Source organism: Sebastes fasciatus, chromosome 1 (genome assembly GCF_043250625.1).
Source record: "Sebastes fasciatus isolate fSebFas1 chromosome 1, fSebFas1.pri, whole genome shotgun sequence".
Lineage (NCBI taxonomy): Eukaryota > Metazoa > Chordata > Actinopteri > Perciformes > Sebastidae > Sebastes > Sebastes fasciatus.
The window spans coordinates 5,003,912-5,292,269 of NC_133795.1; the positions used below are offsets into that span (position 1 = coordinate 5,003,912).

Consider the following 288,358-nt stretch of genomic DNA (forward strand, 5'->3'; position numbering starts at 1 on the left):
AAATGACGCTCCAAACTTGCGCTAAATTTTGGCGAGGAAAAACTGGCATGGCCATTTTCAAAGGGGTCCCTTGACCTCTGACCTCCAGATCAGTGAATGTAAATGGGTTCTCTGGGTACCCACAAGTCTCTCCTTTACAGACATGCCCACTTTATGATAATCACATGCAGTTTGGGGCAAGTCATAGTCAAGTCAGCCACTGACACGCTGACAGCTGTTGTTGCCTGTTGGGCTGCAGTTTGCCATGTTATGATTTGAGCATATATTTTATGCTAAATGCAGTACCTGTGAGAGTTTCTGGACAATATTTGTCATTGTTTTGTGTTGTTAATTGATTTCCAATAATAAATATATACATACATTTGCATAAAGCAGCATATTTGACCACTCCCATGTTGATAAGAGTATTAAATACTTGACAAATCTCCCTTTAAGGTACTTTTTGAATAGATAAAAAATACGATTAATCATGGACAATCGTGAATAATCACAATTCAATTTTTTAATCAAATGACAGCTCTAGTTTTAATAAAGTTATTTATTAAAGTTTAATCTGCCTGTATTTTGAACCAATAAATGATCCATTGTTTCTTCACTAGTTACAAGTAGATGGGTAAACTTAGCTACTTTTATTTTCTATAAAACGTTTATATTTTGACTGCAAAATTGTTTTATATATCCAAGTCTGAACCTCAAATGCGCAGTTAATAGAGTAGTTACGGTAGAGAATTCCTCCATACTTTCGCCATTAGAAGTGATGCCTTCACTGACTGTCAGAATCCTTGCATTTACCAGTTTAAATCACGTGAACAGCGTGTGAATTTTAATTTGATATTTTCTTGACAACGACCAGTCTGTAGTGTCTTCAATAGCGAAAATAATTATGATATATTTCAGAATAGACTGCTACTGTAGCTTTACATTTATATTTAGCCTATTAGAATAGAATAGAATAGAATAAAATAGAGAGCGTTATTGTCATTGTATTAAATACAACAAGATGCACAGTTGCCACTTCTGGTCAGTGCTTTAAAACAAATACTTGACTAAAGACTAAACGAGGCAGATAAAAAAATATAACAGGTAAAACACACACAGTTATAAAGTTAATAAAACAGGTAAAGTAGATGTAATAAATAAATATGAACAGAAGTGTTACACTAGAAGTATAAAATATAAAAATAGATGTAATGTAAACAGAGGCAGTTGCACTTGAGGTGTATATTGCATCAACGATATATAGGTCTAACATTCAGGTGTTATAAGCTTTAACAAAAATCAACTTCATCTAGATTTTGTATTTTTCATTTTTGCAGTTCCGCAACTAAAAGTTGTTCCTACTTGAAAAAGTTGATTTAAAGGTCCCATATTGTGCTCATTTTCAGGTTCATGGTTTTATTTTGGGTTTCTACTAGAACATGTTTATGCGCTTTAATGTTAAAAAAACACATTATTTTCCTCATACTGTCTGTCCGAATATACCTGTATTGACCCTCTGTCTGAAACGCTCCGTTTTAGTGCTCTTCAACGGAATTTTGTGCTAGGCACCAGCTTGGGTCCATGTTTACTTCCTGTCAGTTCATGTCATTCACAAACACTGCAACAGGAAATAAACTGGGACACATTTAGAATGTTTACATTTAAAACTGTGAAATGGTGTAAATATTGTAGACTTGTGACATCACAAATGGACAGAAATCCTGACGGCTTGTTTCAAAGACACAATTTCTGAATACGGGCTGTGTGTATTTCTCCATGGATTGAGTGTTTTGACACTTAAACCTGCTTTATAATATAAAAGACATGAAAATCTCACTTTTTACAATATGGGACCTTTAAGAAAAGCTAATATCTTAAAGGTCGATCTAAAAAGACAGTTTACGGCTTCAGCTGTCAAGAGCTGATTTAAGCGAAACCTTTTAGATTGCATGATGCTTTCTGACTTTTACTATCACAACTAATGCTGAAAACAGTACTCGATCAAAAGCTTAGATAATCGATCATTTTCAACAGAAAATTCACAACAGTTTTGGTCATCAATTTATCATTTAAAGGTCCCATGTTGTAAAAAGTGAGATTTTCATGTCTTTTTTTTTATTATAAAGCAGTTATAATAACCTTTAAGTAGTTATATTTTAGACTTACAAACTTTTCAAACTTTAAAGTTTGTGTTTACGAGGCGCACCTGAAGGCACCAAAAGTCTCGGTCAATTAGTGGAGTTTAGACAGTGAGTAGAGGAGCGCCTGTAGTCGGTCTGTGAGCTCCACCAATGACCAGCTAAAAACGCCCCACTGCTCCGACTCCTCAGATCTGCAGGGGTGGGGGAGTCCAACAAGTTTTGAGGATTTGGGACTTTTTGGAGAGAAAAAAAAACATGGGATTCGAGCTGGACCGCTTCAAGGGCACCGTGGACCCGGATTTCAAATGCAACTTGTGCAACAAAGTCCTGGAGGACCCGCTGACGACTCCGTGCGGTCACGTCTTCTGCTCCGGCTGCGTGCTGCCCTGGGTCGTCCAGCAGAGCAGCTGCCCGGTCCAATGCCAGCGCATCTCCACCACCAAAGAGCTGAACCACGTCCTGCCTCTGAAGAACCTCATCCTGAAGCTGGACATCAAATGTGACAACCACGCGAGAGGCTGCGACGCGGTGGTGAAGCTGCAGCATCTGGCCGCGCACGCCGAGATGTGCGACTTCTCGCCGGTTAAGTGCAGGAATAAAGGATGCGACGCGGTGCTCAACCTGCGGGACTTGGATGTGCACATGCGGGAGACGTGCGAGTGGAGGCCGGTGGGGTTGTGCGAGAGCGGCTGCGGCTTGACGCTCAGCCGCAAAGAGCAGCTGTTAGACAGCCACTGCTGCCTGAGAGCCCTGAAGCTGCACAACGGAGCGCTGCACTGCAAGATCATCAGCCTGGACAGAGAGTTCAAGAAGCAGACTATTAAAGCCAACAAGAGAGAGAAGACGCTGCTGGCGCAACTTTCCGCCGTGCACAGCGAGCTGCAGATGACAGCTCTGAAATATCAGAAGAAATTCACCGAGTACAGCGAGAGGATCGACTCACTCACCCAGACCGTGGCTTTCTCCTGCAAGGTGAGTTATAGTAGCACTCTTTTCTACTTTCAGGGAGCTCATGCAACTTTTTTCTCCCCCTCACTTATCTCCCTGTCACTGAGGGGAAAACCTGAAATCTAGTTGTATAAATTAAACAAAATAAAAAGAAAACAGCAAACCATACACAAATATATGTTTCTGAATGATTCCCAAAAGTTAATTCTGATAGTGCAGACAAAACATGTATCAGCAAATTATATTTTTCTACTTTCAAGGAGCTCAAGCAACTTTTTCTCCCCCTCACTTATCTCCCTGTCACTGAGGGGAAAACCTGCATTTTAATAGTGTAAAATACATAAAATAAAAAGAAAACAGCAAACAATACAAAAAAATATATGCTTTTGAGTGATTTCCAAAAGTTAATTCTGATAGTGTAGACTCTTCTACTTTCAAGGAGCTCAAGCAACTCCCCCCCCCCCCCCTCACTTATCTCCCTGTCACTGAGGGGAAAACCTGCATGTTAGTAGTGTAAAATACATAAAATGAAAAGAAAACAGCAAACAATACAAAAATATGTTTCTGAATGATTCCCAAAAGTTAATTCTGATTGTGTAGACTCTTAAATATGTATCAGCAACATATATTTTTCAACTTTCAGGGAGCTCAAGCAACTTTTTCTCCCCCCTCACTTATCTCCCTGTCACTGAGGGGAAAACCTGCATTTTAGTAGTGTAAAATACATAAAATAAAAAGAAAACAGCAAACAATACAAAAATTTGTTTCTGAATGATTCCCAAAAGTTAATTCTGATAGTGGTCAGCAAAATATATTTTTCTACTTTCAGGGAGCTCAAGCAACTTTTTTCCCCCTCACTTATCTCGCTGTCACTGAGGGGAAAACCTGCACTCCAGTAGTATACAATACTTAAAAAAAAAGAAAACAGCAAACACTACAAAAATATGCTTTTGAGTGATTTCCAAAGATTAATTCTAGACAAGTTTTCTCCTTAAATATGTATCAGCAACATATTTTGACCCATCTTAACTGACATCCTGGTCTCAGGGGCAACTTTATATACTTTCTCAACATGTTTGTTTGCTCTCTGGGACTCACTATCCCAGTTTACTGCTCCTCCAAGTTGTTTGGATAGTTGTTGTTTTTTAACTACACCCCTGATGAAACTTTTTTTTAGGATTTATCTGAGGGATTTGTCCTGCTTGCTTGCATGGAACAAAAGTTTCCAGGAGTCCTCCAGTGCTCAGGAGTTGTGTTTCTTCACTGTCTGCCTGCTCTGAGACATGGATGTCAGCTGTGCCTCTGGCCGGCCAGCTGGCAGTCAGTGGGGGGAGGGCCAAATATTTACTGCTGTTCTGTACACAACAAGAGCCAGGTTCCAGTTATATTGCCTCTTGCTCGCAGCATGCTTGTTTTAAGGCTCTCTGTCATCGGATGTTTGCCCCTTTTCCCCCCCTACACAATCATAACAAATTAGTATCATGGATGTAGCAGAGTTACTGTTGTGGAAGAAGGTGAATATACAACACAGTTTCACCGCAGTTCGTGAAATAGTCATGAAATTTAATCTGTTTGATTCGTGTACATAGACACGGATTGGCCTTTTTTTGTGACGCTCGGCACGACTTTCAACAAACTATTTTTAGTGCTTTTTCTACTAATTTCCGCTCCGGTCTTTTCAAAATAAAACTACTTAGTTAGGTTTAGGAAAAGATTGATTTCTACGAATTTCCGCTCTGGTCTTTTCAAAATAAAACTACTTAGTTAAGTTTAGGAATAGATCGCAGTTTGGGTTATAATAACTCTGGAAGTGCCGTAACTTAAGTACGGAAGTTACGAGACAAACAAATCAACTTTAACTTCTGGTTTCACACAGGACACTAACGCCGGTCTCCTGGGTGAAAGTCCTGTGTTTTTTGTTAGCCGGTCTTTCTACTCCCCTTTCACAATTACGTGGATTACATACAAATTGATTTCATTCTGACCATCATATTTGTGTACTGTATGTACACGAATCAATACATCAAATTTCGTGCCTATGTCACAAACTGCTGTGCCATTGGGCCGGAATATCAGCATTCAAGGGGCTGAAAGGCCTTTTAAAAATCCCAGAGTTGTGTGGCTACACTGCACACAGTGATGATGAGACATATAGGTGATAAAAGATGTCTGCATGGTCACTGGTTAATAATGAATCTAAATCTGTGGGAAAAAGTCCAGGAACCTCTGGTGTAACGGTGTTTTATGGTTTCAGATTTAAAAAGCCATTGCCTCCTGTAATGACCAATTATCAGCATCATAAAGGATGCAGGAGTTCATAAGTCAGTTAATGAATTGAATTAGTGTATGGTGGTTGCACTGCTGCTGTGATCAGCGGAGGGGAGTGGTCCCGCTGTAATCAGGCTTAGAGTTATAAAATGTGCCCGAGAACAGGAGGAGGAGCTTTATGCTGACAGTGTTACATGAAGTAATGTGGATGAATGGGACCCTTTCTTGGATTTTGTCCACCTCCTTAACGCAGCAGTGGGTAGAAATGGAGCAAATATGATTCTATAAAACAGTCACTATATCCTGACAGTGGTGTGTGAGACAGGTAATCTGAAAAAAAATCATGTGCCTCTGTGTCCTCCGGTGCTCCTAATGGCATCTGCAAGATTTCACAGACCGGAGGAAAACAACCAATCAGAGCTGAGCTGGAGTCTGCCGTCTCTGAGCAGCTGTCAATCACTCGCAAACTCCGATCAAACAGTCAAACCTGGCAGCGCTGATAAAACATGGCTGCCGGGTCACAAACTTTCTCATTTTACAGCTAAACAGTGCACTACAAGATGTTTCTGAAAACATTTGAGGTGAGAAATAGGCATTACAGTAACAGAATATTGATTAATATTTGATCAGCGCTGCCTTGTTTGACTGTTTGATCAGAGTTCGAAAGTGATTGACAGCTGTCTCCGTTGAATGAACAGCCAATAGGAACGCTCTCTCTCTCCGAAATGACCTGCGATTGGCTAAAGTCTCCCATCACGGGCTGGATTTGTTAAACCCATGAGCCATGAGAAGGTGCAGAAGTCTAGTTTTCTCTCAGAACACTTGAATTACAATATGCTGAAAGGTTATTATGGAATTTTTGCCCAATGATGCCAAAAACATTCTGCCTACTGAAGCTTTAAGTCCCAATTTTTTATCACTGAATTTTCTTACTCAGTTTCTCACACATCTTGAACATCTTGTTTAAGTGACGTCTTTCACTCCTCTCTCATTTTTTTTCTTCTTCTTGGTGGTTTCATTTCTTCGTTTATGGACTCAGTTCCCAGCAAAATGTGTTCCGGTAGACTGGTAAATTGCGCATCAAAAGGCACCGATGCGGGGAAATGGTGAAATCGCTCATGCTGGTGTACAGAAGCTCGCTGGGCCTGCAGCACAGCTGGTTATCATAGTTCACTTGACAGCGGCGTTTCAGTCCCGTACCGTTGAGATATATATACGTTCAGTCTATTAGCGCCACTAATGTTAACAGAGGGAATAAAGTCCCTTGTTCTGAAACGCCTTGAACACGGGAATTGTTCCGGAAATCATTCACATAAGCGAGAGAGAGAGCAGGTCGGGAGGAGAGGGAACTACATTTTGTGGATGATGTGGTTTTGTTGGAAAGCTTTTTTTTTCTTATTCTAGAAAGGCTCATTCATGGGGTCCAGTCAAGCAGAGAGCAGGATTGTTTGGTGGGAGAGCCATGGCAATATGAACCGAAGCATCACAAGTGGGATTAGGCAGGGCTGCCACTGAAACTCTCTCAGAGCCTAGCTTCCTTTTTTGTGATGTCATTGATCAATTGTTATCAGATTCGGTGACATTTATTGCCTATTAAACCTCTCCCGCAGGAATATTTTGGCTTGTCAAAGCAGCAAAAAGCCCAGGTAACGACATTTATGATGGCTCTGTTCCTTTTGAAGCCACGCTAGTGAGCCAGCATTCACAACGCCGTGAACCTGGAACAGCTAAATGGAGTGCATCCGTTACTAGCCAGTGTTTCACAAATCCGAATTTTCCTCGGTGAGAAGTGTGTGATGCAGATTTGTTGTGACACATTTCTTCCTCGAATGACTGTCAAAGAGGGAATACAGGCCCATCGTGACGGGTAACCTACTTTAGTTTGTTTTTGCGTCTCCGTCGCTTCCTCGGCTTCCTGAGCCAGATTTTAATGTCTTCTTTTAATATCCAGACAGCGACTGTGAGGGAGATCAGGATGACCTGGCTATGTGGAAATAACTGACTTGAGTTTCCAATAATAGTCCTAACACTTTTTTTTTTTTTTAGACATCTTCAGTGAGTGCAGCCAGAGTAATAAAACAAAGCAAAAACAAAAAGGCTCAGATCTCCCTCTGGTTCACTTCAGGGCTGTCACACTTTCCATTCAGCCTCAGATCTCCGTTCTGAGCCGAGCTCCTTCTTCAGCTGTGCGCCGATGACAGTGTTTGCGCTACTTGATGCGATAAAGAGTGTCTATCAAAATCACAAGACATCAAACAGATTAAGCCTCCATTGAATTTGATTTGGGTAATCATGGGCTCAATCTGATAAGGTTAATTGTGGTCTATTTTTAAAAGCACGAATCTGTGAGATAATTTAACAGAATAATGTAGCCCATTAGTTATCTCCAGCGCATGGGCGTCAATTAAATATGACAGAGATCACATCAATGAAAGCTGTCTAGAAGTCACTGACAACATGAGTATTGGCTTTTTTTTTGGAAGTAACCCTTCAAAGAAAGACATTTGATTAAGCTGCTGCTTCCTTTACATTAGAGCAGAGTAATATATCAATATTATAGCGATATCGTGATATGAGAATAGACATTGTCATTCAGAAGTGTTGTCTTTTCCTGGTTTTAAAGGCTGTAAAACAGTAAAGTGATATATAGTGGCAGTATTGGTATTGAGGTATTTGTTAAAAAGATATTGTGATATTTGATTTTCTCCATATCGCCCAGCCCTACTTTACATACATATAATAACAATAATGCTCTAATTGATTTGAAATCTCCCATACAACATCCTCCACAATCTGAAATTTCAATGACCAGGCCACTGAGTTTCCACTTCTTAATAACAGGCCTAGGGCTGCAACTAATGATTATTTTTATTGTCAATTAATTCGTCAATTATTTTCTTGATTAATCGATTAGTTGTTTGGTCTATCAAATCATCATAACCTTTATTATATAGGTATATAGCGCTCCGCGTGTCCGTCCGTCTTTCCGTCCTTCCGTCCGTTCGCGTGTCACACTTTAGTTTCCGGAGCAGAACTCGAAAACTATTTAACTTAGGAACTTCAAATGTTGGTCTGATGGTTGACAGTGTGGTTTAGTTGTGCCTTTTGGGAGTTAGAAGTCCATGGTGCCTAAAATTTTTGAAATTTTTCCAAAAGGGCAAAACCTTTGGCCCTACTTAAGCAGGGGTCAAGCAGTGAGCGGGGGTATGTGAGCCATGCTCACTTTTGCCCTTTTCAAATAGGGAGTCACATTGAGATTAAAACCTCTTTTTAAAAGTGAGACATAGCCAAGACGGGGTCAAACAGCAGTATCCAACACATAACAAGACAACAACATTGAATCACAGAAGCAACAATAGGTACGTCAAAGTACATTACAGCATACAGCGCATTAACAGGGCAGCATTTTGGTCATGTGTTTGTTAGTTAATTGAAGCAACTGCAGTTAGCAGTGAGCACTTCCTTTATTCTATGTTTAAAATCATTTAAAGAGTTAAGGGTCTCAGGTTTAAGCTTGGCCTTCAGATCGTTCCAGGGCCGTAGTGGAACAGGCTTGTTTTGTCAGATTTGTGTGACCTGAGATTATAACTATGTCAAGATGACGTCCTCAAATGTCTTGTTTTGTCCACAACTCAAAGATATTCAGTTTACTGTCATAGAGGAGTAAAGAAACCAGAAAATATTCACAATTAAGAAGCTGGAATCAGAGAATTTTCACTTTTTCTTTCTTAAAAAAATAATCAAACCGATTTAATCAATTATAAAAAAATAGTTGGCGATTATTTAATAGTTGACAACTAATCGATTAATCACTGCAGCTCTACACAGGCCAATAGTTTGTGAATCAATATTTTCCTTTTTCATTCAGTATGACTTTACCCCCACTATAATTAGATACACGAGGCAGACGGAGGGGAAGCAGTTTGATGCAGGACAGACTCGGAAAGTGTGACTGGTGCTGAGGTGAAGGCTCGTGTGCCAAGTCACCAGTTAGCAACGTTTCACTGCCAGCATGCCTCCTTCCTCAGAAACAAACCGCCCCGTTCTTCTTTTCCCATTAAAGTTAATGCTAAACGTTTGTTTACTTGACATAGCTTCCCCCACCACAAGTGATGTCAGCGTGATAATTTGCCTTTCTGGTGGTAAGGACATGTTATTTTTTATCACCTAGGCATACCTTTATGTTTAAGTAAATACACAGCCTCCTGGAAGAGATTCACTTCATTTCTTAGGGATTAGAGCGTTGCCAGAGTGTTCACAGATGTGGAAAAAAATCGCTCCTTAATTACTCTGAGTTCATTTTAATGGGTCTCGCGGACAAAATGTTAAAAAACACCTTTAAAATCCCTCTAATTTGTTTTGAGGCTTGTGGCCGATTCAGTTTAACTCAAGTTAATTAACTGGCCCGGTACTTTTTTTGCTTTTATTTGTCAACTCAGTTTTCACTTGATGCCCAACTGTCTACTTGTTGACAGTAACGGCTGTAGTCACCTTAATGTGGAAGCATGTGTCGCTAATGCCGCCGTGACACGCGGTGCAGGAGTGCACATTCCTGAATGGCCTGACATGCACATGGTGGTCTTTTTAGAATACACTTTTCAGGACACTGTACATGCCAAGCTTTTATATTTAGGCTCTCTATGTCGCAGCATACTGGAGTGGCAGCTGAAATTATGTTACCTCATAACTCCCCTCTGAGTCCCGCTTGGAAAAAACAGATTAAGAGCTGACTGCGAGTTTCCCAGAGGTTTTCATGTCATGTTGCCACTGAGTAAGAGGTCCTCTGGTGTATTAATTTACATAGGATAACAGTTTGTGAGAGGGAAGGGCGGTTGGCTCTTCGGGCCGGTCACATCAGAGAGTGCTGAGGGGTAGGGCTGAACCATTTCAGGAAAATATTCAATTGCTTTTTGTTTTACCAATATTGGGATTAGCAATTTAAATTGTGATCATTTTTTCTTTTTATAAATTAAACTCTAGCCCTACTGTTTTAAACAATATAATTGGTACCAAGCATAATCAGCAACACATCTTGTTTCTAGATTAATTGAATCACATCAAATTTCTTTTTTGAGGTCCTGTAAGAGATCTTTCTTCAAACCAGTCAGTTGGAGAAAAGGACAATTTTAAATAATCCTGTTAGTTTTTTTATACAATAACAATTTTTAGTCCACATTTAAGATATTAGCATACATTATTAGACTGGTATAGAGTGCTTCAGGGATGACGTATTTTTGTAGGCCAACCAGGAAGTTAGCATCGCCCTGGTTCCCTCGACAAAAAGTCAATGGTATTTTTCCATTGGGTTTTAGATTATTGCATAAAATAAACTCTGTGGCAAATAAACATTTATAATACTTCCACATTTAGTTCCATTAGATAATCTCCACAAATGAACACCACTTTTATGTCTTTTTGAAGCGTGAACGCAATCGGCAGAAGTAAAACGCATGTTAGCTTGTTAGCAACCGCCTTTTTCTAAGACATGTAAAGGCTTCAAAATTCACGACTGGGGTTATTTATTGGCGTATTTTATTATAGAACATAACGTTAAAATCTCTTAAACTTGTTTTAACCACAGACCTTATTTCAGGCATCTAACTAAAACCATTGACTTCCGGACAAGGGAACCGGAAGCGCTAACTCATTTATAGGTTTTAGGACTCATTCCTGCAGCACTCAGTTGCGTTGCTAGGCAACAGCTTGGGTCCATGTTTACTTCCTGTCAGCTTATTGTCATTCACATACACCGCAACAGGAAATAAACTGGGACACATTTACATGAAATTACCTATTAATAACAGCTGATATGGTAATAATGACAAACTCATGGAAGGTTACGCCCGAACAGTGTTTTGATATCCGACTAATGACCCCTAATGATACTGTTGACAGCTCAGCACTGTAGCTACTTAAGCCAACATTGGCTTCACAGACTAGCTGCTTCATAGCCCCGAGTCCGGGTTGGGGGTGGGAGGAGGTCAAGATTCAGAACTTTTTGGGTGATATTATCTTAAAATCTTTATATGACGTGCTTAAAAGTTTAACCATGAGATTCCAACAACTCTGTCCATCATCTAGCTTACACACCCGACAACCACAGAGCGAACCGTTAGCTACCTGTCTGTCTGAGTTAGCCGATTAGCTAAAATGTTTATTCCACCACTCTTTTGGTGTTTTTGTGTGGTCAGTGATGTTATCCTTGGCTGAACGTTAATTGTACAGACACAAGCTCAGAGAACTTATTAACTGCAGAACAAGTTCAGTCTTTGTTTTGTTTGGCTAACGCATAATTAACACCAATTAGCTTACAGGGAAGCAGAACATGCCAGCTGGGTGTAAAACTTTAATTTCCCACACCTTGGAAGAAGCTGTTATTTAATTTAACTCTTGCGATTTGAAAGATGCACTGTTTCAAACTGCGATTTTGATATAAAGTAAATTAATTGTTCAGCCCTAGTGAAGACATGAAGCCAGTTTTAGACTTTCATATCACCCCTTAATGTGTAGGGGAGGGTAATATTCACTTTCTCTTACTCCTACTCCTTGTTCTGTTTGTAATTTTATGTGTTTGAGTTAATAACTTAGATAATTTGTTCCTCTTTAAGTACCCTGTCGAGTCATTCTGTCTCTCACCTGGAGTTAAATATGGATTATTATGTTATAACCTCCTGCCATCTCTGTGTTCACGTGTCTCTCCTCTTGTCTGTCTGTATAGGAAGGCGAGACTAAAAGCTTGACGGTTGTCCTTCTTCGTGAGGACGGATCTCTGGGTTTTAACATCATAGGAGGAAGGCCATGCGCGGTAGGTTGAAAGCCGAGCGTCTCGGAGGTTTCATCTCCCCCCCGGTGATCAGCCAAGTGTCATATGGCGAGCCAGGAATGAATAGCATGTATACTAAAAGCACCACAGGCTCTCTCCGTACTGACTGACACAGCTTAGACAGTCATGCCATGTGTTCTCTAGCCTGTGGATAGATGGACCGCATCTATTAAGTTTTATTGTGTTTATATATTGGTCTGGTTTAGCGGATTTGGCATTACAGATTAAAAAAACTATAATTACTTTTATGGGAGTTAAATCTGGGATTTTGGCTTTTACCGCAGTTGTTTTGTCTCTAATTGAGGGGATTTTGGTGGTGAGGTAAACACAGAGGAGAGGAAAGGGTCTTTTTATCCCGGCCTGAACCTTTCACAGCCACTATGTTCTCTGCCTCGGGGCTCTGAAGCGAGTCATTAATGATGCCACACGCTCTGCTGAGTGAAGGGGTTGAAAATATCTCAACACTGGTTACAACTCTCATCCGTACATGGAGCTTCTTTCTGCAGCGGCAGTCTCATTGAAATGGTGTTCCCCGTATCGGTTTTCATCGGGACTGTACTCTACTGTTACAGAGCTGTTTTTCCACTCCCACACTGACGCACTTTTCTGCAGCGACATAGATTATCATAGTAAAACTTTTTTTATAGCGGGGAAACTATAAAAAGACATAAAAAGCTGTGTTTTTCACAGGAGTCCACGGTCTCGTAGATTTGCGACCTTTCTCGCTCTCGTGACAGAACCATGTATCAAACCCGACCATAAGAGAGCAGAGATAATACTTGGCTTTCGCTTTCCCCTGCTAGCCTCAAATCAGCAGTATAAGAAGCTATTCATTAAAATGGAAATAGCTAATATCCCCGTAGCCTTTGACACATGCGTTTCATGTGGCTGTTATGCTGGCATGGCTTGGTAAGAGCAATCAGCTGCCAGGTTTTGTGGTCTCTGGGAAAGGGCTAGTTTGTCTACAGCTCTGAAGATGGAAGAAGTAAGCTTGTCAAAAAAAATTAGCTGCAAAGCACTGCCGCGTTTAACACTGAAGTGTACACGACGCCCCTGAAAGAGGAAGCAGACCAGAAATGATTAATTAGAGTTAGCGCTGTGACTTCTGAGGTTTCTTTAAGTGTCCCATTTAAGTTGCAGTCGTGTTGCACAGCTCAGCAGGAGTGTAGAAGATATTTTCATGTGGTTTTTAAAGAGAGCGCTGATAGAGATGTTAGCAGTCTTGGCTCTGACTCTGGGGTCAGGGCCACAGTGTTAGATGGAGTCTACCTCATGGCCATCCAGTATGTCCACATGCCCTTTTGCAGGCCAGGAAGCACCTTATGTCCACACTCAAGGGCAGGGTTAAAGGGTCGGTTCACCCAAATTTCAAATACTTATTTTTCCATTCACCTCTACTGGTATCTAGCCTTCCAGATATTTTTGGTTTCATGTGCCCAGAATTTGAGATACTCGCCTCTGAAATTGCAGCTTCCTAGGGGTGTAAGAAAATATTGATGCACATGATTATCGAGATATATTATGTTGTGCGGTACTGTATTGATTCTCCAAAACACAGTGTAGATTTAATTAACCTCTTAAAGCGGCCTGCCACTAGACCATTATTTGATCTTTCCGAGGCTGTAGCGGGCTCATTCTTAAAGCTACATCATATGAAACTAGAACACCAACCATGTCATACTAGCTCGTCGCGAATGAGGCTAAATAACACTCCAAAGTCAAGCAAAATTTTGGAGGGGAAAAACTAACATGACGATTTTCTTCCGGAGTTCCTTGACCTCTGACCTCAAGATATGTGAATGTAAATGGGTTCTATGGGTACCCACGAGTCTCTCCTTTACAGACATGCCCACTTTATGATAATCACATGCAGTTTGGGGCAAAAACCACGCAGTTTTTTCACATGCGGTATAAATGTGTTATTTTTGCTTATTCTAAAAAAGTGTATTTCTGGTGTGTTCTTGTTTATACTATTACAGTTTTCCTAAAACTAAAATATATCGCCGTGCTTACAGTATCGCAATATATCGAATCGTTACCCCAGTATCATGATGCGTATCGTATCGTCAGATTCTTGCCGATACACAGCCCTACTTCCTATATGAAAACTGCTGACAGTGAAATCTGTGGATTCATCTGAGTAACTTGTAAATTACTTCTGGAAAGACATGCTGCTATTCAATGCCATTCACTTTTCAGTGTTTTGAGCAACACAAACTACACTCTGTTCACCTCCATTTTATTGGGATGGCACAAAAAAACTGAAATTATCTGCATCCACAGTTAGGACGATCAAATAAGTTTTCTTCTTATTTGGGTGAACTGACCCTTTAACTTGGGATACTCACAATATGTATTTGTTTGGTGGGGGCAAACTGCAAATTTTTTTCATGGTTTTTAAAAGTAGCGTACATATGTTTTATTGAGAGATGAATTAAATACTTCTTTTGTTTTGATGTCAGCACTAAACTTCGACGATTTTGTCCTTAACAATCAGAGCACTGTTGTTGTTATTATTGTCCAGACACTAACTGCAATTTATTCCACAGGACGACAATGACAGCACTTCGAATGAGGGGATCTTCGTATCCAAGGTCATCGAGGAAGGTCCGGCGGACAAGGACGAAGGCCTTCAGATCCACGACAGAATACTAGAGGTATGTGGCCTACGCTGTAGTGTTTCATATGGAGGAGGCTGCTGTAATGTAGACGGGGGAAGTTGGATTACGTGACAGCTGCTGTCTGCCTTATTAAGATGACGACAGCGAGGAAGCACAAACTCACCACTCAATATTTATGTTCCTGTGACTTTTGAAAATTAAACTCCGGCTGAAAGCAGCACGTCGGATGAGCATTTACATTTTGTGGGCTTTTATTTCAGCTCAAGAAAGTAAATCCTGCAGACAGTAAACGCTTCAACGTATACTTCTACCAATCAACACTCAGGCGGCGGGTTCGTTAAGTGCACTGCAGATAGACAGATTAAACCTGAGGCAAGGCTGTCTTGTCTTGCTGAGTGAGAAAGAGCCCCTGTGTTCACTTCCTAGCTGACGAATCCTTCATGACAGAGCTGCCGTGTAGCATCCTCCTCTCGCCTTTAAACAGAATCTCATGTGGAAAGGCCAGCTCGCCCTGAGGTCAGCTTGACGGATGCGTTGAAAAACTCAACATCACAAAGGTTGCTTTTATAGAGCAGTTGTCGAGCAGAGTCGCAGCACAATGGCCGCATTGAGTGGAGATGTTTATGTGGATTGCTAGTGTGTATTACCGCGTGCCGCAAGATGACAAATATGGTTTGTCGCCGGCTTTACTGTCAAACCTCAGTGAAATTGCCCCCGTAGCATTTGGACGGGCGCATCGCTCGCAGAGATGTTTGTGGAAAGTGTTTACAAGAAAGGAATATCCGACATCTGGACTGCGTTGATCACTCTGTCATTCGTGAAGTCAATACAAAGATGCCACAAGTCCTCTGGCACGAGCTATGCTTCTAAATATTGTCCCTGTAATTACGGCAACACTATAACTAAGATGTGACATGTTAGTCCTCCGTTATAATCTCTTCCAGTACACAATCAAAGCTCTTTGCAACTGGAGATCCCCCCTCAACAAAGGGCAGGTTGATCCAGCGATCCTCTCCTCGTATCCTGGTGACTTGAGGCCGACAAGTGACTCTAAGTGGGCCACAAGCTGATGAGCGAAGAGCTCACATGTCACATACGAGCGGAACTAAATATGTGTATCTTTGCGTGCATCTGCAGTGTCTGTTTTTATGAGCTTGCGTGCATGTGTTTGCCTCGGCGCGTGTGAATGTTGGGGAATCATGTTAATGGGCCGGATGTTGATGTATTTGGTTACTTTAGAAGATATCTTTCGTGTTGAGATAGCCATTCACCCTTTAAAGAGTGTAGAGTACAGATTTTGCTTTAGGATAATTCTGCACATTTGAGCTATTGTAGTTGAAGTCACAAAATCTCTCCGATGAGGAGGAACACATGAGCGGAGAGGACGCGGAGAGCCTAAGGAGGTAGCAAAGCACCCTATTAAGTGACCTTTTTCTTTTCAAGAGGTGAGGGATTAGTAGACAAAAAGCAACATAATAAATCATTCAGCCATTGAACTAGACATGTATAGACAGTTCAGAGCTGTCGCTCCACATTTGGCGCTTTTCATCAGGTGGGAAACCCGATAGCGAAGGTGGTTCATGTTTCCAAGTCTCCCTCTTTGTTAGCTGGCTAAAGCAAAAAAGTTCCATGTCATGGTTTCTCAGACCACAATAAGAAATGCAACGTCATAACGACATGCTCGCAATTGTGTGGGTTGCGTCTTTAACCTTCGGGTCTGTGAACTCTGGTTTACAGTGGAGAATCAAAGCAATTTAATCCCTACCGCCCCAAAGGCAGTTTCATGTTCAGGTTTTGAATTTGCGGGTTGAAACCAACAGCTCGTAACTCCGACCTATTTAGCATCCTGTTTGTGTGGGACTCATCACACCTCAGGAAGTATGTTTTGTTTTTTTCTCAGGCAAATACTGTATGACATCAGTGGCTTTCACACACATTTGTAATGCATGGTTGATGATCTTTGCAGGAAAAGGTGTTTTCAAAGTACACCAGATGTACTCAAAGAAACCATAGGTGCTTTTAGAATGGCTAAAAGTAGTAAAACAAAAAATCAAACAGGATGTGAAGCTTTCTGTTGCGTTCACGGTTGCAGCCAACCATTACTTTCATAATCAGTCAATCTGTTGATCATTTTTTTTGGATTCATCTTTTAATTTTCCACTCTACCCGAAACCCAAGGTGATGTCTGCATAATTACTTTTGTCAGACTAACAGTCCCAAACCTTTTACAATGTGTGACAATTTGTGACATCACAAATGGACAGAAATCCCGACGGCTTGTTTCTAATACACAATTTCTGAATACAGGCTCTATGTATTTCCTCATGGATTGAGCGTTTCAATACTTTCACAGTATTTATATAGCACTTAAACCTGCTTTATAATAAAAAAAAAAGACATGAAAATCTCACTTTTTACAATATGGGACCTTTAAATGATAAATTGATGAATTTTCTGTTGAAAATGATTGATCATCTAAGCAATTGATCGAGTCCTCTTTTCGGCACTAGTTGTGATAGTAAAAGTCAGAAAGCATCATGTGCAATCTAAAAGGTTTTGCTTAAATCAGCTCTTGACAGCTGAAGCGGCAAACTGTCTTTTTAGATCGACCTTTAAGATATTAGCTTTTCTTAAAGGACCCATATTGTAACAAGTGAGATTTTCATGTCTTTTTATATTATAAAGCAAGTTTAAGTGATATGTAAATACTGTGAAAGTATCAAAACGCTCAATCCATGCAGAAAAACACACAGCCTGTGTTCAGAAATTGTGCAGTTGAAACAAGCCGTTAGGATTTCTGTCCATTTGTGATGTCACAAATATACAATATTTAGACCATTACATGGTTTTAAACATAAACATTCTAAATGTCTCCCAGTTTATCTCCTGTTGCAGTGTATGTAAATAACATCAGCTGACAGGAAGTAAACATGGACCCAAGCTGTTGCCTAGTAACCCAATTCCGCTGCAATTCCGTTGAAATGCGCTAAAACGGAGCGTTTCAGACAGAGGGTGAATACAGGTATATTCAGACAGACATTTTTATGAGAAAAAAAATAAAAAATGTTGAACATTAAAGCATGTAAACATGTTCTAGTAGAAACCCCAAATACAAGTATGAACCTGAAAATGAGCACGATATGTCCCCTTTAAAGCTGCATTTACTGATATTCTCTGGACAGTTGGGTTTCTGGCCACGTGATGAATTAAAGTGTATTATTCACTCTCCTACTAGCTCTCCCTTTGGTTGCCTAGCTTGCCAGATGTGCCACTATTTTTATTTATTTTTTTGCTGAAAACAGCTGCCTGCTGCAGCTGGAAACAAGATTGAAAGAGCGGATTTGTGGGCCAGAAAAGCAAAACAATGAGGGGAAAATAGGCCAAAATGCTTCATAGAGGCTGAGAGGAGCTGCAGAGTTGGGTGATAACTCTCAGGGGGTTTTCATCACCATGAGCGACTTCATTCAGTCACACAGGCATTTGTTCCACTTTAAATATAAACGTATTAATTGATTAGTGCAGCTTTAAAGATGAAATTGCTAATGTTTCATTTTTTAGCATCACCATTACAGTGGAAGGAAAATGTTTTTCTCCAACACATGCAATCGGGCTTACAAGCCTACAGAGGCAATAGTTTTGACAGCCATTCACAAGGCATAGCATTATCCCGCTGTGTAAAACCGCACTGTAAAAGAACAATCATATTACATGAAGCGGTGAAAAACACGTTCACCTGAGGAGGCAGAAAAACCACAGCCGCGGAGCTGTTTTCCCTTTCCTGTAGCGGAGGTGTTAGTTCCAGTAAGTCTATATGGATGTAACATGTACATGATGATCCACGGCTCGTCCTTCTATAACAGGCTCTTAGCGGGGGAGTGTGATAGCAGATGGCTGTCCTCTCACTGAGCTACAGGCTGGTATGAATCAGCGTATGAATGCCTCCTTGTTCAGCCGGACATTTTTTCTCATAAAAAAGCCCGAGCCGCTGTGTTTGCTTTCGCTCCGCGAGCTGAAAAGTCTTAGCACTCTGGTCAAGATCTGCCCGTGTTTGCCACCGGGATTTCATAAATAGGTTCTGATTCAGTGTTACGAGGGGATTGGTCGGGTATGAAGGGCTCTGCTCTGCAGCCCCGCAGCTTGTTCTTGTGTTGTCTTTACATATTTACCGTATAAATGTAATCCCAGCTTTCTTTTTTTCTCCCTTTCAATGTCACTTCACATTGAGCAATGCTGGAACTCTAGGCCAGAGTTTGTTGCTACGTTTCCCCCCACCCAACAAATTGACCTTCCACTTTCTTCAAGCCTCTTTGCTTGTGCAATACGACTAAGCCAATGTCACAATCCCAGGAATGGCCGTGCCTGAGCTCTCAGAGTGGAGGGGATGTTTTTTCCGTGTGTGGGATTTCTGAGTGTGAAAATAGGAAGAGAATGGAGACGCCTGGGCTGCTGTTGTAAATGTCGCCTTGTAAATCCTCAGCAAACATTCTCAGGTCACCGAGGGCGAACGGCAACAACTACTTTAAAATAAACTGCCATTGGGAGAAGCCAGTTCTAATATGGAGGACGGGGTTGAGTGTGTGCGGGAAGGAATGTGTCCCTGCCAAGACTATGTTTATATAAATATATACACTGGGTGTCATTTGAATTGAAAAGTGGTGATTGGAAGGCTAAAGGTCAACAGAACGACCTTTTCATTCAGTCGATACAACAAGGCGTCATGGAACATGGAGCAAAAATAACAGGCATGTTCGTGCCGGCACAGTTTTGTAATAGATGATGCGGGTTGTATTAGCTGGCAGTTACTAGTAACAATACATTGCAATGTCAACTTGTGCGATAAACACATCGCAAAAGACTGCGATATTGCACTTGGGGATTTTTTTAGTTACTTAAAAGAGAGTATCAAGAAAAGAATGTTAGAATTTATTTTAATTTTTTTAATTCAACAAGAAATTTGTTGTATTTTAGCAGAATACTGAAAGCAGTAGAAAGGCAGAACTGAGTAGACTTTAAAGGTCCCATATTGTAAAAAGTGAAATTTTCATGTCTTTTATATTATAAAGCAGGTTTAAGTGCTATATAAATACTGTTAAACTATCAAAATGCTAAATATACAGACAAATAAACACAGCCTGTATTCAGTAATTGTGCGTTTGAAACAAGCCGTTAGGATTTCCGTCCATTTGTGATGTCACAACTATAAAATATATAGATCATTACACGGTTTTAAACATAAACATTCTAAATGTGTCCCAGTTTATTTCCTGCTGCAGTGCATGTAAATAACATCAGCTGACAGGAAGTAAACATGGACCCGAACTGTTGCCTAGCAATGCAATTCCGTTGCAATTCTGTTGAAATGCACTAAAACGGAGCGTTTCAGACAGGAGGGTAAATACAGGTATATTCAGGCAGACAGTATGAGGAAAATAAAGTTTTTTTTTACATTACAGCATGTAAACATGTTCTAGTAGAAACATAAAATAAGTATGAACCTGAAAATGAGCACGATATGGGACCTTTAAAATCGGTTTATTTATCGCAAGTAATATCGTTATCTCGATATCCAACAATGTTATCGCATATTTTCCTCATATCGTGCAGCCCTAACTCTGTTTATTTAAACTGTTTTGAGATGCATAATGTATTTTTGCGTGATTGGCTCGAGGAATAGGAGGAATGTGGTGGAGAAATACCAAGGGTCACAATCAAGCGAGTCTTAAATGCAAACTAGGCTGCTCTAAATACAGAATTGTGTTATTGGCGAAGGATATGAAATTGAACCTTCATCCTGTAACTGGCTACACTCGGATCAGCTTTATTGTGTTTGACTCAACCCGTTCCCATGACCATATTGCTGCGGCTTATACTAATTATCAAAGAATCAATGGGCTTTCGGCCTTGTGGCTAAAGCTAACTCCATTGTAGATGTTTAAAACTTGAGGAAGAAGTAAGTTCATCTCATTAATACTGCAAAATATTGCATTTTTTTAGAGTAATTTCACGCCTCATATTCAAAAATGTGGAACTGTGACACTCCTCAAGGCGCCACATCTGCAGTTTCTTACTTGTCACTTGCTGTATGAGTTGCGAGGTTACCCACAGTGAGCCACTAAACACCTCCAACCTCCCCACAGTTACTTTAAGTGTCAAGTCACCGGAGCCAGAGACAGCGAAACCCAGCCGGATAGCACTTAGCAGTGACTGACAGAAAAGTGAAGTGAGCTGTGTTGGAGGTGGGTCCGAAGCTCGCATGTCAATGAGCCTTTGTTCCTTTTTCGGTGTCAGGGCCGCCATTCGAGAGCGAGTGAGATTTGGCGAGAAATTGGAAGCAAAACGCCGCTGCAAATTAGCTGCGTCACTTTTTCCTTTTAGACATTCCAGATATATTATTTTGATCCCTAGAAGGCTGATGACATAACGCGTAGTTTCATTATAGCTGATTCAGTAAGTGTTCAGTAATGTTCTCTATGTGGCATGTTGTACAAAAGTGGGATTTCACTAACACTTTCAGCGTGTGTGAGCTCTGAATGAGTCAACTAATTGTTATTTATTATTGCAGTTTTCATGTTATTTAGCATGTCACCAGTCCTCCTGGAGGAAAAACAAGAAACTGTCAGATTACAATTGATTTGTGTGATTGGCTTGGACCCCACTGTCACTAATAAGTTGTCACAGCACATGGCATCCTCAGCAGGGACATGTGCCAAAAGTTCCCCAGGCGTTATTTCTGACCCAGAGGGCGACGAGGAACAGACATAGGAGTTATTTCCCAAAGGGGGGATCACATGTTGTTTGGCATTCTTAGGCAAGAAGCAGGCCTTTGTCAGCCTCTTTATTGGATTTTGGCCCCTTGCGCAGGCAGCGTGTTTATTCCCCAGATGGGCAAGCCGAATGTGGCACTGCTCTGTTCCTCCTGTCTGGCCCCCATAGACAGGACGAATCCACCCCGGGCTAAGCAAAAGCCAATCCGAGCAGCGAGCCACATTCCTGTGCCCCGTGGTCCAGCTGAGGCAGCGAGCACAGGACATTAAATCAAATCTAACTTTAAAGAGTCCATAATCAGCTTCTGGTGGTAGCCGCTGCCCTATGCAGAGCTGGTTTTAAGAAGTGAGGACAAGCACACCTTTGTTTTCCGCTGCTCTATATGGGGAGGGGGGGGGAGTGAAAAAAAAAAAATGTTAAGATGTGGAGTCGTCTCAGTCGGGAGACGGTGTGAGGTGAGCTTATGCCTCGCTGCAGCCAGAAGGCCGCTTTTGTCTCCGTCCCCTCAACACACACCGAATATTGTATTTTCCACTCGGGGGTTTAAACAGCTTGCGTCCTCAAAGGCAGACCGGCGCTTGATGATTTTTGTGGAGACATACAGTCTGGGCCTACTGTAAGTGTGTTTGCTCTGCTCCAACACAGTCTCGCCGCGGCTCCTTGTTCACTGGAGCTAGAGGGTTAATTTATGGCTCCTAAAAGGTTTAAAGGGGGGGGCAGAAATAGACAGGTGTAATTAAGGCTAATTTTCCTGCCAATCAATCACTGGTCTTGTGTAAATGGATCAGTAACAATCGTCTCAGGTTGCTCTGCCAGCTGCTTCTCATGTCAGCCTGACCCCTCAAGCACAGACTGCCCACCGACTCCTAATTAACTACCCTCAATTAAACCCTAATAAGCTGATTAACAGACCCTTAGTTGTGCTGTAATGGCCCGTCGTTTCCTACCAGTACCCCTCTGAAATGCATCCTGACTGCAGCATGTTAATCACCGCCCACTCTCTCTCTCTGTTCCAACCAATGTCTCTCCCTCTCTCTCTCTCTCTCTCTCTCTCTCTCTCTCTCTCTCTCTCTCTCTAGCAGGGCAGACACTGGCTTAGCACACTTGACACAAGTGTGTTTCCATCTGGTTGAATTCCTGAGACAAAAAGTTTGAGGCAATTTTTAGATTGACGGACAGATAATCACAGTAAAGAGAGTCATTTGCAGTTTCCGCTTGTATGATCAATTTAAGATTTACATAACGTTTCCTAACAGAATCATGATAAGTGCCTCGGAATTTGGACAAAACTAGCAGGGCAAACCGTAAAAGAAAAATTGCTTTATTACAAGTAGTCACAAAGTCTAAGTCACAATAATTACAAAGAAACATACTCAAACATATGTACATACAGTAACCTAGTAAAGCCACAGATTATTGTTGATTCTCTGGTACATAACAATATCACCTCAAGGTCCATTTAGTAGCTGTTCTGGAGCTTTTGATCTTATAACATGATCTTCATCAGCAGATAGAAGTTGCCAAATTTCCACGGAAAAGAAATTTAAATAAAAAAATATTTCTGATCACTTTGAAGGTTCTCTATATACGATATCCAGAGCATTAATATAGCATCAAACAACACTTTTTTACGTAAAGATATAGAGGTGTAATGTCTACCTGAGCATTACCCCCGCCCCCCCCTCCAGGTTAACACTGTTAGCTCTGCCAGCATTGTTTGCCATCATTTTCACTGCTAGCACTGTGTGAGCCGTGTGGAGGCAATAGAAATGCTCCCAATCTCACATTTAGCACCTTTAACGACTTCTTGTCCATGTTGGCATCAATGCTGACAACATTTGAAAGCTCCAGAACAGCTACTAAATGGACCTTGAGATTATTTTGTCATTAGAGAGTTGTCAAGTTCTCATGTGAACATGGACATGGATTAGTTAAAGGACCAATATGTAATATATTTTCTGTAATAAATCATAAAATGACCATGCTAAATTTAAATACTGGCTTCTCCGACAACAACGCTACAACCAGTCTGTTTTCCAAATTTCCATTCCGGTCCAGAACGTCTGTTATTGTTTTGGATCGGTGAGATCCCGTCCACTGCCCATTTCGACACCCCGTTGCCACATATGAAATAAACACAGCCTTATGTATCCATGGAAGCGAGCTAACGAACTGGATCAACAGAGACAACGTTAACGTTTGATTCTACCCGACCTGAAAAGCACATCGGCACATCTCTCTGTGGTCCGCGTGCAGCCGGGTTATGAGACACACAGCCGGTGAAGCGATTCAGTCTCCCATTCACTGTCTACGGAGCAGCTCCAGACTTTATACCCTATGACATCACAAGTTTAGAGACTTACTTCTCTTGAAAGAGAGAAGCTCATGTTCACAAATATTGATTAATAAATGGAAATAACATACTGGAATTCTTATTTTAGGTGGTGTTCTCCTTTTAAGTATCCAGTTCCCTATACATTTCCATGTGTATTTTAAATAAGAACATATCAAATACCAATATATTCCTTACAAATTGACACCAATCTTTTCCGCAAGAAACCACTTGAGAGGCTGAGATGCTGTGCCACAGTTTAATATGTGTGTATCACTCCGGTCCCATGCCAGTCTTCTGTTCAACCACACCAGAAATAGCACAGCGATGTAGCTTTCTCAATATTTGAAGATGATCACAGTAGAGATCTCACAAGGGAACAACACAGAAATAGAAAAACAGTGGCACTGTCCTGAAAACCACCGGCTTTAATGAAAGCGCTGACAGTTTTCACCAGATGCGTCCTCCATTGTGTAGACCACAGTTTAAAACTCCCGTGCTCCTGCATTTAAGAAGCTGTAAATCTTTTCTGCTGCGGAGGAGCCAGCGATCTTCAAGGCTTCTCTTACTCATCTCCGTCTGCAGCTTCGGGGACAGTCAGCAGAAACGACTCTCGACAGTAAAATACTTCACCGTGGTGGTTTTGTCAAATAAACTAAAGAGTGCTTAGCGTTAGGCCTATATGGAGGTAGTTTATTCCACTTAGTGCTGATAGATAGCGGCATTATGGCAAACATAAAAACTAAATGGGTACTGGTGATTGAGGGGAATGCTCCATGGGGGAAATCAATTAAGTGGAGAAACAGGCTGCCACGCCTCAGTAGTAGCCTTAAATATAAATCACACAACACGCATGCAGCTTTGTTTGTAGATTTTCTATTGTTGGATTTCATAGGAAACTTTATTTAATAGAAAGCCAGCTGAACAATGCCTACAGTCGGATCTCTTTTGTCACAACTGGATTCTCGTGAGTCTGTTTTATGACCAGTACCAACATTGTGATGATACACGGAGGGACTTTTCCTATTTTATTGCACAGATTCCATCTCCAGCTAGTTGGCGGCAGCCACTGTGCCGCGCGTATTTGTTTCTATGGAAATGGCTATAGGCTGACAGTGATTTAGACTTGGTTTGTGAGGCATTGTGTGATCCAACATTGGTCCCTCAGCAGATTATAGGCTATAGATTTCCCTCATCCATCATAATGCCAGAGTGCGCTTGTCTTCGTTTCATATGGAATCATTGCAGTTGTTGCTCCAGTGAGATGATGAAGTGGGCTTCATTTATTTTTCCCACAGTTCTGTATGACTTTAATCTCAACTCGCCGTTAATCATGTACTTTTTTTTTTTTTTTGGCAGAGCGACATCGCCAGTGCAACAGAGAAGAGTTTTTTTTTTTCATGCTTCCCTGACTCTGTCTGCCCTTAAGGTCGCAATATATCCCACACTGAAGCACTTTGTCTGATTGGAACTTCTAAAATCATGAAACTCAATCGTTCCTTGGAGATTAAGAAGGTGCCAGACTGGCTATCAATAAGGGCAGCAGGGTCAGAGCTAATGATTTTAGCATTAATGCTAGCTGCTGGTACTTTACATTCTCGGCGAGGAGTGGGGACGCGCCTCAGGTTGCTGCCTTCACCGTAGAGCAGGCGACGACGGCGCGTGATGAATGTGGCGTTGCATGAGCTATGGGGTCCATTCGGCAGTCTAGTACACTCTATCTCAACTTAATGCAAATGAGTCCGACCAGCTCAGCGAGTTGAGGTCACGAGAAAGTATTTCATATCAAATCTAGATAAAGATGTAGCCTATGCATTGCCTGTTTATTACCACAAATGTTATCAGAAGCATTTTGTGTAGGTGGATTTGTATAAGCTGTTTTTTTTTTGCTAACTTGCAGTGTGGAAAAATCCATCAAATCCCCAATTGGCAGCATTTTATAAGGGTTGTCCTTATGGCTGTCCCAAACCAACAGTACTTTTTTTTTTTTGGCTTTGATGAGAAATATTCGAAGGTATTCAAAGCTTCGAGGTGCAGCAGGCTGAGATGTTCTTCTGTCTGTCTGTCTCCGTCTCCCCCGTTTCAGTGCCCGAGACATTTCATTTCATTTCAAATTTTATTTCAGACATGTACATCATACAAACAAGTGGACGGACAGAAAAAAGTAATATTGAAAAGCAAAAGCAAAAGAAATTGTCAAACACTTGATGCCTTGGTTTACATATTCGAAAAAGAGTGAGAAGAAGTATACAGTTATTTAATCCCACCCCTTCTCCATAAGTCATTCATTGATAATTAACCGGCTTCCTTATTAAGCTAAACATATACTCTAATTAATTTTCCTTAACTTGTCTAAATATGATTATTATGACCTTTTATCTCTGTCATGCAAAAATATTATTTAATTACTGATATAATTATCCTTATCAAAATATAAATTAATTACTTACATATTACACACATGCACCTCTAAACACAACAGAGATATTCTTCTGAAAAGTATTAATAATAATTCATGTTGAATATGAATAATAAATAACGTGGGATTATTCCTTATGTCATGGGCTATTTGGGGATTCATACATTATTATTATTACATATTTATGTAATTTATAAAAACAAAAAAACCAAGCATTCAAACACTGATTTGGAGGTCGATTACCGCGGCAACGGTTGAAGCTTCAAAGCTTTCGGTTCAGTTCCCAGTGCTATTTAACAACAAAACTACGTCAACGAGCGCTGGAGAAACACTTCCAGCGGCGACTCAGTGACAATGTCGCTGGCCATACTTTGTCGCTTTCTTGCTTTTGTTGCTCGTAGTGTGAACACAGTTTAAGAGGCTAATCAGCCCGTACACGCTGCAGTGCTGCGGCCACGGCCGACACCGCTGCCGACAGATGTTAGGTTTCATGTTGTAAGGCTCCGTTAGGACTTAACAGATGCAAAACACACAGGGTTGACATCACCGAACATAATTGTCCCTCCTGTACGTGACAGATGTTCAGTAATATGTGAGCTAATTGGGATATGTCAACACAGGCTTTCTTGAGAGCACATGTGGCTTAACTTTATGTACAGTAGTCTTGCAGTGCAAAGTTGGTACGCACACATGCTTGTTTTCCAACTTTACAGGGTAACTTTGCCTAATTTTCAACCTGGACCCTATTTTCCCATGTTTTTGTGTCTAATGGGGACAAATTCTTTTTGAAATTGGTCCAGTATTGAGGGAGACCGCTGTAACCAACAGCCGCTAATCAAACTGCGAGGGCAAGTGAGCAGCGTCGGTGAACGTTACGTTCACTAAAACTGCTTGTTTTTGCCACTGACGGGTTCAGATTGTTATATAAGTGTCTGACAACATTATGGAAATGACCCTACAGAGAAATAAAACGTCTTTCTTACCTTTCTCTTGATCCGTTCTGTTTGTTATTGTGTTCAATTCCCGCTCAAGGAGAAGTCTCGTTGTGAAATCTGAATATCTGTATACTCTGGCTCAAATAAATACAGGTGGCCATCGAATTCAAAGAGCTCATCCACGTTGTTGAAAATCATCTAAATATTCAGCCATGACATTGGAAATCTATTAGATGACACTAAGCTACGCTTTCTGCCTGGCCGCCACTCACAGCGTTTCAACCATGGATGTGTTCCACTATTCCAGCGTTGTCTTCCGGCAACACGTCACCTCGCCAGATTTCAGAACGAGTTTTCTCCTCGAGCGAGACTCTTTCCATAATGTCAGACACTTCTAATAACAATCAGAGCCTGTGATGGCAAAAACAAGCACTTTTAGTGGACGTAAATGACGGTGCCAGCTTGCCCCAATGGGATTACATTACAACCTGTGAGCAGCTGCCATCTAAAGCGCTCTCCCTCAATACTGGACCGCTTTCAGAAATTGTTGTCCCTATAGAGCGTCCTAAAACCCGTAAATGAGTTAGCATTTTAGCACTTCCGGTTCCCTCATCTGAAAGTCAATGGGTTTTTTGAACGGGTTTTACTTTAGGTGCCTGAATTTAAGGTCACACAAGCTGAATAGATTTTAACGTTTTTTTTTACGACATAAAATACAGTAAATACCTCACTCATGAATGTTGAAGTCTTTTATATGTATTAAAAAAGGCGGTTGCTAACAAGTGGCTAAATGAGACCACTAAACGTCATCACGCCGACTCGTTCGCCTTTACAGCCTCGTTGAATATACTCGCTTTCATGCGACCGTGGTGTAGTTTGTTTAGCCTAACGTTAGCTTTTTACTTCTGCCGATTGCATTTACACTTATTTTCTGAGGATTATCTTGCTGAACAAAACGTGTAAGTATTATAAACGTTGGTTTGCCACAGAGCTTATTTTCTGCAATAATCCAAAACCCAATGGAAAAATCCCATTGGCTTTTTGTCGAAGGAACCAGGGCGATGCTAACTTCCTGGTTGGCCTACAAAATACGTCATCCCTGTAGCACTCTATTAGTCAGTTAGACACAAAAACATGGGGAAAATAGGGTCCAGGTTGAAATATACTGAAGTTACCCTTTAAAATGTGAAGCATCCGCTCCCTGTACAGTGAATGGTGTTGGATGCTAGTGGTGGTTGGTACCACAGGCCTACATGGTTCGATGGGCCACAGCTAAGAAGCGGACCCCGGTGTCCCTTATCAAAATATTTTCTTTACTCTGCCGACTAATCCGGGCGATGCACCCCACTTTAGTTGTGCTTCCCATTCTCCCCAGCCTCTCTGGAGGAGGTTTAGAGCCCCACCCTGCTCCATTCACCAGCCCACTAGTGGAACTGGTGGCCGCTGCGCTGCCTCTTCTCATGCAAATGTGTGCAAATAGAAAACATTGTTCATCAGCGCGGCTCTCCGTCTCTGTTACGCCGCTTTGCTCTGGCCTTTCTCTTGTTCCCCCCCTGAGAGAGATGTTCCCCTTTCAAGTGTTACCTCTCTGTCTCATTCAAGACTTCCTCTTTCCCTTTTGACAAACAGCCTGGAGGAATGGCCGTCGCCGGCTCATTGAGCAAGCTTTTCAGCTCTCGGGTATAGGGAGAAAAAGAGAGAGAGAGAGATGTTCTGCAGGCGTCTCCCTCAGACATCACCGCTCATGTCTTATTATTTTCCCTCCCCTCAGAGGATGACTTATTCTATAGTGGGAAGTAAAGTGTGCTCTCTCTCAATACTCCCCTTTCTCTGAGTGTATGCAGGTGTTCTCCCCTGCAAGTGCATACTTCAGTCTTCTAATTCCACCTGCAGTGATATATATGCCACATGTTCTGTATTACAGAGTAATCAGAAAAAGGCGATGCTTTTGCATCACTTGAAGCAGCAGTAGGCAGAATGTTTTTGGCATCATTGGGCAGAAATTCCATAATAACCTTTCAGCATATTGTAACTCAAGTGTTCTGAGAGAAAACTAGATTTCAGCTCCTCATGGCTCTGTTTCAGGGCTTTAAAAAATCTGATGGGAGACTTCAATCACAGGTCGTTTCAGAGAGAGAGAGCGTTCCTATTGGCTGTTCATTCTACAGGCAGCTGTAAATCACTTGCAAACTCCAATCAGACAGTCAAACAAGGCACCGCTGATCAAAATGATAAAATGTCAGAAAAATTTGAAAAATGTCAGTCAGTGTTTCCCAAAGCCCAAGATGACGTCCTCAACTGTCTTGTTTTGTCCACAACTCAAAGATATTCAGTTAACGATCATAGAGGAGTAAAGAAACCAGAAAATATTCACATTTAAGAAGCTGGAATCAGAGAATTAATATCAAAGTAGTTGGCGATTACTTTAACAGTTGACAATTAATAGATTTTTTTATTGCAGCTTTAATGTGTTTTTTTCCTCCGTTGAAATCCTGCAGATGCCGTTAGGAGCACCGGAGAACACAGAGGCACATGATTTTTATCAGATTACCCGTTTCATGCACTACTGTCAGGATATAGTGACCGTTTTATAAAAATAACTTCTTTTAAATCACATTTGCTCCATTCTACCTACTCCAGCTTTATATAATATTGGTGAACATAGCTTGAAAGAGGCTACCATCATTTTGAGTCACACTGTTCAGAGCCCACCTGAAGATGAATATCTGACTTTCTGTGTTTCAGCATGAGCTTGCAGTTCTATTAAACTCTTTTATCAAAAGCATATGTTTAATAACTCGTCTCTCCCATTCGCTCTTTGTCCTCTCCTCAGAATGGTCCACCTTGTACCTGAGGGTTGAACAGGTTGTGTCCACAAATTTGTGTAGATTATGACACACGATAGTGCTTCGGCAGAGAAAATAAAACTGGCAGGCTCAGGAGAAGTCCGGGGACCACCGGCTGAGAGCACGGAGCCCTGTGCCAAGGTCAACGCCAAGGTGTCAATAAAGATACCTCAACTCCCCGCTAACAGAGGGGCGCTTTGATTAGAGCCTCAGCAAGAGTACGTAGCATTTAATCAGAGAGGTATGCCGGCGGACGCACAGTGGCGGACATTTTGTCTGCATCTTGGAGTGAGATCCAAAGAGATTCCCCCCCCTTCGTCCCCTCCGTATTCCAGCGGAGCGCTCGGCCAAAATGCGTGATTGATATGTGCAGGTGGTAAAGGATATCCCCCAGAGGAAGAGTTCCCAGCTAAACTTGAAAGAGAATATTTTCCCTCCTTGCCATCTTATGAAAACAGTAAGCAGAAAGTGGGAGCAGGCCACGGAGAGAAAGAGCAGTGTCATTTAACGCCTAATGTCTCTAACGTCATGCCTATCCCCGGCCGGACAATAGGCCTTTGTAAGCCCATTGTAGGCTCCTTTTTTTAACACCATAAGCCCAAACTGCCTTGGGCTTACTTTTAAATACAAGGAAATTTAGCCTTTTGTCACTAGAGTTTCCACTCTCCCCTCCTCTGCGACAGTTTACCCTGCAAATAAATGGAAGGAGGCCGCGAGTGCCAAGAGGAAAGATGGAAAATTATTGCGGGGTAAAGCAGGGAGCTTTTCCTCCTGCAGAGTGCTGACGTGTTTCGGTTTATATGCACCGGTGGAAGTCAAGGGGGAGGCTAAAAAGAGTTTTGTCAGATTCAGCTGGGACGCAATCACGTACCTGGCACAAAGACGAGGGATTAAGCTCTGGTGATGGTCCAAAAGGAGACTGGATTTGGTTGTTGTGGATTGCTTATAGAGAGGCGAAGGCCCTCCCCTTACGGTGGACCACCATGGGACCTTATTTCGGAAAAAATATTACCGGTAGTCAACGGCGAGAGACAAAAAATGTTTTGATCCCGTTTGAATTGCGCCATGCATCACATATATGATGTTTGACAATTTAAAAGATCATTTTGCAGGTCAAGAAAGTCTGTGTGTCGTAGTTTTGTGTGAAACTCAGTGAACTACATCTCTCGTCTCGCACAATATACGTCACCGACATTAGCTAGTTCAATGCACAAATGAAACGTTATCTTACCTGATGTGTTTTATCCAGCGACTCCTGGTCATTTTATCAGCCGAGATGCAAAAGAATGAGCGTGACGCATTGCTGGTGTGAGTTCATCCCAGTATGAAACACACAGACATCGTATCATAGCTTCAGAGAGAGAGACGTCACTTGCGCGACTTTTAGGTGTGTCGTCTTTCTAATTACGTATTTTCACACAGTTTTCAACAGTTTTACAACAAACTGCGACTTTCTTGACTTCAAAATTATGTTTTAAATTGACAAACATCATATGTGTGACTCATGGCGGAATTCAAACAGGATCAAAAAAATATTTGTCTCTCTCTGTTGATTTATTTTTCCAAAATAAGTTCCCATGGTGGTCCACTGGAAGGAGCGGGATTTTGCCTCGCTATATCTCCCATACCTCAGAATATTTGATATCATGTATTCTGCAGAGGGCCTCTTCTCTTTGAATGTTGGGGTCATGGTAAGACTTAACCCACCTAACCTAACCCTCCTTGACTTCTTGACTTCTGCTCTGTCGAGCTTTGCTTAAACACAAGGTCACCACTGTCTCTCAGATATGACCTAGATCTACAACAGATATCTTTTTCTCTTTTGTTTTCGTATCGTGTGGCATCACTCAGCCTCATTCTGCCAGGACACGCTCCTCCTGGCGATAACAGCACAAGAACACAACATGGAAAATATGAGCGCTCAGGAATCCAGCCACCTGAAGCAGGACTGATGTAGATAAAGAAGAATTTGGCCACAGCACGGGGGGGAAAACGGCATCGCTCTGCTTGCCTTTGAAATCCTGTTGACTTGAATCTTTAGTTTTTAGCCTAGATTTTCTGTCGTCTTTTCTTAAAGAGGGAGAGGCTGAGAAACAAACAAGGCTGGTTTTAACACCGTGGCCTCTCTGCTCTCTAGCTGTGCTATATCAGGCCAGCAGCTGCTGTCTCTCAGCTAAGGCATGCTGACTGCCGGGGCTTGGCTTCCACACACATCAGATCCGACACAAGGCCCTTTATTTTTGGGCTTATGACTTAGAAAAAAAGAAAAAGAAAAAGAAAAGAGAACACAACCCCAGCTCTATCTGTGCTTTTATTAGTGGAAGAAATGAAAACATTTATTCACGTCTGACAGGAAAACCTTGAGTGTCTGGATAAGATATAGTGTGTGCTGCATAGCTGCTGTCTTACCCCGCAGTTGATGATTTAAGCAAGGTATCGCAGGTAAAGGGCGCGCGTTGTGCTCCGCGACTCAAATTCCTTGAATCGGAGCCAAAGAAATGTAAGCCCTCTCCCAGCTGTCCTTCGGTTGGCACATCAAGACAAGACCTTTATCTGATTTTTCGGAGAGTTTGAGTTGGTGCTGCTTGAACAGTATACTGCTGTGGCTTCTTCTGTTCACAGACAACAGCCTTAAACAACATGAGGCCAATGCCGCTGGGACCGCCACCCAGGATAAACTCCCCTACATGTGTAGTAGGGCCAGGGTCTGAAATTGACTTTTTTCACTGCCTGCTGCTGTGGCAGGAGAGTATTTTTTTTGTCTGCCACACTGCACTAAATGAAGGAATAACATTTTAGATCTTTCAATGTTCGATATATTTTACACAAAAACATTATATGCATGATAAATTCCAGTGTTCGAATTACACCGTAGCATCCAGGGAAGCCCTATTTTTGGGGGGGTGGGTGAATACTGTACATGATACTGTAGGCCTACTGTACTTTGCTATTGTCATCTATAGTGGTTTTCTGCATAAAAACACACAATTCAAATGATTAGCAAATCAATTATTGTACTTTTATTTAAATCTTGGCATCCGTAATTATAGTTATGTACTATAAGCTGCTTAGGGCTAGTGATAGGAAGTTAAACAGGTCATAATTCCCTCTCTAATATCTCATTTATATTGCTGTGAAAACATCTCCTTCAAACAACTGGATTTATTCAAGTTTCTTGCCAAAAACTTAATTTTACGAGATTACATTTGAACACATCATGATAAAGTTAGAATTTAACTTCGGCCAATAGTAATTTTTACTGAACAGAGCTTGAACACACCATAATGTAACTGAATGAAACCTCTGTTAACATTAGTAGCTCCGTTATTTAACAAAGCTGGACTGTGCTGCCCACCGGCTCCAAACAGGTAACATTACTAACTCTCCTCCTGTTGATTCCTACACCGATTTGTTGTTCACAGTATACCTTTATCAGGGGGGAAAAGGGTGCGTCCCCTTAGGTTTAGTAGCGCCATGTAGCGCTTTTTTTCTCTCCGCGTGCGTATGCCGTTGCCTTATTATGCACGCGTAACTGTCGGAAAGCATCAATACAGTGGTGGATGGCCTGACGATTTTACCCGCCACTGCCAACAATTTACCCGCATTTGGCTGGTGGCGGGTGCTAATTCCAGACCCTGAGTGTGGCTGAGACGATTATTTTCATTGTCAATTAATCAATCGAGGATTGTTTTAGATTATTTTCTTGATTAACCGATTAGTTGTTTGGTCTGTAAAATGTCAGAAAATGGTGAAAAATGACGATCAGTGTATAATATTCACATTTAAGAAGCTGGACTTTTTTACTCAAACTGATTATCAAAATAGTTGGCGATTATATTAATAGTTGACCGATAAGTCGTTGCAGCTCTTTTCTCATTTTAAAAGCTACTAGATTTGATGGCTGCAATAATATTTTCGAACATTATCACTGCGTGTTGCTGTGGAAATGAGAACCACATGTCTTCTGTACATAAAGGTATAGGTTAAGGGAAATTAAAGCTTCTCTGTCTCATCTGGACCTCCTCCCAGTCCCTTACCTCCAAGTAGCCAACTCGCTCCTGCAGACAAACCACAACCGCAGCACATAATACTGACATACTCCCCCCTGCTACCTAGAAAAGCATTTTGCCTCCTGCAAGAAACATTTCCACTTCCAGAAGTCACATAATTCAAACAATAATTAGGAAATGTTCATGGCAGTGACTAGCCCCAGAGTTCACGTTTCAGGTAGGGGTCAGGAAGAGAAGTGGTTCCAGACTGTTAATGTCTGTCACAGCGGAGTCGGGAGGCCTGTGATTATTTTGGTGCAAAGGTCCAAATAAACCCCGCGCGGGTCGCGACCTCGCTGATCTGAACCAAATGTGCTGCGCTTTGCGTCCTTTGTTGAAAGACTCACTGGTCAGAGTGGCTAATGGATGTTTTTTTTTCCCCCCACTATCGCTGTCTGCCTATAAGCTCTTCTCGGGCAGAACATTCCAACAGTGAGAATGAGGCCGCTCACAGGCCCGACTTTATCCGCTCAGTTTGTTTGCGCAACCTCATTTGTCATGGACTCATCGGGCAGGTTTTTTTAGACAAATACACAAATCCTCACTTGAGCCCAACCGTTTGAAGGCTCCTTCAAAATGTGTCCAGACAAATGCCTTTCTCATCCATCACTTTCCATTCGCGAGTGCTAAATGAGCGGACTCGCGACGCCCGCGGCGGCAGTAAAACTGTGGACATCAGCGTGGCACTGTATGTTACACATTCAAGTGAGCAAACACGGTTCTTTATCGCGGGGATTTCTTTGAAGTGTGAGTGATTCATCAAGTGGCGAAAGTCAACACTTTGAAACATGTTCAAAGCCTGAAGGACTCCTTCGAGCGTGCCGCTTCTATCTCCCTGCTTTTCTACCGCCGAACAATTTACATGGTCCCTCCGAATCTAGTCAATATTTATGTAAGCGTGTACATTAGGGGCAGTCCGACGGAGCTCTGATCAAACGTTTCTTTCATGTGTGACCTTCCTCTGACTCGACTCATGGAAGCCTCTAACCAGGCTGGGGGTAATCAGATGTCAAGCTGGGTGCTCGCCAGGGACTCCAGCACAGCTTCATACATGAGGCTTTTTGCACATCCCTCCCCCCCTGCAGCCGACTGCCCTCGACGTCTCACTTCACTCTGACACATTGCAGCGACAGAAGTTAAATTCCTCTCGGTGTACAGCACCTCACAGGGAATGAAGGATGGGGGCAGGATCGAAGCGTTCAAATCCATTGAGAACGCGTAGTACAACCCAGATTCTTTACAGTGCGATTCAAACGCTTCTAAATCAATTATTCGGCTAGATCATGCGCCGCCTCGCATACACAATGGCTGTAAGTAGTATGTCTTGGCGGTTGACGCTCGTTCTTTTTCTGTACTCCTGTAATTGCAACATCCATTTCTGTAACCATAACTAAGAATAGCTAAAACACGGCTCTGCAGGATTAGAAAAACAAATCTTCACCTTCTTTTTTTTTTGTGTGTGTTGAGAGGAGCACGCCAACACCATGAGGTCAAGGGCTATAAAACGGGCCACCATCGGGTAACGGTATATGGCGTGAGCCAACTATAAGATCTCACGTGTTGTAGGAGTTTACAGACGAGTAAAGGGATTTGCGATTAGAATCGCTGGAAATGTTTTCTCAGATGTTTTTGCGCTCATTTGTCTGGCAGTAAAAACAGCAAAATCACCGTCATTCATGAATGGCTGCTGTGGTTGATGTGTCTCCGTCCTGTTTGAGCCTCGCTTGGCTGTGTTTCGCGGGCCATGAATTAAATTACATGATGCAGAAACTCTAGGGGGCCAGACTGGAGACTCCACTCACTCAGCGGTGAGGTGAGGGGCGGCGAAATAACTCTCCTGGTCGGCCTTTTCCAAGACGATTCTGTGCCATCGCGCTGAAATGACAAGTAGATGTTCTCTCTCTCTCTCTCTCTCTCTGTGTCTGTTTCACTGTTTTTCCCTCAGATGGTTCTCTCCTCATCTTGCGCACACATTTGTTCTCTCCCTCCCCCCAACCTCTGATTAATCAAGTATGACTCTCCGAGGAAAAAATGCAACTCGGTGGTTTTTTGATGCTCCGTTTCTTGTCGGTGTGTCCAAATGCGGAATGCTTGGAGCTAAATATTAAGTCTGGACTTCGGGGGGAAAAGTGAGTGTCATCCCGCCGGAGTGTCCATCGCTGAATAGCGTCATTGTAATCCTACATCCAAGCTGTTCTCATGAATCATTCAGAGTCGCACAGTAAAACCAAACCGAGACCATTAAGTTGTAACTTGACATGCTAAGTTAAAAAGTAGCTACACCTCGGTAATGAAGTGCAGCGTGGTGTGATTTTCCCAGCATGCGTCTGTGGGCTCTCCATAAAGCTCACTGTTTAAAATATTGTGGTAAAGACAAACCAAACTCGCATGAGAGAGAGGTTCAAGTGCCAAGGTTCGTTTGAGGAGAAACACGGCTCAGCTGCATATCATTTACATCACTTAAACGGGGATTACGGTAATCTTCAACTCGCGTCACCTGGCTGTAGTGTCGCCCTGTGCTGCTCCCCTTGTTGTCGCGTCTCCTGAGGAAACCGTTACACGGGCTTTCACAGCTGACTGAGCTGTTTATCCAGCTCCTACACACAGAGAGGAAAAGTCAACTCAAACTGCACCCCCACTCCCCCCCCTCCTCATCATCACAAGAACAAGAATCATCCAGCTGGAACCAGAGGAGGGAACGCTCGCCCACAAACACATGATTCACTTTAGTCAATTAGCTTGTTCATTCAACAAAGCTCTTTATACCTCCGCAGAAATAGCTCGCCTTTGTGTTGTTCATTCCAGAGCTTAATCTGTAAATCGTAAACAAGCATGTCTTCGAGGAGAAGCCCAGGGCCTTGACAGAAGAATGAGGGAGGGGACATGTCAGGAGAAAGTGATCAAGAAGACTAAACTCAAGAGTCAAAGAATGATAAGAGCTCAAACCTTTCTCTTTCTGTTGGACACGTACCATCTTCAACCTGCACCGTTTAGCCATAAATCAACTGTGGAGATAAAATCAAGTTTTTGCCTTGTTGGTGCCAAGTTTTGGTGCCAAAATCTTGGCATGTCAAGTTTAATTACTCATTTGTCCATGTCTTAACTTCAAGGTAGCGCAATATTGAAATATTGTGTAAAGGCATGTCGGAGGAATGCATCATTCAGATATCTGGTTAGCCTGCGTGCGTGGGTCAGGTTTGTAGAACAAGAACAACATGCTCGGCACGGGAGATTGGACACAGTTTTAGAGATCAGGGTTCCCGCGGATCCTTATAAGGTCTTAAAAGGCGTTGAATTCATTAATCTAAAAATAAAGCCTTAAATGGTATTAAAATGTCTTAAATAAATCTTTAAAAAAATCTTTAAAAATGCAAAGACATAGGTAGTGGGATCGTTTTTCTGACATTGCAATTTAAAATCTCAAAATAATTGGTAACCTATATTTTTAAAATAATTTACCGAATGTCTCTGGCATTAATGTAGCGCAGATCAGGATAGCAGAACCAACAACAGACATATTTTATTGGCGGCCGGGATGCTCCGAGCAAATGAACTGTCTGCTAGCTAGCGACGACATGGGGGACTGCAGATCCAATGAAAATTGGCTATTCAACCAAGATTTTTGCAGCATGGCTGAAACCACATGCAGAGTGAGGCTGAGTGTCCATACAGCGTTTTGTTTTTTTCTGAGCGGCAGCATCTTTTTGCAATTGTTCCCCAATGAGGAGCGAGCGTATGCTGCCGTCTAGAGAGAAAAAGCGCTACACCAAGCGTCTTTTTTAAGAGTGTGCCGACATTTTTGTATGGCCACTCCGAGGCTTCTAGTTAGGACTGTCCTCGACCAGAGAAATTCTTAGTCGACTAACACTCGAACAATTTTGCCAATTAATTGATTAGTTGATTTTATTGACAGATCTATAAAACTGAGTTTCGCCACCAAGAATCATACAAAAGCACCACTATCTTGGTTTTTGCCAGAAATGTGTTTATAAGTTTATCGAAAATAAGTCATTCAGCATTACAAAAGCATAAAAAAACAACTAAATAAATCTTAGTTGACTAAGAAGGGGCAGCCCTACTTGTTGAAAATCTCTGAACTTTTCAGAAAGACGCTGGTGTCTCCAGCACCCTGCCGGCGCAAAGCCATAAGCAAAACGCTATATGGACACTCAAAGAACACAAAACTGCCAAGTCAACCCGCCAACTGACGTCAGTATTTCCCAATTTTGTTCTACCCTCTCCTCCACCACACTAAGTAATTTATATGTTTTTTTTCCCTCCAATTTTGGTTATAAAGTTGGTGTGAAATTTAATTGTGAGCGGCACTAATAAAGTCTTAAAAAGTCTTCAATCTAACTTGCCTTAAGATGTAGGAAACCTGAGAGAGGTGCCAGCGATGGCAACAATGAGTCTTGTTTCAAATGGCACTTCTCTCCTCCGATAATGTTACTGACCTGCTTCAAGGTTCTGCAATGTATCACCCTTTGTGCACTAGACTATCAATACTTCAGCACATATTTTTCATGGACTGAAAATCTGAGCTTTTGCAGATGCTAGAGAGGCAAGTTGTTAACATGTTTAAAGAATGCTTTTGAAGAGAAAAGAAAGGAGGAAAAAGTGATATCTGACAACGGGGGTTGCAGTACTCGCTCAAGATGTTGGCTGATCGACAGGAAGAACAGGAACAGGTTTTGTTGAGGTGCAACATTTCCGCTGTGAAGCATTGTGCTAAATGGTCAAGTTGTACACTGATTAGCAAGTGTGACATCACTAGCTTGTCAAGCCTGTACAAAGGTTGTGTTGAGGTAGTGAAAGGAGCTTTGTATACTGTAAAACAAGACGGGACAAAAGAGGGAATGGTGTATGTCTGGTCAGTGTAGAGAAGGCTTGAGAAAACATTCCTGTACAGCTTCCCATCTGGAGCACACGGGTGAAAAAAAAAAGGCTACACAACCATATTGGCAAGAAAATATGAAGGAGACAAAGAGGGGAGTGGAATTAAAACAGGATCTCCCTATTCCTGCTGTTTAATTCAAAAGCCTGGAGGCTCCGTATTGCTCTAAGGGCCAGATCCCTCCGGTTCTGCTTATCTAAGCACATCCAGTCTGGTCCACTTTTTGACCCACTGCTCACTTTCAGCCCCGGTGTTTTCTCCTTTGAGCTGGATGTGTGGTCCATTGTGAGTGTGGTAAAAGGCTGGCAGCACAGGGACCACCGAAGTGAAAGGAAGGCCTCTATCAGCGGGGGGAGACCAGACCGGTCAGGTCTGCCCCAGAATCCAGATCTACCTTTCCCATTAGTATCAGTTATGACCTGAATATCTGGAGGTTGACTGAGGGTTTTTCTTCTTCTTTTAGTCAGCATTTCTCAGCAAAACATATTCACCCCATTTACACTCAGACACTTGATGTTTCATGGGTAGATGAGATGCAACCACAAAGCATTAGAGATAAAATAATTTAGCTCAAACCACTTCCCATGGGCCCACCCTGATTTACATGTAGCCCAGGAAAACCAAGACGGATGCAATTAGATTAGTGATCTTGCGGTACGGAAATATATGCATTTGTGTCAAAGTAACCGCATAAGAAACATTATGCATTTCCTTCCTCATAAAATATATTTGTAATATTTTGGTACTTGCATTTTTTACATTTATGTTTCTAGTACTCTTTGTCTTCCCTGTTTTGTGGTGGCGCTTTGGTGCTGTCACATCAGTCACATAGTGTAAAAACTGAGGGATGTCATGTAGTCCACTTTTCAGTCGATAGATCGTTAGACGTGGCCAGTGTTTGAAGTAAATGCTCTTTCCCATTACATGGCCGATTTGATGTGCTAATAGCTAATGAGATGTTTCTAGCTGAGGTAATGCAGGGATCAGATGACATAATAATTGTGCCTGTCCAGATGGTCACCGTCTGAGATTAGGTGATCATACAGTCATGAATTCATGGAAGAAGACACATTGGATCCGACTTATTGTGTCTTGCCATCTGTCATGACTTGTGTGGCTTATATAGGTGATTGAGAAGGAGGAGCTAGTGACTTCACTGTTACATTGCAGCACCAACAGCATTATTTTTCTTTAGCTTTGCAGTTGTGTATACATAGAAGAGTGCTCTGTGCCCCTACGGGACAATGTCACATAAGGGGACGGGTCATTGTGAGGCATCCAGGATGCTGCATCAGTTGTCATCCACTGTGACACACTGACACGGGTTAAAAGAAGCAATTATCGTGCCTGCGATCCCGTTTGCAATTATCCATATCTTTGGGGTCGGTTCGTTATTGGTCTGATGTCATTTAGTCTAATTCTGGCATAAGACATCTTAAATAACATCAGTAAACTTAGCCAACACTTAACGCTTACAATAAGTGTATTTGTGTTTATTATTTCCTGTGCATCTTTTGCGTGCTTGTTTCCATGTATATGGTTTTCCCCTTGTGCACTTCCCTCATCTCGAAGTCAATGGGTTTTTAGTAAGATGCCAGAAAAATAAGGTCTGTGGTTAACACAAGCTCAAGAGATTTTAACATTTTGTTCTATGACATAAAGCGTGAATTTTGAAGCTTTTACGTATCTGGAAGAGGCGGTTGCTAACAAGTGGCTAAATGAGACTACTATACATCATCACGCCGACAACTATTCCGCCTTTAGTTTCGTGGTGGTGACATTCAAGTCCTGCGACTGTGGTGTAGTTTGTTTATAGCCTAACATTAGCTTTTTACTTCTAGCGATTGCATTTACGCTTCAAAAATCATAAAAGTGGTGGAGATTATTTTACGGAACAAAACGTAGAAGTATCATAAATGTTTGTTTGCCACAGAGCTTATTTTCTGCAATAATCCTAAATAGAATGGAAAAATCCCATCTGCATTTTGTCGAGGGAACCAGGGTGATGCTAACTTCCTGGTTGGCCTACAAAAATACGTCATCCCTGCAGCACTTTGTATTGAGCATGAGATGCAAAGAAAACACCTCCCTGCTCATCAAAACATTGCAATATCAAACCCCTAGTGGTCAAAACTACGCAGATTTTCTTTAAGCTGCACTACAGGCTTAAAGAATCTATGAAATAAACCCATCTTATCTTCCTAAATCTCATGTGTCTCATCCCTGCTAACAGAAGCACTGCATTGCGTGTACTTCCCGAAGCCTTCCATACTTGATTTCCATGATAATGCCCGTGCTTGTGCATATTGGTGATTATTGGATTTTAACATGTCAGCAGTGAGCTTTGGCACGGTTCCTCTCATGCTCAATGACAGATCTGCAGCCATATTAGATTTCCTCCAGCTCACATGCTGACTCATCCAGCCTTCACGGCTCTGGATGGGAGCAGCTGGGAGGCTCGCATGTCGCAAACACATTATTAATGTCTGTGTGTGGAGTGTAATACTGCCAATAGAGATCTCAGTTACCACTGTGTCCATATCTTTGATGTGTCAGTTGGATCTCTTTATCGTTTTGAGTAACGAGCCAGAGACTAATGGATGTTGGGTGTGTGTGGGGGGAGGGGATGAAAAAAGTCCTGTTCTGTTGCCCAGCCAAACATCAGTTCTCAAACTAGATTTGTGTTCATATTTCATCAGCTTGATGTCAGCGTTTCTCGTTAAGTTCATGTGATATCACGATCTGGTATTTCATTTTTGGGAAACCTTGGCGTGAAGTAAAAGGGAATTAAATTTTTTACAAGATTCTTTAAAGAGATCTGTTTTCAGAACTTTGTTCCCATTTTTCACTCCAAATCTTATTTAGTTTGCCTCTTGCTGGAGCGTTTTAGCGCCATAACAAGGGGCTTTTGGTTGCATAAACAGCTGCACACAAGACGCAGCTTTGGAGTTATTTCAGTTTTGGATTGATGGTTTGCCAGTGTGGTAATGCAATCTCAAATTCCGTCTCGTCTCACCTCATTTTTTTTTTTAGAATTGCTCACATAATAAAAGGGAATAATCAAAGAAAATTGGGGTTGTTAGAAGCTGCTGACTGTGCGTGTCACCCTGCAAGCTCTCCCAAATCAAGTCGTCAGTCCTATCGGTGGCGGTGATGACACGGGCCCGTACGACGCCATACCGGCCTCTGATATGCTTTTTGTCCACAGAACAAGAGAGTGTTATTCCACACATTCCTGAGCGGAGCCTCTGTTCTCTCAGGATGACCTTCAACTTATCTCTCCATCAGAGCATGTCTGGGAGGGGAGAGGAGTGGTGGGACAAGAGAGCGGGGTAGGGGTGAGGGGTACAATCTCTCTCACACACACACACACACACACTCACACACTCAGAGAACTGGTCTAGCTTGTTGGAGAGCCAAGAAAACCCACAGGACTGGCTCTGCATTATTCTCTGTTTGTGTTTGAGTCTGTAACTGTAAGGAATTAAATCTTCTGTGTGTGTGCGGTTTATGTCCGTGTGTGTTCTTTTTGGGGTTTTTCATCTTAGTGAGAGCCAGTTTGAGCTTTAGACCTTTGGAGTCTTTGTGAAGTGAAGTCATTTTGGCCGGTTCCCACTTCTGCAGGGTTCTATTTCAGCACTAAACGTCGGGTTTAGGGGCTTAATTTACATTCAGGTTTACCATAGAAGAAGGAATTAATTTGATCATCAACCAAGACATGCAAGCTCTCACATCATGATGTGATAATTCCCAAAATGGTTGAGGTGGCTCCTGTGGACGACTCTCAACTTTCATTCTGGTCGCTCCGGGCTGCCCACACAGGAAGCTGACTTGAGAACTTGGTTGTGTTTGCCAAAGTCGTCCCCCTCCAGTAGAAGAGGGTCCCGACAATTACCGCATGTACTGCTGTAGATCAGGTCGTGGCGGTTTCGGCGGACCCGCGCACTCACGCGCACGTCCGACTGGAGAGGAAACAGTCCTGGCGTCCCGGCTCCAACCTCCTCAGGCTTCCACTTTTGCACTCAAAATGTCAGCTTCACTTTATTAAGTCATTTCAGCCTCATAGGATCCAAGAACAGCACTAAATCTGTCACCCGTTCGCCAACGCGGGCCAAGAAAGCATTGAGCTCGGTTGCTAGAATATTACCTCTCGTCACGGTAATGGAGTCATTTTGAGGGAGTGAATCAAGGTGGCGAGACGGCTGCTGGCCTCGGATCTGTCGGGTTTTGACTCTCCAATCTGATCCGGTGTCTGTTTTGCTGCTGCTTTTGCTTTTGGGCTTGACCAGATATCACAACAAGATTTACTGCCGTTGGCTTATCTCTGCCCACCCAGAACAAAAGAGTAAAGACATTTTGACTGATGAGACGGTGAGCGTGCATCAGAAAAACATTCTCTTACCAACTCTTGAAACTACGAGCACAGTAGCCACGTGGCTGTAGGGATGGAAGACTGAATATAACCTACAGCGCTCCAGACTGCGACCAAAATATGTGCATATTGTATAATTTTTTGTGAGTGTCGGTGAGTTTAAATCTCAAATGGTGAATAAATGCGAGTGCGTCATAATCATTATCAGTGGTGCCACCGTTGGAGCAGAGACATCAGCCACTGTTTATTCCATCCCCACTTCCAAAGTCAAAAACATCAACTTGACGAGTGAGTGAGCGTTGAGCAGTTCAACTTTCCTGAACCGAAAACACACTGTGAAAGAGTTAAAGTTCTGAGATGAAAACATGGACAAATCCCAGACCGGAGAATGCCTTGACCTGTCAATCACAAGGTAGCCACGCCCTAAAGCATCCCCTGCTTTATGGTCTATTTGTCTCTAAATGGGACCATCATTTACTAAGTGAACATCATGCTGTATTGAAGAAGACTTGAAACTAGTGATTGAAACCACAAACTCATGTTTACAATGTTTACTGAGGTAATAAATCAAGAGAGAAGTAGGCTCATTTTCTCATTGACTTCTATACAAACAGAATTATTTTTGCAACCAGAAGAGTCGCCCCCTGCTGGCTGTTAGAAAGAATGCAAGTCTAAGGCACCTCAGCATTGGCCTCACTTCTCAGACCTCGGAGATTGCCCACAGGTCACAGCCTCGTGCTCACAGTACCGCAATTTTGCACGTGAGGATGCTTTTCCGCTCGCGGATACTGTTCCATGCGCTCGTATGTGACGTAGCGGCGAAGAACTTTACGAAATAATCCATTTAGCTGTTACCGTGTTTTAAAAATGAAGCGGCCTAAAGCTGATTATTTTTAAAAAAGCAAAATAAGGAGAGAGAAGGGAAGGCTGGTGGGGAGGGAAACGCCACTGATGATGAAAGTGCAGGCAGGGAGAGACCCACTGAGCCAGTCACTGATTAATACGATGATGTACCAAAAAAAAATGGTGCAACCAAATAATCGTGTGCTGGTGTGACCGACTGAGAAAGTTGGTAGCACCAGTGGAAAAGTTCTAGTCCGGAGCCCTGACCTAGATAAACTTTTACTACAGAAGCTGTTACATTTTTAATAAATTGGACGTGTTCTTGCCACTAGTACACACAAATCTAGCGAGGTTGAGAGAAGCAGCGGTATCAGGTGGTGCTTAGCCTTGTGTTCTTGTTGTTTCACACCAACACTCCAACTGACAGATTGAATTACTTCACACTCCCAGCAACAGTATGCCTGCACAAACAAAGTTACCCAAGAACAATTTCACTGTTATGAGTTCATATTCAGTTTATATAGGGGGATAACAGCAGCTCAGTGGGGAGTTGTGGAACTTGTAATGAACAAGAGAGCACATTATGGTGTACACATCATTAGCTAGATGTGGAGCTCATTGTGAAGTAGAGCAGCTGCTCGGATGCACTTCTCATCAATGTAAATAACTGAATAGATAACTATTACTGCTTCCATGTATGAGTTTCATGTGTATGTGTGTGTGTGTGTGAGGGGTCCAACTAAAGCCCCGCGGACTTTTCACATAAGTCCCTCTTATGGCCCCGTAAAGCCTGATAGCCAAACGCCAAAGGGTTAATTGGAGAATGTGTGTCTATGTACTTGGTTACAGCCGAGGTCGCGGGGTGTCATAACCCAGCTAATCAACATCAACTGCTTGCAAATTACCAACACATGCTGGCTAGTTAGTGCTGGGTGTGGGCCTGAGTAATGCCGGGCACACACTACACGAGAATCAAGCCGATTTTGGGCCCGTTTTCCTCTACCTCCCGGCAATCGCCAGGAAAACCTTGATTTTATTGATGGTTCTAAAAATGTTCTTTCCAAATATTTTTATGGTGTGAGGTATGTTAAAGTGTTTTATACATCCCCCGATCGGCTCGGAAGTCCATCCTGGCCGCACCGATCTCAAATCGTAATTATTAAACAAGTCTGTGTTCTCCACACACAATAGGAGCAAAACTGTTAAACTTAACGTAACATGTCGCTATGTGTGGGCTCTCTGTGTGATGTGGTCCAGCCTTAAGGTGGGGACAGACTGATGAGTGTTCTGCAGAGCAGGAGTGTGTGTGCCTGAGATGCAATCAATATCTTTTATTTTTGATTGTTAGCACTCCTCATGGCTTGTTATCATTACCCATTTTTTGCGTGTGATTGATTGACAAATTCCTTCCCCTCAGAAAATCAGTGGATGTGAAAGACTCTTTTTTTTCTTCTGGACGATCTGCCGCAGTGCAGATAAAAGCAGTTTTCTACTTCTCTCAGTGAAATAGCAGAGCTAAGAAGAGGCCCATTGCCATTTAATATTATGCAGGGATGAGTCCCAGAGCACATTACACATTTGTCAAAATCATGAACAGCTAGTAGCTCTGAGCTCTCTGGGCAGTACTCTGCCTACTGAAAGCTGCCCAGATGGCTACTTCACAACCCCCAGAAAATCGGACTTGGAGGTGACTCAGCACTCAAGTTCCAAACAAAACCCAGCGCGGATTTTAGCACACTTTACACTGCTGCTATAGCTACCACGCAAGGTAAAGAGAGGCTTTTTGTATGCGGCGGTGGACCTACTGAAATCCACACTGTCCCCGTACTGCTGCTCTCCTAATTAGCTCCTCGTAGTTTCAGCCATGATTTAGGTCTGGACCGAAAATCCCCCAGTTCCCCCACCGGAGATCATAAATCTGCTTAAAGCCGACCCAGTCAGAGCGCGGGCAGCTCGCCGACGTCCGCGTACTGTAGTGGTTTTCACGTCCACACACACAGCTTCTAATTTCATTAGCAGAATATGTATACAGCCTCTGTTTCCCCCCTTCCGCCAATCTGCTTGGAAACGACACGCTAATGAAATATTGCATCTGCTCTGGAGTGTTGCTGATTTAGAGCAGTTCTGATTTAGGTACTGTAGCAGGCGGCCATGTTAAACTTGGCAGCGCGGTCCGCGCTGAGCTGTTCTGGGCCGGGGGAGTGGCCGGCTGACTTAAAGCCTGCCTCGGCAGCATCCAGCTGGAGCTGAGCTCATCTCCCCGGTCTGACTCAGGCCTGAGTGAAGAAGCAGATGACGTGTGGGATTGGACGAGGGAGAGGTGTATTTACAGACATCATTAATATCTCGCTGGCCCTGTGTGGTCACATTGTTGGAGTTACACATCATCAGTGGGATCAGGGAGAGCGATGTTTAGTGGCTCTGGTAATGACCTAAATCTCTAAGCGTTTTTAAAACTGTCGCTTCAAATTATGCTCATAAGTACAAACAAAACAACACGGAGCTGTTTCTGCCTGCTCAAATATTGCTTCTTTTGTTGTCAAGTAACTCTTTTTATCTCCTGCTGTAAATGGAGACTGTTTTAAAGCCCGTGAAAAACATATTTTCTTAATCAGCATCTTACTAGAAGTGTTGGGAAAACATAATTTTCTGCCAAAGTTAAAACAATACTGTTCATTTCATGAGATTTTCTAGGTTTTTGGGGGTTGTTTTTTCTCAGTGCTTTTCTCACTGGTTTGAAGTGGGCCGGGCTCTTTTGGAAAAAGGTGACGTCGCCAATCAGAACTTAATATGTGAATTATTATTTGGTATTTAGTTTGCTTTTGTTGCCAGGGCAATGCCACTGTCAATCAAATCTGATCAAACTACACCCACACGTTCCTGACGGAGGAGACTAGTAGGGCTGAGGAAAGTATGCAATATGTGGCAACATTGTTGAATATTGCGATGGGAAAATTACTTGCAATAAATAAACACTGAACTGAAGACTATAGGCACCAATAAAAAAAAGGATTGATAGGAATTTTTGGGGGTTTCAGTTGAAAGAGCGTAGCAGCATATAACTGCACTTTAAAAATGTAACTGAGTGCAATATCACAGTCTTTTGCGATGTGTTTATCGCGCAAGTTGACGCCGCAACGACGATAAAAAAAACAATATATTGTGCAGCCCTAGAGACCAGCTGAGTTTTTGGGTGTTAAACTTTTACTAATTTATAACTATGTTTTTTCAAACGTAAGTTTTGATTGTTTATTTATCAAATAATGATGAACAAAGCAGCGACAGAGTTTTAAGAGCACACAGAGGCAGCAGAATAAGCTGTAAACACAATATTGACATTTTATCAGCATGAGAACGGAAGAACTTCTGGACTGGAAAACCAAAACAATGGCTAAATAAGGCTAAAAAGCTCCATACAGTTGCAGAGTTTGGTGGTAATTCTCTGTTGGTTCGTCTCAAACGATCCCTTTCACATCACACATGGTCATTTGACCGATTGCTAATATCAAAATATAAAAGTGCAGCTTTGTGTTGTGGATGTTTGCTCTAGTTGGTCGTAAACTATCCTACAAGTCAAGGACTGAATTTACTGAATCTCTTTAAGCGAGCCCTTGTACCTTTTGCTGAACAATGGCCACAAGAATGACAATTGGGAGATAATGGTGATTGCTAAAACATAGCATAGTAACACAAGTAGAGAAGAATCGGGGAACTGACTCAGAAATGACAATCACACACCAATTTCTACCCAAAGTTTGCTAACACTAGCCACCGTTAGCTACTGGTCATACCAGACCATGTAGGGCTGTAGCAACAGAACCTCTGAGTGTATTAAATTGCACGGGGCTGAGTTTTATTGCTAATGACCTCAACTTTTTATTTGTAATTTGAAGTTGTTCTATGTTCTCTTTCAAAGGTTCCTGCTCTTGTAAAAGTTACATAAAGCACTCTTGCTTTAAACCCTGACAGGAACATGACATTTATGCATCACCTCGGCGTGACGTCTGGGTGCTGTTCTGTTTTTGGTCCCGTGCCCCGGCGGGACAACTCACCCACTGACAGGTGCCACTACTATACTCAGTGTACACTGCTCCATCATGATCAGTCTGGCATGTTAGCAGCAGGGCACCCGATCAGTGCCTGGGTGTGTTTTTGTCATTTTCAGATGTCAGTTTATCTTTCCGCCAATCCTGAAGTTACAAGTCTGCAGCTGATTCGCACGCTCTCGGGCTGGCGTCTGTGCCTCGCCTCGAAAGAGGAGCTGTATATCAGCCTTTAATTTGGCATGAGAGAAACCGATCTGTTTCATCGCCACGCTCGGACGGCACGAGGTGTCAAAGCAATTAACGTTGGTTCGGAAACTAATAGCGCTGATGAGCACATGGCCGTGTAACCTCATCTCCAGCCTGCACATGCCTCCATGTGGATTTACGCTGATAACCACCTGCATAAACTAGTGCTGAGTGCGTAAAAAAAACACCAAGAGGCAGTGCGACGGCTCATAAACAGTCCTTATTAATAGCCAGCACTTTCAGATGTCGGTATTCCATTTTGCACGGGACGCGAGCAGGAGGTATTCTGGGTAGTTTGCCTCCTAAAACACTGGCATGCTGTTCACTCCATAGAGCAGACATATAAACCTTCTCCTCTACCGCCCAGCTATATGTTTATCCTGGATTAGGTCATTTGTATCCTTACACCTCGGAGGCCTGCTTTTAGCAGCGTGGCTGAAAGTGAGAGAGGGCTCTGTCTAAACGTTTCAACTATTTTCAAATTGTTGTACAGTGACAGACGCGGTGTGGCTGCCGTCGCTGCTCAGGTCCTTCTTGTGTTGTTTGTTTATGTGATAAAGTCCTGAGTGGCGTGCCGCTCACATCCACACATCCTGCATGTGACATTGGGTTTTAATTATGAAAAGCTGCCCTTTTTCTTTTTATGTGCGCGCTGTTTTTCCGACTGTGCCTACCTTCATGCCTGCTTGTGTGTATCTAAGTGTGTATGTGCGGTTTACTCTTAAAGGTCCACATTCATCCAGCGAGGCCCAGCGGTGGCCAGGAGCTCGCCAAGCGTACAACAGAGCGCCTGTTGTGTGATTGGTCTGAAGCTGCGTCAGCTCCTTTGGGAGAGACGTTAAAAAAAAAAAGAAATGCCTCGGACAAGAATCCAGTTTCTGTATGCAACATTTAGTCCGCCCCCGAGCTCGGATTCGGATGGTACCGAGTCAATCATCAGCGATTTGAATGACGGTTTGCACAGACTGAACAAAAAAAAAAAGCTTTGAACAAAATAGTTTTTCAGCTTTTATTCTTTTAAAAAGAAACCTGTCGTACCACTCATCCCTGCCGCCAAGCCTCAGGAAAAGGAGGAACACAGCATCTTAAGTGATTAAATCTACAGAGGCTATCATTAACGTGATTGATGAGATTAAACTGACATCTCATTTTAAAAAGTAGCTGCCAAATCCAGGTGTTAATTTTTCTATTTTTTTTTTTTAAATCCCTCGCCAAATATTGTCATTGATCTCTCTCTTTTTCATTTACTTTAAAAAGACCGATTTGTTATTGCAGCGGAGATGTTGTTGGTTGTCACCCACCTGTGCCAAACCTGAAGATAATCTGAATGAATCTAATTATTCACACGCCAAGGAAAAGCAAAGATTCAGCAGAAAGTGAGGTGTTTTTAATCAGGTTGTGTTTACACTGGTAATGACCTCACTTAGATTAAAGCACCGACATGACAATCACTGTAATTGCCTTGAAGATGTAGAACATAATTACGCTCTAATTTTTTGGGAAACTGGGACGCTGAAAACCTCACACCTTCATAAAATACATACTTTTTTTTATGGCTGGAAAGTTGAGAGAGTGTCTGTCAACTAATTGATTAAAATAGTTAATCGTGATTAATCGCAAAGTAATCACGCATTTTTTTATCTGTTCAAAATGTACCTTAAAGGGAGATATGTCAGTTGTTTAATACACTTTATCAATATGGGAGTGGACAAATATGCTGCTTTTTGCAAATGTATGTATATATTTATTATTGGAAATCAATTAACAACACAAAACAATGACAGATATTGTCCAGAAACCCTCACAGGTACTGCATTTAGCATTAAACAATATGCTCAAATCATAACATGGCAAACTGCAGCCCAACAGGCAACAACAGCTGTCAGTGCGTCAGTGTGCTGACTTGACTATGACTTGCCCCAAACTGCATATGATTATCATAAAGTGGGCATGTCTGTAAAGGGGAGACTCGTGGGTACCCAGAGAACCCATTTTCATTCACACATCTTGAAGTCAGAGGTCAAGGGACCCCTTTGAAATGCCAGTTTTTCCTCACCAAAATTTAGTACAAGTTTGGAGTGTTATTTAACCTCCTTTACGACAAGCTAGTATGACATGGTACCAATGGATTCCTTAGGTTTTTCTAATTTCATATGATGCCAGTATCTTCACTCTAGCTTTAAAACTGAGCCCGCTACAACCTAGAAATCGCAAGTTGCGTTAAAGAAATTACCAGCATTAAAACAAATGTGCATTAACGTGTTATTATCACGTTAACTTTGACGGCCTCACTGTCATCAGAATCAGTTTGCAAAGTCCCAACCAGGACGTAACAAGGCCGCCCCGAGTAAAGTAATGCAAGACAGAGACAGAGTTTTACTCAGCAAACATCACATCACTTTAACTAAGCCGTCTGGCAACACGCTGCCGGCTGCAGCTACATCTTAATTTGGTCAGATTGCTCATAAGAGGGCTGAACTCGGAGGCAGGGCAGGGGAAGCAGGAGGGGAGACTGATGGAGAAAGGCAAGAGGAAAATAAACAAAGGAGGAAAAGTAAGCAAGCCTCTGCTACTTTTCATTTTTAAGGGCAGGAAACGATGTGAGCACACAGAGGGAAAAAGACTTGTATAATTTCAGTTTGTACTGAGTTGTAAAATCTTATTTCTTTCATTAACACAAGTGAAGAAATCTGCCTGTATGGGAAGTTTCCTCAATGCAAACTTATTTTAAGAACTTCTCTGAGTCAAGTGACCTTTTCTCAATATTAAGTCATCTGGCTTCCTCTGTCTTGGTGCTAGAAAATCCCTGAATCATGTGGCACTGCGTTGGGTATAAGGGAATAATCTGACCCTTCTCTCAGAGTTTTTCAAAGTAAAATTCTGCGAGAAGGGACCGAATATGAAAATATTTCCTCAGTCAGACATTGTCGCAGTGCATATTTTCTATTATGCATTATTCAGAGAAATGTTGCCTCAATCTTTAATCAGATTAAGATCAAATGAGGCATCCAAACTTAGTCAGTAGCAGCACGCCGTGCGCGATGCCTCCGAAATTTGCAGCTCCTCCAGTTTTCCGTCACTGTTGCTGTTTTTTACAAGAGCGCTTTCTCTTTTTTTTTCCTCATTCTTCTTCCCCCATGTCCCTCGAGGTTAGATTGGTATTATATCTCCCAAATCCACAGCTTGCTACGATGGCATAACTCTTCATGATGGCTGGATTTGGGCTAAAGCTGCTGTCAGAACAGGATATCTTGCTAATGTGTTGAGCAGGCCTTGTCCCAGCACAAGAGAGGAGGGAGAGAAAAGAGCAGAATTTGGAAATACAATGACAAAAAGTTTGGCTTTAAAGTGATGAATCTGTCAGAGATGTCGATGCTTTGATCTGAAGTAGATTATTTTAGGACAGCACGGCTGTTTCTTCTCCCTCCCTATCACTCTGTTTCCTTCCCCTCTCTCTCTAGTTGGCCTGACAACAGCTCACAGCTGCACCCACAGCTGCGCGGCGGTCCACAGCATACCCTGCTCTTTATCAGCTTGATTGGTCACATGTGGCGTCATTACTTCCACCTCGGCGTTGTCCAGCATGTAGGGCGGAGGAGGAGCAGGGTATAGGTCGGGGGGTTGGAGGGGTGGTACCTGATGTAAGGCTTTAGCTAAAAGCAACATGGCTCTGTTTGTGTTTGCTGCCCCCGCCGCCCCCCCCGCTGTTTGTTTTTGCCCTCGGTGCCCTCGAGGTCTTCCAGCACACTGGGCCCAAAAATTGTCTTCAGTGCATCACTGTTTCTTTACTCAGAGGTGTATTCTCTCGGGGTCTGATACACGCAGCGTTGTGGGGAAATTGCCAATTTTTCAACTTGTTAAGTGATGAGAACGCAGAAGCTAATATTAACTCTGTCTTTGGTAGATATCCAGTGCTCCATGCTTAACGTATTCTCAGTCAACGGTTCGACAGACATCTTACGAAAAAGTTATTCCTCCTTTTTTGTTTGTTTTCCTACGAATGTCCAGCAACACATGTCAGTGTCCGCTTGTTACATGCATGCAGTCTTTTCAATATAAACTTCTGTCTTCACAGGAAACAACTTTCTTAGGTTGAGGCAACAAAGTTAGGTTAGTTAGGTTTAGGCAACAAAACTACTTAGTTAGGTTTAAGAAAAGATGTGAAAAGAAGATACGTGACAAATAAATCTACGTTGACTTCTGGTTTCACACGGGGACACAAACGCCGGTCTCCTGGGCGAAAGTTTGGTATTTTTTTACCCATCCATCCACCCAGACCTCCTCCCTACACGGCGTTTGTCGCTCTTTTCCTGGATCAGGATTACGTGGATTACACACAAATTGATTTTGTGTGATATACATGAATTACAGTGCATTACTTTTCGTAGGTATAGCTATGAACAGTATGTGAGACCAGCCTGTCATGCTAACTAGCTGCATATCAACCATCTATACTTTACTGAATGAAACATGCCCCTAGCTCTGAGTATCACACAGTGCCTAGTACCAAAAATGCTTAAATTAGATTTGTACTCTTCTTATTCTTCCTCCAAAGTTTTTTTTTTATTTAAATCAGAAATTTGCCAATTTTAGACTTTTTTATTTGGCAGAATTTTAAAAGAAATGTGGCTGTTTTAAGGATGTGTTTAGACAACATTTACCATTTGGGAAGTTTGGCATTTATTGTTGCATGAAAAAAAGGTCTTGTAGAAATCAAAAGGTTTTCAGTCTGGTATTTGTTCCAAAACTGGTATTGTGTCTGCACTAGTATAAAACAATATCTAACGAGTCGTAGCCCCGGAGAAGCAACGAGAACACCAAAACTAAAAGTGTCTTTGTGTTTGCCTCCAGTGATCCGTGCTGCTAACACTTGTTGAGTTGACTGATTTATCTCTAAAGTGAGAGAAATGAGAATCTGTAGCAACTCCACTGCCTAAATCCAGTTATATTGAATTCACACTCTGCTCTCTTTAGGCAATGCTCTTGTACGGGTTGCTTGTGTTTGACAGCATTTAACATTTGAGGAGTTTTTTGTTTTTTTGTGAAATGAGAAAAAAGGGGGGATTTGTAGGAAAACATGTTAAGCCCTAGTTGAGCGCTTAGAGCACAGTTGGCTTCATTGCTGCATGCTAACACTTGTTGTGTTGAGTGATTTATTTTGAAAAATGAGAATTTTGTAGCGTCTCTGTGAATATACAGGGCCGTAGTGCTGGAAGCTGACATCGACTGCCTGGTCCGATTCATCGTCTGGTTTACTTATTATTTGAACAAATAGTTCTTGATTTTAAATCCATTAAAGTTTTGATGATTTTAGACTGGATTTTAGAGGCTGATATCGACATTTGAGTGTTTAAAAAGTCTGATGTTTTTTTAACTTAAACTTTATAGATATATGGTGATTTATCGATCTAGCTCTAATTTTCTTGAGGCAAAGTTCTTATTCGGCTGCTTGTAGCCTTTGAGAAGTTTGGCTCCTTGTGTCGAAAGACCTAAAGTGTTTTTGTAGAGAAATCAACTCATATTTGTCAAAGTAAGTTATGAAAAAAGTATTGTTTTTGTATTGATAATGAAAATTAGGGCTGCAACTAACGATGATTTTCATTTTCAATTAATCTATCGTTTGTTTTCTCGATTAATCGATGAGTTCTTTGGTCTATAAAATGTCAGAAAATGGTGATCAGTGTTTCCCAAAGCCCAAGATGACGTCCTCAAATGTCTTGCTTTGTCCACAACTCAAAGATATTCAGTTTACTGTCACAGAGGAGTAAAGAAACCAGAAAATATTCACATTTAAGAAGCTGGAATCAGAGCATTTTGACTTTGTTTTCTTTAAAATATTACTCAAACAGATTAATCGATGACCAACATGGTTGGTGATCATTTTAATAGTTAATAATAAACATCTAATTGATTAATCTTTGCAGCTCTAATGATAATGAAAACAATTCTAACAATACCCAGCCCTAATGCTAACTTTCTGTTGCTCTGTTTTTATTTTTAAAGTGAGAGGAATTATAAGCAGCTCTGGCGGAATCCAGATGAAATATGGTGCAAGAATAACAAAAGCAAGAGACGACTTGCTCTGTTTATGTGGGAAATGCCTCTGACGCAGGCCTCTCTCTCATCCTCCCTCACACAAAAAGTTTCTTCATTTTCTGGAGAGAAGCCCCACCGTACCTCACACCCTCGGAGACACACAACCTTTATTTCCTCTCCTGCGCCACTCGTAGTTGAACTCGGCCCCCGCGGTGAAGTGCCAGGAGCTCGCTGCTACCACAGAGCGCGCTGGAAGGCGTTGCGAAGCCGCCTAGAAGCAGTGAAAACAAAGCCAGTGACAAATAAGATCAAGACCGGTGTACACACACACACACACATACACACGGAGCAGCAGTGTGTTACATGGAGGCTGAGTAACAAAGGGTTTTTAAACCTCCCCAAACGCTGCGTAGCCAGCGCTAACTCTCTCCACATGTGCTGCTATCCCTCCGGCTCTGCAGCAGCGGTGGAGTTGTGATCCAGATGCAGATACAAGGCTCTGAACTGAGCTGACCTCTCGGTGGCACGGGGATCTGCGTCGACTCGTGCCCCGACTCTGTGATCACTGGGAAAGTGTTACTGGCAGGAGCAGCGCCCGGTGACGTGCTCCACGGGTTGAAATGCACCAAGTGGTGACTGTACATCAGCCGTCATAGCTGGATGGGCGGTGAGTGAAGTGGACGGCTGTTCTGTCTCTAAAATCTTTCTCTTTATTCTGGGAGGACATGGAGTGTAGCAACACACACACACACACACACACACACACACACACACACACACACACAACCACCCCCCACCCCCCACCCAGAGGAACCAGTTTCCTGCCATGCCTCCATGCTGAAATCAGATCCCAGCGTCTCTCCCAGGCCTTGTTTTTCTTGGCAAGGGCTGCACACAGACACTCACACAAGAACTGAGGCTCCCGACCATTTCCACCCACCATCACACTACCTCTCTTTTCTCCACCTCTGCTCTCGTCTTCATAAATTTACAAGGAAACGAGGCCTTTATCTGCGTTCCCTCTGAACCAGTTCTCACACTACCGGAGCGAGTAAATGTCTGAGCGATGAAGCCGGATGGCTCACACGGCGAGCGTTGTGAGAAGATGTGATGAGGATAGATGCTAGACTCGCATGTTTCTCCAGACGTTTTCGGGGCTGTAATTTGAGCCCAACCCGTTCAGCCAGCACATATTTTAATGACATTTAAACATCTCCAGATGTAATTGGAAAAAAAAAAAAAGGTCCAAACAAATGCCTCATGAGGCTTTAAGATGATATTTTTCTCTCTGCAGCCGACCGATGCCTCTTGTTTTTAGAGATAAGTTTTACAGGAAAGTTGCTTGCTTTTTTCCGAAAAACTCCTCAAAGGCCCGTCTTTGTCGAGCAGGGCAGCATTCCACTGAGTTCATGCACCTCTAGTTCGCTATCCTCAGCCTGGCCCGACTGTGAGCCCGAGTTGACAGAAAGTGAGTGATGCAAAGTGTAGCGCATTGTTTTCCAGCAGTGCTCTGCGGCTTGTGGGAACGGGGTTGTAAAGAGGGTTTGAATGACAGAAGCGTGCACTCTGGTCAGTCTGCCTCATTGTCGTCTGCTGTTTACATGCCTTTGGCCCTCACACCACTGCCATGGCCCGAGGCAGTTTAACTGCAGAACCCCATGAGTTAGTGCTGTCTGTTGAAAAGGTGCTCTGTCTCGGGGTCCTGGCGGTGTGGTGGAGCGCTGAGTATGTGTGCTTTTCATGGATGGGTACACAACCCTTACATTCCCCCCCTGCCCCGCCCCCCCATCCCCTGCCTGTGTGCTTGTGTTTGTGTGGTTATGTGTGTGTACGCACATATGTGGGCAAGATGGGGGGGTGCTACAACAACAAACTGAACTCATCAGTGACATTAAACAGTCCCATATTTCGGGAAGAAAGCAAACGGAACTCTCTGTTGGTCTGCATTTGCACTTATTACAAGTGCACGCAAGTAGAGATGCACGGATACTAGATCAGATATCGGGCCGATGCTGACTCAAACAGCTGGATCGGGTATCTGTGACAATGGGGCTGATCTATTCAATTCTATGTTTCTATACTCCATACATTATATACTGACATTTTAATTCCTGTTTAAGTTTTGACCAATTTGTTACTGCATTAAAATGGTTTACTATTGAATTGTAATTCCTGTTAATTTTGAAGATTTTTTTTGTGCACTCAGAGAGCGCAGACCTCCGGCAAGGTCTGTAGTAAGAAGTATGTCTTTAAGGGCGATTTCATGATACACAAATGATCCAAACTGTGCCCTCTCCTTTCAGCTTTCGCCATCATCCACATGTGTTTTTGTTTATGTTGAGATCATCTGTACGTCGCGGAGCAGCATAGCGGGGCATCGAAAAAACACTTCATTGCAAGTGGACAGAAACAAAATAAAACTCACCTAGAGCGTCGTCGGCACTCTTTGCAACAGTCACCAAGTGTGCCTTGGTCGAAGTAAACAGTATGTCATCGTGTTTGATGAGGAAAAAATACAGAATCAACAGCAGTATCAGTACATGTGCATCACTTTTTTAAAATTAAATTACACTTGAATTGTAATTCCTTTTAATTTTGAAGATTTTTTTAAACAAGTTGCAGGTGCACGATTTATTATCTTAATAATAAATGATAAGTCAAGCCTGATGTTGCCTTACACATTAAAGAATGATCTCAGTCTCTTCCACACAGTGAGGCATACAGCGTATTAATTGAACACTGGAATCGGATCGGTATTCGGTATCGGCCGATACCCAAAGACCAGATATCACTATCGGTATCAGGACTGAAAAAGTCGTGTCGGTGCATCCTGACACGCAAGTCAGCCGATCCCACGAGGAAGTCTAGAATCGAAGTCACTGATGGAAGTTTTTGAGTTATCTCAGGCTGTTAACTCGTCTCCCTTCTTACCTACAGCAGAGCACAAATGAAACCCACATGGCAATCGCACACATGCATCGTGAGTTACTGAGTCAAAAGATGAACCTATACGCTTGGGTTTCCATCTATTCGTCATGTGATGTTTTCCACTGAGGTGCAGCACACAGAGAGAGCCGGGTGGGGGGTGGGGGAGGCAGAAAGAGGAGCCCTCCTCGGCTGTTCCACGTCACCCGCCCAGCCGTTGGAGTTATCACACAATTACAGCTGTTTAAATAGACAGACATGCCTTGTAATGTAGCTGACATACACTGACCACAGCGCTCCCCCCCGCCCCCCTCTACACTCCCCTCGCCCGCCTTACTGGAGCCATCACGTGTCCGTCCCTCTGCTCATTACGCAAGGATACAGCTGAGCCTCCTTTTCTTTTTTTTCTCCCCTCTTCCTCCTCCTCTTCTCTGCATTTTTTTTTTGTGTCTGCGCTCCCCTAATTTAATTCCGGGCTCAGCGGATGTTACAGCTTGATCTTTGCGCATCACAATGTCTCGTTGTTGTAAAATGCTGTTGTTTTTCCCAGTTTTCCCATGGCTAGTAATTAGAGGCGTGTGATGTGTGAGCTGAGAAAGGGGAGGGAGGGTGAGCGAGGTGAGGTGGGATGTGATAGTGGGGATGGGGCAAGGGGCTGTCTCTCCCCCTCTCAACCTCCTTAACCCCCCCTACCCTACCCCACCCCACCTCACCCGCCCCTGGTGTGTCTCTCTCCAGCCAAGGCCAAATTAAAAGCCTTCGCAAGTTGCATTCACATTCAATTAAAAGCTCCCCTCTGCGGCCGCGGAGAAACAGCTGCAGAGACTCCACGCTGTCTGTTCTCCTCAGTTGTTGTTGAGAAGGTCGCGACTCGTCTCCCGTCGGAGGTTTACACCCCCCCACACTCCCTCACTCCCCCCCGACACACACACACACACACAGGCCCACGTTAGACGCTGACACAGAACAGCTAAGATAGCGCAAGCTCAAATCACATCCAAATGTTTACATGAGAGGCGGTGTTCCCGTTTCATCGTTCCCCCTTATCGCTGCGGCATAATAAGGCGCAATTACAGAAAAGATAGCGTAATGTGGACGACGAGCCAGCGAGAGAGAGAGAGAGAGGGGGGGAAGTGAGTAATAGCTCGTAAACAGATACTCTCCGGCCCGCTTTCTTTGATGGAAAAAAGACGTGTACCTGAATGAGCCCCCGTCCGCAATTATGCGTCATTTGCTGATTTGAATGCCGGTCAGACTTTCCACATCAGAAGCTCTGATAAGACATCTCGCTATTATCATTACCTCTGATTGAACTGCTGTTTGCACACTGCACAATCAGATGGACAGCGGTTCATTGGCAGCGACTTCTTTGTCTCTCATTTTTCTGTGTTAGAGTGAATGCAAAGAAAAGAGTTGGCAATGAAACCACCCTGTGTCTGTTTATATATACAGTGGAAATTCAGTTGGTGGTCTAGAACTTTTAGAGTATAATGTATACAGTATGTTGAGATTGTGATTTGTAGGTGGGAAGTACGCAATTTTAAACCACAATTACTCAAAATGAGACACGGGAGTTAAACATCGCAAATGTCCCAAAACACATATTCATCAGCTTTATGCAGTCAGGCTTGTGGCAATATTTCCGGTAATAGTTTTCATAAGAGAAAATGCTTTCACTTAAAGCTGCAGTTAGTAGAAATGGAGCAAATATGATTAGAAAATAATATTTTTATAAAACAGTCACTATATCCTGACGGTAGTGCATGAGACACTTAATCTGAAAGAAAATCATGTGCTTCTGTGTCCTCCGGTGCTCCTAATGGCATCTGCAAGATTTCACAGACCGGAGGAAAACAACCAATCACAGCCGAGCTGGAGCCTTGCCGTCTCTGAGCAGCTGTCAATCACTCAAGAACTCCAATCAAATGGTCAAACTAGGCAGCGCTGATCAAATATTAATCAATATTCTGTTACTGTAATGCCTATTTCTCTCCTCAGATGTTCTCAGAAACATCTTCTACCGTACTGTTTAACTGTTAAATGAGAAAGTTTGTGACCTGGCCATGTTGAGATCTGCTGAGGAAATACCAAACACCGCCCACCAGTCAGAGCACAGCCAATAGGAACGCTCTCTCACTGAAATTACCTGCGACTGGCCAAAATCTCCCGTCACGCGCTAGATTTTCTAAAGCCTGAAAACAGAGACATGATGAGGTGCAGAAGTCTAGTTTTCTCTCAGAACACTTAAATTACAATATGCTGAAAGGTTATTATGGAATTTTTGCCCAATGATGCCAAAAACATTCTGCGCCTACTGCTGCGTTTAAATTCACCGCTGCACCCGTTATGAATAGGGTCCTTAAATTCAGAGAGACTTTTGGGTGGCCGCGTCGTCCTCGCTGAGAGGTGAGGAGAAAATGATAATGCGGTCGGCAGCGATGGCTTCCACAAGTTGCTCGCCGGCTGGCTGCGAGGGCGAGGGCCGTCTGATCCAGCCTAAATTTAAACCTGTGGACAGACGAGTCTAGCCAGCGGCCGGCTTCATTCCAGCCGCTGATCGTCCACGGCGTGGAGAGAGAGAGAGAGAGAGAGAGAGAGAGAGAGAGAGAGAGAGAGAGAGAGAGAGAGAGAGAGAGAGAGAGAGAGAGAGAGAGAGAGAGAGAGAGAGAGAGAGAGAGAGAGAGAGAGAGAGAGAGAGAGAGAGAGAGAGAGAGAGAGAGAGAGAGAGAGAGAGAGACACACACACAGCCTCGGGCCTTTTAAGTTTGTCCTCCTACTCCTCTCACTCCCTCCTCTGCTCTCCCTCACTTCCTCATCTGTTTTCTCCCTGCTTTGAAATTATACTTTATAACTTAGGCTATGTTCTCTTCTCCAGCTTCCAGACTCTCCAGAAGTGGGCGAAAAAAAACCAACTGTATATATTATAGTACTTAGAGCATTGTTGAGGTGAAATATAGTGCGCCCAGTGGGATTCACTTGCTATTCGATCCTTTCAGAACTGTCTTTTGGTTTTGAGAAGTCGTAATTTTTAACTAATTATCCACATCGATCTTCAACAAATACATTTGGCTTCTTCCCTGTGATGGATCTGACACAACGGTGATTCAATTTGTACAAAAGCTGTTTTCATTTGCTTTTATGAACACCTGTGAAGATGTTTCCCAGAAGAAAAAAGAAAACCCTCAGGCACACTGTAAGTGATGCAGTTTATAGTTTCAGCTGCAACACAATTGGTTTGTTTGGAGTAGCAGTAAATAAAATATGAAGCAACATAAAGCGGTGATTGTCACCATGCCCGAAGAGAGAAAAGGTCGGCCCCAAGAGACAACCCATCATATGTCCGTTCTCTGGGTTGTCTCTTGGGTCGATCCCAAGAGACAACCCAGGGAACGGACATATGATGGACCAGAAAAGCAGCAACGAAGCATGTGAAGATTTTACAGTAAATACAGTCATTAGCAAACTATTGGCAGCTTGTTTCCTCATTTGATTTTTGAGTGTACTAGTGCAGTGCCCGTTCATGGCGTGGCGTTCAGAGCGCCGGTGTTACACGGTGTTTGGGCATACACCGATTATATTACTTGTCCACCGTCGTTTGGCTTTTTTTTACAGAAACAATAAAAACCCATTTAATTCATTTTTGCGTATCAGCACCGTGTCATCAATTAATAGTCGGACAACAGACACTACAATCTGAAAGTGAAAGTGTCTGCTCCGTAGGGAGTCTCAGCTCAGAGTAGCAGGTGTCAGATTTCACACACCGGACGAGAGAGAGTTGACGGACAAGACGATGGTGGAGGATTTGGTGTCGAAGTGAAAAGCAAAAGCGCCTATTTGTCAATATTTCTGATTTAAACCAATGCCAATGCTATAAGGGAATCATAACGTTAATGAGGTAATCGCCATGCGGTCAGAGCCGGTGTGCACGGCACAGCACAGCGGCGCCAGTTGGAAACTTGCAGGCCTCGCAATGAAAGCTCCACCGGAGAGGCCAGACGCACAGTTATCCAACGATAAAAATTAAAGTAGGCGCTCTACATGTATTGAGCGTCATCTTTTTTATCGTAAAATGTCCGGTGTAATCGGTAACACCGGTGTTGTCACGAGTTGAATAACCAGTGGGAAAATTATCTTCACCGTGACATCCCTAGCTCCCGGTAGCCTCCTGGTATTGCTGCTCGCAGCATTGTCGGGGCCATGCTGCTTCCAGCATTGTCGAGATCTGCTCATCGCTTGTTGACTCCAGGGAAGTGAAGAAGAGTTCGGTTGTAACGTTGGTATATTTAGCAGCAAAAGTTAACAGCAGTCAAGGAGCACCGGTCTGCCCGCTGCTGTTTGGCAGTCTTCAGAGCCTTGAAGCCCGGCCCCCGCTGCTGCACAGTGCCGCTGTGTGCTTGATTATTCAAAGTTTATTAATATTGAACGTGTCCAAATTGCACCAAATTTGGCAAAGCACTCCTCTGGGTCCCCAGCAATACACCTGCTAAGTATGACGTCGATCGGATGAGCGGTTCTCGAGATATGAGAAGGACACACAGACATGACATGCTGACACATTGTACTGGACATACTTGTTTGAGGTTATGATAATAATAGCCTGTTGTCCTGGAAAAAATTGGCTCACTCTCCCTGACTCTTCTTATCTCTCCTCTGAATGCTTTGGCTCCTCAAATCTTGTAATAAATGGGAGACGGTCTCAATGGAAGTCTGGAAAACACACACAGATGTTCACAGAACAGTGCTGCTATTATGCTACATTTGTCTACTTGGTTTTTATTGCCGTCCTGAGAATCAGTTTATAAGACAATGGAAAAAGAGCTCTGAGCACTGCGTACGCTGGCGTGCGCCTCGTACTCTAATGCAGCAGAGTCCCACATGGCTCGTGTCTTCCGGGGCTGAGCTGAGCCAGAAGAAGCATCAGCTGGGAGCTAAACGGACCTCACAAAGCCAGACAGCTCAAAGACAGACAGACTAGATGTGTTTCCATTCTGGCTCTGTCCACCTTCCTTCCGTCCTTTTCCTCCATCCTTCCTTCCTTTCATCCCTCTGTCTTTCCATCCTGCTCTCTCTCTCTCTCTCTCTCTCTGTCTCTCTCTCTCACTTCATTCTTCTCCTCCCTGTAATCAGGGCTCTTTGAAGTGGGCCGAGGAGACGGATTAGAGTGGGACCTTCAGGGTCTTTGACCTGGGGTGAGCCGGGGACGAGTAATTAGACAGGGAATTAAGAGGAAGCCCAGCCCCTCTCTCCGGCTCTCTCATGAATTGTGTGCCCGCTGTAGTGGAACCATGCTGTTTCTATTCAGAGCTTTTATTTCTAGCAGTAGCATTTTCATTGTTTCTAATTACATCTTAATTAACAAAACCAATGTGCTACAATCAGACATAGAAGCAACAAAAAGTAACGCCATTAAATACCACAATAACATATATTTAAAAATGAATAAAATAGCTATCAAAAGAAATTAACAAATACAACCAAATAGCCACGAAATATGACCAAAACGTTATTTTATATAACATTTGTTTCATAATAAAATTTGCCATATTCTTTTACAAGGATTATAATGAAAGTAAGAAACAATGTCATAGAGTTTCCTAACTTTTTTGGGGGGGCAGCGCAACAAGCTGTTAACACAGTATTGACACACACACACGCATTAACACAAATTGCGTTTTTGGGTTGTGGTGGGCTCAGTTTTAAATCTAGAGTGAAGGTACTGGCATCATATGGAACTACGAAACCTAAAGAATCCATTGGTACCAACCATGGCATACTAGCTTGTTGCAAAGGAGGTTAAATAACGCTCCAAACTAAATTTTGATGAGGAAAAACTGGCATGGCCATTTTCAAAGGGGTCCCTTGACCTCTGACCTCCAGATATGTGAATGTAAATGGGTTCTATGGGTACCCACGAGTCTCCCCTTTACAGACATGCCCACTTTGTGATAATCACATGCAGTTTGGGGCAAGTCATAGTCAAGTCAGCACACTGACACACTGACAGCTGTTGTTGCCTGTTGGGCTGCAGTTTGCCATGTTATGATTTGAGCATATATTTGATGCTCAATGCAGTACCTGTGAGGGTTTCTGGACAATATCTGTCATTGTTTTGTGTTGTTAATTGATTTCCAATAATAAATATATACATATATTTGCATAAAGCAGCATATTTGCCCACTCCCATGTTGATAAGAGTATTAAATACTTGACAAATCTCCCTTTAAGGTACATTTTGAACAGATAGAAAATGTGCAATTAATTTGCGATCGATTGTGATTAACTATGGACAATCGTGCTTTTAATTGCGATTAAATATTGTAATCGATTGACATCCCTCGTTATGTTTATTCATGCAAACATCCAACACCATAGATGCAACATCAACTTTGGTCCGTCCAGGTTTCCCCTCAACCCGTGTCTCACGCTCTCATTGGCTGTAGCTCCTGGCTGGAGTCCCCGACAGGTCCAGATATTTAGCATGCTAGATATCTGGAATGTGTCTGTGATGTCTCGTGTCTTTCAACAGTTCACACGTAGCGCTCGAGCAGCGAGCCAACGCCGAGTTGCCTCTGATCTTGGGGCTTTTGTCGGGGAGCTCCAAATACTGTCGGCGAGCGGAAAAATCAGGGCTGAAGTCGTGTAGTGTGAACTAGGCATTCGCTGCTAAATGCTCCACTGTGATCACCAGCTAGTCTCTAACTGTGTCTGTCTGCCGTTTAGCGCACGGCAGGCAGTGTGCAGCGGGCTTATCGGAGCGTCTTTGCCGCCTGCTGCTGCTGGAAATGAGGTGGAGAGCAGTGAGAGTGAACCGACGCCTTAAAGATCCGGCACGAACATCAATAGAAGAAGTAGTAGTGTGGTAACAGTTACCATAATGAATAAGAATGGTAAAAGCAGTTGTACCAACAAGCAATACTCGTAACTCTGCAGTAGCATCAGTAGTGTTTGACACCGACTTTACTCATGTGAATCCCGTCCGTCGGCCTGTGGTGTCTGTGTGTTTGGGCCTGTTGAGGATAAGAGTTAAACTGTGGAGAGAGAGAGGAATGATGCCCATCAGCCCAACCAGCCGAGACCGGGCCACTGTGTTATTAAACAGAGACCGTCGAGAGGAGCGCCCACGTGGCCAAATATGGTCATCCAGTCGCCCTCTCCGTCTCCCTGAGGGAGACCAGAATGAACCCAAAGCAGCTGGCCGCCAAGTGACATGAACACTCTGCGCTAAAGAAATCCACTTAACATTCTATGTCTCTCTCTTTTTTTTTTTCTCTCTGCAGGTAAGAACGATTTCCTGTTGCTATAAAAGCCTTTGTGATCTGCCATGTAAGTAAAGTGTCACAATTTTAGGCTCTCTATCCTGTCCTCCTCTTTCCTTCCTCCTTCCTGACATCTCCTCCCTGTGTGTGTCTATATAATGTGTGTGTGTGTGTGTGTGAGTGTGTGTGTGTGTGTGTGAGTGTGTGAGCTCCCCAGGGTACCTGTTGTTGTGACAGGCTCTTGACTTGAGCGGCGTTAGAAGATAGCGTGTAAATTGTAATCTGGGAGCTCCCATTCCTTAGCCTGTGTCATGCTAATAATGCCGTGCGTCAGTCAAACCTGGGCCGCTGATTACAGGCACAAGCCGATGCTATCTCCCCCCCCCCACCCTCTTCTTCTTCTTCTATTGTGCAGGACGCCACAAAAGGAGCCATTTACCCGTGGCAATTTAGCGCCAGGAGGCGAGTATTGGCTGCGCGATAATAGAGACTTAACCTGTATTGACTTACTCCTTTGCATAATCCTTAAACTAGTGCTAAAGAGTAACTTCCCAGTCGGGAGCGTGTGATTATTGCAAGTTAATAGCGCAGGGGTAAACAGATGAGTGACACTGGCTGTAATCATTACTAAGGATTGAGCTCAGGCTCGAAGATAGAAGGGGACAAGGTTAAGGAATTAATAAAACTTGGTCTTGGCATTGTCTATCAGAAATACAAGTGTGTTTCGACTTCCTTTTGTCTTTTTCGGTAGCTCTTATTTTACTCTTTGCCCAAGCTACATTTTGTTATCTAGAAATTAGGGCTGTCTATCGATTAAAATATTAAATTGCGATTAATTGCATCTTTTTTATCTGTTTAAAATGTACCTTAAAGGGAGATTTGTCAAGTATTTAATACTCTTATCAACATGGGAGTGGACAAATATGCTGCTTTATGCAAATATATGTATATTCTTATTATTGGAAATCAATTAACAACACAAAACAATGAAAGTATCGTAGAAAGACTAAGAATCTCAGACTGAAACACACCAGCACCTACACTCATACACACATTCACACACTTGCCAGTAAAGCCATAACTCTTGCTTACATAACCCACCTGCCTTTCCCCGACCCTCAGCCACATCCTGGGAGCAGCAGGGGAGCGGAGGAGGGGTGGATGACAAGGGGCTGTTAGAGATAAGCGTGTTTACTTTGACATTGTGGGGAAGTTGTAGACATCCTTATCATTCACAATGAACAAAGTCAACAATGGAAAGAGTTTAATTTTGTTGTATTTGCAACAGAAACAAGCAACACAAAGGAGACATCAACATTTAGGAAAATGGGAAGCAAATAAAGAAGTTTGTTTCTGGCAGATAAAGTCGCTGCACAGCACAGTAGCGTGGCTGGTCAATGCAAGGGTGACGTAGTGGTGTATCACAGTCGGAGCGGTAAATCCCGATGGTGCCGTCTGTGCACAACCTCAAGAGCAGAGGCGGAAATTACTGCTCTCACCACAACACGTCTTTCCATTCAGAAGAAGGTGCCAAGCACAAGAGCAAGAGCGCGGCACTTGCGCTGTAAAGAACCCTTGTTAATATCCTACATTCTAACCTCTGATCTCACCGCATTTCAAACCCGGGGACATTCCTCCGCGACCAAACTCTATCCCCGTGTTGCCTGCGATGGCTGACATCATCGCTGTTTTGCCCATTAGGTTTGCTGTTTCTTGAGAAGAAACAGCTGCATCACCCAGAGACCGCGTTGAGGGTGTATTTCGGTTCCTCGGCTAAATAGGACATTTGAACTCGGTTCTCTGGAGGGCCGGCCAACCCGACCGTTGGGATCGAGGAACAGAGCGTGTTGTGCAGTCTCACATTCAACCTCATTTCCCTTCCAAACCTTCATCCACTTTGGCCAGACCACACATCCTTAACCGTCGATAGCTCTGCTGGCTTGCTTATGTTCTCCTTTACACACAACCGCGCAGTCACGACCTCAGATAGGGATCACATTCGGCCTCGCTTGGCTGCTAACTACCCTCAATTGCATTTAGGGTACAACCGAGCAGAGCTTGAGGTACCCCTCAGTATTTATAAACAGTTATGATCGCATTTGCTCAATGAAATAATCTCAAATTTATTATTTTTTTTCTGGGAGGTCAACAGAAACATGGCTGTCGAGCAGACCGAGTTTGCACAGCACATTTCTGAAGACGTGCTGTTTATGCAGTTTGGTGTTGGCCGGGCTGCCAGTAAAAATGCACCGTGGATGATGGGTTGAGCAGGAGGTTACAAAGGGCTGCAAGCAGCCGTGATAAAACGTCATGTGGGCAGCTGGTAAAGTGCAAAGCCTGGCCCTTTTAGGACTGATAAATCCAGGCCTGTTGTGGGGTGTTGAGGGCCCAAGATAAGGGTGGCTAAGAAGGTCGTGGTGGAATCAAGAGATCCTGTCATGCAAGTTTTGAGCTTTAAAGCGGCAGTAGGTAGAATGTTTTTGGCATCATTGTGCAAAAAATCCATAATAACCTTTCAGCATATTGTAGTTCAAGTGTTCTGAGAGAAAACTATACTTCCGCACATCCTCATGGCTCTGTTTTCAGGCTTTAAAGAATTTACCCCCCTGACAGCTGGCCAATCACAGGTCATTTCAGAAAGAGGGCATACCTATTCATTCAACAGAGGCAGCTGTCAATCATTCGCGAACTCTGATCAAACGGTCAAACTAGGCAGCGCTGATCAAATATGAATCAATATTCTGTTACTGTAATGCCTATTTCTCTCTTCAAATGTTTTCAGAAACATCTTGTAGTGTACTGTTTAGCTGTGAAATGAGGAAGTCTACTCCGGCTGGTGGGCGGTGCTTGGTATTTCCTCAACTGATCACAACATGACTGCCGGGTCACAAACTTTCTCATTTTACAGCCGAACTGTACACTACAAGATGATTCTGAAAACATTTTATGATTCATATTTGATCAGCGCCGCCTAGTTTGACCGTTTGATCAGAGTTTGCGAGTGATTGACAGCTGCTCAGAGACGGCAAGGCTCCAGCTCAGCTCTGATTGGTTGTTTTCCTCCGGTTTGTGAAATCCTACAGATGCCCTTAGGAGCACTGGAGGACACAGAGCCTCATGATTTTTTCCAGATTACCTGTCTCATGCACTACTGTCAGGATATAGTGACCGTTTTATAAAAATAACTTTTTTTAAATCATATTTGCTCCAATCTGCGTACTCCAGATTTAGAATTGAATTGTACCTTGTGAGGTATGTAGTGCAATTGCTAAGGCTACGTGAAGACAAACAGGTGGGTGAATTCCTTTTCAGGTGAGGGAAGAGACAAAAAATTCAGTGGCAATGTTGAAAGTTCGCACCTCACAATATCGACACATCTACAACAAATCGAAGGTGGCAAATCAGATTGAAAGAACTTTTTTGTTGTCGTACTTGATTTCAGATTCGTTAAAACGTAGTGATTTATTTTCTGTCTAATTGCTGAGGGCAAAAGTGTTGGTGATACAGAGCGGGTTGAGGCTCTGCGCTGCTCGAAAGTGGAAGCCGAGAGGCCATGCCGGGAGAGTAATGCACCGTTATCAGACGGGAAGCGAGAGGTACGGGTGGTGATGGAAGGTGGGGGGGGGTTTGATGTGCCATGTGATGCAGAGAGAGGTGATAATGAGCCTTGTCTTAGCCTTCGACATTCACCAACGCTTCCACACTACCAGTGCCATCTGCCGCCCTGATTGTGCTCCGTCTACAGTACCAGTGACTAACTGGCTGGCAGCCCTTCCTCTCTCTGGGTTGTCTCTGTGAAAAAAACATGTGTTCTTCATCAACCTCTCTCTTGGATTCTGTCTCAGTTTTTCTTCGATTATTCTCTCTCTCTCTCTCTCCCTCCAAATCCCCTCAATCAGCCCGGAGTCAAGTGAAGATGCCGAGAGGGGGGCATTCGCTGATCAGCTGATGACTTTCACAAAGGGTCGGCAGAACGGGGATTACAGCTCGGCTCATGATGAGCTATAGCAGCTCCGGCTCATCAGGGTGAATGATGGCAGCGCCTTGGCATCTGTAGATCTGGGATAGGGGGGGGAATCAATGTGAAATGACAGCAAGTCGTAACTGGCTGGCAGCGTACTGACAGATCTGGCTCAAATGCCACTTTACCCCCTCGAAACTGCAAAATCCGTCTTCAAAAGCCAGCGAAGCGTTGCTAGTTAAAGCCTTTTGGAAGCGAATGTGGGGTCACTGACATTTATCTGAGAGAAGATCATTTGAAAATGAGCCAGGCTATTGTAAGAGATCCTGGGTTTAACAAGAGTGCCAACGCTGTGTAGCTTGCCTTTAATTTAACCCCGTTGGACTGCAGCACAGCTGGAGGGAGCCCTGGATACAAATCCTCTGCTAGTACATTGTGTAACAAACCCCCCCACCCTCACCCCAGAGCGGCTCACACACAAGGGTGCATTCCTCTAACCCTGTTCAGGGATTGGTCAGAGGATGCTTCACCCTATTTAAAACCCTTCATGTAGCAACTGAACCAAGCTTCGGATCAGGTGGGAGTTGCTCAGAGAGAAAAATGTGATTGGGTGTATGTCGGTTGCTGTCTGCCTTTATGAGGCCCATAAGTCATTTTAACAAACGTGACCAGACTGAAGACCTTGGCCTTCCTGTCCTCATATGTTGGTATTTTTGGGGTTAAAGTGATAGTTTGGGTGTTTTGAAGCGGGGTTGTACGAGGTACTTATCTGTAGTCAGTGTATTACCTACAGTACATAAAGGTCTGCACGCCCACAGCTTGGAGAAACCGATAAGAGTACCGACACCGGGGCAAAGAGATGCAGTGCTCAGAAACACTATTTTATCCACCTAAAAGAAAAGCCCACCTAAAAAAAATTATATCCGTTTAGGTGTCCGCTATATTTAGAATATTTCCACTGCTTTATCTTACTGTCAGACAGCCCTTTCTTTCTCCTTTTCCAACGGGAAACTGAACTGAAAGTCAAACTTATCTATGCTCTCTCCAAAGCCAGCAGGCTCAGATGAGAAAACAGAATAGATAGGTTTCACTTTCAGTTCAGTTCGCCGTCGGAAAATATTCTAAATGTAGAGTACACTTAAATGGATAGTAATTTTTTTGGGTGAGCTAAACTATGTTTTTCTGCTGGTACTCCTGTCTGTTTCTCCAAACTGAGGGCACACCAACCATCATCTAATGTAAGTAATACACTCACTAAGGATACGTACCTCATACAACCCCACTTCAAAAATCCCGAACTACCCCTGTAAGGCCTTGTGGAGCATGTTGGAGTTAGGATTTGTTTACAGTTGTACTTGGTTTAAATTGGTTAAATTTGAATTTGGCAAGTCTTTTATTTTAAATTAAAAATTTTAATTTCAACTGGAACGCCCCCTGTAGTCGGATTTCCAACTCACAAAGTCGGATGAACCTCACCAACCCCGACCTCAAAATCCAACAGTAAAAAAGCTGTAGTAATGTGCTGTTTATTAGCACTTCTGTCTCAAATTTGTGGCTCATTAAATCAGTCGTACACACAGTACTGTACAACTTCTATCTGTAGACATGTTGCTACGGTGTTTGTATGCGCAAAATAGCGGCATACCATTGTTATCAACTGGTATTGCTAACAATGACGAACCTGTCTAGAGAAAACCCCATTACATTTTCCGACTTGTTGTACTGGAATGTGGTCAACTCGGTTGTGACGTCATTCCCAGCTCCGACATCAGATTTCTGAGGTAAATGCTTCACAGAATAGTGGAGTTTGAAGCTCACGCCTTCTGTTGGTTATATCAGATCTCCAAGTTCAAAGCAAGATGTCCTTGTTGACATCATCAGGGTTATTTTTTCATTTCAAATGTCCAAATGCTCCCTACAGAGACAATTTACAGGTTGAGCAGTACTCCCCATGATCAGTAAACTGATCTTTATGTATCAAATTGGTAGATGGAATAAGAAATATAGGCAAGGTTAATGGTCTGGTTAATATAGCGTCACTAGGGGTTACTGGTGGGAATGGCAACCATGGTGGACTCTATAGAGAAGCAACTGTTCAATACAAATATGTTAAGTGGCTATTTCTGAGAAACGCTGTCCCTGAATGGTATAAAAATGGGATTTGATATAATGAAAATCTTGAGGGTTATAAATGAAACATAGACGTATGCAGTAGAGGTTAGGGTCTGGAGATGTTGTGGTCAATGGAGGGTTCCTACAAGGATAGAAATACAATTATGTGTCTGTGCAGTGCACAATATGTTTTCACATGTGGTTCAGTGTGTATGTGTGTGCTGCGCAATCCTCCGGCTGCTTGTTAGTGCAATGTCAGACATGTCCATCAGTGACATCCCTTGCTGCTCCGTAGGCGAGCCCAGGGTTTCAGAGTCTTACTGCTGGGTTTTCAAAAAATCTTTATTTAATGTGTATAAGCATGCGGTGGGAGAAGTTTTCCTGACCTTCTCTTCCTGCCAGCTTTGGTCCACTTTGCTGAAGGAAATAAACCTAAAACTTTGTATCACATCTCTCTTTTTTTTAGTTTCAGTAGTACCCCTAAACCTCAGCTGTGAAGGCTGAACTCCTCTAACTTGCAAACTCAATCAACAGCATGTTGAGAACAAGACTTTCCCTCGTCACCTTTGGCTGTTGGCCCTTTATGTGAGGGCCCAATATGACAAATTCAGTTAGTGGGTGCAAGGGCAGGAAGACTGGATAGGCTGGCTGGGGAAAGGGAGAGACAGAGAGAACTTGAGGCCGGATGGGTCTAATCCCGGTCCTCCTTATCAGTGCCGACCTCTGGGAGTCTGTGTGTGGAGCCTGATCCTCTGGGGGGCTCCTTTTGGGGGGGGCGATGCCTTTTATTCCCCCGTCTGATCAGACTTCAAAGGCGACGCGGGGAGTGGCGGTCATCGCTTCTTTCATTACTAGGAGCTTTACGCTAATCTGCGAGGGCACACACACACCTGATGCCCCTCCCTCCCCCCCTCTCCCTCTCCGACTCCCACAAACGGACACCCTCCTCCCCACCTTTTCTTTCCGCCAGGGGGGCTAAGTGCTGTGTAATCTGGGTATAAAAGACTCTTAATCCTCGGCAGCCGGGGTCTCCTGCACCGCTACCTGAGACCTGGATGAATTCCAGAGCTCGTTAATTTGTTAATCAGAGCTGGGTTGGAGGAAAGGCCTAGCAGGGATCAGAGGATGAGTCTGAGTAGTTGTCAGTCAGAGGGGGAGTTACAACCTCTGACCATGATGCATGAAGGCGTGTATGACATACAGAGACACATATAGTGGTGGGTTAATGAAACAGAAATACATGTGGTAAAAATAATCTAAATCCTGCCGCTATGCTTAGTTGCAAGTTGAGTTTTGGACCGTTGGTTAGACAAAACAAGCAAAACGCCACCTTGGATGATGTGATTTCACTATTGTCTGGACTTGTTTTGGACTCGAGTCAGATCCGAGTCACAAATTTGATGACTTTAGATTCGACTTGGCAAAATATAAAAAGACTTACAACTCAACTTGGTCTTGAACACCAGTGACTCGTGGTTTCACTTGGACCTGAGCCTTTTGACTTTAAAATACTTAATACCTTCCCCCCCGAAGCCCAAAGATTAAATAGTGTGTGCACAAAGACGATCATCTGCCCGATAGCGGAGGTCACTCCGACAGCGTCAGAAATGTTATTTCCTTTTTTGCGAGATCCTTTATTGATTTATTTAGTAAGAGGATTAACTTGTGGGGGAAAAACTGAACTGAACAAACTGAATTTCTATTTTTTGTTTTTTATTGCTGAATCCCGAAAAGTGGTGTTTTTTTGTTGAACTCTTTATGTTTGGTGAATATAATTGGGACTTGCATTTGATTATCTTACATTTAATTCCCCAGATCCACTTTGATTGAGCAGCATCCAATCAAGTGGCAGGAGAAGGTTCAGGTTCAGGCAAGAAAACCACTTAGTTAGGGTAAGGGAAAACATCATGTTTGTGCTTAACGTAAGTAAGTAAACTAAGTAAAATACGTACGGAAACAACAATAACTCAACTACAAAAAACACTTAACGTAACTTAAAAAACAAAACAACAGTCAACAACGGTCTCTTGGTTGAAAGTCCGATGTTTGTTGGATACATCCACCTCACCACCCGCCCACCGTAAGTGGTCTTTCTCGCTTTTTATACTACATCAATAACTCTTACCGTAACATTTATATGCAGATGTGTTTACATTGCAGTCAATACAGGATACATGGCGTAGAAATGACATGCTAAAATCAATAAAGGCGTACTTATTGCACACTCTACGCCTTGCGCGTTATCGTGACATTTATACGACTTTTCTTGCGATCGGGCTGAAATGCTTGTTGGTGGCAGTTACTCTGTTGTTAAAATGGCATTACATTTTGGTGAAGAGCACATTATTACTTGTTTAGGACTCGAAACTCAAAGTTTAGGACTTGGGACTTGCCTTTTTTGAGTTGACACTTGAGTGCTAAGACTTAATACTTACTTGTGACTTGCAAAAGAATGACTTGGTCCAACCTCTGGTCTAAACAGTTGATCGATTAGGAAGATAATCGTCCCAATATGAACGCAGCAACATGATAGTAAAACTCTAAATCAACTGGTGGCTCCAAGTGAACAGTCTTCAAAACACTCCAGGTTCAGAGAAATGTTTGACAAAAGAGCTCTTTTATCATTCACACAGAAGTTGTAACTTGTTACTCGGAGTTAAAGAGTAACCCGTAGTCATCGGCTCTAGGAACTCCTTCAAAGAATAATAGCCCTCTGAGTGGTTTTCACATGTTTTTCACTTCAGATCAAGGTTTGCATGCTGCAAAAAAAAAAAAGCAGGCGCTAATTGGCTAGCATTGTGGGGTTTGATAAGGGGCCTTTGTTGTGTGAAGAGAAGGACAGGCAGAAAAACATCAGCAACAACAACAGAAGTGCAAATGTCAGTGTACTTTCTTTTTTTTTTTAGGTCTAGCTGTTACATTTCCTTCAAGGATTATTTTCTCTCCCTGATTTTAGCTCGGGGAATACATCGAGCGTGTTTCAGCCATAAGCCCACATGGAGCTTTCTTTAAGACACAGGTCACAGGCATACAACCAGAACATGAGACAAAACTTGGAACTGATTTTACTTTTAGTCCATTGTAACAGGAAAATGAATATCCGCTAACTTCATTTTCGGGCTCTCAGTAGCATTAGAGTTGATTTGCCAAGGGCCTCTGGAACGGAGAATTTAACAAGAAGTGTTTGGCTTCACAGTGCAGCAGCGCTGGTGTGAACTGCACCCCCTGCCCCGGGCCTGTTCTCCGTGTAATTCTTTCCCTGGGAATCTGTGATAGATAAAGATCGATGGGAGGGCTTGAACCACGCCGCCCGCCCCAACCTCTTTCTCCAGCACTCATGCCCCCCCTCTGTTTTCATCCTCCTCCTCCTCCTCCTCTACTTCTTCTCCTCCCTTTCTCTAAATCTCTATTCATCTTCTCATGACCAGCAGTAATTACAGCAGCTCCTCAGCCTCACCGCCAGAATGAGCTGTTTACATTGGGCCACTTGCCTCTGGCTGCTGTGGCCAGCCTCTCATTCCCTCATCGAGCCCAGCGGGAGCAGCCACACAGTCACCAAAAAACGCGACCCAGAAGTGCCCGCCGGGAGCCACCGGCTCATCCGGCCTCCCACCCAGCTACTCGCGCTCCGCCCTCAAAAAAACCCCGCAGAGCTCCATCAGTCATGCTCTTCATACAACCCTCCTCTTTCTAGTGGCAGCTCTCTGCAGTTTGGATATCAAGCCCTGCTGAGGGAGAAGCATTTAATTCGTTGAAGGTTTTAGTGTAAAGAGGCAGGTCTCAGAGCCAACACTTCTACCGCACCGCTTTTTTTTTCCTCGGTGTTTTCTGCGCCTGAGGGTTAGAGGCAGAATGAAAGAACGTACTCCCCTGTGCTGCTGCTGCGCATAGAGGAGCTATGTTTGTTTACACACAGGCAGCCAGGGAGTGCTGTTTAGAGCTACGGAGCCAGCACAGGATCCTTCTAGTCGGGGCTGATGATGCGTTGCGTTGGGTGGGGCCAGGCCAGGGGGGTGGGGGGGTGGTGGGGGGCATTCTCCGGCCCTTGGACCCCAGGTGCTTCCTGTCTGCCTGCTGGAAAAGTACGAACGCGCCTGTGATGGACCAAGTCAACCATGAGCTTTGCGCCGTTGCTTCTCCTGCAATGCCCAGTGGGACCAGCAAAAGGGCTTTAAACATCCAACTGTTACTTTTTTTTTCTCTCTCTCTGTCTCTATTTTTCTACTTTTCCACCTCCCACGCTCTCTGCTCTTCTCTTGGACTCTTGTAATAAAAGAGATAAATTTGTCACCAACATCTGCAGAGGGAGTTAAATGTTAAGCAGGGGAGATTTCTCATCTTATTGTGTGCGTGTGTGTGTGCTTCTCCCTCCTCTCAGGTGTGGCCTGATCTAATTGTAATGTCACTGTATTGTTCTGTGTTTGCTTTGCACTGTTCTCCAAAAGGAGCCCTGCAGTTGTACTTCAGTAATAATCCCCAAGACAAAGGAATATGTTGGCAGATGTTTTCACAAATGAGAAAGGATTTACAAGTTCTACTGCCAGCTGTGGCAGTTCTATAAAGTATTTATATGTTCCCTAAAATATGCATTTTATGTGTAACTGGAGCTGTTGTCTGTTAAAAGAGAGCGCGGGTCGACCCGCCGGAGCTGCGTGCTCCTCGCCGGCTGGGTTTTTGTATCTGGATAGAGGCTCAGTTCTGTGAAGATCATTCTTGACTCCTGTCCAGCTGGCCTTGCCCCTAATGTGTAAAACACAACACTGGAGGGACGGAGCGACCCCTGGTGGCCGCAGTGTGCACCTACAGCACTGCTTTTTGACAAGCAGCTTGTCAAAAAAATGATAAGTCCTAGTGAAAGGAGCATGCCACCGGTGGTTGTTGTGATTTTTTTTTTTTAGTTTGATGGCTCCCCACCGCAGTTCTCATTCATTCCCTTTCGTTTTACTAGCTGACTCACTTCTCCCCACCTGTCATGCTTATGTTTTATGTCTGACACAAAAGCATTTAACCAACAAGCTCTGATTTATGACTCCTCTGAAAGGTGTAATTTGAGGTTTCTGGTGGAAGCTCAGGAAAAAAACAAACCTGGGTGTCTCTTTGCTGTCAATTCGTGCAGAGACCAGCCGGAGCTGTGATCATTTGCATCCTCTCCCCGTCTGACACCAAAAGGTTCAGTCTTTTATACCTGCGGTGAAGTGACGAGGTGACAGAATACACGAACAACACCTCTCGTCCTCCGCCTGCACCATAGCATGAGTCATCAGATGAGTCCCGTCTAAGCGAACGGCGGCAATATCGGACAGCTCCCCGACAGAGGCATGGGAGTACATTAGTCGCTCGTAAAAAGAGCTGATGGCACTCGCTGGCAGGCTGTTCCACCATTGTCAGGTATTTCATTGGACTCCCCCCCATCCCCTGAGGGTATCTCCATGGCGATGGGTGCAGTTAAGGTGGTGTTTATTTCTAGGTACCTCTGTCTGCCCCGCGTCCCGACGCCAGGAGTCTGCGTCTGCTGATAAGGCCCGAGACTGGCTGGGAAGAGACAGGGACTCAAGGTTAATACGCACACGTCTGGAAGACGTTTGCTTTAGGGTGAAGTTGTGCAAGAGTAACTTTATTCCCATTGGAACAGCAAAGTAAATGACTGTATTTCCCTGCAGCCTTGTGAACTACTTTACGGCAGGGACGGGAGCACTTAATACATCATAAAAATAAATCATTCATAACATAAAAAGCATTTTTTTGACCATTTTCTTGTTGTTTTTCTTGTATTTTTATGCCTGTGGTTGCATAATGTAGCTGCCTAAAAGCAGAACAGACAGACTTTAAGGTCATAGGGTCGTACCCAGCTTGACCCTGAGAATCATCCCACACCTCGGTGTGAGCAGTGACCTGAGCAATGACCGGCCAAGGTCGGTCACAGGTCACGTTTGTCCCTGTCCTCCTCCCCGTTTAGGACTTCGACCTCTGCTGCAACGCCGCTTCACTCCAATGGGGTCTTTCTGTGTGAGAGGGGGCTGGTGAATAATTACCGTGACCCACTTTTAAGTTGTCATAACTTTTCTTATACAGTATATGTGACGTACTGCAAAAAAAAATATTGACATTGAAGGATTTAATTTTCCACCTGAATGACTCGAGGGATTTCTATTTTGGTTCCGTGCCGGGTCTAGATGTGCAGATATAGGCGGGGGGGAAAGACGGTCCTGGAGCCAGCTGTGGAAACAGAAGATAGTGAGTGAAGCCAGCGAGGAAGTGAAAGGGATTTGGTGTGCGGGATCTGCACAGCTTCTGCAGAGATGGACGTTTTCATTTCCTCGGGATAGCTCTGGCTGTTTGAACAGGTGGGCCAACCCTCCACCCCCTCCACCCCCACCCCGGGGCTGTAAACGCTCTGGCCTCACTCACTGTCGTCCAGTTTGTGCTCTCTCCTGGGCGTCGCATTCTTCAGTCCACGCCACTCTGCAGCAGCAAAGCACACATCTCTGTCTTCAAGGAAAAGCCCAAACAGACTGCACTAATGCTTTTCCAGTCGCCCTCCTGTCATTGCCGTTATTATTACCGCTCCGAGCAGCTGGGCTAAGAGACATGGAAATGCTTGTTAAAGGGGGGAAAGTGAGCATCTGAACACACTGATTACAGAGGCTGAGGAGCGGGGGGAGAGAGAGAGCAGTGTGTTCTGGTACATGTTTTGTGTGTTTTCCCCAGGGGCATGGATGCACCCAGACTGAGTCATGCTAGACTGGAGCCATGGCTCCTGCTCCCTGAGCTCCTTTTCCCCTCTTTTTCCTTCCTACCTCTCCTCCCACCGCCGACACAACCAGCTGGGCTCCTGAAACATCCAAACAAACACACGCACACACGTCGAAGAGGTAGTTGATGGGAGGACAGAAGGAGTGATGAAATGCCAGAAGGAGTAGGGGCGGGTGGTGCGAGGCCCACATTGAGATTGATGGCCTGCTGTAGAATCTAGCAGGTAAACACCAGTGCCCCCCCCCACACACACACACACACACACACACACACAGGACAGCTCGCTGGGATTAGGCCACTTGTTGAAGCTGCTTCCGCAAATTCTCTTGTTTGCTCACACGCCCCCTCTTACTCTCACTTTGTGTCTGTCTGCTTGTTTATGTTTTTCTCTCCCACTTCCTTTCCCTACCTCGCCATCCCCTCCTTTCTTTTACCTCACTGAACATCTGTGAAAGTCATTACAGTGTCTCTGTTTAACATGCACGCAACATGAAAGCAAAACAGAAAGCTTTGAAGCATTTTGAGGCTCCTTTGCTGCTTCAGCATCAGAGGGTTCACTCCCAGGCTTTTAAATACCGCCAGTAGGTGGCGATATGACTCTTCAGAACCCCCCTCAGAGCTCTCTTTAATACATTACCTCTCCTCCTTGCCCTTATTTGAACCCACCTCCCTTCAGCAAAACAGTCTCGTTACTGCTTTGTGTGATTTTTAAAGAAAAAAACCTGGATGTCTGGGAAAGTTTCCCGACTGCTTGATTTGTTTTTTGGTTTTTTTCGGGGGGTTTTTCAGGCTGTTTGTCTGCTTGTAATGAGATACATGAATATGTATTTCAAAGTTGAGCCCATACAATGAAGCAAGCATCATTTAGAAATGTTGGTGGTATGTGAAGACAAAAGATGCTGTCCATCAGGAAGCCACGAAAGCGAAGGCCAGCTGTGTTTGTCGACAAATCTCCTAGCACTGAATTATTTACAGCATATTCTCACACTGTATGGTTCATTCTTCACAGTATAGATTGTGAGATCCTTGCAAGGGTAGACTGCTATGGATTTTTGCTACTACAACAGCATATGCAGTGCAATATGCTGCCCAATCTGACTGTTATCAGGCCATTAAATAGACCTTATCAGTCGCTGTACAAGCACCATAGATGTGGAAGTGAAATTTAAAAGTAACACATTCTAACATGTAAAACTGAATGAAACGTCACGTTATGAGCACAAACGAAAACGGTTCTTTAGGTTTAGGCAAAAAAAAATAGAACTTTAGGTTTAGGCAACAAAACTACAAATTCATTAGGTTTAGGTAACAAAACTTCAAATTATTTAGGTTTAGGCAATAAAACTAGAACTTCTTTAGGTTTAGGCAACGAAACGTTAACTTCTTTAAGTTTAGGCAACGAAACGTTAACTTCTTTAGGTTTAGGCAACAAAACTACAACTTCTTTAGGTTTAGGCAACAAAAATACAACTTCTTTAGGTTTAGGCAACAAAGCTACAACTTCTATAGGTTTAGGCAATAAAATTACAACTTCTTTAGGTTTAGGCAATAAAATTACAACTTCTTTAGGTTTAGGCAACAAAACTACAACTTCACTTTTGTAGGTTTAGGCAACAAAGCTACAACTTCTATAGGTTTAGGCAACAAAACTACAACTTCACTTCTGTAGGTTTAGATAACAAAACTACAACTTCCCACGTCTATGGGGCTTATAGCAACTGATAATACCTATTTAATAGCCTAACAACAGTCTAATCAGCTGAATATACTCTCCACATGTTCTGCAGTTTGAGGGTTATGCAAGACGTCAGGTCAACTGCGCTGACAGAGTTCACTCTGAAGAAGCTCTTTGCCTCTTTCGAGAAGTGCTTCACTGTATGGCAACCTTTTACTTTTTCTTTCTCGCTGTCTGTGAATGGTCTGACCTTGTTGATGTAACCCCGAGGTGGACATCTCCTTCTTTCCCTCTCAAATGACTTGACCTCCCTGTCGAACGAGAGCAGATGAAGTGATCGCGGCTCTCCGCGGGTTGTTTAGTCTGGACGGCAGCTGAACTCTCCGTGGCCTTGCTTCTCTCTCTCTCTCTCACACACACTCTCTCTCTCTCTCTCTCTCTCACTCTCTCTCTCTGTGTGAGAGGTTTCACTTATTGTGTATGTTTTGCATGGGCAAGCTGTTTGTTGTTTCCCCATCGGTGCTGGAATGTGAGGGAAAGTGCATGCCAGAGTGTGTCTGTGTGTGTCACCAGGGGTGAGTTCTACAGTCCAAATCTCAGAGCTGCATGTATTGGCAGAGGACGGCGGCTTGGGGCAGATTTGTGATGTAATCGGGGGGGGGGGTTAATCTCTGCCCTGTTGCTTGCTGATCAGCCCCTCAGGGCAGTCAACCCATGCATGCATGTAAACCTCACCCCCACAAACACACACACACACTCCATACATCTGCAGCCCTTCCATCCGTCAGCCCTTCCAACTCCCATCTGAACCAATAATCTCATTACACAAAGCGAGCGCACGAGAGAGAACAAAAGCTTCACCTGAACCCTCGTACTCATTACACATCAAGAGCAGCATTAGAGCCCGCCGGACGGAGAAAATCACATTCTCGGCCCGGCTCAGGTTGCATAACATGACTTTGTGTGTAGCTGAGCTGGTTTTGAACCGCCACCAACGCCGGAGCTCGGGGCCAGGCACGCTGATGCAGTCAGGGTTGGACCAACTGGCCAATGAGCGTCGCTTTTCATTAAAAAAAACATCCGAATTAGCATATTCTTTGGCACATTTAATAATATTTCATTATCCAAATTCTTTCTTGCTGATTGGAAAGGATTATCTCCAATTATTATTATACAGTTGAGAGGACGGTGTGACCTCAGAGGGTTAGTTGAGTTTGCACAATCTATAATCGTTTCAATTTGGAAAATCTCATTCTTCCATCCATTAGCTGTTTAATACCTTATTTTCATTTTGTAACGCACACTCTGATGAAGACGGATAACCTCAAGAGAGAAATCTTTAACAATGGGACATCGCCCCCTTGAAGAGAGCTCTTGACACTTTTGGGATGCAGGTTGCCATGGCGACGGTCAGAAGCACGTTGCGTTTCCTTGGCGACTGGGGTCTTGCCCGGCATGTGCATTAGCCTCATTGTTACTGTCTTCTCAGCCGCTGCCTGCCTGACAGTCTCGTCATCCCGTCCACGCACACACACACACACACACACACACGCAAAAACACACACATAGAGGTGTTCTTGGAGAAAAAAAACTTTCACCAAGGTCATTACGGCTGCATCTAATAGAAAATTCCTTGTTCATGTCCAGCCTGTATAAGTCCTATTCTGTTCATGTCTCTCTTTCTAAAAAAAAAGAGTCTCTCTTTCTTCACCTTCATCTGTTTTTTGAGACACTTAACCCCGTTTACACCTGGCATTAAAATGTGTCTCATACCCAGATTGTATCTAGAACCTGATTACATTTACACCTGGTATTTTCTCCAGTGTCCACATTGAGATTTGATTGAGATCCAATTGCTCCGTCCGGCTCAAACAACCGAACGCCACATTCTCCTCTCCTTTGCAATAGCAGCCTGGACTGCTTGTAGCCGTTCTCCACCTCTTGCTTAGCCATTGCTTCATTAATGGCTCGGTTGCGATATGAATTGGCAAGTTTATCTTGTATACGATCTTCAGACGAAATTGAAAGCAGACAGACACCTGGTCTCGTCTTGTTTGAGGCTGGCTCCAAAAGCGAGTCAACCTTCATAGACCTCCATGTTAAAATGCCCAATTTTACTGCAAAATAAACATTTTTACAGCCTGGTATAAAAAACAAACGGTTTTGGTCTCTATAGCGGATTTCCCCGTTCATAACTGTACGGGAGGTGATTTTTTATGTAACTCTCCCGTTTAAATTATATTAAGGCTTAAAGTCAGGCTTAATGAGGGTGTTGCCACTTTGAGTGACAGGTGGGGGTGGGTTGCGTACCAGGTCGCTAGCTCTCTGATCTGCTGTGTCACCTGGACCCGCCCATTTTTGGATTAGACGGGAGTTAAGCTGCGTCGTCAACTGCCAAGATGGCGACGGCCCGGAGCCGCCCACTTTGAGCTTCAGAACGGCTCTTCAGAAACCTACGGGTGACGTCACGGAGAGAACGTCCATATCTTATACAGTCTATGGTCTTGACTCCATCCACTAGTATCGTGAATATCCATTTCAACAAGCTTTTTTGCTACTTTCTTGCTAGTAGCTTAGCTCGCTAACTGGTTAATGGCTGCTTCCTCACTGGTTCGGAACAGTCGCGCACAATTACGTATTTACGCCCACGTAGTTGTTGTTGTATGTGGATTGTAACACAGACTGTTGTACACTTGTGTTCAGTGTTGTCACAGTACGTCCCTGACCACCTCCAGAGATGGTTTGGCTGATTGGATCACAATCCGTCCTCAATGCGTGGTTGCATTTCCACCTGTGCTTTCATTTGGTCAGGCACTATCCGATTGCAATCTGAAACGCATTATAATGCCAGGTGTAAAGGGGGTCATTGTCTTTTTGAACGATACTGAGGTTGGCTAGTGGTTCTTCCTGCTCACCTGTTTGTCCCATTAGGAGCCTGTGTGCCGTGAGGCAAAGGTGAAGCGACAGCATCAAAGCAGAGGAGTTAGTGAGACACCATGTCAACCTGTGGCTCTCAATTAGGAGCAGAGGGAGATATCACCCTGGGACGGCTAATGACGGACCACTGGGACCTGGAGGAGGGGGGTTGAAGAGACATGTAGGGTCATAAACCCAATCATATTTTTTGTATTTCCTTGCTTGCTTGGGTTTGATTTGGGCTTATTGTTGAAGCTTATATGCTTGGCATACTGTCAACTTCAGTCTGCAAAGTTTGTGATGAATATTTAGTTAAATTGCACATTTATTCATTTGAGTTTTCATTACATATTTTTTTTTTTTCTTCTTAATATAAAGTCATTGATGTACCCAGAGTTTCCTCTGCCACTGAGTAAGTAGACACTCTCTGCCTTAAAGTGCTTACACTTAAAGAATTAAAGTTTCAGTGCAAAGCTTTCATGGTTTTGAAAGCTGTGTCAGAGGATTGTTCTCCTTAACAATAACACAGTTATACTGACTCATAGCACTCAAGGGATGCACCAATCCAACTTTATTTCTCCAACTTCAACTCAGGATATCTGCCAATACTCAGTAGTAGTGCTGTTTTCCCAAAGTCTGTGTACCACACTGCATTGAACTCAATGGAATCATTTTTATGTGAGGCAACATCAGGTCAGGAGCTGCTGTGGCACCCCAGCCTACCATGACTGAATGAATGTAACTGAAAATGGAGTTTTATATTGGCATTAACAGTGGAACTGTATTCTGCAAATCTTTAGAAACATCAAAACCTTGAAGTCTTTTTTGAATAAAAATTGACATTTAAAGATGGAGAATATTAGCACAGAATCCCATCTATTAACTCCAAATACAAGCATTTTAGTCTTCAAAAGCCCCTATTAGTCAACTGTATTTTTACATTTTCAGATTTGAAGGATTTTCATCTGTTATTTCTTGAATATTCCAACATATCTTCATAAAACAGTTCGTATGATATCTTACCAAAAAAATGATTCCTTATATTTCTTGTGTTTTCCTACGAATGTCCAGCAACATGTGACGCAGGTGTCAATTTCCGCTTGTTACATGCATGCAGTCTTTTCAAAATACATTTTAATCTTGACAGGAAACGACTTGGTTAGGTTTTGGCAACAAAACTGCTTAGGTTTAGGAAAAGATTCCAGTTTGGGTTAAAATAACTACGGAAGTGGCTTAACTTAAGTACAGAATTTACGTGACAAATGAATCAACGTTGACGTCTGATTTCACACGGGACACGAACAGCGGTCTCCTGGGCGAAAGTCCAGTGTTTTGGTTTTTTTACCCACCCAGACCTGTTCCCTATGCGGCGTTTGTTGCTCTGTACTTCCTAGTTCACACTTACGTGGATTACATATGAATTGATTTTGTGATGAATTGCAGTGCATTACTTTAAAACGTCTAAGCTACTTACAGCACATGCACTTAAAGACGCATGTTGGTCATTTGACTGCATCAACAATAACTGGTGTTATCAATTCTCATGCCTGGATTCTGCAACTGAATAATCAGTCTTGTTTGCTGGACTCCCCATCAGTAAATCAGCCAGTGTTTCATGCCTACAGTTTTCTTTACATTTTGCGTTTGTATTCAACGTTGATCTTCGGGGGTTGTTGGTTTTATTCAGAGGCCTCTCCCTGTGTGATCTGCTGTCCGCAGCCGTTCCCTCCAGGTGGCAGCCCGGCCAGCCGTGACTGGCACATAATACCTCCTTACCTTCTACCACTCAGCGGCAAAAATCAATCTTTTTTTTTCTTTTTCCTTGGTTGAGGGACGTCCACCGGCTCGGAAGCAGTCTGAATAATGGTGTATTAGCTGAGAGCGGTAGATAAGGAAGTAGTCAGTGGTGGACCGAGGAAGGAGTACTTTGTAGTGAGAAGCTTTGACAGAGATAGATGGGGCTGAAAGAGCTCCGAGTGTGAGCCTCAGTGGAAAGGAAACCTGAGGTTTCTACTGGCGCTTTTGGATCTTGCAAATAGAGATGATTTTAGCAGCACTATATGCAACTATTATTGATTGTTCTTTGCTTAAGATTCCTGTGTTTGGTATATTTTAGTTGGACTGTGCTATGCTGTAATTACCACGGAAATATTCACTATATGGCCAAAGTGGACAGCTGACCATTACATCCCGAAATGATTGCTGAAAATCTCATTTCAAAATAAGGGGCATTCCTATTCATTAATAAAATTTGGTACAGATATCCGTAGTTCCTGGACAATGTATCCTAATGTCTTTGGTGATCCCACGTCTTTTCATCTAGCAACACCAGGATGTAAAAGTTTTCACTTATTCAGTGAAGTATCTCCACATCTACTCGATGGATTGGCACAACGTCTTGTACAGACATGAATCCTAATATCCCTCATGCTGCAGGTCAACATTTCACTTTGTCCAATACTTTGGTTTACGACCAAATTCCTGCAAAACTAATGACATTCCCATCATCCTCAACTTCACCTTTGTGTTTAGTGCTAATTTGCTAAATGTTAGCATGCTGACATTTAGCTCAAAGACACCCTTAGACCTTCACACACCGGGGGTGAGACGGGGGCGTGACGACTAAACAACACGAAAATGTGAAATACTCACCTGTGAATATTATATGTCTAGGTGCTTTTATTGTGAAAGGTATGAACGGAAAGAGTGGACCGGATCAATCTAGTGGGGCAACTAAGCTGAAATATTCATAACAATTGTGCATTTTGTGAAAAATGTGGTCTGCGCTGCCCTCGTCGAGGTTGAACTATGGAACCTCTGTGTTGTTGTTTCACAAATGTAGTCGCAACTCAACCCGTTCCGCACCACGTGATTGGTTGATGCTTTTTATTCGTGGTGTGAAAGCTCCGAAAAATCGACCTTGTAAATTGCATTTTTTGCCATGTGATATTCGTGTTCTCTGTGGAAACATTCATGACAAAAACAACAGTTTCGAAAAAAATATATTGACGTGTGAATCATCGAACAAAATAAAAAAATGCCCCCGGTGTATGAAGGCCTTTACACAGCTGCACCAGCATGACTGTATAGACTCAAAATACCAATATCAGTATCGGACTCAAAAATCCACTATCTGTCTTTCTCTTTTTTTTTTTTTTTTACCAGTCGTGGATTTTTAAAACAGTGAATTTAAATCAGCCAATTATGGCTCGAGAAGTGTGGCGCCAAATCCGTATAACACCTCGGAGAGTTCTGGAAACAAAAGATGTGCTACAACATAGTTTTTTTTTGTGAAAACAAAATTACAACATGCTTTTTCTATCCGTATCTGTAATGACATGAAGTGAAAAGCCCTTCTTTAATCGCTTTTGTTGAAATTGGTGTCATCCTGGCTGCTCTTGTAGCTCCACCGAGTGCTTTAAAGACCCGTAGTGCATATTGGTCCTGACCCTCTCGACTGGTGTGTCCCAGTAGCCAGCTGCTCCGCCCTTCTGCCCTTCTTATTATTATGTGGAGTTTTTTCTAAGCCAGAGGGTGGTGAGTCACCTGCCGGTGGGGGGGCTGCCCCGTGGTGGAGGACCTCTCACCTCGCTCGCCTCTCGAGGCGTCCCCCCCGAGTCCCCCTGGCAGGCTGCCCGTGTCACAGCTTGACTGACAGGTACAAAGTAACCACTGTGTGCTCTGGGGTCCTAAACTCACCCCTGTCACTCAGCTGTCCCGGGACAATGCCCGACTGTCTCACCCTCTCGACCTGCCTCTTTGTATCCTTATTGAATTACAGCACGAGTTGGTTCCGTGCGCTCCCGGAGTAATTGAAAACATGTGATTAAAAAAAAAGGCAGGGATGTGCACCGCTGAACGTGACTTCATCCACCAGGAGCACCGGTCAAACGGAGCCTGTGAAAGCTGATATCGGCATGTGGCATCCTCATTATGAGGACTTAAACGTCCCCCTTTTGTAGGTGTTAAGACCGGAGCCAGGTTTTTTTTGGAGTGATTGAAGGGATTGTGCCGACCTCAAAATGAAGTCATGTTCCGCCAGCCTGCTGCAAACGGAGCGTAGCCTTTTAAGGTGCCTCCTCACTCTTGGCCTTGTCGGGGCGTCTGCTAGGATACAGAAAGGGCTGTGTAATACCTCTTCTTGCTACTGTGCTGAGTGTGTAAGGATTTTGAAAAAGATCTACAAAGTCCAGTTCCTCTCTTTTTGTGATATTGCTATTTATGTTGGATTTGTTTGGGATACCTTATTTCTTTATATTGTATCCTTACTTGCAAACCTCTAATCCAGACTAAACCAAACTACATATTCTGCCCCAGATTTACGTGCCAGAACAATGTTTTCAGGATTTCCTAACACTGAGTTGGTTCATTCCTGTCCACGTAGCTTATCACACGATTTTCACAAAAATGTTCTACAGCAACGGAGCTTTTTCTCTGCACCTTGTTCGACTTAAGTGTTGGTGCACATTCAGCAGTCCAAGCCTGTGATTGGCCAGGAGTAACGGAGACACGTAATGCACCTTATCAGGAGAAAATATGAACATATAACACTTATGAAGAATGCCATTATTATTATTATTAATCATAAAAACAACTTTTTACCCTTACGTAATGACAGTGGAGTGGGTTTTAACACCTACCTTTTGATGGAAGGGATACTCTTTGAAGATTAGTCGATCAACAGAAATCGAATCGGCTCCTAAATACATCATAAGTTATCATTTATGTCATTTTTCAAGCAAAAATTACAAAAATTTTCTTGTCTTACATCATAGTAACTTGTATATCGTTTGGCTTTTGGACTGAGGACATTTCTTGACCTCACCTTGGGTTCAAGGAAATTTCCTGATGTTTCACAAACCAAATGATTGACGTAATAATCAAGAAAATAACCGGTAATGGAAATAGATGCTTCCATAATTGATTTATCAGTACATGTCTACCCCTAACAGCTATTTTCATTACCATTTAATCTGTTGATTTTTTTGTTTGGTCTATAAAATTTCAGTAAATGGTGAATACGCCCTCTGAATGTTCACAAACTCCCAAGTTGGAACCAGCGAATGTTTGGCATTTTTGCTAATTAAATGGCAGAAATGAATAGTCAGTTATCAAAATTGTTGCTGATTGAATTTCAGTTGATTGAATGGACTTTCAGCACCACAGCGTAGCTTCACCCCGAGGCAACCAGGTGACTTTTGTACCTCAGATATCCACTTTACAATAACTCATTCCTGTCAAGTCGGCTTGACGTGTCATCTGTACCAGCTAAAAGACACGTGTCCTTGGAAAGTGGGACAAAGGCTAGGTATCCCATTAATGGAGGGGGGGGGGGGGGGATCTGTGGGCATTATTTCACACATCTATATCTGTCTGCAGTGGCCCCCTTCTGTCATGAAGTAAACCACCACAGGCAAAGATGACATGTAGGTACACACACACACTCAGGAGAAAGGTGCATAATTGTTGCTTTCGGGGAGGCTCATGAATGTGCGCTCTGTTCTCATTACTACCCTTGATTACCTTAATCCTCCGTCTGAACTCAGGCCTGTCACACGCACCGAGGGATCCGAGAGGTCAAAGATCAAACCCCCCCCCCTCTCTGCTCGCCCCTAAAATCACTGTCTCCTCATTAAACCGCAGCCTTCTCTCTCTATCTGTTCCTTTTCTCTGCATTAGCACCCCCCAGCCCCTGCCTGTTCTCCCTCCATCCACTATTCCCCCTCAGTCTGTTGCTCTTTTGTGTCTCTTCTCCCCCCTCCCCTCGCTCCCTTGCTCTTCTCGAAAAGAGAAAGATAGTTCTCTCTGCCTCTCTTAATGGACCGGGTATACTCTTAGCGTCGCCACGGCATTGTGCTCCGTAAAGGCAGCATTGGCGGGGTACTTCAGCACAAATGAAGTCGCAACGAGACAGAAATTACAGGCTTGGGTTCCTTAAAAGCATGCGTCTATTTTTCTCTCGTTCCATTTGAAAGGGGGGAGAAGTGTATGTATGTGGGAGGGGGGTCGGGGGGAGGCTGAATTTTGCAGTTCTTGTTATTTTCAATCAAACACGCTCCTTCTGAAGATGTGTTGGTGGGAACAGTTCTCCAGGAATTATGTTTGGGTTAATGATGCTCAGAGCATCAAAGGAGAAACCTGCACTTTGGGGCCATTTTCCAATTCCCCAGTTTGATGTGCTATACACTGAGCCCACTGGCTGGAGCAGAAATGTTCTCAACCAGCGCCTCTTATTGATATTGGTATTTCCTTGTCCTGACAGCTAAGTGTGTCACCATAATTGAAGCATATAATGCGTCTCATTCTGAAAGACGTACATGCTGAAAAAGGCTTCATTATGAGCCACTGAGTTGTTTGGTAAAGGCTCTAATACCCTTGTTTATTTGGAAAATAAACAGGAAAATGACAGCACGAACATCTTTCTCTTTTTTTTTGCAGTCACATTTCCATTTTAATGCATAACTCTGTGCATGCTTTGCATATCATTAGGGCATTTTCTGAACAGCACAGTGGCACACTAAATGCTTCTATTTGCACTCCAAGAACCACTTTGCGCAATCATTTCAGTGCATCTATTGACATGTGTCACACATTCATTTTCCACTCGGGGCTAATGGCATTAGCAGTTCCTTCGTTAAAAGCCTCACTCTTTGGGGTAATCATTGGATCAGTAGTGGGAGAATGGGGACATTGTACACACTTGGGTTTCCTGGGAGTTGATAATTAAATTTACTTTGGGCAAATCTGGTTTGTATTGTCATGAGCAGATGTGTCATGGGAAGCATTTGAAAGGAGTTTTATTGGCAAAATCTAATTCAGTACAGACTACGCATGACAGTTTGCATAATAAGTAGTGGAAAATCCTGCCACGTTCAAACTGCTACTAGCTTTTATGGCAATTATGCATATTTAATGGTTACAAATTTGTAGTAAAAACAGCAATTTTGACTGACGTTCAGCACCCTACCTTTGAAATTTTGCTAGTTATCTGAAAATGTACACAACCCAAATGCATTTTTAGGAAATTCGATAGATTTGTTTGACCTTTTTCCATCCTGAATCAGAACAATGCAATCTTGCAGTATGTAATCTTTTTAAACCTCAAACCCCGGGGCTACAGTATATAGAAAAAGGATAAAGCATTAAGAGCAAGGACAGATAAGCTGAAGTCACCATATCAGTGCTAAATGTGTTGCTCAAAGACATTTTAACTTTCAAAGTGCCAGCGGCAGAGAAAATGAATTTGGTGGTTTTCGTCTAATCCAAAAGGTCAGCCGTCATCATCAAACCAGATTGTGTCAGGTACCCCTGTGGGATCTCCTGCTTAATAATGATGATATCCAGTGTACAACTTGTCATTTCACACCTTTTAAAAATCCTGGAATAGTTAAAGAGACAGTGCTCGTCTAAACCTCAATGTCACCAGCTATTATATTCATGTTGGAGGCTTCCTATATTTGGATATTAAAAAGCTCAGAATTGAAATGGTTTGAACCATTTTTCTCTGCAAAGGGAACACAAAGAACAAGTGAAATGGCTAAAAGCTCTTACGTCTTGCCTCTCACGTGTTATTACCTCTGTATGTAGAGGTGTATGCAGCCACGTATGAAATTAACTATCAGTCAAAGTGATGTTTAGAATAAGTGTCAGCTGACATCCCCTGGAGCCTCTGAAGGGTTGTGTCTAGAAGATAACCCACAAATTGCAGAAATTTGCAAGAAGCTCTTGCGAGACTCTTTGCCCGATGACTTTTACTAACCTTAACCATTCAAGGTCAAAGCCTAACCTTAACCATTCAAGGTCAACCATTCAAGGCCTAACCTTCTAATCTAATCTCGTGAGAGTTTCACAATTTTTGTCTGACCCATCTGAAGAGGAGCGTCCATCTCGCTTTCAAATTATTGACCGGCTCAGCAAAAACAACAGGGAGGCTGTGAATCGGCCCTCACTGCCCATAAGGCCTCTGAGGTCACTGCCTCGGCCTGACTAATAGCCCGGTGGAGGTCACGTAGTAAAGAGATTTACTGACTGGTCAAGACATCCAGTTAACATCACTAGCAATTTCATCAAATTCTCGTGGAGTGCTAAAGACGTGACTGTGTGTGTGGCGGGGCCCATTCATCACAGCCGACTCTCTGCAGTTAAACCCGGCTGGGTATTGAGACGTTTGAGTGATGTCAACCGACATGTCAGTCAGTTACCTCTCAGTGACCTCGGCTCTCACTCAGAGGTTTTCATTCGGAGAGAGCACTGTAATGTAATGAGATCAAGGGCTGAACGTGGACCTTTGGCTATAACTCACTCTTCAGGAACCTTTCACTCAAACAGGTTGACATATTCCCCCTTTTCCCACTACAGGAACTGAACTAAATTCACCGTAACGTGTAGACATAGTCAAGGGGTCTGCTATTATTTCCATTTCCAGTTATTTCCTTGCTTTAGGGAGACCCTCTAAATGTCAGCGCTGCTCTGGAGGTGATAATGCGACGCAGGTTCCTTCTGCAGCTGTCAACGGCTGAGGGAAATGTGAACACATCGCTTACCTTCAAGTTACAAGTTAGGATGTTCCTGCTTGGCCCTCATGAGTGTGTTCTGTGTGGTCCTGGTCTTGGGAGAAACAGGTTTGACTCACCTGTAACCACAGGACTGGGCTCTGTAGCCGTCTGGCTTCATAGTAGTTTCTTCTGGCTTCGTCCAGCTTGCTCTCCTTTTGATGTAGGCAGTTCTGGTTGCATTAGATTGGTGAGAAGGATGGATGGCAAAGTGCCAAGTAGTTTGAAGACCCCTGGCATTGACATTGAGTTCCTGGGAAGGTAAAAAGACTGCATTTATATCGCTTGTATGCCTCATTCTCCCCTTAGCACACACTCGCCCAACCATTGGGATGGTTGCTCAAAGACACTTCAGCAGGAGGAACCAGGGATCAAACCGGCAAAACCGTTGAACCACAGCTGTAAATAAAGGACTTAACACACTTTTTTTCGTGCGATTAGTTCACACGTCAGTATATGTTTTTGAAGTGTTGTTTTTGTCACGAGTGTTTTCACACAGAACACAAATATTGCACTGCGAAAAAGCGACGTACTTTATTATACGGATCAAGGCAGATTTTTCTGAGCTTTCGCACAACAAATACAGGCATCAATGAGTCAAGTTCTGCGGAACAGGTTGAGTTGCGCCAAACCAAGACGGAAAAATTGTCCAAGTTATCTGATTGCTTCTCTACAGTCTCAGTCCAGAGCCTTTTCACTTTGTGCCCCCTACTCTGCTGACAGTATCAGCAGTACAGTATGTGCACCCACGCTTCCTCGCTCCGCAACCAGTGTAGCTGCAGGCTTTCGTTGGTGACTTTGGCTGCCAACGTGCTGGAGCAGCCGGGAGTGATGAAGGCTCGGGGAATTAGCTGGTGACAGGAACTCTGTGTGGACTCCACAGAGTTGGCAGAGTCCTTCAGGGACCCCTCAGAGCGGAGCCACATCATCGAGCCCCGCTCTCTCCGTATATACGGGAGAGAGGGGGGATGAAATATGAACTCCTTTTAATATCCCGCCTAATAACTGTGTTGACAAGCGCCGTGAGTTACCTTCTCCAGGAATGTCGTGGCATTTGGATAATTAGCTGTAAATAGTATTTTATTATACCTCGCCATCGCACGGTAGTGGAGACGTTTTTTTTATAGTAGCAAAGGTTAGGTGGTAATTTTACTCGGCTTATTATGCAGCTAAATACAGGTCTCTTATAGGTGATGGTGGGTTGCGGGGGACCAAGCCAAGAGAATCACTGTCACTGTCTGCACCAAGACCAATTAATTTACACTTCAGCGCATGCTGCCCATGCCTGCCTGCCTGCATCAACTTGGCACCAACGCTGGCTCATTTAGAAAGCCAGAAAGCTCTCCTCCATACTCCTTTGTGAGTGATGTTTGTTTTTATTTGAAGAACCTGACTGAATCTCTTTTTTTCTTTTTTTTTTGAGAAGCGGGCAACGTTCCCACAAGTTTGGCAGAGGGACCGAGGTCCCAGTCTGATGATGAACACACACCAAAACTGATAATTGCTTTTGCGTCGTAATGTTTGTGTAAACCACCTCAGCGCACCACAACAAATGCCTGAAGCTGTTTTGTTTTTTTAAAGCCCCAAAAAATGAAGATGATTTTATACAGCAAGCACAAAGCGAAAAATTCTGTGCATTTTTACTGGCAAGCTGTTGATAATGGGAGACAGCCGCGGGGAGCTTGAAAAGAAGGAAGCAGGTTTACATATTTACACGTTCTGTGAAGAAAAATCTAAATTCCCAAAAATATCCCGCGTCATACATCGGCGTTTGTGTGTAAAAGGAGCGTTATCGCAGCATTTCCAGTCTTGTTAACATCCACTCATACTTAAGTAATTACACTGAAGTGATAGTGATGGCATTATTAGTTGTTTGAGTCTCCAATTAAACTGTTTCGGTGGCTGTCATTCCTGCTGGCCGGGCTCCCTGTTGGCACAGGATCTGGCTCGCAGTGTAAATAGGAGTACAAAGCTGACAGCTGTCTGATAAATTATGCACAGCCCAGTGTTTCAGAGGTGGATACACACACACACACACACACACACACACACACACACACACACACACTGGCACCCACATGCATACACTGATCCTCGCGCCGCTCAGGCCCCAGCGGTACAGTTGAGAGGGACTGGAGACTCATTAAACTCCTCCACACATTTAGTTTCTGTCCCTCCTCCGCGGTTACTCGTGTGTGTCTCTCCGTCTCGTGTGTCTGTCTTCTTCACACCTTCCTTCAACATCCCTCGTGTTAGGTCTCGCCGCTCCTGTTCCCTCATCTGGTATCTCCATTAACACGGCGGTGGCGGCGTTGTAGCTCCCTTCTCTCCCCCCCTCATTTCCTCTACAGATTAGAGGGCTGATATGAGGGCTCAAAACCAAACCATATGAAGGGGGACTGAGATATGGCCAAAATCAACTCAGTGGGGACCTTCTAATCCCCGTCTATGGTGGACCAAACCTGTTGACTATTGCCTGAGAAAATTCATACTTTAGAAAGAAGTTGTCAGAGGAAAAAAATATCCTTTATTTAGCAGTTCAGTATAACATCTTATTGGTGTTCTGCTCTCAAGCAAACTTTGCCTTGTACCATTTTCTAATAAGGCACCATTCGTAAAGGTTTTATAAGTTGTAACTGATGGCTTTATTTAATTCACTAATGCTTTATAGGTCCTTTATAACCCATTATTAATAACTTTTGAGTTCTTTAACTGGCATTTTCCTACTCCAGCATGACACCTTTTCACACTTTTTCCTCTTAATTAAAGGGGTGTTTTAGGGATTTAGTTTTGCACTTCCATAAAGTTTACAGACGAAAGACAGATTAAAAGAAGAACGGACAAAATTGAAGCATAAGAGGTCAAGATAGTTTGACTTATGATACAATTTTTGTAGCTTGACACAGAAATGCTGCATCCCACGTTTCCCACAATACTGCTCTCAAGCAGCGTCTTTTGTAAGGCCCTCCATGCCTAAATGACCAACATCTTTTAAACTCAAAACCTCCAGTTTGTAACACAGAAGACATTATACAGCTGTTTACACCAGCTGAGTACCCTTCATGATGGGTGAACTAGTATTCATGTATAAAATCGGTGGTGTGGCCCTTTAATCAGGGGAACCCAACCAATGGATGTATGACCACTGCAGCTGCAGTGGGTAACTTTGAGCAAATAGGGTTAAAAAAATAAGTATTTTTTATAAAACCGTCACTATATCTTGACATAGATAATGTGTCAAAAAAGAATGAGAAAGTTTGCGTGATTGGTTTTGGCTCGACTGATCTCAACATGGCTGCCGGGGTCACAAACTTTCTCATTTTACAGCTAAACAGTTCACTACAAGATGTTTCTGAAAACATTTCAGGAGAGAAATAGACATTACAGTAACAGAATATTGATTTGTATTTGATCAGCGCTGCCTAGTTTGACCGTTTGATCGGAGTTCGTGAGCAGTGATTGACAGCTGCGTTAGCGACCACTTATTGGCTCTGGTTGGTCGTTTTTCATTGTGCGCGGCGAAATATTGCAAATGTCATTAAGAGCACGAGGAGGAGGCAGAGGAACATGGATTTTTTTCACAGATTATCTGTCTCATGCACTACTGTCAGATTAAAGTGTCAGTTAATAAAAATAACTTTTTATCATATTTGCTCAAAGTTCCCAGCTTGCAGCTTTAAGTTAAATCTATACATTACACATCTGCAGCTATGGAGCGCACGAGCACTCGGTGACTACTGTACATACACTTTCCTGTCAATGGTTTCACATTATTCTCCTGTGGCGACAGTTTGTTTGCTGTTTGTTTGTTTACAAGAATACTGTACAGGGCACCTTTAAACATTTATAATTACATATGACTTACTAACCATTGCTGTTGGCTTATTGGAAAGTGAGAAACCTCACAATGTTTGTAACTGCAGACTTATAAACTTATTAACTTTTTATAAAGGAGGCCTTAATCAGAGAGTGGTGCCCTTTGCTTTAAGTAGCGTCCCCCTTCAGACCAGTCAGTTCATCCAGTCATGTCGGAAAAAGGAAAATTTAAGCATCTGCCTGTTTATGTTATTCAGCATTTTTGGTTTCACCCCACAAAAGTAAGAACCGTTGAGAACAGTGGAAAGTCCTCTTTCTTTTCTCCTGACCTCAAATAACATGACGTTTAGTGACGTTAATCCAGCGTCCGCTGATGCTCAGAACAATGACACTCTATACAACAGACCAGCCACACTAAGACGTTCACAATATGTAGCCAATTTTCCCCTGTCACTCTATCGCTCCGAGTCTTCCAGCCCTCCCCACCCTCATCCTGCCGTCTGGACAGTGCATTAGAGTCGTGTGAGAGGACCTGGACATCATGCTTTTTTTCCTTGTGTTATCACTATCAGCCATCGGTGTCCCGTTTCTTCCACATGTTGCCACGTTGTCACCCTCTGCAGACTTTGTCTCCACACCCTGTTAAGTCCACCTTTTTTTAAACATTCTTTCTCCGTCCTGATCGCTGATTACATGGCGCTTCCCACGATGTAGAGATGGGCTGAATGTCTTGGCATTTAGCCACGCGGCAGGATGAAATGTTGAGGTCAGGTTCCGTTAATTTCAGTGGATCTGCTGTGACTCCATCATGTGGACAGAAGACAATGAGGGTCATGTATATGCAATTACTCCCCAGTCACACACTGTAAATCTTCAGAGAGGCAATAAAAGGTGTAGTTTAACATTTTGGGAAATGTGCTTATTCGCTTTTTTGTCAAGAGTTTGATGATGAGCTCTATAAAAACTGAAGCATTTGGTATTTTACAGGTGTTAGGCTGCATTCACACTAAATCAGGCATTGTGGAGAAAAGGCCAGTCCTCCCATTCATTTGAAGGTGGGTAGTGCGTTTAACCTATAGCGTTGGGGACCGCAGGGAGATGCTTAAAAAAAAAAAACGCAGCGGCCTGCGACAAAGAGTTGAAACAGTATCAACTTTTGGAGAAACCCAACCCGACAAATCACGTAACCGAGGATCCAGAGCTGTACTACCCAGCCATGAGGGAACAAAAGATGTTAATTGTCGTGCAGTTGCTTGGTGTTAATGGGCCATTAAGTGACATTCCCACACCACAATCCTGCACTATATCGCCGCAGTGCTTGATTTGGTGTGAAGGCAGCCTTACATCCCAGACTACTTCTTGGCTGGCGAAGCAATAGTCCGGCACACAAACCATAAAACGGTAAATTCTTGTGTTTATGCTTCGGTTTTTGTACGGATTAAAGTGAGATATCACGTGGCTTTTTTTCTACATTATATAATTATAGATTGAATATATTTGGGTTGTGGACTGTTGGTTGGACGCGACAAGCAATTGGTAGTTGTTATCTTGTGTTGTGGGAAATCGTGATGGACATTTTTCACGATTTTCTGAGTAAACAATTAATCAAATAAATCATGTGCAGCCCATAACTGTAAGCTTTGTATGTAGAAGCCATATTCTTCAGGTGAAATTGTCAATTTTCTGTAACGTGAGGCGCATAAAGAGCTCAGAGAGAGTTTTAAACCACACAGGGATGGTGTACGCCGCAGCGATCGCCACCTGATCCCACCGTGGCTCCAGTTAAAGCTATGACTCTTAAACTGGGCCCAGTGGGATGCCGAAACAACACCAGGCAGCCGCTATGAATATGAATGATCCAACCAAGCGTAGATCAAATGCCTCAGGATCCAAGCACCACATTGCTAATTGGGAAGGGATGTGGTAACCTCTAGCCCTCTGTAAAAAAAAGAAAAACCTACAAATGTTGATGTTTGTTATAACAAACCGCATGACATTATTATCGTTTGGTCTCGGTCCCGCTGAGATAGGAACCTCCGACACTGTGTCACCGTCTAGACCTGTAATGAATAAAAGCTGAGGTGTGTGTGTTTCTCTCTGCTGAGATCAAACCACACCGCGGGGACGAGGGGAGAGAGGTTTTGTCACCAGCGAGGGCAAGAAATTTAATCAGCACCGACAAAATTAAATCTCCGAGCACAATGACGGCCAGTGTGCAGACACTCTGCGGTTGAACAGGTCCTCAGTTGACTTCTCCGCTGCTCATTATTCATTAATACGCACAGATTTTTCCCTGCGACGGCAGCCGTAACCTTTAAAGCAGTTGTTCATATCAGAGCGCTGTCTGCGTTTTGACTTTGTGAATGGGATAATCTCAGTGTGAAAGAAAGATTAGCCGGGCAAGAGCGCCGGCTAAAACTCTCTCCACCGATCCCAGCCCCAGGCACAACGGCACGGCTAAATGTGAGCATAGAATTAGTTTTTCATGCCACTCTGGATGAAAGTGTGAGCCTCGTACACCCAGACAAGCGAAGCCTGCAGTAATTATGAGTGATTGTTAAATTCACACAGATACCTTCACAGTTCAGCCCAAGGCAACTTCTTGTCACCATCGCTTCTTCTGCCTGAAGGATCTTATTTTAAAATCTCTTTTTTAGATTGTCCAGTATTGTGTGAGTTTATGGTTGTGGGAAAAAGATGAGAATTTATTTGAAGACAGCCTTTGGTTAATAGTTATTGGACAGAATACAAACACAGAGATTAAGTGGAAAAGTGAAATCTCATTAGTCGAGTGAATTATGTAAATTAGAAATTTGGGAAGCCGAAAAGAAATGGTAAATTCTGATAAGGTAAAATAATAAAACTTTGCTTGAGGCAGGAGTGTTTTTGCCAATACATAAATTATACTATAACAACCTGTGGCAGTGCATTTCACATAATAATGTAGCATTGTTTTTATCCAAAAACTGTCTACCAAAACCTTCCAGAAGTGATGTACATACTGTCACACCATTATACAATATGAGTTGCAGCCATAGACTGTATATAAGAAGTGGACGTAGTCACCCTGATGTCACCCATTGGTTTATGGACTCTCGTTTTGAAGCCTCGAGTTCGGCATTTTGGCCGCCGCCATCTTGGCTTTTTGCAACCAGATGTGACACGAGAGGGCGGAGCTAAGTGCAACCGAACGCTGAATAAGACATTTTTAGGCGAACAAAATGTTCTAATTGAAATATGGCCAACATTAGTTGACATCATCGAACAGCTTTCGTTTTTGCTTTGTGTTTCTGCTGTAGTTTTATTCCACATAATGTGAAGCCTTTCACATTATGTTTTCTATGGCATTTGAAAAAGATTAACATAAAATTTTCTTGACATTTGACTGGAAACCTTCGAGTCTCGCTAACAATGCGGCTGTCTTTGGAGAAGCGCAGGAAGTGTGGAAGTGCTGATAGATAGGGATCAGTGGACACATCTGGCAGGAGGAAACTCCACTATCAGCAGCAGTCAGGGTTTCTCCCACATGACCAACCCCCTCCTCCCGCCATGAAATCTATCCAGGTATGCGGCTTAGCAGCGTGGACTTAATTGAACCAATCCTTTGTGTTTCGCAACGAGAGTGGGATTGAATCGTGAGGGGGTAAACAAAAACATCACACAGTTGAATACTGGCTTCATTCGCACACCTTCTGCCTGTAAAGTTTTCCATCTCTGACCCTCACTGTTCCTACATATTGTGGAAAAGTATGGAATTTGATTTTAGTAATTTCCAAGGTCTAGAAAGTATGGGAAAATATTTGTGTTTCCAGACTATTGCTCCTATTCTGTTTCCTGAAATATAACATTCAGAATTTCTGAAAATAAAGTGATCATGCAAGCAGCATAGTGTTTTTCATGGCATTTGAGAGCGAGCTTGATGTCATCGCAAGCAAGGTAAGAAGAAGGTCTATGGCGTGCGACTGAACGCACACTCCTACGCAGAGCAGCCTCTACGCCTGTACGTCATAGCCTGCAAAACAGCTCTGCCCCAAGTAGTGCAAGATGTTTGACAGCGGAAGGGCATCCAACTGTCTGCCTAGGACTTCGCACTGAACGGCCAAATGCAGGTTTTCCTGAGAGCTGGCTTGTCAATCCCAAATATAAGCCTAGTTGGCTAATGATTCCAAATGGAACAAGTAAGCTGGATGCAAATTTGTGTAAAATCGTTCGACATCTCCACCATGGGAGAGGCGGCAATTGTAAGCTGTATGCAAGGGCAACAGCATGGTAGTCTGGTCACAGCATCCTCTGCACCCAGAGTCATGAAGTCTCATAATGTCTTAAGAATCTACCGAGAAGTCTGGACAAGTCTGGAATATTGAAATGTAAAACGTGTAGGAACCCTGGACTCTTACAAACCAACACATTGTAACCAGCAGCAGCATTTGTTCCCCTTTTTGCCCCTACTGGACATTTATCTTTGGTGTGGCACCAGAGCAAACAACAGGACAGATGCCAGGTCCGGCTTATAGAGCCATACCCAATTGTTTGCACACAGGGCAGCAAGAATATATATATATATATACGCATGAGATGCTCCGCTGGGTAAGGGCTTGTCCGGCTGCTCTGGAGAGGGCCAGCATAAATATGTATCTGCTCTATTTGTTTTCCCTGGCTTTGGGTCTGTGTATTTGGAGAGACATACACGAGGAAAGAATGCCGGATTAGTATACCAGAGGTCACCAAGTGCTAATTTAACTGGGGCACGGAAAGGGTATTGCCGTAACAAAGCAGAGCGGAGCGTATAGCTTTGGATGCATAAAATCTCAAATATTAAGCTCTTTATCCTCAAATGAAAGATGAATGTCTTCTCGTCACACTTTGGATTTCAAATTAAAAGTCTGGAACTGTTAACAAACGAGATTTGGGGGGCCTCTGGAGAGAAACATATTAGTCTTGCCGTGAAATGAAAAGCCTTCCTGTCGCCTCAGCTTGTTCCTGCACAATAGATCTAATGATGCTTATTAATTAAGAGGACTTCATCTCGCGTGATGTCAGCCTCCATTCATGAATAATCAATGAGCGGCCGTTTAATAAACATGAGGGGGTGTAATATAGCCGAGCTCTGGCACTGGCCCCCGTAAAGCTCAGCAGAAAGCTGGAAGGCGTCGGAGAGGGAGGGAGCATGTGAGGCGAGGAGAAGGAAGGGGGGGTTAGTGTGTGTGAGAGAGAGAGAGAGAGAGAGAGAGAGAGAGAGAGACGAGGCTGAGCGCAGAGATACAGCCACAAGCTGAGGGGAAGTCAATCCTGTCAGCCAAAGTCTCTGTGTGGCTGTGAGCGGGCGGAGGGAGTCAGTTCAGAGAGGAGGAGGAGAAGAAAGAGAAGATAACTGCTTCCACTGTGTGAGTGAGTGGCTGGAGGGAGAGCCTGGATGGTGTGATCTCCTCCACCATGGGATGCAGCCTCTGTACCCTGCAGAAGCCCAAGGAGCAATATAAACTACTCTATGAAGTCTGTCAGGTACTGTGACCGAGCCTCTTCAAAAAAAAACTCAGCAACTCTTTCTAGCTTGTATTATTCTACTTCTTTTCAGTCAGTTTTCAGTCTTTTATTGTGACTTTGTGCTGTGCTCGTGTCTCTGGGGTCACCGGCTGAGTGGGAGCAGAGCAGAGAGGAGTTGTTGGAGCTCCTGCAGCTGAGCAGCCTGAACTCTGGCCGCAGGGGTCAGCGAGAGGTGGCGCGCTGCGCTTAAAGGAGGAGGAGGGGGGGGTGATGAAGAGGTGACAGCTCTCTCAATGTGTCTGCTAGTGTGTGCTCCGATCACTGCCCACCTCCTCATTGTCAACTGAATGCTGACTCGGAGCTTTCGGGGCTTTAACCCCTGTTTGACTTTCACTAGAAGTTTATATTTAACACTCCGGTGCTGGTTTGGCACTTTTTTTTCCACTAAAGAAAATAGAGCAGGCGTGTTGGAGATGCATCATTAACACAGACTGCTTTCACAATAACACAACAGGTTCTTCATTTTCTTTTTAAAAGTGTCTTTTAAACAATACAACCCTGATTAGTGTTGAAACAATTAATTTATTAGTAACATTTTCTGGTTTCAGCTTCTCAAATGTGAAGATTTACTACTTGTCTTTGTTTTATATTGTTGTTAATTGAATATCTTGGATTGTGTTGGTCAGACAAAACTAACAATCCCAAGATATCAACAAGGACTTTTTATATTAATTGACAGATAAATGGAGGATGAAAATAATAATTAGTTGCTCCAGTGTAGAGCTGGGCAGAGATAACGCAGATGATTTCTGAAGCACTGTGATTGTATTGCAGTAAGTCTTGGATGGCAGTAATAAATTGATTAGTTAATTAATCAACATTTATCAAGTAAAAATGGCAAACATTTTCTTGTTCAAGCTTCTCAAATGTGAAGATTTACTACTTGTCTTTTGTTTTATATCGTTGTTAATGGAATATTTTGGATTTTTGGACTGTTGGTCAGACAAAACTAATAATCTCAAGACATCAACATGGACTTTTTTATATAATAATTGACAGATAAATGGATGATGAAAATAATGATTAGTTGCCCCAGTCTAGGGCTGGGCAACATATTGATATTACATTGATAACATGATATGAGACTAGATATCCTGTTAGATTTAGGATATCGTAATATGGCATAGGCGTTGCCTTTTCCTGGTTTTTAAGACTGCATTAGAAAAAGTGATGTAATTTCCTGAACTTACAGACTGTTCTAGCTGTTCTATTATTACCCATTTAGTCATTATATTCGCATTATGGATGATTATTTATCAATAATCTCATTGTGTTAATATTTTGTGAAAGCACAGATAGTCGACCCTACAATATCGTCGCAATATCAATATCGAGGTATTTGGTTTTCTCCATATCCCCTATCCCTCCTGAAATTCCAAATACATTCTTGGTTTAGGACATTTGAATTTGCATGTTGGATTTATTTGGAAAAGATAAGCAAGCCCTGATTGGTTTCGAAGGTTTTTTCTGTTGAAAATGATTAAATGCAGTTTTTTTTTTTTTTGCTTCAGCCAATCTCCCCAGACGTTGCTCAGAATTTTCTACCTTTCTGTCTGAATCTTCTCCGCCGCCAGGTGAACTCAGCATGAACCCACCTTCTCCAGCTCCGTTCTCAAAATCATTTGATTGCAGATCGTAGCATTAAAAAAGGAAAATGTTTGATATTGAAGTCGTAATGAAAGTTAGCTGACTGGATTATTATGTATTCCTTCTATTCGTGGAGAGAAACTGTGGGTATATCATTTGCAGTGTGACTGGCGTGTGTTGGCCCAGAACAAAAACCTACAGCGTGTTGCCATCCTCTGTTCTTTTTGCTGCGTCGTCAACTTTAATTGAGACGTCTCACTCGCAGAGTACTGGTTTATTCATCTGAGAGTGTTGTGGATTCAAGTGGCAGTCCGGTTTAATGAGTGAAAACATCTAACAGCAGACTCTGACAGACTGTGTTGCACATCTTCTGAGGACTGGTTTCTGCTCAAATCTGTTTGTTTTTTTCCACTCGTTCTTTTCATCCATAATGGACCCCAGCCAAGTGTTATCCTCCAATCACACCAAATTACATCTCCATTTGCCGCACGGGGGGTGCCGGGTGGCTAGTGGCTGGTTTAAATGAACGTAATGATCAAGCTCTCTGTGGATCTCGCTCATTATTCTCCCTCCCGTCAGGGGAAGAGAACAGCGAGAAGTCTGACATTGTGCCTGCAAATAGTTGGGCTTTGATCAGGTCTGTTCGTGGAGAAAAAGAAAAAAAAAAGACTAAAAGGTTTTTGCTTGTCTCAAAGAAAAGATGGGTGTATGCAGTGGCATAATAAATGGATTATGGGAGCTGATATTGGGGTCAGAAAGACTCCTCCACCCCCCAACGGACCACTAATAACAACATGGTGCATGGGAGAAGGCTGTCACTTCTTTTGTTCCGCTGTCTCCGCGGTCACGGTGTCATCGGGCCTGTCAGTTATCCAGGATTGGCAGCCTGTTCAACCCTCTTCTGTCTGTCTCGCAGCAGTCTTTACTTCTGTCAGTTGCTCCGTCTGCCACCGAGGCTCTGTAGCGAGAGTCAGTGTGCCCGGGTTGAACATGACAAGTCATTTGTCATGTCGCCGCCCTCAGACGAAAGCCAAGCGCCCGGCCCCACATGACAGCAGAGATAACGCAGATGATTTCTGACGCGCTGTGGATGTTTTTTTCTATTTTAAAAGGTTAATGATAGCGATGCTCTCGGAAGAGTCGCGGAAGGATTTTGTCATTCCACCCGAGTCTTTGATGGGACACTTTTTCTTTTCATACTTGCCAGGTTGTTTTTTCAATGGTTTCCAGCTTTTTCTCTAGGGCTGCAGTTAACGATTATTTTCATCATCCATTAATCTGCTGATTATATTCTTGAGTAATTGATTAATAGTTTAGTCTATGTAGAGCTGCAACGATTAATCGATTCGTTATCAACTATTAAATTAATCAACAACTATTTTGATAGTCAATTAATTGGTTTGAGTAATTTTCTTTTTTTTTTAAGAAAGAAAAGTCAAATTTCTCTGATTCCAGCTTCATAAATGTGAATATTTTCTGTTTTTTTACTCATTTTACTACATTTGAGGGCGTCGTCTTGGGCTTTTGGGAAACATTGATCGACATTTTTCACCATTTTCTGACATTTTATAGAACAAATAATCGGTTAATCAAGAAAATAATGGACAGATTAATCAACAATGACAATAGTCCTTAGTTGCTACTATAAAATGTCCAACAATTGGGAAGAAATGTCCATCAGAGCCCAATGTGATGTCTTCTGATGTCCTGTTTCATCTTACCAACAGTCCATTCAGTTTATTTAGCTTCAGAAATTACATGACCAATGAATTTATTGTCAAAATAGTTGGGATTATTTTTCAGTCGTTCGACTAATAAATTAATTGACCAATCGTTGCAGCTCAATTTTTCTCTTTTTCCATTTTCTAAGAAGAACGTCAGCCGGCCATTTGACAGCCAACGTTTCCTCAGACGTGACAAACAAGAGAATTGAAAGGTGTAAAAAAAAGTTGTCATCTTGTCAGTCAGGTGGAGAGAATCAGTCTCTGTTTTTATTCTCATCAGGCAGCGCTGTAGACTGTAGACTGTAGACTGTAGACTGTAGACTGTAGACTGTAGGTAGACTTGATGCTGTGAGATTTGAATCACTTGACACTCAAAAGCAAAATCTTGATCAGTTTTGACCCCTATTCATTTTCAAGGCCACATCTTGCATGTGTAATTATTTGCCTTTAGCCCAAAGAGTAACAGGATTACAGTAATAACACAATAAGAGCGTAATAGTTTGTCTATTTACCCTGAATTATGAGAAACATTGTGTTTTTCATGGTCTTTGGCCAATTTAACCACAATGATCAATCTAGGACAGCACACATTACAGAGCGGACACAACCAGTCTGACACACTATGTCTAATCATTACATGTGTCCTACTAGAAGGAGCACTCATAATGTACAACTATACTAGCACGGGTTAATGATGGCCGGCGGGTCGTGCCTCCATTCACCGTACAGGTTTAGTGTGAAGCTCTTGCAGTGGTGGGATTGTGCAGCACCAACCTTTATATTTTCTCTAGGTTTTATGAACTGCGTTGAAGCGATTGGTCTCAGCTATGCGTGCAAAACACTTTGAAAGGAAAATGTTCAAAGTCAAGTCAACCCAGTGCTGCTATATTGTAGTAATGGTCATGGTCAGCTGCAGTAAAAGGCTTGCATGTTACATTTGCTCAGACTTGACTTAGACTTGCCCTCAAGGTCAAGAGTCTTGCTCTGACAGACGTGAAACAGCTCCGTCATCAGGCAGTGACGATGACTAAATGCTCATTTACAATCGCGCCAGTTCTTGATGAGAGCGTCATGAAGCATTTCTGATGCTGAGCTTCCTGCTGGTTGTGGCCAGAGGACTCACACATACTGTAAACCTTTGCGTTACCTTGTTGCGTTACCTTGTTGCGTTACCTTATAACATTACATTATTACGTAATGTTGTTACTTTGCGTTACGTTGTTGCGTTAAGTTGATCTCAAACTATGATCTGTTTTTTGATCTTAACCAAGTAGTTTTGTTGCCTAAACCTATATATTGTTTCACAACGTTAACCATGTGGCGTTCTGCGTTTTTGAAAGCGTGATACGAGGCTGATATGAAACGTATTTATGAAACATATTTTTGGTTCAGAAACGTCGGCATTGAACGTATCCCGTGTTGTGCAGAAACGTACAATGCCAACAAATTTTCTGGCGACTGGGTTGGTATTAAGCCTTCTTGTGGAGCTCTGCCTTTCCGTAGTACGGTAAATAGTGGTTGAATGAAATCTGTGTGGGCACGTTCATCCCCAGCTCGTACCTCTGGGGGGATTCTGGGAGGTCTTAATTCTCCTTACTGATAATACAGGCAGATCCTCTTGTTCAGCGAGCCTGGCACAGCGCCCACTCTCTGCTCTCTCCTTCATCTCTCCGAGGACTTAATAATCCATGAACACTTGAAATCTTTCCAGTTCATTAAACACCTTATCTCCAACTCCCATGTTGGAAGCATGAAAATATGCTTTTACACTCTTTTACAAAAGTCAACAGACTGCACTTTTTTTTTTTTTTACCTGAAGGCATTTTATCAATCCTGGCTGGATTAGAAAATACTCGCTTGACTTTGTAACTTCAGCAGTCTGTTTGGATATAATTAATTAAGAGCTTCGGTATCTGTCTACAGTGTTTCCTCGAAGGAATTGTACTTGTGCAAAATCTTTGTTTACAGCACTGAGTGTCAATAGAGCCGTACTGGAGATCAAACATTGTTAAGGTCTATTAAACGCAGCCGACATGGCGTTTTAGATAAGCGTCTCCCCTTTTTGTTATGATCATTAAAGGCCTGAGCTCAGCGCTCCCTTTTAAACTTGACCCCTCTGACAGCAGCGAACCCCTCGGTCCATTCTTCAAAGCTAAAGGTAAGCACCATGCGGAGATGTAAGCTCAGCTGCTTTTGTCAGGGACTTTAAGGTAGAGGCCTTGGAAACTCTGTTTGACAGTCCTACGGCTCTTAATCTCTCCAGAAGCGCTCTGTAATGGCCGTGGCGCCGTGCTGCGGCTCTTATGAGGCCCGAAGCTTAATTAGAGCCTCGGCGAAAGCTGCCTATTGGGGCTCTGATCCGCGCCGGACCTGATCTGGACTTTAGTTTGTCTGCTTTGCTTTCTAAGGTCTCTCTGTATCTGTCGATTCCTCTCTCTGTTCCCCCGCAGAGGAACAACATCTTAAACCAAACGCTACTGATCTGCCGGGCAATAGAAGTTTACAAATGAGCCTGCTGGAACATTTCCTATCTGAAGCTCGCCGCTACCTAATTAGCCGTGTTTCTGATTGAAGGCTGTAAAGACTTCATGCTCGGCTCAAGAAGCCAAGTTGTCACAGAGCCAGATGGTCTCAGTATGACATCTCCTGGACCAGACAGAGACGGAGAAATGAGATGATGAAAATATTTGTACAAGACAGCCCGTCATCCTTTCAATCCTCTTCCCCTCCTCTGCCCCGTTGTCAGAGACCCCTGTCATCAAAGCAGTTACCAGAAAAAAGAGGAACTTGCAGAGATGCAGCCCGGCCTGCTCGGCCCGTTCGGCCCCAGTAATGAGGCTTGACACAGACGGCGTACGGAGACAAAGCAAGGGATCACCAGCTCCGAGCGCGGCCAGCGGAGCCTGACACTGTGTGTTTTTAATAACGGCTAAGATCGGCCCCGGTGTGCCGTCACATCTGTTAAACACTGGAGCAGGTGGCCGGCTGCCACAGGGGAGTACTCACAGGAGCCCGCATACTTACCGTCAGTCCAAAGCAAATGACAAAGAGGGATCACAGCCACGACAGAGATATAACAACGTCCTGGCAATTATACTGCAGGACAAGGCTGACAAAAAACAGCAGTGATTGTGCAAACCAGCATATTGAAACGTAACATCGATGAAGCTCATAAGAACGTTATGAGTTTACCCACATCACCCACCCCCGCCACATATAGATGTCCTCATCAGTGTCACTATACGCATGGATGCCAAGCATAATTATCAAGTCCCATGAGTCCTATATTACAACCTAAAGCTCTTCATGAACGCCTGAATGACAGGACTCTCAGGTCCTCCACCAACAAGCAAATACTTAAGTTAGTGACAGAGATTTTGACATTTTCTATGTGTAGCTACATGGCCAACTCATGGATTAAATAAAAAACTGAGTCAGTGACTGCGTTTACATGCACACCAATTTTCTACTATTATTCTGAATATCCGAATTTGATACGGGTCATATAACAGCATATTTTCTGTTTGGATATTCTGAACTAGAACTTTTTCCAAATGGAGCATTTTTCGATTAAGATACGTTTTACAATTGAGATGTCGAGGTCACCCCTGATCTCCCCTGAATATTCCTACTAAGCGGTTTACATGGCTAATAAAAGTGAATATTCCACTAATATTCACGTTTACATGCAGCTGTGTATACTCGTTGTGATATTTGCGCATATCCAAAAACCTGTTGATATCCAAAGTATGTCATAATGTTTAAAAGTAGGTGTGTTTCTCGTTCCGACCAGAAATGTGGGCTTTTCTTTTGGCCGTGCATCTTCGCAAACTGTCTGTTAGTTGGTTTATCTACAACGCACAGAGCTGGACGTAAACAGGCAAGAGGGTGTGTGTCGCAAATTGCCATAAAAACCCCAATTGAGACGCATATTCCGAGTGCGCTGTATACATGTCCAAAGAATGCTCCTAAAACCTGAATAATATCGGTATATCCCACATGTCTTAATCGGAAAATGCTCCATTCGGAAAAAGGTCTAGTTCAGAATATCCCAACAGAAAAAAATATGCTGTTTATATGACACGTATCAAATTTGGATATTCGGAATAATAGTAGAAAATTGGTGTGCATGTAAACGTAGTCACTGACTCAGTTTTTTATTTAATCTATGAGTTGGCCATGTAGCTACACATAGAAAATGTAAAAATCTCTGTCACTAACATAAGTATTTGCTTGTTGGTGGAGGACCTGAGAGTCCCGTCCTTCAGGCGTTCATGAAGAGCTTTAGTTTGAAATATAGGACTCATGGGACTTGATAATTATGATTGGCATCCATGTGTATAGTGACACTGATGAGGACATCTATATGTGGTGGGGGTGGGTGATATGGGTAAACTCAACATTATTATGAGCTACATCGATGTAACGTTTCAATACGTTTTTAGATATGTGCAAATATCACAAATCCGACCTTTTCAATCGGAGTATGCGCGGCTGCATGTAAACGTGAATATTAGTGGAATATTCACTTTCTTTAGCCATCTAAACCGCTTAATAGGAATATTCAGGGGTGACCTCGATGTGAATAGTCCTTGTTTCCTGTTGTGCCGTGCTCTTAATTTGCATCAATTAGCTATTGTTTTACAAGAGCAGCAGTGCATTAACTTGATTGTCACTGTAGGCACATGGTTAATAGTTTGCTGATTATAAAATTAGCATTAACATGCACCTTGTTAGTGCTTTATTTGTGTGTTGTATACACCCCCTAATGAATAAAACATGTGTGACCCATGTGGCCTACGAGCAGTCACATTTGACTGATTAAGGATGATTAGGATAGGATGTTCCATTATCAGGCTGTAAAAGCAGCGTGTTGACCAGGAGTCTGGCATTATGTGTCAGCAGCAGCGTGATTTAGACTCCCACCACCTGCAAGGAAGGAGCTGTGATCCCTCTGTGGAGATTAGACATCCAGAAGACTTATATTGTTGTTTTTGTGAGATTGATTTGTAACTCGTGTCTGCTCCCCGTCTTCCTTTGGAGGATATCTCTGTGCAGCTCTTGTTTGATCGCTGTTGGAGCAAACTTGGCTTTGCTGACTTGGGCAAACAGACTTGGCCCTGGCATAGAGCTTAATTCCTCATAGGGAATAGGAAGTGTGTTTGTTGTGTGGGGTCTGCTGAGTATTGGACAGAGAGGTGAAGCCTGTGGTAGCGCAGCAAGATAACGGCGCTAATGAAGCACGACACAACCCTGAGTTTCGGCCTGTTTACTGATTCCCCATGAACTCCACCCTTGATTGAACTGTATTCCCCTGTTCTCATGTCTGTACTGATGAGATGTACTCCAGCTGCACTCTGGCAGGCAGTCTCCTCCAGCCTCCTTCAGGTAGCCTTGAGATGCTACAAGTTATCTGTGAGAGCTTGGTTTAGAGGAGGCTGCCAACTTTTTCAGCCGTTGGTGAATTATACAGATAACTCAGAAACATGTTGTGAGTTATCGGTGTTAAAATGTGGCACACAGCCTCTTTTATATGTTGTATTTTCACTATGGATTAAAATAGTTAATCACAATTAATCGCAAATTAATGTTTTTATCTGTTCAAAATTTACCTGAAAGGGAGATTTGTCAAGTATTTAATACTCTTATCAACATGGGAGCGGGCAAATATGCTGCTTTATGTCAATGTATGTATATATTTATTATTGGAAATCAATTAACAACACAAAACAATGATAAATATTGTCCAGAAACCCTCACAGGTACTGCATTTAACATAAAACAATATGCTCCCATCATAACATGGCAAACTGCAGCCCAACAGGCAACAACAGCTGTCAGTGTGTCAGTGTGCTGACTTGACTATGACTTGACTTCATTTTAAAATCACAAGCTGCATTAATGCGTTAAAGAAATTAGTGGCGTTAAAATGAATGTGCGTTAACATATTTTTATCGCGTTAACTTTGACATCCCTAATTTTCACTCAAGATTTTTCAGTTGAAATACCCAAATAAAACTAAAAATAAAAAGTATTGTCTGCTTTCAGTTCAAGGTTTTGCAGATTATAGCGTTGAGTCTGAGTGTCTGTTTTGGTGTAAATAACAGCAGGTGCTGTGTTTTACTAATAAAATCCCTCTGAGAGACAAAATCTTCCATTTAAGATTTCACTTCTTCTCAGAGCTTATTCAAAAGCAAAATGGATGAAACAGGTGATTCTTAAGGGGCTTAAAAGTCAAAGAAAATGGATTCGGAGACAAGTGAAGTTCAGCAGCTCCCTGAGACTCACTTTACACCTTCAATTAGGCTCATTAGACGAGAGAGAGGAAGCAGAAAGCATACTGGAAGTGATTCGGATTCCTAATTGATCAACTGTGGATAACACAATGCCCAGTGCTTAGATCAGATTAGTTGTAAACAGTGCTGTCTCGTTCAGTCAGCGTTACGTTTTTAGCTGTTTGTTCTGTAATCCTCACTAAGCTCGCTCACTGTGGCAAATAAAGACTGCTGTGTTTTCAAGCCTCACACCTCGGAGGGTTTTTCCCGTCCAGTCGGTTAAAAGAACAACGTGCAGATTTCAAGACACACTTTGAAGTGTGCTCATCCACACTGAGAAATCACCGGCAGGTGCTTGAGTTTTCTCTCTTTGTTATGAAAATGGTTAAAAGTGAAATAAAAGAGGGATTAACTGTGTTTTTCAAGGAGAATGACCCACATTCAGACTGCCACTCAAACGTTATATAGGCACCTCCCCAACCTCCCCCTCTCCATTCTCCATCACGTCAGCGCTCCTCTCCGCTCCGAAATGCAGACTTTGAAGAATCCGTCTAAGAAGTGTATCCGAGCAGAAAGAGGAGGCGAGCGAGCGTCCCGGCTCTCGAGGCTCTTTAAAATGCTCGTCTATAGAGTGAAGTTCCCAGGGTTTCCTCTTCTGAAAGGTTCGCCGTTCACCCTGGCAGAGTTTCCACTCCGTTCACCTCACTGCGTTTCCCCAAGGAACAGAAACACTGGCTCCTTAATGATGTTCTTCTCCTCTTTATTATTAGAGGATTAGCTGGTGATTGAATGGCCGTATCAAAGACTAATGTTACACAACACAGGCAGTGAATGGATTTAATATCCTGCAAAAGGCTTTTCTCTATGATAATGATTAGGGGGCTTTTTTATGGTAGTTTTGTCCCTGTCATTTTTGGACCAGTGTGCAGTATTTAGGGGATCTATTGGCAGAAATGGAATATGATATTAATAAGTATGTTTTCTGTAGCGTATAATCACCTGAAAATAAGATTTGTTGTGTTTTCGTTAGCTTAGAATGAGCTAATAACTTTTCCTGCTTGGGCCGGAGTCGTTAACGTTACCCGTTACCCTCGCCGCCGCGCTCTCTCTCTTGCTTCACCACTCACTCCCCACATACACACACACACACACTCTACGCACTGGCTCTGCTCCAACTGGCTCTAGAGAGGACCATTCGCGTTTATGCGTCAGCCAACGTAGCTCTCCAACACACTCGGCACACGGGAGAGTCTTCAGGTGGTTGCAATCTCCGCTCAGACTTGCTGCCAATTTGTCCCAGTGACGAACTGGCACTACTGCAACAAAAACATATCCATTGCATGTTCGCATGGCTGGCTAACTAGCTCACTACCAAGAGTAGTAAGCTAAGGCCAAGGAGCATTTCACACTATATTATTTTGTGGGGTGACCTCTGTATTGCTTGTCTGAGTATGTAAGCTAAGCAGCCTAACATGGTTATTTCAACCTACTTATGGAGCTAACTTTAGCGCAGTTAGCAAGTAAAATATCGACTGCCATTGGCTAGTAACCTGCTTTTTTCCTCCCTCAAAAAAATGGGTTTTAGTGGTAAATCAGCTGTCAATATAAGCAGCATAGGTGAAAGAACAGAAAGCTTGACAGGCATAGCAACAGTAACTAAGGGGGGGCTTGGCGAATGGTCAGTTCAGTTTCATTTTAACTTGGACTGATTATTGTATTTGTTATGTTTTTGATATCAAGGCTCCTCATGAATAATAAGAAGCTCAATTTCAATGAGACTACCTGATTAAATAAAGAATAAATGAAAAGCTGAGGCCGCCTCACAACACAAAGATCATAATGAAGGGGATTGAGCTCGCTGCCTGGCAGATGAGCATCTTTGGCAGCAGGTTAGCAATCACTGATTACACACACACACACACACAGATTCCCACATCAGCATCTCAATCCAGCTTGATTTGCGTTCCATGGAAGATACGGCGCCGGGGCTCGCGCCACGGCCCGCCCCTGCTGCCCCTAATTATTACCCAGAAGGCTGAAGACTGGCAGAGATATCTCATGAAAACTGAAATAGCTCTGAAACCAGATCCCGTGCAGGGATACATGTCTCCGATGTTGCATTAGAGGTCAAATGTGATATTTTAATTAAAGAAAATAGGCTGTGAATAACAAAGCCACAGCTGTGTGAATTCTTCACCAAACACCGACACAGCAGACGCGTGATTGAAACCTAATTAGTATTCCTTTAAGTAGGACCTTGCTGCCCTCTTGTCATTAAAATGGATTTAACTCTGTTAAATCTCTCGGAGGATGCACCAGAGGTTGCTCTGGCTCTATCTATCTGGCGTGGAGAGGAGGTCGTGTTGCTCTGGCTCTACCTGTTTGGTGACGTGATTTTGGGCTATACAAATAAAATTGACTTGACTTGACAGAGTCATTTCTGCATGTCAGTCATCGTTGTGTCAACGTGAACAACAGCTCAAGTGTGTTTGCAAAGGTAAATCTAGCCTTAGATTACAGTTGAGGAGGCATTCAGAGTCTGGTTTCTTCGGCTCATTACTGCATCAGCTTGAGTTTTGCGTTCTTCACAAGCAGCTGAGCTGCGGCGGTGTTAAGGCACAGGGTTAACACAGCATAGCTGGCGAGCTCAGTGGCGGTGAAGCATTGTGTATTGTGTCAGGGGGAGTGTTGTGTGTTTTTTCCCAGTGTGCTGCAAAGAGCCGCTCCGTGTCAGAGGTGAGCGCAGTGAATGGAGGTCGTGGGACCCCCTCCACAGCTGGGGAGGTGACTCCCCCCATTGAGAGCACCGAGGCAGAATGCTCCGGGCTCGCCAAGACGGGGGCTAAAGGCTTTTGTCTCCGGTTCGCTGCCTTCAAGTAGCCCCGGGATTCCTGGCAACCAGGTCTGACTGCTGGAGCCTGCATGCAGAGAGAGGAGGAGAAAGCACAAAGGCGCTTGTATTCCTCTCAGCTGATGTACAACATCGTGGCTCGCTGTGGGAAACAAAGATGGTTGAGGATGTGAGGTCCCGTGTGGTTTCAGGAAGGCTTATTACCGACACCGACAACAGAATTTAGATGTCTTCTTTTATGTTGTGATGTTTTGCTTGTTTCAGCCGAGGCCAGGCAGAGCAGTGGTCTTAAATCTCAAGGTTTTGTTTTGTTTTTTAAAGTAAGGATTTTTTTAAATTAGTATTCCGTGATACTTTTCTCAATGTCGAATTATTCGGAGCAAACCACAAATAGATGAGCTATTAAGTTTTGATGTAGAAGAAGTAGAAGTTTAAGTCCGCTGAGATGATCCAATTATCCTGCAGGCCCAGGATTAGCATTAATCTGCTCTGCTTATTAGTGGGCACATAGACTCCTCTGACTCCTGCATTAAGTTTCCTGCTTTTCTTCGTCCTTCCTCTAAGCACACACGAGCCCTTTGATTTCTATATGTACTCCTTTTATAGAAATATGTACTCAGCTTTTACATTGTCTGGGGCAAAGTCAGGTTGTGTGTGTGTGTGTGTGTGTGTGTGTGTGTGTGTGTGTGTGTGTGTGTGTGTGTGTGTGTGTGTGTGTATATATATATATATATATACAGCATTCATGCCCTGGAGGAGGTTTAATATTGCTGCTATTCCACAGTTAAGTCTGCAAAAGTGTGCCATGAATTGGAATGAGCCGACCATAGCCGGAAGGCAGGCGCGCCAAACGGCCACGTGTTTATCAGAAAATTAATCCTCAAACAGGGACTTGCATGTATGTTAGATGTCAGGAGGAGTGAGAAGGAGCGCTAAAGATTTATGACCTGCAAACTCTGCATGCTGGAAAGTAACTTGGTTCTTAGAAAGCTTTGAGTGTGAGTGTGTGTGTGTCTGAGTCTGTGAAATGAGAAGAGCCCCGGGCTGAGATCTTATCAAAGCTTTCGACACATCCAGGAATCACAAACCAACAAAGTCCTTATGATGGTGGTGATTGAAAGTGGAACAGCAGCTCGCTGATAAAAATCCGAGGGGCCGGCGTGATGGCCCAGGATGCAATATGCATGCAGGCGGCTGCAAGGGACTCTAAAGTTCACCGGGTTAATGCTTGTTTTGGGTGTGTTTTCGGTGAACTTAAAGTGACATTTGCTCCAAAGCGAAATGAAATTGAATCCCTGTGCTCTGCCTGACATTTTGGACAGCCTAGATCTGTGTGCAGACTTCTTTATTTAATGATAAGTCTCGTCGGATCCGATGACATATTCCATTGAGAGCGGGGACTTTAGAGGCTCCTCGCTCATCTTCCATCAGCACACAGAGGCCTTAAGTGGCTCAACCGAACTTAATTAGCCTCTTCTCCGCTCCGCGACGCGACGCGGCCTTTTTGCTCAAATTAATCTCAGGTTAACGCGCGGCGCCCGTTCCACTGTCTATGACGGGAGGTCACATTTATCCTCTGCTGAGAAATTACTTAGCTAAATGAGGGCTCCTCCATGCAGCCTCAGCTAATGACCTTGATTAATTAAAGAGAGACTCATCCTAATTAAGGTCTTATTCTGCTCGGTCCGACTGTGACCCTGTAAAACAATCTGAGGCGGTAATGAGTCATTTCTCTGACAGGATATCGCCGCTGAGTTTGTGTGGGCGCAGCGCTTCATGTGGGGGGCTCAATCATCAGAGATAATGATTACATCAGTGTGGAGTAATGAACATCCTCTTCAGGCTAAGAGATCACAACACAGAATGAGAAAAAAAATCTTGTGCATCCTTAGGATTTACTTCGTGTTTCTTCTGCATCAACAAACCATCCAGAATCCTTAACACTGATTTGTTTCTCTCTGTGTCTTCTTCCAGGTCAACGGCAAGGACCTCTCCAAGGCCACCCACGACCAGGCAGTGGAGGCCTTCCGCACCGCCAAGGAGCCCATCATGGTCCAGGTTCTGCGCCGAGCCCCGCTTCCCAAAGAGTCCGGCCCGGCCGGTGACACCCAGGTCTCAGACATCAGCACCCAGACGGACATCACCCTGCAGCACATCATGGCCCTCACAAAGTTGTCTCCCTCCTCACCCCCCATGACGGAGCTGGAGGAGTATCTGCTGCCAGAGGAGTAAGTGCCAGCTCAGCTGATGAAGAACTAGAGAGAAAGCTCTGCTAGAATCAGTAGATGGCTTAGAAAATGCGAAACGCTTCTGATACCAAAATCTTGTCCCGTTGCCTACAGATATTCATATAATCCAGATATCTGTATATAGAGATTAGACTGCAGATGAATGACGCATACGTCTGTGATCAGACAGACAACAGCGATACATGAAAAAAGTGATGCAGAGGACGCCGACAAAATAGTGGAACCTGACTCAACTTTAGCCAAAATGCAATGCAGCTGTCACTTTATAACGTGAATGTTGTCTAATGACGCGATCGTTGCAATGAAGGCTAAAATGATTGTTGTAGTGTCTCAGAGTATTATAGTATTATAGTGTTTTCGGTGTCTCATACGCCTTCAAACGGATCTGTTACCGAAACCAGCACTTCTGGATCGTATGACATCATCTTATCGGTACCTGAAGCAATACACCCCCACAAAATCTAACCTAATCTGGGCTGTATTTGGTCCTCCGTTGCCAAGACGCAGCTTGCAAACAAACAAAGTGTTATATATCATCCAGGAACACAGAAGTCTAGTCAATAGTGACTCACCTGAAACTGAACTTTAAAAGCATTGTTTAGTTGCAGTTTCGCTGCGGTAAAGAAAAGATCATTAAACGTTTTCCCAGGAAATCCACTTTAAATGAGAAGGATCAGGAATTCTTTGGTGTCACAGCTCAGCGATGTTAAAAAGGTCACCTCGCTCTCAGAGACACAGTCAGACCTTTCACTGTAATAGTTAATTAAGAGAGCGACACCTTATCTCCTCCTCCAGACCACACAGCTGTGATCACGCAGGATCCGTCTGAAGTATGAAGGGAAAATGTCCCGACAGCTCCCCCCGGGCACACAGCCACATTGAAATGACGGTTTTAGTTCATGCGTATTTGCATATTCACAAATTGCATCTATTGTTTGTGTGTGTGTGTGTGTTGGGCCCCTGGAGCTCAGAGAGCCTGGCTACATCTCACAACCCCGTGGCGGCAGCAGCAGTTGCCCTTTAATGAATGATTGTGATTCCTTTAATTGATTTCTGACTCAAATTAATAACACAGCATGTTAATTTGTGATTAGCCTCCGGGTGCAGCTTCAATATATCTGATCCAAGAGTGATTTCTACATTACTTCCTCTCTCCTTCTCATTTAAGATTCAAACTCTGGGGCAAAATTAAATCCAGATTGACAAAAATGTCTCAGTAAAGGATTTCTTTTTCTTAATATGTTTTTTAAATATGCATTCAACTCTTTACCAGTTTATCTTATACTATTTTATTTGTCTTTCCTCAGGCATCCTCAACATGCATACTTTGACCCCAACGACTTCCTGGAGGTCATACAGCAGGACATAGAGCGCGAGGAGCTGGAATATGAGGTAAACATCAACTCCCTTCCTTCTTCCCCTCTCAATGAAGATCTACATCCAGGCAGCCGTGCATCATTTGCTTCACAAGCAGACCCAAGGTCGCCTCTGTGTCTCCAGCCCAATGGCCCCGCTAGCGACCACAAGTCCTGATATATTCCCCGTTATTGATGGGGCACTCTCTCTCTCTCTCTCTCTCTCTCTCTCTCTACATACACACACACTGAGCTGTAAGCCAGACAGGAATCGAGTTGCTGGTTTGTTCCAGCAGATGCACAGCGGTGACATCATTACTTATTAGTGACAAGGCCTAATAAGTCTTCCTCGGCCGGTGGATAATTAGATGGCACAGATAATAGGCCCGCAGTGATGGATCTGATGATGCGCACTAACAATGCCTGGATGAGGCCATGATCAAGCCTCCGCTGTGCTCCTTCAGCGACCTCCACTGACCCCGACACCCCCCCTCCCATTAAACCCCAGCCACCTACTGTTTGATATTAATAATATCCACGGAGGAGCTGCGAGGCTGGGACCAGAAAGGTGAAGATCTGAGCGGCTAATGTCATACAGTACGTGCAGCAGACAAACATCGAGTGTCCTCGCAGAATGACTCTCCGTCTTAGAGAAGAACAGCTGATCGATCCAGTGATGCTCTGCTTGCGTCAGATCAGCTTCATTTCATGCTTCGTTACTCTGTGTACATCATAATGTTTCTAATTGGAACAAGAATAGACTAGAAAAAATAGAATGTCATAAAAATATATATATTTATATATTTTTTTTGCTAATTCAGTGAAATATTTTGGTTTTCTACAGGTTGAAAGAATAATTTTACATTTTGATAATTATGTTTATAAGCTTTCTCGCCTGGCATCTCGTCAAGGGTGTAAGGTTGCAAGGCAAGCAGCCAAGACTCCACGAAACCAGTTGCACCACCCGTTCCTAACTTCAGACTTTCAAGCTTAGTCATAACATAAGTGAAACTAAGTAAGGGATAATGTACAGCAAGCCGGTCATTGTTGTAAAATAAACCTCGACAGGGCGATTTTGGCAGTATATGCAGGGTTTATTTCACAACAATGTCCCGCTAGCTGTACATTATCCCGCTCCCGGTCCTCCTGAGTCCAATATCAGAACTGTGTCCAACGGTCTGTTATAAAGAAATAACAGACCGTAGAACGCTGTGATTAATTGATATTGATATTTTTATAAATGAAATATTGATATCATGTTAATGATACACATATAATAATTATGTGTATATAATGAAGCCCCTCTTACATCACTCTTTTGTATGGTTATGGTTACATTCTCTCTCCACCTCCCTATACTTGTATTTCGAGTGTAATTGCCAAAAAAGAGACAAAACGCACAATAAACAAAGTTAACTGATAGCGTTATTATGAGTTTTTTAAATTGTTCTATAGATATCGCATTTATAACACTATCGTGAATTTTTTTTGGCCACGATAATCACGTACTGCTAATGGAGTATTTTTTTTTTTATATTGTAGCTTTGCTACTTTTACATAAATATAGGATCTGTCTTCCACCACTGAGAACAGGTATATCTAGGACATCGACCCTTATTATTAAACAAAACATTAAGCATATGACTGAAAAAGTACGTAAATAAATGTATAAGTAAATATTACAGCATGGCTGCTGTGAGCCAAAAATATAGGGACTCCTAAATCAATATCTACAACACAGAAAACAAAATGTACTATATGGGAATAATATGGTCCCTATAAACCTGAAACTCACTACACAGCATGAACAGATATTACTCCCTGTAGGAATATTATAGTACCATATTAAATTGATACCACAGTAGATAAAAAATGCCCCAAAGTACAGTAAGGTCATATAAAATTTACCGAATGTCATAAATATACAATGACTGGTTATAAAAATATTATAGAGACACTGAAGCGGGACGTCTCGGCAGACTGCAGAGAGCTCTACAGCCGTAGAAAGGAAACAAACAAACATGCCCTCCCTAGCTGATGTAATTCAACACAAACAGTTTATGTGGAAGTACAGAGAGTACGCTGTGCAGGAGCCTCAAGTCCAGGGGCTCCGTAGAAACTAGTTCTTCCACGTCACTAAATTTCTCATCTAACTCTCTGGAATTAATGGAGTACAAAAATTTCCCAAAATGTCAAACTATTCCTTTAAGATGGTCTTCAGTATTCAGCCGTGACTCAGTTTTTTTGGAGGGGGTTCACCCTCGCAGAGTCCGTCCTCTGCCCTCGGAAGAACAGCGCCGCTCGTATCTTTATCTGTATCTGTGAGATTACAGGTGTTGACAAGTGAAAAACGGCACCCGGCCCGTCTGCAGTCTGCCGCATCATCTCTCATCCTGTCAGTGGGCCTCTAAGACAGCCAATGGCTTCCCTGCGTCCAGCTGAAAGATTCATTACAGTGATTGATGGATCGCTGTTGATCCCATTTCGTAGTCAGTCCGTCCAGAAAAACATGAGCAGATATATACAACCATTTTCTACTCAATCTTGGAAAAAGAAAAGCTAATCATTTCAGATGTATGGGGTATTAATTTGTGCATGTGTCTCACCAGGAAGTGGATTTGTACCGAGCCAACATCCAAGACAAGCTCGGTCTGACGATCTGTTACAGGACTGATGATGAGGACGAGGCTGGGATCTACATCAGTGAGGTATGTGGTGCAGGGCAGCTCTCAGATCGACTTCAACAGTTAGTAAATAGTGACTGCTAGGACTGTCAGCAGTGATGATGCTCACTTTAAATGGAAAAATGGAAGATATATCCCCAAAAATGTAAAGGTAAAATACAGATCTCAGTTAATAGTAACCTTAATCTCTTACTCTTTTATTCTCTTTTCTTTAGATTGATCCACACAGCATCGCTGCAAAGGACGGCAGAATTAGAGAAGGAGACAAAATCATTCAGGTAAGATCACTGAAATCTCTCGTCAATATTCAGTTCATGTTTATTTCTAGGACCCCGTTGCTTACTTTTAAATGAATCTCCAGTATTGAAAAGTTTTTTACCTATGTTAAGAAGTGGTGGTTAGAGATATATGAGACACAAATGAAAACATTTAAAGAGCACAAAATTCATCTTATTTTGAAAAGATAAGGTATTATAGATAGGTATAAGGTATAATATTTCCTTCTGTCCCCCTAGATCAATGGTGTTGAGATCCAGAACCGGGAGGATGCTGTGGTGCTGCTGACCAGCGAGTCGAACCAGAATATCTCTCTGCTGGTGGCCAGACCTGAGCTCCAGGTAATTAGGATTATTATTCATCATTATGGGTGTAAGCTCAGTAAAGGTTAAAGGAACAATACGTAATATATTTACTGTAATAAGTCATAAAATGACCATGGTATGTCACCAGAGATTAAGGAAACATGCTAAATTGAAATACTGGCTTCTCCGATAAAGATGCTACAGCCACTATGTTCACCTTTGAAATTTCCATTACGGTCCGGAACATCTGTTTTTTTGTTTTGGACATCTGTGTGATCCCGTCCACTACCCATTTCAACAACCCCTGTTGCCACATATGAAACAAAATGTGCACGCAAACACAGCGTTCTGCAGCCATGGAAGCAAGTAAATGAACTCTGTGGTGCGTGTGCAGCTGGGTTATCAAGGCAGCGAGTATTTGAAACACCTCATATGGTCACTTTAGGAACCATCATTCTGTTTTCATGCCAACAAACAAGAGTAGGCCTTTCAATAGTAGATGTTCCACTTTTTGAGTAAAAATTTGACGTGAAATATTTGCATCTAATGAGGCGTCTCTTCTCCCCCGACTGTGTCTCAGCTGGACGAGGGCTGGATGGATGATGACAGGAACGACTTCCTGGATGACCTCCACATGGACATGCTGGAGCAGCAGCACCATCAGGCCATGCAGTTCACTGCCAGCATGCTGCAGCAGGTACACACACACACACACACACACACATGCACAGCGTGTGGAGGCAAACTAGCACAATCAATCTGCAATAACACATATGTTCATCTATAGATTATTTTGGCCGAGCCTATTCTGCCGAGGGTAACAGCTGTTCACTTGTTTTTGGTAACGTTTTTTTTCGGACATATGGAAAAGCACAAAAACTATGTGAAGCCTTTGTTATAGCTCCACTTTAAACTAAAAGGTTTCCTGAGTAGTTGTAAATACATTTTGTAGCAGTTGAAATAGTAGATCAATTATATTTGTGAAACTGTATTTGCACCTTAATATTATCTACTTAAAGAAAGACCCAAACTTACCAAATTATAAGCTTTATATATTTTTATATTTCAGTTATGTTTTGTTTTACAAGATTTTTGTAATTCAAAGTTGATTAGAGTCGGTAATTGTATTTATTTCTGAGTTGTTCTGTTGTCTGTTTCCGCAGAAGAAGCATGAGGAGGACGGAGGCACCACAGACACGGCCACACTGCTCTCCAACCACCACGAGAAGGACAGCGGCGTCGGTCGCACAGACGAGAGCACGCGGAACGACGAGAGCTCGGAGCAGGAGAACCTCGGCGATGACCAGACCACGGCCTCCAACACGCTGGGCAGCTGCAGAAAGCTCACCTACAGCCAGGACACCCTCGGCAGCGCCGACCTGCCCTTCGGCAGCGAGTCATTCATCTCGGCAGACTACGCTGATGCCGACTTCCTGGGCATCCCGGCCGATGAGTGCGAGCGCTTCAGAGAGCTGCTGGAGTTGAAGTGCCAGATGAGGAGCGGCGCGGCCCAGGGTCTGTACTACCAGGGTGTCGGGGCAGGAGGTCAGGACCAAGAGGGTGTGGACAAGGAGCTGGAGATGCTCAACGAGGAGCTGCGCACCATCGAGCTGGAGTGCTTGAATATCGTGCGAGCTCACAAGATGCAGCAGCTGAGGGAGCAGTGCCGCGAGTCCTGGATGCTCCACAACAGCGGCTTCCGCAACTACAACACCACCAGCGACGCACGGCGCCACGAGCTCTCAGACATCACGGAGCTGCCGGAGAAATCCGACAAAGACAGCTCCAGTGCTTACAACACTGGCGAGAGCTGCCGCAGCACCCCTCTCACATTGGAGCTGTCTCCAGACAACTCGCTCCGTCGAGGAGCAGAGGATCAGGGTCCGGTTGGGGCGCCGGGCGCCACCGGCTCTAACAGCAGGAACCTCAAACCGCTCCTATCCCCCGTCCAGGAAGCCAGTGGCCCCAGCCGGAGCAGAAGCTCCTCCAAGGATTCAGACGGAGCCCTGCAGGCAGAGAGCAAGGAGAGGAAGTCGGGAGAGTCCAGTAAGTCCAGGGGGAGCTTGTCTCAGCCGCATTCGCCGTACAAGCACGCCCACATCCCCGCCCACGCCCAGCACTACCAGAGCTACATGCAGCTGATCCAGCAGAAGTCAGCCGTGGAGTACGCCCAGAGCCAGATGAGTCTGGTCAGCATGTGCCGGGACCCCCTCAACCCCAATGACCTGGATCCCAAGATGGAGTGGAAGGTGAAGATCCGCAGCGACGGCACGCGCTACATCACCAAGCGGCCTGTCCGGGACAAGCTGCTGAGGGAGCGCGCCCTGCGCATCCACGAGGAGCGCAGCGGCATGACCACGGACGACGACGCCATAAGCGAGCTGAAGATGGGCCGCTACTGGAGCAAGGAGGAGAGGAAGCAGCACGCAGTCCGCGCCAAAGAGCAGAGGCAGCGCCGCGAGTTCATGAAGCAGAGCCGAGCCGACTCTCTGAAGGAGCCAGTCGGCTCCGAGGACAAAAAGGAGCCCAACATCATCGAACTCAGCCACAAAAAGATGATGAAAAAGAGAAGTAAGAAAATATTTGACAACTGGATGACCATCCAGGAACTGCTCACCCACGGTACCAAGTCGCCAGATGGCACGAGGGTTTACAACTCGCTCCTGTCTGTGACCACAGTCTGAGTCCTGCTCTGAGTTCAGGTGACGGGCCGGCCAGAGGAGGACGGACTGGTGTGATGGACTGTACATAGGACACTACCGGTTGGGGTAGAGATTCCTGCCTCGTTCAATGTGGCAACATTTTGTAAATAGGAAATAAGGAAAGCCTTTCCTGGACGAACATTTTCCACCGCCGCGGTGAAGAGAAGGTCTTTATAATGACGGTTGGACTCGACATGAACGGGACATGGTTACGAGGATGATTTTGGAAACTTTTTTTCAAATTCTTTCAATAACCTTTTCTACCTTTGTGCTTGCTCTTTTGAATAATTTTGGAAACACAATATGTGACGTTTTTGGAAGGTTTTTGAAAGTGTGTAAAGACCGTGTGCCATACATAAACAGCCAGCATTTACACTATTTTACATTATTTTGTTCGTACTATATATATATCTCTTATCAGTATTTTACTGTTATGCATACTTAATGCTTTTATGGAAACAATGCTATTTTCCTGCAAGGTAGAACACATAATCCTTTTCAAAAGGACTTTTGTAAATTAAAAAAAATACAATTTTTTTGTAACAAATCCACTTTTTTAGTTTTAATTTCTCTCTAATGGTGCTGATTTCCCAAAGTTACTACCACCAGCGATGTACCATCTGTTACATAATGTAGAGGACATCATAACGTGATATCATTGTGCATTGTACGTACCTTTAGACAAAGATGTTGCTCCCATTGGAATTGAAATGTCTGTGTTTGTTACAGCACACATTGTAGTCGCTTTTGCTTTCTTAGGGTTTCATGTATTGGACAGAATAACAGCTTAACAAATCCTTAGTTAGCCACACAATTTGATGTCTTGTAAAATGAGAGAAATAATAAATTATTGTTTTATATATGATGAGCTTTCAAATGTTGTTGGAATTTGTCATTTGTAAGAGATGATGGGTCACCAAAAATATGACCTGAGAAGGGAAAGAAGAATCAAATACCTGTACCTTGGTGGATGTATTAACGTCTCTGTTCCCAAACAACCGACTATCGGCCAGTAGCTAGTAGTGCTAGTAGCATGACATAAACATAATTTAATATAGTTGTAGGCTATTTATTAACACGCAGGGCAAAAGCACAGGACATTATCTCTTATACGTCTTACACATCCATGGTCTGTAGTCTATTGTACATCAATTATGACGGTTCTTGACATGAAAAAGTTTGAGAAAAATCTTGAAAATTGACAGGAATTACAGTTCAAATGTAAACCATTTTAATGCAGCAACAAATCAAAACTTAAACAGGAATTAAAATTCTAGTATATAATTTATATGGTATACAATCATGGAATTGAATTGAATAGTTCGGCTCAATTGTTACTGATACCCGATCCAGCTATTTGAGTAAGAATCGGCCTGATGTGTGATCTGGTATCGGTGCATCCCTAAACAAGGATATCAAATCCGTTTCCTTCTGGTGCTTGTTCAACATTACGGTTGTAGAGTTTAACACTGGGTAATAAAAGCCTCCCTTTTGCTCTCTTGTTTAATACATTTTAAATATAGGATATGCATTCTTAATGGCATCACAGATTCAGACGCTCTGTTCATGTAAATTTGCCAACTTGTAGTAATGATAGCAGGAATCCCGCGGCAACGAGACGTCTATTGGCTGCGTCTGTGTTTCATGTCAGAGCCCGAGTAGGGCAACAGCACGCCAGACTGGTATTAACATAAAACAATCCCAATCAGCAGAGATCCCCGCTGTCCAGATCTGATGGTTGAAGGCTTACAACTTTAGTTTTCTCTCGTCATCATGGCAGTCTTTCCCTCACATGGCTTTTTTGCAGTGGTGGCTGCCCTCCATCCGCTTTTATTGCTTTTACAAAGTGCTCCATCGGTTCATAATGAATATGTTGTTTTATGTTGGAACCAAGTTGTCCGCGGCGTTGGCACGGGGCTCCCTCACATGGCGATATCTCCTTGCTGGGCTAATGGTTTATTTATCTGACTCAAGACTCCCACCATCTGTTAGAGAGACCTCGTACCCTCAGTCCCATATGATCCTTCAATTAGCAGCTCAGCGCCTCATTACGGAGGACAAAGGCAGCTCACACGCTGCTGACACGCTACTTTTGTCATCTCACCTCCATCAAACACACCTTTTATTTGTTTTTTAATGAGGCAACAACAACTAGGGCAACATTAATATGCATTTAGTGTTTATTTATACTCTCAGGTGCATTTGCAAATTCAGCACTTGAGAGTTTAGTGTAAATACGCAGAGTTCCCATCGCAAAGAACTCAAAAAAGAAAGAAACGTGAAGATAGCGGATGTGGCGATTGCTTGCCATCTCCTGTGATTGGCTTGTCAATATTGCGGTTATTGCGACAGCCCTACTAAAAAGATCTGAAAAGGAGAGTCAATATTGGACTTCAAATTTGAATAGCCAGAAATACGACTCCAAATGAATGTTGCTCCGTGTCTGCTAGATGTGTAAATATGTAGTTGTTTGCACGTTAACCATATCAACTTTATAATGTGAATAGGTGATAATGTATCAGTGTGGTGTTTACAGCTTGTTCTGCTGTCCCAAATGGACAAAAAAAAACAATTAATGCTGCTTTAAATAGGTTGAACACCATAGTATCAGCGGAGTGGCCCTTTAAAGTTTGACTGGAATTGAATTTTATTATTATCAGGTTAACTGTTGACATAAACGCAGTTAACCTGTTAATGTCATGGTCACTGTCAGCTCCTAAATACAAAATCTCCCTCCCTCATGCAACTCTTATTACTACAACAACCGCTTACGTGAATTATGTAAAATAAAATATCTTTTAAAGTACGGATGGGTTATGATTTTCATACATTTCTCGAATAGTCGTTAAAATCGAATAGTTTATGCGACTATTCGTCCCATCTTAAAAAATATATAGTTCCCTTGTATTTAGTAACGTTACTACCGGTAAAACGTGTGTGGCACGTTCAGTTCGGCTCTTTTCTGTCAGCCCAGGGGTGTGTGTGTGTGTGTGTGTGTGGTGGACCAGGTTGAGGCCGCCATGCCGCACTTGGATTAAGGTTGCGAACCACTGGACCAGACCACCCTCACCGGGCAGACCCCCGCACCAGCGCAAGCGCACCTCGACGTCGTGTCCGCATGCATTCGAATAATAATCAAATAATTACCAGTGATTTTTGAATAGTATTTTTGCTTGGAATGCACATCACTATTTTGTTTTTTTTTAACTTAAAGGTACTCTCTTCAGTGTGTAGTATTTGTCAGTCCTAGTTCATGCATTCATCTCTTGTTTCTATTTCAGACTCAGCATCCCTTTAAGGGGGATGATTATGTTAATGAGAGCAGCCGGGGGTGTGAGCTCAGCCTCTCCTTCTATGTCTGCTAGAGGATAATTGATTACTCCTTCTTAAGCCTGACCACATCCAAACCCCGTGATTAATGTCTGGCTACAAGTCTCTGTACACGCTCCTTTAATGGGAGATAACAATGTGGCATGCAAGGCAAACAAAAAGCTCCAGCAATCAATTCTCTGCTGGGAGATTAGTCGATCACAAACTTGGCTTCACTACCCCTCATGTGTTTTTATTATCTTGATTGATCTTGATATTTTTATTCTTATAAATCATGAAAGTGTTTGTCTCCACCGCCCGTCTGACAGTCCTGTGTTTGGGCTGGAGAGCAGGACTCATCAGTTTAAATGTCAGCGCGGCGAACAGGCCGACATTCCCGTGTTCTCATCCATTAACTGATAAGGAGGCGGCTCCTCCGCTGATTCTGATGCTGCTTCACCGCGGGGACTGAGAAGCACTCGAAGACAAGCCCAGACATTATCCCTCGCCGTATTTAAAAGTCGTACAATACTCATGTTGACAGTAGAACTCAATTTAGGGGATCATTTGTGGCACGTTTTGGTTAAAAATCAACTTGTAGTGTGTGATTTTTGCATGACCTAAATTAAAACACTCTGTGCGATAAACCTCGGAGGCACCACGCAGCTCCAGCAAGTTCAGCAGGTGTTGAGACTGTGTTAGCACATCTCGGATTAAAGAGAACAAGCTGCTGGATAAACAGAAAGAAGTGCTGAACCACATATTCACACCCTCTCCACCGTGTCTGAACATCAGTCAGAAAGAAGAATGCACTTAGATGTGGAGGCATGTCCTCAGAGCTTTTTAGTGAATATTTGAAGATGTGATATTCACAATGAAACGTAAAGCTGCACTCAGGAGAATATCGCTGATGTAGACCTGGAGCTCAGCATGGAAAATGGAAATATTACAAAGTGTTACATTCTAACCTGAGGCAACAGATTTCCAGCTCTCATTACTAATTGGAGTCATGTACATATGTTCAATAGTGATTTTGGTGCATTTCCACAAAAATTGAATTAGTGGATATTTATGTGTTTAGAGCAATCATTGTAACTTTGACTTGCATGAGCGATCAGTGGTTTAAGTCCAGGGTATTAAGATAAACGTGATAAACTTGCTAGATATTAACAGCAATACATTTATGGTTTTATAAAAAAATTATTTTCCCCTTGAACTGAAGAACTTTGTGTGAATAAAAATTAGGGCTGGCAAAGTTAACGCGATAATAATAATGCGTTAACACAAAAAAATTTTAACGCCACTAATTTCTTTAACACATTAACTCAATTTCCAATTTTTTAAAGTTGTAGCAGGCTCAGTTTTAAAGCTGGAGAAAAATATGTATACATATGAAACTATAAAACCTAAGGAATCCATCGGTACCAACCATGTCATACTAACTTGTTGCGAAGGAGGTTAAATAACGCTACAAAATTTACGCTAAAATTTTGGTGAGGAAAAACTGGTATGGCCATTTTCAAAGTGGTCCCTTGACCTCTGACCTCCAGATATGTGAATGTAAATGGGTTCTCTGGGTACCCACGAGTCTCCCCTTTACAGACATGCCCACTTTATGATAATCACATGCAGTTTGGGGCAAGTCATAGTCAAGTCAGCACACTGACACACTGACAGCTGTTGTTGCCTGTTGGGCTGCAGTTTGCCATGTTATGATTTGAGCCTATTTTTTCATACTAAATGCAATACCTGTGAGGGTTTCTGGACAATATCTGTCATTGTTTTGTGTTGTTAATTAATTTCCACTAATAAATATATACATACATTTGCATAAAGCAGTATATTTGTCCACTCCCATGTTGATAAGAGTATTAAATACCTGACAAATCTCCCTTTATGGTACATTTTGAACAGATGAAAAAAAATGTGATATAAATTTGCGATTAATCGCGATTAACTATCTTAATCAATTGACAGCCCTAATAAAAATACAACAAAAACATTGTTATGTATTGAAGAATAGACTATTACCTCAAATATGGTTTTCAAAGAAGTCCCAAAAGAAAGAAATTAGGCATTAGGGGCATTTCTAAGTGAGCTATGTGTAAACCCTGTGTACTTTGGCACCACTCTGTAAAGAACTGTAAATTACTTTTATCTGTATCTCGGCTGACTTCATCTTTCACGCGGCCTGCAATAATGTCAAACTTGGCAACAATGAAATACAAGCGTCCGATCAGCTCGGCGTTGTTTTTAAGAAGTGACGACTTCATTGTATTTGACAGCGTTTTATCTTTTATTTTTCAATCCAGAGCAACACGTTTTGCTGTGAAATCAAATGTGACAGCCGGGATGGATGAGCAAATGTCCAAATGTAACTAAATATATCACATACATAAAATGAATAATAAAACCCCAAGCTGTTCTGATTTATCACGAGTACGAGATGGAACAAGACAGAGACGTTACGATGATTAATAACCAGGAGAGGAACACGGGAACATGTTATTTACCTGCAGGAGTTCTGAGCCTGGACAACACGCAACAACCTGACTGATCATTGAGAATGTAGTTTAAGATCAGGAGTAATATAGTGATCATCTCAGCTCAAACCAACGGGATATAAAGTATACAGCCCTCTGGGGTCTGAGACATTTTTTACTACTACTGGGGCCTCGACGCTTTTAATAAATAAATGCGTATAAGTTCGGTGCTGTTCGGCACAAGCAAGTAATTTATATATGTTTTTCGGCATGACATGGGCTATTTGAATATGTACTGTATGCTGCCGTGATATCACATACTATAAAATGTTATAAGACCAAGAAGTCAAAGAAAACGTAAAACAGAATTTAAATGTTTCAACAATTCATTTATTTTCTCTATTACACAGATAAACTTTAGAACAGAAAACAGAAACTATTTACATTTTCATCCCAATAGAACCGGCATTATGTCGACATACTTCACTATGACATTTTTTTCGACATACTATGCTATGACTTTTTAAAACTTTTTTTGATATTCTATACTATGACATTTTTTTCGACATACTTTACTTTGACATTTTTTACGACATACTATACTATGACTTTTTAAAACTTTTTCCACAAACCATATAATACATTTTTATGATTTTTTTCGACTTACTATACTATGACTTTTCATAACTTTTTTCGACATACTACAGTATGAAATTTTTTTTGACATACTATACTATGACTTTTTATGACTTCGACATACTACACTGACATTTTTTCAACATACTTTACTTTGACATTTTTTACGACATACTATATTTTGACATTTTTTTCAACATACTATACTATGACTTTTTTCGACATTTTATACTGTGATTTTTTTTTTACTTTTTTCGACATACTTTACGTTGACATTTTTCATGACTTTTTTTTGACATACTATACTATAAAGAATTTTTCGACATACTATACGAAGACTTTTTAACTTTTTTTGACATACTATAGTATGACTTTTTTAAACTTTTTTGATATACTATACGATCATATATTTTTTGATTTTTTTTTACATACTATACTATGACTTCTTTTCGATATACTTTAATATGACTTTTTTGACATACTATACTATGAATGTTTTTCGACATATCATACTATGACTTTTTTAAACTTTTTTTTATATACTATACGATGACATTTTATGAATTTTTTTCAACATGCTATACTATGACTTTTTCTGACATTGTTTTCGATATAATGTACGATTAAATTTAATGGTTTTTTTCAACGTACTATACTATAACTTTTTATGACTTCGACATACTATACTGACTTTTTTTTCAAAATACTTTACTTTGACATTTTTTACGACATACTATATTTTGAATTTTTTTTCAACATACTATACTATTACTTTTTTTTACTTTTTTCGACATACTATACTATGACTTTTTTTTGACATTTTATACTGTGACATTTTTTTCAACATACTACACTATGACTTTTTTAAACTTTTTCCACAAACCATATGATACATTTTTATGATTTTTTTTTTTACAAAGGGACCCCTTTGAAAATGGCCATGCCAGTTTTTCCTCACCAAAATTTAGCGTAAGTTCATGAAGAATTATGCCCTTGACTCAGCCTTAAAAGTCAAAGAAGAAAGCGTGATTTGAAAGTTCAGATTCCCCAACTGTGAGCGACCGTCACAGTGGTCTGAGACTGATTGTCTGCAGTCGGGCCTGTGTGCTGCTAATGCTTCTGTCATTTCTTTGCACTTTGACTAAAAGGTCAGGAGGAGAGGCAATAAGGCAGCAAGTGTCCAGTCAGCTAGAAACCAGACAAGAAGGACTTTCAAAATGACACATCAGTGGTTACAAATTAATCCAGACACCAAATTTCTTCACTCAACAAAACTAATATGTTTTGTATGAACTATTGTAGGCCTACTGGAGATTCTGCACACCATACTATAAAAATGTTGTTTCTTCAAGTGGAATTTTGCTTTTTCCAACTTCATTTAAAAACGTTTTTGTCTTATCTTCTTCCATTTTTTTCCACCAGACGAATGCAGAATGCGAGCCAACTCTGAACGCCAAAGACACATAAATGTCTCTAACTACGTATTTGACCCTTGCATGGTCTTGTTAGCTTCAAAGGCCCCTTTTGCTTGTGTTTTGTTTATGGCCCAGCGGAGCCGTAACTCACAGCGGTCCGTCCTCCCACAGCTCGTCCCTCTCCGCTCAACTATTCTCACAGCGCAGTTTCCTGGGTCAGATCGCATGAACCTCTATGGCTCCCCTCTCCGCAGATTTATTGGGTTGACAGCTAATTTATCCATTATACACATTCCAAATTATAGGCTTCAGTCAGCAGGATGGCGGCAACCGAACAAGGAAGGAGAGAAGGAGAGAAGCCATGCTGTCATTTCTTCTGTGCCACCACATTTCCCACTGGATCCAAAGGATTTACCTCACCGCTGTGCAGAGAGTATCAGTGCTCATGTTCAAAGAGGCTCTGCGGAGTGCGGCGCTTGATAACACCAACGTCATTAAGTGTTGAGGCATACAGCAATGTCACAACAGGCTGACTGCATGAATCTAGACAAACCACAGACAGCAAGAAAAGAGCAGACTGGAGTTTCGGTTACAGAGATTGTACACAGACAATCTGCTAAAACGTTGGAGGCTCTGCCAGCAATGTCCAAGTTCAAGTGTCCAAATGACACAACAGAGATTTTCACAGTTTTCCACTGAAGAAGCACTTTCGAGTGAGTCCAACGGGACGTTAATGTTGTATCTTCCAGTAAAGATTAACATCACTATTGATATGGTGCCCAATGGGGCAAATAATGCAGACACGTTAACCACCAGTTCTTCCTATTGTTGTGTCATGGGCACTTGAACTTCCTCACATCTTTCTTGGAAAACAGTGCTTGAAATTGAAATGTACAAGTCATGCTCCCCAGATCGTGAAACCTCTCTTGGACGTTCCATCATGTAACTTCAGCCAAACTTTCTGCACAAGATAAAGACATCCAGAGTTTGCTAAGCTGTTGGAAGTAAATGCTTCCAATGGGATCAACTTTTTGTTTGACATTTGGTATTAGAGTTACATGAGATGATTGATACTCCGAGTGGGAGCTAGTATGAGCCAGAAGGTGATTAGTTGATTAGCGCTGGTCGCCAAGAAATGGTTACACCACGTAACTCAACTTATCCTCATACAACGGTTCGTATGATATCTTATGGAAAGTAGTTTTGTTATTTTTCGTGTCTTGTCCAACAAATATCCAGCAACAAGAGCGATCAGTGCGCCAGCGCAAGCCCCTGTGGTGTTCAGGCTAAAAAAAACTACTTGGTTAAGTTTAGGAAAAGATTGTGGTTTAGGTTAAAATAACTACGGTGGTGGCGTTACTTAAAGGTGCTATTGATAACATTCAGCCACTAGATGTCGTATTCTCCCTCCCCTGTTCCATTGCATTCACTTCACAACAAGTCGTTGCCAGGCACTTACCGTTAAACTCAGCCATTTATCTGTTTTTCCACACTAACTGAGGACCCAGAGATACCACTTGATACCAACGTTGTTTTACTATTGGCTCACAAGCCTTGTTAGAAGTGAGAACCAAACATCAGATATTTTCCACAGAGATAAACAAAACATTAATTTTGGACCCGCTACATTTTTTTAAATGATTAATTTACAATCCTAATAATGTTTTTCAGGAAAAGCCATACTTTTATTCGACACCTTTCTAAAAGCTCTGTGGATGTATTATTTTTTCTTTTTTAAATATTCGTCTACATAAAAATGTTATCAATAAGACCTTTAAGCACAGAAGTTAAATGACAATTAAGTCAGCATTAGCTTTTTCTTTCACATGGGACACGAACAGCAGTCTCCTGGGTGAAAGTTTGGTGTTTTTAGACCCATCCATTCACACCGACATCTTCCCTATGCGGACTTCGTTGCTCTTTATACTACGTCACCTGTCCTGGCTCACGATTACGTGGATTACTTACCAATTGATTTTGTGGGTTATATACGAATTATAGTGCATAGGTAGGTATAGCTACGTACAGTGTATGAGAACAGCCTGAGTAACTCCACAAGCTGACGTTTTTACATGCCTGCTTATGTATAGGATTAATAAAAGAAGATGCAACATGTGTATTAGTGAGCATTAGAGGTAGGTAGGTGCATTTTTTTACTTTGTGCAGAGCCAAGCTAGCTGATGTTTTCCCCTGCTTCCAGTCTTTAAACTAAACTAGGTTTATCGCCTCTTGGCTCCAGTTTGGTATTTAATCTCTGCCTCAGGACAAACTTTAAAACTGCTATTCTGAATATCATGTTGTTGGTTCCATCTCACAATTTCATATTGTGGGTAGAGTGGACATTACAGCCTTTAGGGGCTGTTAGCAAGCCTTTAGACTTGAGGTGTTTCATCCGCTCAATTCACTAAGTGGGGATGCAAAATCGTCCATTCCTTATGACTTTGATGTAGTAACTTGGCCTTTGCCGAAAAGACATTTTGCCGTTGGGTGCTTTCACTTCTTAGCCCAAGGTTAGGTTTAAAACACACATAACTTTAAGCCTTTCAGAGCCCTCGATGATTCATCTGACCATGTCAAACATTTTTTGTTAATCTACGGATTATATTGGCGTTTTGACTTTCAGTCTGCACCTCTGAGAGTTTTACAAGCTAACGATGTAATTGCTAAATTAAATGATGGTAAAATTAAACTGCTCCTCGTTTTCAAAGGATCTCCGCCAAGGGCTCCACTTTGAGAACCACTGGAGTAAGGAATTAGAATCTCAGCGTGATACAAGCCGTAATTTAAAGACTCCACTAAGACATCATTTTCAGTCGCTGAAAGAAACATGAGCTCGAAATCTGGTCTGTTTATGAAGAAAACATCAGTGATTTTGATGCATAAAAATGAACATTATCATTTAAAATTGGTACAGTATATATTAGCACTACTGTTAAAGTACAGAAATGGGTGCATATAGTTGGAAAGGCTGTATTTGTGGACACAATAAATGTGTTTGTACGGGTGCATGTGTATTGGTAGTTTGGTGAGGCTTTTATTGACCATTAGCAATTATTAATATCCCCAGAGAGCATGAGGTAAGGGTGAAGTTCACATATTTAGGGACATTAGATTCTTACAATTTAGATGTCAGGCTTTTAATATTTACTACCCACCTTACTCGATCATTTATAATGCATGTGCCATGACGCATCATGTCCTGTGCACATAAAATGCTGGTGTTTGGCTGTGTGACGGGCTCCGTGAGTAACTCTTATTTCCTGCCTATTGATTTGTAATACAACAAGCAGCTCTAAATGTGACAAAGGCTCTGTTGTCGTTGTGAGTGGACTGAGCTCACGTTTTTTTCTGGCCTCCCGAAGCAGCACTTCTTCTCAACCGGTATGTTCTCGCAAGCTACATTTCAACTTTATGTTCTTCCAGCTGAAAGTCAAATCAATACAACCTAAGTGTCCATCACAAAAGAGTCCATTTATTTTAAGCTGGTTTTGAGGGGCTCAAATAAATAATTGTATTTAGTGTAAAGAGTTCAAGTATCCAGCACAGTCACTTTCTCCTTTATTTATGTCTTTACTGTCAAACACACATGAACCACAGACCTGAAGAATTACTATATGTCAGTGTTTGCTTGGACAGGTAGCAGCAGCTCACACTGCGCCTCTCCAGTGTGGTCCAACAATCCATTATCATCATCATAAAGCATCCAAGCAACCTGCCTCTTCAGCTGCAGGATGCATATATACACTCCTGCACCAGCGGTATCACCACACACACACACACACACACACACACTCACTCAATTGCTGTAATTGCACCTTTATTAGTCTCCCATTCACACTTTTTACAACCCGTCGCAAAGAGCAGGTCGCATCTGTGAAAATGGCCTCTAAAAGCATGGGGCTGCTATAAACAAGACCCTTCAGTGCCATTAGACAGAGTGGCTGGGGGAAGCAGGCTGGCCCTGTGCTGCCAACATGGCCAAGTAAAGTCAATTAGTGTACTTCATTAGAGAGTAGTAAACTTGCAGAAAGGTCCATAACCTGATGAATGCTGGTAATGTTTCTTATTTTAGAGGGATATTTTAGTATGAGCATAATAGAATTTTAATTTTGTAACTGCTTAAGCGTCAGAAATAGAAAACATGGAGAAATTGAAATTTTTTTTATACCTAGTTATGCTTAGAAAGAGCTGAGACGAAGCAGTACGAAACACGGTGGTAAAAAAAAGGGGGAAACCTACCATTATTAGTTGAATGCACTAAAGACATAAACAACTGAATGACACACGGTTCCCTGCAACTTACAGTCACAATGACAAAGCAGAAATTCTTGTTATTGTGCTCCTGTGACAGGAAATATGTTCTCATTTTAGCTGCTCTGTCCCCGGAAAGTACCGCACAGGTTGATTCAACGAATTGATTCTGACCTTATTTCCCAGGGCTATGTCATCAACATGACTAAAACAGCCCTTTATCACCCAACAAAACTAGAGTCTACAGTAGCGTTTCTCAACGAGGACGGTACCGGCCCCGGGGTCGTTCAGTGTGCGTTCCTATTTTTGAAAGGAGGACGTTGAGGTGTTCTGGGAGGGCGTGTTTATGTGTATGTCTGTTTCTTAATGCCAGTTTACATTCAAATGCATATTTTCACAATCTTATCATTAGACTTGCTTTTCTTTCTTTTTTTCCATCTGAAGCAATTTTTCGATGAGGCTTTCCCTGCTAAAGACAAGACTTTTTTTCTGAATGGCTTGCACGCAGCTTTTTCAGAAGCAACCCACTGGATAGAGTGACAGACTGGATAAAACGAGCGACTGACTGGATCGAGTGACCGACCGACTGGATCGAGGGACCGACTGGATCGAGGGACCGACTGGATCGAGCGACCGACCGACTGGATAAAACGACCGACCGACTTGATAAAACGGGCGACCGACTGAATCGAGCGACCAACCAACTGGATAAAACAAGCGACCGAGTGGATCGAGCGACCGAGTGGATTGAGCAACTGACTGGATCGAGAGACCGACCGACTGGATAAAACGGGCGACCGACTGGATCGAGCAAGCAACCGACATGATAGAGCAAGCGACCGACCAACTGGATCCAGCGACTGACTGGCTGACAGACTGACCCTGTCGTCCATAGAGCCACGCCGCTAGTGCACCTAAAAAACATCTGGAGTAAGAGACTTCTTGTCATGGTAGATGCAGAAAACATTCCTCTCTGGTTGGTTAGATCATTGCAGTGCTCTTCTTACTGGTCTACTTAAAAAGGCTTTGGGTCGATCTAAGTCTTAACAAGACAGAGCTAAGTTGACCTGATTTCACCTCCTTATGTCTCTGCATTGGCTTCCATGTAGTTTCAGAATTGACTTCTTGCCTATAAAGCCCACATAACCAAATATGAGACAGCTCAGGTCATCCAGCACAAGCCTTCTGGTTGTTCCAAGGGTTAAATCAAAAGTTTACGAAGCTGCTGGCTTCTGGAATACCTCGTCAGATTGTCTTAGATGTGTTTCGCTTGCTTGTTTACTCTACAGTATTTTCTGCAAGACCAAGATGCATGTCTTGGAAACACAAGGTAAAGAGCTTCTGCAGGAGTCAAACTCACACTCAGATCTTTTAACACTGACCTGATTTCCCCAGCCAGGCTCACAGCCAGCATTTTACTGCCAGCCAACCATTCACTTTCTGTACTATGTGATGTCCCAGCATGGCATATTTTGACGGGACTTGAAGCCGATCTGAAGGAGGACGCTTATAGGCAATGACACAAATAGACCGGCTAAATCAAAGCAGCCCTCCACTCACAGTTTTTTTCTTTCTATGTGATGATGATGATGCCATTCTGACAGAGAAGTGGAAATTCAAACAGCAGCCACCTGAGGTCGGTTCCCGCAGAGCGCGCCGCCCCCTCACCGAGCCACATGAAAATCCACTCCTCAAACCCACTGGAGCCTGGACGTCACAATAATTGAATCTCTACCTTTTTTTTTTTTTCTCTAACCATTTCAGAACATTAGGTGGTATTTCTCACTGTCCCCACTTTGCTTAAGCGGTGCTTGTGAGGTCTGTCTGGAGGCCTCCTGTGGTGGAGCCTACCCTGCTGCTTCCATTTTTAGGTGCAGGGAAAATAAATGTTTTTCCCCCAGCCTGCCAACACACTGAACAGCGTCCCACCCACTGTTGGTGTTTGCCATTTTGTCAGAGTAGCTCAGAATGTTTGACGCTGCTGCGTGCCAAATAATGGAACTTGACATTGACACCAACCCCCCCACAAACCTGATCCTGGATCTGCTTGTGCCTAAAATTCAACACTAACAAACCTATTGAGAAATGTAGAGAAAATCTCACCTTTTTCTCAACAAATATGGCGTGAGTAGGAATTCACCACAAGGTAAGAAGCTAGTATTTACAAGCCAGATCGTCCTGATAAAAGCGTGAGAAATGAGACGCGTGGGAGTTGATCTGATGTCTGTGGTTTTTGAAGAGGCGTGATAAATGTGTCACAGGTTCAACCGAGCGACAGCAGAAACTAACACTCTAACTGGCATTGGGACAATAAAGAAAAAAAGATGGTTATGTCACCTCATATTCATTCACAAGCATTCACAGACTCCCCGAGCACAAGCGGAGGGTTCATCATGCGGGCAGCGCTTGGATGGAGCTGAAGGAGGTCATGATGTCTGTGTGTGCCTTTTTTCAGGCGATTCAAGGCGGTGTATGAGGAAGGAGGCATACTGAATGTGTCAGAGCCTGCATTCACCAGCAGCAGCAGGAGGACTCGGTGTGCATTCTGATTTCAGAGGGCAGGCAAAGCACGTTTGGTCTGGCTTGGAAACTAAACAGTACCCTCTATTGGATGACACGGAGATTGCCCCGTCTGAGAGGACATGACCGGTGGTGCAGATGCTGCTCCATCTGTGAACTTTCAATCCTGTTGAACTACTTTAATATACTCAAAATCTCTCAACTAAAAAAGAGGAACTCTTATGTTATAATGACTTTCTTAAGACTTGATGTCCTTTTAATCCTGTCAATGTCAGAGTGTGTCCAACACCGAAGTGCTTCCCCTTAACATGATGACTCGAGACACTTAGTTTGATTTGGTATGCACTATACCGCTGACCACAGATCCACTTAAAAGTTCTCTTGAGGCAGGTGGTGAAGCATGAAACTCAAGTATAACTACATACGGCAGGGTTTTAAGTGTAGTCCAGAGGGGGCTCAGAAGCAAATGAGGAAGAGTTTAATTTCATAGTTATTTTACTGACAAGTTTGATCAAAGGCTTCACTTTCTGCAGCTAACACTATTATTATTAGGGCTGTCAATCAATTTGAATATTTTTTTAATATTCAAATTATTTTTTATCTGTTCAAAATATAATAACTTAAAGGGAGATTTATCAAGTATTTAATACTCTTATCATCATGCGAGTGGGCAAATATGCTGCTTTATGCAAATGTATGTATTTAGTATTGGAAATCAATTAACAACACAAAACAATGACAAATATTGTCCAGAAACCCTCACAGGTACTGCATTTAGCATAAAACAATATGCTCAAATCATAACATGGCAAACTGCAGCCCAACAGGCAACAACAGCTGTCAGTGTGTCAGTGTGCTGACTTGACTCTGACTTGCCCCAAACTGCATGTGATTATCATAAAGTGGGCATGTCTGTAAAGGGGAGACTCGTGGGTACCCAGAGAACCCATTTTCATTCACATATCTTGAGGTCAGAGGTCAAGGGACCCCTTTGAAAATAGCCATGACAGTTTTTCCTCGCCAAAATGTATTGTTAAGTTTGGAGCGTTATTTAGCCTCCTTCTCAACAAGCTAGTATGACATGGTTGGGACCAATTCCTTAGGTTTTCTTATTTCACTCTTGCTTTAAAACTGAGCCCGCTACAACCTAAAAATCACAAGTTGCGTTAATGCGTTTAAGAAATAAGTGGCGTTAAAACAAATTTGGGTTAACATGTTATTAACTTTGACAGCCCTAATATAATTAAATATGCATACCACCTACTAACAGGCAATTCACAATAAACAATAAACACCAACATCCATAGTGTCTTATAATATTTTTGAATAATTCTAAAAACAATTGGGATGCAAAGAAATAGCCCTGCAGTGTTTTCTTTCATTTTGAATTGAATTTGATGTGATTGTTTTTTGTTTCTCAGGGAGGCCAGAGGCAGCTTTTCTCACTGTGGATCTGACAGCGAGCAGGCCGGTGTATTTACCTTTCTAAAATGTTATCCCCTGCTAATAAGAGTCCTGCTTCCCTGCGGCTGCAGACACAGAAGGCAGCAAAGATATAATGTAGAGCCCAAAGCAAAATCTCCAAGTGCATGATGACACATAAAGTGAGGAGTTAACTATATATAAACTGTGTGATAAGCCAACTGGCCATTTTTCACAGATGTCTCTTAAAAGTCTCTGTCCATATCATCATCTGCCGTTCATAAAGCTCGGGTCAGATTCAAAATCATTCGGTGTAAAGCTGCTTTTAATATCCCTCCTGACCTGGCATTTGTTTCCCCGGAGAAAAGTCTTCACCGTTAAAACAGTGCAGCACGGATTAATGCAGTCCACTTTCTTTATTTCCTCGGAGAGCCTGGGCAAATTTCAGCAGTCAAAAGACAGCAGTGACAGACGATATTGGGTATTTATCTAACGGGCGAAAGGTCGCCCCTCTGTATATTCTGATTATGACCGGAGCCCCAGAACAGATGGTGGGCCGAGAACATCTTGTGTTGTTTCACTATCTTCTTTCACTATCGCCTTCTTCATTTACAAATCATGCTTCCTTTTGCCCTCTGACGAGTCAGAGATGCTCCTGGAAGAAAATATTTTTCTTTTCTTTCTAAATATAAATATATTTTTGTGGCACCATTGCTACCTGGAGAAATAATGTGCTTATGGACATCAGAGTTGATAGGAACAGCTTAATTACGCTAGGATTTATATGGCAAAATAACATGTCAAACACAGGTGTATAGATCAATATCGGCTGCATTTCATTGTTAGGTTATTGCCGTGATCCTGGTATTGTGCATGCTGGCTGCGTGACACGGCTTAATGGGATCTTAAATGGACTATCGCCATAGTTAATGTTAGTAGTTAGGCATGTGCTTTTACAGCTATGAGTCAAAATGTCTGCGAGAAACATCTTTTCTGCTGCTCAGGAGCTGGGTTGCACTTAACAAGTAAGAGTATTCTGGGAGTGTCTCATTTTCATACAGGATATGATACTAACCAGGGTTTGTACTGTGTCGAGTTCACACTGGAAACTATAGAAGTCGCATACTGAGAGAAGGGAAGAAAAGGTGGAGGGTGACAAAAAGTTTTTTATATATTTATATACAGAGGACGTCTGCCAAACATATCTTGTGTTGTCATCACTTACAAATCATTATTCCTTTGACCTCTGACAGGTTAGAGATGCTCCTGAGAGAAAATCTTAACAGAAACTGTTTTTCCTTTCTTTTTAAATACTATATAATTAACTATAATATTTAATAATATAAGGATATAATAATTAAATAACTTTACTCCAAAAAGTCACATATTGAGAGAGGGGAACAGAAGGTGGAAGGTGATGAAAATAAAGAGAGATTTTGGTAGTTTATATATTCTATACTATATTTCAGTCTTTATTTTATACTTTTTTTCGTCAACAATATTGCGTGTTTCATATCATCAAGTTAGTGTTTTTAATGACGTCTATGTCGTCTCGTCTTCTTCATAGAATAAAGGTCATCGTTGGGCGCCCTGGTAGCTCAGTTGGTAGAGCGGGCGCCCTTATAACAAGGCTGAGTCCTAACCGCGGCGGCCCGGGTTCAAATCTGATCTGTGACCATTTCCGCATATCGCCCCCTTTTCTAGACTATCCACTGTCCACTGTCCACTGTCCCCTGTCCCCTGTCCCATCAACAAAGGCTTGAAATTGCCCAATAAAATAATCTTTAAAAAAAAGAAAAAAGGTGGTCGACAAACATATTTCATTAGTTTTCATTACCAAAATTAACACTGCATACGACGAAACATCTGATTTTTGAGTGTGCCAATGATGATGTACACTACTGTCCCACAATGCAATGGACAACATAAAGAGGAGCTACTAACAGCTGTAAAAATTGCAAGACGGCTCGAGAAAGCTCTCGTAAAACAATGTTTTACATTCTTTGAAAAACACTTTGCTTTTGCTTTAAGATTTGTTATTTGGCAGCGATGCTCTGAAGCTGCAGTTTGGTGTCTGTTCCCACCTATTGCATCATTACCTATTAATACAACACAATAAAGTAGCACACTGGTACACACTGGAAACAATTAGTATGCAGTATGGAATTGTGACACAGCAGAGGTTTGTGTTGCTGGAGTCGAAGATTAATTTCCAAAATAATGGTGGAGAAAATAGGTAGTTCCAAAGGGTTGGAGTTAACGACTCTGAAATGGGCTTTTTCACAGCAGACGTTTTGACATATCATAGCAGGAAAAGCACCTAATAACATTAACGAGCCTGCTCTGTTAATTGTCGTTAATGCACACACTTTAACAGAATAAACGTGATGCTGTGTGAAAAGTAATCAAGACCACCACGCATAAAAATGTTAACATTTATTGCTGTTTCTGAATACCGCACTGAAAGCAAAAGCATTCAGAGTATACACAGAAATTATACAATTATATATGGTTTCACAAAGGCAGTGAACACATACTGTATTACAATCTACAAAAATCTACTTTACAGAAATTTAAAATTCTAAATATCAAAAAGTACAGCTGCAGAAAACAGGTGTAGAACTGGAACCAGAAACTGCTCTGGATATCGGTCGGTGAAACAACATGGTGACATCACGATACAAAGAAAGCAGAAGTCATCTTTGTACTTTGTACAGCTGGTTTTTGTAAACTACAACTGGCAGACGAAAAAAAAAAAAAAAAAAAAAAACATACTCCAAAATAACTAATTGAATTGAAATGATCATATAAATTATGGTGGTTTTATGCATCCAAAATATATCATTTTACAGAAGACGCCTCAACAAGGTAGCATGTCATTGTATTGTTAGTGGGATTGGTAGTGTATCATTGCAAAAAAAAATAAAAATGGTTAAAATATAATAAGGACACAATGAAAAAAAAAAGTCTCCCATCTCATAAGGATGGAGAAAAAATTTAAAACAATGCATGTTCTCGACAGCTTGGTGGAGTAACAATATAGTGGTCGTGGGGTGTTTCGTTCAGATCATTGCTCGACTCAGTCAGGAACAGAAATTGTGGCGGTGGCTCATATCTTGAACAAATTTCATAAATAATCAGGGGCTGGTATGGCTCTGTTCTGACCCTGGTAGTGTGGTACACTGGGCTTAAAGGGTACAAAACATAGACTACCAAATCCTGTCGCAATGTCGAAATGGTTGGCGTGAGTGAGTGGTATAAGAAAAGAACCAGACCACCTCAGCATCCAAACAACCCCACTGAACACACAAAAAGAAGAATCCAGCCAAGAGCTGAAGGCTGCTGAAACCAACCCCTTTCAGGGGAAACTTAAAACCAGAGGATAAGGAGCTCAATAAAATATTCCAGTTAAAAAGGAAAAAAAAAAACTTCAAATGAAAATTTATTTGTATGCCCACATCAATGCCAGGTAGCCATTTTGGAGGAGTGTCCAAAAAGCGGGGCGAGGCGTCTGTCTCGAGGTGCAGTTATCCTCATTCCCACTGACAAGTCAAGCTGGATTCAAGGACAAGCTGGTTTATGGTCACGCACGGCTGCAGGGGGGGCCTTCAGTCTAGTCCTGCTCCATGGGCTCCTCCGTGGTCCCAGTGTTCAAGGTGGCACTTTCCATGGCGCCCTCTGTAGGAGGTTCAGTCGTACTGCTGGAGGGAGCGAGAGCTATGTCTTCTCTGGCCGCTTCTGCGCTCTCCTCTATGCTACAGCTGCTACCACTGCTGCTACTGCTGCTGCTGACTGGGTCGCCGTTGCTCTCCTCGCTGTCCCTGCTGGTCTCGGGGCTCTCCAGGACGCCTGCGGGTGCCTGCTGCTCTGTCTGATCCATGTCGCTGCCTTCCTCCTGGGAGCCGCACGGCACTTCCCTCTCGGCCTGCTCCGCCTCCGGACCGGAGTCTGCACACACCTCGGGCTGCGTGCTGCTTGTTGGTTCTGTCGTGAGAAAGACATTGTTAAAAACACCAGAGTATGTTTTAGCCCTCGTGACCCAAATCTTTCCAGACAATTTAAGACAGATGAATGACTGGTTTGCTTGTCTTCTTGTCAGGCAGCAAACTTGCTTTCATTATTGCAGAGAAGCTACATTAAATCCACATTACAGACATATTTTAAGTCAAGAACATCTCAAGTATAATACAAGACTGATCGGGCTGGACCCAAATCTTTGACTATTCGTCCGTTGGGTAAGTCATCGATTTTCAATTTTTATTTTTTTTTAACCCCTCAGGATTACATACATGCATAAAAACACACCAAACCTTTTAGAAAATGCTTCTTATTGAATAAAAAATAATACAAACAATAATACTGTAGAATAACAGAATCCTTCAAAATGAACGGCTTTAATTAAAACCAAAATACACGTGTTGCGGCGTGATGCTGTCCACCTCAGCCAAGAAATGTCTGGCAGAGTCCCACTGAGTCTTGTCATGGAGACGAGCCAAGAGCCATCGCCGCCGTTGCTTATGTTGGAGTGAAACCCAAGAGACGCTCGGGCCGAAAGGGCAGAGAGGAAGCCTCCGCAGGCTGCAGGGCTTGCAGCAGGGCACTGCCGGGATCGGAGGTGCTTAATGCGTGGAGACAACAGCCTCAAAACGCCACCGTTTAGGGAGAAAGGGCACGCAAACGTGACTTTGAGGTACGTATACACTCTCACACACACACAGAGGGATGAGAAGACGCCCTTAGCGTGGACTGCAGCAGCCTCAAAATGGAGTGGGCCCGCAAGAGGCGTAAAAACAGCACTCATCATGACACATACTTCTATGAAAAAGCAAGTGTGGGGGAAGCCTCCGATTGTGTGACGGAGGAATTGTGCTGCTTTGATGACATGAAACCGTGCTGCCTGCTAACCGAGAGGTTAAAGCACTCGCTGTTGATTTCTATCGCAGCTCCAAAGCCAAAAAAATGGTATTCAGAACAGCCCCTAAAGGCTGATGAGTAATATGCCTCTTAACATATAACATCCCAAGTCTGAAAATGACCCACATTAGGTTTTAATATGATGGTAATCTCACCCAGGCTACCTGAACTTACATATTTTTGCACAACCTGGTTCACCTCCAACACAATGTCACCTGCAACTGCTCCACCATATTAATGTGAATACAACTCCTGTCCGTGCCTACCGTGTCTACCCATCTCCAGCTGGCATAGACGCCTATGACAAAGACTTTAGGTATCGTGAACATCTTTGCCGAACTATTGAACATTTTCCCACAATACAAGAAAACCACAGTAACAGCTCAACTTGTGCTTATTTTGCGCTGAACATTTGCAGGAAGCTGAATGTTAAAACACTGAAAGCGCTAGTTGGAATGAGCCTGTACGAAACCACAGCTAAGCGAGTCAAACACTAAGTGACAGAGCTACAGGAAACACTTTTGTTCATTGGGAACGTCACCACAACAATGTGAAAATGCCATAAAGTCACAATACATCGAGACACCTAAGTGCTCATGCAGCAAATACAACAATGTAGCACGAGATGGGAGAAATTACAAAGTTAGTTTGAAATGAGCTGCTCGTGGAAAATGTGCCGACTGCAAACCTTTGTACACAAAACACAACCAAATCGGGTTCTTTAGTCTTCTGACCAAAAACGTCTGGCAGTCCCCCAAACCCACACATTTGGGGGACACGAGGTGACCGTGCCTTTCAAGCTGTCGCACCCAATTTATGGAATGCCGTCCCCCCCTATCGCTGCGATCTCTAGACTCCTGTGACATTTTTATGAAGCAGCTGAAAACGTATATATTCAGTCGGGCTTTTGTTAATCTGTCTGAATAACTGCTCCATTTGACTTATTGCTTTTATTGGTCTTTTCTTGACTGTATGAGGAACTAGTTACTTGTTTATGTGCCTGTACTCATTTGTTTGTTTTGATGTGATTTTAGTTCGTCAGCCCTGCGCTGTCATCGCTACTTTTAATATAGACTTGTTGTATTATTTTTATTAATGTAAACAGCACTTTGTGATTTTGTATTTGTGAAAGGTGCTATACAAATAACTTCAACTGACTTATTTACAAAAGGTTCAACAAAATGATATGCCATCATTCAAATTATACAAAGATAAAAAAAAAACATGTGACATGTCTACAGTCAGCACTGACTTGACATTAATGATAATTTAAATAAAATCAACCGTTTTTCAGCCCAATTGGTAATGAACCGTCATCGCCGAGATGCTTACTGGCACACTGTCAGATGATAGCATGGCGACACGTCACATTTTCCTTATAACTCGCTGCAAACAAGCTCAAGTAATGTTGCTCAAGCCCCAGTGCCTTCGGCTGTTGTCCCGTGGGAAAGTTTTGATGCATGTTTACGAACTGGGGAAATAATCAGAAATCTAAATATGCAGATCTGATTTTCAGGTGAGATGGTTTAAAACAAAAAACAAAAAAAAAACTGACATACAGGTTTCATATCTTCACCTCTAGTTTATCAGGAACACCTACTCCAACAGTCCTGCAATAGATTCCACCTTCATGAAGGTTATAATGTTCAGTTTTTGTTGTTCTAGAGGTGTGTTTAATCAACTTCATGATCATGTTGGAGGTTTGTGGTGCTGTTGAACTGTATTGTCATACAGAGAAAGATGTTTCTGTTATTAAGCCTATCCACATTGATATGAATAGGGTGGACAAAATAATAGAAAAAAAACGTCAGTATAACGCACCTGTACCTAATAAACTGGCAAATGAGTGTGATTTCAGTTTTCCATAACCTACCTGAGTGAACTCAGCTTTTTAAGCGTAGCACGAACAGCCCATACCATAATTAAACCTCAGTAATGCAAAATGCGTCACATACAAACCAACTACCAATTATCACACACAAAATAAATAAATAAAAACAAACCACAACCCTACCTTGGTCCTCAGTGGCAGCAGCACTGCTGGAGGCTTCATTCTCCTTGCTGTATCCGACCTTCTCCTCTTCCTCTTCCTCCTGGACCATGGCTTCTGCCTCTTTTGAGACGCAGGTGGCATGTAAAGGCCTCAGTGTGTCCGCCTCCTGTTCTTCCTCGTCGTCCTCCTCATCTTCCTCGTCGTCGTCGTCCTTGCTGAACTTAAGTCTCTTCACTTCCTGCTGCTCGGATTCCATGTCCTCTTCTTCGTCTTCTGGGTGTTTGTTCTTCACCGAGCTCCCCAGGGAACTTCCCGACGCCGAAACCTCACTGGCGAACAAAGAGGAGTCAGTGAGAAACAAATGTGATGCCAGTGGGTATATGTTGAACACGGTGAGGAGGTTTTCTGGTGCGTTATACACATGACATACCTGGAGTCTTTGTCGTCTTCTTGCTCTGTGTTGAGGTCTTTGTTGTCTGTGCTGTCTGGCAGGCCATTAGCTGCTAGCGAGTGGGCCAGAGACAGCTTCGGTCGGTTCAGCGGCCGAGGTGTTCCAGGGCCGTTCACTTTCCTAATAAAAAACCATCAAAAAAAAAAGAGAAAAGGAATAAATAAAAGCATTGACAATAATAAAAAATATGATCTGCTGTAATTTGTGTGAACTTTAGGATTAAGGACTAAATCTGTCCCCACAACACAACCTCTCTGTAAAAGCAGATGTGTTCCCAGGAAGCATCACTCCATTCATTCTGTTGACAGCACTGCATCCATTTTTCCTGCACAAGCAAGTTAAGAAAAACAAAACTCTTAATATATAATTCCCAAAACTTCATATTCAGTTAGTTTATTAAAAAAAAAGTGTTTCATTTGGACAAGACACTTACTCTGAGGTTGGGTGAACACAGCTTACCACCATTACATTCTAGAGGGAAACAAGAATGCCCAAATGAGTGAAAACAGGTGACAGCAGGTTAATGAATTAAGCTAAAACACAGCCACGCTGCTTTGGACTTACCTTCTCCACCCCCCGGAGAAACTTCTCTGTTCCTGTGTAGTTCCTCTTGGGTTCTGTGAGCAGCTCGCACAAGCGCTGGATCGTAAATGGAATTCTAAAATTAAGGGAAAAAAACAACAGACTCAATATACAGTGAATAGAAAATGTGTCATTTAGGTGGTCTTCTATAGAAACTTGGCCTAACATTCTGATCCATCCTTTTATTTGGACAATTTGTTAAGTAGTCAGGAATATTGAGAGCTTGGGAGAGAAATCACAGCAGCAGGCACTAGAAAGGAAAAAATATAAAGTATACTTTAGCATGATTACATAACAGTTGTCAAATATTTGAGTATGGGATAGGGTTGGGCGACATAACAGTATATACCGTGCGACGGTGGAAATTTGTCAAAAGCGCAACCGCAGTACTTTTATCGCGGGATCTTGTGATTAGCACGTGATCTCGCGAGTCCAGCAGCCTCGTCGAATCGATCAACGGCGATCGCCGAGCAATGCATGCCGGTTAGATTTGTGTCCGACTTGCTCCCGACGTCATGCACACGTGGGCAACGATAACCTCACCAGATCGAGGCGGCCGCAGTTTTTAGAGCCAGGCGCCACAGTTGCTCTCCACCGACTGCAAGACCCAGGGCATTGTGGGAAACACCTGGCTGTCGCATGATCAAAGAGCTGATTGGCTCTTAACACCACATGTTGTAGCAAGTCTGAACTTTCTGTGTAATTGTAATATTTAACGCTAGATTGTAGGCTATTAGTCTCATGTTGCGCAACGAAGGTTTCATCTGTTAAACATTTCTTGTGCGGTTAATGATAATAATTATAATAATGAAGATTATTTATGAGCACTTATTAAAACGAGTGCTCATTATGTGCTTTACAAGGCGGACATAAAAAATAATAAAGGATAGAATCCGATGCCAGATACACGCACATTTCCACATATATTTACAAGCAAATATAAATAAATCCGAACACGTTCTGCAAACTACAAGTAGCCTACAGAGCGGATCTAACAGGATGTAACTTTTCCTGTGACTTCCTGTAAATTCTTTGAAGGCTGCTGGAAACGGCTGGAAACGGTCCGACTTGACCACAGCTTTTTGTCACCGCCCCCTGCTGCTGCCGCCTGATCTTGTCTACTTTCCAGACGAGGCGCAGTTCATCTCAAACGAGCCTAATGTGATTTGGGCAGACATGGGGGAGAGTGAAGTTGTAAATACAGAGCAGGAGGAGTCATCCCAACCAACCCAAGAGGAGGAAGAACTCTGGTTACATGATTACCAGACCTTTGCACTCTGTACTTTATTTTGGCAGCTTTTTTAAATGAATGACGAGCAAATCCTGCACGAATTGACGATTGCATTTCTGATTTATTGTTTTGGCTCCATTACTTTAACAGAGTACATTACTGTCCATCCAACCTTTTAAAAACATTTAAAACATTTGGGATCCCTTACACTTCCTTTTACCTGTTAGTGTCTGATGTAAAAGGTGTCACAGCTCTGCTCGGTTCCCAGTAACTGAGATCGGACCTTGGACCCGAGTTGGGCTGGGTCCAAATTATATTTAGTCTTACTGTGTAAAGTTCTGTTCAATTGCTGTGGGTCTCTAGTCTGTGTATCAACACGTCTTATACCGTAATGGATCAGAGAACAGGTCTTATCTTGTGTTACATCATAACCATTGCAGGAGAAAAATGTGTTAGTGAATAGCTTACAGTAAGCTTAAGTAAATTGAGAGTTGTGTCACTTATGAATCATTATTTTGCATCATCACTGACAGTCATCGCATTGCATTGTCGGAGTATTGGCGTTTCAATTGTGGGAATTTTGGAGGACACTGTGTAGGACATAAATTTCACACTAAGAATTCAGACACTCGTATAAAATGAGGTTAATGTTGTGCAATACATAATAAATTGGGAGTGATTGCGAATCCATCCCTGGTCTTTATCACAAACAAAACACAAAATTACTATAACAACACTAAATACACGCAGATTTGAACGATGTATTCAGTGGAGCCAGACCTCGCCATATAATTTGGGATGGATTAGGTGGTACTACTGAGCAAAAATGTCAAAATCAGCAATACTATGGCAATTTAAAGTCATAACACAGGATGTTGTAGACTACAGATATCTGTGTAGCAGATAGGGTGATCTACAGGACACCTATCCATGGTGTGTGTTGGTCATCATGGGAACCAGACAAGCTCCATCTGGCATCTCAGCCTGCCACTATTACAGTCATACAGAAATGTGCTTCTTTAGCTGGTCACCTACCCATTGTATCCCTTCACAATCTTCAGGATTCTCTCCTTCATATCTTCAAATGGAATTGACTCCACGTTGGGATTTGCAGGACCTCTTTGATCAGGTGCCGAGGCTTTAAAGTCATCCATCACCTTCTCCAATTTAAACAGGAAGTAGTTCTTAAATTGAGACCATTGAACCCTAAAGGAAAATGGAAAGCAGAATACGGCGTGGCATATTTAGCATAATGCATGAAAATAGAGGAAAAACTTGCAAATTGACCACAAAAGCATACTATGGTTGGATGTCAAATAGGCTATGGTAACATGTTGGTTAAGAAGAGGTATGAAAATACAGTTACGCTGAAACCTTAGAGGAAAATGGAAAGCAGAATACGGCGTGGCATATTTAGCATAATGCATGAAAATAGAGGAAAAACTGGCAAAATTGGACAACAAAAGCATACTATGGTTGGATGTCAAATAGGCTATGGTAACATGTTAATTAAGAAGAGGCATGAAAATACAGTTACGCTGACATCAAACTAAGAAAATATTGATTTTACAAACTCTGTATAAACATTGTTCCAGGACCTGACATGTACAAAGATTATTAATACAGTCATAGTGTAAATAATGTGTGTTTTAACTGTTATTGACATTAGTAAGATAGTATGGTATGTGTTTATCTACAAAAGCATTCTGGGTTTAGTTCCTTTTTACTTGTCTTCTATTTTAAAAAGGAAAACTGGAAGTCATAATCGTTTTATAGACATTTTGCAATTTGTTGTTCCCAAAGTACGGACTAAATTGGGAAAGAAAGCTTTTAGGTTTTCGGCACCTACTGTTTTGAATTATGTCCAATCTGATCTTCAACTTCAAAACTTAGTTACCTTGAATGAGTTTAAAGCTCTGGCGCCAACTACGGCTGCCTCGGCGAGTTGGTGCGCGCTGTTTTTCTTGTTTTTTTGTGTTTCTATAGTTTTTGGTGAACGTTCAATTTTTTTATTCTTATTTTATTCTAACGTTTTTATCTATTCTTTTGTTATTATACTGTTTGACTTGCACCAACAAAACCAAAGCAAGTTCCTAGTGTATACCTCTTACACCTGGCAATAAACACGATTCTGATTTTGAAATCGCTGCAGTCCAGGTTGTCTGTGTGTCAAGTGTTTTGTATGAGCAAGTTTTAATGTGGTTAATTTACGTGTTGTCTGTTACTTTCACTATAACTGTCTTGCTGCTATCTTGGCCAGGTCTCCCTTGTAAAAGAAATCTTTGATCTCAATGGGACTAACCTGGTTAAATAAAGGACAATAATAAATAAAATAATAGTAAGGCTATGGTAAAATGTTGATTAAGAAGAGGCATGAAAATACAGTTACACTGACATCAAACTAAGAAAAAATAGATTCTCCAAACTCTGTATAAACATTGCTCCATGTACAAAGGTTATTGAATACAGTCATAGTGTAAATAATGTGTGTTGTACTGTTAGTAACGTTAGTAAAGAGGGATAATCTATCAGGCCTGCTATATGTTCACTTACATGGTCTCTCCAGTCTTGGCAACATGACATAGAAACTGTTCCAGAAGAGGAGATGCCTCTGTCTTTGATTTCTTATCAAAATCTGAGGAGAGAGAAAACAAACATTAAAGGTCCCATATTATGCTCATTTTCAGGTTCGTACTTGTATTTTGTATTTCTACTAGAACATGTTTACATGCTTTAATGTTAAAAAAAACACTTTATTTTCCTCATACTGTCGGCCTGAATATACCTGTATTTACCCTTTATCTGAAACGCTCCGTTTTAGCGCATTTTGACAAAATTGCAACAGAATTGCATTAACATTGCTAGTCAAGAGCTTAGGTCATGACATTCACATACACTGCAACCAGTAAATAAACTGGGACACATTTAGAATGTTTTACATTTAAAATTGTGTAAAGGGTCTAAATATCGTACATTTGTGACATCACAAATGAACAGAAATCCTGACGGCTTGTTTCAAATGCAGAGTTTCTGAATACCGGCTGTGTGTATTTCCCTGTGGATTGACTGTTTCGATACTTTCACAGTATTTATATAGCATTTAAGCCTGCTTTATAATAAAAAACAAACATGAAAATCTCACTTTTTTAATAACATTGGACCTTTAACATTGTGTACTATAGTCTGATCAGAGAGGAACAGGCTTTGATTTAACCCATCTAAACCCACATACACACTCATAACTCCACTATAAAGCTTGAGAGCTCCCTGAAGCCTTTAGGGGAACTAAATGAAGCTTGTTATGCAGCTCTATTTGGCTGAAAGCAGATCATATTGTCTAATTAGCTCTTTACATAACGTCTAGTGGATGCTAACTATCTAGCTAGGTCACCTGCTAGCTACAACTAGCATGTTGAGTTAGCATGAAAAGGGTAGCCGGCAAACTGTGGTCTACCAACAACTGGTGATACTGGTTAGTTATTCAATCTCACACTAAAACATCTGTCGAACAGTGAAGTTAAATACATGTATGTTCAATAGCACGGTTAAAGAGAAGCATCGCATTTTAGTTAGCTAATGAATCAGACAGCTAGCTAACCATTTCCGTGATTAGCAGCTAGTTAGCAGCTACGTTAGCATGTGAGCTACAATCCGGTTTTATTTTATAATAACATCATTAAGGAAGAAAACGTTTAACACGTGGTCGAGATAAACATATACACTATCGAAAGAAGCTGGTGTGACCTCTGAGCGCCTCTTGAAGCGAGTCCACTTCCATCATCGCCCTCAGTCAGTCAGTCAGTCAGTCTAGAGGCTGTGGAGCAGACTACTGGAGGCTAGCTGATGCTAACTGCTAGCTGCTGCTAACGAAGCTACGAGCAGAGAGGAGAGGAGGAGGAGCTTCATATGGCGCCGTGACGTCACTCTGCTGCTCACTGTTCTCTGTTCAGAGACAGATAATAAGAGACTCTGCTGCACTGGGACAACAGAGCAACACAGCCTGTGGAGTAATTACCTTTATGGAATAAAATAATAATATATATATATTAAATAAATATATGATAATGAAGCAAAACATTGATTAACAATGTTCATCATCATTACATGCCATGCATTACAACATTTTATATTTCATGTTCATATGTACAAGAATGTGAACCCAACCACTCATTCAGTCTATTTCTTTATATCTTTTTTTTTTTTTTTTTTTTTTTACTGTTTATTTACTTACTATATAAGTATAAGCAAATAAGTAGTAAATATGTAAATATAAAAATAGTAGTTATCATAACATATTTTTATATATATAACACATAGAGATATGCATATCTGAGTTTATATATACAGTATATACATACATATATATAATATATATATTATTGTAAATATACAAGTAAATATAAACCTATTATTATTATTATTTGTTATTTCTATATATATGATAATGTAGCAATACATTGATTAATAATGTTCATCATCATTACATTCCATGCATTACAACATTTCATATATCATATTCATATGTACAAGAATGTGAACCCAACCACTTATTCAGTCTATTTCTTTATATCTATTTTCTTTTTCTTTTTTACTGTTTACTCACTTAGTTATCATAACATGTTTTTATATATATAACACATAGAGATATGCATATGTGAGTTTATATATACAGTATATACATACATATATAAATATATACATATATATAATATATATACATTATTGTAAATATACAAGTAAATATAAACCTATTATTATTATTATTTGTTATTTCTATATATACAGCATATCACACAGAGATACATGCATATGTGAGTATTTGATTGATATTTGTTTTAAATAAGTAGTAAATATGTAAATATAAAAATATTACTTATTAAGTTATTTGTATTTGTATATATATATATATATATCACACAGAGAGATATGCTTATGTGAGTATATATATATATATAAATATATATATATATATTTATATTACTATATATTATTGTAAATATACAAGTAAATATAAACATATTATTATTATTATTGTATTATTATTATTATTATTATTATAAGTTATTTTTATATATACAGTATATCATTGATATTTGTTTTAAATAAGTAGTAAATAAAGTAAATAAGTAGTAAATATTTAAATATAAAAATATTAGTTATCATAAGTTATTTTTATATATACCACACATAGAAATATGTATATGTGAGTATTTGATTGATATTTGTTTATTATTATTATTATTATTATTATTATTATTAATAATAATAATAATAATAATAATAATAATTTTATTTGTAGCGCACTTTTCAAGCCCAAAGCACAAAGTGCTTTCCAAGGAAATTCCCATCATAGACAGCAGAATACAATGAAACATAAATAATGAAATAAAAAAAAAATAGAATGGGAAAATAAGGAAACAAGCATATACATATTCATACAATTACATATGCACATACACACACATCAGCACACAAGCATACAAAAGATTCAAATTCAGCTGATGGGAAAAGCCATTTTATAAAAGTGAGTTTTAAGACTGGATTTAAAAGTCGTGACAGAGTCAGCTGATCTGATGCTCAGTGGAAGACAGTTATATACTCCGGTGTCATTCAGAGCTTTGTATGTGATTAAAAGCACTTTAAAATCAATTCTAAAAGAGACTGGGAGCCAATGAAGTGAAGCCAGAATTGGTGTAATGTGAGAGAATCGCTTAGTTTTGGTCAGTAGCTGCAGAGTGTTGAACTATTTGGAGCTGCTCTGTTGCTCGATTGTTTAAGCAAGTATACAAGGCATTACAGTAATCGAGACGCCATGATATAAGAGCATGTATAATTTTCTCCATATTCTGAAAGAGAGACCTGATTTAATTTTAAAGATATCTCTTAGTTGATAAAAATACGACTGGACTACTTTCTTTACATGTTGTTCTAGACTCAAGTTGCTGATCAATAGATATACTATATCCATGTTGACCATCTGTACACTACTCTGCTCCCTTTTACATCTGCCTACCTGATGATGTGAATTCGTTCAAAACACTTACACATACTCATAAGTATGGGCTTTGTGTTTTTGTGTTATAACCTGTCCTTACAGAGTGGCAAACAGCAGCTAATAACAAAGTGACAATATTGACCAATGCTCTCTGCAACATTGGGATTTGTACACAGAAGTGAATTGGCATTTTAAAATGTAATATCACAGCCAATATACTTGTTTTGCATCGCTAAGAGCGTTCTTTTAAGTCTGCCTTATTGGTTCTGCTAATTTGTTGTAAAACCCCTGACACGGATTCTGAAACTGGAACTGAAACTGTTTAAGGGATTTGTCTGAAACTCTTATGGCTGGGGGGAGTCCTCAACCTGTTATATTTTCCCCTCAAACATTAATATATTTTATATTACTACTATGAGTCATTGGTGAAACACACAGTGGTAAGTTCAGTGAAATTCCAGTTTCAAAACAACTATGTTATCACATTAAAGGTTCAGTTTGTAGGATTTGGTGGCAACTTGTAGAGTGGTTGCAGATTGCAACCAACAGAGTACCCTTCGGCTCACTCCTCCCTTTCCAAGACTGTTGTAACGTGAGCCAGCGAGTGCAAAACCGTGGTAACGAAATACGCCTCGCTCAGAGGCCATCCTTAATGTAATAACACTACTTTAGGAGCAGCGGAAGTCAGATGGCGGCTGACATTACCACAGTTTTGCACTCTGCAGTTCATGTTACCGCGGTTTCACAAGCGTGTCGGAGAACTACGGTGGCCTTCAGGTAACGTAAAAACACTAAAGGCTCTCTCTAGAGCCAGTGTTGGGTTTGTCCTTTCTGGGCAACTGTAGAAACATGGTGGAGCAAAATGGTGGACTCTGTGAAGAGGACCCGCTCCCTATGTAGATATGAAGGGCTCATTATAAGGTTACGAAAACACAATTTTTAGTTTCAGATGATTATACGCTAATGAAAACATAGTATGAATATTATATTCCATTTCTACTAACAGATACATATTACACACTGTTCCCCTAAGTATCAAACCAAACTAAATATGAATGCAGATGTTTATGTCAAGACAAATCTTTGTGTTGTGATCCAGCAGTTACCTACCTTTAGTCAGGCCTCAACAGCGTGTACCTAAAATGCATCTTATCTCATTGCATAATTAGTATATACTTGTGCAGACGAATTCATTTCATCCATATGTATTGCTTTGGTATATTTCAACCCCCCATAAATTGCATATATGAGACTCAGTACATTGCATTGATTTATTTAGAAACACATGTTGACTGTACAGCCACGTTCAGTTTCCAGTTTGAGTGATATATTCAGATCATTACATCACATTGAAAGTAATGCTGCGAAAACATGTGACCCATGTGTTCACAACAGACCATACATCATATTACAACCTCTCAATCACACACACTCACACGTCTATACCACTCATTTTCCTGTAATAGTAAACATGGCAGACATGAATATTTATATGGCACATAATCAGCTGTTGTATGTCACTATTTTTATTAAATGCTAGCACTTTTGGTTTTCACTCGGACAGCGTAGCATCTAACGTGGACATGTTGCTTACAGACAACCATCCAGTCCTAATATCATTCTGAAAGTGCATTTTTAAACATTCGGCTTGTAACATAAAAGTCCGTATTTCCTCTGTCGTGCTGTATTTTAATACTGTCAGTGGCGTTTGGCAACTGCAGAACAGACTCGTCTCATTCACACACAAGCTCACATTTCAAGTTATTTGCTGGTAAAACATTCACATGATTTTAGAGGAGCGGTTAATGAATCTACTACTTCAGGTAGTAAAGCTTTCCAAAGTCCAAAGTTGACTTTGTTTTTACCATGTTCATGAGGAAAAATAAAGACGGTAGATACTTTTGTTAAATGCCTTAAAATTGACACCTTAAATTCTGCTTTTCGCCCACAACTTCAGATAAAGAGCTGATACCTTCATAATTCTTGATAAAAAAGAATTCATGCAGTCTTTTTTTCCACCGTAGCTTTCCAATATTCTCATACATTTCATCGACGTTCATAACTTGAATGTGAAAGATTTAAGACGGCAATAAGGCAAACCTATTCTACGGCATCACTGACCAGCACTGTATGCTTCTAGGCTTATTACCCACACCATCATTAGAGGGTCGTAATGTTCACAAGACCATTCCAGGAAGTGTTGAATACACTGCAAACACATGAGCCGGCAGTTCAGTCTGGGAGACGCTGGTACGGCACATAATTCACAGCAACATGGTCCTCGGTGTCGTCAGATAAAAACAGGGAGTCCGTTTCTCCATCAGTTTATTTGTGCGGTTTAACATGTCGGACCACTGTATCCTCAAACACCTTCTTCATGGTCTTCTCTATCTGCTTGAGGAAGACTTGAGGAATCCGTCCGCACAGCGTGTTGACTGTGTCTAGGAACTTGGTTTGGATCGGGTAGAACAGCGACTGGAACATGTTGTCCTCAAAGGGATACTGCAGGAACAGAGTCATTGTCCATGTGTCAGTTCTGATCTCAAAAGCTATTTGAGTTTGATAGTTTTTTAATGGAACATATCACGGACTAAATGGTATTTACACATTTCTGTCAGCAGGGGTGATGAGGGGCGGTGGTGGTGTTCCGTATTAATCATAAATTACGACCCAGCTCGTCTTTAAGAGGCTTATCTCAGCAGAGCAGGGGGGGAACTGACTCTGCAGCCGGGGAAAACAAATTCTAAATTTAAAAACTGACCCAGATTGTTTAATGCAAGCAAGAGAGAATCTGTACCACAGAGAAAATACTCAAAGCTGCTCCTTTTCTGAGCCGGAGTCATTAAAGGAACAGTGCATGATTTTGGGACATTTTTGCATTACCCAGAGTCAAGTGAAAAGATTAATATCAATAGCTTTGCACTTGTTGTGAGGTGTGTTTTTCCACAGGGCTAGGCTAGCAGTTTCCCTCTGTTTCCTGTTGTTGGGCTAAGCTAGGCTAAACGTGTCAGACTGTGTTAGGAAGCACAGAGTTGGACTTTATATTGAGCTTTTTACCTGGTTAAATAGTAAACAAGAGTATATGATGCAGAGTGTATTTGTTCCTCTATATTTTAGGTATTTTCACATTGCCCATATGGTCTGAACAGGGGTAACACCGGGGTCAGCAGCTGCCAAAACCCAAATACAACCCGTCACTCACGATCACATTTCTAACAAGAAACGGTCAACATACAGTTAGTTACCTCCGCCAGTGAGGGTATGTTTTCGGTTTGGTTTGTCTGTTTGTTTGTACATTAAGGCCTTTTCAGACAGGGAGAGACACTCCGCCTGCATACTCGCTTGGACAAGCGCTCTGCGAGTAAACGCCAGGCGTTATGCATGGCGACCATGGAAACGGCCTCTGTGCACTACTGTAGGCTATGTATCCCAGTCGGTACAACTGTGTGGTGTATCAAATATCCCTAATCACAGCTGGATTTGTTGACACATGTGGCAATGCTGTTTCACTTTCATTAACATTGCGAGATAGGGCAATTGTGCTGCATTCATGTGGTGTGTGAATAATCAGAAATCCGAGTTCCCAATTCACATGAATGCCCCCAGTCGGAACAACAACTCAAAACTTGAAAAGCTTTGGCAACATTTACAAATTATTCTGTAGCACTTTCACCATTTAAATAAATAATTTGCTATACATGATGTCAAGTGTTTCTAATTTCTTTCTACACCATAAAGGAATTGAATGGTGTGTTCAGGGATGCATGAAGCTGGGGGGCGGGAGGGGAACAATATCAAGCGATGACAGTTGGGGTAGCGTAGTAGTACCGGCAAGAACTTCAGTCTACTTTCACTACTGGGTTTGAATGAGTTTGAGAGGCTAAGTAGGAAAATTAGCAGTATAGGTCTTAATGCTGCATCCATTGTAGCCACATCATACTCATCATTACTCTAAATAACTTTGCATTTGCTTTAATAAACCACTAACGAATCAAAACCAATTATATACTAAATTGGGCTTATTACTGGAATACTAATATATCATAATACTATTCATTACACTGTAGTCTTCCTCAGTCGACCTCATTTACAGCAGCTATGTTGATGTGCCATAGCAGGAAACACACACAGGTGTAACTAATAACATTAACGATGGATAACAGCAGCACCCTGGAGCTGACACACCTGAATGGAAGGCAGCCATCGTTAATGTGATTAGTTACACCTGGGTTTTGTGTGTTTCTGCTGTAACGGGTCTGCTGTGAAATGCTCTATTTCATTGCAGCCAGTCTTTTGGGATGAATCTAGTAATAATGTCATAAATACACATGAATGAAAACTGCTGTTTCCCATCTAAGCTGATTAGGTGTTGATGACTTATAATACACACACACTTATATAATATAATTTAGCGTTATTTGAGTGTTTTGTGTTTAGTTCGTTTAAATAATTACCCAGAATTCAACGTGTTTTTATTGTATTATATATATATATATATGTATTAGGGGTTTCACAGAATAGTCAACTATCAAAACCACTTGTCAACACGGTGCATCGTTTCTGTGGTTTTAGCGCGTTGCAGTGATAAAGCAGTGGCAACTCCTCACGCTATCCCTGCAAGAAAGCAGTCGCGTTGTTACTGCAATGAAACACTGGGTGTGCTCCTTTTCCTTCACCCGGGGCACAATCTGGCGAGAAGTGATAACGAGCGGCGAGGGAGGAGCATATCTCTTACTATCTCTCTTAAACATGCATGGATCTGTCAGAGCGATCACCTGCTGACTGCTCCTCTGTATGTTAAGCATATTTTATCGTATTCGCTCATTCAGCTGTAATAGCATTGTTGTGGTTGTATCAGCCATGTGGTCGAGGGAGGTGTGCAAGCTGCTTTCGCTGCTTGAATTGAGCGTCTCCTGTCGATATGTGTTTCTCCCTACTAAAACCTGAACCGACTCTTAACCCTAACCCGAACTACATAGGGGGGCGCTATCATTTTAACAGGAGGGAAACACTATTTGACGGGGAACAGACTTCAACATAACACCGGTGTGGTAAAGGGGCGGACCCAGTATCTCCAGCACTGAGGGTTTAGTCCAATCAGATCGTGGCTCATTCTTTTCATTAGAGCCTAGGTGGGTCCCGCCTACATTAGTTAAACCTTTACTGGTTGTATTTGAGAACTTTCTGACGAGAACTGATCATAGTTATTGGGTAAAAAAAATTAAATAATATATATATATATATATATAGAATTTTATTACTAACTATATCATTTTTTACTAAAACTAATGAAACAGTCATTAATGTTATGTTATTGAGTGACCAACCACCGTGCACTGAATGTTAGGTTTCGACAGAGGGCGCTATGCATCAATACCATATTGTGTCAGTAAATCTTGAATATATCCTTCAGGAATACTTACTTCACGTATTGCATCATAGACTACTTTGAACGCTGGCTGCTTGTCATCGTGATACACGCCACGGTTGCCATGGAGAATGGACACGCCCTCCTCTTCAGCCCCTTTACAGTTACTCCCGTACATACAGTGATCTGGTCTGTAGTTCCACTGGCAGGGGAAGATGAAGAGACACTCTGGGGGAAAAAACAAGAACACATCATTGCTATTTATAACACCAAACACTGTATCTCATGTAAATGCGATGCTATAGGACACAGTGAGGACAGTAACTCATGAAGGATTCAAAAGGCAGGTAGATTGCTGGTTTGATTCCTCAGGACCCATTAAAAATAATCTGGATGGAGAACTTTAACTAGACGGTATAGAACATGTGTTATTTCTTTATAACAGACCGTTGCTATGTATAACAGACCGTTGCTATGGACGCAGTTCTGACCTAGGACTCTAGAGGAACATTTTTGTGTCAAAATATTGATTTCTTAAGTAAGTAGCCATGTAATAAGCAGGATAATGTACAGCTAGTGGGTCATTGTTGTGAAATAAACCCCTTCAGGGTGATGCAAGTCGGGGTTTATTTCACAATAATGACTGCCTTGCTGTACATTATCCCTTACATATTTAATTAGCGCTGGTCTTTGAATGTGATGTATAGTACCAGGCTAAAATAAATAAATAAATAACATACAAATATACAGACGTATTTTTCGCATTTTTACTTAAAAACCACATGAATCCATTTGATTCTCCATCAACTCCTGGTCTGAGGATATCACAGTATCTAGAAGCTTTCCCTGATTGCAGAACAAGCAGAAAGAAGCCAGAACAATGCTTTACGGACTAACTTGAAAATCCCTCTGGAGAGTGCAGAGAGCTCATGTACCGCACCGTGTAAAACAAACACTTCATTGGCTCTGGTTTCAAGCAAACACCGGCGATGCCAGCTCCACCGTAGCTCCGAGCACTTAATGCCCACATCTGGCCGCTGCAGCTGGAACTCAGTCTTCACGCTGAGGCCTGCTGTTGCCTGCAGCCACAGTGCAGCCTGGTGTGCTGTTTACTAATCCAGATTCATAATGTGGACTGGTTTACCAACGGTGAAATAAGACACAAGTCATGTGAACATCTTGATGGTTGATGGTGAATTCAAAATGTACACAGTTTGATATTCTGATTCTGCCTTTTGTGGGCCAATTTGAAACCTCCTTCTGGGATACATAATGTGTTTTCAGTGTGATTATAATCTGTTATATGATCATTGTAGACGACCACTAACAAGGGGTGTACCTGGGTTGTAGTGGAAGATGATGTTGAGGAGGTCCTGGTCTCCCCAGGTGATGTGGTTCTTGTACTTCTGATAGAGTGGATGTAGAATATCCTCCCATGACAGACCGCTGGGGATCATACTGTTCTGAAATACCAACAACAACAACATTCACTCGCTAAACAGCTCAAGAGCAATCTTTTTTCTCCAAAAACACATCATCAAAGGAGAGGCACATTTACATTCCCACTTCCATTTGCAATCTGCTGGCAGTATTAAGAGCTGCTAAATTGAGTTCTGAGGGCAGAAGTCTGTGCTTCAAGCGCGGTAATCAGAAAGCTTCAATCGCGGCCCACTCACAGCACTGCGACTGGAGCTCAAAGAAAATAACCTTCAGAATGCAGAAGGGAAAATCACAGCTCACTTCAGTCCTTTTTTACTGATCACAGTGTGAGGGAAAATATCACCGTGTTTCCACCTTACTTTGAACATCGTGCTGCGGATCCTTGTGAGGTTCATCAGCATGACGCCGGAGTTAACCCCCGTGACTCCGTAGAAAGGGTGGCGGGCGAAGCGGCTGTACCAGCCGATCTTTGGGACCTCGTGCTCCGGGGCCATCGCTGCCAGCTGGGTGCTGTTGAAGGACTTCAGGAGACTCCAGATATCATCCATGGGCCGCAGGAACAGCACGTCGGTGTCTACGTAGAGCAACGAGTCCACGTCTTTCAGGATGACCTGGGAGGACACAATAACAGTCATCATTAGAATATTTATGACCACAATATTTCATATAAAGAACTAGAAAGGGCATTATTATACCATGTAAAACTCAAAAATGAAGTTAAATAAATAAACGTACATGGTGTCAAATACTTTATTTTCTCACAGTGTCATACTACACCGTCTCTACCATGTTAGGTGCACCTCCTCTTTTGCATAAACAGCTTGCTCTTTCAGACAGCCACTGACATATTAATAAAACATAACTATAAAGTAAGCAGAAATCATCAAGGGGTTCAGATCAGACCAACTAAATGTCTGAGTGGGGAAATCGTGGGACTCAACATCAAACGAACCCTGCAGATTCAGGCTGTACTGAGGAGGCACAGATGTGCTTTGAGCTAAATGCTCACATTGACGGTGCTAACATGCTGATGGTTGTGAAGTGTAATGTGTACCATGCTCACTGTCTTAGTTTATTGTGTTAGCATGCATATAACATATTGCTTTCAAATGTATTTATTTTGAACAAAAAGCCAAGGAAATATATTTTCTTAGTTTTTGCCCAATGAAAAGATTCCTATTGCCCCGGATTGACAGTCAATAAGAGAGCAATGGAGCTGTTTAGCAGCAATAATGTCCATCTGTCCAGCTTGTCAAAAAGGAGATATGGTCCGGCATTAATTACTCAACATATTTAAAAAATAAACTAAGGTTACTACAAACAAGTTTACAATGCATTCATATATTCTTCATTCTAGGGATGGTGACGGCTCTCTAAATATACTAGAAAAACAAGGTAAAAGTGAGCATGGCTAACCCCCCCCAGCTCACTGCTTGACCCGTGCTAAAGTAGGGCCAAAGGTTTTGCTCTTTTAGAAAATTTAAAAAATGTTGGGCACCCTGGACTTCTAACCCCCAAAAGGCACAACTAGACCTAAACTAAACTAAATAGTTTTTGAGTTCTGCTCCGGAAACGAAAGTGTAACAGGCGAACGGACGGACGGACGGTAGGACGGACACGCGGAGCACTATATACCCCCCGACTACGTTGTCACGGGGTTATAATAAACTTGTTTTGTCTAAAAATATATATATATATTTCCTCTTCACATTTTTTCATTTGTAAGATTAATATTATAGATAATTTTATTTGTATTGTTCATTATACACAGATAATTATTGTGTCCTCATCAGCCATGAAATTCCTACATCTCTAGAACATCTCTATTATTAACGAGAATTACCGCTTCGCTGTTGTACGCCTCCGCTAACCAGTCAAGCTGCAGTTTACAACCATATCTGTCCAAAATGTCATCACTTCATTATGTTATCCTATTAAACATTTGTGCGGTCACAGTGACCTCTGACCACCAAAATCATCTTTGAGTCCAAGTGGACATTTGTGCCAAATTTGATAAAGCTGTTCCCAAGATATCACGAGAATGGGACAGACGTGAGGTCATAGTGACCTTTGACCACCAAAATCTAATCAGTTCTTCCTTGAGTCCAAGTGGTCACTTGTGCCAAATTTGAAGAAATTTCTTCCAGATATCGTGTTCACGAGAATGGTACCGACGAACGCACGGACAACCCAAAAACGTAATGCCTCCGGACACGGCTGTCGCCGGCGTGGAGACAAAACAAAACTATAAAGTTCAAGAGGTTCATGAGGTTCAGTCTGGATCTGATCAGCTAAATGTTTGGGTGTGGAAAAAGTGTGATTTATGGGACTTTACATATAGTTCAACATTAACCAATTTCCCCATATACAGGAATTCAGAAAGATTTGACAACCTAGGATTTTATAGTTTAGAGTAAAATAATAATAATAATAATAATGATAATAATAATAATAATAATAATAATAATAATAATAATAATAATGATGTGCTATAAACAAAAATTTAAGTCAGGAGCAAAACAGAGGTGATCTGTGGTAGAGCATCTTAGAATTCACATTGAAGCATTGAATTGAATTGTGGACTTCTGTGGGAGAAGAAAATCCACCGTCTGCTAAGAACAATAAGATGAGTTGAAGATGAGACAATTACTTCCTGTATCCACTGATGAATTGAGCTGTCAGTGCACGGTAGACAAATTACAGTCTCGGACAGTTTGGATGAGACGAGATTTCACCACCAGCCAGACTTCAGAGCTGAGGAACTTTGAGAGTTTAAACTATATCTCAGACAGCCATATGACTTCCCAGTATATAGTATAAGGACGTTATGTAACACTTCACTGTGTAGCACATGCTGTTACAGAGTGTACTTTATACCATTAAGACAGTGTTACAACACAGCTAACTGGGATGATGAAGTCTGAGATGCAGGGTCAATAAAGACAGAAGCACTTAAAGCCAATGGGTTGAGATTAGTGGTAGGTAGTAAGAGACCACGTCACCAAGCTGCAGTGTGTTCGACCGCACTGAGCTGGCTCTGCTGGAATTATGTTGCTGACAGCAGCGAGGAGCCGGCGCCGGTGTGTGTGACAAAGCGGCAATCGATACCAACAAGCCCAAACCGAGCAGTAACCCACTGTTTTCGTTTTATGTGTGTATTATCCGCAGCTATAATAATAGTAATAGCCACTGTGGAGTGAGTAGGAGATCACAGGTCTCTCTGTCGATATAAATGGTGCTGTGGTTACACTCTGAAGTTTTCTCTTGAAGCTCGTATCCACGACGACCTTAAATTAATCATGTATATTTCTATTGTGTGTGGGGAGTGTTGTTAAACCCACAAAGAATTATAAGAACACTATCGCTTAGTGTTGTTGATTAAACAATATAGAAAGCTGTTAAATCAAAATGAAGTGCTAATATTGATTTTCTTTCACGTTCTCATGTAATGACTTATAAATGTCAGTATCATTGAATAATGAAAGAGTCCCACCCACAGTAGGATAGAGAGGAGCAGAGAGAGAAAACAGGACTGGCACCAGACCACTTCTACCCCCCCAAGACCAGACCTCCAGAGACAAATGTGTCCCTCGAGACAGATCGTCTGCCGGTCCCCCCCCCCCCGAACTGCCTGATTCCCTCCTGACTCAGAACACGGGGAGGTGAAGAATCTGGTGGAGAGCAGACTATAGGAGTTTACTTCAAGAGAAAACTAAAATATTATTGTTGCCAGCCTGCCCTCCATCCAGGACTTACACACCTCCAGAGTCAGGAAGCATCACTGCAGACCCCTTCACATCCTGGACATAACCTCTTCCAGCTTCTCCCCTCTGGGAAGCGCCACAGAACACTGTACGCCAAAACAACAAGACACAAAAACAGTTCCTTCCCTCAGGCTGTCACTCTGATGAACACTTTATCAGTCACACACTGTCAATAACCCTCTAACACCAAATATCCACTGCTGCTCTTATACACTATAATTCTTACAGTCTTTAATGCACATTTTTCTGTAATATGTACATATCACCTGTCACTTTATGTCACTGTAAATATACACCGATCAGCCATAACATTATGTCAGCATGGGCACCCTGACTGGTCTGCGGCTACGTAGCACTGTGTGTTCTGACACCTTTCTATCAGAACCAGCATTAACTTTTTCAGCAATTTGAGCTCCAGTAGCTCCTCTATTGGATCGGACAACACGGGCCAGCCTTCGCTCCCCACGTGCATCAATGAGCCTCGGGTCTGACCCTGTCGCCAGTTCACCGGGGTTTCCTTCCTTGGATCACTTTTGGTAGATCCTGACCACTGCAGACCGGGACAGCCCTCAAGAGCTGCAGTTCTGGAGATGCTCTGACCCAGTCGTCTAGCCATCACAATTTGGCCCTCGTCAAAGTCGCTCACATCGTTACGCTTGCCCATTTTTTCTGCTTCCAACACATCAACTTCAAGGACAAAATGTGTCTAATATTTCCCACTCACTGCCAGGTGCCATGGTAACGAGATAATCAATGTTATTCACTTCACCTGTCAGGGGTCTTAATGTTGTTAATGTTATGGCTGATTGGTGTATATCCTACTCAGTGTACATACAGTATACAGACATCTCCTCATGTGCATACTGTACATAATCATCTAGTCCATGTACATCCATCCAGTATTTATTTTTTTGCACTGTATTGTTTACAACTCCCGGACACTTGACTTGTATAAAGATATCTGATTTTGTTTTATTTTAATTTTAATTATTGTAGTCTGTATTCTGTTATTTCTATTCTGTGTAAGTACATTGAGAGAGCTGCATAAAAAACAGAGTCAAATACCTTGTATGTATATACTTGGCGAAATAAACCTGATTCCTGATGAATATGGTGATGCAGTGTTTGGCTGCACCAGCCCATTACTTAATGTGGAAAATAGCTCATTACTGGAAATGTTACATGATTTTAATAATACCAACGCGACCTGAATGTTACTAGGAAATATGGCTGTCACTTTTTATTAAAAATTCGTGGGAAAAAAACCCATTTTCAAACTGTAATGACCTGTTCCAATTAGAAATGTATGTGAAATCTATGAGAGGAACTGACCTTTTTGTAGTTTGCCCTCTGGTCCAGCAGAGGGTGTTCTTAATGTTCACCCTCAGCTTGATCTATTACATGACCTATTGACCTATTGATCAGTTCACTAATTAGCTCAGTTAAAGGTCCCGTATGATGCTCATTTCTAGTTGCATACATGTAATTCATGTTTCTACTAGAAAATGTTTACATGTTGTAATGTTAAAAAAACTCTTTAATTTCCTCATACTGTCTGCCTGAATATGCCTGTATTTACCTTCTGTCTGAAACGCTCCGTTTTAGCGCATTTCAACGGAATTGCGTTGCTTGGCAACAGCTTGGCTCCATGTTTACTTCCTGTCAGCTGATGTCATTCTCATACACTGCAACCAGAAATAAACTGGGACACATTTAAAATGTTTGTGAATGTGAAATTGTCTATACATTGTAGATTTATGACATCACAAATCATGACGGCTTGTTTCAAAGGAACAGTTTCTGAATACGGGCTGTGTATACTTATTGTATTTGGATTGAGCGTTTCAATACTTTCACAGTATTTATACAGCAACTAGACCTGCTTTATAATAAATTTAAAAAAAAGACATGAAAATTTCAACTTTTTAACATATGGGACCTTTAAGTACAATTTCAAGGTACTTTACTTTACTTTACTTAAGTATTTCCCTTTAATGCTACTATATATTTCTACTCCACTACATGCTTCCATGTTGTGACGGCAAGGTAAACCAACGAAAACATTCTAAATATAGCGTACACTTAAACTGATACTGATTTGGTTAGATGGGCCTTTCTTTTAGGTGGCTAAAATATATTTTGCTGCCGCCCTGTCCACAGCAGTATGTTGCTTTGCTTCCCTGCTGTAATTCCTGTCTGTTACTACCGTCATCTACTGTAGGTAATACACTGACTATGGATAAGTACCTCATACAACCCCACTTCAAAACATCCAAACTATCCCTTTAAGTTGCGGTTCATGGAGTTCCCATAGTGGAAAAGGCCAACAAGAGATGCCAAACTACAGTACTTTTCACTGGAGGATCCACAACATATGTGCAGGTCTGACCCAAGTCTTAAGTTGACTCAACAAACCTGAGAGCTTGGTGTTAAAGGAGTTCAACATAAAAAGGTGCATTTGATTTTTTGCAGCATTAACTGCCAAAACATCTGCAGAATTACGTAATGGAACTGAGTCAGGACGGACAAATCCTCACGTAATTCAGAAAGACTACGAGCTTCTCAAAAGGTATTCTTGACAAAGTGAATGTTCATTGATTGATTGCCTTGCAGCGAGAGAAATCACATATGGATCGGTCTGACCTGCAATATGTTCATTACATGGTTAGTGAGCTGGCTGTTATTTCAATGAACACCAGCAGAAAAAGAAAATCAATAGTCTTCACTTGATGAAATCACTTAAGTAAATGCAGCAGAAAAAAGTGTGAAATCATCAATAATCACACAAGTAATTAACTAGAACCGTGCACTGGGATACAATAAAAAAGGGTAGGGAAATGCTGCTTAAGTAGAAATGAAATGGATTTTTTTCTTAACGCTGGTTAATGACATTATGCACGGTGAGGATATGAGAGGAGATAAGTGCTGCAGCCTTACGGGGAGGAAGAGTCTCTGAGCAGCGCAGGGCTTGAAGAGCTTCTTCCACTCGTCAGCGTTCCCCACGGAGAAGGTGATGGGGTAGATCCGGTACTGGAACTTGGATGAGACGGCGCGGGGCCACTTGTTCAACTGGAAATAAAGCAACACATCACATTTTACACAGAGGAAGTGTCTAATGGACTTCTTAGGAGCCGTTCACATGTAGCGTCTAATAACGTATGGAGAACGCCAGCCGTGCTGCTTTCATCCTATTATCAAAGATGTTGGGAGGGTTGTGCATATGTCGCCGTTACTAAGCAACCACAACCTGCGTGCTGCGATGAATTTAGCAGTAAAAGCCTCACTGACTAAACTAAACTCAGTCAAAACAAAGATGAATGGATTTCCAGCACTGTAAAGCGAGCGGTAGCTTGACGATCCTTCAAGATAATTCACAATGACTCCCGTGACACAAACTTTCTCATTTTACAGCTAAACCGCGTACTACAAGATGATTCTGAAAACATTTGAGGAGAGAAATAGGCATTAACGTAACAGAATATTGATTAATATTTGATCAGCGCTGCCTAGTTTGACCGTTTGGTTGGAGTTCGCGACTGATTGACAGCCGGCTCTCATAGACGGCAGCTGGACAGCAGACCTCAGATCAGCTCTTACTGCTTGTTTTGCTCCGGTCTGTGAAATCTTGCAGATGCCGTTAGGAGCACCGGAGGACACAGAGGCACATGATTTTTTTCAGGTTACCTGTTTCATGCACTACTGTCAGGATATAGCGACCGTTTAATAAAAATAACTTTAATTTAATCATATTTGCTCCAATCTCGCCTACTTCAGTTTTAAGGGATAGAACTCGTCAGCTAAACAGCAACAAATATGAATTGAAACAGAATATTTCATTAGATAAAAACATGTTGTGAATTTTGGAAATGTTTACACCTATCTTTTTCCAACAAAGTTTGACTTTCGGACTTTACAACGCTCTGGAGTTATTGTAAATGTTTGGATCACACGGGTCGGAAACAATCCTACGCAGCCGCCACTGGAATCTAATCTAATCTAATCCCGGTATTTCTGCAACTGTGCAGAAATACCATGTTTAAACAGAATGTGGCCTACTAAGTAGCAAAATAATATATCATCTTAAATAAATATATATACAGACTTTTGTATAAATTATCCAGTGAGTCAGTAAATCTAATTTTGACAACCTCCAAGCAGACAAATCCTGGCGCACCCCCTGTGATCTTTGGTTGGAAACCACTGCCTTAAAAGGACAAGTATGGAAAAAAGTGGTGTGAGAAACAGCCGTTATATATAAACAATCATTATTCTGAGAGCTAATCTCTCTCTTTTCACACACGTATCAACATAAAATGTCTCGAAAAAAGACGTCCGTTTAAAACAATGAAGTCACGTCTCGTGGTGCTGTGTGTGGTTCTGCATGAGACACACGCGGCCGCCAGCTGTTGTCTGATTAAAAAGCTACAGTCTAAACAAGTGAAGGCACCCTCTTAAACTCCACAGTGTATCGCCGGAGCTTGTGTTATTCGACCTGTTAGGCGCCGAGTCGCTCCGTAATCATCGGTTTAACAGTTTGGCCCTGAAAGGAGCGAAAGAGCGCCGCAGGCAATTGGCAGCGTTTGTGCTGACGAAGGCAAGAAATCAAAGGAGATTACGGACAAACCTTCTAACTCGCTCAACAAACGCATTCACCATGTCTCTTTACGCTGCGGCTGGACGTAAGCCCCATGCTGTACATATACACAGCATATGTGCTCTATTATCTCGGCCTCGACTACCACAACTCCCCCGTCTCCCACGAGGGGATTTTCAACACATGGCAATGATTCACCCTACACACGACGGCAAGCTCGCAGGTTTAGGGTTTGGATTTAAAAGCTGTTCAAGGTGCTTTTAGGTGCTGTTTAAGGTCCATTAATAGAAAGGATGTTAATAGACTGTTAGTTACAATATCAGGGGAACTAATCAAAATCACGCCAGGCGCCGCTGTAAAGGTGACTTTGAAGTGATGCATGGTGCTGGAGGAAAAAAAGCAGGGTGTCTTGGTGATAAATTACTCGGCAGCCTTGAGATAAAAGGGTTATATGTCTGTACTAGAGTCAGTCAGAGAGAGGCAGAGTTAAAACTGCTCTCATCTTGATATCATCTATTACAAAGAGAGGGGAGGATGTTTAACATGCGCTGGATTAAATCAGAAGTCAGAAGACTCACTAGAGAAGTATGCAGAGAAAATAAGCCGAAAATAGCGCCGCTTATAGCTCCATAAGTCTCCACGTTTCATCGTGTGCCTTCTTGTAAAAACCTGCACCGTATAGAATATATTTGGGCATCAGGCCACTGGAGGTTTTCTTACCCTTTCTTCAAACTGCGGGGCCAAAGGGTCCTCAGCAAAAATGTGAAACGTGATCCTCTTGAGGCTGAACAGGAGGGCTGATTTGACCATGGTGAGTGTCTCGTCCAGACGACTCCCACAGGCCACCACGGCCAGGTGCATGACCTCCTCCGCCCGTTTGCGCCTGGTCACGGGTCGGCCCACGTTGTTCCGCGGTTTGCTAAAACAGACATGCAAAAGACACGGATGAGAAGTTCTGACAGTCTAGTGCAAGAAAAGAAAACAGAAAATGTACAATCGATTATTTAAAGGAGACCTATTATGCTTTCCCCCTTTCCTTTAGTGTGTTATATACTGTAGATGTTTGTGCATGTAAAAGGTCTGCAAAGTTACAAAGTCGAAAGTCCACGCCCAAACTCTCCCCCACAGAAACACTACTCCTGAACTGCCTCACTTGAAGTCCCGCCTTTTCTTCTGTAACGCGGTGATGTCACCAAGTAACACACTTTGCCTAGCGGCTAGTTTGGTACGCCCTAAAACAAAGCTAGTTAGAGTTAGAGCGGAGCTGAGCCGTCTGTAGAGTTTGGCTCGGTTGACCAATCAGAGCAGACTGGGCTTTTTTGGGGGGGGCGGGGCAGGAGCTCAGCAGAGCATTTCAGAGGGTGAAAACGAGGTACTGCAGCACAGCCGGAATGAGAAAAGTAAAGCAATATTTGAACATTAAAGCGTGTAAACATGTTCTAGTAGAAACCCGAAATACAAGTATGAATGATAGGTCCCCTTTAAACTGAATAAAGATACATTCGAGCTATGGTTCTCAACCTTTCCAAGTCGCAACCCCCCAGAATAATCAGGTTGGTGTTTGCGACCCCACAGTTTTGTTTATTTTTAACAGCTAGCACCTAGGCGTTAACCAATGTGCTCCCGGCACTGTGGATTTTTGATGCAATCCGTGACTTTTTCTCTCCACCTGACCTGCCGTAAAACCCCCATCAGAAACTCATCTGCAGGCACACTTTGACTCTTTGACTCACAAACACTCACGAATATCTATTCTGAGGCAACTTATACCACTGGTACAGGCGATGTAATGTAAAAAAAACATTCCCCATCTAAAATATGTTGTTTTATTTTAATACTTTTTTTTCCCTTCTCCACATCCATCTGGCGACCCACTGAAATCATCTCCCGACCCCCGGGTTAAGAACAAGTATATTTTCTAGGGCTGCCCCATCTTAGTCGATTAGTCGGACGTTTTGGTCTTAGTCGACTAAGATTTCTTTAGTCGATTAATCATTTTTTTTACTTTTTCATGCTGAATGACTTATTTCCAAGAAACTTATGAGCACATCTCTGGTAAACAAAAGATTTAAAGTGGTGCTTTCGTGTGATTCTTTGTGGAGAAACTCAGTTTTACAGATCTGTCGGTCTGAGTATTAGTCGACTTTCTTTGACCGAGGACAGCCCTAATGTTTTCAATGCAACGTTAAAAATGAGGACAAAGAGATACAAATGGGAACCATTCATTTGAACAAATGATGTAAAATAAAACAATGTTTCCATCTCTAAATGGGCCAAGGCCATGTGTGGGGAAAGTGGAGGGGGTTTTGGATCTGCTGACAATCACTGAATACACAAACCTCGTTTCCCTCACTCGTCGCCTGTAAATTGGCCCGCGTGCTGCAGAGCTTGTGAAGAGCAATTTGTGCTCTGCAAAAGATGCACTGAACAACACTGAGTCAAAACAAAGTGAAGGAACTGAAAGAGAAACTGAAATTTAAAACCTCCACATTAGATTTGACCAATTTTAAAGGTTGGTAACCAAAACTCTGATTTATTTAAGCCACCAAATTCTGAAAGTTTGTGATATAATACTTACATGCCCATGGACATTTTTATACAAAAACCCCAAAAGGACATGGAGATTCAGCACTTATACCCTATAATTGGAAAAGCCTACAAAACAGAACTTGAACACCCTAAACCTTCTGCTGTAACTATGGCAGTTATTAACCTCTTGCTCCTTCAAATTCCCTTTTGCTTCAACATTTTTTTGTACAAAAACACAGCCTTTATCCGCTTCATTGCAGCGATATCATGCTTATATTAAACATTCAAAACCCAAGACACCAATTTTTTCTGTTTGCGTGATTCCATCAAATGGAAAATGATGTGTTGTGCATTGTTATACACACGTCTCTGTAATTCAGCCTGACAGATTTCAATGACAACATAACAACTGGCAATTTTAGTTTTAGGTATCTGAACAAAGCTCAGCTGCTCAACATGTAATTATTGACTCAGTAGTAGAACGAAAAGGGAAGTAGAAGTAGGGCTGAACTACTTGAGCAAGTTTCATAATTACTATTCTTTCAGACCAATATTGTGATTGCAATTTAATGGGTGATCTACATAATATCAAATCAAATAATCACAAATTAATGTTGTTTTTACACATGCAATCACATAAAATTATGCAATTGCTTTTTTTCAAACCAACATCTTCAATTTTTAAGTAAACTTGGCTCGTTTTAGACAAATCAACCAATTAAACTCACATTTACTGAAGTAATGTATTACATTAGCAGTATACTTCATTCCATACATTTTTTAAAGTGGCTTTATATTTACTGTTAACAACTTCATAGTTGTCACTAGTCATGTCTGACTATATTATATTTTGATATGTTACAGATTTGACATTTCTGTATTAGCTTGAGCTAATGTTAGCTTGCGTTAACAGACTAACAGGACCAGCTGCTTCACAGAGATGTTACAGTCATAAGCTTAAAACAATATTATGTGCTTAAAAGTTAGACTGGAAGATAACAACTAGCTACTGTTCACTATCTGCCAACCGTTGGTCATTCACACTCAACAACTACCGAGCTTGCTAGCAAACCGTCTGAAATAACACGATGCAATCTCCTTTTCATTGCCATTCTGTTGCTAGGGCAACAGCTTTGGTCCAAGTTTACTTCCTGTCCGCTACTGCATTAACAAACATTGAAACAGGAAATACAAAGGGACCCATTGGTCTATATTGTTTATGTAACGGTAGAGAGAGAATCACCACTTTCGCAAGATGGTTAGGCATTGGTCTCGAAGAGTTAAGGTTAGGATTAGGGCTGTCAAAGTTAACGTGATAATATTGCATTAACACAACTTGAGTTTTTTAGATTGTAGCGGGCAGTTTTAAGGCTAGTGAAGATACTGGCATCATATGAAACTAGAAAAACCTAAAGAATCCATTGGTACCAACCAAAACTAAATTACGCTCCAAACTTGCGCTAAATTTTGGCAAGGAAAAAATGTCATGGCCATTTTCAAAGATAAAGATAAAACATAATATAATAGTAGGACAAGTAGAAAAGAGTTATTCAGCAAACCGGCTGAATAAAGTTTCTAACCATAATCTAGCCTACTGGTCGTACCATACCAAGTCAGGCTGCAACAGCAAAACAGTAACAGTTTTGTGTCTTTCGTCGAAGGTTACAAAGTCTCACTTTAAAGTGTGTTTTTGTTCAGAATCTGGCAGCAGAATGAATTCAGGTAGAGAACTTTCCACAGACACCTCGTACTGAGCGAACAGATGTGTTAAAAAACGCTTCCGCCTGTGACTAAGTGCATCCAGTCTCAGAGCACAGCGGCACATGTAAGCTCTCCTCACCTGTCAACATGTCACTGTTGAACAGTAATAGCATGTCTCTTCATGAACATGTCAGGAAGCACAGATATTCATCTTGGACTTTATGAGAATCAAGACAGAAGAAACAAGCGAAGCATTCAGGAAAATAGCCCATCATCACATTCATCCTCCTGACAGACAGACAAGGTGAAGAATCAAGGATTTATCTCACATCTGTTGCCTTCATATTGTTCAACACCACACACACACACTCACACACACACACACACACACACACACACACACACACACACACACACACACACACACACACACACTACTACTTCTGTAGCTCTGTGAGTTCCCACCAGACTTTGTTCTTCGGCGCTCAAAGGCAAGGAGGTCCTTTATCTGATGTAAAAAAATGTGCTCTCTCTGCAGAGCTAGTGCTGCTGTGGTGTTAAAATACACTCAGCGGTGCGGAGTATCTCCCACCACGATACGGAAACATTTGTACAATGGAGGAGCCTGAAGCTGAGGATCTACTTGTCCTCCACATGCGCGCGCTGCATGGGGCTGGTTGTAATAACAACATGTTCAACATCAGTGTTGTCATAGCCGTAGGGAGAGACGCAAAAAGGAACAGAGAAGCGTTATTTTGGAGAACAGTGGAAGGTAAATGGTTTTACGACTAAAGACTGTTTATTCCAAAAGGCACGGATCTCCTCTGAGCCCGGAGGATGAAGTAACCATAAAACGGAAAGGGGAACAGAGAAGAGTGAAATTTGACAGGTGGGTTTTTGCGGGGCAGTCTCCAAGCGTGACACTTCGTTTTCTGCATGGCTGAGGGACAATGATGAACCGCAGATTAGGATGAATGAGAAGGTGCTGAGAAATCTGTCTGCCACGCTTCAAAGGCCCGATGCTGCTCTGTCAAGGTTGTTGAACACACATTCCTATTTTTGCCCGCAGAAAATGCAATCCATATCTCCTACACGGTGGGACGGAATGACGTGGCACTTTTACTCATGCAAAAAGAATGCCCTTGAAATGATTTCCGCAAAAAAATTGGAGGGACAAAAGAGAAAAAAATGTCTGTTGCGTAAAGCAAGGGCTGTACACATGATGTTTTGTGTCATGGCACTGTTCCCCACATCTGGAAGCAGTCAAAAAAGCCCAGAAGAGGCACAAAACGAACTGAATTCATTACTGGCTGCAGAGTGAGCACACGAGGAGCCCTCTGCCTACAAAGCACCACAGCCGACCCTTTTAAATCATGTAAGGAGGAGAGGAAAAAGAAGCAGCACCTTTGAAGATAATGTCAAAGAAAAATGTACATGTACAGAATGAAGAGCCAGAGTACAAACTACACCAAAGAACACCTTGAAGGCATTTCATCAATCAGCATATAACTGGCTCATTTGGTGGACTTGTATCCTACATGTTCACTTTGGTTTTGAACCAGCGGGGTGTCAAGACCATTAAAATGAACATGTTCCCATCATGTCTTTCCTCAATAGGAAGGAGGGTAGAGCTGATTTCAGCTCTTAAAAGCACAAAATGTTCGATCGCTTAACGGTGAAACCTACGGATGCTTCTTCAGACCGATTCATGGCTTGCACTTTATTCAACAAGTTGCCAAGACGTGGCAAAGCACAGAAGATTCAGAAACTTCAGCAAATCTGTGGTGATTGATTGTTCAGAAGCACAGACTGTATATAAGAAGTGAACGTGGTCAAAGTGACGTCACCCATTGGTTTGTGGACTGCCGTTTTGAAGCCTCAAGTTTGGCGTTTTGGCCGTCGCCAACTTGGTTATTTGTAACCAGTAGTGACACAAGAGGGTGGAGCTTAGTACCTCCTAATGCTGAATAAGACCTTTTTTGGCGACCAAAAAGGTTATAATTAACTTTCATGAATTGAAAACACACTGTGAAAGGGTTAAAGTTGTAAGACAAAAACCCGGACAACGCCTTGATAGTGACCTGTCAATCACGAGGTAGCCACGCCCTAAAGCATCCCCTGCTTTATGGTCTATTTGACTCTAAATGGGACCATCATTTACTAAATGAACATCATGCTGTATTAAAGAAGACTTGAAACTAGCGATTGAGACCATAAACTCATGTTTACAATGTTTACTGAGGTAATAAATCAAGTGAGAAGTAGGCTCATTTTCTCATAGACTTCTATACAATCAGACTTCTTTTTGCAACCAAAGGAGTCGCCCCCTGCTGGCTCAGAAAGAATGCAAGTTTAAGGCACTTCAGCATTGGCTTCACTTTTCAGACCCTGTAGTTGCCCATTGGTCGGAAGGAAATAGCTGTTGATGTAGCCACAGTCAGCTGATTCAAGCTTCCATGGGAACCAGATTATCTGTTTTCATTCCCTTAGCCTTATGGAAAGATTTTACACTCATCAGGATGTCCAGCTGAAAGGCCTAAAGCCAAATATCCCTCAATATGTGTCAAGCCCAACTCTTTATTCGACCAAGATGTGCACATTAAACTTGATGACATTTTACATGCACGTTATAAAAGGGACTTACTTTCATATCACTGAAATATGTACCAAAAAAAAAATCAGAGATCTAAGAAGTGCTATAAAAGTTCAAGCCCACGTATTGAACATCGAGTTAGTACTGAACACTAATACACTTGAATTAGATCTTGAATTAGAGTTCCACTGGGAAAGCTTGGGTAAACCCTCTTAGCTGGGTTAGCCACAATGGATGTATAGTTCATACAGAGAGTGTCTTTGGCATGGCAAATGCAAATGTGGAAGCTACAGCTGGTCTTTTATAACCTGATCCGTCAGATGGTTTGATACACAGAACCATCTGAGCAGCCGTCATTGGAAACTGTTTGGAAAAGGGCAGGCACTTCCAAAAAATACTTGGCAGGCGATTGGATGAACCATCTGTCAATCAAACTCTTGCCGAAGTCAGTCAGGAGAAGAGCGAAAACATCTTTTCCATCGAGAAAAGCATCCAGTGCCGTTCTTTGCTCTTATTTCAGTAAAGAAATACTCTCCAGCTCTGATATAACTGATGTACGCTTTGAGCCGCTATTGTTGTTTAGAATGAACAATTGCCTCTCCTCCGTGTCGCCTCAAACACCTAAAGCGTTCGTGGCTAGAACATCTCTTGCCAGATGGTCAAGGTTAGGCATTGACCTCGAATGGTTAAGGTTAGTTGCGGGTTACCTTCCAGACCCGACCCTTGACGCTGAACGAGATGGATTTCCGCGTGATCCCACGATTCTCACGCGATCTCGTCACATCGTGAGAATCCAGCTGCCATGCAAGGTAAGGTCATTTAAGTGAGCCTGCAAAGCAACGTGCATCATTGCAGAGAATTTTTGCGTTAAGGTCCTATTTCCCAGCGCAGGACGGTGGTTGTTGAGTGTTTATCTCATTGGCAACCCCAATCACCACATTCGGACTAACTCACCTTGACTACTACTTCTGTCTATGGTGCATCTGGTGAATCTGATCTGTTGATCGGGTATTCAATCAATCAATCATTTCAGCATTTGCTGGATCAGTAACTGTTAAGAAAAAGGTTATCGTCCAGGAATACAGTACGTGATTTGTCACTTTCTAAGCTTTGACTTTCAAATCCTGCTTCTTAGAAATGATTTTACCCTATGCACGTCTCTCTGTCTCTCTAGTTCCTCCTTCCACACCCTCTATGACTCATTCCCTAGTAAATTAAAAGTGAGTTAGCCCGTCTAACGGGCAGATTTAACTGCCCCTGATGAGGCTCACACCAGCACCCCCTCCAACCACGTCGGGGCTACGCAGGCAAGCAGGGAGATTTCAAAACACTCCTAGCAGAGAGAGTGTTCAGTCATGCGAGATGACATTTTTATAGCTATGCATAATGCCACAGCGAGAGAGTGACTTCTTTACTGCGAGGAGCGCTGCTGAACTGTATTTGAAGTGACGGGGCAAGGGATTTGTTTCAACACAAAGTATCTATGCCTATCTAATCCTGTAGATGCAGGCCTTAATTCAATGTAACAAAGCAGATAGAGGGGCTACGTCTGTATTATTCTGCATTTGAAACATATACTGGAGGTAATAAAGAGATCGGAGAGAAGGAATGTGTGACTTACGGGTAAAGGATCTGTTGTGAGGATTATACGTGACAGGTTGTGATGTCTAGGGCTACAACAAATACTTGTTTTCATTGTCAACTCTGAGACCAGCGGGATTGCCAGTGATCACGAACGACTTTAATGCCTTTCAGAAGCTTTAGCGGGCTCAGTTTTAGAGCTAGAAGGTATCATATGAATCTAGAAACCTAAGGAATCCATTGGTACCAGACATGTTTACCAAATTAGGCTACATTTTGGCGAGGAAAAACTGGCATGGCCGTTTTCACATGGGGTCCCTTGACCTCTGACCTCAAGATATGTGAATGAAAATAGGTATGATAATCACATGCAGTTTTTTGCATGCAGTACAGATGTGTTATTTTCGCCTATTCTAAAATGGTGTATTTGAATATTTCTGCATACTGGGGTAAAACTAAACTAAACAGTCTTGGAATTACATAAATTGGGTATCACTGTAAAACTGAGACTCTTGTGGATCCAATGAGCCCAACTGTATTCATGTGTGATGATGTTAGTCCCCATAGTAGCCATCTCATATCGCAAGACTGTTTTTTAAAACTTGACATCACTGTACAAAATGACCTGTGGTGACCTCTAGGATAATCACAGCTTCATGAAACTTTACAGACAAAAACTAAAGATCTAGAGCATTCAGAGGATGGATGGCTTTCCTAGGTAGATTGACAATAAGGGGGTTTCTGAGCAGTTTCCAGAACAGACGTGCTCGCCATCCAATCGCTGAAAAATACAATTCTTGCAGAAATCTCAAAATGTCAAAAGTTTTTGATACCAAATCAAAGTATGGCTTTTACTATGGTGTTCCTCAAGGTCTCGTTGTCTTAATGTGGTATTTTGGAGGGATTACTGATCATTTTTATCAATTCTCGAGTGGTAAAAAATTGTTAAATTTAGCACCAAAACTTACGAGGCATAATAGAGCATGGGAATGACCATCATGTACTTCAATCAAAATGTTCTCAACCCTTATGCACTTTCACAAGTTATTTCAATCAATGTTTCTTTCTGATTTATGACTAGAACAATTTGACACACAGTGCTGAGCAGCATCTCAAATTAATGTTAAGGTTCCCAGCTTTCAGATGATGTACACCACTTCTATGTGACATCTACCGCTGACCTGCTATCTCCCCCTAAAGACCCTCTGAACCCCCCTAAAAAAAGACAAAAACGGGTCTGTTGTGGGTCTCAGAGGGTTAATATGGTGATATTTGTTAATCAATTGATTAATCGTTCAGTGTATAAAATGTTCAAAACAAGTGGAAAATTCGCAGCAGAATTTCTCATAGCCTGAGGGGATATTTTCAAATAGATTCTTTTGGTCCGACCAATACTCCACAACCCAAAGATATTCAATTTAAAACAATATAAAAACTGTTTTTGAAGCATGTTTGTGAATCTGGAACCAGCAAATGTTTTGTTGTAGATTAACTTTCTATCATTTCACTAATTTATTAATCAACTAACGATGTTAGAAGAGAACATTTTCCAAGGACACCCTCATAATAGTAACACCGATTAAGTATAATGCTTACTACCATTTGTACTCTTAGATGCCATTGGAACTGTATTATACAACTTTTCAACCTAAATACTTCAGACTTGTTTCATAATAATAAAGAGAAACACTTTTCAATTTGAATCATGTTAATATCACTTATATACTTTTACACAGAGGGTCATTTTGATCCTCAACTTGGACTTAACTTCATCGTATTTATACTTTGAAAGTAATTGACCTTAAAAACTTTCAGAAAATGAACAGTAGCAGGACTGACATAGTCATAATCAATCCAGATATATAAAATCACCAGTCTAAAGCTGACTCTCAGTTAGTGTTTCAACTTCAAAAATAATGAACTTATTGCTGTGTGTCACAATCATATCAGAGTTTCTATTGGCCCAAAGCTAACGTGGGTGGGTGTAACGGACACAATATGCTTGTTTTATTGGCACAAATGGTCCCCATCTATGCACTTTTTTAATAATATAGCACAATTTTATGATTTTTAGTTAATTATTTTGCAAAACCCCCGGCCAGAGTATACCACAGACCCCACTTTGAGAATCACTGGTGTGGGGGGGGGGACAGATGGAGCGCTCTCTATTCTCTATATTTTTGGCCACAGGAAGTAGTGTGATGTGTCGAGAGGAAATGATATGATTAGGAAAAACAGGGATGTTTGTCTATTAGGCATGCTGCACAGGAAATCTGTCTGCCGCCGCTCACATTTACGATTGAATAGAGAGTCAAACAGCAAAGACACACACCTATAAAACACAATGTGTTTGATGCTAAAGACAATGGGGATTATTATAGAGGCGATAAACGGGCAACCCTAAAATCAAACATTCAGCCCTCTGTGTATACTTTGTTATCCCTATGATCCATATTAACAGAGCAGTAGTACAGGTTGGCTGCAACTAATGATTATTTTCATTGTCGATTATTTTCTAGAATAATCGATGAGTTGTTTGGTCAATGAAACGTCAGAAAATTGAAGCTCAAGCCCAAGATGACGTCCTCAAATGTCTTGTTTTGTGCACAACTCAAAGATGTTCAGTTTAGGGTCACAGAGGAGTAAAGAAACCAGAAAATATTCACATTTAAGAAGCTGGAATCAGAGAATTTGTCAACTTTTCCTTAAAGGTCCCATATCGTGCTCATTTTCAGGTTCATACTTGTATTTTGTGTTTCTACTAGAACATGTTTATACGCTGTTATGTTCCAAAAAACTTTTATTTTCCTCATACTGTCTGCCTGAATAAACCTGTATTTACCCTCTGCCTGAAACGCTCCGTTTTAGTGCTTTTCAATGCAATTTCGTTGCTAGGCAACAGTTTGGGTCCATGTTTACTTCCTGTCAGCTGATGTCATTCACATCCACTGCAACAGGAAATAAACTGGGACACATTTAAAATGTTTACGTTTAAAACCGTGTAACGGTCTAAATATTGTATATTTGTGACATCACAAATGGACAGAAATCCTAACGGCTTGTTTCAAACGCACAATTTCTGAATACGGGCTGTGTGTATTTCTCCGTATATTGAGCGTTTTGATAGTTTAACAGTATTTATAAAGCACTTAAACCTACTTTATAATATAAAAGACATGAAAATCTCACTTTTTACAATATGGGACCTTTAAAAAAATTACTCAAACCGATTAATTCTTGAGGATTAATTTAATAGTCAACTAATAGAATAATCGTTGCCACTCTCAGTGGCTATTTTTTGCCAAAGCTTATATGTGTTTTACGAGAAAAACTACACCCTATTGTTCAGATTCCTTCGTCTTTTATACTCCCAACCATCCGATTAGCTCATGCAATTAAATAGGAGAACGTTTTTTTTGGAGGCTTTGGCCAGATGCTCAGTGTGTTTCCACCTAATCGCAGCAGTCAGTCTTGAACGCTTTCCAAACCTGTTAGTGTTTTTTTTTTTCTTCTTTACGGCCACCGGTGACCCCTTCCACCCCATCTCCCCTTATCAGCGCTGAGCACACATGGAGGAGTGTGGCGTCTGGGAGGACGCAAAGCTCCTTTCTCAATGTAACGCCTTGATGGCTTTTATCTACCGAACAGTGTCCCCAACCTCCAGTCTTTGGCTTTTGGAGTAGAATACATATTACCGCCCCGTCTGGTATCTCCACGGCCACGTCGTAGCTATTATGGCACTGCTGGCATTCAGCCCGGTGGGGAGGAAACGTAAAAAGGGATGTGTGAGGCTGAAATTAGAAAAAGCTAGGGGGAATATAAAAAAAAAAAAAAAGCTCCCATCCTTGAACAGAAATAGCAACTGACACAAACTGCCTTTTGTCTGAATCTGACAAAGAGGATGGTGACTTAATCGGATCATCTGCCAGGATGCAGCTCCTCTTATTATCTGTCCAGAGAGGAAAATCACACCTGACAAGCTTTTTTCACTCCCACACACACACAGATTGTTTTGGCACATTTGGACAGCCAACAGGATGGGTGTCCGTTTTCTGTCATTTCCAGTAATCTCCTCACCAGTGTAATCATTTTAACAGGCGTTCTGTGCTCCTTATTAATTGCAATTTATGTCTCTCAAGGTGACCTTTAACCCCCTCCTCTTTAAAGCCTGAATTAAAGGCCCCCAAAGGGTCAAATGATCCAGATTTAGAGGTCAGGTAAGTATTTATCCTTCTGTTGTGCCATTGTGTGCCAATATGTCCACCTAATCACATTAGTCATGCTCTCTACTCACATTTCAGCCACACATTTGAGCAGCCCCTCTGATTACACACACAAAAAAGGGCATAAAATGCAGCCAAGCAGCAGATATGCCCAATAATATGCATGTTGGGAAGGGTTCCCTCTTTGACAGATCAGTGCTATTGTGAAGCCAGCATCCTTGAGCACAATGTAGGCTGTTTTTGATGGAGGAAGGATGCTTTCAAAGCAAAGATTAAACACTCTTTAGCTTCCTTAACGACAAGGAAGGTGTAGGTGCAGTCTACAGACGGATACCCACATGATGAGGTAGTCCCTTGCAGTTGAAGAGATGGAAAGAGGAAGAAAATATGGATTCTCAGGTTTCATTTTCAGATACATAATAGGAAGACTGGAGTAGAGAGCTAGGAGGAAATTGTGAATGTTATGCTGTTTTGGGAGAATTTGTATAGGCTTTACTTCTACAAATTGTGTCATTTTTTCTCTTGCTTGATATTCTGATATTTTCAAAAATGTACTGGTGCACAAATTATCTTGTGTATTGTATTAAAAAGGCAGTATATAGATGCCACACCAGGAAAAAAATTGGATCAGTATTGAGAACAAGTAAGTTAATGATGCACAAATGGAAGTAGGCGTGGAGGAAACCATCAGATCGACACAGATTTAGAGGTCAGGTAATTCTTTATCATTATGTTGTGCTATTGTGTGCCATCCTCTCTGCTGATATTTCCACATAATCACATTAGTCATGCTCTCTAGCCAGACATTTGAGCAGCCCCTCTGATTACACAAAAAAAGGATATAAAAATGCATCCAAGCAGCAGATTATGACCAATAATATGCATGTTGGGAAGTGTCCCCTCTTTGACAGATCAGTGCTATTGTGAAGCCACAGCGTCCTTGAGCACAATGTAGGTTATTTCTGCTTAAAAAGCAAAGATTAAACACTCTTTAACTTCCTTAACGACAGGAAAAGATGAGAACAAGTAAGTTGATGATGCACAAATGGAAATAGGCCATGAGATGGACACAGAGAGGAGAAAAAGAAACAAACTCCCCCCTTTACCTCTTTGCATTCACGCTGGCTCCTCTGTTGATCTTCTCTTTGCGTCCCTTTGGAGGCGCCTCTTTCTCTTTACGCACGGCGGATGCTTTCTTCGCCAACTTTGCAGCCACATCTCGTCGGATCTGTTTGGAGGAAGACCGAGAAGAGTTGTCCTCCTCTTTTTCTTCCTCCTTCTCCTCCTGCTGCTTCTGCTGCTCCCCAACTTCTCTCAGCAGCGGATCATCGTCCGCCGCGTTGCCCCCCAAAAAGTACAAAAGTAGGAAAACTCCGAAGCACAAAGCGATCACAACTACTTTGCAGTGGATCCGCATGGTGAAGGCGACTTGTTGCGGGTGTTAGAGGCCGACGGGTCGCCGCTCATGTCTGCTGGAGAGGAGGAGGGAGAGGGAGAGCAGCTCCAGTTGACATTTTGTTGCCGCTCCCCGCTCGCATTTCTTCTGCAGATGATGATGATGGAGAGCGGAGAGGAGCTTCTCTCCACGTCCATGGAGGATTACACAGCGGAGGAGGGGCTTCTACCGCTTTACCGTAATGATGGTGGTATTACCGCGCTGTTATACTGTAATTACCATGTAGCCTAGGGCAGGGTTGAGCAACCTTTACTGTCTGAAGAGACATTTTAGGCAAAAAAAAATAGTCTAAGTATATAGTATATAAGTCTAATGCAGTGAGGGCCCAAGTGCAAATTTACTACGGAGTATTAGGGCCACATTGAGGGAAAAAACATTTGAGATTTCCAGAATAAAGTCATAATATTACGTTTAAAAAAGTTGTAATATTACGAGAACAAAGTCGTAACTTTACGAGTAAAAAGGCATAATATTTTTAGAATAAAGTCGTAACTTTACGAGAATAAAGTCGTAACTTTAAGAGAAAAAGGCATAATATTCAGAGAATAAAGTCATAACTTAACGAGAAAAAAAAGTTGTAATATTACAAGAATAAAGTCATAACTTTACGAGAAAAAAGGCATAATATTTTTAGAATAATGTCGTAACTTTAGGAGAAAAAGTCGTAACTTTACCTGAAAAAAGTCGTAATGTAACGAGAATAAAGTCATAACTTAACGAGAAAGAAGTCGTAATATTACGAGAATAAATTCGTAACTTTATGAGTAAAAAGGCATAATATTATGAGAATAAAGTCATAACTTTACGAGAAAAAAAGTCGTAATATAACGAGAATAAATTCATAACGTTACGAAAAAAAGTCGTAATATTACGGGAATAAAGTCATAACTTTACGAGAAAAAAGTTGTAATATAGCGAGAATAAAGTCGTAACTTTACGAGTAAAAAGGCATAATATAACGAGAATAAAGTCATAACTTTATGAGAAAAAAGTCGTAATATAACGAGAATAAAGTCGTAACTTTACGAGTAAAAAGTCATAATATTACGAAAGTAAAGACGGAAGTTTACGAGAAAAAAGTCGGAATACTACGAGAACAAAGTCGGAACTTTACGAGTAAAAAGTCGGAATATTACGAGAATAAAGTCATAACTTAACGAGAAAAAAGGTCGTAATATTACGAGAATAAAGTCATAACTTAACGAGAAAAAAAGTCGTAATATTACAAGAATAAAGTCATAACTTTACGAGAAAAAAGACGTAATATAACGAGAATAAAATCGTAACTTTACAAGTAAAAAGTCGTAATATAACGAGAATAAAGTCTTAACTTAACGAGAAAAAAAGTCATAATACTACGAAAATAAAGTCGTAACTATACGAGAAAAAAGTCGGAATACTACGAGAACAAAGTCGGAACTTTACGAGAAAAAAGAAAATAACACGTAAAATTACTACTTTATAATATTACGACTTTTATTATCATCCGCATGGTGAGAGCGACTTGTTGCGGGTGTTAGAGGCCGACGGGTCGCCGCTCATGTCTGCCGGAGAGGAGGAGGGAGCGTTTCAGGTAAATACAGGTATATTCAGGCAGACAGTATGAGGAAAATAAAGTTGTTTTTTTAACATTCCAGCATGTAAACGTGTTGTATGAACCTGAAAATGAGCACGATATGGGACGAATCATACTTGAATTACAATATGCTGAAAGGTTATTATAGAATTTTTGCCTAATGATGCAAAAAACGTTCTGTCTACTGCCGCTTTAAATGTCTATTAAATCATCTGTCCCTTCTAGTTTTGAATCTGAAATGCTCCGTTTTAGTGCATTTCAACGGAATTGTAATATTACGAGAATAAAGTCATAACTTAACGAGAAAAAAAGTCGTAATATTACAAGAATAAAGTCATAACTTTACGAGAAAAAAGACGTAATATAACGAGAATAAAATCGTAACTTTACAAGTAAAAAGTCGTAATATAACGAGAATAAAGTCTTAACTTAACGAGAAAAAAAGTCATAATACTACGAAAATAAAGTCGTAACTATACGAGAAAAAAGTCGGAATACTACGAGAACAAAGTCGGAACTTTACGAGAAAAAAGAAAATAACACGTAAAATTACTACTTTATAATATTACGACTTTTATTATCATCCGCATGGTGAGAGCGACTTGTTGCGGGTGTTAGAGGCCGACGGGTCGCCGCTCATGTCTGCCGGAGAGGAGGAGGGAGCGTTTCAGGTAAATACAGGTATATTCAGGCAGACAGTATGAGGAAAATAAAGTTGTTTTTTTAACATTCCAGCATGTAAACGTGTTGTATGAACCTGAAAATGAGCACGATATGGGACGAATCATACTTGAATTACAATATGCTGAAAGGTTATTATAGAATTTTTGCCTAATGATGCAAAAAACGTTCTGTCTACTGCCGCTTTAAATGTCTATTAAATCATCTGTCCCTTCTAGTTTTGAATCTGAAATGCTCCGTTTTAGTGCATTTCAACGGAATTGCGTTTCTAGGCAACAGTTTGGGTCCATGTTTACTTCCTGTCAGCTGATGTTATTTACATACACTGCAACAGGAAATAAACTGGCACACATTTAGAATGTTTGTTTAAAACCGTATAATGATCTATATATATATTTTATATTTGTGACATCACAAATGGACGGAAATCCAAACGGCTTGTTTCAAGCGCACAATTACTGAATACGGGCTGTGTGTATTTCTCCGTATATTTTAGCGTTTTGATGTTGATTGTTTAACAGTATTTATATAGCACTTAAACCTGCTTTATAATATAAAAGACATGAAAATCTCACTTTTTACAATATGGGACCTTTAAACCTGCAGTAGGCAGAATATTTTTTGGCATCATTGGGCAAAAAATCCATAATAACCTTTCAGCGTATTGTAATTCAAGTGTTCTGCACCTCCTCATGGCTCTGTTTTCAGGCTTTAAAACATCTAGCCTGTGACAGGAGACTTTGACCAACCAAGGCAAAAGTGAGCATGGCTCACATACCTCCACTCACTGCTTGACCCCTACTAAAGTAGAGCCAAAGGTTTTGCCCTTTTGGAAAAATGTCAACAATGTTGGGCACCCTGGACTTCTAACCCCCAAAAAGGCACAACTAGATCACACTGTCAACCATCATACCAAATTTGAAGTTCCTAAGTTAGATTGATAGATAGATACATATTAATAAAAAGATACAAGTAAGTAAAACAGAGTATAAAAAAATATACTAGATATAAAAATAACAGGAGATGAAGAAACTGTTAAAAATGAATATAGTGCAGGGTAACAACTGAGATACGTGACTATGAAAAATGTGAATGTAGTGCAAAAAGTGATGGATAGTGCTGGATAGTAAAATATAGGAGATATAGATATTAAGAAATGTCAAATATGGAATATAATGCGGGATAAGAACTGAGGTAGAGTTTTTTTTTAAAAAGTAGACTAAAGTGCAGAATAAAGCTGTACATTGTTTGTAGAATGCAGTAAAACCAGAAAGTAACTCAGTTTAATACAGTGCACTGTGTGCATTATCTGTCCTGCAGACCGTCCTCCTTTGTCCCCCTCCTCCCCAGGGAGGTGTGGGGAGGTTAAATAGTTTTCAAGTTCTACTCCGAACGAAATTGAAGTCGAAATAAATCATAGTTTTTGGCCAAAATTTCAACAATTTTGGGCACCCTGGACTTCTAACCCCCAAAAGACACAACTAGACCACACTGTCAACCATCAGACCACATTTGGAGTTCCTAAGTTAAATAGTTTCCGAGTTGCACTCCGGAAACGAAAATGTGAATGGATGGAAGGACGGACGGACGGAAGGACGGATGGACAGATGGACAGACACACTAATACTAATACTACTAATACTCATATTAAGTACAGAGTAGTAACTAAAGATGTCAAATACATTCAAAAGAGTAAAAAGTTTGTCCCTGGATTGTAGCTAGTAATTTAGATGTAGTAGCCTAAAGTAGGTCTGCAACTAACAATTATTTTCATTTGCGATAAATCTGTTGATTATTTTCTTGATTAATTGATTAGTTGTTTGGTCTATAAAATGGTGAAAAATGTCGATCAGTGTTTCCCAAAGCCCAAGATGACGTTCTCCAATGTCTTGTTTTGTCCACATTTCAAAGATATTCAGTTTACTGTCATGGAGGAGCAAATAAACCAGAAAATATTCACATTTAAAGGGACTGTTTGTAACTTTTTAAGCGTATAAATGTACCGGGTTGGGACACATGCAAGCTCGCATATGCGCGCTTGCGTGTGGCCGGAGTCTCTCCTCCTCTGCCTGCTTGCCTTCACTCACACAGCGCGCGTTCTCGCTGTCTCGCTCCACCTCTAGACGTGAACGCGCGCTCACTCCACACTGCAGAAGAGTTAGTTTAGCTCTGAGAATATCTAGTGAATGCACAGTGGACGTTTGTGCAGAAATAAATGCTGCAGCTCCTCCAGACCAACAGAGGTTTCCCGTGTCTTGTGAAGTGACGGGGCTCTGCAGCGAGACACATTATCAGTGGGTGCCGGTGTCTCCCTGCGGGCGTGCTCGGAGACGATAACGTTTCTCTTCCTGCTTCAGCCAGCAGGAAAAGCCAACACTAGGATCAGCAGTGATTCATGGAGAGGCCTTTGTCTTGTCAGCTAACATTACTGCCAAGCAGCTGAAATATAGAGTGATATTGTGGTTTTAGCTGACTTGTGTCACCTCACTGTTTTGAGCGATGCTCGTTCATGTCTATGTAGAGCGAGCAAGCGCGAGCCCGACGCTGACTTTTGTAGACTTAACGGCCACAGGTGTCGCTGTTAACAAGCATTTCTGAAAGTTACAAATAGTCCCTTTAATGAAGGTTTAAGATGTTATTATTTTGTTTGTTTTTCTGTATTTTAAAATGATGCATTAGCTTGTGAAAGTAAGAAAACTAATCTGCATTTTAGCTTTGTCCATCTGTCACCTCCACAAGGACCCTTATGAGACCTCAACTTGGGGACAAATGTGTGCCACTCCTGGTAAAATACATAAAACTATTCTTATTGCTACACTGACAGAAGCTGATTTATTGTATTTATTGTCCATAAACATCTGTCTTGTGAAAAAACTATGAAACATTTGTTCCTGCCAGTTTACACAGAGTACTATGGTAAAACATGGGCGCTACATCAGAGAGCTGCATGTGAAGCCTGTTGGGAAACTCTGTTTATCTGGTGAGTCTCTATTCTTATAAACTATCATCTTAAATGTGTGTTTTAGTGACTAACACTTATTCAAATAGTCCATTCCCATCAACATGTATCTGAGTGACAGCAGTGTTATGTAACGGTAATCCGTCATCTAGCTCTGTTAGCAGAAACACGAGGAGACCACTCATGTGTTAGCGAGCTAGCCATGAAGCGAAACTTCATTCAAAAAACACGTGTATTCAGTTTGACATAAAGCTCATGGACACATGTGATCGCTTCATAGATAACTACACACTGTCTTCTGATTGTTAGAGTCTAATGTTTAATTCGGCATACATTTAGGCCAATAAAAACGCTATTTATTTACACTTTTGATGATTTATATGCATGTTGAGTCCCCATCTTCCTTCGCTAAAATAACGTTAGCTCCATAAGGTTTTCAGCAAAATATATTTTAAACATTATTCTAGGTAGATGAGATGTATGCCGAACATAAATACAGACTATTATATTTAGTAAAATGGGTTAAACAATGTTTTGAAAGATGCACAGGTTTGTCACAAGCAAGATCTCTTAAAATGTCTAGATTGTTGAATGCAGTTTGGTGTGAAGGTTTTTCAAAATAAGAGAGAATGGAAGGAACAGGTTACAAGCTATTGTTAAGCCAAAGTAAAGACACCTTTTGTAAATAGCTGCTTGGAAATGAGTCTTTATGTTTTACACAAGCTTTGTTGTCACTATCAGTGTGCCACATGTGGGCTGCTGCTTGTGTTTAACTACAACAACATGTAATAGAGGCAACCACAAGGTGGCATGCTATAGTCAGCAGGGCCACCATGCAATAACAGCCTGGCAGACTGATGTTGAATGCAATCCTATGCATTATAACTGGTGATTTTTCCTGATGTCATTGATGCTACAGGTCTGTATTACACCAGCAGTCATCATGATAACTCCTGCATTTGACCTGAGCCAAGATCCAGAGTACCTGATCCTCAGCATCCGCGTGCCCTACACCAGAACATCAGAGTTTGACCTTTACATTGATGGAACAGATTTCAAGTTCTACGCCAAGCCATACTTCCTCAGGTGAGTTAACAAAAATACACATACAACTAGCCTGTATGAAAGAAGGGGATGATGAAAGACGTTAATTCATGGGGTGTCTCAATAGAAATAGTATCAAACACATAGGGTGTTTTGGTCTTTTGTTATGAGTGACTGTAACCATCTGTGTGTTGTTTTCAGATTATCTCTTCCTGGAAGAATAGTGGAGGATGGGAGAGAAAAGGCCAAGTTTGACATTGATAAAGGTAGGTCACATTATTATATGATGATAACGCATACAATGGCGGTAAAAACAGCGTGACTTGTCATATCAGATGTATGGTGATGTTATATAACAAAATGCTTGGTGCTGAGGTATTTCAGTAAATGCACTGACAGCTGTTGCATTAAGCGGAGCACAATTTTTGCAATATTGTGGCTTCTAAGTAGCAATGTAAATTTAGCATGCACACAACCTTTTTATTTATTTTTTATTTTACATTTTTGCAGTATTGCGGCTTCTAAGTAGCAATGTAAAGTTAGCATGCACAACATTTTTTTTTATTTTTATTTGTTTATTATTTCTTTTACATTTTTGCAGTATTTTGGCTTCTAAGAAGCAATGTACATTTACCATGCACAAAACCTTTTTTATTATTTATTTATTATTTTTATTTTTTGCAATATTGGGGCTTCTAAGTAGCAATGTAAATTTGCCATGCACAAAACCTTTTTTATTATTTATTTATTATTATAATTTATTTTTATTTTTGTAATATTGTGGCTTCTAAGTAGCAATGTAAATTTACCATGCACAAAACCTTTTTTGTTATTTATTATTATTTTCTTTTCTTAAATATTGCGGCTTCTAAGTAGCAATGTAAATTTAGCATGCACACAACCTTTTTATTTATTTTTAATTTTTGCTGTTTTGTGACTTCTAATTAGCAATGTAAATTTACCATGCACAAAACCTTTTTTATTATTTATTTATTATTATAATTTATTTTTATTTTTGCAATATTGTGGCTTCTAAGTAGCAATGTAAACTTTGCATGCACACAACTTTTTTTATTATTGTTATTTATTTTAATTTTATTTAATACAGGCAAAAATACACATAACAAACACGACAATACATAAATAAATAAATTAACAAGAGACAAAATAAAATTAATAGAATCCCTTCAGTAATTCAGATAACTAGGTTGACAGCACCGATACATTTAGAAACTGAAATATTCATATGACAGTTAGAGCGCATGAACAAGCCGTTTCTCATACACATTTCCAACACTCAACTTACCTTTTTCTTATTTGATCAAATATGATTCAATTAGTCTCTCAGGTTGCTCTAAAGTTCCTGCTGTTGATTAAAACTATGATGTGATTCACTGTCTGTCATCCACTGCAATATACTGTAGAATATCAGCATCACTATGTGAGCATTGAGCCAGAGAAACGCTGGAAGGCAAGAGAATTGGAGGATCTGATATCTTCCATTAATTTGATTTCTCTGTGTTTTTGTCAACACAATGACCCAGAAACAAGTAATAGGATATGTTTTTAAAATCTAACAACTGTTGTTTTTCCCTCCGGTGTTTGTCAGAATGTGCTGACCTTTCTTTCAACAAGGGAAAAACAGTTTTCCTGTATCTTTTTTTTTTCCTTTTAAGTTGTACAAATGCTATCTCAACATATTGAGCTGTATTTTATTACAGTCATCTGTATGCTGAAGAGGGGGGGATTAAAAAACAGTGTAACCTTTTATAGGATAGTTTCACAGTGAAGATACAGAAGGGAGCTACAGGGAGAAACAGAGACATGCTTATGATTTAAAACAAAGGTTCATAGCTGGGATTGAACACAAGCCTCCAGGAAGAGCGCCGGCCATTGAAGCAAATTTGACACAGTGGCCGAACCGTGGAAGCACAACTTCCGAGTTTGTCACATGGTGCCATTGGGCCCAAAAATACTTTTTTACATAGACTTACATTGGGAAAGAGACGTCTGTGAATCAACGAATAATTTTTTCCAAGTACAAACACTTGAATAACTCTTATTTAAATCATTAGGTCATAAAAGTTGTAAAATGCACTAATAGCCGTATTTTGTGTCTTAAAGCCAGCAGGATGCCTCAAATTTGTGTAATTACATACATTTGCATGAAGCAAGCATATTTGCCCACTACCATGTTGATAAGAGTATAAAATACTTGACAAATCTCACATAAAAAATGTGCGATTAATTTGCGATTAATCGCGATTAGCTATTTTAACTGATATACAGCCTTAATATTTAATTAAAATCAAATTAGAAACTCTAGACATCCTGTTCCTTATAAAAACCTAGCTTTGCATGATATTGTTGACCAGTCCCTCTTCTTAATTGACTGGTTCTAGTTGCAGACAGTGACTGATCCCCGGAGTGTCTTTAGTTTGTACTTCAGTCAATCAGCCAGAGCAAATTAACCAGCTGATCATGTTATTTCATCGGGGCCTCTGGAGCCATCTGTAATGTCACAATGATTACAAGCTGCCTTTAATATCTCTTCTCACAGTGACAGGGAGCTCATGTAGGATTGTCTTTAAATATATAACGAGCAAATGAAACGTACACTAGTGTCTATACACTACTGTCTGTCACTGTGATCTGTCTTTGTGTTGCACATAATCAGTTCTAATGAAGTTGTCTTTATGGGGACATCTGCCTTATGGACTCTGACACCTCGTTGCCCGTCTGTCAGCGTGGCCCCAGTCAACTCGCTGCGTCTAAATAAGCCTGTAACATCTGCTAATAAAGCTCCGCTAATGAGTGTCCTTGTTTAGACTTATAATGAGCAATCATTAAGATCCCTCTTTCAGGCTCTTTCATTCTGCAAAGGCCCACAACTCGAGCAATTAGTCAGCTCCCATCGTAAAGCACATCTAAGCTTTAACACTTGGGGGCATTGAAATTTTATGAGCTCTTCAGGCGACCATCAGATTTTCTCTGTGGTGCGGCCAAATCAGTGTAATCATCAATCATGTTATTGCCTGTTTAGTTTTAATAGTTTTTTAGTTGGTTTTTAATAGTATTGCGTGCACAGGTGGCCACACTGATTGGCTATTGTTTGTTATGAAGAGATAGTTACTTTCAAATTAAAATGTGTGACTGTACAAAAAGGCAATCAATCACGGTTTCTTTTAAACTAAAATGAGGAAACTGTGATCATTGACTTCCTACTGTGTTATGTTTTTTCTTGTCCTCTTCCTCCGACACTTTGTGAGTCATCAGGTCATCATCATTTCTGACGTATCGCAGGTCAGTTTCTAAAGAGCATTTAGTCATTTCTTTCTCAACTTAGTATTAGAATTAGCGATATGGCCAAAATCTCCTATTACAATATACTGTAGGTCATTTCATATCTCAATAACAACAGCTCAGTCAGTTAGGACTTGGCCCGGGACCCGGAGGGTCGTCGGTTCAAGTCCCCACACGGACCAAGCACGGAGTGTGGGCTGGTAGCTGGAGTGGAGTATAGTAGCTGCCCACTGCTCATAAAATACAAGGATGGGTTAAATGTAGTAGCTGAATTTCACCGTGTGCTGTGCAATATGTACAATTTGTGACAATAAACATTGGATGCACATGTACAGGAATAGTATTCAGTTCACAATATTTCAAAAAGTAAGCAAATGCTCTCATTTGAGACGCTGTCACCAAATCATTGGTACAGTTAAATTACATTTCATAAATCACAAAGGATTATTCTATAAAGGAGCTCTGTAGTGGTTAATAAACATCCCTTCATCTTGCTGCAGGTGTCGTCACTGTTCGGGTCCCAAAGGAAACAGCTGGAGAGCACTTTGAAGGACTCCAGATGCTGACGAGTCTCCTCGCCCCAAAAGGCTCACGTTCAGCGAAACCACTGATCGAGGACTTAAGCACAGGTAAATCAAATCTCTACATCAGTTTAATTAAATAAATAATGAAATTCATCTGGAGCCAACCATAACTTCTTAACATTTCAAAGGATGCGGTGAAGGTGCGGGAGATGATGATGAAGAAGAAGATGAGGAAGAGTTTGACTGGCAGGTTGAGCAGGAGGTGTACAAGGAGAGCTCTGAGGAGGAGCTGAGAGCCCAGCAGAAATATGGCTTCGGCAATCAGAGGTCTGGAGTGTTCGCAAGATTACAGGTGAGGTCATCACTATAAACAGATTCTGCATTCACATGTAGAATCTGCAGGCATGGAACATGATTTTGGTACCGGAAGCGTTCAAGTTTCCATTTGTAGTCCTAGTAGTATTGACCGATCACGTTCGAGTACGCTTTGGTTGAATGCAGGGAAACAGTGGGTCCGCACAATTACCACGCTGGCGTACGCCTGTGGTGCGCCGAGTAGACAGAGTCTGCACACTATTTAAAAGGCGTATCAGCCGGCGCATACACCGGATGCCTCGCTCAATTCAAGTGGTGAAAGCAGCATGTACGCCTACCTCGATCACAGGGCTGATACAAACACAACAGGGTAAATCTTAATGCCAAGCAACAGTGCAATCTCATATTGATGAGTAAAGTCAGTATATATTTAACACACAGCAGAGCAGCCAGCAGGTGATTGCTGGTTTGATTTTTGTCTCTGTAGCATCGTTATCTCCTCAACAATTAATGACACAATAAACCTTGATCGCTCTGACAGATCCATGCTTTGTTTAAAGAGACGCCTCCTCCCGCCGACAAATGTCTTCCTCTCCATTTAAGAGGTATGCTCCTCCCTCACCGCTCATATCACTTCTTGCCGGATTGTGCCCCAGTTGTATGAAAAGGAGCGCACCCAGTCTGTGTGGAGAGTAAAAGAGGGGGAACCCATTGGGGAAATGCAGTCTCGGAACCCAACAGCTATCGTCTGATGATGATTTAACTTTTTAATGATTTCAAATTTGCTTTTAAGCTGGCTATTTGTGAAACAATCCGGTCGTACGCGTCATCTCTCAACTCCAGTCCTGCATCTTGCTAAACAGGCTTTAATATAATCCTTCGGTTCAACTCCTCCTTCTCGTCAATTTCCGTCCACTAAAAGTGTTTCTTTTTGCCACTGACAGGCTCAGATTGATATTATAAGAGTCTGACAAGATTATTGGAAAGGTTATGAAAAGTGTCATCCCCAATAGTCACTTAGACACAAAAACATCGGAAAATAGAGTCCAGGTTGAAAAATACCAGAGTTAAACTTCAAGATGACATTGCAGATTTAACATGTTGTGGTCTGTCCTGCCAGGAGGAACTGAGCGATGTGACTGATAACAAGAACCCAGAAGGAACGACAGCAGCCGACAGGAGGAAGGCACGGCTGGATGCAGAGGCATCTGCTTTTTCTCCCGACCATTACCTGTGAGTTTATCACAGTCAAATCCTCTGAAACACTAAAACATTGTTTTTTTGCCCCCCCCTCTGTACCGTCTGCTGACATCTACGTGTAATTTCAGGGCTGATATGTTCGAGGACGATGAGATAAAGGGGCTGCTGAAGTTCAGGCCGTGGTGGGAAAAGCTGAGTCCTTCGACGGAGCAGGAGGGAGAAGCTGGTGAGTTCAAAATATCCTTTTATAATCTTTAGGTCTTTATTTGTGCATGAAATAAATTAAAACAAAAAAGAAGAGATATATAATAACATAAATAAATGCACAGGTGGATTGAAAAAAAAATAATAGGAACCCACCTAACCTTGAAATTAAAGACAGCTATACATGTATATGCTTGCCACCAATTTACAGTTAATAGACATTAATATTTTTTGAAAATACTATACTACGACTTTTTTATGACTTTTTTCGACAGGCTTTATTATGACTTTTTTAGGACTTTTTTGACATACAAAGAATACTATTTCCAAACAAGGAATACCAAAAAAACAGTAGCATGAATTTGTGCTTTGTGCTCTTTTCTAGTGAACAGACAAATTATAGGTGAAAAACAAACTCAAAAAAATTAAATGATTTAATAAAAAGATAAAATAAAGGTTTGTCTTTGCAGTGTAATAAATACCACATGTTAATATAAATAATAAAACATTTCAGTATTTCAAGCAATTAAAAGTAACCAGTGAAGTAGTGACTGAAGGCTACCAGAAGGTGGCATGAATTTGCAGATAACTGAGGGCAATCATGCATTGTTTGATGATATTACTTTACCAAGTTAAAAATACTCTTATTTACCATTTTTACTATCCCCAGTAGTACTCCTCAAAAACTTCCACTAGTTAGTAGTATATATGTTGTTACTTGAAATAGTGTATATGCAGAGAAACGGGGAAAGTGTTGGCAGGGATTTATGCCTGCAGGGCGCAGACATTGTTCTCTGAAAATATATTAATTCCCAAAGGACACATGAGTCTTTTCACTGGCCTCTTCTGGAGGAAGGTCGGCTGGAAAGCAACAGAGCTGAGCTCCCTGCCAGAGCGCCTCGGGGCTCTTCAACAGGAAAGACACTTTCCATTATGAGAGATTGAACTTGGACCTTCCCTAATCACTACATCTCTCTCTGCTGCATGTTGACCAGTTTAAACATCTGCTGAGTTAGAATGGGACAACTCAGAAAAAAGACCAATAATTCTACCGTCTTGTGTTTTCAATAGGGCTGTCAATCAATTAATCGCATGATTGTCAATAGTTAATCGCGATCAATTGCAAATTAATCATATTTTTTATCTGTTAAAATGTACCTTAAAGGGAGATTTGTCAAGTATTTAATACTCTTATCAACATGGGAGCGGGCAAATATGCTGCTTTATGCAAATTTATGTCTATATTTATTATTGGAAATCAATTAACAACACAAAACAATGACAGATATTGTCCAGAAACCCTCACAGGTACTGCATTTAGCATAAGAAAATATGCTCAAAACTTGCCCCAAACTGCATGTGATTATCATAAAGTGGGCATGTCTGTAAAGGGGAGACTTGTGGGTACCCAGAGAACCCATTTTCATTCACATATTTTGAGGTCAGAGGTCAAGGGACCCCTTTGAAAATGCGTTAACTTTGACAGCCCTAGTCTTCAATATATTTTTTCCAAGGTTTTCTCTTTGCGTTAATGAGTTCCCATCCTTTTCAAATCAATGGCTCATTCACTTAGATTGAGACGTGCTGCTTGTTGGCTGGAGCTTCACTTCTCCTTTCATAGCAGCGATAGCTCGTGAAGCCCCGGCACTGCGAGAGACTATTTAATTGTGCCATCCGGCTCCTCTAACAGCCTGCTAATTCCAGCACTTCCACTGTTTAAGCGGACGCGTGGCTCGCAGCCACAGCTTATGTGTAGTGCATTGGGTGTCGCACTCCTGCGAGAGGATTTAGATTAAACAGATAGCATTATCGCAGGAGGGAGCGCTCTGCCAGGTCGCGGTCTCCACCGGCGTGAGGAGGGCCCCCCGGTCGTTGATGAGCAGCCATCAGTCAGCAATGCAAAGGCCATTAGCCGCAGCCTGAGTTTAGCCTCCGAAGACCATTACGGCTCCCCGTAGCCCCGCCGGCTCCCTCGCCTCATTCTGCATTCTAAGACAGAGTGCCTCAGTCGGGAGCCCGGGCGTAGATAAATGGGCCAAATTAAACTTAATGGCTTGATTGACAGGTCGAATAGCATTAGCCTCAGCCGAGTGTGAAGAATGGCGAGATTTTAAGCGGTTTGCCATCAAATCTCAAAAAGCACGCTCGTGATTTTTAACTGTTTGTCGTATATTTTTAAAATGGCGACCACGACTCCTCCATGTGAGACTTTTTTCCCCTCCTTTTTGCTTCTGCTAAGTCTGATATATATGTCACCTGACAGATGGTTGTGGACACAAGTGCTAATGAAGTAGAAACTGGCCCCTCTGTGTGCTCTCCGGTGTCGGGGCCAGGACACTGACAGGCCACAGCTGTCCACTGGAGGCCTGCGTTCACACACTGGTCCGGGCTAAATGGTGCTGACAGCTCCGTCTCTGTCTACCTGCTGCACATTGTTATGGCTGGCTGTAGAAATCTGACCAAGTTAGATACCCAGAGTTTATAATCTGAGCAGACTGCGTCGTTAAATATCCCTTTGATTTGATGCTTGACATGATCACAGTGTGTGTGTGTGTGTGTGCAGAATTCTGCCATCCAAGGTCGCATGCCGACCTTTTGCATTTGTGAAATTTTCGAGGAGCGTTTTCCAAACCCTCAGCAGTATTTCTGACAAAGCATATTTACTCCACGCCACCCGGCCATCTGGACCTGTAGAGAGCAGTGAAGAGCCAGGCTGCCGTTCCAACTGGAGGAATTAGGTCAGAAATTAATTTGCAATCAGCAGAAGCCCTCATGCGCTGTGTGCTAATGCCCGATAGAGCTGATTGGCTCCGTAGCGGAGATGAATGGACGTGCTGTTGGGTAAATCTATCAGGTCTGCTAACCTCCCCGTCACCGGTTTGGCTGCAGAATTAATGGAAAAGAATTAAAGCCGGGGGGAGGCAGGTTGGAGCAAATATGATTAAATTGAAGTTATTTTTATAAAACGGTCGCCATATCCTGACAGTAGTGCACGAGACAGGTAAATTTGAAAAAATCATGTGCCTCTGTGTCCTCCGGTGCTCCTAACGGCATCTGCAAGATTTCACAGACCGGAGGAAAACAAGCAGTAAGAGCAGAGCTGTAGTCTGCCGTCTCTGAGCAGCTGTCAATCACTCGCAAACTCCGATCAAACGGTCAAACTAGGCAGCGTTGATCAGATATGAATCAATATTCTGTTACTGTAATGCCTATTTCTCACCTCAGATGTTTTCAGAAACATCTTGTAGTGTGCTGTTCAGACACGGGTAGACTAGAGCCGATGATGCGGGACACTGTGGGAAAAAACTAGGCTTGGTGTCTTAGGGTCTTTTGGCATTGATCTCGATCAGATTTTAAAATTTCAGACACAACCCCGCCCACCAGCCAGCTCCTTGGTGTTGTCTAATGAGCTCCAGGCACTGTGGATCTTTGATGCGTTTTTTTACATTTTCTCTCCCCTGACCCCCCGGCATTAGAGTAACACAATATTGATTCATATTTGATCAGTGCTGCCTAATTTGAACGTTTGATCGGAGTTTGCAAGTGATTGACAGCTGCCTCCGTTGAATGAACAGCCAATAGGAACGCTCTTTCTTTCTGAAATGACCTGTGATTGGTCAAAGTCTCCCGTCACAGACTAGATTTTCTAAAGCCTGAAAACAGAGCCATGAGGAGGTGCAGAAGTCTAGTTTTCTCTCAGAACACTTGAATTACAATATGCTGAAAGGTTATTATGGAATTGTTGCCCAATGATGCTAAAAACACTGCCTACTGCAGGTTTAATGAGGAATATATCAGCATCATGAGTCCAACTTGCAAGAGGGTTGGTGCTCTGTCACCATTTAGATGTTACTATTATTCATTTTAAATATCAGTTTTTAATTGCAAAATCTGAGTGTTGTGCAACATCTTTCCTCGGAACAGACGGCACTTACAGTCGTTGAAATCTCCAGGATTATTTGTGTGTGAATGATGATCCACAAACACGCTTTTAGAAACGCTGCGTTATGTCAACATTTGTATACTAGATGCGTCTATTTTTATCCCTCGAGTGCCTGTGCGTCCTCGCCGTTCGCTTGCATATCTGTTTACTTGTGCTAGTTAGTGTGTTTAAATCTTCTCTCTGTGTGTGTGTGTCTCTGCAAGTGTTTGAAGAAGCGTGTGTGTGTGCAGGGCGCACGTGCACGTGTGTCTGTGTGAGTTCTGCTCAGCTGCGGCTCTCCCCCGCCGCAGCTGCACCGGCGAGGGACTCAGGTAGCGCCTGCAGGGAGCTAAAAGCTGACGTAATGCAGCAGGAATCTCCTTCCCAGCAGAGCCAAGTTCCCACTGCAGCCAGAGAGATCACTCTGAAGCGCTGTGTGTGTGTGTGTATATATTGAGTGTGCCCTTGTGTGTATTTGTGCAGTGCGTCTTGCACATACATCTCAGTGCAGGGACTCTCCTCTACTCATGCAGAGAGCAATTGCTTTCAGCTGTTTTATAAGCTGCTTGGAGAAAGAAAAAAAAGCAGTTGAGTTGCAGCGCGTTCCTCCTGCAGACATCCAGAGCGCCTTTCAATACCGAACGCCGCAGATAGCTTAAATGGGATTGAAGTCTGTTTGTGTCGCCCCATTAGGCTTGCCACAGATCCCCCATTAAGCAGATGTCTCTTTCAAAAGGTAACAGTTAGTGAATTTGCAGAGAGCGGCGAAGTAGAGGTTTTGAGATATTTTCATATGATGGAACTTTATATTTGTAGTCGCTCAGCTGTCAAACATGTCCAAACGGGATTGGCTTTACTAATTTTCCTAATTTAATATCTTCCTGTTTGGCCTGTTTTCCTTCTGCTCCTCATCAACTCCTCCTGTCATGTTGAGCCTCGACGAGGCACTTTGCCCCCAGCTGCTCCACTATAGCAGTTCATAGGCTAATGGTAGAAAACGTGTTTGTGAGAATATGTGTGAACCTGAAGCACAGGAAAATACATATAACTTTTAAAAATCATACTTTACATCACAGTTTTCAGGTATCCACGTTAGCGGTGTGTTTGCTCTGACGCTGTGTGGTTAAACTTTGTTCATACTCGCCGGAGGCACCGTGGCGCGGGCCTCCACAGATGGCACGCGAGCTATGAAGACGCACAAAGGCGTTTATGCTCAACGCGTTGTTCGCTGCAGGATTCTCTGAAACGCCAGAGGGCAAACAAACAAAAGAAGTCAACTACTGCCATAAAACCAAACTCCTCACTGCCGAGGAGGAGTTGTAATTAACTGTAAACTCCAGACATACTTTTATCACCTTTATACAATCCCTTTAAAAAGTATTAAATGTATTCTAATTAAACAAAGGTTGAAAGGTTTAATATCTTGGAAACAATTTGATTCGGCTGAAATATTTACTCCAATGTAGATTTCCCGAAGACTTCCTGCTTTTAAAGCATTTAAAGTCGTCTTTCTAATTCATTATTTTACTTCTTAATTTAAAGGTCCCATATCGGGCTCATTTTCAAGTTCATACTTATATTTTATGTTTCTATTAGAACATGTTTACATGCTTTAATGTTAAAAAAAATAAAGTATTTTCCTCATACTGTCTGCCTGAATATGCCTGTATTTCTCCTCCTGTCTGAAACGCTCCGTTTTAGCTCATTTCAGAGGAATTACGTTGCTAGGCAACAGTTTTGATCCATGTTTACTTCCTGTCAGCTGATGTTATTCACATACGCTGCAACCGGAAATAAACTGGGACACATTTAGAATTTATATGTTTAAAACTATATATATATATTATATATATTGTAGAGTTGTGACATCACAAATGGACAGAAATCCTGACAGCTTGTTTCAAAGGCACATTTTCTGAATACGGACTGTGTGTATTTCTCCATGGATTGAGCATTTTAGATACTTTTTTTACTTTTTAGTATTTATATAGCAATTAAACCTGCTTTATAATATATGATTGCTTTTATCCTTTTGTGGCAGTCATGTCTGAAAAGCCCACACGCACATAGCGGGCGCCTAGTTACAACAATTCAGATGTGCACAACCAAGCGCTTTGACAACTTGCGGAGCCTTTGCGCTTTACGCAACATACGTGATGATGTCAGTTTTGGCTCTCGTGCCGGGGACACCACGGCGAGGGAAAATCCATTTCATGCAGCTGTTTGGGTGCGTTGACTCTGTGGTAGAATTGTAGAATTGTTTAGTTTTAACGTTCAGACTATCACCTGCTCTTGATGTCGACTTAATGAAAGCCGCTCTGCACTCTGATGTGGAGATGGAGCCTCCGTCCCGCCAGTGTGATTAAACATAGTTGTGTTTTACACCTTTAGCCCTCCACTTTGTTCACACTTATTCCAAGCAATGTTTTGCCGCACAGCTGGACCGTGAGCTGCTCCTTCAGAGTGAAAACCACCTGCAGCTGGACAGTTGATCCTATTATATTACCATAATAATTGCATTTCAAGGTCGGACTACATCGATGACACGATGCATTGTGGCGTTAATGAGATTTGGAGACGGTATACTCTTCAGTTGGTGGACACGCAGGCTCTCCCACATAGACGTGCACACACATGCTACAAATCCAGGCTCCCTGCTGATTTTGGTGAGTTCACAGGAAATACCAGAATCTCAGTCCAGAGCGTTTAACCCTTCACCATCACGTCATTGTTTTCCAAAAGTGCTCTGTTCACACTAGAATGTGAAGTCTGTGTTTCAGCTTTGGATGTGAAATCAGTGGGTTTTTGTCGACAGAAGGACACAACTGAGAGAAAATGATGCAGATTCAGCCAGTTTGGTGTGGACGTCATCTTAAAGACGTAGGACACTAAACCTACTTTATTAAGCTGTTTTTATCACAGCAGTACCATAATGAAACATTAAGCCTTTTCTCTTGAAACATGATGATGTTTGGGTGGTGTGTTTGTCTTTGCATCAAAAGCTTCTGAGTGCAAACTAAAGCAGTGTATCGCCAGATTTCCATCAAAAGTTCCCGGGACTTTTACTCCCTGGAACTATTTTTCTAGGAATTAAAAGGTTCCTTCAGCCCACTGTTATTCGCGTTTCCACCGTGGTTTAAAGACCTACAATGATTAGGCAAAAGCTTTAGAACGTAACCGCCGTGAAACAATCAGAAAATAACTTTGTCTGTCTGTCATTCACAGCACCGCCGTGCTGTCTGTCTCTTCTGCCACTCGCCCTCGCAATCTCTCTCTCTCTTTCTCTCTGTATTAATGAGTCTCGAAGCCTTCAGCAAAGCCTGACTTTACTTTTAATGCTATCAAACAAAGAAAAATGTTCTCCCCTCGCCCTTAAATGGTCCTAAATCAATACTAGACTACTTCCTTGTTTTATGAATGAAGCGGTACAGTTGAAGCAGCGGCACTGTGTGTGTGTGTGTTTTACAAATCAGCGACGGTCATCCCTGCAAACTCCACCATGAAAGTCACGGTACTTTCAGAAAGTGCTATTCCCCAACCGGGGTATTTTTGGAGGTAAAATGTATAGAAGTTTTTATTGGACTTTATTAGTTGTAATCCACAGAAGACAATCCACAAATGTGTTCCATGATTTCCAAATATTTCACCATCCACAAACATGGATTTTTTGTATTTGTGTTGTGTAAAGTCACATCCACAAAAATAAAGGACGATTTGCAAATACGCATAACTCACTCTGTAAATACATATTTTAAGGTTTGCATGTAAAGTGATATATACGCATTTGTGCATCTATTTCTACACGTGGAATGATATTTGCGCATTTGCAGATTATGGGCCACATGACATTTGTAACTTTCCTCCTGTTTGTATACAGAATTTTGTCCGATTCGTACCACAGCAGATCTGTAGATAATATTTGTAATCCACAGAAGTCAGTTCACAAATATGTACCATGATCTACACATATTTCGCTACCCACAAACGTATTTTTGTATTTGTGCTGTGTAAAGTCACATCCACAAAAATACATGTTTGTTGATAGTGAAATATTTGTAAATCATGGTACACATTTGTGGATTGTCTTCTGTGGATTACAAATAATAAAGTCCAATAAAAACTTCCATAAAAATGTCCGCGGAACTTAATTTAGACCCTGGTCCCTACTGTCAAAACGCAATGCGTTTCCTCAAAAGGTTCCTAGTTCCGGGCCAAAGTTCCTGCGGTGGAAACGTGGCTAATGCAACTCCTCCAACCCCCTGACCGCCACTGCTTCTCACGCCCACTACAGGATCCTTTTGCAGTTCAGTGTCTCAAATACAACAAAGACTCGTGGCGACTTGAAATCAAACACTTAACTGTAAATTCCCTTGTTGTCGTGCAGCTGTGTCGTTCACCGCCGACGAGAAGGAGCAGCTGAGAAAATTCACCAACCGCTCCTACCTGCTGGACAAGACGTCCCGTCACCAAGTGTGGCTCAGCCTGGTGGACATCCTGCTGGCTTACTGCTACGAGGCGCGCTCTACAGAGGGAGAGCACAACGTGAGTGAGTGAGTGAGTGAGTGTGTGAGTGTGTGAAGAGGAGGCTCCTCCTGAGCAGCACTTAGCCTTGGATGACAAAGCCCTCTATCCTCAAATCCTTTAGACCCCCTTCCATTTCATTCAGAGCCTTAAGAGATTACCAGCAGATCCAAGAGCTCAGTCCGGGCCTCTTTGTGTCACTCCTCTGAGGTAGCTGCAGAGAGGCAAGGTGAGCGGGGCCGATTCATAGCATGCGTGAATGAAATACTGCTGATATCTGATACAGCAGAGAGCTGAATTAAAACAAAATCCATCATATGTAAATGGGCTATTCTAATACAGAGAGAGTCTAGAACAAGTCCCCTAGTTTGTTTCAAATCATTTGCAGCCTGCTCTTCATTCTGAACATGCTTTTGTCCAAGCAGAATTAATTATAGTGTATATTCCCTGTCTGTTATTGTTGTGGTGATAAGTGGTCCCCTTATTCATCTGCAGGTAGAGTCACCGTGGACCATCAGAAAACTCAGCGGGACTCTCAGCTGGCTGGAGGTGAGTGAACAAAGGACCAAATGATGTTCTGTTTCATCCCCATCCCTAGTTTCAACTAGCCAGCTAAGAGACTCATGCAAGGAGAGAGACAGTTCATGGTGGAAACAGGGCCTGATTTCCATTGAAGTGTATCCTAGTCAGCGCCAGACAGAAGGTTTTTGGAGTTGAGAGGTTTGCCTTGTATCTTGATAAATTTCTCTCAGAGGCAATTCTTTTAATCTTCAAGTAAAGGTTTATGTTGGAAAAGAATTGTAAAAAAAAGAAACAAAGTACAAGTCTACCTTATTCTGCCATTATTTTCTACAGTTTGTATTTCAGACTTTGAGATGAACTTTGTAAAAACATTAGGCCTCATGAAGGAAGCGATCAAACAAATTTCCTCTTATTTTAGTTCATAGCCATGATCTTATTTTGTTACTTAGTACCCGTTGATTTCTGTGACTCACCAATGTTTTCTTATTTTTGCTCTTCTCTTACGTTGAGTCACACCAGAGCGGCGTTAGGTGCTGCCAGCACCAAGGTGCCATGCAATGTCATTGAAAAGCTGCGGGCGGCCGCTCCCGAGCTCAGCGAGCTGCGGCCATTTGATTCTGCGGCAAAGTGCGGCCCAAAGTAACAGTTGGAAAAAAGTTTCACTTTTAGCGGTGAAGTGCGGCGATAGAATACCCACAGTACCCAATCGGTAAACACTAACATGTTGACCTGTGTTACAAAGAACTTCTTCTCGCCTGAAACACATGAACACGCCTCCTGGCCGCACAAAAATGTAATTATTGCGGCATTTCGCCGCTGCCTGGTGTGAATTTGGCCGTTAGGTAAGAGAACATTTTACGAGTGGTCAAGAGCATTCTTAACAAGATAAGAAAAAAACTTAGTTTTCACAGTCCACAAGTTTTTTGTTCAAGTTTTAAATTTGAGGAACATAAAGAAAATGCATGAATATCATTTATTTATTGTGTTTTAGAAATTCGAATGGATTATTAAATTCATGGGCTAAAGAAATACTATTGGTCCATTGATCCCAATTAAGACAATAATGGGATGATATTGCATGTGTTCAGCTTCTGAATGGCTTACGTACTGCTCTTTGATGCTTTTTGATTTTCCTGAAACGCCAGTACTGACGCTGTGGAAAGTCACATGTTTAAGTTTATTTAACAGTACCTCATTTCATAGATAGATAGATAGATAGATAGATAGATAGATAGTAACTTTATTGATCCCGAGGGAAATTCAAGTTCCCAGCATCACAGTTCCATAGTGCAAAACATGTTAGTAAAAAGGCAGTAAAAAAGTTAGTAGTGCAAAGTACAAAAAATATACCAGATATAAAAATACCAGGAGATGAAGAAAACTGTTGAAAGTGAATATAGTGCAGGGTAACAGCTGAGATATGGGACTATTAAACATGTGAATGTAGTGCAAAAAGTGCTGGATAATAGAATATAGGAGATATAGAGACCAGGGGATAAGAAATCTCAAATATTGAATATAATGCGGGATGAGAACTGACATACAGAGTTTTTAAAAAAAAAAAGACTAAAATGCAGAATAAGCTGTAGAATACAGTAAAACCAGTGTATATATTAAAAAGTAGCTTAGCCTATTAAAGTGCACTGTGTGCATTATTATCTGTCCTGCAGATCGTCCTCCTTTATCCTTTGTTTATATAGTGGGCTTTACTTGTGCTAATAATAAACAACTGGCAGAATGTCAGAAATACATATCTCTTTTATTATCCTCTCGTAATTCATGGCTCCGCAGCAGCACTTCAACGAGCTTGTTTTGACTGGCAGCGGGTGGGTTGGATGTATTACAGGTTGGATGTGTTATAAAATGATTAGAGAGACTCTTGAGGTGATTATTGACGTGTGAATGCGTCTGTGAGACTTTTCACACATGGTTTCACTCGGTGTAAATATGTTGACAGTTGCATCGGTGTTTGAAGACACATTAGAGACTCTGAAGTGAACAGTCCAGGTCCAGGATCTGTTCATGTCACTAACACGAGGCCTGCTATGCGAACTATAGGGAGTTGTTAATCGTTAGAACTTGGATGGTGTACAACAGCGGTAACAGGTGTTCCCAATTCAAAGAGCAAATGATAGGGTGTGTGTGTGTGTGGTCTGTCTGCTCACAACCTGCCACTAGACAGCCAATTGAGTGTGCAGCGTGTGTGTGACTGGCATTAGAAATAGGAGTTCCCTGATGTTGTCTAACATCTTACCCCATGTGCACAATAGCAGGACAGATTTTAAAAATTGAATTCCACTGGTGTTTTTAGATAATTTCCTAGAAGTTTGCTTTCCACATTGACGAGCCAAAACAGCAGGAAATGGTTAAATCTCTCCCTCCTGCTGGGGCGATGATGGCTGTATTTAGGGCTGGTGTTTGAAAGGATACTTTATTTTGACAGTCACTGTTTGGTCCCGGCTCATTACACCTTTTATTCTGTTGTTTACTGCTCTCTATTATCACTTATTTTAGTATTTCTGTTCAGTCAAACACACAATTCAGTTGTTTACATGGTGATTACATTTTCCTTTTGTTTTTTTTAGATGACTGCACAAGTGTTTATTCCTCAGTGAAAACATGAATACAGATTCAATTTGATTCTTAGGGTCTGTTCCAAGAAGAAGACACTGAGTAATCTGGATAATTTTCGTTGAGTAAAACCTGACCTGGACGTTGTTACAGACTGGAGGAGGATCCACAGTTTACTCAGCACAGTTATCCAGATTACTCAGTGCACCAGCTTCTTGGAACAGGATCCTGTATCGTGAGAACAATATCTTGACGTACAGAATGATTAATCACGGGGATGGTGGCGACAGAAATTTGGCTTCTTAACATTTCTGAGATGTAATATCTTTTGCAGGAATAGTTTTGTGAAAGTGTGTTTTTTCTCTGTCCGTTCTGCAACGCTGCAGTATTGCTTCAAATCCCTCCACTCTAGGAAGCTGAGTGTGGAGGTCACGTTGTAGAGGAAACCATGCGTTTACAGTAACCAGTGCAATGCCCGTTCGGAACGGTTCCCGGGAATTGCTGCTTGCAGCGTTCTTGAGAAACCGCTCAGCGCTTGTTGACTCCAGGGAAGTGAAGAAGAGTTTGGTTGTAGCGTTAGTATATCCAGCATCCAGCAGCATGCTCGACTCAGTCCTTAGAGCCCTGAAGCCCTGCACCCGCTTCTGCATAGAGCACCATTCAAAGTATTCAAAGTTTATTAATATTGAACCTGTTCCTCAAAACCACCAGACTCCAGTCAGACAACAGTCATTTCACCTCGCACCTCATCATTGTAAAACACATTCAACCTTGACAGAAACCAAATAAAACTTTCATCAAAACCGTCTTTGTTAGACTTTCCACTGTTCCAACGATCAATAGTTTGGGAGTTTGAAAGAGAGACTGAATAAGTAGCAGATATAAACAAAAAGGAGAAACCACCTCAACATTTTCACTGTTTTCTAACTCCGCTTCCGGTGCTGGCCGGCCGGTGCGTCTGTGACGTTGAACATGACACACCAGGAAAAAAACACAGAAAGGCCGGTGCAACGGCACGGCATACTCGCAATGGGAAAGGAGTCTTTCGTCTATATATTTAGCGTATTTCCCGTGTTTAAAAAAAACTGCATACTGTATATGCACTGATTTTGATGGGAAAGGGAGCATTTCGGCAAGAAACATTTCAATGGTAGTTAACGTCCAACTCCAAATGTATGCAGACTTGTACCTTCGACCTTTTATCAAAGAACCAAATATTTTCTAACGCAATTCTTAATCTTTTGTACTCATAGTGTAACTGGCACTTTCATGCTGATCCGAGCTGTAGAAGTGCTCTACCTGTGAGTCGTGGGACTTTTACTTTGGGAGCCAGGGGCTCTCGAAATAGCTCCTTCCACTTCGCAACTCTTTCTCTGAAGCCAAGGAAGCCCCAAAGTGTAGACACATTTTTTAGGAGGCGCATGTTATGACGTAGCCTCTGAACGAACAACCATAAATCACATATAAGCTGACACTTATTAGCAGTTAATGAAGGCTTTTGTTTCTGTAGACCAGGCTTAGTGCTCAATACTGTTGCATTATTATTCTATTATTGTTGGTGCTCAAGAGCGTTGTGGGTTGTTGTTGTTGCCAGTAGTTTCAGGCTCTCAGTGACAGCAGTTCCTAGACACATTTGAATAGAAGATCCTTCATTAATGCCACATGTTTGAGCTCACACACACACTACACTACAGATGTGTCCCTGAGTGACCTCATTATGTGTTGGGCAACTCAGTCTAATTATAAACGAGCCAATGAGGCTGCTCGGTGGGAGTTTGGTTGCCTCGACCTTGACCGCAGTTTGCTGTCTTGCCGCTGCGGTGACTGTGGAGTAAAGAACAGTCTCCACCTGCCTGGCAGCCCTTTACTGCTCGTCAGTCAGCCGGCAGAGCTGTCGGCTCCTATTGACAAGCCACCTCGCTCAATCCCCCCCTCCGCTCCCCGCCTCCTCCTCCTCTTCCTCCCTTCACCTTGTGCTCTACAATAGATTCCTCTCTGTCTTTGACTGCCTGTCTGTCTGTGTGTCACCGCTGGAATCAGCCCTGCTCCCTCACTCCATTCTCCCTCTCTGCTATCTCTCTCTTTTATACTCTCACTGTCTATCTCTCTTCCCCCGCCTCCCCCCCCTACAACCCATCATCCCGCCCCTCTCCCCCTCCATCTGCTGCATGTTTACTTGTCCTCAGCCGACTGCGCTGGTGTGACTATGCGAGTCCTCTCCCCTCCCCCCCTCCCACCTCCCTGCAGCAGCAGACCTTATTTACACTCTAAACAAGCCCGAGGGAGAGCATGATCCCGGATGACACGTACTCGCGGAGCTCGCAACACGTCCTTAACGAGCCACAAAAAGAAGAGAAAGAGAAAGAAACGTGAGATACAAAAATCTCTGTTTCTGTCTCCGGGCTGCGTGTCCATTAGTGCGGAGAGAAATCTGAGAGTGGAGGCAGTGATTAAAGAGAAGCGAGCTGCAATTAACAGGCCGGGGCTGCAGAGGTGTTTAAGAGTTGTGAGCCCCCTATTTTGCCAGCTCAATAAATGAGTTAGGAGTAATTAGCACACCAGCGACTGCGGTGCACACCAATGGGAGCCGGTCTTTAAAAAAGAAAAGGAGAGGATGAAAAATGTTCATGGGCTGAAATATATGACCGAACCAAACCTGCACTGTCAGTTTCATCTCCATTTCCTTCTCTTATTGAATAAAAACGTGGTCTGTTTTTGTGCCAGATAGCTTTCTGAGTTTCATGTCCTCGTGTTTTGCAGACGTACGGCTCCTTGCAAGACGTCCTGGTTTCATTTGGACGGAGGGTTTTGTGCTACCCACTCTACAGACACTTCTCCATGGTTTCTGCTGCTGTTCGTGACACAACTAAGATTTTGCAGTCAGGTGAGTCAAAAAGCACTGCACCATCAACCCTCCAACACACACACACACACACACACACACACACACACACACACACATACGTACATCGTGAATGAAAGATTTGCCTATGCATCGCAATTTTCCGAATTGATTTTTTTAATGCCAGAATCGATATATTTGCTTCATTTGAGTCTATGCAGAGGTAGAAGGAAGTTACGGCTTTTATTGTTGCAGTCTGAGTAACGTGACGTCATATCCGTTCCGTATCCGTCAACCAAAACAAACCGCAGCGAGCCAAAATGAGAAAGTAGGAAACGTCGGAGGTTGCGCGTGGATACGACCTGCACCCTCACATTTTAAATCCAACGTGGTAAACACTACACATCCAGTAAAGGATGGAAACACTTTGGGTTTCACACATCGCCAGGAAAAGCAGAGCTAGACATCACGGCTGAAGCTGCATGCTAACTCTGTCACGTACAGGAAACGTTATCGCATCGCGGTAATGTGCGGTTGAGCCGGCTGTCGCTTTCATCTCCGTGGTCAAGTGGGCCGACGCTACAACTGTAAAGCACCCATATACTGACATTAATGTTAAATGCATTCAAACGGCCCGATGGAGCTGACTATGGATGTATAAAGAGAACGGAGCTGACGGGAGAGCTCGAGACGGACTTGGCGAAGTTAGCGGAAGTATGCATGTGTGACTACGTCCGGTTTTCAAAATAAGGTGTTAACAAAGGGAACTGTATATACAAAATACATATATGTAAATAAGATTGATTGATTATATTCACCAGAAGTATAAAACATTACGTGCAATTATATAAATTAAAAAGAAAATGCCACTAATTTGTGAGGGAAATGTCTTTATTCTTTGATTTTTTTAGGATTGCCGGAAAGAATTTAGTAAATAATTGCTGACAATGACTGATATATTTGACTTCAGGACATCTCTGACTACATACATGCTGAAAATCAAACATTTTTACAGTATTAATTTAGAGTTTTTCCAAAGTAAAAGTCTCTAGAAGTGTATTATTCAACTTTTTCCCATGGTCTAGTGTGAAAAAAGCATCGTGACAGTATTGAATTGGGAGATAGGTGAATCGTCCCAGCCCTACTAGAAAGACATCTTGACTTTTTTAGCAGGGTGCTTTTTGCGGTGCATTGTCGAGCAGAAGCAGCCTGCTGGACCGACCGAGTTCGGAGAAAGTGGCTCATGAGCACACTGTGTGTTTTGAGAGTAATATTCCTCCAGCCAAACAAGAGAGTGGCCCCACTCCCACCTCCTCCTGGGAGCGAAATGTGGATTAGTCGAGAGCGGACTGTTGACTTTGATATCTCAAAGCCCGGAGTAATCTTTAAATCAAAAGCCCCCACGGATAGATGAAACTCAGCAGTGTAAACACACTCGCAGGATGTGTGAGGGCCAAGATTATCCAGCTTGTGATGATTTTAACGCTGGTAAATGACAGCAAATTAAAGGCCTTTTAAGCTCCAGATTAGCATTTCCGCGCCTCATTAAGTAGGAAGATGAGTTGATCAAAAGAGCCAGGGAAACGGCAGTTGGAGTCTCTCTTTCCCCTCACCTTCTTTCTCCTACCTCCGAAACACTCTTTCCGCAATAAGGATGAAATTATATCACTCTTGTTTTTCACTCACGACTCCCAACATTCATTATTTGCGAGCATTAGGGAAGTGTGAGTGAAAGGGCTTTTCCTTAATGAACTGTAACACTGCAGTAATTCGGCCTGGCGTGTGTCTGAAGGCGTGTTTCCTCCCAGCATTACTTTACACACTAATTAATTTGTCAGGATAAAGCAAATGGAAATGCACGCTCCAGTTTTGAGGCACTTCATTTAAGTGGCCGTGAAAGCAAACATTCATAGGTATTAGCAAAACAAACCCATTAACGGCGGCGCACAGGTTGGGGCCCTTCGAGGAAATGTTATCCGGGGGTAAATATTTGAACAGCCCTCAGGAAGCAAGTGGAGGAGCTCCTTGAGAATACTCGCTGTAACTAAAGAGCTACTGGGCAGGTAGAGGAGAGCGGGGGGGCGACTTACCTACCAGATACTCAGAAGGCTGCGGTTGCTCAACCGGTAGCGGGCACAACATGACTGCAACTTCATTGCAAATGAAGATTTAAGGACCAAATAATCACCTCATTTGCATATTTATTTTGGACCAAAAGTATTGGAATTGTGGATAACCTTGTTCGATAGCTTTCCGATAATAAAAAAAGACATACTGTTATATGTTTAAATTTAAAGAAGATATCTGTGTCTTCAAGGGACTCTATGTAAGAATCAGAAACATCACACGGACAACAGAGAGATCGGATAGAACCTAACGTTAACGTTCTGTGTTGATCCAGTTTGTGAGACTGAAAAATGACATCAACGGGGGTCCGAGTGTCACGTGAGATATGTATCATTTATGTATTTATGCCTCCGCGCCGGCGACAGCCTTGGCTGGAGGCATTATGTTTTCGGGTTGTCCGTCCGTCCAATACATCTGTCCGGTCCATTCTCGTGAACACGATATCTCAGGAACACCTGCAGGGAATTTCCTCAAATTTGGCACAAATGTCCACTTGGACTCAAGGCTGAACTGGTTCGATTTTGGTGGTCAAAGGTCAAAGGTCACTGTGACTTTATGTCCGTCCCATTCTGGTGATATCTCAGGAACGCCTTGAGCGAACTTTTTCAAATTTGGCACAAATGTCCACTTGGACTCAAGGATGAGTTTTGATGGTCAAAGGTCACTGTGACCTCACAAAACAAAGTTCATATGCTAATTATGACAATTTTAAACAAATGTCTAATAGGACAAAATGATGAAGTGGCAACATTTTGGACAGACATGAATGTAAACTGCAACTTGACTGGTTGTTGGAGGAAAACACCCATGAGGCGGTAATTGCAGTTTTTCTATAATAAGATATAGATTCCAAGCTGGAGGAATATTAACCTTGACGCACCAATTGAAATGGAAATAAAGCGTGAAATGGGGGGAAACAACTATCACTGTGCTGCCTCTGTAGTTTTTGGAATTTCTGCATTTTTGTCCAGAAGACACAGCAGGCTTTGTTTTTGGTCCACTTCACACCCACTGCTACATCTATGCAAGCCTGCTCATTCAGCAGCTATGAAAGAATTGCTGTTATAATTACTGGATAACCTGCTTTTACCAAATTAACACACTTGCTCAGCTCTCTTGGGCATCTCACCAACAATATCAGTGTTGAACTGAGAGCAACCTTTGGCCCTGATTTTCTACAAACAGCTCATGAATCTTTTCTGTGAAAAGCGAGTGTGTGTTTTTGCCTAAACATGATCCAAGTCCTGAATTTGAGGGCAGAGTTCCCTGCATACGATCCCATGCTTAAACGAGAACCAAATGTTTGTTTAAGGTTTTCCTCGCTGGGAGTGCGCAGTTTATTTTGATTGGGCTGGAATGTCTCTGGACAATGCCAACCGGCTCTGCGGAGGTGCCGGGGAGCATTTTCTCTTCGCCCTCGGAGGACTGTCGGCCACATCATAGCGCTATTTATACGCCCGATTGGAGGGAGAAGTGTTGTGGCGGTTTGGCTCGCTGTGGGCTTCAGGGAAAAGTCATTTGTCAGAATAACAAATTGAGGTTCTGTGTGATGCGTGTGTGGTGCTGAAAGCTAAAACGATCAATGAACATGTTTCCAAAGTGCAGGTGTCGACCATAAACCATGTCACATGCAGCGTAACAAAAAGCTCCCATGGTTAAACATGTTTGATAGTTTACATACTTTGGTTGGCAGAATATTTATTTACATAGTTATTAAGCTTCTGTAACTAATTGCAATCACATGCTGAAAGATACCACAAGGAATCCTGTGCACACAAAATCCACATTAACTTAGCTTAAGCGTGCACTGTGTAAGATCTGGCCACCTGCTCCATAGGCAGTATTTTATCTTTACTACTGGGTCCATATAATTTGAATTTAGAGTCATCAGTTATGAAAATACAAAAGCCAACGACTAACTAACAGCAGAGCAAGAATATGCAAAATTCAACCAAACTGCTGAAACTCTGAGAGCCGGTCAAAATAACGCTGCTGTCTTATGATATTCACGCGTGGCGTCGGCCTATAGTTTACGTTAGCCATCTTTGTGTTTTCTATGGTACGATTTGATAGTTTGTTTATTGGATTAAATCCAAAGTGGCAGAAACTCCAGCAGCGGGAGTCACAGCGGGATGGTGGAGCACTGAGTCTAACCTGTGTAACGTCAGCAATAGAAGGTTTTCTGATCCAGCGAGGATTCGGGAAGGTCCCCAAGATCAGACTCCTGGCGCTGGGGTTTGCACCGCTGGCTAACTGCTAACTGAAAGTCGAAGGTTTCGGGGAGGACGAAACGAAAACAACGTTTTCTTGTTTCTGCCATCTTTAATCTAATAAAGAAACTATCAAAACATGCATTGACCCTGTACCTTCAACGTGATTGACAAGCCCTCGGGGCAGCTCTACTTCTTCGTCCTCTAATGTTGGACTGAGAGCAGGCTAGATGCTACAGTGACTCACTAACACCTCTAGAGGTTTAAAGGGACTGTATGTAAGTTTTTACACATATAAACGTTTTTTAAACAAGTTGTAACCAAATGTAAAAAATGGGACCTGCCATGACTTTCTGGGTTTTCTCCATCAGTCTGTAGACAGATTTTAATGTGAAGAATGCGGGACGTTTTTTTCCGGGAAAATCCAACGGATGTGACGTCATGCGTGCCTTTATTTTCAGCTCCGCTACACGGCTAACAGTGTGCAACCAGAGCTAACGTTCGGTTGGGAATGGAGTCCGCTAACGCCAACAAATGACCAACCCCCACCACAACTCAGACACAAACACAAACACAAGCACAAGCACAAGCACAGGGGCGAGCAACAGGACGCTGACTGTCATTGACAGTCCGCAGGTGTCACTGTTAACAAGCAAGAGTCCCTTTAAGTGGTATTACAAGACAGCACGGGCAGGGGCAAGCTGATTAGCACGCTCATTTCAGTAGATATATCTATAGAACAATACATAGACGTCTTTGACATAACCTCAACAATATAACCTCTTCGCATTCTGTAAATAATGTTAGTTCTTTTTTTAATATTTTAAACCAAAATTCTGGTCAGATCCTACACATTGCACCTTTAAGTCTGCCTCAAAACAGTTTGGTACCTTTTTGCTTTTTCAAGTGTTCTCCATGACATTGTTTTGACACCTTTTTTGGTACCTCTTGTTCTACATAGATGATGTTGTGTTGTGTACTTCTGGTCGGTGTAGACAAAACTATAAGCTGTATCTGTATCTGTTTATCTAAGTTGTTAAGACATCGGCTCACCCACGTCACCAACGAGCACAGATTTCCTCAAAAGCACCTTTTTGGACCGCAGGAACTATGTAGATAGCTGCAGTTTTATGTGCCAAAGTTTTGAGAGATGTATCTTGATTTTTCTGCCGCCTCCAAACCAATCCCATGGAGGTGAATGGAATTTTTTTTTTTTTGGTGCTGAAAGCATCAAAAATGTAGTTTCATAAAATGCACAAATACACCTTGTTTAAGCGGGAGACATTTGCATTCAGGATGGGGGAACAAACGGTTTTGTTTGAGCATGAGCCAAGCAGTATCACATTTGTCTATAGCTGTGTCCATATTTCATTACATCACGACATGCCAATTCTAAGCAGGTTTTTGAGAAGTGGCAAAATTAAATCTACTGGAATAGTTTAAACGCTTAAGCTGTGAGTCAGAGTGGGTGGCGAATCCATACCTAGGAATCGTCACGATAAGATTGCAGCTGTGTTATACGCTCTTGTTTGCTCGGCTCCCTCGGGGCTAGAAAGCTTTGACAAGTTGACACTCATTCGTTTAAGACCAGACAAGATTTTTAGGGAATTATCTTCATCTTCATGAGTGCTAGACAACAACGGAGACATTTTAAAGCTTCAAGCTGTATAGTTAAGTGACCTATATTGGACTTAATGCCATGTACAGTTAATTACCTTGGAGGATTTAATTATTGATTTATTTAAAAAAAATAATAATCAGACCATTATGTTTGTCAGATCACAACGATTCAGATCAGCACCATAATGATGCAGCATGGGCAGACTTGAATGGCTGTCAAGTGGAAAAATCATCAGAAACATTCAGCGCTATTTTCGACAGATCAAGGCGAACACATTTTTGACAGAAAGTCTGAGCAGAGCCACCATTAAATTGACAGATCGAGTGCCAAAAATAGAGTTTGTCTTCTTTGGCTCTTTTTGTCTCAGACGTACCACATCTTAACCAGGAACTCTTCTTAAACCGCACGGATCAAATTACTCTGCAGCTCGCTGGGATTTTCCTCTGATCTCGTATACCTCGGCTTTTATGTATGGAACAATGACTGCGAGCCTTTAGATGCACGCTGCGTCTCTGCCAGCAGCTGAAGTGCATTGTCATCCTTAATACCGAGCACGAATAACACTGTTTTTCCATTTGCCTGCCACGGTGTGTGTTTGCTGTGCCCAGGGAAAGCCTGTGTCCTCAAATGCCTGCTGGATATTCACAAAGTGTTCCGAGAGAACGAGCCGGCCTACATACTGAACGATCTGTACATCACCGACTACTGCATCTGGATCCAGAGGGTCAAGTGAGTCCAACAACACACACACAAATAAACCCATGTGCACACACCTCAGAGACCTTCATCTTCAGAGAATTACTTTCAGTGCCACTCAGCCCCCATGATGCATCAGCGCTTTAGAGAGGAGAGGATTAGACGAGTCATTTGTCACAGCAGGTCCAATTCAGTGACCGAGCCCAGCGAGAGATGCAATCTCCGTTGTCTCCATTATCATGCGTCAAAAGTACCATCAGCGAGTTTTAAGAGTCACTCAGCAGATTCACTCCGTATGAAACTTTTAAGAGCACACATGCGTGTGAAGCTTCTCACCATCCTCCAGCATCACAAGCCAAACACACAAAATCTGCCCTTTTCTTCTCCATATGATATAGGTTCGATGGCTCTCTCTCCTCCTACGACTATATGTTCTACAATTACTTACACATTTCAAATGTGAAGCCTGCGAGCACATTGCTCAGTAATGAGCTCTGTTTTACTCTTGGCCAGGGTTCAGCCAAGTGGTGTGCTCGTCTGGAAAAAGCCCAGTTGAAAAATGTGTGCCTGATGTTGTAGGCTCGGCGCCCAGATGCAGACACGATAAAAGGTCTGCAGGGATTTAGTGCCCCCCCCCCACCCCTTCCTCCCTCTCCTCCTCCTCACATTCTCATTTCTACATTTTTCCAACAGAAGTCTTGAATTGTGCTTTTAAAAATGCTACGGGTGCAGGAATCTTAAATGCACAATATGTCATTTTCTGCCACTAGGGGTCTTCCCCTAAAAACAATAATGGTACATGTCCACATGGGCGTTTTTGGATGCTGCAAGGGATAGCCTCTAGGCACCACCTGATTGGACGAACGCTTTCACTCTTGGGCTGCTGCTCCCAGCCAAAGAGTATAGAAGCAAAGAGATGAATCTCCAGATTTTTTTTGACAACAGCCGCTGCCGCCATTTTGGACTGAAAAAGCTCATTATATTTATAATATTTTATTGTTCAACACTGGCCATTTCGGTAGAATATAACAATAAAATAGAAATGATTTTGTTTTACTTTTGCACGGCCCTTTGTAGGCGGACGTTTTGCTGCCGTCCGGTAGTCGCTTTCAGTCCAAAATGGCATACCTTTGCAGCTGGCCGCTGGTGTTGCAATGGAACGAACAATTGACTTTCACTTCTTGGCAATATACATTCTTTGCCCTCAAACCAAAACCAATATGGCGGCTCGTCTGGAAACGTATTTCTCGTATATTACGAAAACAGTTCAGCGAAATGTGTTTCTAAAAAAACATTTGATGTGAGAAATAAGCCGTGCACTCGCTGAATCTGTCTTCATTTTAGATCGACAACGGTTAGTTTAAAAGTTTTTGGGAGTTTCCAGAGTCGTGCTGGACGCCCCTAATTTGCATAAAGTAGCCTAGACCTCAACTTTATGCAAATGAGGAGCAGGCAACGTGACGGCCCGTCTCTCCAAACGTACTGTTACGCTACCAGAATGCATTGCACGGCTGCTTACATAGACAATGAATGGGAAGCGTGGAAAGGACAGATCCTGTGGATACGTACCGTAACAAAAGACGGAGAGAGCAATAGAGCAAGACACAAGTATATACTATAGTAATAGTGCGTGTGGGAAAGATAGAGGAAGATCTTAAGTATCAAACAAGACCTTTTACTATAGGATAATAATCCGTTGTATTTTCCAACCACCTTCTGTCTACCTTCTGTTTCCAACCTACCTTCATGTGTATGTGAACGGTCATGTCAAATGCATTTTCGGGCGTGTTAGTATGGACGGAGATTATTCCCAAAACGGTGCTAAAACGCTTGTGTGTACGAAGATGTTAGTAGTGTGGATGTTGCCCGATTTCCTTCATCCGGTTAAAATATATGGTTAAAAACATTGTAAAAATGTAACTTAAAACTGGATAAAAAGTCCATTTATGACAGCTTCTGGCAGACAACCACAACGCTGATGCATGCACAAAGGGGATATGACGCCATTGACAGGCGACCAAAATATATAACATAGGTCTAGTCGTTTTTTAGACATTTCAATGCGGAAAAGTTACATATTATATCTTTTAATGGTTGGGAAAGCTGTCTTTCTTAGAAGACACAATTGCACTTTTTTTAAAGGGTGCAACACAGTAAGATAGAGGGATCTTACTGTTCGCACACGGAGCTTCTGTCAAGTCACTGAAAGACTCAATCAGTCTCTTCTTTCCGGAGGAGCGCTGCCTCCCCTCCCTTCTCCTCCTCCGCTGTACACTGGAACTAAATGTCAGCTTGACCTAACATGCTGACTCCTACTTCACCCTGCATCGATCATTAAATGGATTAGCTCGCGCTCTCGCAGCAGCGACCTGTGATTGAATTGTTACATTTCCTTTTTCTGTTTTTTTTTTTTGCCTGTCAATAAAGGAAGAAGTTCGCTTTTTTTTTTTAATCCTCTAATATAAGCTGTCATGTAATAAAACCCACTTCTATCTCCAACCACTTTAAAGAGCAACCAGTTCACTTTCAGTACGGGTCTTCCATGCAGTCTTCACTTGTGGTTTCTGAAACTGTTCCCGTGTTGGGAGTGTGACATTAAAAGGAGCCTGCAGTCAAAATGCAAAGCAGCGCAGGAGAGAGCGAGGCGTGTTCTCTGAGGTTTCGGAGCGATCGCGGTTTCCACAGACCAACCTCCGCCCGTCATGTATCCGGTTTGTTGTGGCGGCCCCTTTTGTGTCGTCTGACAGGTTTGATGACAGATAGCGTAGGCGTTGCTTTCTTCAGTGCGAGATATTCCCCTGCTCGCACGGGATTTGTCATCCTCCGCTAAGTGAGTCGCCTCTGGGAGCCGAGCGGTAAGATGAGATGTAATCTATACCCCCGGTGCAATCCCTGTATCTTGTCACTCCGCGGCAGCCGTCGAGGCAGACGCGATCGGGCTGCGCGTGATGGACGTGGCGATTAATGGATGTTTGTTGGCTGGGTTGATTTATTTAATCTCCTCACCGTCCCACATGCATTTCTACTCCTAAAGTTCCTCCGACTGCCGAGACATCGGTCTCAAATTTACAACCTCGTAAAGACTTCACTGTGATTTAAGCCTCGGGGCAGGCGCTCCCCTTTACTCTGACACACCGAGCACAACCCCGCGCATTGAAATCAAGAGTGCAACCTCCAAGCAAATTGCTCTTCACATTGTTTTCACTTTGTTTTTCGCCGCAGTGGTCATTGTTCCAGACTTTAACACTTATTCCCTTGATGGAAACTTGTTTTAACTTATCCCAATTATTGCTAGCAGAGAGTATTCTTTCCAAATGGAGCAGCGCTGCAGTCCCCAGTCTATTAGTTTCAGGGCATGCGTTTGGAGATCCTCAGATGCCAAAGCCCCCGGCTGCTGGACTGCGAAGAGAAGTCGCCTCACTTTCTCTCTCTCTCTCTGTCGTCTCTCCCTTTATCCAAAAAGCTTGGAGAGAGGCCAACGCAGATTCACGGCAGCCAGCACAGACAAAGCTTATAAGCCCGGTGTCGTGTTGCAGCACCTCCAGTTAAATCAGAAGGACTACAACTTCCCTTTATTTCAGCGCCACTTCACTTGAAACCACCTAACAACCCCATATTAATTGGGTCAATTAGATTCTAGAAGGGGGGAAAAAAACATGGCAGCATACAAGTGAGGTGCTCCAGGGTTCGTGTAAGAGGAGGGAAGTGAGGTGAGATTCATGTTTCCATATGAAGTCATTAGTGGAAAAGGAAAAAACTGGTTCTATGTACGTGTGTTTTTTTTCTCTCTTTCGTGGAGTGAATCTGTAACTCGTCTATAAAGGCCCTGACACACACATTTTGGGCCGTCGGTGGGCGTCTATCGGCTTAATTTTTTGTCCTGCACCGTTGGCACTAGTCTGCCCTTGTCAGAGGCTTTTTGGCTGATTCAGCATGTTGAATCGGCGGCGGAGCCCGTTGGTGAGAGAAATCACTCTGATTGGTTGTTCAGCTTAAACGAATCAGAAGAAAAACGGAAGTGAGCGAAGCAAGCAAACAAGTAAAGGCCCAGACACACAAAGCCGACATCAAAGAATTAGCGACGATGAAGACCGACTGTTACGTCGCCTCACGTCGCCTATGTCTTGGCGGCCAATTGGCACGTTTTTCGTTGGCTTGCATGCTGAATTGACCGAAATTCAAGTGCAACTTTTTGGCCAAGACAAAGGCGACGTAAGGCGACACAACAGGCGGCCTTTGTCATCGCTAGCTCTCTGATGTGTGTTTGGTGTGTCTGGGCCTTTTAGATGTGGGTGTTGGAAAATCGCACATTGCTCCAGAGACTGGAAAATTGACAAGAAATGGTTGAGGGATAAACCGAGCCTAGCACCATAACAGCTGAATGGACTCAAATAGTTGTGAATGGGAGGTGTGAAGTGAGCAGTCGCCCAAAAAAAACAACAATGGGTGTTGTTTTCACTGAAGAAAGGAAGTACAACGGAGGAACAAATGTCTGCAGCACTGCATGAAAACAACAAAGGAAGCTGCCAAAAAAACAAGTTGTAGACATTCTTTTTTTCCGAAGCCATCCAGGAGGATGAAGCCGCCCTCAGGATTTCTACACGCTCTCCTCCTCCTCCTCCTCCTCCTCCTCCTCCTCCTCCCTCTCCCTCTTCTCATTCGTCCTCAGCATTGTTTGCACGACAATGGCCGCTGGCGGAGAGTCGGCAGCTCTGACAGCAGCTCCCTCGCGGGGAATAGCATCTGGAGCTCCAACAACTGGGACAACCGGGTCAATTACGGGGTCAGCATGTCGGCGAAGACCTGCGGTCAAACGCCTTGGGAATGCACTTGTGCATGGTGGCGTGGTGTTAACACCCATCCCCCCCTGTCGTGCATGGCTGCCCAATTCACCTCAGTACACCTCTTTGTAAAGCTCAAGGCACTTATGACACAGATTTTCCCTTCGGCTACTCGGCGTAATAGGTGTTTTCATTTTACTTGTGCTCGGGGGCTTTTCTTTGAGAATTAAAATTAGGTGTTCGCATGCTACTTCTGTGGTGTGATGCTGGGAGAAAATGGTTGAATTGTCCTGTAGCCAAGCCTGGCAGCTTCCTTATGTTGTGGTTTATGTGACAACCAGATGTTTGATGGGAACCACCAGGCAGCATCACACACAACTGTCAAATGCCCCGTCCTGAGGGCTTTGAAACGGATAATGGAGCGGCTCTATCAGATGTTAGCCGCGGCTCTGAAGGAGATCCTAAAGGCCCCCGCTGGGGAGAACAAAGATGCAAATGTCTCCCAGCTAACAGGGATAAGTAGTACAGATTTCCTCCCAGCGTGAGGCCCACTCCAGCTTTTTTGTCTTGAGTACACAGGCTCATCTTAAACACAGACTTGCACACTGTGTTTGCATAATTTCCTCCATCCATGTTTGGAGTGCCCACTCCAGTTATTACAATCAATTACAGTGAAGGGATTTCTTCTGTCTGAACAGATGCTGATTAAACAGCTGCTCCTAACATCATAATTCCTGTCCCTTTCAGAGATATAAACGAGATATTAACAGTTGAATATAAAACAGACACGCCGAACAGCTATTAATACAGTTTCAGGGCTTTAATGTCTGAGGGATTACATAAATCAAAAGGTTAGAGGAGACAGTAAAAACAGATGAGCTGAATATTGTTTGTAGTAAAGATCCCAACAGTAGAAGCTGCAATGTTTAAAAAAAAGAAACCCACACAAATCCAAGCCTGAGGGCTATGAATTGTTTGAACAGAGACCAAACAAAAGCCTGCTTTGGTGACGATACTGTAGATACAATTTTCAACTTGACCTTTAAACTTAAATGATGATGTGGGACATACAACAGAAACTGTCTTTTTAAGAATCCGTCCACATTTCTTCTTCGTATGCTCCACCACACCCAAAGCCTTACAGGAAAATACATTTTTTAAAAATACAAAACTGAGTCTTATTTTTGTAGATTTGTTCATTCTTTCTCTTGGTTATGGTAATAGTTGAGATGTGGGAACATGGCTGAACATGGATCGGCAAAGTCATTACAATTCACCCTGAGGGGAACATGAATGTCTGTAGAATATTTCATGGCAATCCGTCCAATAGATGTCGAGACATTCTATTCAAAAATGATGTTGGGCCGTCCATGTAAGATTGCCTTTCCCAGAGCCACGGCGCTAGCTGCTGCTAAAAACACTGTGCTTGCACAACTGCTGTAAGTACAGTAAGACCAAGTAAGTCTGCAAATTGCAATCTGCAACCACGTCGCTTGATGCCATTAAATCCTACACACGCTACCTTTAAAGGTCTGTCATTAAATTGTTGACGTTTTATCATGAATCATCTATCATCTATCATAAGTGATAGGAATAACATTTAAAGAAAACTTCACACAGAACACAAATATTAGGCGTCGAAAAAGCAAAGTTTTCTCGGAACAAGGTTGATTTTTCTGAGCTTTCACACCGCGAATAAAGGGCATCAACCAATCAACGTTGTGTGGAGCGGGTTGAGTTGCACCTACATTTATGAAACGGCAACACGCAGGCTCCACTCTGTAGTCCGAACCAAGACGGCAAAACTTTATTACTCCTTTCAACCTTGACAAAGGCAGCGCAGACCAGATCCACCCTTCTTACCTTTTACAACAAAAGCCCTAGACATGCAGGCGAGTATTTTGTGCATCATTTATTGGTCACGTCCCCCGTTGTGTTAAGGCCTTGAAGCTGCAAACCCAGGTTGTAAAAAAAACCAAACATCCATACCTGTCTCTGACAGTCAACAGATATTTATGACGAATCAGTGTTTGTACAGTGCAATAAGTCTTTTCATTGGCGGCTGTAAGTCTGAACTGGAACACTGGCGTGTTGAATAAATACATCTGTGTTTCTCATTTCTGGAATCGAAGTGGCATCCAATGCCTCAGACCCTTCCAGTGTTCAGTCACAGTGACGGATCACATCTCCCAGCGTCGGCTTTTATCCCCCTCGGCTAGTGAAGGATGCAGTGTTACACTGAGGAAATCTGCTGCTCATATTACACAGATTTATACATCTGAGGACGAGCTTTATCTGCGATGTTTTCAAGAGCACAGACGTGCTGAATGAGTTGCTCTTTCAATGAACACGAGCCCGATGAAAGAAATGTCAGATTGTAATTCAGCTCGGCTCTTCCACACACACACACACGCACACACATCACATTCTCATCTAAAGACTTTGGCAGATGGAGGTGTCTTTGTCTCGCCAGAAGTTTTCCAACCTTGAAAAAGCCTCTCCTCCTCAGTTTAATGAAGGCAAGCCACAACAGCGGTGTAGTAATGACTGGATTGTGTACAACATTATCCCTCCCCCCTCCTGGACACAGCCTTTGTATTCACCGCAGGCCGAGCTTCTCCAACCACAGAGCAAAGGAGGGGAGAGAAAACAAGCGCGCCTCTCCCCAATGCTAACTCAATAATGACTTCCCACGGGGGGAGAGAGAGAATACGGGGCAGTCTTTGAAGTGGCTGTGCTGCAGGAGGCTCTTCTGCCCCAGCCTCGCTACAGGAAGCTCTCACATGGCTTTTATAGAGCCCGGGACCTAAACAGGCTCCATACAGCCTGCGCACACTCGCCATCATTAGTCGAGGGTTACGTTTTAATGTCTTGATATCCTGTAGTCACTGTGGGAAAAGACCATTTGTCATTGTTTAAAAAAGATGTGCCTGTCTTTAGTGGCTTTCACACATGGAGACCACAGAATAACTGGACTCCAGAGAATGCAGTGTTTTTTTGTCATTCACATCTTCAGACAATTGTGTATAGAGATGAAGCAAGGTGCCTCCAGTACTCGTCTTTAATTTATAATGCACAGATTGATTTGGAAAGTCTGCCAGTGTGGTGCATTTATGTGCTGCTGTATGAATTGGAAAATTAGCATCCCCTGCACAGACGTTAAGCAGACTCACTTCCATGGTCGAGGGATGGCAATGTTGGTCAGTTCAGACTGAAATATCTCAACAACTATTGGATGCATTGGCGTGAAATTTGGTACAGATATCCGTGGTCCCCAGAGAATGCATCATAATGAGTTTGTTAATCCTCTGACTTTTTCTCTAGCGCCACCATGAGGTTCACGTTTGATGTTTTGACCGAAATGTCTTGACAACTATTGGGTGATGCATTGCCATTAAATTTGGTGCATTCTCAAAGACACTGTATAGATTTTGAATTAATAGTTTACATGCAAAGATGAACTCAGTCAATACTTTATTTCATTTGCAAATAGATGTACCCTCAAAGTAGTGCTATGATGTTAGATGTTACAGGGACTGTGATAAATCAGATCCCACTGTTCTGATTGCATAAAAAAATGAACTCTTTTTACTCAGCTTTTATGCATATGGTGGTTTGTTCTTTCTAATATGAGTTTTCAAAGATTTAAAAAGTCTCAATATGTCTCAATATATTAAATCGTAACCCCAGTATCATGATACGTATCGTATTGCCAGATTCTTGCCAATACACAGCCCTATTGCTGACTGTAGTGTTCAGCCCAAAGCACTGCTGTGTCTAAGATCGAAATCAGCCCGGTGCTAAAACAATGTCGGTGAGGGCGTGTTGCTTCAAGTACCAGTGAACATGAAATACAATCCAAGTCCAGTTTGAGCGCCGGGAATCTGAAGAATTCTCCAATGCTAAAACGTTGCACAGCGGTCTATACTGTAACACTATCAGAGAGGATTTTACAACTCTTTAAAGTGATCACAGCAGCAATTATTTTGTCTTTCATCTCAATGATCGCTTCCCTCCCCTGTCTGTGGCACTCAGCCTTCCTACTGAAGACGTAAATCATTAAAAACAGGTCAATTAAATGTATTTATATTGTTAAATCAGGCTAAATTATGTCCTATAACAGCTGGGCGCTGTGGTAATGAAGGAACATGTCACCCAGCGCAACAGTGTGGCTCACTGATGTGTTTTTAATAGGAGCTCTATGGTTATATCAGGCTTTAGCTACACAAACGATACTTGTGAGTGGGATCAATGAAATGCATTAAAGGATAAATATTTATCCTTTAATGCAAGAAGCAATAAAATTCCTCCTCAATATACTTTTTTCTTTAAAGTATTTTGTGGGTTTTATTTGATCGGATTTACAGATTTCGTAGCTTGAGAATATCATGTATTTCAGCCGCACTCACAGCGCCGTGACTGAAACCACAGGGGAAGACTTTTCAAGAATTTTTTTTTTCTCCACTCTGAGCTGGCAAACTGCCCGAGCATCTTAGCTGGAAAAAAAATCGACTTTGGCTACTGTTTTCAAAATTCTGCCACGTTGTGACCGAGAAAACTGCCAAAACATTTTTTGGATTAAGGTGCGTGTGAGAATGGGCATCCTCCTCCTTTCCCACATCTCCCCCCAGATTATTCCTTTTCTCCGTGTGCTCGACTATAAGATCTGTTTACATAGTCCCTCCTGAGGTCTTAAATGAATACACAGCCCCTGCACGCTGCTTCCATAAACACTTTACTCGCCAGAATGGGGAGCTCATTAGGGCTGCGACGGTAATGAGGAGCCGTCCTGGTGCTCAGCAGTGGGTTAATTGGGCCAGAGAGGGCACCGGGAGCTCAGTGTGAAAATGTGAATGGCTGCGGAAGAGTAGCCACTCCACACACACACACACACACACACATACACACACACTTTATCCCACCCTGAATGGACATAGTCTGAATCGCAGTGACCCGCAGAGGTCACCTTGTAATCACCATGGCAATAGGGGCGGCACACACGCCCTAACCGCGCTGGGGGACGAATAGCAACCACTTAAGTTTTTGGCAGCGTGGCGGGCATTCCCAGCGTGAATAATGTGCAGGCGGGGGCCTCCCAACAATCTGATGGCTCTCTACACAAACAGGGGGCCTTGTAGGAGGACATTCATCAGCAATAAAACACCTTCTCTCTCTTCAAGGAGTCTGTTATGTCTTCTGTGGCGACACAACTATAAAACTGAAGCTTTAGGACGGGGGGGGGAGACTTTGTTTAATGTACTGCTTTGTGAGGGCGTTCTCTTAATCTCGATCTGTGGAGACATTCTCTGTCCAGACTTTTATTGACTGTATTGCAGTCAGAGTTTGTGCAATCTGTCGGGCCATTCGGGGGTTTTACCCTGCTTCCACTCTGCAGGATTTATTCTCAAAATGTGCTTCTGTTCGTTCTATTAGTTCCCTTCTGCAGTAGGGATGCACCGATCCGACTTTTTCATTCCCGATACCGATAGCGATACCTGGGCTTTGGGTATCGGCCGATAGCAATGTTTAATTAATAATCTGTCTGCCTCACTGTGTGGAAGTGACTGGGATCAGGCTTGACTTCTATATTGGTTTTCTAACTTTGTAAAACATAATGTGACAAATATATACATAGTAGAGCAGTCAAAGTTAACGCCATAATAACACGTTAATGCAAATTTGTTTTAACGCCACTATTTTCTTCAATTCAATCAATGACACTTGTGATTTTTAGGTTGTAGCGGGCTCAATTTTAAAGCTAGAGTGAAGAAAAACCTAAGGATTCCATTGGTACCAGCCATGTCATACTATCTTGTCGCGAAGGAGGTTAAATAACGCTCAAAATGTATGCTAAATTTTGGTGAGGAAAAACTGTCATGCCCATTTTCAAAAGGGTTCCTTGACCTCTGACCTCAAGATATGTGAATGTAAATGGGTTCTATGGGTACCCACGAGTCTCCCCTTTACAGACATGCCCACTTTATGATAATCACATGCAGTTTGGGGCAAGTCATAGTCAAGTCAGCACACTGACACACTGACAGCTGTTGTTGCCTGTTGGGCTGCAGTTTGCCATGTTATGATTTGAACATATTGTTTTATGCTAAATGCAGTACCTGTGAGAGTTTCTGGACAATATTTGTCATTGTTTTGTGTTGTTAATTGATTTCCAATAATAAATATATACATACATTTGCATAAAGCAGCATATTTGCCCACTCCCATGTTGATAAGAGTATTAAATACTTGACATATCTCCCTTTAAGGTACATTTTGAACAGATAAAAAAATGTGTGATTAATTTTAATCATGGACATGAATTAAATATTTGAAGCAATTGACAGAACTAGTTTTTGGTTAGATGCTTGAAATAAAGTCTGTGATTAACAGAAGCTTAAGAGATTTTAATGTTTTATTCTACAATATAAAATACGTCAATAAATATCCCACTCGTGAATTTTGGAGCTTTAACGTGTCTTTAAAAAGGCGGTTGCTAACAAGTGACTAAATGAGACTACTAAACGTCATCGCGATGACTCGTCCTCCTTTACAGCCTTGTTGTGTATACTCATGAGACTGGTGTAGTTTGTTTATAGCCTAAGGTCAGCTTTTTACTTTTGGTGATTGAATTCACACTTCAAAAAATCATAAAAGTGGTGTTCATTTGTGGAGATTATCTAGCTGAGAAAAACATGTAAGTATCAAACGTTTGTTTACCACAGAGTTTATTTTCTGCAATAATCCAAAACCCAATGGAGAATCCTGTTGGCTTTTTGTCTAGGGAACCAGGACGATGCTAACTTCCTAGTTGGCCTTCAAAAATACGTCATCCCTGCACAGCTCTATTCTCTGTCCAGACTTTTGTTGACTGTTTTGCGGTCAGACTTTGTGCACAACTGCAATCTGTCGGGCCATTCAGGGGTTTACCCTGCTTCCACTCTGCAGGATTTATTCTTGAAATGTGTTTGTGTTTGTTCTGTTATTTCCCTCTGAAGCCTGATTTGTTGGGTAAACTATCCAGTTTAAAATAAAAACAATCCCACTATAAGGATCTCTGGCTTCCATCAGATTCTCAGGACCTGTCAGCCGCTGTTGAAATCATTTTTAAAAATCCTTTAAAATATTAAAATCAAATCTCTCCTGGTGTGAAAGGTTCCTCTGATTGTTACCGATCCCTCTCCTCTCACAGCCGCTAAACTGTTGGCTTAGCCTCTCAGGGATGCCGAGGTGAAAGTGTGCGCGTGTTTGCATGTGCGAACCCGAGGAGGAGGAGGGGTCTGCCTCTCGCTGTAATCCCTCTCTCTTATCACCTCTCGCAGGGAGAGCAGCGGTGGGGGAGGAGAAGAGCCCGAGCCCCGTGTATCAGCGCGGCTCATCTCCCTACATTATTAAACATCCATATTTCCATATTTCATTGAGCCCCCCGCGCCTCGGCAAATCGCGGTCTACTTAGCATTCAGATGAGAATGGGATATGGTTAATGGGTATTAGATTTGTAGATGGTTATCCTGTGGCTATGTCTTTAGTACGCAGAGCCAGTCGATCAGTCAGTCGCTCTCGCTCTCTCTCTCTCTCTCTCTCGGGTACCACTGATGAAGTTTGATGTCTCTTTTTATTTTCCCCTCTCTGCGTAGCCACGCACCGGGTTTATTGAGGAAAGTGAAATTGCTTTCCTAACTTCCCACTCTTTATCTTCACAGGTCCAAGAAGATGTCAGCCTTGGCCGCGACGTTACAAAAAGCCTCCCTGCGGAAAAAAGACTTGGAGCTGGAACTTGAGGAGCTAGAGGCGGCAGCGACGATGGTGGCGGGGGAGGAGGAAGATGATGAAGAGCAGGGAGCCACCGACTCCCAAAGTGACAGCAGCAGCAGCAGCAGCAGCGACTCGTCCGATGAGAGAGAGGAATCTGAGGCTGAAGGGCAAGGCTGCACCGGATCCAACGAGGGAGGAGGAGGAGGAGGAGGAGGAGGGACGTCTAAGGACAACCCTCTACAGCCCCAAACCATCCAGGCTGCCTCTCCCATCCCCCAGGAGCCCACACTCTTCTCAGCGGAGAGGAAGGTGGACGCCCTCCCCTCAGCCTCACAGGGCTCCAGACAGCTGATCCAGGAGCTGGGGGAACGGATGGCGGAGGAGCTGAAAATCTCTCAAGACTCCAGCTACGAGGCGTGTTCACAGGCGAACGGCGCCGCGGCACAGACAGAAGCAACATCTGGGAGGAGCAGCAGCAACAGCGGTGGGACTTTATTAGAGCCGAGTCCTCGCAGAAACCCTCTGCTCATCGTCCAGACACGGGAGGATCCGGATGAGAGTGACTTCATCTGCTGATTGACAATGTTGTGGAACCTTAAAGCCACTTGATGAACTTTGAACTGTTGAACTCCTCCGCATAAGGGATGTAAGAAAATGTTTGTTTTTAAATGACTTCATTGTTTTATATGATTGTTAGAGCTTCAACCCTCCTCTAAAGGACTTTATTATATGAACTTGCTAAGCCTCATTAAAATACTTCATATTGATGTGGTTGTTTTAATGAGCATGTGTGAGTGCTTTTCTTATTTCATTAGAGGATAGAAGAAGAATTAGAGGCTTCTTCTTCTTCTGTCTCGTCTCGTGTGTTATCTCTATATCCAAGCTGCCTTCATGCTATACAAGAATATTTTTAACTCTCTGAACATACTTTGTTTGATTTGATATGAATTATTTCTGCTCCTTTTTAATTATTCAAAGTGATTCAACAGAGTTTGTGAACTAGACATCTTACTAGTGTAGAACTTCTCTATTACCCATATACAGTAGATTTCCATATTAGGGGCGACCCGAATGCTTCGAAGCTTCGACCGTTGCCATGGTATTAAACCTCCAAATCGCTATTCGAATGCTTTATTTTGAATGTTGTTTTTTTTAATTATACCCGCGACAAATATTCGGGGGTATATAGCGCTTCGCATCTCCCTCCGTCCTTCTGTCCTTCCGTCCTTCCGTCCTTCCGTCCATGTGTCACACTTTCGTTTCCGGAGCAGAACTCGGAAACTATTTAACTTAGGAACTTCAAATTTGGTATGCTGGTTGACGTCGTGGTCTAGTTTTGCCTTTTGGGGGTTAGAAGTCAAAAATTTCAACAATTTTGGGCACCCTGGACTTGAGGAAGGTGAGCTAATAACAAGCTAGATTGTGCTCAATAGACTAATTCCATTAGTTCTTAAAGGGCAAAACCTTTGGTCCTACTTCAGTCTGGGTCAAGCACTGAGCGGGGGTATGTGAGCCATGCTCACTTTTGCCTTGTTCTTTATATATATAAGTATGTAATAATAATGTATAAATCCCAAAATAGCCCATGAAATAAGGAATAATCCCACATTATTCTTATTCAAGATTAATTATTATTATTAGTTATGAAACGGGGGATATGAAGACAGACAGAAGAACATGTCAGCCTGCCACGCTGCTCCGCGAAGCTTCGAATACCTTCGAATATTTGTCACAGAAGCCGCAAAGCCTAAAAATTGTTTTATTTGGGCCAGCCCTAATACCCATATTATCAAATTCAGTCTATCCATGTCCATGTTGGGCTCCAATAAACCAGCAGTTATGTCCTCCCAGGGAGCTGACAAACATTTGTCATCGTCCATGGTTGTATATCTCTCAGCCAAAGTGGTTTCGGAGCTACTTTTGGGGAGCTTTTCTTTTCCTAATAAACAGAAGGAAAAGCACTAACCTCTTCCTAAAGCATTGATTGAAGTGGAAAAGAGTCTGTCGGCGCTAAACGGGGGGGCTGCGGCGCGCGCCGGAGTGATTGATTCATCTGGCACGAATGGAGGAGCGCCGTCAACACAGCTCAATATCATCGGCCCCGCGTCTAGCAGGCGAGAGAAAACAAACAAGGAAGCACATGTCAAGCAGATAGATGAGGGGCTGCGAGCGAGGCTGTGGCGCCGGGGAGCCGTTTGTTTGAGAGATAAGAGCACCCCGGGGCCCCGGGGCCCCGGGGCCCCGGGGCCCCGAGGCGGTGGCGGAGACTCGCTGACACTGTGGCCAGCTCGGGCATGGAGACGTGCACGGACGCTGGCAGCGGCAATATCCACCTACTCTGCAATAAAATTTTAATTTGTGTCCCCTGAGTGGGTTTACGTTGATTACCGTAATCGACGGAGAAAAAATACAGAAATGACCCAAATGAGGTGAATTTGTGGGGTTTTAATGGGTCATAACTGGCTGAGGGAGCGATAGATCAACACTGTTGCCTCAGGCTTTTATTTTTTAAGGTGAATTTCTTCCTGCATGAATGAAGGCGGCTCAGGAGGAGCCGCCGGTGATGATGACTCCTTATAGGCGGTGTCTGTAGCATTGTGTTACCGAGATGGATGGCGTTGTTAAGCACCTCCCAAGAAGAGACAACCTCCTTGCAACACCCCCTTGGGAGCGAGCGCCATCATCGCTGTGACTGAGATGAGTTACATGGTGAGAGCGGGCCCATTTAAAACCCCCTCCGTTCTGGGGACATGAGTCCAGGGACTGCGGCGGCAGCAGCCCCCGCAGGCAGTTCTCCCCTCCTCCTCCGCCCCCGCTGGGGTTTCACATTGATTAAGTGACACCGGGCTCTCTTGCCGTTTTTCATTTTAAAGTGGCCTCCATATTCTCCCCATTAGTGCAGACGTCTCGGAGCCCGACCGGGGGGATCCGCGGCCAAGCCTCGGCACTTCACTCGGTTCTTCTGCAATTAATGCTCCTCGCCGACGGACATTTTTCAAGAGAAGAGGCCGCGGTTTAATGAACGCGGCTGATAAATTATACAAGAGCAGTAATAAATGTGATGTCTATGCTCTATTTTGACTCTGATTTGATAAATCAGCCCCCTTACTCGTGTAGTGAGTGCGCCCTTTGACCCCCAAGGGTCTAAGAAAGTGGAGTAATGTGTTCAGGACTCATGTGGGCCACCGTGGTAATTAGCCCATTAGCAGGAGCACATGTCTAATAAGGAAAGGCTATTAAGGCTTGTGATATATCTGCTTTTTGCCAACGCATATAGACGCATTGACAAACAGCTGCATTGTTCACATACATACCTGCATACTTTATGTGTTCCTGGAGGTTGTTAAAGTAAAATGCTGGAGGACGGGTCATCATCCGGCCACCGCCAGAGTATCTTTCTTGAGAATTTTTGAGAATATTTTGATTATACAAAAAAAGTAACCATTACATGCCGGAGCTCATTCTTGACCTTGGAAATAGTTTGACAAAATAATCTCTTTGGAATAATTCAACATTTTGGTGTACAGCCGACGCTAAAGCTTACTAAATGAGTGAGAATTCAGGAAGTCACTGCACCCGGCCAAGAGATAGTCTGTCACATAAACCCCCAGTAAAACCACATTGTGTTGTTTTTACACTACAGTTTTTGTAAGGATCAAACAAACAACATATAACATTTGTAAGCTTCTGTGGATTTTTTTTTTTTTTTTCGCTGTTGGACAGAATTGGTGGCTGTTTCCAGTCTTATGCTAAGCTAAGCTAACTGTTTCCTAGTCTCTCATAGCCAGACCTATCTCCACAGCGCTGTGTAAGTGCTAAAGAAAGGTCTGGCTCCACCCATCTGGTATAGAATGATTAAAAGAAATCACAATCATCTTGGGCGGCGATAAGCCCAGGATGCAGCAACGCAAAATAGATAGCGGAAAGAGAGGAGAATGCTGCGCGAGATGAGTGTCGCCAACTGTTTTCCAAGGAAAGTATCTAGCACTAGCTCCAAAAGTTGCCAAATGATGTTATATGCTCATTTGCATATTGATGACATCATCGTGCATCATTTGCATAAAGCTTAGAGGAGAGGGAGAGACCATGTGCTGGTGGCAGAAGAGCCGTGGACTGTGATTACTCCGAGCAGAATGCCTGGGAATGAATTACAATAGAATATATTTCTCACTTTTTCCCCTGATGTGGATAAGTCACTAAATTTGACGCTAGTCTTTTTTAGAAATAAAGTCCCAAAGAGGGTCTGAAAAGTCGCTAAATCTAGCGACAAAGTCGTCAAGTTTGGCAACACTGCGTGAGATTTGCGGCCAGTGGCAGACTTAGTCTGCATCCGGTGAGTCAGACTAATCGTCTCCTGGCTGTGGCTTCATATTTAACACACAGATATGAGAGTTTTCAACCTCATCTTCAACGTATGGAACGTCCGTAAAGCCTCTTAAACGCATCAAAAAACGATCTGATCATGGCTAAAAGCAAGTCATATGAGAGGCTTAAGACTTATTTACTTATACAAATGCCATCTGTTGAATGTGTAGGGAAGAAGAGTTTGACCATATGAACTAACACGCGGACTCATTTGAAATCATTCAGGTTTTATGTCCGTGGAGATTACGTGAACCATTTGGCCGTGCGTGTTTCTGTGACCTTGCTTGCCCCGCCGTGTACAGAAATTAAAAAATGATGTCACTAATGTGATAATGTAGGCCGTCCCCCTCCCTCCTGTTTTTGTTTTAAATGGGAAAGGCAGCGGCAAGGACAGCGTGGTCGCTGCCCCCCCGCTCGCCGCGACACACACCGCCTCTGGTTGATTGTAATAGAAAACTCAATCTCCTCTCCCGTTCCTGAGAGGCAAAGTGATTCTGGTGCTTGAAAAGATTAATAGCCCTCAAGAAGAAATGAATCAGGTGCTCTCCAGGGCCTGACCCCCCCTCCCACCCCCTTCATCCATCCAATGGGCGTGCAAATAGAAAATCCTTTTGTGCACCCTCTTTCTCTTGCCGGGCCGTGTCGCCTGGCGCGGCTCGGTCGGCTCTCCCTTTTGTGGCCTTCCGTACTGTGTCATGTCGCTCCAGGCTTGGCCCGGCGAAGAAACGAGGAGCGGCTCCGGCGCTCCCGGAAAAAAGGGAAGCAGGTGGCCCGTTCCCTTCGGCTCATTCTTCGCTCTTTTGTAGTCGGTCCCTCTTGAAATGACTGGCGTATGGTAATGAAGGGAACGAGTGCATGGGATGTGTCAGTGTCTCTCAGGCTGACAGCGCTGACAGGGAGGGATTATCTAAATGGGCTATTTTCATGCTCTTAATCACAAAAGAAACAGCGAAATACCCCCTTTTTCCGCAGTGTGTGGGAGCGCGCGTGTTGTGTGTGTGTGGCTGCGTGTTGACAGCGCCGGCATCCACTTGTCGTCAGTAGCTTCACTTGGCTGATTCACTCTAATTGGTGTGAGCAATGTCCGTTAAATCACTCCCTAACTCTCGGCGGACATGTGCTATCAGGCGGCTTAATGCTGCAAATTGCCTCCGCCGTGCTGGAGCTGTGTGTGTGTGTGTGTGTGTGTGTGTGTGTGTGTGTGTGTGTGTGTGTGTGTGTGTGTGTGTGAGCGAGAAATCCTCTCATCGCTGTACCACCTTGTTAAGTGCGTTGGAGTCGCAGGGATGCTGGTAGGTGTTAAGATAGAGGAAGAGTCACGCATGCATGACGCTCCCTCACACTTTGACCCGCTGACATCCGAATGTTCATTTTTAAACTCCTCCACTCAAAGTGCATCACCAAGCTTTACACCCCGAGGACGTGACAGCTGAGATGCACACGCAGCTCGTCAACACTTCACGGCCGGCGAACAACGGCCCATTTCTAATGAGGCTGCTTCCACATTGTGCTCGCTGTCTCGAGTCCTGCGTTCTCCTTTTTTTTTTTTTGCCCGCGACAGTTGTTCGTTATCAGAGCCAGTCCACGCTCGAACGTATGTCTCTGCGCTTTCCAAGAAACGCTCCGGTCTCGTGTTTGTTTTCATAGCTAAAACAGCTGTCAAACACGATTAATATTTCAGCGAGAGAATGTGCTGGAGGGAACCTCTAAGTGCTAGGGGAGTTGGAAACAACAAACCAAACGCTGTTGCTTTCTGGCTGCTGTATATTTATTCGCCTTCTATCCCGGCTCTGCTTTCGTGGAACTGAGCGGCTCGTTTTATGACTCCTGAAACAAAGCGGCACACGATGGTAAATCAAAACAAAAAGCTCTTCTGCTCGGTGTCAACAAGCTGTTGGTGTATCACTTCATTTCAAGGCGCGGTAGTTTGAGCAATCATCAGCGTCGGCTCTTTGATGTTTTCCTTTTCGAGCAGATCAGAAGCTTCGTCAGAAGAGAGGAAGAAGGGAAACCTCTGAGCCGAACCTCCGAGGCGGAACCCGTGTTTGCTCTGCCTCGTTTCCACGGGACGGTGCCCTTTAGCCCTCATGTCAAGTCCACGTTTCTGCCCCTCTCGGCTTGAGCCTCAGACTAATGATGCCTCACGGATGTTAGCATGTTGCAACCAGACGGTGAACAAAGGTTTCTCATGCTCCCCGAGCGCTCTGCAGACGAGCTCCCCTGACGCCGCCGACACAGGTTCTCGACACAGATAAAAGCTTCTGCTTGCGTGTAAACACAGAAACACACTCTTCTCCTTTTTTCTAAATTCGCTCAGTTCTGGTGTTTCTGTTGACATGCCCTATAAGCAAACAAACACACAGACTTTCCACCCTGTCGTGCTTCATCTACAGCACCTCCACCACGGCTCTCCTCCCAGTTAGTCCATCGCGCTCTCTATAAAGGCTGGCCCACACTAAAAGATTTTCACATCTTAACAGATTTTGAAAATGTGGGAAACCCCACACATAACGACATGTCATTTTAGATTTAACAGTTTTGTTCCTGTAGCGTGTGGAGAGCAACGATTTGGCCAAAACAGCACACCACACACTAACAGATTCATTCAAGTCAAGTCAATTTTATTTGTATGGCCCAAAATCACAAATCACAAATTTGCCTCAGCGGGCTTTGCAATCTTGTACAGGATACGACACCTTCAATCCTTTACAGTATGACCCTCTCATCGTATAAGGAAAAATGTAACCAAAAAAAAAACTTTTAACAGGGAAAGAAAATGGAAGAAACCTCAGGAAGAGCAACAGAGGAGGGATCCTCCTTCCAGGACGGACAGACGTGCAATAGATGTCTTGTGTACAGAGTAACAACATAATAACAGGCAGAGTCAGAGCAACACAACCTCCTCTCCACGCCAAACAGGGAGAGCCAGAGCAACACGACCTCCTCTCCACGCCAACAATATAGAGCCCAAGCAACACAACCTCCTCTCCATGCCAACCAGATAGAGCCCGAGCAACACAACCTCCTCTCCACGCCAAACAGGTAGTGCCAGAGCAACACGACCTCCTCTCCACGCTAAACAGATAGAGCCAGAGCAACACGACCTTCGCTCCACGCCAACCAGATAGAGCCAGAGCAACACGACCTCCTCTCAACGCCAAACAGATAGAGCCAGAGCAACACAACCTTCTTTCCAGTCCAAACAGATAGAGCCCGAGCAACATGATCTCCTCTCCACGCCAACCAGATAGAGCCCAAGCAACACGACCTCCTCTCCACCCCAACCAGATAAAGCCCGAGCAACTCGACCTCCTCTCCACGCCAAACAGGTAGAGCCAGAGCAACACAACCTCCTCTCCACGCCAACCAGATAGAGCCCGAGCAACACAACCTCCTCTCCAGACCAGATAGGTAGAGCCAGAGCAACACAACCTCATCTCCACGCCAATTCACGAAGGATGGATGGATGAAGTCACGGAGACACGATAAATAAACACTTGCCTTGTTGCCACAAATCAACAGGTTGGTCCTCCATTCCTGAGGTGCATCTTACCACCACTTTATGCTTCACGCTTTGCATGGTGGTTGTCCTTCCATCTTCAGTCAGTCTTTCCCACGTGACTGCGTCATCGGCTGTCCTCGGGGTTCCCCACACACACAACAGGATATCCGATCGTAAATATCGAACATGTTTCATATTTACGATTTGAGATCGGTGCGGCCAGGATGGACTTCCGAGCCGACCGGGGGATGTAAAAAAAAACTCTTAACACACCTCAAACCACAGGAATATCTGGAAAGATAAGATCAAAAATCAGGGCTTTGCTGATGATTGTCAGGAGGGGGGAATTGGGCACAAAATCGGCTTGATTCTCGTGGTGTGCACCCGGCATAACCTGCTCTTTCCATTTCATGCTCTGTCTCTCACACACTCCCTCTCGTCCTCTCACTGGTGGTCTTCTTCCTTATCTCCACCCAGCTTCTCCTCTCCGCAGATCTCTTTAACGTGGTGTCAGCCAGCCCGCGTACGTCCCACCCAGTCGTGCAGCGTTTTCCAGCGCCTCTCCTTTTCACCCCTACACACATTACAAGAGTTGGCCTCCTACCATATTCCTCCACCCCCCACCCCCCTCCCTTGGGATGTGTTACATGAAAGCAGATACCCACACATGTGTCGCTATGCCGATCCTGTCAGCATGTCACGGATCGGCCGCCCGCCGCGTTTCAATCGCTGCTCTCTGGCACGGAGAGGTGTAGATTACATCTGCATGGTTCAGCGCCGTGCCTTCCAGCTGACACACGGCATCAACGGAGAGGGTAAAACACGGGGGCTTAGGGGGAGACGAGAGGAGGGAGGGAGAGGTGAGGGGGGAATCAGTCAGTGCAGCACGACTTTAAAAAAGACGTCTGTCTGAACATCCTGTCTTTCTAGTTTGAAAGACTTCTTGCTGATTCTCATCAAAGAACCAGACTTGGGGCTAATGAAACATTCCAGCGAGCGTGTTAACAAGGAGTAAAACGCAGAAAAATGACTAAAGTGTCATTAAGTTTACAGAATGTGGGGCCTCGGTTCTGGCGTCGACATCTGCCGCTACGTGACTGGCAGCTCGGCGGATTTTCCTGACATCAGAGCAATGGAATACGCATGTTGTATGTTAATGCTGCGTCAAGCTGCGGGAACAGTGTCAGATCAGATAAGAGCCGATAATGTGGAATAAAACTATCTGCAGCAGGCTGTCTGCGAGCAAAGTGACTCTGCACTTTAAAAGAGAAAGGAAGCTATCAGATAACCGGCTTGCTCTTAAATAACTCTTGATAAGGTCGGTGGATCTATTTGCTGTACACAAGGGCTGTTGACCTCTGAACCCTGGCAGAGTGGCTGCTTTAACTGACCTTGAGCCGGTCCAAATGGCGCCGGATTACTGTGTGCGTGCTGAGTGGAGACTTTGATCTCTCTGAAGGTGTGCTACAAGATTGAGTCTGATATTAGTTGACAGGTTGTTTGCATAGGTGTTTGAAATAAGGAGAAATATTTTCTCGTACAGTATGTGAATAAAGCCGAGGCTGCTGATTTATACATCACTTGTCAGTACGCGTCAAACTAAGTGCTAAGAATCGGAGGTCTGCATGTGTTCGACAAGATTTGTAACTTTATGAAAGTGACAATCTGACAGAGCGCCCTCTCAGTGATTGGCCAGGTGTCCTCTCTACTCTCTAATATTTCTGTCACTCGTGTGTACAACCAAGTGCAACGCCATGAACACCTTTTTGAGGAGAGACTGTGTGAAAGTGTCTGCTGTTCTCCCCATTGCTAAGATTGTTTTGCATCTTGCCCCTCTCAGGCTGTTCTCATACACCGTTCGTAGCTATACCTACGAAAAGAAATGTACTGTAAATTGGATATATCCCAAAAAATCAATTTGTATGTATAAAGAATGACAAAAAAGCCACGTAGGGAGGAGGAGGTCGGGGTGGATGGGTGGGTCCAAAAACACCGGACTTTCGCCCAGGAGACCGCTGTTATGACCCATGTGAAACCAAAAGTCAACATTTTGTCACGTAACTTCCGTACTTAAGTAACGCCACTTCGGTCGTTATTTTAACCCAAACCACGATCTTTTCCTAAACCTAACTGTTCAGAAGGTGCAGCAGTTTAACCCAAAAGCATCCCCTCACCAGCCCATGCATTGATCACATGCACGGACCAATAGTCTGTGGCTTGGCGCATGGTCTTCACATGATCAGAGAGTGCTGTTATTCCAATCACCTTCTGTGCAGATCGCAAGCCTCATTTGCCCTCCAACTCAGCTCAGTATCAGTGTTGCACCTTTCTGGACTCCTTTCTATTTATTATTGATATGGTCTTTCCTGTGCGTCCATGAGAAAGTGAGTATTTGTTATAGTTGTCTATTGTTTAGTAACTGCATCGTTATAATAATTCTAAAGTCACCTGTATCATCACCAACGCCTATTTTACACTAACCAAGTACTTTTGTTGCCTGAACCTAACCAAGTTGTATCCTGTTAAAAAGGTACTTTATTTTGAAAAGACCGTATTCGTGCAGCAAGCGGAAATTGACACATGCTACTGGACATTTGTAGGCGAGTGCACAAAAAATTAGGAATAACTTTTCATCATACGAACTGCTGTATGAGGATACATAGTCCCTCTCTACGATGGTGACTTTGATTATGGACATTTGTAACAGACTAGGGCAGTTCCTGTTTGGAGCGCGATCAGAGCGAGATTCACTATTAGACGAAGTGGATCAGTTTACCAGATGCCATTTTCGATGATTTGCATGTACGGTGGCTCTGAGTGGTCAAACAACCCCCTTTTGCCTTGTTTACGGATGCGAGGTTGTGTTTATTTTTTTAACATGTGACAATTTTGGACGAAAAATACAGACTTGGTGTGCAAAAGCCTTTACCCTCCGCAAAAAATCGCATTTCACAAAATTGTTTGTGTCTTTTAAGAGCTAGTAACTTCAGGAAAATATTTTTTTCTCAATATGTAATATTCCTTTACACACTGTAGCGATGGTGTATGCATGAATTTCTGTCATTAAATGTTTGTCTTTGGGGTTTTTGTGGCTGGACCCAAATGCAGATGCTCAGGGAAAAGTCAAGTATTTTATTATAGGAGATTTTGGATAATGCTGGCTGGCGTTGGCCGTGGTTGAGGGAAGAGGTGGTTCCGGGGATGTGAGCTGGCAGGTGGGCAGGATGAGGCGGGTTGGATCAGCTGAAGTGGCTGGTAGGTTTTTCCCTTGAGGGTGGAGAGCAGCAGTTAGTGGAGGTGAGCAGGCAGGCAAGCAAACAAACAGATAAACTGGAAACAAACTGTCAAGATCACAAGCAGGAGCTGGAAGCGTGAGCGTGGCACATTGAAGTGGAGAGAAGCTGGCTTGAATGGTGGGCAGGTGTGCTGATTGCAGATTGCGTCCAGGTGAGTATTGAAAGAGAGAGAGAGAAGGAGGACAAGGTGGGGAACAAGCAAACAGACAGACAAAACCAAAAACCTACCAAGCACATGTCACTCATACTGACAGGCAGAAAAGAGAAAAAAAAAACACACTCACACCTGGCAGGCAGGTGTCACAGAGGAGGGGCTGTGACATTGTTGTGGTGTCAACATGGCATCATAAAAAAGGAAAACAACATGTTAAAAAGCATGTTTTTCAAAGAGAAATGAAGAATTTCTCTCCACTTAATAAGTGTAGGTGTGACGCTAGTCGAGATCTCTTTTGAAGAGTTGACCTCACTTATTTTACTCTTGTACTGCGCACATGTCAAGGAGCTCGACAAGTGCTCAGCATTTCCTCTTTGAAAAGCTGAAAAGGCAGCAGTGAATAAATCACAAAGTATGTGATTCTCAGTATTCATCTCAGAGAGAGAGAGAGAGAGAGAGAGAAAGAGAGAGATGGAGTACAACATATAGCAGAGTCTAGTGCCAACAGCCTCATTCTTGGAAATGTACATCCTGGCAGTGTCACAGCCGTCCATTCTGTCAGAGGATGTGACAGACGGCATCGTGACGACTCTAATCGAGAACAGACCTCGATTCTGGACACCAGTATTCGAGAGAAAACGAGCATCTTGTCATCTTCCAAACTGTGAGATGATGTCTATTTAGGACCAAATAGGGAAAGTATGCTGTGATGCTGTCAACTTGTTCGCTGTATTGTTTCGTCTGTTTGGCATCATTAGTACAAATTATCTCCATGTTTGTTATTCAAGTATTTTGTGACCTTAAATCAAGGAACTTTGTTACTCACCCTACTTTATCACCACATTGTTTATTGATTTGTTTGACTCAGAATAACAGGTTGAGTCACAATGACATAGTGAGCTTTGTAACATACTGTAACAAGGGAGGCTACGTGGCTGGTTCTTACTAGTAATCTAACCAACCTACCTCTACAGTTCTGACTCAGCCATCTCAGTAGTAGGTTACGCAGTAAAACACGACACATTTGGAAGCTGCCTGTTGACTTGGAACGGATCATTTCTTCACTGATCTATCATATCATTTTTTTGTGTTTAGACATTTAACTAGTTGTCTGGTCAGCTACCTATCACCATCTTTTTGTCAGTATTTATAGTTTGCATAAGAGCTCATACCATTTAACAAGTAGGCTGGTGCTCACTGAGACTCGGTACTGGATTGAAGGTTTTCCCGACAGATGCAGGAGTTTGTGAGTCTACAGCCATGCTAGCGGCTTTGTGAAGCTGTAGGCACAGCAGTGTTTTAAGTTAAATGCTAATGTAATGTTAGTGTTAAGCAGGTATAATGTTTACCATGTTGACCTTATTAGTTAAGTGTGTTAGCATGCCAACATTTGGTACATTAAACACGAAGTACAGCTAAGACTGATGGGAATGTTATTATTTTTGCAGGTATTTGGTCATAAAGAAAGTACTGGTCAAAAGAAAAAACGATGACCTGATTTGACCTAAGTAAGTAAGGCTCACCAAAGTTATTACAAAGCATCCTAATGTGTATAAGAATGCCCGAACCAAATTTCATGGCAATCCACCCAACAGTTCTTAAGAAATTACACTGAAAACCACATGAATGTGAACCTTGTGGTGATGCTGTAAAAGAATTCAAAGGATCACCAAAGTCAGAGGAACACTTCTTCTGGGCACCAGGAATGTCTGTACAGAATGTTGTGCCAATTCCTTTGGTAGATGTTAAAGCCTCTGAACACCCACACAGATATCTTCCTGAGTCTCCTGTTAGCTTTGTTGAACCTGTTAGACCGGGACAAATTACACCTTTATCATTCTTATTGGTAGATGACCTAATGAATTCTCATCATAGCTCCACCTACCTTCAACCTCAGAGGAATTACTGGAAACACCACCAACTTTGACTTCCTGGACAAGTTGATAAGTCAGTGGAAAAGTTCCTCCGGGGACAGTTGTACCAAATTTCAAGGAAATTCATCCAATAGTTGTTTAGATATTTCACAAAGAAAACATGTCAACCTCATGGTGGCGCTATAGAGGAAAATCCCCAAAGTCATGAGGATTCATCCTCTGGGGAACACGAATGTCTGTACAAAATTTGATGGCAATGAAGCAAATAGTTGAGATATTTCAGTCTGGACCGAAGTGGTGGATGGACCGACCAACTGACAGACGGTGCCATCACTAAAAATGCGATCACTTGACACTGTTGCATGATCACATGACTAATTGCTGGCAGCATTATATTGAGGGCCATGGATGCATACCTCTCTTTTTCTGTTGCAACACATGGCACACAAAACAAGCCTTCTTATTTGGTCAGACTTGAACTGGATCAGTTTACAGGACCCTGCAGGAGACCTGAGTGGACAGACCATAATCCTGACCCTAATGAACCCTAACCTGACCTGAACCTCCTGATGAACTAGATGCCTTCAGCCTAAACTCCAGGAGATATCCGGGGCGACTCTAAACCCTGTATTAGTAAAAGTGTTTTTAAAAGCTCTCAAATGATCCCCCATATTTTTTTTGTGCTATGACATCAATCAATGAATTTTATTTGTCACTTGTAAACATAAAGTGCTATTCCAGTGAACCGTAATCCCGCCAGTTCCTTCAATTTGTGCATTAAAAAGAGTTTAAATAGAATAGGAATACTGTATGTGTATGATTGGGGTGGCAGTCTTGAGGCCTTTGCACACCAAGTCCGTATAATATGACCTCACATTGTGTCAATGATGTTTACACACAGACTTCCAAGACTTTTGTCCGTCATTAAAGTTTTCGGAACAGGTTAAATTTTCTGTTTCCGTTCAGTTTTTTCGCATCCGAAAATCATCATCCAAAATGGCATCTGATAAACCAGCCCGTTCACACACAAAGGCGTATAAATGCCACGATGATGGGCAAGGTGTTTAGCGTGTAATACGTACGCCTTTCTTGATTTCCGCATGTCATTTGTACGCCATGTATCCTGTACTGACACAACACATTCACGTATAAATGCTACGGTAAGAGTTAGTGAGGTAGTATAAAAAGCAAGAAAGACCGTCACGTGAAAAGGCTAAAATGCGTACTCATGACACACGGAATGTCCTTGTAATGTCATGGTATTTATACGCCTTCCTGTGAGACCGGGTTGGATAAACTGACTCACTTCATCTCCCAGCACAAAGCACTTTAAGATAAAGAAATACAAAAATACAGAGATGCGGAATTTAAAGTTAGATTGTGACAGGTGATAATAGAACAGCTTGGAATCGGGGATGATTGCAAAAAAGGATGTACGATAGATTAGACAGTAGTGATTGTGCTCTCTGCAGCTAAATGATAGCTTCTTGCGTATGTCATTCACTCATTATCCTCGTTTGGGACTCGTGCTATCCATTGTACCCACGTAATTAGTTTAGTTTTGTCTCGTAATGTGAATTTTTGCAACCAAGGGAATAATAAAACGCATCGGACTCAGTGTGCAAAACAACGCATAAGAAAACTAAGGACTTGGTGTGCAAAGACCTTTAGGCGGTGACCTCATTTGGGATCCTAGTGGATTGTCTTCTAATCATGCAGCTATCCTCCTCTGTGACAGTCTGTCGTCTGCAGGACGAGTCATATTTCATGTTTAAGCGTTGTTGCGATGCCACACGGTGTTGTTGCATCTGGTTCCACTGCGTAACCATGATTGCATCTCAGCCACACGAGCATGTAACACTTGCTCACAAGGCAGAGAAGTGGAAGCATCGTGTAGTATTTTATATGTTACAGTTACATGGATGAGTGCCGCACACATAACCTGCCCTGGGCCTGTTTCCACTGTGCAAACACTCGCCTCAGTGGACAAGGACAAGCTGCAACCTTCCCTGACATGACAAAGCAGTGGGCTGTGTAAAAGTCTGATCTGACACAGCTGCTTGACTCTTAATGGTGTGTTTCTCCTCACATGACGGCACTTCTCACAATGTTATGACCGCAGATTGTTCATGCTATGTGGGGGCCATTAGGGAGATGCACACATAGGATTTATCTGGGAGTGCTTTGACCTCTCTGGTGATAAGCTATATGTGTGTCTGTGATATACGTGGAGAAATGTGTGATGTGTTTCCCTCCTGTATTAAATCACGGGGAGCAGAATGCTGGATCCTGTTTGCTTAACGTGGTTAACAGAGTTAGCTTGATTTGATTGCCAATGATTTGACACAAATCTGATCTTTTAGTCATGCTCTATGGATGGTCTGGTAATGTAGGTCAGTCAGTCACTTGGGTCCGGACGATAAGATCTCAACAGCTCTCGGATGGATTGCCATGATGTTTTTTACAGATATTTATGGTCCCCCGAGCATGAGTCCTAACGACTTTAGTGTCCCCTGACTTTTCCTCTAACGTCATGAAGCTCACATTTTGTGTTTTTTATTAAAATGTCTTGAAGACTATCACATTGATTACCATCAAATTTGGTACCGATATTCATATTGCTCAGAGAATGAATCCAAATGACTTTTTGTGATCCCAAGACCTTCCCTCTAGCGCCACCATCAGGTTGACATCTGTGGTTTTGAGTAAAATGGGTGGATTGTTATAAAATTTGGTAAAAACCATAGACTGTATATAAGAATTGGACGTAGTCACCGTGACGTCACCGATTTCTTTGTGGACTGCCGTTTTGAAGCCTCGAGTTCGGCTTTTTAGCCATCGCCATCTTGTTTTTTTTTGCAACCAGAAGTGATGAGAAGGTGGAGTTAAGTGCAACCGAATGCTGAATAAGACATTTTTAGGCGACCAAAATGAACTGAATCAACTTTCAGGATGAATTTTTTCATCTAGCGCCATCATCAGGTCAAAATCTTAATTTGTCCAATACTTTTGTTTATGACCAAATACCTGCAAAACTAATGACGTTCCCATCAGCCCCAGCTGTACTTTGCATTTAGAGCTAATTAGCGAGCATGCAACGTGATAACTCTTAATCCCCTCAATGTCGTTTTGATGGTCTAAAAAAGGAAACCCTCTCCCCCCCGCACCTTTCCGACGCTGGAATTGGAGGAACTGCGTCTGATAATTTCTGTAACTTCCCAAAACAAGCTGATATTCACACCCACTTCACGCAGTGATTGGCCAGACAAGTGGAACTGAACCACTAAGCAGGGTTTGAACTTCTCTCTCCAGCTCTCTTTTCTTTGTTCTTTACACGTCTTCTGTCACTTTACATGTTAACAATCGATTGCAACACTATGAACATCTTCCAGAGGAGACCATTATCTCCTTATTTAGGCGATTTTCGTGTCTCTGACAACCAGCTGTTCACACCACCTTCCAGTATGACCATTCAACTATGAACACTTTTGATTTCCAACGTGGTACGACAACACGTTGTACCAACCAGTTCTCTTCTAGCATATAGCTAAACCCTCAGTCTGAGACTGGCTTAAGTTTATCTGGACTTGTTGTCAGAACAACAGACTGCTATAGGCTCAAACCTTTGTTCACAGTTGTCTTTATTACGAAATGTATTTAACTAATTAATTACGTTGACTGTAATACAGGATAATTAGATTAACCAATCAAACCTCTAACTGTCTTAATTAACGGTCATTTTAGCTGGCCAATATCACGTTAGCATGGCTTAGTTCATCCACATTGAAGAACAGAGCCGTTTTAATGGCTATACACATATCAAGAAAAATAATATGCATCACTTGACCTTTTGGCTTAGAAAACAGAAATTACAATAAATTGTAAGATTATGTTAAATGTAACTCCAAAGCACAGATGAGAAGAAGCAGCCTCAGACAGCGCTCAACGCGCCTCATTCCACTGGGTTTTCCCTCTTGGTTCGTTAATGATGTTGATTTTATTTGCACGCTTGTTTAACCAATGTGTAAAGTGTTAGTATCAGCAGCCTCTTAATTAAATCAAGTGCACGGCGCCCACGTGGCGCGCTCGTGTCTAACTCTCCCCATGGAAGACAGCAAAGGGCAAACTGTCACCCTGGGCAAGGAAATCAGGTGTATTAACAAGTCAATGAGAAATGCATGTGTGTATAATTTCACAGTGAGCACATCTGACCTTTGTTAATGATGCCACTCAAACCTGCAGGTGGTGTTTCTCAAATGAACTCCCGGGGGAGCGGCGTGCGCGGCGTGCACGGCTGCTGCGCTACAGCGGCTCATTCCTCCCGACTGGTAGGAAGAGGAAGGATCAATCAGAGTGAAAATAAAAGGAAACCATTGTCCCGATCACTTTACATCAAAACTGGCTTTTTTTTTTTTTTTTATTGCTACGTCAAAACGGATCTGATGTGTTGCACCACATTCCTGTGTGTGTTGTTGGTTTGCAAACATCATTGGTGAGCACTCATCTGTGCATGCTTTTTTTCTCTCCCACCCACCCAGCGGGGGGCTTTCTTCTCCACCAGCTAGTAGAAAAGAGACCGAGAGCACCAGGCTTTACATTCACAGATGCCTAAATTCACTCATGTGCCGCCGCTGTGATGGATCACTCTTGAGATCTTTTTTTTCCCCCTCCCTTATATTGTGCCTATTCTACCTGGAGCACTGTTGGTTTTTCAGGTAGAGCTCTGTTTCCGGGGAGGGGGGGGGGGGAGGGTGTGACGAAGTCCTTGAAAAACAATTTATCCTCTTCCATCCACCGCCACCGCCACCTTCTCCGTGCTCGCTCTTCCAGCTATTTCCAACCATCTCCTCTTCTCATCTCCTGGAGCCCTCTTCTTACTCCATCTTAATTTTCCACTGTGCTTTCATCACCTGCTGACTCACCCTCTCCATCCCATCCTCCCTCACACCTCCCGTATTACTCTCTTTCTCCGCGCTGCATCACACACTTATCGCAAAGAGTATCGTAGGAATCAAATGTGAAGGCCGGCCCCGCTTAAATCTCCCCATAATGGAGCCCAAGGGTATCTGAAATTGAGTGTGAAGACTACATCAAGGTCATTTACTCCACCCCACAGGATAGTGATGGATGTCTTGTCTGATTGCTCGATTTGGCTGCCCTACTTGAGGAGGGGGAGCATATCCCGTTGCGCTTTTCTGAGCGAGGGGAGAGTGTTGCTTTTGCGCGGACGGCCAGAAAAGTCATTCCTAGCGGGAGAGAAGAAGATGGAGGAGTGAGGGAGGGAGGTGTAATAGGAGAGGCGGAGTTACTGTATAATAGCCGCTGGAGCCTGGGGAGAGAGGCGTTCTGCATCCAGATTCTTGAGTAAACAGTTGAAGGGATTAAAATAAAACATATTGATTGCTGGATGGATGGCACGCCATCTGTCAATACGCTAATCTGCCAAATTGACTGCGCCTCTCGGGGCATTGTGCGGCTCCAAACAGCTGGATCCAGTCATAGAAAACCATAAACATCAGCCGTAGTCAGCTGAAACCTTTCCCAAGTGCCTGTGATTTATAATCCCCTGGATTGTGTGTGTGTGTGTGTGTGTGTGCACTTGTGGGAATTACTATAGACTGCGGTTGGACATGTAGGGCTCAGCCCATGCAATTGTATTGTGCGGGGTAAAGAAAAAGGCTCATACACTCAGAGATCTAAAAGTGGACTACATTGTGTGTCTTTGCCATTTTTCTTGGTCCATCCACTTTCTTAAAAAGCAGCGTTGCGGAGTAGAAATCGGTGACCCGTGACGACCCCGCTTATCCAATCTCATTTGTCACGTCTCTTTTATGCTTGACTGTCATGAAGATTAGGCTCATTATCTCATTTGATTCACCATAATAAACTGTGTGATAAAGTGTAACGTCATAATGAGTCAAGACACTAATTATATTTGCGTCTGGATTCTGAGGCATGGGAATAAATCGATTATTTTTTCAAGCACATTAATAATAATTTGTCGTGGAATTATTATCAGGCAAAGAAGAATTTAAATTGGGCAATTGTGCTCCGTAACTAGAGAACACAAAATAAACTGAACTATTTCCGTGTTGCGGTCAAGACGACCTAAACCGAGACCAAGTCAAGACCAAAACCAGACCAGTGCAAATCCCACACTGCATGATGTGGAAGTTTCCTCTTCATTCACCTCTTTAATTGCCAAATATACTGTATATATGTCTATGGATAAGAGTACCATGAGAAATGTCTTGATAGAATAATCAAAAGGTATTGCAGAGGGGAATTTTATGTATAGGAATTTTCCTTTGTTTTCTATGAGCAATCACAGTAATGATGTTAACAAATAAATCACACATTGCACAGTTTAATGATATCACCGCAGTCGTGGTCTTGACCGGTCTTGAAATAAAAGCCAAACTCCCCTTTGTCTGAGGACGAGACAAGACCGAGTAAAAAATATGGTCGATTCCAAGATGATACTTTCAAAAAGTGGTCTTGAGACCAATTTTGAGTACTACGACACTGCTATTTCAGCCCGTTCTCATTCCCAGGGCGTCGAATACCGAGGCTTTGGGTGGATGGGTCCAACAAACACAAGGCTTTCATCCAGGAGACCGCTGTTTGTGTCCTCTATTCACAACGTTCAGTTTAATTTTCCCTTGACAAACGTAGTAGTTTTAAGCCCAGCCATGTTGTTTTTTCCTAAACCTAAAGTGACACCAAGGGGCAATGACAAAGCTGCGGTATGTGACAAGCTGGGATGAGAACGTGTTGGCTATTTCCCTAGAGACCGATAATCCTACTAGCCATTGAATTGGAGACAAAATGAAAATGAACTTGTTGAGCCAAGAATTTATTTCCGTTTGCTCTGAATAATGTGCTCTTTTGCTACAAAAAACAAAACTTTTGCTGGTAAAAAACAATTATTTTTCTCGATGGCTTGCTCAAGATTGCATCTCAAATACAATCTCGTAAAACTTCGAGACAATGTGACGCACAGTCATGGCCCTTTCACACAGATCGCGGTTTCAATCAGGTTGGGTGCAGCCGTTGTTGCACCATGGAAGTCATTGGAAATAATGGGTCTCAGAGTGCGGTGGTGCCGTTTCCGTGTTCTCACGTCCTGCAGGAGGCAACAGCTGCTGGAGTCATGTATGACTCCTACAGTCTGAGGTGTTGAGCTGTCAGATTCCTAATCAACAGGCAGGTAATTGACAAGCGATGCGTGATTGTCTCAGTCTTTATTCAGTGTTATGCTTGAGAGTTAACAAAGCGTGAGATTGGGCCGTGCCTCTACGCTGCACATTCTCAGCTTGCAGGCCTTTTGTTCTGCAGCCCTTTGTGGAGTCTGCCCCGTATTCATTGAAACTCCCCACTGCTGAGAGAGCTGAAGGAGCTGCTTTTTTTTGTCACACACCCTCGTTCCCTTTTAACACACACACACACACACACACACACACACACACACACACACACACACACACATGCTCATACACACACACACATACATAGGCATGCACAAAGACCGAAGCTCTGCCAGCATTTCGTGGGATAATCTACCTTCCTGAAGGTTTACTAAAGCACCCTTCCCTCCCTCCCTTCCCTCCACCACAACCCCACTTCTTCTTCTCCTCCCTCCTCTCTCCTCCTCCTCCTCCTCCTCCTCCTCCTCCTCCTCCTCCTTATCGGCCCCAGTGTAAAAGCAGCATGTGGTTTCCTGCCAACTTTCTGGGAGCCGTGAGCAGCCTCTCCAAACAGGAACACGCATGAAGACATTCCACCGCCGAAGGAAACAGTGTCCTCAACCGCCCTCCCCCTCTCCTCCAATCCCCCCGTTAGATGCTTCCACACATCCCACACAGCTCCGCCGGGGCTCGACCGCTGGACAATCAGCACACATAGACACACGCAAACACGCACGGACAGACGCGCAAGAGTGAGCGCAGACTACAGCCATTCAGCACAGCCATGGACATGGAAATGAAGACGGCTGTGAGAAAGACACAGACATGGTGGGAGAAAGAGTGTGTGTGCATGGGTATGTTGGGATTGACTATGACTTCTGTAAAGAAATCAGCTTATTTTTACATAATTTATGATCATGTGCCGTTACATTAAAATTGTGTTTTTTGAGCGAGAGTCTGACTCTGAAATGGAATACTTTCTTAAGTGTGCTTATTCACCACATTTGTCCATGAATTGTTAGCAAAACATTCTCATCCCAATTGGGCCCCCACCGACGCTTTGTCAGAACCCTTGGTGTCACTTTTCGTTCGCAGTAAACACATGCTTAATGTTGTGATTTAAACTAAAACACTTGCTTAGGTTTAGGCAACAAAACCACTTAGTTATGTTTAGAAAATTACTACATTTTTACAGTGAAAATGTGACTTGACGTTGTGAAAACGGTACACAAACGAACAGCTGATTGTAACATGAAAGTGAAACTAAAGGCCCAGACACACCAACCTGACATCATAGAAATAGCAGCGACGAAGGCCGACTGCTGAGTCACCTCACGTCAAGTCAAGTCAAGTCAAGTCAAGTCAAGTCAAGTCAAGTCAAGTCAAGTCAAGTCAAGTCAATTTTATTTGTATAGCCCAAAATCACAAATTTGCCTCAGAGGGCTTCGCCTTTGTCTTGGCCAAAAAGTTGCACTCGAACACACCGCAAAGTCTACAGCCGATGGCCAGTTACCACGTATGTTCTGCGCTGGCGTGAGAGGAAATAACTCTCCACACCAGCAGGTTGCGGTAGTCTGTATTAGACTTATATATAATCGTAAAAACCAATGACAGCGGATATACAAGCTGTTATGATTCGTACATGAAACAAAACAACGTTTGCCGACCATTTTCACACCACTCTCACCCACCACTTAGCTTCATTTCAGATGGCCATGTCGCTGTGAAAATATCCGTGTATTGGAATGATCAGATGACATGAAGATGAAAAATGAGAAGAGCCTTCTGTGTTCTTCCTCTTCACTTTACTTGTTTGCTTGCTTTTGTCACTTCTCTCCTCATGCACTGATTCGCTTAAGCTGAACAGCCTATCAGAGTGATTTCTCTCACCGACGGGCTCCGCTGTGGATTCAACATGCTGTATCGGCCAAAAACCTCTGACACGGGCAGACTAGAGCCGATGGTGCGGGACACACCGCAAAAACTAGGCCGACAGACGCTCACCGACGGCCCCAAACTCTCCGACGGCCGACCGTCGGCTTGGTGTATCAGGGCCTTTAACGCACGGGACACAAACAGCGGTCTCCTGGATGAAAGCCTTGTGTTTGATGGACCTATCCACCTACCCTTCCACCACCCTGTGTGTCTTTGTTGCTCTTTAAACTACGTCACAACAGCACTGTCTCTGAGTGTTTACTGTTGCCGTGGATGGGTTTACATTGTGGAAAGCCTGGTGCGTCTCATACCGCCGCTGCGGGGTGCCTTGTGCGGCGGTATCGAATGCCAATGGCTGTGACAAAGCGTCAATATTTGACTGTTCATTGAGAGGTTCTTCTACTGTATTTCCATGGAAATCCATGAAAAGCTTTAGCTGAAAAGCAAACATCGTTGTGAAGAGCACTGAGAGAGCAGTTGGAGGGCTGTTATGTGCTGTTAGAAGAGTAAATTTGTTTAACATTGCAGAAGGGCTCTTTGAAACCAGTCAAGAGCAATAAATTAAAAAAATAGGCATAGCTGCTCTGTTAGTTTTAATAAATGACAGACAGAATAACCCAGAGGCGGACTCACGTGGGCATCATCTGCAGGCGAAAGATCAAGTAGGTCTAATCATCTCAGCATAGTGGAACCAGGACAGACGCAACAGCAGTGTGTCGTCAAGACAGAGCTGAGAGATGACTCGCTGTCTTAATGACAAAGGCAGCATCACTGTGAGGAGAAAAATAAACTGTGTAATTAGTAGGCATAGGAGGAAGAAACCATAGGAGACTCATTCTGAACAAAAAGTCAAACACAAATTGGGATTCAGACAGGCAGGAGAAGGCTTTAAATCATTTAAAATCATATTCATAAGCGGCGTGTTTTCTCTCCTGGCATGCGAGGCGTATCGATTGGGGAATGTTATTGGGGGATTCTGCGAGAGATGATTAATCATAAGTCACTTTTCTCCTCTGTGCGTATGGATCAGCGCCAGAGAGAGAGGGCGTCCTCAATCTACTGTCCCGCTGCCTTTTTAGCAGCCAGTTCTCCCACTTCTACCCCGCTCTCTCTCCATCTTATCTCCACTCCTCAGTTTCGGAATGTTTTTCGAGGGACAAGTAAACGGAGCAAAATGGCCCAAACAGAGATTTTGAGGAACTGATTTCTTCTTCCCCTCCTTCCCTGGGTGGCTGTGCTCACCAGGCAGATACGTGGCACAGCATCTTTTTTTTTGTGTGTCTGTGCCCACTTAAATGATTCAGTGGCATATTGAAATTACATTGTGGGCTCTTCTGGTGAAAAATTGCAGAGGAGTTTTGAGATTCAGGTCAAATGTTGGATGCTCAAAGTGAAGCACTTGAGGCGAGATGACTTGTGTTTATTCCTCGCAAAGTTTAATTGCCACATACTTGAGTTTCCTGTCTTTTACTGCTTGAGCTTTGAAAAAGGTTCTTTTAGAAATTGCATTTGTTTTTGTGCTGCCAGTCTGCTAGAGTCATAAACCATGAAAATTGGATCTTGCTTGCATGTGAACACCTCATGTGCTATTGATCACTGCACGGAAACTATTAGGATTTAATGAATGTGTCTTAATTTCTTATATCTATTTATAATTTACAAGTAAAAGAACTTGCTTGGCTTTCATTTCTGACATTTTATACGTCTTTTTGGTTTCAGTATTTGGAAAATACTCTGTACAGCCCGTGATTGGCATGATAATCCAAATCAGTACTTTACAGCCTAAATTTGTGATCTGCACATAGCACCCGACCCCCCAACCATTACACCATGTGTCACATTTACCTTGACTCTAACCCTACACACTACTGTACACCTGACACATTCTTCAAAGCCCTAGATTAACAGCGTCAAAAGAAATTTAACATCCAATGCCAACATTTTTTAAATTCTGGCAACTTTGGTATGGTTTAGATGGTAGTTTGTTTCAACCAAATTGGATGCTGGATGGTCGAACAGCTTTGGAAAATCCCTCCCCCTACACCTTTCCCAAATCAGAATTTGTACTGTAAGTAAAAAGGGTTCAAATTTCTCTCTCAAGCACACTTTTTAGAATGTTTTTTAACACAATTAGTTCAATCCCTTTTTGTATAGATTGTCAGGAAGTGTGTGTCAATATCCCCATTCAAGCAAGTATCGGCTCTCTGTGGCTCTAAACCAGACCTGGGCATTTTACGGCCCGCGGGCCACATCCGGCCCGTTGGCTGTCCCTGCCTGGCCCGCGTGAGGTCAAGTAAATTAGAACATAAATAAAAAAATAGGCCTATTTATGCTGTGCACGCAATACGGCTGTGTGCTTTTATTTTGAAAAGGTTTTTTTATTTACGTAGTCACGCATGTGCGTGACTACGTGACTACGCTAAACAGCTACATGTGATTCTGGTATGCTAAGCTAGCCCTCAACATGTCAGCCCACGGCAGCAAAAGAAAAATCGAGACCGAATGCCGCATTTTCAACAAGACATGGACTGCTAAATATCTATTTACAGAAGTCAAAGGTAAAGCCGTGTGCTTAGTTTGTGGTGTACAGGTCGCCGTGTTCAAGGATTACAATTTGAACCGCCACTACGTGACCAAACACGAGGAGAAATACAAGAACTTGTCTGAACAAGAGCGCGCAAGGGAGTCGGATTCTTTGCTAGCTAAGCTGCAAAACCAACAAGGACTTTTTACTAAATGTTGCACATCCAGAGATGCAGCTGTCAAGACAAATTATGTCATATCCCACAAAATCGCTAGAAAAAGTAAACCGTTTTCTGACGGGGAGTTTATTAAGGAGTGTTTGCTGGACTCTGCTGCCCTAATATGCCCGGAGAAAAAGGGAGCTTTTGAGAACGTGCCCCTCTCGCGACGGACTGTAACGAGGAGGGTTGAGGACATCGCGGGGAATCTGGAACTTCAGCTGAAGAACAGAGCGGTCAGCTTCGACTATTTTTCCCTGGCTTTGGATGAGAGCTGCGATGTACGTGACACTGCCCAGCTACTCATTTTCATACGTGGGATATCTACGGACTTTAAAATCACGGAGGAGCTGGCAGCCATGCAGTCAATGAAAGGGACAACAACCGGGAGTGATTTATTCACGGAGGTAAATGCATGTTTGGACAAGTTGGAACTAAAATGGGACAAGCTGGCAGGTGTGACAACGGATGGTTGTCCAAATCTGACGGGGAAAAATGTTGGACTTTTGAAGAGAATGCAGGATAAAGTGAAAGAAATGAACCCTGAGCAGAAATTGACATTTTTGCATTGTATTATACATCAGGAAGTGTTGTGTAAGTCAGTGTTAAAAATGAACCATGTTGTTGATGTTGTAACTAAAACAGTTAACTTCATCAGGGCAAGAGCATTGAATCACAGAGAGTTTGTTTCACTTTTGGAGGAAAGCGAGACTGAACATTGTGACATAGGCTACCACACAGCTGTCAGGTGGCTCAGCCTGGGCAAAGTACTGAAAAGTTTCTGGGACCTGAGAAAAGAGATTCACGAGTTCTGTGTGAAGAAAGGAAAGGACATTCCACAGCTTACAGATGCAGACTGGATTGCTGACCTTGGTTTTGCTGTAGATGTGACGGCACTAATGAATGAACTAAATGTCAAACTGCAGTGCAGAGGCCTTTTTGTACATGGAATGTACAGCGCAGTGAAGGCTTTCATGAGAAAGTTGCAGCTTCTCTCAAGCCAAATGAAGGACAACATTCTCACCCACTTGCCAACACTGAAGGAAGCCACAAAATCAGCTGATCACCTCGACAAGTACTCATCCATGTTAGAAGCACTGCATGGTGAGTTTTCAAGGCGATTTCAAGACTTTAAAACAGTTGAGAGTGAGATGCACATGGTTTCTTCTCCCTTCACCTGCAGTGTGGAGAATGCACAAAGTGATGTTCAGATGGAACTGATTGACCTGCAGTCTGACACACTTCTGGCAGAGCACTTTAGGTCAGTCTCACTACTGGACTTCTACTCTTCCCTCAAAGAGGAGAACTTTCCACACATGAGGAGGCATGCTCAGAAGATTCTAGTCCTCTTTGGATCTACCTACGTATGTGAACAGACATTCTCAGTGATGAAGTTCAACAAATCCAGATACAGATCCTCTATCACTGATGACCACCTCTCAGCTGTCCTTCGCATATCCACCTCAGACATTCAGCCAGATTTCAATGCACTTGTTCAAGCCCAGAGCAGGCTGGATTTTTCCCACTGAACAAGTAAAATGAACATTAACAGCATTTATTGCTTTTTGCATCAAGTTGACAATTGCCTATCTTTAACATACTGTAAAACACCTATTCAGTATTTGGGAAGATTAACATGTTAAAAATAAAATGAAACACTGATGCAATTATTGTTTTTACTGTTTATTACTTCTATAGGAGTATTTTCCTATATGACCTACACCACAATTTCATATATTTATATAAATATTTACAGAATATCCTTATTCTTCTGATTACCAGTAGCAACTAATCAAAAATATATAATTTAATGCTTTTTACAATTAAAATCAATTAATCAAAATTAATACTGAGCAGAATTAAGTTCAAGTTATTGTTGGTTCGGCCCTCCAACACAACTCAGGTTTCTCATGTGGCCCCTTGTAAAAATTAATTGCCCACCCCTGCTCTAAACCCTTTTTCCTTTGAAAGCACGTTGTACAAACTAGGTTGTTTTGAGCATACTGAAAGTGAAACGCTGTGGTTATGACAAATATAAACTGTGGCTAAGGTACTGTATGGTTAGTGCCGGGCAACCAGACGACTTGGTTGAGGTTAGGGAAAGTTTGTGGTTACGGTTAATAAAAGGCAAATGGTAACTGCAGGTCTGTGATGGGATGCAAACTCTGGTCTTTTTTCTGCATGAAAGTCTGACTCGCTACTCTGTCCAATCACCTCCCTTAAGCTGCCAGTGTGCTTCATCAGAACTGCTTGTCGTATGGTCGAATAACTTCAGAAGACCCTCCCATGCAACTTTTCTGTAAGTTTCTAAAACTGACAATCCAACATTCACACCCAGCTCACCCACTTCTCTCTCAAACTCTCTTTTCTCATTCTTTACACAACTACTTCTGTCACTTTTCATGAGAACAACTGAGGTCACTATAGCTGAAAGCGCTATCTCCGTAACCTCCACCCCCTCTTATGATGGCCGACTTTTCACACTGAGAACTCTGTATTTGGATCGGTCAGACAACAAGTCGCATGTTCAAGAATAACCCCGACCCTCACACTCCCTCTTAATTAAGACTGCATTCACACCAGATCAGGTGTTTGGTTGTGCGGCGGTGAGTTAATTTGATGGCCCATTGACGGTGACGATTAACGCCTTTTGTTCCCTCATGGCTGGGTTGTACAGCTCTGGATCGCCGGTTATATGTAATTTGCCACCGCAGCGTGAAGTTGGGTTGTGCTTCTCCAAAAGTTGATTCTGCCTCTACTTTTGACTTTCGGCACCCCCTGCAGCTGTCCATCAATGCCGTAGCTGCAGCCGCAGCCCAAACGCACGACCCCCCATTCAAAATGAATGGCAAGACTTGCGTGTTTGCCTCATCACCAGATCTGGTGTGAATGCAGCCTCAGTGCACACTGCTTCCTGTTTTGGCACTCAACATTGGCACTGGACCTAAATGGGGTGGTGCCAATATGGACATAATTGTGATGTTTGATGGACATATTGGCTGCAGCAGAGATTGAACCTGGGTGTTCTCCAAACACCAGACATTACTCAGTTTTTACACATTCATGCCTAGAAGCAGTACAACCTCAATCTTCTACTGTCAGACACCGAGCAGCCCTCTGGAGTTATTGGTATTCAAGGCTGCCGCGTGCTTCAAACAAAGTGCTGTTTGACACAATGGATGCAGTCATATTCAGTCTGAACAGTTTTGTATTGTTGGTAAACCAACAATCTGACAGTGACTCCCACTTTTCCACGAGTCTGCTGGAATGAAATTTTGCACAAACATAATTAGCGCGGCTGTCGGATCATATGAAATTATTCTTTCAGTGTATCTCACCTCTGATTTGTTTCACCACCTTAATGTTCAAACTCGGCTACTCACCTCTCATAAATAATGAATGAGGGCTAACTGTTTGTCTCGCGGATACGTCTGCGAGTAATGTAACCGCCTTGCTCGAGGGTGTAGTTGATGAGGGAGAGAAGAATCTGCTCCACAAGTTCACTTCTCTCACCTTTAGGCCAGCTGTTCTCAGAAAATGTTTGGTATTTCCTCCTTTAATATGTTCTTCATCCCAGTCTGCACAGATATTGGTCTGTTAAAAAAAACACATGTATCATATCAGAACTCATCCTGAATACAAATGAACTCCACTCGCTATGCAACTGTGTGCTGTATAACTTTCAAGCTAAAACAAAAAAAAAAAAGGACAGTTTTCCAAGGAACTCATTACAGAACCAGCGAAGCAGGGCTTAATGTTGTTTTGACTGAATTGTAGTTATCAGTAGGCCACCGTGATGAAGCTCAATTAGAGCAGCATGCTATAAGGTAATCACTGGGCGGAGGGCAGACTTATGTGGAGGCACGGATATTCACTCTGAACAGAAAAGGCGAGGGATTCACAATAGGACCCGGAGCCGTGGAGAGCGGCTAATGAGCCTACATGATTCACTCTTGGTCTCCCCCACCGAGAGCCTTGTCCTGGGCAGAGCGGAGGCGCACAAGATGTGTGTGTGCATCCAACACGTTCCATGACGCAGCCTCAGTCAGAGCCGGGAGGGTGAGGGGGAGATTAAAAAGTTTCTCTTGTAGGACGCTGGATGAATGAAGGTCTTCTGTGTCTTATTAGTGTCTTGAATCAATCAAGAGACTGTGTGGACATGCTTATTTGAGTAAACAATGTGTCTAGTAAGGCTGAATCTTCCCCCCATTCAACCAGAAAGCTCTTGAGAAAAAAAATGCTTGAGGTCTTATAATGTTTTTGAATGTGACCATTCACAATGAAAGACAACAGATCTTCTGTAGAGATATGCGTAATCCTCCATGAAAGGAAATCACTTTTCTGACAATTTTATACAAACAAAAAAGAAAATTGTCCGACCTTTCTTTTATGGAGTTAAAGTGTGGGAGGCATTGCCGAACGCTGGCTTTCAAAGTTGGGTCTGGGGACCCTCAGGCGTCCTTGAGGAGGCAAAAGGGGAATAATTTATTTTCACTATAATTTCATCCAGAAGTAACACAATGACAGAATTTATGACTATTTTGGTCTTGGGTTTTAATACACTTTCTGTAATAAAACATCTAAAAGCAATAGGGCTGTCCTCAACCAAAGAAATTCGTAGTCGACTAACACTCACATGATTTTGTCGACTGATCGATTAGTTGATTGAATCAATGTCATGTTCACGACCTTTAGTCTAGAAGTTCCTTTTGTTTCCTATGTTTCCCTGTCCTCTTGTCTCTTGTGTGTTTTCCCCTGGTTTGTCTAGTTTGTCAGTGTGTCGGGAGGTGTGGTCTTCCTCCTCCTCCTCCTCTGGGCGGGCTCGGCTGGAGCAGCTGCTATCAATCATCAATCAAACCTGCAGTATATCTACCCCGGTCTTGCTGCCAGTCATCGCCAGATCGTTCCGTCACCCACAGTGGTAGTTAACTTAATCAGGCTCCCTAGTGTTTTTGCTCTTGTTTTGCTGTTGCTCTCGTGTTTTGGATTTGTTTGGACTTACCTCGTTTTTTGCTCTGTGCTCAGGTCTGTCCATCTGCCAGCTGTGGCTGCTCCCTTCCTGCCTGCTCACTCCTGCTCTCTGCTCCTGGATCAACCTGGAACCTTTTTTGTTAAAATAAATATTCTTTTGTTCTACCTTTAAAGACGTCTCGTTGTGTGCTGCATTTTGAGTCCACGTTTCGTTACCCAGAACATAACAATCAACCGATCTCAGTTTCTCCCCAAAGAATCACACAAAAGCACCATAAATCTTTACCAGAAATGTGCAAGTCTCTTGGAAAGAAGTCATTCAGCATGGAAAAAGGATCAAAATATGACTAATCGTCTAGACAAATCTTAGTTGACTAAGACCAAAACGATGATTAGTGCTCTAATTGACTAAGAGGGGACAGCCCTAAAGGGCAAAAGTCCTATCAGATGGGGGACAAATAAAGGATTATGTGTTTAAATCCCAGTCTTGGTTTGTTGTGTGTGTTTGCATGTTCTCAGGGTTTCCTTCTACTGTGGCTTCCTCCAACAGTCTAAAAAAGTGCAGTTCTTGTGAACCCGAACCCTCTAATTTGCCCATATGTGTGAATTTGAGTGCAAATGTGTCTGTCCAAACATGTTTTTATTCTGTAATTAGTGTAACAGATGTCAAGGATTCCTAAACTGACACAAATTTGACCCCCATTTGATAAGATTTATGTCTCAGGATCCCCCATCTGTTTTGATTTTTCTTTTAGACGTTATATTACAGAAAGTGTATGAAACCTATGACAAAAATAGTCATACATTCTGTCATTATGTTATTTATGGATGAAATTATAGTGAAAATAAATGATTTTACCTTTTGCTAAGGACCCCCTGGAACCCCCTCAAGGATTTCTGACAGTTGTCATCATAAAATGTGACCCCCCCACTGTACCTGTGTGTAACAAATGAGGCAAATATGTGACAGAAAACACATAAAACATAAATGTATTTTAATATTTTTACTTTAAAAAACATTAATTAACACTTTTAATAACCCTGTGGTAATGTGTTTCTTTTACTTTCTGTGTTACCTTAATTTAATGCTTTTACTATTTGTTTCCTTTTATTCATTTCTTCTTCTTCTGCGTTTTAAATCACTTTGAATGTGTTTTTATAACTTCTATATACATTTGTTTTATTACAGGGATTATAAATTTGCATAAACCCTAACCCCTGACCCATCTACCCAAGCAGCTTGTTTTATTACAGGGTATTATGAACGATATTATTCAAGACAGTGTAATCTGCATGCATGCATGCGTGTGTGTGTGTGTGTGTTGAGGTGAGGTCTTGTCAAATGTCTCTAGTAGTTATTAAAAATAGCTGCTAAAACATCCATCCAGACTTTTGAACCGACTCGCACTTTTGACAACCCTGTGGTAATGTGTATCTTTTACTTTCTGTGTTACCTTAATTTTAATTGCTTTTACTATTTGTGTATTGTTTCCTTTTTATAAATTTATTCTTCTTCTGTGTTTTATAACTTCTATATACATTTGTTTTTATTCCAGGGGATTATGAATGATATTATTCCAGACAGTGTAATCTGTATGCATGCATGCATGTGGGTTGAGGTGAGGTGAGGTCTTGTCAAATTGTCTCTTGTAGTTATTAAAAATAGCAGCTAAAACATCCATCCAGACTTTTAAACCCTCTCCTGCTCTGATTGGCCCAGCCTCGGTCACGTGGCGCAGTGCAGTCAGTCTCTGTGCCGTGCCTCGAGCCAGCGCTGAGTGGAGCCTGTCTGCCAACAAGCTTCAGCTTCAGCAGCGGCTCGATCTGGAACTGGAACCCAACACACTCACACCACACTACACCGACTATTCAACAAGGAAGGCCACCCTTTTTCTGCTTATTTCCGAGGACTATTCTTCCACCATGGGCGACAAGAAGAGCCCTACCAGGTAAATACAACCATTCCGCTGCAGAAATATGCGTAATTTGTGCGTTTTTGCGCTCTCTACTCGGATGCGTCTCTTCTCTCTTCTCTCTTCTCACACACAGAGAGAGGAGCGTTTCTCCCTTTTTCAGCTGCTGTGCCACACAGCTAGCTAGAGCTAGAATAGTGCAGCAGTCACTATGGCGGCTTCTCGCTCTCTCCTCTACAACCAAACCCAGTCACTTAACAAGACAAAGGGAATTTTTTCAGAGGAGACGCCTGGCATCCAGCGAAACGCTCTTCCGTCTCCACGAAGCCTTTCGGAGGGTCAATGTCGAAATTGGCATTGTTTGATATTGCATTTGTTAGCCGACGTGCTAAGCTTCCGATGCCGAGAGGGTTTTTAGCAACGCTTGCCTGCCTCACAGCCTCACAGCCTCTGCTAGCCTCCTAGCTGGAGCTGGCCATGCAATCAGACAGTGTGGAGCTTCTTTATTAAGCTCTTCTTGCAGGGACTTTAACCCAAAATGAATGACAACACAGTGCAGCACTTTAATACTGTATATTACAATGCATGCAATGTTTTTTGTGCACAATCTTGTTAATGCATATTGTTTTGGTTTGGTGGTATTTCTGCAAAAACTTGACCTTAAACATTTTTTTGAATGTGTGTCAGGCCAAAAAGACAAGCCAAACAGACTGCAGATGACGGATACTGGGACTGTAGCGTCTGCACCTTCAGGAACACAGCCGAGGCTTTCAAATGCAGCATCTGCGATGTGAGGAAGGGCACATCCACAAGGTAATGTAGCTCTCTCCTTCTCCTTCTCCTCTCTCTCCCTCTCCCTCTCTCTCTCTCTCTCTCTAGTCTGAGCGTCTCGTTTTTCCCCTCTTGCTTGGCTGGCTGCAGCATTGCATCGCAATTTATGAGGGATGACAACTTTGATCGACAGCCTATTTGTCTGCAGGACTTGTTGATGGTGATGGACAAATCTTGCAAAACGTTGTCTGGATCATCCTTTAGTTTATGCGACTAAAATGCATTGCTTTTATGCATTCGTCTAGGAGGTATATAGGCTGGATGCTTCACTAGCCAGAGAGTGGTGGTGGAGGGGGGATGGGATGGGGATGGAAGAGGGACTATACTTCATGATGCCTGTACAGCTATACAGTGCATCAACATCTTTTTGAAACAAGGTGAATGCATGCGTGTGCATTTCACCTACCTGTAGGATTCCTTTAATGGTCTGACAAAGTCAGATTTATTGTGCATGAGGTGGATGTACAGTAAAGTAAAGGGATGATTATGTTTTCTTAGATTAAGAAATGTGTTTACAATCAGGATTAGGGTTTAGGATGCGACTAAAACATTGCTTTTATGCATTTGTCTAGGAGGTATAGGCTGGATGCTTCACTAGCCAGAGTGGTGGTGGTGGTGGTGGTGGAGGGGGGATGGAAGAGGGACTATACTTCATGATGGCTGTACAGCTACAGTGCATAATTTTTTTTCCCATGGAAGTGAAACAAGGTGAATGCATGCGTGTGCATTTCACCTACCTGTAGGATTCCTTTAAAGGTCTGACAAAGTCAGATTTATTGTGCATGAATGAGGTGGATGTACAGTGAAGTAAAGGGATGATTATGTTTCATCAGACTTGTTGAAGGACAAATCTTGCAAAACGTTGTCTGGATCATCCTCAGTTTATGCAACTTAAAAACATTGCTTTTATGCATTCGTCTAGGAGGTATATAGGCTGGCTGCTTCACTAGCCAGAGTGGTGGTGGTAGGGATGGCTGTACAGCTATACAGTGCATCAACAGCTTTTTTCTTTCCATGGAGTGAAACAAGGTGGATGCATGCGTGTGCATTTCACCTACCTGTAGGATTCCTTTAAAGTCAGATTTATTGTACATGAATGAGGTGGATGTACAGTAAAGGAGGATGATGATGTTTGTTAGATTAAGAAATGTGTTTGTAATCAGGATTAGAGATGAACCCCAGATGTGCATTTTTATATATTTCTTTGTCCGTTAGACTTTTTTCCCCCATTGCGCCTGAGGTTCATCTGTTTTTCAGTTTCACAAAAAGCAAATGTTTTTTTTAAATGTCAGTCCACACATTTGTCTATGATTAATCAAACCTCCAATCTGCCACAAACAAGTGAATTCACTCATGGTTTTCTCTCTGAAAATGTCTCCAGATTAATCATATCAGCATTTACAGCAACAGGCTTTGCACGTCCCAGACATTTCCCCCCAGAGCTTACCTCAGAATAAATTTTGTGATGATGTCAGCAGAAGGCTGCGTCTTATGGGAAACTGAGATCAAATCACTGAATGACTTCAAAATGTCATCAAGACGGGATTCCCTTTCGGTTTTGTGTATGCTGACGCCTCCTCCCCCCACCTGATCTGGGGAAATGTTTTCTGATGAGAAATCGTGTCACGGTGCGACTTTGTTTACCCGTGTCATCAGTTGCATGATGAGATGAAGAGATAGATGAGTCATTTGTGGGTTTGTTGACAAGTCCCCTGCACTCTAACCTTTCCAGCTGTGGTTTTAAAATGAGTGGCTCCACTGACAACCCCTGACTGGTGCACCACAAAAAAACGGGGAGAACACGCTGTCGCTGGCTTACTGAAAATCCAAAAGCTCAATCTTAATTGTCTGGCTCCCCTCCCCCTATGATCTTTTCCTCGCTGTGCGTAGCTTAAGACCACAGCTGATGATGCAGCCTGCTGCGCGAAAGCAGGAAGCAGAGACGAGCATGTCGTAGCCATCCTGCCGCTGTGCTTTGGCAACAGCCCAGTTGCCTCTATTTGGTAAATGGGAGCACATGACATCACACGAGTGGTTGTCACGCATTCCTGTTTGATGTGAATAGTTAACCTTTGATTAATGCAATTGTGTAGTTGTGGGGTTGCCTCTTATTCTAATGAGCACTAATTAGCTGTCTTGTCTTCGCCGTTTGATGTATTCCAGCAAAGCATGGGACGAAGCAACATGCTCTTAGCTAAATGATTCACACTTAAGGCTGTGTGTGGATGTTTTGTCTTGCTCCTTTTATCTGCGGCTCTACTTTGAATGTGCTTTTATGCACGAGGACACGAGCGTTCACTAATTAGTGCTGGTAGGAGTTGAAACACTTCTTTTCTCAAAGTTTGATTTGGATCATCAGTTTGTGTTTGCTACAAGATGGGATGAACTTAGATAGGTATTGATTTGTGCAGTCAGTGTGATATGATTTGTATTTAAGCATTGTTTGAATGAATGGTTTGTTGTGAGTGGTGTGAATGTCTGGAAGCTATCTCCTTCCACAGTCCCTAAATAAAGCTTTCTTTTTCCTGTGTCCTGGCACAGAGGTCAGTCTGTATTGACTGAGCGTAGTGAAGAGAGGATGGATGCAGCTGCACGTGTACCTCCATCCATTCCTGAAAATCTATTGGTACAACAGGTAGCAGTCAGCCAACATTAGTGCAGTGACGCGGCTGATAGCTGCAGGTTGAGTCATCGAGAGTCTACCTACCTGTCCTACGTGATATTCAAGATCAGATGAATATTTCCTCCCCCTTGAGCTCGATACATCCATCCCTCTCCGCGCGCACTGAGTCATCGAGACACCAGCTGTTTCTACAGGTGTTGATGGAGAATACGCAATTAACATGATCTACGCTGACAGCGAGGCTTGAACTGCACTTTGTCCCCCCTGCCAGCGGTAGGTAAGCTAGGTAACTGTGGGTCACGCCGCTCTGATTTGCACAAATGGAGGTAAGAATGTGTGTTAACGAGGGCGAAACGCTGGCCGTGGCATCAGCATGCAGGGAGAGGCCCCGTTCTCCCAAGCCCAGCGCAGCCTAACGAACCTGTTGACCCAGTCCAACTCAGTGATGTAACATGATACTGGAGGAGGCTAAATCTAGCCTCTGCCACTCCTGACTCTTAAACAAGAAAGCACTCGGCTTTTTGCACCTGACCTCGCTGCTAATCTACAAGTCCAAGTAGCCCGAGTGTTCAGCCTTCTGCATTCAGCGCCCGCTTCTTTGGTAATTGGAGAAGGGGCTTGCATTAGCATCCCCTGTGAGGCGCACACTATCATATTTAAATGTTTCTGGCGTCTGAACCCCATCGCTGCGTGAACGTGACACCGTGTTGCTGCACATCAGTTTGCTTTGTGGTGGTGTTTGGTATGCACCTCTGTCAGCCTCGGGGCCCAGGGAGAAACCATTAGGAGCCCTCTAAAGTTGATTGATGGCGGGGATCACAGGAAGTCTTGAGGTACCTCAGTCTTTGACTTCTGTGCTGTTATCTATGCGCTGTTGCTCTGTTGTCAACCATTTCAAGTAGCTTCCATCTGTGCTTTATATTAAACAGAACAAATGGGTGTCTCTCGCTAGTTAGCAAAATGCAGCGCTCCGACTAGATTAAATAAACAAGCTTAAATTGTCCCCAATTTATCTAAAGCTCAGATGGCTGAAAGGACACAGAACCTGAACCATTGCAACTGATATACTATGTATACAGCAGTGTGAGATATAGGGGTTTCTTCATATAGGTGTCAGATATAATGCCAATAAAAGTTAATGTATGTTTAAGGTTGTTCATACACTGTTGTAATGTTATATTTAACATGCAGTGAATGTAGTTTGACGAATAGAGATTAGAGTTGTTCCAATACCGATACCAGTATTGGAAATGTGTGCGATACTGCCCAAAATTTGGGATCAGGTATTGGCGAGTACACCAGTCTGTGCAGCGATCCGATTAATCCAGAAAAAACTTGTTTAACAGGAAATCAATTCTTCTTTGCCGCTGCAAAACAGTAGCTTTCAGTTTGCTGTCGCCCTGGATGTAGCATGGCTGCCACTGGCAACTACTGTTTTAGAGCAGCGAAGAAGAACTGATTGCAGGTAGTTTGTGACGTCAGAGCGAGAAAAATGTAGTAGTGTAGTAGTTTTTTATCACGTTGGCATCGGATCGGTACTCGGTATCGGCCGATATCGCAAGTTCAGGTATCGGGGAGGAAAAAATGGTATTGGAACATCTCTAATAAAGGTCTAATCTAAATTTTTGTTAGGTGATCTCAACAGCTGGAGTCCAGATTACTCAGCAAAACGAAGCCTGAGCTCAATCAAATGACACCAGACATGTTTTTGCACAAGTTCATTTATATTTTATCTGTGTCTGTGTCACCAGGCTGTCTCTGTAGGTTTACACTAGCCAGCTTTTATTGTACTCGGTCAACAGGCGAGGTCATGCTGTAGGTGATAACAAGCCCATTTATTTCAGTCACTTGTTGCTTGACGTGTGAACAATGTCATGTACAAATATTGTCACAAGTATGAAGGATTTTAAGGTGACGGCAAGATGATTTTCCTGCCGTCAATCGTCCACGACTCTGTAGACATTTACAGACGTTAATGTACTTAAGTAAATGTGTTTTGCATTTAGTCTGTGGCTTTATAATACGACCATATGGGAAACCCATAAACCCACAGATTATGAAAGATAGAATCAGAATGGATCACAGCCCTTTAAGCCACGAGTTAGTAGTCAAGCTAAAAAAGTAAAAGTGCATCTCTCTTTGTTTAAGTTGCACAATTATTGGAAAATGATTGCGGTGTGTGTCTGTGTGTGTGCGGCTTTCTGTCTTTTACAATGATGGAATAGAGCCATTATAATCCGTGGATTCTACCACTGTCACATTAAGGCAAATTGTCTAGGATAATGGAATTACATAAGAGGGACATGCTGGCGCTCAATTTATATCTGCACTTCCTCGCCCACCCCCCTGCTGCCCCCACAGCAGCCCCCCGCTCAGAGGAAACTGCTTTTGCTTATCCAGCATTATCAGCATCTGCACTAAAACCCTAAGCACGAGCGGGTAGCCCTAATCTTTACATGTTAATTGCCGGATTTAAAAGTTCTTAATTACTTCATGGGATTTGGCAGAGTGTGAGTGATTAAATACAGTAGCCAATTTGGCAATTTGACAAAACGGAGAAATGTGGAGAGAGCCGTTGAATCGGAGCTCCTCCCCCTCCACAAAAAACATGAGGCAAATGAGTGCGACAGTGAGGGAGGCTCGGGGAAAATACAGAAAGAGGCATGTGAGGACAAGGAGAGGGAGTGAGGGAGTGAGGGAGTTGGGTAGTCGCAGCAAGCTGCGGAGTAAAGAGAAGACGAGGGCATGAGAGGACACGGGTAGAAACAGGGTGGTGAAGGGACACAGAGTCTGGACATTTCTGTGTGTGTGTTGAAGGAAGGGGTGGTGGTGGGGGGGTGTATGGATGGCTGCAAGGGGGATGTGCTCACTCAGCCAAGAGTCTCCAGGGGCTAAAGCACATCATTACCCAGGGAGGGAGAGAGCTAGACTGGACAGCCTCTTCTGTTTCTACCAGCACCACCAGCGATGCATGGGGAAGGAACAGCACCGTTTCGACATGTCATTTGCTGCAGTGCAGATCGAGAGTGAATCCTGAATCGACCGTTTTCTCTTGGTAAAGTTATGAAGTAATTAGAGTCGACGGGTTTGATCCTGTTGAGCTATGGTTTGTCTGAGCATAATGGAGAAGAAGATGCACACCAGAATTCAAAGTAGTTTGGAAAATTTGAATCGTGGCTACAGTAGCGGATTTGTGTCCTCACTTGACGTTTGTGTTTCTTTTAGAGCTGTCAAACTTAACGCGATAATAACGCAAAATTGTTTTAACGCCACTCATATCTTTAACGCATTAATGCAGTCGATCTTTCGGAGGAGGTTGTAGCGGGCTGAGTTTTAAAGCTAGAGTGAAACTAGAAAGGAATCCATTGGTACCGTCATGTCATACTAACTTGTCGCGAAGGAGGTTAAATAACACTCCGAACTTGCACTACATTTTGGCGAGGGAAAAACTGGCATGGCCCTTTTCAGCACACTGACACACTGACAGCTGTTGTTGCCTGTTGGGCTTGAGTTTGTCATGTTATGATTTGAGCATATTTTGTTATGCTAAATGCAGTACCTGTGAGGGTTTTTGGACAATATTTGTCATTGTTTTGTGTTGTTAATTGATTTCCAGTAATACATAAATACATACATTTGCATAAAGCAAGCATGTTTGCCCACTCCCATGTTGATAAGATTATTAAATACTTGACAAATCTCCCTTTAAGGTACATTTTGAACAGATAAAAAATTTGTGATTCATTTGCGATTAAATATTTTAATCGCTTGACAGCCCTAGTTTGCTTGCTTTATGTTGTTCCCCTTGTGTAGAGCACCAGAGCCTGCTGTGAAGGTGCAATGTCCCCTTTGGCAACCCTGCACATTCAAACCAGGCTCCGTTTATACTAAAGCAAATGGGCAAGAAGATGACAGGACAGCAGCAAGATGGGGTGACCGGGTCTAACTTGACAGATAACTCACGCACACCAGAGGCAAACAGCGGGAGAGAGGGTGAAGAGAGGTGAAGACGACCTACTTAAAGTCTTCAGGATTTAGGCTGGGTGATGGGAGGGGGGGAAGCTAATGCACAGGGAGAAAGTGAAGAGAGAGAGAATGATGGCGAGGCAGTGGAGAGGAGGAAAACAAATGAGTGATACTGAGCAATGTGACACAGCGCTGCTGATGGAAGGCACTCATACGTGCTTAGTGCCTTCGCGATGACTCGCTGTCAGTCTGCCCAATGCCGGGGCAGTTCGCAGCCTGAAACAGTTGTCAGTGAGAAGATGAATTGTCTTTTTACACATAAGCAGACACAAACTTAGACATTTCCTCTTTTAATTCCTCTGTCATAGACCGCCTTTTCTTCTTGCTTATGTCTGTCTCGCTCAGACTCAGACAGCTGGATTCCTTTAGCCTGTCAGGAGAAGCAGACTCCCAGCAGCCAGCGCGGTGCATCAGTTGTTACAGAAAAGTTGGGTTATCTTTGACTGAGAGATTTCCTTGCATTTCTTTCCTTTCTGTCCAGTAATGTCAGTCAGTACTGCGGCAGCTAAATGTCATGCCTGACTGTTTGAGGAAAAGGTGTGGGGTGTAGATGCTTTCTGAGAGTCTGCTGTGTATACAGAGTACCTGATGGAAACATGGTGCACAGACCCCCACAAGGGGTGTAGGGTGGAGGGGGGATGTGACAGTAACATTAAGCGCTCAAAGTCCTGACTGGAAGGGACTCGTGGAGAGATGAATGCTTCATGCCTCTGGTGGGCAGTTTGAATGAATGGAGAAGCGCTATAGCTGCAGGCTGCTCTTCAGGTGCTATCCTCATTCAACCTCCACAACACACTCACTCACACAGATTACTTCACCCACGGATGGCTGGAGGTGACAACATTGCTCCAGTCACCTCAGGCTCAGACTGATCAAGAACTTCCTCACGGGGGAACACGAGTCCCACAGCTCTGTGGTATTTTGACATTTTTTCAAGTCAGCATCCCAATAAATAAATGAATAGGTTTGTTCGTGTTCACCGGCGAGGGTGCATTTATAAAAGATTCTGTTTAAGATTGATGTGTCAAGTCTTTTTGACTGTCATCTCAAGATAATCTCCCCAGACATATACAGATCTGCAACTCGAGACGAGCACAAAAGACATTGACAAATTCACACTGAGTCAGATTCAGGTCTAAAATACAAATTTTACTATTAGCGCTGAAACAATGAATTCAGTAGTTGATCGGCATAAAATTGATCGTCAATAACAAGTAATTTTTCAGGTTTGCTGTTGTATTTTTAACAGTAAATTGAATATCTTTTGGACTCTGTTGGACAAAACATCTAAAGTATGGGCTCTGGGAACTTGTGATTGGGATTTTCACTGTTTTCTGACGTTGTTTTCCTATTTTCTACTTATCAATTCACAGAGAAAATAATTGACAGATTATTATAGACATATTTAAATTGCCGCCAGAAAAGTTGTTGGGACCGGCGACCTTACAACATTAAGCACGCAACCTATGCACTGAGTTATTCCTTAAAGGATGTCGCTACCTGTATAACACATTTTAGTTTAGAAAGACATCTTAAAAATGCATAAATCCTCGATGATTAGGCCCAGTGGGCTGCCGGGCTTGCATTACACTGGCGGAAATCCTGCTTTTGTCCGACCAACAAAACCCTATTATTATAGGAGACCAAGAAAGCCAGTAAATATTCACATTTGTGAAACCAGAAGCAGTGAATTGTAATCACTTTTATTTAAACGACTTAAATGATTAATCAATTATCAGAATAAATGCTAATTAAATTAAATTACATTTCTGCTGATTGAGTCATTGTTTCTGCTGTAATACAATTAAACTTTAATAGGTAATTTATTACTAAATGATGCATGGATAACAATCCATACTGGTACTTTTGCTCTTGTCTCAAGTCATCTCAGGCTACATCCACACTACTATGTTTTCGTTTTAAAAGACCTTTTAAAAACGATGTTGCAGATACCCACGTTCGCTTTTTGATTGGTTCTTATCAGTTATGACGTGTCCCTCTCTGATTCGTCATGCCCCATCACGTTAACCTTTCCGGAAGGAAACAAATCATCATCGACCACCAGTGGTTAATTTCAACATGGATAACGAGTTACAAGCGGTGCTGACCTTGTTGTCTTTCATTTTATAATGCTACTACTGCCTGCATGTGCAGGAGTCAAGCTATTACTCAAGCAGTTTGCATCAATTCCCATGTCCAGGGTTGCTTCCTGTTTACACCGATGCGCATGCCCAGTGTACGTGAATGGTCATTTGATATGTGGTAGTATGGACGGAGATTCATTCTGAAACGGCCCTAAAACGCTCGTCTGGATGGAGATTAGTGTGGATGTAGCCTAAAGGTCCTGACACATCAAGCCGACAGACGGCAGTTTGGGGCCGTCGGTGTGCATCTGTCGGCCTAGTTTTTTTGGCGTGTCCCACACTGTCAGCTCTTGTATGCACCCTGTCCTCGGTCCTCCGGTTTCCCTTTTCTGAATGACGAATACAGACTACCGCGACTTGCTGGTAGGGAGAGTTATTACATCTCACGCAGGTGCAGAACATACGTGCTAACTGGCTGCCAGCTGTCGTCTTTGCGATGTGTTCCAGTGCAACTTGTAGGCCAAAACAAAGGCGACGTGAGACGACGCAACAGGCGGCCTTTATCGCCGCTAGTTCTCTGATGTCGGGTTAGTGTGTCTGGGGCTTAATACATGCACACGCCACTTTTTTTTAACTTGTCAGGCAGTGCTCTTCCCAGACGATACCTCAAGTCTCTCTGGAAAGGTTGTCCAACATTCAACAATAGCACACCCATATATATATATATGTATATATATATATATATATATATATATATATATATATATATATATATATATATACACCCACTGACTGGTTAACAAATTTGAAGCAGCACGGGCAGCTCTGCTCCATCACCCTCCATACTGGTCGGGGGAAGCAGAGAGCATCACATGTCTCTACATAATGATCAAGGCGTACAGCAAGTGTTGACACAGACTAGTGCATGTAGATCATTGATTACATGGTTGCCAGCACATCATAGGGAGGTGCTGGGAATAAACTAAAGCCCTGTGGCATTGTCACATGCTGGATGTGAGAGATGTGCTCCAGGCTGAGGGTCTGATGGTCTCTCAGTCCTATAAGTGAGGAGGGGAAACCACTGATGAATGCATATGAATACAGGATTCATGTTTGTGAACAACTTTGTGCATCATTGAGGACAAGGAGCCCACGTCCGTACTGTGTAGATGCGGTTATTTGCAAAGTCTGAATGAGAGAGTGGGCGATGTTAAACAGTCTGAGCTCTTCAGTGGGCTGTCCATGGTCGAAGAATACTGTCGTCTGTTGGTCTCTCTCTCTCCTCTTCACTCAGCTGTCTGCCACTGCATTCACTCAGCCTGGCAGGAAATAATTGCTTGTCCTCCACACAGCACTTCAAATAAAAGAGCTGTGTTAATGAGGGCTTTCCTGCGCCTCTCTCTCTCTCTTTCTCTCTCTGTATCACACTCTCCATCGCTCGCTCACTCTCTTCATTACTCGGTCTCTCCATGAAGTGCTCCGGCTCATTGTTTTTTTGGTTTCTCTTGAAAGAGTTCCCCTCTGAATCGGCAGCTTCAGTTTTTTTTTTGCCCTTGGCTCGCAGCGTTGGCTGCTCCTGGCCAGCGAGAGAGCACCAGCTGAGCAGAGGTGTGTCTGTCTCTGGGATGGTTCAGGCTGAGTGGAGCAGTCTAACTATGGGTGTCAGTCTGACTGAATTAGGAGCTTTTAAGCATGATGATAGTTATTTCTGAGCATCCCGCGGAGGGAGTCTCCCCACTCCTCCCTCCCCCAGACGGTGGAATTTTAGGGCCAAGCATAGGAGGAGCTGTCAATCACGGCCTATTGTTGTGCGAAGGGGAGGTAATAAGCTGTAAGCCCTCACAGTGGGAAATGATTCGACAGCAGGCTTTACACACTTGACACTCTCACTCACACACTCACACTGAATCCCCAGGAATATATTGGCAGCAGTGGGAGGTTGGAGCAATCTCTGCAATTGGACCCTGGAGTTCACTCCCAGGCTCATTTCCAGCGCCTCTTGTGAAACATAGATGTTTCGCATTTGATTTGGATGTTTGCGAAATAACACGCTTCAGCTGTAAAGTGATTTTCAGCAATGTTGTAGTTTAATTAGTATATTATGCTTAACAACGTGGACAGAACCGTAATTAATTTTGAATATGAAGTATATTTTTAAGCAGAGGGAGACTTTTTCCAGCTGTTCAGGGCCACCACCATTTAAAGAGGATCTATTAGGCTAATTTTCAGGTGCGTATTTGTCTTTTGAGTTTCTACGAACATGTTTACATGCTTGTATGTTAAAAAAAAAAAAGCTTTATTTTTCTTGATTTGTTTGAGCCCATGCCCCCCGTACCAAAAAGCCCACTCTGTTGTGGTTGATCAACCAAACCAAATTCCTCTCCAGCTCTGCTCTAGCTAGCTTTGTTTGAGGGCGTGCCAAACTCGCCGCTAGGCAGGTATTATGCAAATGTGTTGCTTGGTGACATCACCACGTTACGGAAGAAAAGGCAGGACTTCAAGCAAGGCGTTTCAGACAGTTCAGGAGCAGTATTTCTGTGGGGGAGAGTAAAAGTACATGTCCACAGGCTCCGTCCTTTCCACGCTTCCCATTCATTGTCTTATGTAAGCAGCCGTGCATTCTGGTAGCGTTGCGGCGTGATTCGAGAAACGGACCGTCATGTAGCCCGCTTGTTATTTTCAGCAACTGCATGGCTTATTTCTCACATAAAATGTTTTCAGAAACACATTTTGTGGAACTATTTACATAATATAAGAGAAGTAACTTTCCAAATGAGACGCCATGTTGGTTCCGGTTTGAAAGCTGGGAACAGCAGCCCTAGAGGGAAAGCGTTCGTCCAATCAGGTACCGAGTGCCTTGTGTCTAGTGGCAGCCCATCAAGCGTCCAACGCTGGGAAGCAAGGCGATCCCTTGCAATAAAAAAACGCCCCTGTGGACATGTACCATAACTCTGGGCGGCTGTGGTAGTCGTCCACCAATCGGAAGGTCGGTGGTTCGATCCCGAAGGCTTAGCAATCGGTGTGTGAATGAGTATTTAGATTAGATCCTGATGGGCAAAGTTGGCACCTTGCATGGCATCTTCTGCCATCAGTGTATGAACGTGTGTGTGAACGGGTGAATGCTGAGTGGTCGGAAGACTAGAAAAGCGCTGTTTAAATGCAAGTCTATTTACTATTTACTCTCTTTGGCGTGGACTTTGAGCTTTGTAACTTTGCAGACCTTTTACATACATTTACAAAAGACTATATAACACACTAAAGGAAAGGGAAAAAGCACAAATAGGTCCTCTTAAATAAAAGCAAGTAACACACACACACACACACACACACACACACACGCACGCACAGTGTCATGAAGAATCTCCAGCCATGTTAATGAGCCACAGAGCATTGCTGTGCAAAGACATGATGTGTGGTCAGTAAATAAATAACGGGGCAAAGAGAGCGGTGGCTCTATCATGCCAGCAGCAACTCATGGCTGACTTACAGCTGGCACTGAATCACTGCTTAACTAGCGGGCTGCTTCTTCTGCCGCTGCCGGTGCTGTTGACACAAATCTCAGACTCTGACCAGGGCTTCAACTCCGCAACAGGCAAAAAGAGGCGTGGAGCTTATCGGTCAATCAATCACTCATTCACCACCTACGTAGCTAACAGCTCTCACTGTCAAATAAAATGATTTCTGGTCCTGTTGGAGGCTGTCTGCGTCCACAATCTGTTTACCCACGGCTGTGGGTTGGAGAGACAAATATTATTTCACGAGGGGTCTGTGGGCACAAATCATTGTTGTAGCTGTGCGCACTGCATTTTTTCTCATGTAGCTCAAGCTGCCTACCCAAAACCTGAATTCTTTGTCATACTTTCTCAGTGGCATGTTGGATGATTTCCCACCAGATGTTGACATCAGATCAGGAATCTGGTGGTGCTTTAAGGACCCACGAGATTCCCATGTGGTGGGGTGTATTGAGTCATTGAAATAGGAATGGGACAGGGGAAAACCAAGGCTCAGATGTGTACAGGAATTTAGAATTGCAAATTGATGTTGCGTCAGCAGCACAGGCGAGGAGGTCCAACGCTGTAAACTCAACATAATCACTTCCTAATTAATTAGTTATCAACTTAATCACATAGGCATTTAAAAGCATCGCCGAGCGTAGTTACTTATTTAGTGCTATGAATAGGAGCTCTAATACTCGACAGGGGAAGTCGAGGTTTTCCTTGGATTTTTTTTTTTTTTTAGACAAAGGTGGCAAAGACTGGAAAACGTGGCGTACGCAGTTTGCTTTACAAAATAAACATGAAATGAGGGATTATGTTTTCTTTTTTCTTCTTTCTTTTTTTGAGTACACACAACATCCCATCATGTGCCAGCTATGGCTTTTGGGCCATGCTGGGTCAAAGCCACTTGCTCTTTGCTGACTGTTAAATATGTAAAAGAACAAAAACAGAAAAAAGTTCATCTTTACTTATTAGGCTATTCCTCAATATTTCAGTATTTTGTATAATCGCTTACTCTTCTCTGGTCTGAATCTCACATCGACCCTCACTTTCCTCCTGAACGGTCTCATCTGGCTGGCTGGTTAATTAAGTGTTAGACCATAGGAGACATTGAATTAAACTTCCCCATACTGAGTTACTGTGATAGACTAAAGATGATAACCTGTTATAGTCTGTCACCTCTCGCTTTCCTCCTCTGTCCTAGGCCTTTTATTAAAAGATCATTATCTTCTTTCATGTTTTTTTCAAGTTATTGCATTATTTTAGACATTTCAGGGCTGGTTATCGTTTGAAATTTTACGATATTACTAGTAGAGGCAGGTATGCTCTTTGCCGCAGCAGTAACCATGGTAACCACAGTAAACAATGCTGCTGTATGTGCAATAGGGCTGTCACAATATCACATTTTCACCACACGATTAAGTCAGGTCAGTTTATTTATACAGCAAAGTTTAAGTACCTGCGGTTGACCGAAGTGCTTAAATGAAAAAGGCAGAAATTGACAAATGACATAATGACAAAAACACATAACTGCAATTAAGCAATTTACTAAATGTGTCATTCCCCCTTTGCCTCCACACTTGAGCGCTGCACATAACATGCACACACAAAAAAAAAGCATTGCCTTGGCAGGGAAAGCCCTGGAAGTAATGACTCCAGATTGAAATGGATTTGGGATCAATTTGATAGGAACAGGACAGGATTGGCAATCATGAAGCTAGAATGAGATGGGAAGAAAATTTCTCTCCCGTGTCACCCTTTAATCGTCACCCACTGGAGCCCCCCCAGAGGGTGCCTTACACAAGGGCTGCAGGTAGAAAGAGCCCCAGGCTTCAGAGAAGCAAGGCAGCTAATGGATGCTGGATCAACGGCCCAGGGCTCCTCAGCAGTCACCCCAGCTGGTGTATTGATGGAGTGTAGAGCGAACATAACGACATGATGCTCTATTATGCCCTGATTGATCTGCTGCACGCCCCCGCCCCCTCCTTAAGGAAATGCCTTTTCTGTCTGTAATAGACCACAGCAGGAGGAGACGAAATGAGCTTGATGGAGCAGCAGAGAAAAAAGTTGCAAAAGAACTGGATTGTTAGAGTTTAAAAGTGCTCGGCTGCTCAGACACAGACGGAGTGAGAGCCGTGTCAAATGAAAGACGTGCAAGGATGGAAGTGGAGAAACGAGAGTAACTGGACTGGCAATATGAAGTTGCCAAATTGAAACACTGTGGCTAACCACTTAAGCAAGTGAAAACCACTCTCGACAGCAAGCCACTGAAATCAGCGTCATCAGTCTGACACACTATTGCGCTTAGACCGTTCCCAGAAGCAAAGCCAGACACATTTGTTTTCACTGCGAGAGCTTTATTTTCCAGCAGCAGCACTTGTTTATCCGACCCAATGCTTAAACTGACAGAGTTTCTACAACTTTCAAGACTCCCCTACTTGACCACAGGTCTCCTAAAGCAGTCCAGAGGATCAAGGGACCTCCTCTCCACTGCTGGGATATCACAAAAACTCTTCCTGCCAAGAATTTGGAAGGGTTGGGTACACACAGCGAGCTAGTATAACTTGTTGTGTTCCCGTTGAAAGGCCTCCTGAGCAGCCACCGAGCCGTGCCAGCCTGTTTTGTTTGCACGCAAAGCTTTTCAACTGCGTGTTTGTGTGTGTGAGTGTACTTGTGGTTTACTCCTCACCATGCTTGCCCAGTGCTGGCCTGTGATTATCCATGTTGCTGGCTGCAGTTTAGTCTCAGCTGAGTCGAAGTCTCTGGAAGGCTGCAGTCAACCCCCCCACCTCCCCCCAGGTCCTCTGCTTCCCCCCAGATGCTGCCAGCTGTTGTCCATTATGCTGCAGGTGTGTGTGTGTGTGTTGGCTCAAGCAGTCTGACATCGCGTTTTGCCTCACAATTTCAGGCCTTGTTCATCTGCACAGCTGATGGAGCAAGATGCCGCTCTTGCTTGCATGCATGTTTGTAACAGTCCAGTGGTGATACACCAGATGTTTATGTGATGCGCCTCTTTTAAGAAATCCGTGGGATTCTTTGAAAGTTGCATGTGGCATTTATCTTCCTTGCTTTTACTGTTTTTTTGCTGAATAAGAATGATCAAAGAAGAAGAGATAGTTGTGGTTTGTGTTTGAAAATGAGTCAGAAAGGTGGCTGTAGCTCTGCGGTTGCTGGTGAGCTCAGTGAGCGGAGCAGCTACACCATGTCCAACTGAATCTCAGTCTGACAAATGGGGCCAACCCCGCAGTAATCAGATTAGAGGACCTAAGTGACGTGCTGCAAATGTCCCACCTTGTGATCCTGTGCATTCATTTTATTACAGCCGTGAGCTAATGAGATTAGCCCTCAAAACAGCCGCTCCACCAGGAAGCGGCTGCGTAAACCTACCTCTGCAGCAGCCCCCTTTTCCCCTCGCCGGCCTGTAGGTTCAGCCACCTCTCTTTGTCAAACCGTAGTGTGACTGTGCTGGTGCGTAGCCAGGAGTCAGCTCGCAGCTCCACTACGAGGCTAATCCATCTTTGTGCCTTGGATCTCCTCCACAGGAAACCCAGGATCAACTCCCAGCTGGTTGCCCAGCAGGTGGCTCAGCAGTACCCGATGCCTCCCCCGCCCAAGAAGGAGCGGAGGGAGAGGAGCGAGCGCACAGACAAGGAGCGCCCGGACGGCGAAGGGGAGCGCGCCGAAGGGGAGCGCGCCGAAGGGGAGCGCGCCAACGTAGAGGGGCGTCCAGAGGTCGAGCGTCCGGAGATAGTGAGGCCAGAGGGAGACCCTCCCGAGAAGGAAAAGAGCGACACCGAACAGCAGCCAATCAAAGATAAACCCGACAGAGAGAAGGAAATCATCCCAGCCGTCACGAAGAAGCCCAGCAGCAAAAAGACCAGGTCAGTGTGCATGCCGCTTTCACTCATGTCTCTGGATGTCATCTGTGCTGGTGTTATCCTCACTATCTTGTTTTCCTCCCAGACCCAAATTAGACAACCATCAGAGCCCGCCCAGCGACAAACACAGCATACAGTCTGGCAAATCAGCAACCAAGACCAACAAGAACTCTCACATCTCCAGGTGTGTAGCACCCTCTCGTACTCAGCGCCTCACACATGGTTTCACATCGATGACTACACAGCACTTCTTTTTAGAGAAAGTCGTGCAGCACACGGCTAGTGGGAAACCTCAAATGATTCACAAATGATCTTTTACACTAAACACCCACTCTCACTTTACACACACTCATTCTGACGGTTCATGTGTCACCCGATGAATTGAGCAATTTAGTGTAACCACCCCCGCAGTGCTGGCAGCTTCCCCCCCACCCTCGTTGTTGCCGAGACACACACATATTGTGGTTTCTGGTTATTAACGTCTGTCTTTGCCCCTCAGGCCCAAACTGAAGAACATTGACCGGAGCACCGCCCAGCAGTTGGCGATCACCGTAGGGAACGTGACGGTGATCATAACAGACTTTAAGGAGAAGACCCGCTCCTCCTCCACGTCCTCGTCCACCATCACGTCCAGCGCGGGCTCCGAACAGCAGCACCAGAGCTCCGGCTCCGAGAGCATGGACAAGGGCTCGTCGCGGGCCTCCACACCTAAAGGGGATCTCTCTGTGGGGCACGACGAGTCGTTCTGAGGCCCCGTCCCCTTTTCCTCCTGGTCTCCACCCCGCTCCCTCTTCCCTTCTTCCCCCACGTTTCTGGACACTACGGATCCCAATAGGGGGGGGGAGAGATTTCCCATCGCTGCCCTGCCTCCATTCCATGACCACCCCCGGACGCTGAGAGGAGCTGGATTGGCTGAGAGGAACAGTGCGGTCGGTGCGCCTGCCAGGGAAACAAACGCCCTGCTCGGGGCGAACTCCCCTCGTGGTTACACCCGTGGTGGCACAGGCAAGGAGAGCTGGGCTGCAAGGAATAACGCCCCTATCCCCAATCCCCCCCCTTCAACCTCCCCTGCGGTAGCATCCAGACACTTGTATGTATTGTTTTATATTTGTATGTGGATGTGAGGCCAAGTCGACCTTTTTTTGTTTTTGTTTTTGTAAAGAAGAATTCTCCGCTGGGCACAATAACCACCATCATTTCAATAACTTTAAACTATTATTACCCTTATTTATTACCTGTTGCACCTGTATACTTTGATATTCTCCTTTTTTATGTTGAAGCTTTGCTGTGTAGCCCTGCCGATCGATCATTCCTTCAGTGTTTTTATTAAGATGACAGGACAAGACTCGAGTCACACAGACGCACACACCACAACATAACACACACACACTGGTGCTAGATACACTGTGAAGCGGTTTCTGCAGATCTGGGTTGCCCATTCACTCAATGTGACAGAGTGCTGATGAATCAAATTCTCATTCTCAATAACACTGTCTCACTCTGAACACCGTCGGGACCTCCGTCGGGTCCGTCTTGTTCTGTACAGGTCAGTGCGCATCAGAAGAAAGGTCACCTGAGGTTCAGACACCTGACTTTTTCAAACTAGATTGTCTATGATTTAGTTTGCTATAGCAGATCTCTTATACAGTATATTATGTCCTTAACTGTACAGTGTAGGCTGTCGTGTAAAACACTAAAACGCTGTTGATATTTTCTGCATTCCGTACTTGGATATTGAGTTTTTCCCGGCCGAAGGTAGAGCTTTCCTCTCAGCTTTCTCGGGCGCGAGTTTGTTTCTGTGGTGACTGAAGGATGGTTACGCGCAGTTCCACTTTGGTAAAACCATATCGAACTGTAAAAAATAGACCTGTTGTGTCATGCTGTTGTGAATCGATTCTCTCTTTTCGTTGTGGTCCTGAAGACTACTTTGAATCTTCATCCTCTCAAACCTGATAATTCCAGAAAACAAGTGAACAATTTGCAAAGATTTTGTTTTTTATTTTTTAAATTAATTTAAGACTCCTGTCATTGAAGGCGAAAAAAAAAAAAGATATCGCAGTAGTTAATAGAACACAAATGCTCTTTCAATTTTTTAGAACAGCAAGGCTTATTTAAGAGTTTTAATTCACTTTTCACCTTAGCTGATACTAGACCAACATAATTTCCTTTTAACTGTATGAAATTGTATAAAGAATAAATGTGTATATGATATCTTAGTTTTATTTATTGAAGGACCAAAGGAATTTCATAATGACATGATACATAGACAGATAAATAACAATTTGAAATGCAATTATCTAATGTGTGAGATGAATAACAGTTTAAATAAAAGACTAATATAATCCATGTAAATGGTGTTCTTATTGTCCACTTGTCTCTGTGCACGGCTAAATTAGGGGCAGAGAAATGTCAATACTGTGAGGCGAGTCGAAGAGTGCTACCGGCTCCACGCCCAGCGGGTGGATCTCGCCTTATTGTGCAGGCGATGAGACGCGGACTGGGCGTGGGTCGACGGCCTTAGCGAGCCCCCTCTTCACTCTGCTGGACTACCACAGTACCATGTAGCTCCCCTAACAGAGCCCCACCCCGCAACTCACCTTTTGAGCTGCTCCCAGAGCAACTAAAACCAGGGTTAGGTGAGGTTAACAAGTCCCAAAAAACTCAACAGGATTTGAGGGGCAGGATTTGATCCGTGTCGACTAAAAGCTTTTGCGGCTTCACACGTTAGGGATGATAATCACGTTTGTGTCGTAAGCAATGTTTGAAGTCCAAGAGATATGTGTTCATGAGGTTTTTTTCTGCTCTTCTAAAGCTATGGTTAATATGTAATTATGTACTTTATTGCATACAAATATGGAATCAGTGTTTCAAAGTGAGGAAAAGCAATGTGAATAGAGCTAAAAAAAAACTGTTGTTGGGTCAGAGGGGGGGAAATGTTTTGCCCAATTTTTACTGAGAAAAAAAGAAACCCTGCTTTGTAATGCAATCTATTAGAAATGGGCCTAAGAAGCCATCTTTTCACCTGCCTTATCTGCAACCACGTTCACTTGACTGAGTACTCCAACAGAAAGGATTCATTGTTAAATTATTGACAAATGGCCATTTGCTGAGTATATGAATTATTGCTTGTATATAGAATTTTAAAAAGGTGCAAAAGCAAACACTATGAATGATGGCATTGGAGCTGAAGTCTTTTGTTTCCTGTTTCCGCGCAAGCAGTTCTGTTCTTGTGTGCGACCAGTAACCTTAATTTACTGTGTAAAGATGGTTACATTTTTTAGCTTTGTTTGTCAGAGACCCAAATATAGAAGGCTTGTTTACTGACTGTATAACCTTAACCGTGAATTTCCAATTAAGTGTATTATACAAACTCATTTCTTCCTATAACAATGTCTTGTACAATGCTTTTAAAGTTATTGCTCGGTTTAAAAAAAGAAAAAAAAAGGATAAAAAAAAGTTTTAGGGACAGTACAATAATCCATTCTTTGTTTAATGCAGTTTTTCTTTTCTATTTTTTTTTAAACTTATAGCTGATGTGTCATTGTTTCCCCTTGTGAAATGGTCACATTATGTTCCTGGTGTGGAAATGTACGCAGCATTTTCAAGCAGATCACGGCTCCTTGTCTAGCTTATAATGTTAAAATAATACATGTTTCTGGCATGTGCACGACTTTGCGCTTATAGGCTAACCTGATAATTTTTCCTCCGCTTCAAATAGAAACGTCTATTTATGAATTTTGCTTGTAGTTTTTCACAAATAAAATTGTTAAAGTTATCTTAAATTTCCTGACTGCTTTGTGTCCTTTATTGATGCCATTCATCCACATGTATTTACAGACAGTTTGCTTTATACGCTGTCAGATAACAGGAAGCGTGTATGGATCTGAGACGGCAGACTATTGATTGCGATGTCACGGTGAGTGTGTGTGTTCATAGTAGAGGAGGCCTCCACGGTGCAGCGACACATGACATGAGGGAGCCCTCATATTGACAACAGCTTTCAATCACGTCTCCCTCCAGAGGCTGGTTAGCTGCCCACTAATGCTCCGTCTAAAAGCTTGGACCAGTGGCTGCATTCCTGCGTTGCCACTGATGATCTATACAGCAGGTCCACGGAGGAGAAAAGTGGACGCGCACATTTGTTTTAAAAGCAGATTCACTTCACTGATGAGGTTATTCACTAAAGGAGTGATCCATTTACCTCTGGTCAATTTTTATTCCAAAACTTTATGTATCAAGTTTGGATTTTCTTTCCTCTTGATTTTTATTAGTCAATATTTCAAAATAAGGGATTTTAAAGTTGCTCTATTTGATATCCAGAGCATTAATATAGCATCAAAAAACTATTTGCTATGTAAAGATATAGAGGAGTAATGTCTACCTGAGCAGAGAATGAAGTCACTCTCCCTCTGTGTGTGTTGTAATCTGAGTTTCGCCACAATTTGTTGACAAAGCAGCAAATGAGCATGCATCCCCGTTAGCTTATTCATGAACATTTTCAGTGCATCGCACCAGATCAGGTGGTGCAGTGAAAATGCAAATCTTACGATCTTGTTTGGGCTGCGTTGGCTGCAGGAAGTGCTGAAAAAAAACGCAGCGGCCTGCGGTGGAAAAGTAGAAACGGGATCAACTTTTGGAGGAACGCAACCTGATGTCACGCTGAGGTGGCCAATCACGTAACCGGCGATCCAGAGCTGTACAACCCAGCTGTGAGGGAACAAAAGACGTTAATCGTCGCAATTAACGGGCCATTAAAGTGACTCTCCCACACTGCTGCACAACCCTGCAGCAAATCGCCACAACACCTGATCTGGGGTGAATTAACTTCATGCCTTCACGCCTCCTCCGATTCCCTCTCGTCTTCCTGCCGTCAGCTGACACCGGTCCATCATCGCTCTCCTCTACCCATCCGTCCGTCCCTGACTCTGATTCCTCCCCCTCATCCCTCAGCCCTCTTCCTTTCATCCTTCACCCTTCACCCCCTTATCCCTACACCCCTCCCTCTGGACCCTTAATCCAGCCCCCCAGCATCATCATAATTAACTATCCTAAACCCATATATAGTTATTGCTGTAGTCTTTGTTCGTGAAGTAACGTTAGCATTAAAAGAAAACAAAAAAATAAGTAACATTAGCATAAATGAAATACTTCCTCATTCTGAATATTAACAACATTAGTACGTCTGAACTTCCTGCTCCTGACCTGATTCTTTCTCACCAGTTTCTGTGTTAAACTGTTCACCGCCTTCTTAAAATCCAGGGCTGTGACCAGATCACTCGATGGTAATTATGCACTGAGCGCTAACACTCAGACAACTGGGGAATAGCACATTCAACAATTATGGAATCATTACCATCGAACAAGCAAAGAAGGATGTAGATGTACTGTTTATGCACTTTATTATGTAAAGTTGTGCCTTTTTTGCATCACAAGATAAAGATCATGTTTACAAATTTATTTTGTATTCTTTGAGTGCATACTTAATGAGCTACTTATTGATTTTAGTCAACTTGTAAAAGGTCATGACAGTAAATTGAGTAAATTATAATCAAAATAGCAGTTCTTCAGCCAGCCCCTCCTAAAAAATACATTCCTATACAACTAAACTACATTCTCAATCACGTTTGGAGGGAAACGCATTTTGTCACGGATGACATTTGTCATTGACGTATCACAGATACGTTTTTAAAAGGCTCGTTCGAGATGAACAGCGCCATGCCTGGAAAAAAAACGAGATCATGCGGCAGGAGCAGGGGGCGGTGACGAAAAGCTGCGATCAATTCGGACCGTTTCCAGACGTTTCCAGCAGCCTTCAAAGAATTTACAGGAAGTCACAGGAAAAGTGACGTCCTGTTAGATCTGATCTGTAGGCTACTTGTAGTTTGCAGACCAAGTTTGGATTTATTTATATTTCTTTATAATTATATATGTGGAAATGTGCGTGTATCTGGCATTGGATTCCATCCTCTATTATTTTAATGTCTGCCCTGTAAAGCACATAATGAGCACTCGTTTAGATAAGTGCTCATAAATAATCTTCATTATTATTATTATCAACCACACAAGATTGAGTTTGGATTTCCTACAACACTTGGTGTTTGTGTCAAAACTAAGAGCCAATCAGCTCTTTGATCAGGCGACAGCAAGGCGTTTCCCATCATGCCTTGGGTCTTGCAGTTGGAGAGCAGCTGCGGCACCTGGCTCTAAAAAAAACTGCGGCCGCCTCAATCTCGTGAGGTTATCGTTGCCAACGTCAGAGCAGGTCGGGATCAAGTCGGACACAAATATAACCCAGTCTCGTGCGAGTTTTTGCAAGTTTTTGCAATTTGGGGGTTACCTTCTAGACACGACCAGTTATGTGGAATAATAAGTAAGGGATAATGTACAGCGAGCCGGTCATTGTTGTGAAAGAAACCCCGACAGGGCGATGCTGCATGTCTCTCATTGCCATGAAGGCGATTCTTTCACAACAACGACCCACTAGCTGTGCATTATCCCGCTTATTACACGGCTACTTACTGAAGAAATCATTATTTTGACACAAAAACGGTCGACATCAGAGCTGCGCCCATAAAGAAATTACAGACCGTAGAACGCCGTGTTTGACTAATCAGAATCGAGTATTCAACACAGCCGTGTAATAACGTTATTGAAAGTCATTTTAAGCCAAATCATGATGTTTTTTTTACTAAACCTAACCCATTAGTTTTGTTGCCTAAACCTAACTTAGTGGTGTTGTTGCATTTTCTGTTTTTTCCAACGTTTACCAGGTATTTAAAACTGCGACCGTAACCCGGGAGAAAATATGTTTCCCTCTAAACGTAATTGATAATGTAGTTTAGTTATAAGGGAACGTAATTTTTAGGAGACATGGTCGCCTAAAGCAGGATATTTTTGGTATTCTCTCCACCTCAGGCTCCACGTCCCCAGGTGTCCCTGATACTTAACCTGCTCCAGGGCCGCTGAGGAGGGAGCACAGAGAATCTCCCCCTTGAGGGATAAATGAAGTATATCATAAAAAGAAAATTGCTTTCAGGTCACTACCCAAGTATAGCAAGGGCAAAAACCTAACATACGAGGTGGCAGTCAAGCCATAAAATAAAATTGCCGTTTGATGTGAAGTTGGTATTTGGTTTGAAGGTGCACATTATGGTGTTTGTTCATAAGTCTGTCCTCAGCGTGTATCCAAACAGAGCAGGCACGGTTTAACAGTAATCAGTAATGTATTCGTTGGAAAGATATGAAAGAGTTCTGAGGAGGAGGTTGAAATGTAGGCCTTAATCTGGGTGGCTCTCGTTCATCAAACAGCCAAACTGAACCCCACTTCCTTTCCACTCAAAGAGAGCAGCAGACAAAAAGCTTCTCTGGCATCGTTTCCATTCAGGTCCAAGGTCCAAACAGATGGGTGTCTTCCGTTAGAGTCGAGCCCTCTGCCAGCCCACACCGCCATACCGTGACCAGATCCATATGTCGAGGAAGGGTTAAACATCTGCAGATAAGAAACCACCACTTTTATGTGAAGAGGAAATCAAAGAGGCTCGATGCAGATCGCTGGAAATGTGCGAAGCAGAAGGTGAAGCGAGCCATATTTCCTTTTCAAACCGCAGATTCTGTGATGTTTACAGAGCACTGAGGAAGACAGGCGGTTTAAATAGCTGTGTGTCATCATCACCAACTTCATCTCGCTAATTTTTTTTTACCATTGAGTCGTAGTCATCAAGAGGCAAATTCAAGTGAGTCATTAAATCCAGTTCTTAATCACTGCACTCCATCTCTACTATAGCCTACAGAATCAAACTGTAGAATGGCAAAAAAACATGTTTTGCAAGTTAACATTTGTGCTTTACGAAGGAAAATCTAACTACTGAGAGGAAGTAAGATGCATGAATGTGAAAACGTAAACCATAAATCACACACTTACAGTTATGCATCATTTCCTGTATTCACTGTACATCAAGGCAACTCATCAAAAATGTGGAAGTAGCGTGTCTTGGTGCAGGCAACACAGAGACTAAGAGAAAGAGAAGCTTGAAAGTGCTTTGTAGTTTCATACCCTTTCATTCAGCACACATGAAATATACACCAATCAGCCATAACATTAGGACAGCATGGACACCCTGACCGGTCTGCGGCTACGCAGCCTCATACGCAACAAACCGTGTTGCACTGTGTGTTCTGACACCTTTCTATCGGAACCAGCATTAACTTTTTTTAACAATTTGAGCTCCAGTAGCTCTTCTATTGGATCGGACAACACGGGCCAGCCTTTGCTCCCCACGTGCATCAATGAGCCTCGGGTCTGACCCTGTCACCGGTTCACCGGTTTTCCTTCCTTGGACCACTTTTGGTAGGTCCTGACCGCTGCAGACCGGGAACATCCCACAAGAGCTGCAGTTCTGGAGATGCTCTGACCCGGTCGTCTAGCCATCACTATTTGGCCGTTGTCAAAGTCGCTCACATCCTTACGCTGGTCCATTTTTTTCTGCTTCCAACACAAAGTTCAAAGTTCAAAATGTTCACTTGCTGTCTAATATATCCCCCCCACTGCCAGGTGCCATGGTAACGAGATAATCAATGTTATTCACTTCACCTCTCAGCGGTCTTAATGTTGTTAATGTTATGGCTGATCAGTGTATATAATATGTGGGTAAATATGTATGAAATATGATGTAGAGTTGCAGGCTGTTCTCATACACCGTTCATAGCTATACCTACGAAAAGTAATGCACTGTTATTCGTATATATTCCACAAAATCAATTTGTATGTAATTCTTGTAATCTTGAACCAGGAAGTATGAACAGTGACAAATGATGAGTGATTTATTTGTCGCATAACTTCCATACTTAAGTTCTTCCACTTCCGTAGTTAATTTTAACCAAACCACAATCTTTTCCTAAACCTAGTTAAGTAGTTTTGTTGCCTAAACCTGACCAAGTTGTTTCCTGTGAAGATGGAAGTTTATTTTGAAAAGACCGTAAGCATGTATCGTAAAATGGAAATTGACACGTGTTGTTGGACATTCGTAGGAAAACACAGGAAAAATGAGGGATAATTTTTTGTAAGATATTATACGAACCGTCGTATGAGGATACGTTGTACATATTCATCAACCGATGGAACTGTTCATGTTCAAACTTTACATTATTAATAACACCTCCAGGACTTCTTGTCTAAGTTTATTCTTGACCATCTTAACTCAAGGTCCACTTGCTCATTTATTCCAGAGCTTTTGAAGATATCACACATCTTCCAGTGAGTCCAGTCTGGGTTTGTTGTCAGATGGCAAGACGTGACATTTATAGATGGAGGTTACAGAAACCTTGGCAACAGGTGATGGTAGAAATTCTGTTCTTCTTCACACGTGCGCAGCTCTCTAACGGGGCTCTGTGGGCACGTCATTATGGAGCTGCACACTGGAAATTTGCATGTGCATGCTCAGCCAATCAGAAGCAGCCCATTCAACCATGCAGGGGGTGCTCTTGTGAAAGGGCAGCACTCTTTTAAAGTGACTCAACATGCCGTCATCCTAAAGACTCCAGGCTCTGCCCTGCTCCCCTGATTGCTGTCTGGATGGCTGGGTAAATTTCCCAAAGCTGAAGGAGGCTTCTTACACTTCTGCAGGTCCACCTCCTCCTTGGAGGACTGACTCTCCGCTGTTGTCGGAATTGATTTCTTTTGGTTCATGTTTGAGCAGGCAGCACCAGCTAACCCGGCTCTCTTGTCTTCACTAGCTGGAGAAACAGACGGAAAATATATAGTTGGAGATGATAATACTCTCCAAGGCTGCATCAAATTAGATTTTTGTTCTAAATCCTAAAAAGCAATATATAATACAAAAATAATCCTTCTCAGTTATCACTTGTGTGGCAATGTCTGTATCTGCAGAGACCCTGCCCTTTGCCAGCATTTTCTCTTTTCTTTTCATTTGCTGTGCTCGGGACGTTTCTCTATAAAAGCTTGGTGACCAGGTGCCAGATCGTACGCACGCATCCAAGAGGAAGCTAAAAAAAAATGGGGAACACAGCACCAAATATAGCGAGGTGAAACACCAAGCGGACAAAGCTTGTTCCAAAACAAAACTAGAGCGAATCTGAATTCTGAAAAATGACAAACTCAAGGCTTCAAAACGGCAGTCCACAAACCAATGGGTGATGTCACGGTGACAACGTGTACTTCTTATATACAGTCTATGGTTGTAACTAGGCTAAGATTGGTCTTAAGAACAGCTCATGCAGCTGGCTACAGGCAGTGGTGGTTGGTATTGGTCATTCTGCACAGGTTGGCTCATCAAAACCATTTTCTTCACAAAAAATGGCAGGGAAGCAGTAGACTCACTGTACAAGGGGGCATTGCATCGTACCTTGTGGTTATTATATCCTGTGTGTTTCTACCTTGGAAATCAGACCTTTATTTTGGTTTCAGAGCTTCTACAGACTGCTCCATCACTAGAAAACAACCATCACATCCTGAAAGTCAATATAGACCAGCAGTGATCTAATAAGCCTGTGTGTCTCAAAGATGAATTCCTGTTGTATTTTGTTCAATATGATAGATCCGTCCTCCAACAAGTATTATAATAGCAATAACAAGGCTGTCTCAAACTGTACTAACTGAATTAAAAACAATTTCATACTGAACTCGATGTTCTGGACACTTATCAGGCTCGTGAGAGCAGTTCATATAAAAAGCATACCGTGAAACATAAACCCCAGCAGTCCTTATTTAACCTTTTACAGCTGTAAACAATGGAGAGAACCACTTATTTGGTGCCTATCAATCAATATGACATCGACCTCCACTCGGAGGGAATGAATTTCTCTTTGCCAGCAGCGCTGTGTAATTGTGGCTCGGCGATGATGATAGCTCATTTCAGAGTTATGTATTTATGGCCAGACATCCGGCTAACAGAGCTCTGCGCCGTATTTCTATCGACGTGATTATGATAAAGCCGATGAAGACGTCTCAGTGTGTCACACCGCAACCCGCCGGAGCTCAGGCACGAGCCGTGGGAGCTCACGCAAATCTACGGGGAAAGCTCCACGATTACTCACCACTACACGAGTGAGCGCCGTCGCACCGGCATGATCAATGTAGGTTCCTGCAGTGAAGTCAGACAGATTTTTAGCGCTGCGCCCCCCCTACATCTGTCTGCTGAGATCAGATCTCCCAATAAAAGCACAATGATAAAGGATTTATTGCGCAGCAGTGCACATAAAGTGGAACAGTAAATCTCTGTTGAAGAACTTTGCCTCTTCTTTTCCCAGCCGGTCTGTGGGAGGACTTTTTTTTTTCTCATTTACAGCTGCTGCATATTTTCTTCCCATTTTTTTTTTTTGCCAAGAGCTATACAGAGAAAGAAGCACTCATTTCAGACAATCCAATGCATATTGGAGTATTTGACATTAAACCCCCTTCGTTGTGAATGGGCTGCATCGCGAGAGCTATTTGCCCTCTTTGTTATTATCTGCAGCTCGTCAAGATGATACAAGATAATGAGGATCGTTTTATATCCGCAATCCACTATCTGTGTGTGTGTGTTTGTGTGTGGGCGTGTATTACTCATGTTGTGGGGATATT

At 42.6% G+C, this 288,358-nt stretch overlaps 6 protein-coding genes across 9 annotated transcripts; 4 read left to right on the plus strand and 2 right to left on the minus strand.

Moving 5' to 3' along the window:
* The first annotated feature begins 1,757 nt into the window (after positions 1-1,757).
* pdzrn3b (PDZ domain containing RING finger 3b) lies at positions 1,758-122,958 on the plus strand. 4 transcript variants are annotated; one of them, XM_074647178.1, is made up of 10 exons: positions 1,758-3,092; positions 12,055-12,141; positions 14,709-14,816; positions 114,485-114,738; positions 116,067-116,151; positions 118,724-118,822; positions 119,014-119,076; positions 119,314-119,415; positions 119,960-120,076; positions 120,543-122,958. In XM_074647178.1, exons 1-10 carry the CDS (start codon positions 2,376-2,378, stop codon positions 122,061-122,063), a joined length of 3,153 nt encoding a protein of 1,050 aa, XP_074503279.1. In that variant the 5' UTR covers positions 1,758-2,375; the 3' UTR covers positions 122,064-122,958. The 4 variants fall into 4 exon arrangements, with proteins under 4 accessions (XP_074503279.1, XP_074503362.1, XP_074503438.1 ...); XM_074647261.1 differs by lacking the exon at positions 12,055-12,141; XM_074647337.1 differs by lacking the exons at positions 1,758-3,092; positions 12,055-12,141; positions 14,709-14,816 and adding an exon at positions 99,764-100,031.
* A 17,580-nt stretch (positions 122,959-140,538) lies between these two features.
* On the minus strand, positions 140,539-151,140 carry ppp4r2b (protein phosphatase 4, regulatory subunit 2b). The gene is made up of 9 exons (XM_074647497.1): positions 151,033-151,140; positions 149,842-149,923; positions 148,324-148,494; positions 146,040-146,133; positions 145,909-145,946; positions 145,726-145,800; positions 145,455-145,595; positions 145,046-145,353; positions 140,539-142,101 (listed from the first exon to the last, which is right to left on the minus strand). The coding sequence occupies exons 1-9, from the start codon at positions 151,067-151,069 to the stop codon at positions 141,731-141,733; spliced, it is 1,317 nt and encodes a 438-aa protein (XP_074503598.1). The 5' UTR covers positions 151,070-151,140; the 3' UTR covers positions 140,539-141,730.
* A 4,012-nt stretch (positions 151,141-155,152) lies between these two features.
* On the minus strand, positions 155,153-182,688 carry gxylt2 (glucoside xylosyltransferase 2). Its single transcript, XM_074647611.1, has 7 exons — positions 182,183-182,688; positions 169,170-169,368; positions 166,793-166,924; positions 160,451-160,702; positions 159,991-160,114; positions 158,707-158,879; positions 155,153-155,785 (listed from the first exon to the last, which is right to left on the minus strand). Exons 1-7 carry the CDS (start codon positions 182,491-182,493, stop codon positions 155,609-155,611), a joined length of 1,368 nt encoding a protein of 455 aa, XP_074503712.1. The 5' UTR covers positions 182,494-182,688; the 3' UTR covers positions 155,153-155,608.
* A 4,984-nt stretch (positions 182,689-187,672) lies between these two features.
* Positions 187,673-228,670, plus strand: shq1 (SHQ1, H/ACA ribonucleoprotein assembly factor). Its single transcript, XM_074647696.1, has 12 exons — positions 187,673-187,769; positions 188,668-188,834; positions 188,994-189,058; positions 192,596-192,724; positions 192,808-192,971; positions 194,055-194,167; positions 194,263-194,360; positions 202,645-202,802; positions 203,277-203,330; positions 208,635-208,758; positions 215,283-215,403; positions 227,852-228,670. The coding sequence occupies exons 2-12, from the start codon at positions 188,692-188,694 to the stop codon at positions 228,477-228,479; spliced, it is 1,797 nt and encodes a 598-aa protein (XP_074503797.1). The 5' UTR covers positions 187,673-187,769; positions 188,668-188,691; the 3' UTR covers positions 228,480-228,670.
* A 24,010-nt stretch (positions 228,671-252,680) lies between these two features.
* LOC141776783 (general transcription factor II-I repeat domain-containing protein 2-like) lies at positions 252,681-254,486 on the plus strand. The gene has a single exon (XM_074650586.1). The coding sequence runs from the start codon at positions 252,681-252,683 to the stop codon at positions 254,484-254,486; it is 1,806 nt and encodes a 601-aa protein (XP_074506687.1).
* Positions 254,487-259,648: 5,162 nt separating this feature from the next.
* Positions 259,649-280,555, plus strand: rybpb (RING1 and YY1 binding protein b). Its single transcript, XM_074647811.1, has 5 exons — positions 259,649-259,877; positions 260,529-260,654; positions 276,445-276,783; positions 276,866-276,964; positions 277,280-280,555. The coding sequence occupies exons 1-5, from the start codon at positions 259,852-259,854 to the stop codon at positions 277,527-277,529; spliced, it is 840 nt and encodes a 279-aa protein (XP_074503912.1). The 5' UTR covers positions 259,649-259,851; the 3' UTR covers positions 277,530-280,555.
* Positions 280,556-288,358: the final 7,803 nt, after the last annotated feature.

Coding starts and splice junctions, on each gene's coding strand:
- pdzrn3b (XM_074647178.1), top strand. CDS start 2,376: ATGGGATTCGAGCTGGACCGCTTCAAGGGCACCGTGGACCCGGATTTC. Junction 116,152..118,723: donor GCGAGGAGCTGGAATATGAG/GTAAACATCAAC, acceptor GTGTCTCACCAG/GAAGTGGATTTGTACCGAGC. Junction 118,823..119,013: donor CTGGGATCTACATCAGTGAG/GTATGTGGTGCA, acceptor TCTTTTCTTTAG/ATTGATCCACACAGCATCGC.
- ppp4r2b (XM_074647497.1), bottom strand. CDS start 151,069: ATGATGGAAGTGGACTCGCTTCAAGAGGCGCTCAGAG. Junction 149,924..151,032: donor GCTTCAAGAGGCGCTCAGAG/GTCACACCAGCT, acceptor CTCTCTCCTCAG/ATTTTGATAAGAAATCAAAG. Junction 146,134..148,323: donor ATTGTGAAGGGATACAATGG/GTAGGTGACCAG, acceptor CCTTAATTTTAG/AATTCCATTTACGATCCAGC.
- gxylt2 (XM_074647611.1), bottom strand. CDS start 182,493: ATGCGGATCCACTGCAAAGTAGTTGTGATCGCTTTGTGCTTCGGAGTT. Junction 160,703..166,792: donor CTCAGAGACTCTTCCTCCCC/GTAAGGCTGCAG, acceptor GTGTCCTCCCAG/GTCATCCTGAAAGACGTGGA. Junction 155,786..158,706: donor TCTATGATGCAATACGTGAA/GTAAGTATTCCT, acceptor CTGTTCCTGCAG/TATCCCTTTGAGGACAACAT.
- shq1 (XM_074647696.1), top strand. CDS start 188,692: ATGATAACTCCTGCATTTGACCTGAGCCAAGATCCAGAGTACCTGATC. Junction 194,361..202,644: donor GGAGCAGGAGGGAGAAGCTG/GTGAGTTCAAAA, acceptor GTTGTCGTGCAG/CTGTGTCGTTCACCGCCGAC. Junction 203,331..208,634: donor GGACTCTCAGCTGGCTGGAG/GTGAGTGAACAA, acceptor CGTGTTTTGCAG/ACGTACGGCTCCTTGCAAGA.
- LOC141776783 (XM_074650586.1), top strand. CDS start 252,681: ATGTCAGCCCACGGCAGCAAAAGAAAAATCGAGACCGAATGCCGCATT.
- rybpb (XM_074647811.1), top strand. CDS start 259,852: ATGGGCGACAAGAAGAGCCCTACCAG. Junction 260,655..276,444: donor AGGAAGGGCACATCCACAAG/GTAATGTAGCTC, acceptor TCTCCTCCACAG/GAAACCCAGGATCAACTCCC. Junction 276,965..277,279: donor AAGAACTCTCACATCTCCAG/GTGTGTAGCACC, acceptor TTTGCCCCTCAG/GCCCAAACTGAAGAACATTG.